Source organism: Heptranchias perlo, unplaced genomic scaffold, assembly GCF_035084215.1.
Source record: "Heptranchias perlo isolate sHepPer1 unplaced genomic scaffold, sHepPer1.hap1 HAP1_SCAFFOLD_49, whole genome shotgun sequence".
NCBI classification, from domain to species: domain Eukaryota; kingdom Metazoa; phylum Chordata; class Chondrichthyes; order Hexanchiformes; family Hexanchidae; genus Heptranchias; species Heptranchias perlo.
This window is the reverse complement of record NW_027139505.1, coordinates 3403866-3692223: the sequence shown is the minus strand read 5'-3', so window position 1 is coordinate 3692223 and position 288358 is coordinate 3403866. Positions and strand designations below refer to the sequence as shown.

The following is a 288358-nucleotide window of genomic DNA, read 5'->3' as shown; positions in this document are numbered from 1 at the left end:
TCAGCCCCAGGGCATTGCTGCAGGAGTTCCTCAGGGCAGTGTCCAAGGCCCAACCATCTTCAGCTGCTTCATCACTGACCTTCCCTCCATCATAAGGTCAGAAATGGGGATGTTCGCTGATGACTGCACAGTGTTCAGTTCCATTCGCAACCCCTCAAATAATGAAGCAGTCCGAGCCTGCATGCAGCAAGACATGGACAACATCCAGGCTTGGGCTCATAAGTGGCAAGTAACATTCGCGGCAGATAAGTGCCAGGCAATGACCATCTCCAACAATCGCCGAATCCCCCACCATCAACATCCTGGGGGTCACCATTGACCAGAAACTTAACTGGACCAGCCATATAAATACTGTGGCTACGAGAGCAGGTCAGAGGCTGGGTATTCTGCGGCGAGTGCCTCACCTCCTGACTCCCCAAAGCCTTTCCACCATCTACAAGGCACAAGTCAGGAGTGTGATGGAATACTCTCCACTTGCCTGGATGAGTGCAGCTCCAACAACACTCAAGAAGCTCGACACCATCCAAGATAAAGCAGCCCGCTTGATTGGCACCCCATCCACCACCCTAAACATTCACTCCCTTCACCACCGGCGCACTGTGGCTGCAGTGTGCACCATCCACAGGATGCACTGCAGCAACTCGCCAAGGCTTCTTCGACAGCACCTCCCAAACCCGCGACCTCTACCACCTTGAAGGACAAGAGCAGCAGGCGCATGCGAACAACACCACCTGCACGTTCCCCTCCAAGTCACACACCATCCCGACTTGGAAATATATCGCCGTTCCTTCATTGTCGCTGGGTCAAAATCCTGGAACTCCCTTCCTAACAGCACTGTGGGAGAACCGTCTCCACACGGACTGCAGCGGTTCAAGAAGGCGGCTCACCACCACCTTCTCGAGGGCAATTAGGGATTGGCAATAAATGCCGGCCTTACCAGCGACGCCCAAATCCCGTGACGGAATAAAAAAAAAATCAGTTGCAATCTGTGCGCTCTGGTTCTCGACCCTTCCGCCAATGGCAAGAGTTTCTCTCTATCTACCATGTCGAGACCCCTCATGATTTCGAACACCTCTATCACATCTCCTCTCAACCTCTGCTCTTCGGAAAACAGCCCCAGCATCTCCAGTCTATCCACGTACCTGAAGTTCCTCATCCCTGGTACCATTCTACTAAATCTCCTCTGTACCCTCTCTAAGGCCTTCAATTCCGCCCTAAAGTGTGAAGACCAGAACTGGACACAATGCTTCAGTTGTGGCTGAACCAGTGCTTTATAAATTTTCGTCTTAAGTTACTTGCTTTTGTGATCAATGCCTCTATTTATAAAGCCCAGGATCCAACATGTGTATTTTAACAGCCTTCTCAACGTCTCCAGCAACCGTCAAAGCTTAGTGTATGTGCACCCCCAGGTCTCTCTGTTCGTCCACCATGTTTCAAATTGCACAATTTAGTTTATTATGCCTCTCCCCATTCTTCCAACTGAAATGTATCTGTTCACATTTCTCTGCGTTAAATTTCATCTGCCAAGTGTCCGCCCATTCTGCCAGTCTGTCTTTGTCCTTTTGAAGTCTATCACTATAGTCCTCCCTGTCCCGGATTATCGTTTCTAAAAGCTTCGCCACCACTGAGGTTAAACTGATTGGCCAGTACTTGCTGGGCTTATCCTTAGACATTTTTTTGAACATTTACAATTCTCCCGTCCTTTGATACCGACACCAGTTGCCGCTTTGTTGCCGAGCAGCTCCCTCCGGCGATTATAAATAGTAAAAGGTCACAATTTCGACCTGAATTGAAGCTTTTGTCTCAGCTGAATGCTTTATTGAATTCATAACTTTCCAGTAATTGGTTTTGAAATTATATTTAATACTGCTGACATCTGATGGAGGACCCGAGACACCGCTCGCCAAAGAATCAGAAGGAACTAAATGTAAATTTCAATCTGTTGTCCCATGACTCCGCAGCAGTAACTTGTAAAATTGGGTCGGTACATCAGATGGGTAGAAGCCTCATGGCGAGATGGTTTCAGCGCTCAACACTTCAATGAAATGTGTGTTTGGATATATGGATGGAAATCCGTTTATTTATTGACTTCCGAAAATCAACAAGTTCTCGAACCATCCAAGGTTTCCCTTTAAGGTGCTTTTATCTGCATCTGTACCGTCCCTGCGAGGTTTTGCAGGTTAGCCTGGACCGCACAGTTATCTTACGAGTGGCACCTCAATCTAGCGTTAGTGGCGATAGAGATGGAAATGAACGGGAGAGATGTGTGAGGGACGGCTGTTTTACACTCTGGCCCAAAGTCCAAATACCCCCGTTGACTCATCATCTCCTGGGTGTCGGTAGTAGTGGGATCGCTTGACATTACCATTCCCCAGACTGAATCCGAGCGACGCTCCTTCCGCTGCCTTGACAACGTTTGACTTAAGTATGTTGGAAGAACGGAGGATTGAGTGTTCAATGTTTTCTTTCGTTGAAGGAAATAGCGTCATCGCTTGCCTAAATTAAACAAGAATCCCCGAGCATCAATCTCAGTAGGAAAACATCGGAACATTTCCCCACGAAATGCTGTGTGATTTATCTGACAATCCCCGTTACTTACCTCTTGTCCCTCTTTCTTTCAGCGAACCTGGTGACAATTGTGATTCTCTTCAGAGGAAAATTGCGGACTTTCCAATTGTATCTCTATCTATATGGCTGCCATGGCAACAACAGATCTGCTGGTCATCATCTTCAATGTGACAGAGTATGAAATGTTCAGTAATCTCTTACCACTTTCATTCCTGTCCTACACTGCCGTTTGTAAGTTCATGATGTACATTAATTGTACCAACGTGGATATGTCGGTGTGGTTTACAGTCTCGTTCACATTTGACCGATTTGTATCTATATGTTGTCAGAAGTTTAAAACAAAACATTGCACAGTGAGAAGTGCGGCTGCGGTTATAATAACGGTCACTCTGCTGATCAATTCAGAAAATATTCCATATTGGTTTGCATTTCAACATAAACAAATAATTAATGATGTTCAGTGGGGTTTCCGCCCCAGGTTGGCCTTTTTTACATCGCCTGCAGGTGTAGTGTACACAAGGTTCGAAAGTATTTTAATTACATGGATTCCATTTGCTTCAATATTACTTTTTAATTGTTTTACAGTCAGACGCATTTTAGTGGCCAGCAGAGACCGCACGGGCCTCCGGCGTCACAGCGGTGAGAATCAGAGCAATCCAGAGATGAGGAACCGAAGGAAATCTATTATTTTACTGTTTACTGTATCGGGATGTTTTATAATGTTGTGGCTGACAGCTGCCGTGAGTAATTTAGCTACCGGTCTGACCGTGTATCACCAACCCGATAATGCAGCTCCTTCATTTATCGCCTCTGAAATTGGAAATATGCTTATGTATTTGAGTTCCTGTACAATAACGTGTATTTATGCAGTTACCCAAACGAAATTCAGGGACGAGCTGAAGAAGGTGGTGAAATCTCCTTGGACATTTATTCTGATTTTGGTTAAAGAAATGAAAAGTCAAACCAAAGCTTCCTGTCCTAACTGGAGCTCAATTGCAGTCCGTTTTCCATTTTAAAATGGCCGTCTTTCTGTTACGATGAAAATGGATTGTTGTTGTGGAAACGAACAGTGAACAGAAAAAAAATCTTCCATTGTGTGCCACGTGTTTGATGTCCGCTGCTTTCCCAAGGTGAGCAGCATCATTTCCAGCTAAAACAGAGCACTTCCCGCTCAAGATCCAAAGCGAACAGACATGATTGAGATAAAGCAGTGGAGTCGAACCTGTGGCGTCAGCGTTACCTGTTTAATTAAGAGATAAAGTTTTCTTTAGTGCAGAAACAATGAAGGGTTTTATCATCTTGGTTATTTGTAATTATTCTGTAACCTTGCTTTGAATGTTTGATGTGGAGATGCCGGCGGTGGACTGTGGTTGACAATTGTAAACAATTTTACAACACCGAGTTATAGTCCAGCAATTTTATTTTAAATTCACAAGCTTTCGGAGGCTTCCTCCTTCCTCAGGTGAACGTTGTTGGAAACAACGTTGTTGCTGCTCACCTTGGGAAAGCAGCGGACATCTAACACGGGGCACACAATGGAAGATTTTTTTTTCTGATCACTGTTCGTTTCCACAACAACATTTTCATCTTAACAGAAAGACGGCCATTTTAAAATGGAAAACGGACTGTAATTGAGCTCCAGTTATGACAGGAAGCTATGGTTTGACTTTTCATTTCTTTAAACAAAATCAGAATAAATGTGCAAGGAGATTTCACCACCTTCTTCAGCTCGTTCCTGAATTTCGTTTGGGTAACTGCATCAATGCACGTGTTTGTATTTTCCAACAACGTTCACCTGAGGAAGAAGGAAGCCTCCGAAAGCTTGTGAATTTAAAATAAAATTGCTGGACTCTAACTTGGTGTTGTAAAATTGTTTACAATTGAATGTTGGAGGCGCTGGTGTCCCCATCAGACACCGATCCTCATTATCTCCTGGCCCAAAAGAACGGGGCCCTGTCTCCTTCTCGGTGACTAATGATGGAGACAGTAGGAACTTGACTCTTTAATGTCACGTTAGGCATCTCTGTTAATTAGTATTTATTAAAATATCAGTTGATCATCAAAATGTTGGAATGTTTTAACAGGGAAACTGATCACTCGACCCAACCCGTCGTTGCTGGCGTTTACCCTTCTTCCGAGAAAATAGATCCAATCACTTTATCCGCCCTGTCTCAAAACCTCTTCAAACTATTTTTATTCATCCATCTTGAATATTGACATCATTTCTGAATCTGTAATTTCCACATCTTCACAACTCTACGTGTAGAGAGAATTCTCCCACCAGAGGTTTCTCCCATCCTCAGTTCTCAATCTCTTACATTTATTCCAGTATCAATGGCTGTTACGTCTTGATTCCTCAACTAATGTTTGCATTCTGCATCTATCTATCCGGCCCCGTCCCTTCTTATCTTAAATCACCTGGACGCAACTCGCCACAAGATATCAATCTGGTATGAACACACAATCTAATGAAAGTCCGGAAAGTGTAGTTAAGATAGTTAATTGATATCTCTCTCTTGGAAATGTTTGTTTCCTTGTTTATAATGAACAATGAGAAGAATGTACTTGATAGCTTGCCCAGTACCGAAACATCGGCACCATGGAAGTGTTTAATTCTAATCAAACACTTCCAGTCTTCACGATCGTTTAAGACAGAGTCAGAAAGGACATGAATGGCTTGAATCGGATGTCTGGTGCTGCATGATCTTGGGATATCGCTGTGTTCACAGAAGTGACGTGTTGAGCGTGAAGCAACCAGCTTGCGATATGCAGAGATGCAGTTCAAGGGAAGCTCGATAAACACATGAGGGATAAAATACTAGAAGTTTATGATGATAGGGTTCGATGAAAAGGGGCGGAAGGTGGTTCGTGTGAACCATAAATACCATGTGCTGTGCCAGTTGAGCTGAATGACCTATTTCTGTGCTTCATATTCCATATAATTCTATGTAATTCTGCGATGAAGTTGCACTGAAGAACGGATCCAAGACATGGTCAGTCACGCTGATAACACCACAACGTGAAATGGTTAATGTGGCACTGCATAATATGTAAAACCAATGGGTAGAGATCTGTGCAATAGAATAGACCGAGACAGATACATAATGCTGATGAGATATTGTTCAGAGTTGGCCTTAAATACTCTAACGCCAACAAAGGGGGCAGTGCAAGAAAATGGAAAATCGCACTGTCCTGAAGAGTGCTAATGTGATACTGTATTGGTTTCTCATTATATTGTGGTAATGTTAACCTTTAGCCTTTGTTGATTAAGCAGGGAAGTACACGTCAATGTAAAGTCCCACTGGACTATTTGGCCAGGGCTGACCCTGCAGCAATGGTCAGTTTCAGTTTGACATATTAGGAAACTTAATTAAAGAAGGACCTTTACATACTGATTCATAAATTTCAGAGAAAATGAATAATTTGTAAACAGTGTGGGAAACCTTGTAGGTCTTCAAAGGAAAACATCTGGGCATAAATATCTAATTAAATTGGCACGAGTGATAAAGAAACAAGAATGGACTTATTATTAGAGGTAGAATTGCATGTTTATGGATCAAGAGTGAAACTATCGATGAGATAATGAATTAATGGAATTACACTCGTCAACCAAATAGAAAAAGAGCTCGGTTTTTAAGGAACCTATCGTTATAGATAAAGGATAAGTCAATTCCGTTCTCATTATGTGGAGTTGTATTTTAACTTCGATACAATTGTGATCCATAATTGTGTCTATTTCCAGTTAAACAGAGTAAGAAAAATGCATAAAAACTGTCTGTTTGTAATGAGTATTCAGATTTGTAAATTGCTGAGATACTGTGCTCAGAACTGTAAAACGGTTGTGTCCCCAACAAACCATCATCAGGTGTGGTTGTAAGTGCAACCTTTTAAGTGTATGTTTAAGTACTATTGTCTGCACTGTGTGCTTAATAAACTTATGACAACTGACTTCAATGCTCAAGAACCTGATTGAAAACCTTTCGCTAACAATAGCCTGAGTACTTGAAATGTGAATTGCCTTCATTTATTAATTGTGATGAAGTGCCCCCTTGAGTTTCTCTATTTCTCTATTTCCAATTGAACAATTACTGTGTTTCTCTGACATTTCTGTCCCCTCTATCACGAATTAAACAGTTATAGTCTTCCCGTGTCGCCAACTTCTAAACAAATGGTTGTTGTGTTCCGCTTGTCCCCATTACTAATTAAATAATTCTTTTATTCTCCTTAATTTCCCTGGTCTCAATCTTTAATTAAACAGTTACTGTGTTCCCCCATACTCCATCTTCCATTATTTTCTAAATAAACAGTTGCCATAGTCACTTTAATTCCGTTGACCTCTATTACCGATTTCATCGTTACTGAGTTCCCCTAAATTCATTTGTTGTGCATTTCTAATTTAACAGGTACTCTATTCCCCTAAATTACACCGTACATTATTTCTAATTAATCAGTTACTGTGTTCCCCTAACTTCCCCTGTTCTCAATTTCAAACTGAAACGTTACTTTACCCCCTAAATTCCCATTTAATGTTCAGCAGCTCGTGTACCCCTAAATTACTCTGTCCTCTATTTCCAATTAAGCAGTTACTGTGTTCCTCTAAATTCCACTACCCTCTAATTTTAACTATATTGATTGGTAAAAGTAGCCTTTCCATAGATCGACCACTCGCTCACTGAAATATTGTTTCTGCCGATTAGTTGAAGCGCAGGTCGTGTCCTCTGGTTCTACTGTTCTGGACAAGGGGAAACAGCTTGACATTTTTTACGTTATCTCGTGGAGTAACCGTAATGTCTCGCATACACTCAGGTCAATATATTCCTGGGGCCTCTGAATGTTTGCCAGAGGATTGTTAACACGTAAAGGGAAATTAAACTGCTGATGCTAAGGTCAGCTACAATTCAACAGTTTCAGTGGTTTAGATAATATTTTAATTCCGAATCTCTCAGCCGCTCTCTTTGCCCTGTGCATAATAAAAAAAGCAGACTTTTCCTGTTATTGAAATCTCACAGTGGAAATCTCACTTACGAACACACTCCACTTCATTTAAAGGCGCTAAAAATAAATGCCGTGTGGCCTGCAGGATCCCATTCGATTTGATGTTTGTTGAATAACTTGCTCGCGGCCCAGTCTAAAATGCTAATTGAATAATAGACTTTATTTGAAACGGTCTGGAACACATTGGGGAGCAAAGCATTGCTTCGGTTGTGTAGAGCCTCTGTCAAACCACATCAGGAGTACTTCATTCGGTTTTGGGAACTGCACATCAGGAAGGATATATTGGCCTTGGAGGGGATGCAGAGCAATCATCGCCTTAAATATTCCAAACTGACAGCGGCCCGATAAGGGTTTTAACCCACGCTCTTGATTCTGAGGGATTACGGCTGGGCCACTGCTCTGCCTTCACGGGCCCTTACTGACTCCGGACAGTTGAATATCTGATTTGACCTTCCCCAAAACTGAGCGAGGGTCGTGACGGGTCGTCGGAGCTTATCTGCCTTCTCCTTAAATATATCTATGCTAATCGACTCAACTACTCCATGTGGCAGAAAGTTTCACATTCTAGCTTCTGAAGAAGTTTCTCCTGAACGAGCTATTAGAATTATTAGTGACTATCTTATGGTTATGACTCCTAGTTTTGGATGTGCCCTCAATCGCAAACATTTTCTCGATGTCTACCCACTCAAACCCATTCATAATTGTACTCAGTTGTTCCAATCTCAAGACAAAAATTCATAATAAGAATAAAACCGGGCGGACCAGCCGGCATCGGACCACTAGGCACCGGACACAACAAAAGCAAAACAAGCCCAGTCGACGCGGCGACCATCCTCACCAACAACAGGTGATTTGCGCCAAAATTGGGAGACTCTGTCTCACACACTCGTCAAGCAACGTCCTGACATAGCGATACACACGGAATCATACCTTGCAGCCAACGTCCCAGACTCTTCCATCACCATCGGGGGGTATGTCCTGTCCCACCGGCAGGACAGACCCACCAGAGGTGGCGGTACTGTGATATACTATCAGGAGGGAGCGGCCCTGGGAGTCCTCAATATTGACTCCGGACCCCATGAAATCTCATGGCATCAGATCAAACATGGGCAAGGAAACCTCCTGCTGATTACAACCGACTGCCCTCCCATGGCTGAAAAATCAATCTTCTTCCAGGTTGAACACCACTTGGAGGAAGCATTGAGGGTAGCAAGGGCACAGAATATATTCTGGGTGGGGGACTTCAATGTCCATCACCAAGAGTGGCTCGGTAGCACCACTACTGACCGAGCTTGCCGAGTCCTGAAGGATAACACTGCCAGACTGGGCCTTGCTGCAGTTGGTGAGCGAGCCAACACGAGGGAAAAAACGACTTGACCTCATCCTCACCAATCAACATGTCGCAGATGCATCTGTCCATGACAGTATTGGTAGGAGTGAATACTGTCTTTGTGGAGATGAAGTCACGTCTTCACACTGAGGATACCTTAGATTGTGTCGTGTGGCACTCCCACCGTGCTAAATGGAATAGATTCAGAACAGATCCAGCAGCTCAAAACTGGGCAGCCATAAGGCGCTGTGGGCCATCAGCAGCACCAGAATTGTATTCCAGCATAATCTGTAACCTCATGGCCTCACTGTACATTACCAACAAGCCAGGGGATCAAACCTGGTTCAACAAGGAGTGTTTTCGAGCATGCCAGGCGCAGCACCAGGCTTACCTAACATGGAGGTGCAACACTGGTGAAGCGACAACACAGGGCTCTCTGCATGCTAAAGAGCGGAAGCAACATGCTATGGAGAGAGACAAGCGATTCTACAACCAACGGATCAGTTCAAAGCTCTGCAGGCCTGCCGCATCCATTCGTTAATGGTGATGGACAAGTCAACAACTAACGGGAGGAGGATGCTCTGTAAAGATTCCCATCCTCAATGATGGCAGAGTCCAGCACGGGGGTACAAAAGACAAGGGTGAATCGTTTGCAACCACCTTCAGCCAGAAGTGCTGAGTGGATGGTCCTTCTCGGCCTCCTCCCGATATCCCCACCATCAAAGAAGACAGTCTTCAGCCAATTCGATTTGCTCCACGTGATATCAAGAAACGGCTGAGTGCACTGGACACAGCAAAGGCTATGCGCCCCGACAACATCCCGGCTGTCGTGCTGAAATCTTGTGCTCCAGAACTAGACGCACCTCAATCCAAACTGTTCCAGTACAGCGACAACACTGGCATCTATCCGACAATGTGGAAAATTGCCCATGTATGTCCTGTCCACAAAAAGCAGGGCAAATCAAATCAAGCCAATTACCGCCTCATCAGTCCACTCTCAATCATCAGCAAAGTGATAGAAGTTGTCCTCCACAGAGCTATGAAGCGCCACTTACTTACCAATAACCCGCTCACCGATGGTCAGTTTGGGTTCCGCTCGGACCACTCGGAACCAGACCTCATTGCAGCCTTGGTCCAAACATGGACGAAAGAGCTGAATTCGATCGGTGTGGTGAGAGTGACTGCCCTTGATATCAAGGCAGCAATTGAACGAGTGTGGCACCAAGGAGCACTGGTAAAACTGAAGTCAATGGGAATTAGGGGGAAAACACTCCAGCGGCGGGAGTCACACGTAACACAAAGGAAGATGGTAGTGGTTGTTGGAGGTCATTCATCTCAGCCTCAGGACATTGCTGCAGGAGTTCCTCAGGGCAGTGTCATTGGCCAAACCATCTTCAGCTGCTTCATCAATGACCTTCCCTCCAAAATAAGGGCAGAAATGTGGATGTTCGCTGATGATTGCACAGTGTTCAGTTCCATTTGCAACCCCTCAGATAATGAAGCTGTCCGTCCCCGCATGTAGCAAGACCTGGACAACATCCAGGTTTGGGCTGATAAGTGGCAAGTAACATTCGCGCCAGACACGTGCTAGGCATTGACCATCTCCAACAACAGGGACTCTAACCACCTCCACTTGACATTCAACGGCATTACCATCGCCGAATCCCCCACCATTAATATCCTGTATGTTACCATTGACGAGAAACTGAACTGGACCAGCCATATAAATACTGTGGCTACAAGATCATGTCAGAGGCTGGGTATTCTGCGGCGAGTGACTTACCTCCTGACTCCGCAAAGCCTTTCCACCATCTACATGGCACAAGGAAGGAGTGTGATGGAATATTCTCCACTTGCCTGGATGTGTGCAGCTCCAACAACACTCAAGAAGCTTGACACCATCCAGGACACCACCCAAGCAGCCCGTTTGATTGGCACCCCATCCACCACCCGAAACATTCACTCCCTTCACCACCGGCTCACTGTGGCTTCAGTGTGTACCATCCACAGGATGCAATGCAGCAACTCGCCAAGGCTTCTTCGGCAGCACCTCTCAAACCCGCGACCTCTAAAACCTGGAAGGACAAGGGCAGCAAGCACATGGGAACAACACCACCTGCACATTCCCCTCCAAGTCACACACCATCCCGACTTGGAAATATATCGCCGTTCCATCATCGTCGCTGGGCCAAAATCCTGGAACTCCCTTCCTAACAGCACTGTGGGAGAACCTTCACCACATGGACTGCGGAGGTTCAAGAAGGCGGCTCACCACCACCTTCTCAAGGGTAATTAGGGATGGGCAATAATTGCTCGCTCCGCCAGCGACGCCCACATCCCATGAACGAATGCAAAAGACTTCACAGTGAATGCATCATACTCGTGAATCTGCGTTTCAATGAACTCCTGTAATGCGGTGCCAAAAATTTCATTCCTGTACGCTGTGCCTTCTCTATTTCCCAAATTGCTGGAATTGTCTCCTCAGTAAATTTTGAGACTGTGCTCCCTATGTTCAATTCCAAATCATTTCGATGCACCGAAAGCAAAAACGGACCCAGTACTGCCGCCTGGAGTATAACATTTCCAACCCTTCTCCAAACCAAGCAATCCCCATTTGCGTTAACTCCTTGTTTCCCCTGCGGCGACCAACTGTCTCACCATCAGAAAACGCTCAGAAAACGAGCGATAGTGAATCAGCAGCCCGCTTCGGTCTCCATCCGATTTACTTTACCACTGACGTCAATTTTGAACTCAGGAGTGATACTGGAAGTCGGTCCACGAAACGACAGGTGGGCTGGTCTGTAGTTACGTGACTTATCCCTCTGGGCCTTCTCGCACAAAGGCTACCCTTCAGGCCCTCATGTCATTATATTTAATTTCCATTCTCGCAATCGGTCAAACTCAGTCCAATTCCCAATTCCTCACTCTCTCAATGCCATTCATATTCTTTCACCCTTTGAATCTCACTTCCGTTCACATTCCCTCAAGCTCTAAACATTGCTCCCATTCCCTCACTCTACAAATCTCACTCCTATTCCCTCACTTTGTAAATCTCACTCCGTTTTCCTCACTCTGCAAATCTCACTCCTATTCCCTCACTCTGTAAATCTCAATCCCATTCACATTCTCTCACTCTGTAAATCTCACTCCCATTATCTCACTCGGGAAATCTCACTCCCATTCCCACACTGTACATTTCACTCCGATCATTCCTCTTTCTGCTGCCCTGCTGTAACTGTCCCAGAGGGAGCCAGTGCAGTGTAAGAAAAAATAATCCTTAAAGCTGGAGTAAACCAGTGAGCTTGGGTTGTCCAATATATATTATAGATATATATATAAAACATGATGTATATATATATATATATATATATATATATATATATATGGAACTAAAGCATTATAGATATTTTAAATATGTTTGAAAGAGAAAGGTGTCACCCAAACAGAGCTCTGAGAGATAGATCTGAAAAAGTCACGCTGAAAGCAACATCTCAAAGTTGAATCGGAGCCAACTCAGGCTGATTGAAACCTGAGAGCCAAATGACTCAGGAACACCGAAATGAACCTGTCAGTTGCTGCCTTTCACATACGCGGGGAGGGACTGGATGGTGCGCTGTAAATTTGTGTTGAAAATACATCTCAACACTGCCCCCAACACGCTTACCGTGCTTTGAGTCCGTGTAGAGCAAGTGACCTTCCCTGAGGACCTTCTCATTAATGGAGAGGCTCACACTTTCCAAGGGGCTCGAAGATGATCGCAGCCTCAGGCTTCCTGACATTGTCCGTGCTGGGAGCACCACAGAATCCTTCAGTCTGACCTGAGACAGGCAGGATCATAGCTGGCCAGACCAAAATACTGGCACGTTCGGGAAAGCAGGTGGAGCTTTAAATCCATGTGTCAGTGACAGAGCATGTGTGCGAGCCGGCTCATATCATCTGTTTAATCCCTCAGGGCCCCTGTCCAACAGGACCATGAATCCCCGCGCCGCATTCCAGCAGCTGACTGGGTTCGACACGCTTTGTGTTCTGTTTAATTGAAGCAGGTGAAACGAAACCTGTTGTTCAGTTCTCAATATTCTGTTTAATGCTTGTTGCAACCAAACATTTATTTACCCCTTACTGTCATGTCGAATTCAGTAACTAGGTACATTTGAAGTCTTTGTTAATTTATCGGTGTTTAATTAAAAAGATAAAATGAAATCCAGGATTAACTCTTCAATGCCCAGGCTCACAGTGACTAGAACACATCGTATTAATCCTTAATGTATCACAGTCCTCTGTCCAAAACAGTAACTAGTTATTATCAACTATAATCAAAATTATGGCTAATCCTTAGAGGTGCAGGTTTATTCATTAACTAGTTGTAATCAAACCTCTTGTTAGCCGTTCACTGCAACGTCCTGTGCAATAACTAGTGATCCTATGGCTAACGTTCCACCTCTCCCTTGTGTGCTGCGAGTTCTGGTGATGTCCGAGTTTACTCAGGTAAATGAGGATGAGGCAGAACATTCGGTCCATCGAGCTTATCAATTCACTGGGATCCACAATTCCATCACCACCTCTGACTGCTCCTTTAATGATTCGACATTCTCCCCTCCACCCTCAACCCAAAATATCACTTCAGGTATCAGTCAACTCAAGTGTGAAGAAGTGTCTCCTAGTCCAAGACCTGGCCCTTTAATCCTCTTTAACCTTTATCATGCTTCCGATAAATCTTGTTTACTCCTCCCAGTGCTTTGCCTAAATCTACAGGATCCAGATTGTTCGAGGCCACCTTAATGAGGTATATCAAATAATGAACGGACTGGATAGCCTGCCTGGTGAGAGATTAATTCAGTTTGACAGATTCGGGAGGACGAGGGGATTTGCATTTGCATTATGTTTAAGTTCGGGGGCTCGGTGTGAGCTGACTCTCGGCACACCTTTAATAGGGAGCTGGACTTGTTCTTGGCTGGGGAAGAGATCGCTTCACTTGGAAGGTAATTGGATTAACAGTTAATGTACGCTTGGTCCATGTCATCCACTGGACTGGTTTCCATCGCTTGAGGAGGTGCAGGCGGGATATTCCAGCGCTTTTCCACTTGTTGGCCGTTTATTTTTCTGGTATTTTGCCCGACCCAGGAAATTACAAGGCTCGGAGAGGTAGATAGTGTTTAGTCGGGTTGCTGCAGGCATCATGATTTTGGAGCTGGCTTGATGAACCAGTTGTTGTTTTACCTGTGAGAATTTCCCTGTTTATATGTTCTTCCGCCACCTCTCAAGGTTGAACAATGTGACTTTTCCCTGTCATTTCCTGCTGGACAAGTCCTTTTACTCTGGACCTCGGTCGAGTGGTTCCTTTCCACCCCGCTCTCAGCGGTGGATTCTACCCTTCTACCAGGGGTGACGAGAAGTCAGGTCAGTACCCAGGGTCAGTCCTCACTGGTTCACTTCACAGCTGCGGTATGAGAGCCTGAAAGGTCATGTGGATTGGATGAAATAAATCAGTCCTGTGTTTGTTTGGTTGCTCCTCCACAGTGCTCAGTCTACCAGCTCTCCACATTCACATCATCATTCATTAAATGCTCACTGTAAGGCGTGTCCGTCCGATGCAATTCCACAGCAGTTCTGTATTTTATTCGTATTATTCCATTATAGCGCCTTTCACGGCATCCGGACGTCCCAAGCGCTTTACCGGCAACTAAATGCTTTTGAATTGCAGTTTTTGCTGTAATGTAGGAAACGCGGCTGCCAATTTGCACTCAGCAACTCCCACGAACAGCAATGTGATAATAACCAGATAATCTGCTTCAATGATGTTCGTTGAGGGATAAATATTGGCCGGGATGCAGGGGAGAGCACCCGTGGTCTTCTTCCACATTGTGCTGTGGGATCTTTATATCCTGCCGAGATGTCATTCATGTTAACGCCGGTCTCAAGTCCTTCGGATAAACCGCAGCTCCAACAGCTTAGATTTTGTGCTCAAGTCTCTGGAGTGGGACTTGAATCCAACCCCCTTCTGAGATAGAGGCGAAAAGGCGACACTGAGCCCAGCCTGACCTGTGTTTACTTTATCATCACGGTGTGATTGAGCTACACTGAGCCACTCCTGACATTGTCTTTACTCCTATCATCACGGTGTGATTGGGCGACACTGAGCCAAGTCTGACGTTGTCTTTACTCCAATCATCACGGTCTGAAAGGGCGACACTGAGCCAGGACTGACACTGTATTTACTCCTGTCATCACGGTGTGAAACGCCTGCACTAAGCCAGGAAAGATACTGTATTTACTCCAATCATCGCGGTCTGAAAGAGCTACACTGAGCCAGGACTGAGACTGTATTTTTTCCAATCATTATGGTGTGAAATGGCTACACTGAGCCAGGACTGACACTGTATTTACTCCAATCATTATGGTGTGAAATGGCTACACTGAGCCAGGACTGACACTGTATTTACTCCTGTCATCACGGTGAGAAACGCCTGCACTAAGCCAGGAAAGATACTGTATTTACTCCAATCTTCGCGGTCTGAAAGAGCTACACTGAGCCAGGACTGACACTGTATTTACTCCAATCATCACGGTGCGAAATGGTACACTGAGCCAGGACTGACATTGCATTTACTCCAATCATCACGGTGTGAAAGGGCTACACTGAGCTAGGTCTGACATTATATTTACTCCGATCATCACAGTGTGAAATGGCGACACTGAGCCAGGACTGACACAGTGTTTCCTCCAATCATCACGGTGTGAAAGGGCTACACTGAGCCAGGACTGACACTGTGTTTACTCCAATCATCACGGTGTGAAAGGGCTACACTGAGCTAGGTCTGACATTATATTTACTCCGATGAACACAGTGTGAAATGGCGACACTCTGCCCGGACTGACACTGTATTTACTCCAATCATCACGGTGCGAAAGGGCGACACGGATCCAGGGCTGACACTTATTTACTCCAATCATCACGCTGTGAAAGCTTTACACTGAGCTAGGGCTGACACTGGATTTACTCCAATCATCACGATGTGAAGGTAAAACATGGAGCAATGCCCATTCCCATGGACGCACAGTGCTCCCAGGAGCGCTCTTAAAGCCGTCCATCCGGATCGTTCAGAGTGATTTGGATACAGAGCTTGAGAGAGTGCTGGATGCTAAAATAGAAAGAACAGTAGATCAATCTGAGAAATATCGGGAGCTGTAAAGGGATATTGTTAAGATGGCGGAATGGGAAAGAAAGGGTCAGATGGAAATAAGTGTCTTTAAATGTAAGCTGGCATCTTTGTCAAAGAATTAATGCTAATTATTCGTTGGTTGGGGAAAGCTGGATGATTTGAAAGAACAGAGGGATTGGAGGGAGTCGGGGAGAGGATTATTCCAAGGAGAGCTTCAAAGCATCACCTCAACTGGATACACCCATTACAAAGTTAAAGAACTACTGGGTTTTATGGCAAGAGGTTATAGACTAAAACAAAGTACAGATGTAATGGTGAATCTGCGTGAAGAATTAGTGAGACCGCAGCTGGAGTAATGTGTGCAGTTTTGGGTTACACATTATAGGAAGGATGTTGAGGCAATAGAGAGGGGACAGCACAGATTCATTCGGATTCTTCCTGGTATGAAGAAATGCAACTACGAAGAATGACATGAATAATCGGGCCTGTTCTCGTTCGAACAGAACACACTATGGGATAATTTAATGGGGATGTTTCATGTTATGAAAAAAGATTGCACGGAGCACATAGAAATAGGATTTTCCTTTTGGTTCAGGAGCATGACATGAGAGGACATAGATATAAGATTTAATGCTCAGGAGTGAGGAGGGAGAAAAGGAGAATTTTTATTGCAAAGAGAGTCGTGAGGTCATGGAATGCAGGTTCAGGTTTAGTGATTGAGGCAGAACCCTTGTGCAGTGAGGAGAGTAGTGCAGTAGTTTTGTTACTGGAATGGTAACCCAGATGTGTGAACTAATAATTTGGCGAACGTCAATTCAAATCCCACCAAGGTAGTGTGAGAATTTGAATTCAGTTTTAAACAAAATCTGCAATTGAAAAAAAAATGCTGGAATCATTAAAAGTGAATCTGCTGGATTTTCGTTAAAATTCCAATTCGTTCGCTGGTCTCCGTTCGGGAAGGAAATTCCGTACTGAGGCAAACTGCCTTATGACACACATCAACGTAATTGTCTGTTAACTGATCTTGAAGAGGCCTAACAAACTGTTCAGTTGTATCAAACTATTACCAGCGGTTCAAGAAGGTCCACCAACATCTTCTTGTGACAAATTGGAAAGGCAGAAAATGGTCACATCAGAGAATGAATCAAAAATTGCCAACATTTAAGAATCGATTAGATAGTTAGATACTGAGGGAAGTAAGAGTGGGAATTGCGGAGGGTTTGGCCACAATCTTCCAACCCTCATTAGATATGGGACCGGTGGCGGAGGACTAAAGGTTTGCAAAAGTTACAATTCTGTGTAAAAAAGGGGAGAGGTATAAACCCGGCAATTACAGGCCAGTCAGTCTAACGTCAGTGATGCAGAAACTTTTAGAAACAATAATCAGTGACAAAATTAATTGGCACTGGGAAAAGTATGGGCCAATAAATGAAAGTCCGCACTGATATGTTAAAGGAAAATCGTGTTTGACTAACTTGATTGAGTTCTTTGATGAATTATCGGAGAGGCTAGATGAGGATAATGCGGTTGATGTTGTGTATATGGACTTTCAAACGATATTTGGTAAAGTACCACATAATAGACTTGTTAGCAAAATTAAAGCTCATGGAATTCAAGGGATAGTGGCAGCGTGGATGCAAAATTGGCTGAAGGACAGAGCGCAGAGAGTGGCGATGAACGGTTGTTTTTAAGACTGGAGATAAGTATACAGTGGTGTTCCCCAGGAGTCAGTATTAGGACCATTGCCCTTTTTGATATAAGTTAATGCCATGGACTTGGGTATAGAGGGTATAATTTCAAAGTTTGCAGATGACACGAGACTCGGAAAAAATAGTAAACAATGCGGAGGATAATAACAGAGTTCAGGAGGACATAGGCAGACTGGTGAAATGGGCAGACGCATGGCACATGAAATTTAATGCAGAGAAGTGTGAAGTGATATATTTTGGTGGGAAGAATGAGGAGAGGCAATATAAACTAAATGTTACAAATTTAAATGGGGTGCAGCCACACAGAGACTTGGGGATGCACAGACATAAATCTTTGATGGTTGCAGGACAAGTTGAGAATGCTGTTAAAAAACATATGTGATCCTGGGCTTCTTTAATAGAGGCAAAGAGCACAACAGCAAGGAAGTTGTACTAATCCTTTATAAAACACGGCTTAGATCTCAGCTGGAGTATTGTGTTCAATTCTGGGCACCACACTTTCGGAAGAATGTCAAGACCTTAGAGATTGACGAGAATTCTTCAAGGGATGAAGGATTTCAGTTGTGTGGAGAGACTGGAGAAGTTCGGATTGTTCTCTTTAGAGAAGGTTAAGGAGAGTTTTGATACCGGTGTACATAAGCTTGAACGGTTTTGAGAGCGTAAATAAGGAGAATCTGTTTCCAATGGCAGAAGGGTCGGTAACCAAAGGACACAGAATTAAGTTGATCGGCAAAAGAGCCCGAGGCGACTTGAGGGAACATTTTTTTATGCAGCGAGTTGGAATAATATGGAATGCACTGCCTGAAAGCGTGCTGGAAGCAGGTTCAATAGTGAGTTTCAAACGGCAATTGGATAAATACTTGAAGGGAAAACATTTATAGGGATATGTGGAAAGAGGAAGGGATGGCACTAACTGGATAGCTCTTTCAAAGATACTGCACATGTACGATGGGCCCAGTGCCCTCCTCCTGTGCTGTACGTACTATGATGCTATGATACTGTGATAGGTGGTTGAAGGAAAGTGGATAAGGGGATATGGGAACACGGTGTGTACATGTGATTAGTGCTACTGCTTATGGATAAACAACATGGGCTGGTTTGGTAAAACGGCCTCTCCCCGGTGATAAAGGAAACAGGAGAAATAGGAAACAGGAGGTATTTGAAAGGGGAAATAGAACAAAGAGGAGACGAATGATACAAGAGATAGAAGAAACATGATATATAGAAAAGGGGAAACACGACAAACAGGAGACATTGGAGACAGGAGACATATGAAACAGGAGAGATAGGAAACAGGAGGTATCGTAAAAAGGAGATATAGGAAAGAGTAAACGCAGTAAATAGGAGTTATAGGAAAGAGTAAACACAGGGAAACAGTAAACACAGGAAATAGGAAACAAAGGGATGACAGGAAGAATGAAACATAGGGAACGGGAAACATATGAAACAGAATACACATGAAACAGGAAATAAAGGGAACAGGAGACATAGGAAAGAGTAAACATTGAAAATAGGAAACAGGAAAGACAGGAAACAGGAAACAAAGGAACAGTTGCAGGCCATTCAGCATTTCAAGTTTGTTCCGCCAATTAGTGAAGTCACAGCTGATCTGAACCTCAACTCCATTTACCGCCATTGTTCCATGTACCTTGATAATCTCACCGAATAAAATGCTATCGATATCTACCTTAAAAGCTGTTGTATCTCGGAACCTAATGTAATTCAACAAGGATGAGAGCGAAGGGCGAACAACACTTTCCCCACAATAGGTTACAAGTAGCATCAATTTTGAAAAACTGGAATCCATGGCAGGTGGGCTGCTGGCGAAAACATCTTTGGGGTAATCGAGTATGGTGGTAATAAAGGCAATTGTGAGGGTTTCAGTTCCGGATGGATTGAACAGTTGCGGTAGTTGGGGATGTTACGGATATAGTGGTCGGCTGTCTCTGTGATGGAGAAGATGTAGGGTCAGAACCTCAACTCGGTGTTGAATAGGAACCCAAGGTGGAAGTAACCTGGATCAGCATGAGATATTGGCTGAAGATCAGGACACAAAGGTTGAGAAAAACATGGTTCAGCCTGAGGCACTGATGGGGCAGTGGTTGGAGTCATGACGGAGGCCTGACGTTCAGGGAGTGGTCAAAGTTGATTACTCATCACGAGGTCTGGAAAATATATATCATTACCCGCAGCAGTAGCGTCATCACCCGTTAGTAGGAAGACAGAATAATGAGCAGTAATGTCAGAGTGCAATTACCATCAGTAATGTTAGAGTAGGTTCGCCACCAGTGAAGTTAGCATAGGTTGACCACTGGTAATGTTAGAGTAGGGTCACCACCAGTGACGTTAGCATAGGTTCACCAACGGTAATGTTAGACGAGGGTCAGCACCAGTGAAGTTAGCATAGGTTCACCACCGCTAATATTAGAGTAGGGTCACCACATATAATGTTAGAGTGGATTAAGCACCAGTGAAGTTAGCATAGGTTCATCACCGGTAATATTAGAGTAGGGTCACCACATATAATGTTAGAGTGGAGTAAGCACCAGTGAAGTTAGCGTAGGTTCACCACCGGTAATGTTAGACTCGGGTCACCAAATATAATGTTAGAGTGGAGTATGCACCAGTGAAGTTAGCGTAGGTTCACCACCGGTAATGTTAGAGTAGGGTCACCACATAGAATGTTAGAGAGGAGACACCAGCAGTGAAGTTAGCAAACAGTCACCACCAGTAATGTTCGCTTCAGGTCACCACAATAATGTTAGAGTAGGGTCACTAACAATAACATTAGAGTAGTGTTACGACCAACAATGTTAGAGTAGGGTCACCACGAGTAATGTTAGAGTAGGTTCATCACCAATAATATTAGTGGAGTCTCAATATCAGTAATGTTCGGCGAGGGTCACCACCAGTAATGTGAGAGTAGGGTCACCACCAGTAATGTTATAACAGGATCACCATCAGTCATGTTAGAGTAGGGTCACCACCAGTAATGTTAAAGCCGAGTCATCACCAGTAATGTTAGAGCCGAGTCATCACCAGTAATGTTACAGCCGAGTCATCACCAGTAATGTTACAGCCGAGTCATCACCAGTAATGTTAGAGCCGAGTCACCACCAGTAATGTTAGAGCCGAGTCATCACCAGTAATGTTCGAGCCGAGTCATCACCAGTAATGTTCGAGCCGAGTCATCACCTGTAATGTTCGAGCCGAGTCACCACCAGTAATGTTAGAGCCGAGTCATCACCATTATTTATCACAGTACAAAACACATTTGAATTATGCAATGGATTAATTAAGATTTCACCGAATTAATATCAGGCCCCAAGAACCTAACGCAGTCCCCGGGAGAGACGTTCTCTTCAGAGATGACAGAGGGCGCGCAGAACTTAATCTCTGTGGGATTGCTTTCCATTCATCAATTTCAATGGAAGATGTTTCTTGGACTGAACTGTACAATTTCCCCATTGGTGTTGAAGAGAAAAATATCGCCTTGTTTGTTTAGTGACTGTAACTAACGCCAATTATTGTGTAACCTGATTTTCTCACCGGACACCGATTGTTCTATAAAGGTGGAGGATTTACGGATCTCAGATACACTCTAATCGGAACCGTAAAGCCGGACAGAACTCACACATTCTTCCAAACAATGGAACGGCCAAAAATTCTACAGATCAAGGACATCTACTACCCCGTTCTCGCATCCTTTGGTCTACCCGGTAAGTCAGTTTATCCTGTTGTTTGATAACTGTTCACGATCTCAATGCTAATGATTATGTAACGGAATCCGAGAATGTCCTCATTACAGCGTCACTTATCTACTGGGATAAGTTGGTGAATATCAGCGGGGATCTGAGCAGTCCGTGCCGCCGGTGAGGCGCTGCTCTGATCGGTGGATCGTGGGCACCGGGCGATCAACTTTCCTCCCTTTCCCGAGGGAGGACGAGGCAGATTTCCCGGCCCGTCCAACATTACATCGTTCACGAAAGAATGTATTTCTTAATTTCCATGGACATCATCTGATTTGTACCCTTGTTCACTGTCTACTTTCGGTTGATAATTCCTCGCACCGCAGCCACCTTCACCTAAAACGGGTTTGAGAGACATTTGGAGAAATAATTGCCACTCAGGGAGATGCTCCCGTCCCCTCCGCTGCAAAGAACCTTCGCGGTTGCACCAGCTCCCGCTCTGTTATTGAGCAGCTCCCTCGGGGCGATTAAAAATAAAAAAGAGCAGCGTATTGACCAGAATTGAATGATTTTGACTCAGCTTAATGTTTGATTTGAATTGATATCTTTCCGGTAATTTCAGCGAAATTACATTTAATATTTCACGACGTCTGACTGAAGGATGCTGGAAGGACGGCGGGTTTTCAGTCCCTCTATATTGAGGGTTTAATGTTTTATTTCTTTTAAAATAAAATGTCGTCAACGCTTGCCTGTATAATAAAAAAAATAATCCGTTTGCATAAATCTAATTAGGAACACATCTGAACATATCCTCACAAATATGCTGTGAGATTTATCTGAGTGTCCCACTTGTCCCTCTTTCTTACAGCGAACCTGGTGACAATCGTGATTCTTTCCAGAGGAAATTGCGGCCTTTCCAAATGTATCTCTGTCTATATGGAGGCCATGGCAACAGCAGATCTCCTGGTCATCTTCTTCAATGTAATGGTATATCAAATATTCAGTAAACTCTTTCCACATTCATTCCTATCTTACACTGCCATTTGTAAGTTCATTGTTTACATGCAATGTAACAGCGTGGGCATTTCGGTGTTGTTTACAGTCTCGTTCACCTTTGACCGATTTGTAGCTATATTTTGTCAGACGTTTAAAGTGAATTATTGCACAGTGAGAACTGCGTCGGCGGTTATAGCAGCAGTGTCTGTTCTGATCGGTTTACTGAACATCCCCATGTGTTTTGCATTTGAGCATGAAGTAATAATTAACAATATTCCCTTTGGTTTAAGCCCCAAACTGGACTTCTTTTCATCGCCTGTAGGTGCAGCGTACTCGTGGTTAGTAAGTATTTTAATGAGATGGATTCCTTTTGCTTTGATATTACTGTTTAAATTGTTTGACAGTTAAACGCATTTTCGTGGCCAGTAGAGCCCGCCGGGGTCTCCGGAGTCACAGCAGTGAGAATCATAGCGATCCAGAAATGGAGAACCGAAGGAAATCTATCATTTTACTGTTCACTGTATCGGGCAGTTTTATACTGTTATGGTTGACAGCTATTGTGAGTAATTTAACTAGTGGTCCGGCCGTGCGTTACCGAGCCGATTATGCAGCTCCTGCTTACATCGCCATTCAAACTGGAAATATGCTTATGTGTTTAAGCTCCTGTACAAACACGTGTATTTATGCAGCTACCCAAACCAAATTCAGGGAAGAGCTGAAGCAGGCAATGAAATTTCCCTGGATATTAATTCTGACATTGGTTAAAAAATGAACAAACTCAGCCTTCTCTCCTAACTGGAGCTGAAATACCGTCCGTGTGCCATTTTAAAATGGCCGTCTTTCTGCTACGACGAAAATGGTTTGTGTTTGTGTAAATAATTCGGGATCAGAAAACGTTTCTTCCATTGTGTGCCCTGTGGATTATATCGGCTGCATACCCAGGTTGAACAGAATCGATCCCTGCTAAATGAGCGCACTTCCCGCTCAAGATTCAAAGCGAACAATCATGATTGAGATTCAGCAGTGGAGGAGAACATGTGGCCTCAGCGTTAACTGTTTAATACCGCAGGTACTGGAACGATACGCACCAGTGTAATTAATGGATAAAGTTTTTTCGTGTTTAGTAACAATGAAAAGTGTTAAAATCATGGTCATTTGCAATTATTCTGTAATCTTGATGTGAAATGTTATAGGCGGTGGTCTCTGCTCCCCAATGTCTCCTGCCCCAATAGAACAGGGCACTGTCTCCTGATGAGTGTCTAATGATGGAGACAGTAGAAACTTGACGATTCAATGTGATGATAGGCATCTCTTTTAAAAGATAATAACTTAAATGCCTGAATGAGTGCAGCTCCAACAAACTCAAGAAGCTGGACATCATCCAGGACAAAGCAGCCCGCTTGAGTGGCACCCCATCCACGACGCTACATGTTCACCCCCTTCACCACCAGCGCATAGTAGCTGCAGTGTGTACCATCCACAGGATGCACTGCAGCAACTCGCCAAAGCTTCTTCGACAGCACCTCCCAAACCCGCGACCTCTACCACCTAGAAGGACAAGGGCAGCAGGCACATGGGAACAACACCACATCACTTTCCCCTCCAAGTCACACACCATCCTGACTTGGAAATATATCGCCGTTCCTTCATCGTCGCTGGGTCAAAATCCTGGAACTCCCTTCCTAACAGCACTGTGGGCGAACCTTCACCACACGGATTGCAGCGGTTCAAGAAGGCCTTCTCAAGGGTAATTAGGGATGGGCAATAAATGCCGGCCTCGACAGCGATGCTCACATCCCATGAACGAATAAAAAAAAATCTCAGTTGATCATAAAAATGATGGAATGTTTTTACAGGGAAACAGACCATTCGATCCAACTAGTCCCTGTCAGCCTTTAACCTCCATCCAAGAAAATAGCTCGAATCACTTTACCCGCCATGTCTCAAAATCTCTTCAACCTATTTTATTCATCCATTTGTCCAATTTCATCTTGAAAATTGACGTAATGTCTGCCTCTGTAATTTCCGCATCTTCACAGCTCTCCATGTAATGAGGTTTCTCATATCTCAGATCCAAATCGTTTCAATTTATTCTATTATCTTTGGCATTTAGTTCCTGATCCATCAAGTAATGGAAGCAGTCCGTTTCTATCGATCCTGTGCCATCCCTTCTTATTTTAAATCACCTGGACACAACTCGTCCAAAGATATCAATCTGGTATCACTACACAATCTAATGAAAGTCAGGAAAGTTTAATTAAGATAGTTAATTCATAACTTTCTCGTGGAGATGGTTGAGTCCGTGCTTATACTGAACAATGAGAAAAATGTACCTGATGCTTGGCCACTGCCCAAAACATCGGGACCGTGCAAGTGGAGATTGTAATCAAACACCTCCAGAGCCCACGATCATTTGAAAGAGAGCAAGAAAGGGCAGGGATGGCTGGTATCGGATGCCTGGTACTGCATGATCTTTGGATATCGCTGTGTTTGCAGAAGTGACGTGTTGACCATGAAACAGCAAGCATGCTAAATCAATAGATGCATTTAAGGGGAAGCTCGATAAACACACGAGGGAGAAAGAATAGAAGGTAATGCTGATAGGGTGAGGTGAAAAGGGGTGGAAGGAGGGTCGTGTGAAGCATATAGATCAGGAGGTGCCAGTTGAGCCGAATGGCCTGTTTCAGCGCTGTATGTTCCATATAATTCTAAGTAATTCTATGATGAAGCTGCACTGAAGAACGAATCGAAGACTTGGTCAGTCATGCTGACAACCCCACGAAATGAAATGGTTAATGTGGCTCGGAACAACATGTAATACCAATGGGTAGAGATCTGTGCAATAGAATAGACCGAGACATAAATATTGTGCGGATGAGATATTGTTCAGTGTTGACCTTAAACACTCTAACGCCAACAAAGAGGGCAGTGCAAGGAAATGGTATATAACACTGTCCTGAAGGGTGCTAATGTGATACTGTATTGGTTTCTCCTTATATTGTAGTAATGTTAACCTTTAGCCTTTGCCTGTTATACAGGGAAGCATTAGTCAATTTAAATTACCACTGGGCTGTCGGGCCAGGGCTGACCTTGCAGCAATGGTCAGTTTCAGGATGACATCATGAGAAACTTAATTCAAGACGAAGTATTACATACTGATACATAAATTTCAGAGAATTTTAATCATTTGAAAACAGTGTACGAAAACAGTTAGTTCTTCAAATGAAAACATCGGGCATACATAACCAATTTAATTGGTACGAGTGATACAGAAACAAGAATGGACTTATTGTTAGAGGTAGAATTGCATGTATATGGATCAAGGGTGAAACTATCGATGATATAACGAAATAAGCGAATTATACTTGTTAGCCTGATAGAAAAAAAGCTCAGTTTGTACGGAAAATACCGTTATTGATGAAGGATAATCAATTCCATTCTCCTTATGTGGAGTTGTATTTTAACTCCCAATTAATTATGTGATCCATAATTGTGTGTATTTTGAGGTACAGAGAGTAAGAAAAATGTATAAAAACCGTCTGTTTGTAATGAGTATTCGGATTCATAAAGTGCTAAGATACTGAGCTCAGAACTGTAAAATCGTTTTATCCCCAACTAACCATCATCAGGTGTTGTTGTAAGTCCAACCTTTTCAGTGTATGTTTAAGTGCTATTGTATGTACTGTTTTCTTAATAAACTTATGACACCTCACTTCAATATTCAAGAACCTTACTGAAAACCTTTCGCTGCCAATTGCCTTTGTACTTTAATTGTGAATAGCCTTCATTTATTAAATGTGATTAGATGCCAACTTCACCCGTCACTCTTTATCGTACCACTTAATGCTGCGATTCTCCAAATGCCAAACTCCACATGGTTGCAGGTTCCCGTGGATCCCAGGCTGTTCCTATCCGGCTGGATTCGATCTTCGATCTTTTGGGAAATAGTGCTGGGTGATGGGCAGTTCCGTGCAATAGGCACATTCCCATTTAACTGGATTCAGACGACCAACAGTATTTAAGGCACGAGTCAGGCAGCCGGCAGAGGTTTTAATTCCATCGACCAGCGATGTGCCTGCAACCATCAACAATCGGGAGAAGCCGATGTGTAATCAACCACATCATCGAAAATCAACAGGTAAACTGGAAAGCAAAGTCATGATCAAGTTGCATTACCGAGTCAAATTCAATCCCATATGGTTGTGATCCCCCGTTCCCTGTTCCTAATCAAACTGTTGTTCTTTTCCAATGAATTCCTCTATTTCTATTTGAACAGTTGTGTTTCCCTGACGTTCCTGTCCCCTCTATTTCTAATTCAACAGTTACTGTCTTCCCGTGTCGCCAACTTCTAAATAAATGGTTGTTGTGTTCTGCTGGTCCCCATTCCTAATTCTCCTAATTTTCCCAGTTTTCAATCTATAATTCAACAGTTACTCTGTTCCCCCGAGATTCCACTTTATTCTATTTCCAATTGAACAGTTCCGGTCTTCCCCTATATTCCTCTTTCCTCTAATTCTAATTAAACGTTTGCCACATTCACTGAAATTCCCCTGCCCTCTATTTCTAATTAAATGGTCACTGTATTCCCCTAGATTCCCTTGCTGTCCTTTGCTAATTTAACAGTAATTCTATTCCCTTAAATTCCGCTGAACATTATTTCTAATTAATCAGTTACGGTGCTCCCTTCAATTCTCCCCTTTTCTATTCATAATTAAAGTTAATCTCACCCCCTAAATTCCTCATAATTGTATTTCTAATTCAGCAGCTGGTGTTCCCCTGGATTACTCTGTCCTCTATTTCTAATTAAGCAGTTATTGTGTTCCTCTAAATTCCCCATCTCTAATTTTAATTATATAGATTGCGAAAGGAGCTTGTCCCATAGATCGACCACTCGCTCAATGAAATAATGCTTCTGTAGATTAGTTTTGAATTTAAACCCGTCAAGCGCGGGCCGTGACTTCTGGTTCTACTGTTGTGCATAAGTTGAACGAGCTTGTCATTTTTTACATTATCTGATGGAATAACCGTACTGTCTCGCACACACTAAGGTCCTGGATGTTCCAGGGGCCTCTTTATGGTTTTCAGAGGATTGTTAACACGTAAAGGGTAATTAAACTGCTGATGCTAAGGTCTGCTACAATTGAACAGTTTCAAAGGTTTAGATAATATTTTAATTCAGAATATTTCAGCCACTATCTTAGACTTGTCATAATAAAAAGCAGACTTGTCCTGTTAGTGAAATCTCACTTTGGAAATCTCACTTACCGACACACTACACTGCACTACAAGTCACTAAAAATGAACGCCGTTAGTGGCCTGTGGGATCCTGCTCGATTTAATGTTTGTTGAGTAAATTGCGAGTGGACCAGTGAAAAAGGCTAATGGAATGTTGGCCTTTTTCTCAATCGGTCTCGGATACAATAGGGAGCAGGTTACGCATCACTTGTACAGACCCTTGGTCAGACCCCATCTGGAGTACTTCTTTCGGTTTTGGGAAGCATACATTTGCCTTGGAGGGGATGCAGCCGAAACATCGCCTGAAATAATCAAAACTAACAGAGGCCCAATCAGGGGGCGAATCCACGCTCTTCATTTTACAATATTGAGGACTTACCGCTGGGCCACTGCGCTGCCTCCCCGTGTTCTTACTGATTCCGGAAATAGCGGTCCAGCTGTTAAACATTTTTTCAATATTAATATCTGAATTCACCTTCCCACACAAGGAGCGAGGGTGGTGACGGGTAGTCGGTGCTGATCTAGCGTCTCCTTAAACGTATCTATGCTATACGCCTCAACTACTCCATGTGGGAGCAAGTTCCACATTCTAACTTCTGAAGAAGTTTCTCCTGAATTCCCAATTGGATTTATTAGTGACTGTCTTATGTTTATGGACCCTAGATTTGGATGCTCCCACAATCGGAAACATTTTCTCGATGTCTACCCGCTCAAACCACTTCATAATTCTAAAGACCACTGTTAGATCTCCCTCAGCCTTCTCTTTTCCAGAGAAAAGAGCCCCAGTCACTTCGATCATTCCTGCTGGTTATAACCTCTCAGTCCTGGTATCATCCTCGTCTGTTTTTTTGCATCATATCCAGTGTCTCTATATCCTTTTTGCAATATGGAGACTAGAACTGTGTTCAGTGCACTAAGTGTGCTCCGACTAATGTTCGAAACAATTTTAACATAACTTCTCTGCAGGAGTCGGTGGGCTCCTCACGTCTCCTACCAAAATACAACAACTCACACGTATTTATGTTGAAATTCATTGGCCATTTACATTTCCATTCTGCAAATTTGTTCACGTCTTCTTGTATTTTTATGTTGCAGTGTTCCTCAATATTAACTATCCCCCAATGTACCTACCGCAACCCCCCCCGCCCTCCACCAACCAATTTGGTGTCAGCCGCAAATGTTGGTATTTTACTTCCGATTATTAAGTTCAAAGAATCTGTTGTAAAAGATGGTCAGCAGAGGTCCAATCACGGATCCTTGTGGAACATCACTTTACAGCTTCCGCCAGTTTGAGTAACTACCTTTAATCCCCACTCTCTGTTTTCTGTTTTGTTGCCAGTTTGCTATTAATCCTGGTACTTGTCCCCTGACTCCACATGCTCTGACCTTCGTCACGTGCCGACTCTGTGGAACCTTGTCAATATCCTTCTGAAAGATCAATGCATTGCGAAAGTCAGTGGATTGGGACATATCAATGGATTGGGAATGTGAATTGATTGGAATATATCAATGGATTGGGAAATACAATGGACCGGGATACATCAGTAGATTGGGAATGTAAATAGATTGAGATCTATCAATGAATTGGGAAAGTTAATGGACTGGGAGATATACATGGATTAGTGAAGTCAGGTATTGCAAATATCAATGCTTTCAGAAACAGTTAGGGTTTGGGAATGTCAATTGATCGAGATATATAATAGGATGGTTGCGAATTATCAACAGTTAATTGTTAAATATTCTAAATTTACACGGGGAGTTTGATATTTCAGCTGAGGCGTCAAGAGCCATTTAGTTGCTTCAGGAAAATCGTTTAATTTTTGATTGAAAGCTTAAAGCAGGTTCAGGGGTCAAACACGTCCTGTTCCGTTCGACAAGTCCGACGCCCTACCCCATGGACACCGCACCTCATGACAACTCCGCTGCTATCTTTGCAAGAGCGCCATTGGGCGCGGTACAACTTTACATCCGTAAAAATAACAGCAGCTCTGACAGGGCAGCACTGGGAAAGTGAGCCAGGATTGTTTGTTCCGTCCTCTGGAGCGAGGCTTGAACCCACCACCTTCTGACTCAGAGGGGCGAGAGTTACACCACAGAGCTCACAGCAATGGCCCAAAATGTTCCTTTGTCCTCAATTCCCCACCCCGTGCACAGCCACCCTGGCCCTGCACTCTTTAAATAAGTGCTCGTCATTCCAAACATCTGCTTCTTCTCCTCCTCGTGCATTGCCCCTGAGAATCCAACTGCAACAGGGTGCTGCAGAAAATGCGTCCCCAGTCTGCTTATTCCGGTTCTGTGTCTTCCCCTGCGCCAGTGTAGACCTGGGGTGGAGCGCGCTGCCCGGGGCGGTTGCTGTTTGGAGCCGATTCATTGATACACTGCGGCCTGGAGGAAACCGTGTTTCACAGGTATCTGGAGTGTGATAGGTTTGCAGCCCCTATTCTGTTATTTAAAGGAACTGCTCCTAAATTCTTGGCTCCAATTCAGCCCAACGCTCCTAATCCTGGGCCACCCGGTGCATGGAGCAGGTCGGAGGAGCTGCTCTTGGGTTAAAATCGCCAGGACAGGGAGGATCCGCAGGGGGCATGGGTCGCTCCGACGGCCCACCTCTCTTCCACTTTATCACCCAGAACAGCACCTCTCGGGACTGCTCGGAGATTTATCGGTGGGAAAACCGCATTTATTAAATTAAATTAACCTTTTTACAATATGTTTTATATTTCCCCCTAAAATAAAGTTGAACCTGTTCTGATTCATGTATTTAAAATTTAAAAAAAGATATGAAAGGAAACACAAGGAAATGGATAGAATCAGACACGGACACAAACTCTCACAATCTCCCCCTCCCTCCATCACTCTGCCTCCATCTCTCTGCCTGTCTCTGACACACTCACTCTCTCTTTCCCGACGGTAACATGTACGTTATTCCAATAGCCAGTTCATGGAGCGAGGTGTGTCTCTTATCATCCACGTGTCATGGGCTCCTTTAATTAGAAACTGGGCAGAACAAGATAGGTAAAGAAAGACTTGCATTTATATATCGCTTTTTACAGCCTCAGGACGTGACCGTCCCAAAGCACTTTACAGCCCATGAATCGTAGTCACTGTTGCAATGTCGGAAACGCAGGAGCCAATTTGCTCACGGCAAGATCCCACAAACAACAATGCACTGCAGTGTCAGCCTAGATTTTGATCTCAATTGTTTGGAGTGGGACCTGAACCCAATACCTTCTAACTCAGAGGTGAGAGTGCTCCCCAACAGAACCATGGCTGACACTTGGACAGGATGTTCACTTGTATAAGTTCCCAATGATATAGAACCATGGGAAATATATGGAGCATCAAAACCTGAACACAGTGATCGAATCTGAAAGGGATTTACACAACATTTTATTGGCAATAACAACAACAAATTGCACTTATCCAGCGCCTTTAAAGTAGTGAAACATTCCAAGACGCGTCACAGGAGCGTTATCAAACAAAATTTGAATCCGGCCCACATCAGGATGTATTTGGACAGATCAAAGAGGTAGGTTTTAAGGAGCGTCTTAAAGGAGCAGAGAGAGGTACGGAAGCGGAGAAGTTTAAGGAGGCAATTGTAGAGCTTTGGGCCGAGGCAGCTGAAGGCACGGCCATCAATGGTGGAGCGATTAAAACAGGTGATGCGCAAGAGAGAAGAATTGGGGGAGCGCAGATATCTCGGAAGGTTTAGGTCTGGAGGAGGTTGCAGAGGGAGAGGGGCGAGGCCATGGATGGATTTGAAAACAAAGACGAGAATTTTAAAATTGAGGCGTTTGCGGACCCGGAGCCATTTGAGGAGAGTTTGAGTAGAATGGGCCTATGCTCTCTGGAGTTCAGCAGAATGAGAGGTGATCTCATTGAAACATGTAAGATTCTGAGGGTGCTTGGCAGGGTAGATGCTGGGAGGCTGTTTCCCCTGGCTGGAGAGTCCAAAACAAAGGGGCATAATCTCAGGATTCGAGGTGGGCCGCTCAATACTGAGATGAGGAGGAATTTCTTCAATCAGTGAGTTATGAATCTTTGGAATTCTCTACCCCATCCGGCTGTGGATGCTGAGTCGTTGAGTATATTCAAGGGAGAGATAGATAGATTTTTGGACTCTAGGTTTATCAAGTGATTTGGAGATCGGGCGGGAAAGTGGATTTGAGGTCGAAGATCAGCAATCATCTGATTGAATGGTGGAGCAGGCTCGAGGGGCAGCATGGCCGACTCCTGCTCCTATTTCTTATGTCCTCATGTTCTTATGTTCGACAACGTGTAGGGAGACGAAAAGATAAAGTTTTGCATGTTTAATATTGTCCCAGTTTGTACAACAAAGGGCCATAGATTCACAGATAGAATATGAGGGTTAAAGAGAGATTAGATTTAAGTTCTTCACAAAGAGTGTGAGGATTATATAGAATGGACCACCGTGGGAAGCAGTGCGGGCTGATGGATAGTTCGTTCATGAGCCTGGAGTAAAATGAAAGAGCAGTATGACATATATTATGGGATGTGACACTTTCTACGTCGTGGACCGGTCAGATGGAACCCAATTGCCTTTCCTGATCCATTCATTCCTACATTCCCGTGTATTCTACCTTGTAAGTAAGGCCGTAAAAAAGTTATACGGCAGCCCAATGGAATAATCTTTCTACAACTTACACACGTCGCTATATTCAGGGTAAGAATGTCTATGCGTCCAATTCAGGAGCCAGACGAGGCACGCGGTCGGGCTTCCGACTGTTTCCGTTAGTTTCACATCCAGATTCCACTTCAATTTGCAGAACCAGCGGAAAAATCAGGGACGTTTCACCGTGTGAGTTACACCGGAAATCAATTACTTTCGTGTTATTCGCGATCTTTTCCGTTGGTTCAAGATTCGAATCGCAAGGATCAGGTCCTGGCCACAAAACTGGCCACGTCAAAATTGCGAGATTCTGCCACATGCACTTGGTCGAGAAGGCTCTTCAAATTGTGATTAATTTCATAGGCGCACAGGCACTGGAAGACACGTTTTAAAAGTTTTACATATTAAAAAGTATTTCATTTACTCAGAAACTGAAAATGTAGAACAAGGAATTTAATAAGTGTTTCAGTGTCGTTTATAAAGTCATTTTCAGTGATTTTAAATCAGGTTACTTACAGGTGCAGGACTGGGCACGCTGATTAAAAATGTTTATTATTGCTGTAAACCCAAATTCAGTTGTATTCATAAAATTGAATCATGTTACCCCACTGTCCAATAACAATTTCAACTTTTTCTCTCAATCTGTCATATCAGAGAAGAAAATAACTTCCCTGAGTCTATTTGTGAACTGTTTCACTGTTCTTACTGCATGTTGGAAAAGGGAACATGTTTCCCGCGGATGTCAGCATTACACATTCGACATTGACCGGGACCAATTTGTGAACAGTTGTTCGGCCCTTTCTGCGTTTACCTTGGTCTGATAATTTTACTGATGTAACAATATTCTTGGCAGCTCTAACACAATGATTTTAGCGGATTTCCGGACCGTCTTCTCACTCCGTGCAGAGTGAGCGCTGCAACAGTTCATTAACATGTGTGGGGAGGTTGCCCTTGTCATGGCTCCAATATTAATCCTGTTTTCACACTGCTTCGTGTTAATAATCGCACTGAATGGAGTAAAATGCTTTCAACGGGTATCTCCATATACTGCATGTAGTATTTCAATCAGACACTGGAATATTATTTCTCTCCTCTCTCTTTCTCAAAGAGAACTTGATGACAATTGTGATTCTCTCACGAGGAAACTGCGGCCTTTCAAAGTGTATCTCTGTCTACATGGTGGTCTGCAGCCAGCTCCACCAAACAGGAGACTTTGAAAGACAATTTAAGAACCAATTGCTGCTCATGGAACTGTTCACCTCTCCTCAGCTGCAAAGAATTTTCGCGGTTCCATCAGTTGCCGCTTTTTAACCGAGCAGCTCCCTCCAGGCGATTAGAAATAGAGAACGCTCCGAGTTTCGACTGAAATTGAATGCTTTTGTCTCAGCTGAATGTTTTATTTGAATTCATATATTTCCAGTAATTGCTGTGAAATTATATTTAATACTGCTGACATCTGATGCAGCTCCCGAGACCCCGCTCGCCAAGGAAACTGAAGGAACTAAATGTCGCATGGGGCCGCAGCAGTAAATGATAAAACAGGGTCGGTGCATCACATGGGTACAATCCTCAGGGTGGGATGGTTTTAGCGATCAACACTGCATGTGTTTGGACGTAAGTAAGGAAATCCGTTTAGTTATTGACTGTCGACTATTAGCAAGTTATAGAACCATCCAAAGTTTCCCGTTCAGGCGCTTTTATCTACACCTGTACCGTCCCGACAAGATGTTGCAGGATAGCCTGGACCCCACAAGTATATTTTGAGTACAACCTCAATTTAGCGTTCGTGGCGAAAGCGATGGAAATAAAATTCGTCAGTGATGTATATCGGACGGATGATCCGATGTCGCCTGTTTTACAGTATCGCCCAAAATCCAAATCCCCCCGTTGACTCACCAGCTCCTGGGTGTCGGCAGTTGTGGGGTCGCTCTCCGTTACCATTCCCCAGACTGATTCCTGGCGATCCTCCCCCCGCTGCCTTGACAAGGTCTGACTGAAGTAGGCAGGAAGGAGGGGGGATTTTCAGTCCCTCAATATTGAGTGTTGAATGTTTTATTTATTTTAAATAAATTGGCGTCGTCTGTCGCCTATATTAAAGAAAGAACCCGCGTGCATAACTCTCAGTAGGAACACATTGGAACATTTCCCCACAATGTGCTGTGAGATTTTTCTAAGTATCCCCTTAAATTACCTCTTGTCCCTCTTTCTTACAGCGAACCTGGTGACAATCGTGATTCTCTCCAGACGAAATTGCAGCCTTTCCAAATGTATCTCTGTCTATATGGTGGCCATGGCAACAGCAGATCTGCTGGTCATCATCTTCATTGTAATGGAGTATCAATTTTTCACTAAATACTTTTCACTTTCATTCATGTCCTACACTGTGATTCGTAAGTTCAAGATATACATTAATTGTACAAACCTGGACATGTCGGTGTGGCTCACAGTCTCGTTCACATTTGACCGATTTGTATCCATATGTTGTCAGAAGTTTAAACCAAAATATTGCACAGTGAGAACTGCGGCTGCGGTTATAATAACGGTCTCTATGCTGATCTATTTGGAAAACATCCCCTATTGGTTTGCATTTGAACATAAACAAATAATTAACAATGTTCATTGGGGTCTCGGCCCCAGTTTGGCCTTTTTTTATCGCCTGCAGGTGCAGTGTACAATCGGTTGGATATTATGTTAGTTACATGGATCCATTTTGCTTTAATATTGCTGTTTAATTTTTTGAAAGTCAGACGCATTTTAGTGGCCAGCAGAGCCTGCAGGGGCCTCCGGAGTCACAGCAGTGAGAATCAGATCGATCCAGCGATGGAGAACCGAAGGAAATCTATTATTTTACTGTTCACTGCATCGGGATGTTTTATAATGTTGTGGCTGACAGCTGCCGTGAGTAATATAGTTAGCAGTCTGACCGTGTATTACCAATCCGATTATAAAGCTCCTGCATCTCTCGCCTCTGAAATCGGAGACATGCTTATGCATTTGAGTTCTTGTACAAACACGTGTATTTATGCAGTTACGCAAACGAAATTCAGGGAGGAGCTGAAGAATCTGGTGAAATCTCCTTGGACATTTATTCGGATTTTGGTTAAAGGATTGAAAAATCAAACCAAAGCTTCCTCTCCTAATTGGAGCTCAAGCACAGTCCATGTTCCATTTTAAATTGACCGTCTTTCTTTGTTGTGAAAATGAACAGGGATCAGAGAACATTGATTCCATGGTGTGCCCCGTTATTTATATTTGCTGCTTTCCCAGGGTGAGCAGAATCGTTTGCTGCTAAAACAGTGCACTTCCCGCTCAAGATTCAAAACAAACAGTCATGATTGAGATTCATCAGTGGAGGAGAACATGTGGTATCAGCGTTAACTGCCTTACACTCTTGGTACTGGAATAAGACGCGCCAGCTTAATTAATAGATAATGTTTTCTTTCGTTTAGAAACAATGAAACGTCTTACAATCGTGGCTATTTGTAATCATTCTGTAATCTTTGTTTGAATGTTGGAGGCTCTGGTCTCCCCATCAGACACCGCTCCCCATTGCCCCCTGGCCCAATAGAACGGGCCTTTTCTCCTGATAAGTGACTAGTGATGGAGACATTAGGAAATTGACTCGTCAATGTGACATTAGGCATCTCTGTGAAGAGATATTTATTAAAATATCAACTGATCATCAGAATGTCTGAATGTTATAACAGACCATTTGGTCCAACCAGCCGTTGTTGGCGTTTTCCCTCCACTCGAGAAAATAGTTCCAATCACTTTACCCGCCCTGTCTCAAAATCCCTTCACCTCATTTTATTCACACATCTGTACAATTTAACCTTGAATATTGACTGGATTTCTGCCTCTGTAATTTTCGCATCTTCGCAGTGCCCTTGGCCCAACCATCTTCAGCTGTTTCGTCAATGACCTTCCCTCCATCATCAGGCCAGAAATGGCGATGTTCTTTGATCATTGCACGGTGTTCACTTCCATTCGCAACCCCTCAAATAATGAAGCAGTACGTGCGCACATGCAACAAGACCTGGACAACATCCAGGCTTGGGCTGATAAGTGGCAAGTAACATTCGCGCCAGACAACTTCCAGGCGATGACCATCTCCGAAAAGAGAGTCTAACACCCTCCCCTTGACATTCAACGGCATTACCATCGCCGAATCCCCCACCATCAATATCCTGGGGGTTACCATGGACCAGAAACTTAACTGGACCAGTAACGTGAATACTGTGGCTACAAGAGCAGGTCAGAAGCTGGATATTCTGCGGCGAGTGACGAACCTCCTGACTCCGCAAAGCCTTTCCACCATCTACAAGATACAAGTCAGGAATGCGATGGAATACTGTCCACTTGCCTGGATGAGTGCAGCTCCAACAACAATCAAGAAGCTCGAAACCATACAGGATAAAGCAGCCCGCTTGATTGGCACCCCATACACCACCCTAAACATTCACTCCCTTCACCACCGGCGCACCGTGGCTGCAGTGTGCACCATCCACAGGATGCACTGCAGCAACTCGCCAAGGCATCTTCGACAGCACCTCCCAAACCCGCGATCTCTACCATCTAGAAGGACAAGAGCTGCAGGTACATGGGAACAACACCACCTGCACGTCCCCCTCAAAGTCACACACCATTCTGACTTGTTAATATTTCTCCGTTACTTCATCGTCGCTAGGTCAAAATCCTGGAACTCCCTTCCCAACAGCACTGTGGGACAACCTTCAGCACACGGACTGCAGCGGTTCAAGAAGGCGGTTCACCACCACCTTCTCAAGGGCATTTCGGGATGGGCAATAAATGCCGGCCTCGCCAGCGACGCCTACATTCCATGAACGAACATAAAAATAAATGTGAAGTTATCCACTTCGGTAGGAAAAACAGAAAGGCAGTGTATTGCATAAATGCTGTCGATTTGGAAATATTGATGTGCAAAGGGACCTGGGTGTCCTTGCAGACCAGTCACTGAAAGCAAACATGCAGGTGCACCAAGCAGATAGGAAGGCAAATAAACTGGGAGATTCAGGAGTGAAACTACTCTCTGCGGATCTGAGGATCCCGGAATGTAAAATAGAGAAACTGGGGTTAATGTGAGATTGTGTTTGTAATAACTTGATGAATGCCACTGTACATTATTAGTATCACTAATATAAAGAATTACAAAAAAATATACAGCAGAGAAAAAGGGTGTCCGGTGTTTATTCTCGACGCCAGCCTCCTCCCACCCCCATTATCACCATGTCTTTCTATTCCCTTCACCTTTATCGAGCTTCCTATTAAATGCATCTACACTCGTCGCCTCAACTATTCCTTGTGATAGCGAGTTCCACTATCTTACCACTCTCTGGGTGAAGAAGTTTATTCTGAATCATACCGTTATTAATAAACACTGTACATTATTATCAGTAATAGTGTTCTTAATAAGTACTGTACATTATTATTAGTAATATTGTTATTAATAATCAATGTACATTACTAGTATCAGTAATAGTCTTATTAATAACTACGAGAAATTAACTCTGAGTTATATGATTTCTCTCTCCCTCCTTCTTTCCCTCTCTCTCCACCTCCCTCTCTCTCCATCCCTCCCTCTCCCTCCCTCTCTGTCCCTCCCACTCCATCCGTGTCCCTCTCCCCCTCCATCTCTCCATCTCGCTCTCCATTTCCCTCCCTCTCTCTCTCCCTCGCTCTCCATATGCCTCTCTCCCCCTCTCCTCCTCTTTCTCCCTCCCTCTCCATGCGCCTCTCTCCCTCCCTCTCCCTCCTTCTCCATGCGCCTCTCTCCCACCCTCTCTCCATCCCTCTCCCTCCCTTTCCCTCCCTCCCTCTCTCTATCTCTCTCTCTCACTGATCTCCAGATTGATTGCTGTCTATCTCTGAGATTCTTGTACCGAGGATCGCGTCTCTGCTCTCAGTACAAACCGGTCACTGACATCTTTGTCTCTGGGATCAAAGTCCTTCACAGACCGATCTGTCCCTTCTCTCTGCCGCCGCATACAGACCTGCATGAGTCTGGAGTTGATCGAGTGAGTGATGTGCTTATGTTTAGCATAATAAATAAAACATAAATGGGATTCAGTCACGTTTATGGTTAATATTTGTCTCATTATTGTTGCAATATCAACCACATTGTTCCTGTAACTTATACTGTTGTGCAGTCTTTAATTCCGCTTTAAATTTAATCTGTTTCAGGTTGGAGTGGAATCGGCTCAGTTCAAACAGAAAGAGACTCCTGGTGTCGCTGGGTCAAAATCCTGGAACTCCCTTCTTAACAGCACTGTGGGAGAACCTTCACCACACGGACTGCAGCGGTTCAAGACGACGGCTCACCACCACCTTCTCAAGGGCAATTCGGGATGGGCAATAAATGCCGGCCTCGCCAGCGACGTCCACATCCCATGAACGAATTTTTAAAAATCCAGACCCGGACTAATTGTGGCAGTGTGACGTTTTCAAATTATAAACCTAAATGGTTTCATTTTATGAATATTTTTGGCCGACTTTCTGTCCCTCTCCTTTAAACGGCCGCGCTCCAGGTTTAAATCCGAACGGTCGTTTAACGGTTTTCAGCTCGAGCTGTGTGAGCGTCATCTCCCGTTGTGACGTCAGAGGCCGAGTGACAGGGTCACGACACTCAGCCGCCCGGTTTCCACAGCGTTGATTCTGCAGGATATCCGGGGCTGAATGTTCCTCAATGGGGCACTGCGTAAATGTACAGATGGGAAGGGCCGAGGGTGGGGCTCAATCTGTGCTGCAGTGGGACTCACTGGGTAAACTTACAGACAGGAAGGTCCCAGGGTCGGGTTCAGTCTGGGCTGCAATGGGACTCACTGGGTAAATGTACAGACAGGAAGGGCCCAGGGTGGGGTTCAGTCTGGGCTGCAGTGGGACTCACTGTTCAATGTACAGACAGGAAGGGCCCAGGGTGGGGTTCAGTCTGGGCTGCAGTGGGACTCACTGGGTAAATGTACAGACAGGAAGGGCCGAGGGTGGGGCTCAGTCTGGGCTGCAGTGGAACTCACTGGATAAATCTGCAGACAGGAAGGGCCCAGGGTGGGGCTCAGTCTGGGCTGCAGTGGGACTCACTGGGTAAATGTACAGGCAGGAAGGGCCCAGGGTGGGGTTCAGTCTGGGCTGCAGTGGGACTCACTGGGTAAATGTACAGACAGGAAGGGCCGAGGGTGGGGCTCAGTCTGGGCTGCAGTGGAACTCACTGGATAAATCTGCAGACAGGAAGGGCCCAGGGTGGGGCTCAGTCTGGGCTGCAGTGGGACTCACTGGGTAAATGTACAGACAGGAAGGGCCCAGGGTGGGGCTCAGTCTGGGCTGCAGTGGGACTCACTGGATAAAAGTGCAGACAGGAAGGGCCGAGGGTGGGGCTCAGTCTGGGCTGAAGTGGGACACTGACAATTGGATCCATTAGTCCTGGGTTAAGAACATAAGAACATGAGAACATAAGAAATTGGAGCAGGAGTAGGCCAATCGGCCCCTCGAGCCTGCTCCGCCATTCAATAAGATCATGGCTGATCTGATCCCAACCACAAATCTAAAGAACACAAGAAGTCGGAGCAGGACCCGGCCACATAGCCCCTGGGCCCTCTCCGCCACCCACGGGGCATTGACCGATCCGAACTCAGCTTCATGTCCAATTTCCTGCCCGCTCCCCATCACCCCTAATTCCCTTTACTTCTAGGAAACTGTCTATTTCTGTTTTAAATTTATCTAATGATGTAGCTTCCACAGCTTCCTGGGGCAGCAAATTCCACAGACCTACCACCCTCTGAGTGAAGAAGTTTCTCCTCATCTCAGTTTTGAAAGAGCAGCCCCTTATTCTAAGATTATGCCCCCTAGTTCTAGTTTCACCCATCTTTGGGAACATCCTTACTGCATCCACCCGATCAAGACCCTTCACAATCTTATATGTTTCAATAAGATCGCCTCTCATTGTTCTGAACTCCAATGAGTAGAGTCCCAATCTACTGAACCTCTCCTCATATGTCCGCCCCCTCATCCCCGGGATTAACCGAGTGAACCTTCTTTGTACTGCCTCGAGAGCAAGTATGTCTTTTCTTAAGTATGGAGACCAAAACTGTATGCAGTATTCGAGGTGCGGTCTCACCAATACCTTATATAACTGCAGCAATACCTCCTTGTTTTTATATTCTATCCCCCTAGCAATAAAAGCCAACATTCCGTTGGCTTTCTTGATCACCTGCTGCACCTGCTTACCAACTTTTTGATTTTCTTGGGGTTAATATTACCCAGGGTTCCCGCTCAGTATCAGTGCCCAGTGACCCTGCTGAAAATTTCGCCTGTGTGGGTTCAGGATGGGGACAGGTCTGTTTGAGTAGAAATGGGGGAAACGGGAAGACAGTAACTGTTTACTTAGAAATAGATGAACTCAAGCGAACACAGCAACTATATAATTAGAAACAGAGGCGCGGACTAACAACCTTATGGCATTGAATTCGACACGATAATGTAATAGTTAACTTGATCATGCCTTTGCTTTCTATTCGACCTGTTGTCATTGGATGATGTGATTGATTACACATCGCGTTCTCACGATTATAATTTGGTGCAGATATATCGCTGCCCGTTGCAATTACAACTTCTGCCGACAGCCTGACTCGTATCGTAAATACTGTTAGTCGTCTGAATCCAGTTAAATGAGAACGTACCAGTTGCACAGAACTGCAGCCTCTGATCACCACTTCCCCCAAACGCTGGATACCAGCAGAATTGGCAGAGTCTGGTCTCCACCGGCACCTGAAAACAAGTGGAGTTTGACTTTTGGAGAACCTCAGGATAAAGTGGAACGTTAAAGAATGACGGGTAAAGAGTGCACTTAATCACAGTTAACAAATGAAGGCCCATTCACAATTAAAGTACTAAGGCTATTGTTAGCGTGAGGTTTTCCAGTAAGGTTCTTGCACAATGAAGTGAGGTGTCATCTGTTTATTAAGCACACAGTACATGCGAAATACTTAAACATATCGTTAAAACATAGTGATTCCAATACACCCGACGATGGTTGCCTGGAGAATCAAACATGTTCGAGTTCTGACCTCAATATCTCAGGAATTGTGGAAACCGAATTATCATTACAAACTGCCAGTTTTCTTGCATTTTTCTCACATCCTGTAAGTGACAATCCATGCAATTTTGCATTACATAATTATATTAAAGTTGCCCCATATAAAGATAATTTAATTGAATTATCTTATTGAAAGTTTCACTCTTGATGCATATAATTTCAATTCGACCAAGTTGAATATTTAATTATAATATCTCTTTGTTTCTGTAACATTTTAACCAATTAATTTGGTTGTGTACTACCAGATGTTTTCCTCGGCAGAACTAACTGCTTCCCATACTGTTATCAAACGATTAAAGTCCTCTGAAATTTATGAATCAGTGTTTAATGGTCCGTCTTTAATTAAGTTTCTTATTACTTCATCCTGAAACTGACCATTGCTGCAGGGTCAGCCCTGGCCCAACATCCCAGTGGTACTTTAAATGTACTTACATTTCCCTGCTTAACAGACAAAGGCTAAAGATTATCGCTACTACAAAATAACGAGAAACCAAGCAACTGTAACATTAGAATAATTCGGGAGAGTCTGATTAAACCTTTCTTTACAATGCAACTTTCGTTGGTGTTAGATTGTTTAAGGCGAACACTAAACAATATCTCATCAGCGTCATATATCTATCTTGATCTGTTCTATTGCATCGATCTCCACCTATCGGTTTGACATACTGTATGCGCTCACCCTCCAGAGCCCCATTAACCATTTCACGTAGTGGGATGTCAGTGTGACTGACCATATGGACTCTCTGTAACCTTCTCCAGCCCGACAATCCACCGAAATCTCTGCGCTCCTCCAATTCTGGCCTTTTGTGCATCCCCGATTTTAATCGCTCCAGCTTTGGCAGCCGTACCCTCAGCTTTCTCGGCGCTAAGCTATGGAATTCCCTTCGTAAACTTCTCCACCTCTACCTCTTTTTCGTTCTTTAAGGGTCTCCTACAATACCAACCTCTTTGACCAAGTTTTTGGTCACTTGTCCTAATATCTCCTTATGTGGTTCGGTGTCATATTTTGTTTGATAATCGCTCCGTGAAGTGCCTTTGGACGTTTTACTACGTTCAAGGAGCTCTATGAATGAAAGTAGTTGTTGTGCTTCTTCTTGTGGAGGCATAGGGCATGGCTGAGGTACTGGATGAGCACATTGTATCAGTCGTCACAAAATAAGGGAATGAAGATAATATCGCAGTCGAGTAGGGGGGAGCAGAGATATTGGATTGGATAAAAATAGATAGAAAGGAGGTACTAAATAGTTTGGCTTCGCTCAACATTAACAGGTCACCCGGTCCAGTTGGGATGCATCCGAGGTTGTTGAAGGAAGCTCGGGTGCAGATTGCAGGAAGTCTGACGACAATCTTTCCATCCCCCTGAAGTGGTGCAAGAGGACTGGAGGATTCCAAAAGTTACGCCCTTGTTTAAGAAAGTGGAGAGGAATAAACCTGGTAACTACTGGCTAATCAGTATAAAGTCAGTGGTGGGGAAACTATTGGAGACTATTGTCAAGGACATAATTAATTCTCAATTGGGGAAGGATGGGTTAATAAAGGATCTGTTGAACGCAAATCTTATCTCACTCACCTGACTGAGTTCTTTGATGAAGTAATCCAGAGGGCTGATGAAAATGGTGCAGTCGATGTGCATATGGACTTTCAAAAGACATTTGATAAAATTACCACATGACAGACTTATTCGGAAAATAAAAGCACATGGTGTTAAAGGGACAGTGATAACTTGGGGAAGCAATTAGCTGCGGAGCAGGAGGCAGAGAGTAGTGGTGAGCAGATGTTTTTTTTTCCGGCAAATGTAACCCAGATATTCAAGAAAGGGGGGAAAGGGAAAAGAAGGAACTGCAGGCCAGTCAGCCTAACATCAGTCGTCGGGAGAATGCTGGAATCCATTATTAAGGAAGTGATAACAGGGCAATTTGAGAATCATTACATGATTGGGCAGAGTCAACATGGTTTAATGAAAGTGAAATCGTGTTTGCCAAAATTATTGGAGTTTTTTGAGGATGCAACTAATTGGGTAGGTAAAGGGGAACCGGTGGTTGTACTCTATTTGGATTTTCAATTGGCATTCCATAAGGTGCCACATAAAAGGTTGCTACGTAAGATAGGGGCTCATGGGGTTGGGAATGATGTATTCCCAGAAGTAAAGGGAATTAGGGGTTACGGGGAGCGGGCAGGAGATTGGATATGATTTTAGATTTGAGGTTAGGACCAGATCAGCCATGATCTTATTGAATGGCGTTGCAGGCTCGAGGGGCCGATTGGCCTACTCCTGCTCTTATTTCTTATGTTCTTATGTTCTTATTGCCATGAATGGAGGATTAGCTAACGGAGAGAAAACAGAGAGGATGGATAAACGGATCATTTTCAGGTTGGCAGGTTGAGGAGTGCCGCAAGGATCAGAGCTTGGTCCTCAGCTATTTACAATCTATACCAATGGCATATATGAACGGAGTAAGTGCAATCTATCCATGTTTGCTGACGGTACAAACCTACATAGGAAAGTAAGCAGTGAGGAGCACACAAAGTACGCATGGGATATAAACAGGTTAGGTCATTGGGCAAGAAGGTAGCAGATGGATTGTAATGTTGGGAGATGTGAGGTTATTCACTTTGGTGGGAAGAATAGAAAAACAGAATATATTTAAATGGTAAGAAACTATTGAACGTTGGTGTTCAGAGAGATTTCGGTGTTCTCGTACAAGGAACACAAATATTAGCATGCAAGCACAGCAAGTAATCAGGAAGGCAAATGATATGTTGTTCTCCAAGAGTAAGGAACTCCTGCTACAATTGTACAAGGCTTCGGTGAGACCTCACCTGGAGCACTGTGTACATTTTTGGTCTCCTTACCTAAGGAAGGATATACTTGCCTTGGGCGCAGTGCAACGAAGGTTCACTAGATTGATACCTGTGATGAGAGGCTTGTCCTACGAGGAGAATGGGCCTATACTCTGGAGTTTTGAAGAATGGGAGGTGACCTCATTAAAACCTACGATATTCTGAGAGGGCTCGACAGGGCAGATGCTTAGAGATTGTTTCCATTGGCTAGAGAGACTAGAACTAGGGGGGCATATTCTCACGATAAGGGGTCGGCCATTTAAGACTGAGATGAGGAGGAATTTCTTCATCAGAGGGTTGTGAATCATTGGAATTCTCGACCCCTGAGGGCTGTGGATGCTGAGTCGTCGAATATGTTCAAGGCTGAGATCGACAGATTTTTGGACTCCAGGTGAATCAAGTGATATGGGGATAGGGTGGGCAAGTGGAGTTGAGGTCGAAGATCAGCCATGATCTTATTGAATGGCAGAGCAGGCCTGAGGGGCCGTCTGGCCGACTCATGCTCAGATTTCTCATGTTCCGATGTTTTTCTGCATGGAGAGAAGTACGCGGTAGCGTCCACCAGGGGTCGGTATTAAACCATTGCTTTTCTTGGTCTATATTTATGACGAGGACTTGGCAGTGGAATTTTGAAGTTTGTGGATGATAAAAACTTGGCAACATAGTAAATAATAAGCAGGATAATAGCAGACTTCAGGAGAATGTGGACAGACTGGTGAAATGGGCAGACACAGCGCAAGTGCAATTTATTGTGGATAATTGTCAAGTGATGCACTTTGGGAGAAACAAAATGGAGATGCAGTTTAATCTAAACGGTACTATTTTAAGGGGGTGCAAGAGCAGAGGGATCTGTGGGTACATATTCACAAATCTTTGAAGTTGACAGGGCAAATTGATAAGGTGATTAAGTGAGCATTTGTGCTATTTGGCTTTGTAAATAGAGACATTTAATATAAAAACAAGGAAGTCATGCTAAACCTATACTTATCACTGGTTCGTCCTCGGCTGGAGTAATGAGTACAATTCTGGGCACCTCACGTTAGGAAGGAGGGCAATGCTTTGGAGAGGGTACAGAGGAGGGTTACCCGTGTGATACAAGGGATAAGGGGCTGCAGTTTTGTAGAGAGATTGGAGAAGCTGGGATTGTTCTCCTTAGAGCAGTGAATGTTTACGGGAGACCCAACAGAAGTATTGAAAATTATGTGTCGTTTTGATAGAGCAAGTAGGGACAAACTGTTCCTTCTCGCGAGTGGGTCAGTAACCAAAGGTCATATATTTAAAATAATTGGTTAAAAAACGAGAAAGGGAATGAAGAGTAACTTTTTCACACAGTGGGTTGTTAAGATCTGGAACAAACTGCCTAAAATGTTGGTGGAATCAGATTGCATAGGAACTTGCAAAAGGCAATTGGACATGTACTTGAAGTGGACAAATTTGCAGGGCTCTAGGGAAGAAGCTGGAGTGTGGGACTAAATTGTACAGATCTTTTAAAGAGCTGGCTCAAATACGACGTGCCCAATGACCTTCTTCTGTGCTGTAAGATTCGATGATTCTTCTTCAGTGCATCTTCGTCATACATATCGGACGCAGGATGATTCACGCACAACACGTCACTTCTGTAAACACAGCGATATCCCAAGATCATGTAGCAGGAGACATCCGATACAAAATATTCCTGCCCGTTTTGCTAATCTACCAAGAGATGATGGGCTCTGAAGGTGTTTGATTAGAATCTCCCTGTGCACGGTCCCGATGTTTCGGGTAGTGGACAATCATCAAATACATTCTTCTCAATGTTCAGTATAAACAAAGGACACAACCATTTCCAAGAGAAAGATATCAATTAACTATCCTAACTAAACTTTCCTGACTTTCACCAGCTTGCGTTTTGATACCAGATTGATACATGTTGTTGAGTCGTGCCCAGTGGATTTATGTTAAGAAGGGATGGGACAGGATAGATAGAAGCAGACTGCTTCCATCAGGTGAGGAATCAAGAACTAATGGCCATAGATTCCGGAACACATTTCAGAGATTGAGAATTGAAGCTCGGAGAAACTTCTTTACATGGAGAGTTGTAAGGCTGCAGAATACACAGAGGCAGAAATGACGTCTAAATCCAAGATTCAATTGGATAGATCGATGAATAACAATAGGTTGGAGGGATGTTGAGACGAGGCGAGTGAAGTGAATGGAACTATTTACTCGGGTGGAGGGTGAACGCCGACAAGGACTGTGCGTCGAATGGTCTGTTGCCATGTTATAACATTCCAACATTTAGATCAGTTGAGACTTTGAGAAAATATCTATAAACAAAGATTACTGACGTCAAATGACGAGTCAAGTTTCTACTGTCTCCTTCATTCGTGACTTATCAGGAGACAGGGTCCCGTTCTATTGGGCCAGGAGACAATGGGGAGCAGTGTCTGATGTCGAGACCAGCGCCTGCAACATTCACACCAAGATTACAGAATAATTACAAATAATCACGATTGTAACATCCTTCATTCCTGCTACACTAAAGAAAGCTTCATTATTTAAATAAACAACGCGTCTCATTCCAGTACCTACGTTATTAAACAGCAAACGCTGACGCCACATGTTCTGCACCACTGCTGAATCTCAATCATGACTGTCCTCTTTGAATCCTGAGCGGGAAGTGCGCTGTTTTAGCGAAACGATTCTGTTCACCCTGAGAAAGTAGCAGACATCAAATGCACGGCACCAAAGGGAAGGAATGTTTTCTAACAGCTTTTAATTTTCACAACAAAAATCCATTGTCGCTGTAAACGAAAGACGGACATTCTAAAATGGAACACGGGCTGTAATTGAGCTCTGAGTCGGACAGGAAGTTTTGGTTTGATTGTTCATTGCTTGACCATTGTTAGAATAAATGTCCAAGGAAATTTCATCAGCTGTTTCAGCTCGGCCCTGAATTTAGTTTGAGTAGCTGCATAAATACACGTGTTTGTACAGGAACTCAAAAACATAAGCATGTAACCTGTTTCAGCGGCGATATAAGCAGGTGCAGTATAATCACCACGGTAATACATGGCGTTTGTCAGTCTGGTCGATAAAAAACTAACGACAGTTGTCAGCCACAACAGTATGAAACTGCCCGATACAGTGAACAGTAAGATAATGGATTTCCAACGGTTCTCCATCTCTGGATCGTTTCGATTCTCACTGTTGTGACTTCGAAGTCCCCTGCGGAGTCTATTGGCCACTAAAATGCGCCTGACTGTCAAACAATTAAACAGTAGTATCAAAGCGAAAGGAAGCAAGGCAACGAAAATACTATCTAACCAGGAGAACGCTATACCTGCAGGCGATGAAAAAAAGTCCAGTCTGGGACGGAAACCCCAGTAAACATTGCTAATTATTCGATCAGGCTCATATGCAAACCAATAGGGGATATTTTCTAAATAGACCAGGATAGAGACCGTTGTAATAACCGTGGCCGCAGTTCTCACTGTGCAATACTTTGTTTTAAACTTCTGACAACATATAGCTACAAATCGGTCAAATGTGAACGAGACTGTAAACCACACCGACATATCCAGGTTGTTACATTTCATGTATACAATTAACTTGCAAACGGCAGTGTAGGACAGGAATGAATATGGAAAGAAATAACTGAAAATGTGATGCACTATTACATTGATGATCATGATCAGTAGATCTGCTGTTGCCATGGCCACCATATAGACAGAGATACATTTGGAAAGGCCACAATTTCCTCTGGAGAGAATCACGATTGTCAATAGATTCGCTGTAAGAAAGAGGGACAAGAGGTAAATAACGGGGATACGCAGGTAAATCTCACAGCATATTGGGAGGAAATGTTTCGATGTTTTCCCGCTTAGCATTATACATACGGATTCATTTTTATTGGTAAAGGCGAGAGTTGACGATATCTTATTTAGAAGAAAGAAAACTTCAAACAAACAATATAGAGGGACTGAAAGTCCGCCGTTCTTCCAGTATCCTTCAGTCAGATGTCGTCAAGAATTAAATACAATTTCACAACAATTACTGGAAAGCTATGAATCCAAATAAAACATTCAGCTATGACAAAATCATTCGATTCGGTCGAAACACTACCCTTTTTCTATTTATTATCGCCCCGAGGTAACAGAGCGGGAGCTGGTGGAACCGCAAAAGTTCTTTGCAGCCGAGGGGAGGGGAACAGCTCCCCGAGCGGCAATTGTTTCTCAAATTATCTTTCAAAGGCCCCTGTTGGGTGGAGGTGGCTGCAGACCGCGGAATTATAAGTAAAAGTAGACAGCGGTTCAAATGAGTTGATGAGCATAGACACTAAGAAATGCATCCTTTATTGAACTATGTACTGTTGGAGGGGCTGCGGAATCAGCATCGCCCTCCCTCGGTATAGGGAAGAAAGTTGATCGTTCGGTGCCCAAGATCCACAGACCAGAGCAGCGCCTCACCGGCCGTGAGGACTGTTCGGATTCACGCAGATGTTCATCAACATCTACCGCTGGATAATTTACTCTGCAATAAGGACATTCTCGGAATATGTTACATAATCATTAACAATGAGAGAGTGAACAATTATTAAATAACAGAATATACTGACTTACCGGGAACACCAAAGACTGCGAGAACAGGGTAGTAGATGTCCTTGATCTGTAGCATTATTGGCCTTTCCATTGTTTAGAAGAATGTGTGAATTCAGTCCAGCTTTATGGTTCCGATTGGAGTGTATCTGAGATCCGTAAACACTACCCCATTTATAGAACAATATCGGTGTCCGGTGAGAAAATCAGGTTACACAATAATTCGCGTCAGTTATATTCGCTTAACAAACAAAGCGCGATTTTCCTCCTCAGTGCGCCCGGGACACCAATGGGGAAATTGTACAGTTCAGTTCATGAAACTTGTTATATTGAAATTATGAACGCTCTGCGTACCCTCTGTCATCTCTGAAGGGAACATCCCTCAAGGACAGTGTGTTAGGTTTTTAGGGACACATGTTATTTCGGTGAAATCTTCACTTATCCATTACATAATTAAAATTTGTTTTGTACGATGATGATGACTCAGGTCTAACATTATTGGAGGTGACAGAAATCTAACATTACTTGTAGTGATCCTATTCTAACATTACTAGGTGTGACACTACTCTAATATTACTGGGTGTGCCCCTACTCTAATATTACTGGGTGTGCACATACTCTCATATTACAGGTGGTGACAGAAATCCAACATTACTAATGGCGATCCGACTCTAACATTACAGATAGTAACCCCACTCAAACATTACTTGTGGTGACGATACTCTGACATTACTGTTGGTGATTCGACTCTAACATTACTGCTGGTGACTATACTCTAAAATTACTGCTGGTGACTCTACTCTAACATTACTGGGGAAGAACCGACTCCAACATTTCTGATGATGGCTCTGATCTAACATTACAGATGGTGAGCCTACTCTAACATTACTACCAGTGACCCTACTCTAACATTACTGATGTTGACCATATTCTAACATTACTAATGGTGACCCTACTCTATCATTACTGGGTGTGACTCTAGTCTAAATTTGCTGGGTATGCCCTTACTCTAACATTACTTGGTGTGACACTACTCCAACTTTACTTGGTGTGACCCTACACTAAGATTGCTGGGTGTGCCCCTACACGAATATTAAAGGTGATGACAGAAATCTAGCATTAATAATGGTGAAACTCTTCGAACATTATTGGTGGTGACAGAAATCTAACATTAATGGTGGTGATCCAACTCTAACAATACTGGTGGTGACGGAGCTCTGACATTACTGGTGGTGACCCTACTGTAACATTACTGGAGGTGACCTCACTCCAATATTAGTGGTGATGATTCTTCTCGAACAATACTGGTGGTGAGCCTATTCTAAAATTATTGCTGGTGAACCCACTCTAACATTAATAGTGTTGACTCTACTCTAACATTACTGGTGTTGACCCTACTCTAACATTACTGTTGGTGAAACTACTCTAAAATTATTGCTGGTGAATCTACTCTAACATTATTGGTGGCGATTCGAATCTAAAATTACTGATGGTGACTGTACTCTAACATTACTGACAGTGAACCTACTCTAACATTATTGGTGGTGACAGACATCTAACATTCATGGTGGCGACCCATCTCTAACATTAATGGTGGTGACCCGACTCTAATATTACTGCTGGTGACCCTACTCTAACATTAATGGTGGTGGCGATACTCTGATATTACTGGTGGTGACTTTACTCAAACATTACTGGTGGGGAACCTACTCTAAAATTATTGCTGGTGAATCTACTGTAACATTAATGGTGGTGACTCTCATCTGATAATACCGGTGGTGATTCTACTCTAAATTTACTGGCGGTTACTCTGCTTTAACATTACTGGTGGCGACTCTGCTACCACGTTACTGGCGGTGTCCTCACTCTAACATTATTGGTCGTAACACTATAATAATATTAATGATGACGATCTTATTCTAAGAATACTGGTGCTGTCACGACAATAACAAAATTGGTGGTGACCCTAAGCTATCATTACTGATGGTGACCCTACTTTAACATGACTGGTGGGGACCCTACTCGATCATTACTGGGTGTGATGCTGCTCTAACAATACTGAATGTGCCCCTACTCAAACATTACTGGATATGACCCTACTCTAACATTACTTGGTGTGCCCCTACTCTAATATTAAAGATGATGACATAAATCCAACATTAATAATGGAGACCCTACTCTAACATTATTGGTAGTGACAGAAATATAACATTAATGGTGGCGACCCAACTCTAACATGAAAGGTGGTGACCCTACTCTAACATTACTGGTGGTGGCGATACACTGACATTACTGGTGGTAATCCTACTCGAACATTACTGGTGGTGACCTTACTCTAGCATTACTGTTGGTGACACTACTCTAACAATACTGGTGTGAAACTACTCTCAAATTATTGCTGGTGAATCGACTCTAACATTATTGGTGGTGACTCTAATCTATCATTACTGATGGTGACTGGACTCTATCATTACTGATAGTGAACCTATTCTAACATTATTGGAGGTGACAGAAATCTAACATTAATTGTGGCGACCCAATTCTAACATTACTGATGGTGACCCTACTCTGACATTACTGGTGGTGATCCGACTCTAATATGACTGGTGGTGACCCGACTCTAACATTACTGGTGGTGACCCGACTCTGACATTACTGATGGTGATCCTACTCCACCATTAATGATGGTGACTGTCCCTTATCATTGTTGGTGGTTACCCTACTCTAACATTACTGGTGGTGACCCTACTCTAACATTACTGATGGTGACCCGACTCTAACATTACTGGTGGTGATCCTACTCTAACATTACTGGTGGTGATCCTACTCTAACCTTAGTGGTGATGACCCGACTCTAACATTAATGGTGGTGACTGCACCTTATCATTGTTGGTGGTCATCCTATTCTAATATTACTGATGGTGACTGTACCTTAACATTGCTGGTGGTTACCCTACACTAACATTACTGGTGCGGAACCTACACTAACATTACTGGTGGTGATCCTATTCTAACGTTACTGATGGTGACTGTACTTAATATTGCTGGTGGTGACCCAACTCCAACATTACTGCGAGTCACTCCATTCTAAGAATAATGATGTTGGCCTTATTTTAACTTCATTGGTGATGACGCTATTCTAATATTTCGGATGGTTATTGCTCTCTTAGATTATTGTTCATTATTCCTTATTTTCACTCCGTGATGACCATACTGCTGCGGGTAAAATGCACATTTTCTAGACCTTGTGATGAGTCATCAGCTTTGACCCTCCCTCACACCACTCCTCCGGCATGATTCAACCCCCTGCCCAACTGATGCCTCAAGATGAACCATGTTATTCTCAACCTTGGTGTCCTGATCCTCAGTAAATATCTCAGGTTGATGCAGTTTGTTTCCGCTTTGGTGTCTTTTTCAATTCCGAGTTCAATGTCTGACACCACATCTTCTGCATTCCAGCGTCAGCCGACCACCACATCCATAGCATCGCCAATTGCCACAACCGCGTCACCCCATCCGGAACTGAAATCCTCATAAATGACTTTATTACTGCCATACATGATCAACCCAAAGATGTCCTTTCTGCCTCCCAACCTCCATGAAAAAAATCACTGCCACTTTTCACCTATTCTGGGGCAATGTGTTGTTCACCCATCTCTCTCATCCACGCTGAGTTACATTAGTTTCCGAGATCTAATACCTTTCAAGATTGAGATCGATAGAGTTTTCTTAGGTAAAGTTGTCATGGTATGTAGAACGAAGGTGCATAAATGTAGTTGAGGTGCAGATCAGCCATGATGCAACTGAATGGCGGGACAAACTCCCAAAGGCCTACTCCTGTTCCGATGTTTCCTGTTTTTACTGTTTCCTTCGCTTCCTGTCTCCTAACGTTCCTGGTTTCTATGTTTCCTCTTTCTTATATTAACCATTTCCTTTGTTTACCCTTTACTTTGTTTCCTGTTTCCTATGCTGACTCTCTCCTATCTTTAAATTTCCCTATGTTTGCACTTTCCTGTGTCTCCTTTGTTTCCTGTGCTTACTCTTTCCATATCTCCTGTTTCCTGTGTTTTCTCTTTCCTATGTTTCCTGTTTCCTGTGTTTGCTTCGTGTAGGCGCCAAGCCAAAGAAAGTTTGAGACAACCAAAGGGCTAATGCAATGGTAGCAACAAATTGTACCCCTCCCCACACACCCCTGAGGAGGGCTCATAAGTCAGTATTACATGGAAATTGAAAGACTGAATCGGCCATTTTACCAAAAATGACCGTGTTGTTTATCCATGAGCATTAGTCCTAATCCCATGGTCCCACTATGTTCCCATATTCCTTTACTCCCCTTCATGTCAACCACCTATCTCAGTTATTCTTAAATGTTGACAATTTTTTGATTCATTCTCCGATGTGGCCATTTACTGCCCATCAAAGTTGCCATGAGAAGGTGGTGGTGGGCTTTATTCTTATACTACTTGTAACAGTTTGATACAATTGAATGATTTGCTTGACCACTTCAAAGTTCAGCTAACACTCAGTTACGTTGGTGTTGGAAGCAGGTCAGACTGGGCAAGGGCGGAATTTCCTCCCCTGACGGAAATCAGTGAATTAATTGTTTTTTTTAACGAAAATCCAACAGGTTCATTTTTACTGACACCAGCTTTTTTATTAATTGCAGATGTCGTAAAAACTGAACTCAAATTTTCAAACTGCCGCGTGTTTGGTTTACTGTTCCCACTAATATAACCACTGCACTCCTATACCCACTGCGCAAGGGCGATGCTTCAAATACTAAATCTGCTCGTGCATTCCACAGCCTCACAACTCCATGCAATAAAGTTTCTCCTGCTCTCTGTCCTAACTTAACCTTACAAATATGTCCTTGTGTTCCAGTCTGCTGCGCCAAACATAAAATCCAATTCCTACCTGCTCTGTGCAATCCGTTTAAATAATATGAAACATCTCCATTAAATTACCCCATAATCTGTTCGGTTCTAACTAAAGCAGGCCTGATTATTCTTGACGTTCTTCGTAGTTCAATTTCTTCATACCAGGCAGTATCCTAATGACTCTGTGCTGTACCCTTTCTATTGCATCAACACCCTTCCGATAATGTGTAACCCAAAACTGCACACATTACTCCAGCTATCGTCTCACTAATGTTTCACGCAGATTCACCATTACACCTGTACTTTTATAGTCTATAACCACTTGCCATAAAACCCAATAGTTCTTCAAGTTTTTAATGGGTGTATCCAGCTGAGGTGCTACTTTGAAGAGCTTATTGGCAGAATCCTCACCCATCCCCTCAATCCCTCTGTTCTTTCACATCATCCAGCTTTCCCAAAGCAACGAATAAATGGTATTAATTATTTGACAAAGATGCAGCTTAACTTTACAAACAGTGATTTCCATCTGACCCTTTCTTTCCCATTTCGCCATCTTATAACGTCCTTTATTGCTCCCTTTATTTCTCAGAATGATTTCGTGTTCTTTCCATTTCAGTATCCAGCACTCTCTCTTGCTCTATTACCAAATCACACTGAAAGATCCGTATAGACGGCTTTCAGAGCGCTCCAGCGAGCACTGTGGGTCGAAGGGAATGGGCATTGCTCCATGTTTTACCTTCACACTGTGATGATCGGAGTAAACACCGTGTTCACGAAATCTTTAAGGATTATTTTTGCTTACAATGTACTTGCTCCATATATTTCAGGTACAGCAGGGCAGCAGAAAGAGGAAGGATCACAGTGAAAATTAACGAGTGTGGGAATGGGAGTGAGATTTAAAAAGTGACAGAATAGGAACATAGGAACATAGGATCTTGGGAACAGGAGTAGGCCATTTAGCCCCTCCTGCCTGCTCCGCCATTTGATAAGATCATGACTGATCTGTGATCTAACTCCATATACCTGCCTTTGGCCCATATCCCTTAATACCTTTGGTTGCCAAAAAGCTATCTATCTCAGATTTAAATTCAGCAATTGAGCTAGTATCAATTGCCGTTTGCGGAAGAGAGTTCCAAACTTCGACCACCCTTTGTGTGTAGAAATGTTTTCTAATCTCGCTCCTGAAAGGTCTGGCTGTAATCTTTAGACTGTGCCCCCGACTCCTAAAATCCCCAACCAGCGGAAATAGTTTCTCTCTATCCACGCTATCTGTTCCCCTTAATATCTTATAAACTTCGATCAGACCACCCCTTAAACTTCTATACTCTAGAGAATACAACCACAATTTGTGTAATCTTTCCTCGTAACTTAACCCTTGAAGTCCGGGTATCATTCTAGTAAACCTAGGCTGCACTCCCTTCAAGGCCAATCTGTCCTCCCGAACGTGCGGTGCCCAGAACTGCACAAAGTACTACAGGTGCGGTCTAACCAGGGTTTTGTACAGCTGCAGCATAACTTCTGTCCCCTGGTACTCTCGTCCTCCAGTTATAAAGGCCAGCATTCCATTAGCCTTATTGATTATTTTCTGCATCTGTTCATGACACTTCAATGATCTGTGCACCTGAACCCCGAAGTCACTTTGGACATCCATTGTTTTTAACTTTTTACCATTTAGAATGTACCCTGTTCTACCCTTTTTTGATCCAAAGTGGATGACCTCACATTTGTTTACATTGAATTCCATTTGCCACAGTTTTGCCCATTCACCTAATCTATCAATATCGCTTTGTAATTTTATGTTTTCATCTACATTGCTTACAATGCCACCATTCTTTGTGTCATCGGCAAAATTAGACAGGAGACTTTCTATGACTTCATCCAAGTCGTTAATAAATATTGTGAATAATTGAGGCCCCATGACAGATCTCTGCGGGACTCCACTAGTCACATTCTGCCAATGTGAGTACATACACATTATCCCTACTCTCAGTCGCCATTCGCTCTGCCAACTTCATAACCAAGTCCGTACTTTTCCCTCGATTCCATGGGCTTCTATCTTAGCTAACAGTCTCTTATGCGGGACCTTATCAAATGCCTTCTGGAAGTCCATATAAATAACATCCATTGACATTCCCCTGTCCACTACTTTAGCCACATCTTCAAAAAATTCAATCAGGTTTGTCAGGCACGACCTATCTTTCACAAATCCATGCAGGCTCTCCCTGAAATAACAGAAAATTCTCGAGGTGATCAGTCACCCTATCCATAATTATAGACTCCAGCATTTTCCCCACAACAGATGTTAGGCTAGCTGGTCTATAATTCCACGCTTTCCCTCTCGCTCCTTTTTTAAACAGCGGAATGACATGTGCAATTTTCCAATCCAGAGGGAAAGTTCCTGAATCGAGAGAACTTTGAAAGATTATCGTTGGGGCATCCACAATGTGCTCACCGACTTCCTTTAAAACCCTGGGATGGAAACCAACCGGTCCTGGGGATTTGTCGCCCTTTAGTGTTATTATTTTCTTAATTACTGTTGCTTTACTTATGTTAATTTTATCGAGTCACTGTCCCCGTTTCAATATTAGTTTTCTTGGGATTTGCGGCATGCTATCCTCTTTTTCGACTGTAAATAATGACGCAAAGTAATTGTTCAACATGTCTGCCATTTCCCCATTGTCAATGACAATATCCCCACTTTCAGTTTTTGAGGGGCCAACACTGCTGTTGAGCACCCTCTTTTTCCTAATATAACGATAGAAGTTTTGTGTATTGAGTTTGATATCCATTGCGAGTTTCTTTTCATACTCTCTTTTTGTAGCTCTAATTATCTGTTTTGTGACCCTTTGTTGATCTTTGTATCTTTCCCATTCGCCATGATCTGTGCCATTTTTTGCCTTTTTGTATGCCCTTTCCTTATGTTTTATACTGTCCCTCACCTCTTTAGTTGTCCATGGCTGTTTTTTGGCAAGTAGAGTGTTTACCCCTCATGTGTATAAACCGATTATGTATCACGTTAAATGTTTCTTTAAACATTTCCCACTGATCATCAGTCGTTTAACCCATTAACAGATTTGCCCAGTTAACTGAGGACAGACTCTGTCTCATCCCATTGAAGTCGGCCTTGCCCAAGTCTCGAATCTTAGCAGCTGATTCACTTTTTAACCTTTCAAACACTACATTGAACTCGATCATGTTATGATCACTATTGGATCGATGTTCACGCACAGTTAAGATGTTAACTAAATCTGGTTCATTACTCATTACTAATCGAGTATGGTTTGCCCCTTTGTTGCCTCTAGGATATACTGATGTGGAAAACTATCCCGGATACATTGAAGAAATTCGCTACATTTCTGACAGTTGCTAGTCTGCTTTTCCCAATCTATGTGAAGGTTAAAGTCCCCCATTAAAACAATTATGTCTTTCTTACACGCTTGTCTAATCTCTGCATTTATCCAATCCAGCACTTCAGAGCTGCTGCCAGGGGCCCTATATTGAACTCCCACTACAGTCTTAAATCCTTTCCTATCTCTCAATTCAACCCATGACATCTCTGTTGGCTGCTTACTTCTAGTTATATCCCCCCTTATCAAAGAACAGTGTTCCCAACACCGACCCTGGGGATTTCCCTTCATTCTGAAAAATAACCATTAACCACTACTCTCTGCTTTCTCTCAATTAGCCAATTTCGTATCCATGCAGCAACTGTCCATTTAATTTCGCTCGCAAGCCTATAATGTGGTATTTTATGAAATTCCATTTGAAAACCCATAGGCACATCAACCGCACTGCTCACATCAATCCTCTCAGTCACTTTATCACACGAACCAGTCAAGTTACTCAAACACGATTTGCCCTTAACAAATCCGTGCTGGCTTTCATTTATCAACCCATATTTATCCAAGTGCCAATTAATTTTTACCGGGTTCATGTCTCTTAATGTTCCCTCACCATCGACGTTTGACTGGCCTGTAGTTGACGTGGAACCTTTCATCAGAACTTCAAAGTATATTGATGAATTTTGTTTCCAGAGCAGGAAGATCAGCGTCAATTGCTCATGTTTCATGGGGCTGCATGTGAGTGGGAATTGATCATCTTGAGTTAAAAGCAGCACTCGAACAGGTGAGACTGGAGAAGCTGGGGTTGTTCTCCGTGGAGCAGAGAAGTTTAAGGGTAAATTTAATAGAATTGTTCAAAATCATAAAGTGATTTGGTAGAGTAAATGAGGAGAAACTGCTTCTATTGGCAGATGGGTCGGGAACAAGAGGACACAGATATAAGATATTTGCAAAGGACATGACGCATCATGAGGAAACATTTTTTTACGCAGCGATTTCTTATGATGTGGAATGCACTGCCTGAAGGGGTGGTGGAGACAGATTCAATCATTACTTCCAAAAAAGAATTGGACAAATAGTTGAAGGGGGAAAAGTTAGAGCGCTCTGGGGAAAGAGCGGGCGTGTGAGGTTAATTGGATAGCTCTACCGAAGAGGAGGCACAGACACGATAGGCATAATATCCCCTTTCTCTTTGACGTCAAATTGCATTTGAAAGTTCCAATGGAATCTGCTTCCACCACTCTTTCAAGTATTGCATTTCGGATCTTAACAAACCTCTGTGTGAAAACATTTCTGCTCATTTCCCCTCCAGCTCTTCTGGGCAATTATTTTAAATCTGTGATCTTTGGTTTCCAAGTAACTTGGTAGAGGAAACAGTTTCTCCCTACTTGCCCTGTCAAAACGCCTCATAATTTTGACAGCCTCTATTCGGTCTCCCGTTAACCTTGTCTACTCGATGGAAAACAACCCAGCTTCTCCAATCTCTCATCATTACTGAAGTCCCTCATCTCTGGTATCATTCTGGTTACCTTACTCTGTACCCTCTATACATAAGTCAAGGTCATTTATAAATAAAATAACTACAATTGTCCTAATACCGACCACCAAGTTCCGCTCTGCACACTTCTCTCCTGTCAAACAAACATCTGTTCACCACTATTCCCTGTCTCCCATCCCTTAATTACGTAGCCAAGTTACCACCATCCATTTCACCTTATATGTTTCTATTTTCCGAATAACCTGTTATATGGAAATTCATCAAATGCCTTTTTTGTTCCGACCCCTTCTCTGGAATTTTAACCCATCTCCTCAATCTGACCCCGTTTTATAAGAATGACACCGTCTCCTGAATCTCACCCGTTCTCCTCAATCTCACTCCTTCTCCTCAATCTCACTCCTCCTCAATTTGACCCCCTCACCTCAATCTGTTCATCTCTCCTGAATCTGACCACTTCTGTCTCTGACCTTGTTTCCTGATTCTGATCCCATATCCTCAATCTGACCCCGTCTCCTCAATATGTACCGTTATCCTCAATCTGAACACTTCTCATCAGTGTGACCTCTTCTCCTCAATCTGGTCCCTGAGAGATAGGACATTCAAGAACAAAATCAGGCAGGAAGTGTTCAGATATGTGGTAGTGGAAATCTGTAATTCTCTTCCCTCAAAAGGCTGTGGATGCTGGGGGTCAATTCGAAGTCCAGGATTGAGATCGATAGATTGTAGTTGGGGAATGGCATCAACGGTAGCAAGTGTAATATAGGCGGGTAAATGGATTTGAGATGCAGATCAGCCATGATTTAACTGAATGGCAGAAAAGGCTCGAGGGTCTGAATGGCCTACTTCTGTTCATCACCTGCCTTCTACTCTCCAATGCTGACTGCGCGATGGCCAGTTTTACCAAGCTCGGATTTAATCTCGATGAGAAATAATCATGAATCGCCGGGAGAACAGAAAATGCAGAGAATGAAAGATGAAGACAGAGGGGGAGGGTAGCAGATGTGCTGAAAGTTTTTAAAGCAATTTTACCGACCAAAAAATTCTGTTTGGGTGAATTCGGTTCGTTTCCCTCATTCCTGACTCGCTTGGGAAGATGCTGTGCACGGAATCAATAAAATGCTCCGAGACATTTATATTTTGCACTGCAGAATTTAAATACCTGACGTTAAATGACGATGCGTCAAAATTTAACTTGAGTGGGGTTTTAATTGAAAAAAAACAACAATGCTTGAACTAGGACTTGAACCCTCGCCCATCATGATAATATTCTGAAAATCTACCGACTGAGCTTTCCAGGCTTTGAAAAATTGCAGACACAGCGACTCCGACTGGCCGTTATATTCCGTTCACTTCACGCTCACAGCTTTCAAGCCCCTCACTATATATTTACAGTCGCCCTGCCAACACACGTTCCGTCACAAAATTACCTCAGCTCCAAGGCCACTTCTCAGGCCATTCCATCACAAACATACCGAACTCCAACCGCCATCAACCTGCAACGAGTCTCCGCCAACCTCAATCTGATCCCTTCTCCTCAATCTGACCCCTTCTTCTCAACCTGACCCCTTCTCATTTATCTGTCACTTTCTCCTCAATCTAACCCCTTCTTCTTAATCTGACCCGTTCTAATCAATCTTGACGCTTCTGCCCAACCTGACACCTTCTTCTTATTCTGATCCATTGTCCTCAATATGAACCCTGCATCTCAATCTGACCCGTTCTACACAATCTGGCCCCTAGCCGACGCTTATTGTTGATAGCTGAGGGCGGTATGCCTCTTCATGCTGTCGGTGGGGAGCCGTGGCGGGGGTTTTGGGGGAGTGGGTGTTGTTGCCAGGCTTGGCAGGCAGAACGACTTATGCTACAATCGAGCGAGGTCGCTCGCCTTCTGCCATCTTTGAACGTCGAGGGCGGCGTTTCTGTGGTCCAGACCTGGCCCGCATTTGGCAAATACTGCGGAAAAAGCATGGAAAAGCATGAAACATCCAGAGTATCCATATTGACATCACTGTTTCAGCCAATGTGTTGGAGGTGGGGCGGGAATTACGCATGACTCACAGCAAATAGTGTATTTTACAGCAAACAACATCTATTTACTGAGCAAACAGTGTCTGTTTAAACAGCGCACTGCAGCAAACAGTCTACAGAGTCTACTTAAAAAGAATCTCTACAAACTGGCAAATAGAACTCAAAACTGAAACCAGGACAACTTCTTCCGATAAAAGCAGGGTCATTCCTCCAGCAAAGTTGCAGTCAGTGGGGGATAGTTACATCATGCAAATTGATTATTATTCCAGCAAAATACAGCGAGTGGAGGATAGTTACATAATACAAATTGATTATTTCTCCAGCAAAATCCAGTGAGTGGGTGATAGTTAGAAAATACATTGTTTTTGTTTCTTCGGCAAAGGGCGATAGTTACATAATACAAATTAAGGGCCATAAATATAAGATAGTCATTGATAAATGCAATAAAGTCTTCAGGAGAACCTACTTTACCCAGAGAGTGGTGAGAATGTGAACGAGCTACCACGTGGAATGGTGGGACGATTAACATAGATGCATTTTCGGGTAAGCTACATAAACACGTGAGGGAGGAAGGATGAGGAGGATTTGCCGATCGGGTTAGATGAAGAGGGGTGGGAGAAGGCTGGTGTGGAGCATAAACACCGACACAGATCTGTTAGGCCCGAATGGCCGGTTTCTGTGCTGTACATTCAATGTACTTCGATGTTAAAAAAAAAGCTCGAACACGTGCAGAGGGATTTTTTTCCCGATTTGCAACTTTTAGTCCATATTGAGATTTCCATTCTGTGCTTCCAGCCAAAGTAATCGGCGAAGAATCGCAGACACTTCTAGAAGGGCGGAAAATGCGTGTGCTCCAAATCCGCAAGTGAATGGAAAGCAGGATCAGATTGGCGACGGCAATAAGGGCTCTGATCGCATCCATCACCGGATGCACCGCCAGCTTCGATGATTAAGCAATATTTTATTGAGATATCTGTACTTGGTGATTCCTGGAACAAGAGACCAGATAGCTTAAGATCAGTGGAAGGAAAGATAATAGCATCTTTACTCAATGATATAATAGAAAAACATCCTGAATCGAAAATTAATAACGGGTATTCAGCACCGATTTCAAAAGGGACGGTCATGCTTGGCCAACCTTATTAAATGCTTTGAAGAAGTAACAGAGAGAATCGGGAAGGATCATACATTGGAGGTAATCGACATTTGATTTTCAAAAGGCATTCGATAAGCTACCATATCTCTCGAGCATTTTATTTCCATTCGGGCCAACACAATGCTCCACACGCGCTTGCTTCTACCTTACTTCATCTCACTCTAACACCATATCCTTCTATTCCTTTATCCCTCATTTGTTTATACAGCTTCCCCAAAAAGGCATCAATACTAATCGCCTCAACTACTCCATGTGGCTGCGAGTTTCACATTTTCACCACTCTCTGAGTAAAGTGTTTCTCCCGAATTCCTGAATGAATTTATTGGTGACTATATTATATTTATGGCTCCTATTTTTGGAATGCTCCACAAGTGGGGAAAGTTTTCCATCTGTCTTAAAGATCAAAACCTTTCATTATCTAAAGACCTCTATCAATTCACCTCTCAGCCTTCTATTTTCTAGCGAAAAGAGTCCCGCCCCGTTAAGCCTTTCCTGATAAGTAAATCTTCACCGTTCTGGTATCATCCCTGTGAATCGTTTTAGCACATTCTTCAATGCCTCTGTAACCATTTTATAACATTGATCCCAAAAATGTACACAATAATCCAAATAAAGTCTCACCAAGCTTCTAAACAAGTTCAACACAACTTCTCTGCTTTTCAATTCATATCCCGTTCCAAATGAGCCCCAGTGCTTGGTCTGCCTTTGTTATGGCCTTACTAACTTGAGTCGCAACGTTTGGTGATTTGTGTAGCTGTACCCTGAGATCCCTAGCATCTCTACCACATTAGTTATCCAAGCCGTATGTGAACTCCTTATTCTTCGTGCCAAAATTCATCACCTCACAAGTTGTCCGCATCAGAGAGCAAACCACTTAAACTCTGCCATTGTTTACCTTCAGGTACTCGGCACATCGAGATGTGAGTTATCTGCAAGTTGTCGGTAATGTTAGAGTAGGGTAACTATCAATAATGATAGAGTAGCGTCACCAATTAAAATGTTGGAATAAGGTCACCATTGGTAATGTTGTCGTAGGATCACCATCAGTAATGTCAGAGTAGGGACACCACCATTAATGTTAGACTAGGGTCGCCACCAGTGATGTTAGAAGTTGTTCACCAGCAATAATTTTAGTGTGGAGCCCCCACAAACAAGATTCGAATCGGACTACCGTCAAAAATGTTGGAGAAGGTTCAGCACCAGTCATGTTAGACTCGGGAGAGCGGCAGAATGTTTAGAGTAGGGTGACCACCGGTAAGTATATCATCACCTCCAATGATTTTACAGTATGGTCAGCACAATTAATGTCAGTGTAGGGTCACCGTGAGTAATGGCAAGGTAGATTTACCGTCAGTAATGTTAAGCACAGTGTCCGCACGAATAATTTGAGATAGGCGCACCACAAATAACGTTACAATCGGGCCACCATGCATAACGTTGGAGAAGTTTCACCACCAGTAATGTGAGACGAGTGCCACGACCAGTGAAGTTTGAATATTGTCACCACCAGCAATGTCAGTGTAGGGTCACCACCAGCAATGTTAGTGTAGGGTCACCACCAGCAATGTCAGTGTAGGGTCACCACCAGCAATGTCAGTGTTGGGTCACCACCAGCAATGTCAGTGTCGGGTCACCACCAGCAATGTCAGTGTAGGGTCACCACCAGAAATGTTAGTGTAGGGTCACCACCAGCAATGTCAGTTTAGGGTCACCACCAGCAATGTTAGTGTAGGGTCACCACCAGCAATGTTAGTGTAGGGTCACCACCAGCAATGTTAGTGTAGGGTCACCACCAGCAATGTCAGTGTAGGGTCACCACCAGCAATGTCAGTTTAGGGTCACCACCAGCAATGTCAGTTTAGGGTCACCACCAGCAATGTCAGTGTAGGGTCACCACCAGCAATGTTAGGGTAGCGTCACCACCAGCAATGTTAGTGTAGGGTCACCACCAGCAATGTCAGTGTAGGGTCACCACCAGCAATGTTAGTGTAGCGTCACCACCAGTAGTGTGAGAGTAGAATTAACACCTGTAATATGAGAGTAAAATCACCACCAGTAATGTATGGAATCTTACAACACCAGGTTATAGTCCAACAGTTTTATTTGAAAATCACAAGCTTTCGAAGGCTTTTTCCTTCGCCAGATGAGTGTGTGATTCCTTTAAGGTTACTGCATAAATAGACAGAGAACAATGCCTGGTGATTACAGATAATCTTTCCAACTGCCCGTTCTCAAGGCAATCAGAGAGAAAGACAATACATACAGGACTACAAAATATACAAACGGTCCGAAACCACAGAGAGAGAGAGAGAAACATCCGAAAGGAAGATAAAGAGAGAGAATGACAAGTTGTATTAAAAACAGATAACTCTTTTTTCGTTTGTTGGCTTACGTGTAGCGTGACATGAACCCAAGATCCAGGTTGAGGCCGTCCTCATGGGTGCGGAACTTGGCTATCAATTTGTGCTCGACGATTTTGCGTTGTCGTGTGTCTCGAAGGCCGCCTTGGAGAACGCTTACTCGAAGATCGGTGGCTGAATGTCCTTGACTGCTGAAGTGTTCCCCGACTCCCTGGGAGGGAACCCTCCTGTCTGGCGATTGTTGCGCGGTGTCCGTTCATCCGTTGTCGCAGTGTCCGCATGGTCTCGCCAATGTACCATGCTCTGGGACATCCTTTCCTGCAACGTATGAGGTGGACAACTTGGGCCGAGTTGCAGGAGTATGAACTGTGTACCTGGTGGGTGGCTGTTTGAAGTCGAGTAGTGGAGGCGTGGGGATGGCCTTAGCGAGGTGTTCGTCGTCATCGATGAAAGCTCCGAAGGTCCACAGCGAAAAATCGCACAGACCTCCTCAGATGACAAACATGGGATGCGACCAACAGAGTAACCTTCGTCGTCCAGTACTTCCCCGGAGCGGTGAAACTACGCCATGTTACCCGCAATCTTCAACATGTCATCGATGACGACGAACACCTCGCTACGTCCATCCCCACGCCTCCACGACTCGCCTTTAAACAGCCACCCAACCACAAACAGACCTTCGTTCGCAGCAAATTACCCAGCATTCAGGAGAACAGCGTCCACGACACCACACAAACCTGGCACGGCAACCTCTGCAAGACTTGCTAGATCATCGACACGGAAACCACCATCACACGAGAGGACACCACCCACCAGGTACATGGTTCATACTCATGTGACTCGGCCCAAGGTGTCCACCTCATACGTTCCAGGAAAGGATGCCCCGGAGCATGGCACATTGGCGAGACCATGCAGACACTGCGACAATGGATGAACGGACACCGCGCAACAATCGCCTGACGGGAGGGTTCCCTTCCAGGGAGTCGGGGAAAACTTCAGCAGTCAAGTACATTCAACCTCCGATTTTCGGGTAAGCGTTCTCCAAGGCGGCCTTCGAGAAACACGACAACGCAAAATCGTCGAGCACAAATTGATAGCCAAGTTCCGCAACCATGAGGACGGACTCAACCGGGATCTTGGGTTCATGTCACGCTGCACGTAACCCCACCATCGAAAAAAGAGTTACCTCTTTTTAATACAACTGGTCATTCTCTCTCTTTCTCTTCCTTTTGGACCTCTCTCTCTCTCTCTCTGTCTTTGGGATCGGACCGTTTGTAGACTAAGTAGTTCAAAATGTACTGTCTCTCTGTCTGATTGCCTTGACAACGGGCAGTTGGAAAGATTATTTGTAATCACCTGGCATTGTTCTCTGACTATGTATGCTTTAACCTTCAAGGAATCACACACTCACCTGACGAAGGAGAAAGCCTCCGAAAGCTTGTGATTTTCAAATAAAACTGTTGGACTATGACCTGGTGTTGTAAGATTCCTTACATTTGTCCACCCCAGTCCATCACCGGCATCTCCACATCATCGCCACCAGTAACGTTAGAATAAGGTCACCACCAGTAATGTTAGAGTGGGGTCACCACCAGTAATGTGAGAGTAGAATCATCATCAGTAATTTTCGAGCAGTGTCACCAGCAGCAATGCTGGAGTAGGGTCACCACCAGTCATGTTGGAGTCGAATCACCACCAGTCATGTGAGAGTAGAATCACGACCAGTAATGTTACAGTAAAATCACCACCATTAATGTTAGAGTATGGTCCCCACCAGTAATGTTAGTGTAGAATCACAACCAGTAATGTTAGACTACAACCATCACCAGGAATCTAAGAGTCGGATCACCAACAATAATGTTCGGGTACAGTCACCACCAGTAATGTTAGAGTAAAATCACCACGAGTAATGTTGGACGAGAACCATCACCAGTAATGTAAGAGTAGGATCACAACCAGTAACGTGAGAGTAGGTTCACAACAGGTAATGTTAGAGTAGAACCACGACAAATAATGTGATGGTAGAATCACCACCATTAATGCGAGAGTAGAATCAAAACCAGTAATGTTAGAGTCGGGTCAACATCAGTAATGTTAAAGTACAGTCAACACCAGTAATGTTAGAGTAGGATCACCACGAGTAATGTTAGATTAGGATCACCACAAGTAAAGTTAGAGTAGGTTCACCATCAGAAATGTTAGTGTAGGATCACTACCAGTAATGTTAGAGTTGGATCACCACGAGATACAGCAAAGGCTATGGGCCCCGACAACATCCCAGCTGTAGTGCTGAAGTCTTGTGCTCCAGAACTAGCTGCCCCTCCAGCCAAGCTGTTCCAGTACAGCTACCACACAGGCATCTACCCGACAATGTGGAAAATTGCCCAGGTATGTCCTGTCCACAAAAAGTAGGACAAATCCAATCCGGCAAATTACCGCCCCATCAGTCTGGTCTCAATCATCAGCAAAATGATGGAAGGTGTCATCGACAGTGCTATCAAGTGGCACTTACTCACCAATAAACTGCTCACCGATGTTCAGTTTGGGTTCCGCCAGGAAGACTCGGCTCCAGACCTCATTACAGCTTTGGTCCAAACATGGACAATAGAGCTGAATTCCAGAGGTGAGGTGAGAGTGAGTGCCCTTGACACCAAGGCAGCATTTGACCGAGTGTGGCACCAAGGAGCCCGAGCAAAATTGAAGTCAATGGGAATCAGGGGGAACACTCTCCAGTGGCTGGAGTCATACCTAGCGCAAAGGAAGATGGTAGTGGTTGTTGGAGGCCAATCATCTCAGCCCCAGGGCATTGCCGAAGGAGTTCCTCAGGGCAGTGTCCCAGGCCCAACCATCTTCAGCTGCTTCATCAATGACCTTCCCTTCATCATAAGGTCAGAAATGGGGATGTTCGCTGATGATTGCACAGTGTTCAGTTCCATTCGCATCCCCTCAGATAATGAAGCAGTCCGAGCCCGCATGCAGCAAGACCTGGACAACATCCAAGCTTGGGCTCATAAGTGGCAAGTAACATTCGCGCCAGATAAGTGCCAGGCAATGACCATCTCCACAAGAGAGAGTCTAACAACCTCCCCTTGATATTCAACCGCACTACCATCGCCGAATCCCCCACCATCAACAGCCTGGAGGTCACCATTGACCAGAAACTTAACTGGACCAGCCATATAAATACTGTGGCTACGAGAGCAGGTCAGATGCTGGGTATTCTGCGGAGAGTGACTCACCACCTGACTCCCCAATGCCTTTCCACCATCTACAAGACACAAGTCAGGAGTGTGCTGGAATAATCTCCACTTGCTTGGATGTGTGCAGCTCCAACAACACTCAAGAAGCTCGACACTATCCAACATAAAGCAGCCCGCTTGATTGGCACCCAATCCACCACCCTAAATATTCACTCACTTCATCACCGGCGCAATGTGGCTGCAGTGTGCATCATCCACAGGATGCACTGCAGAAACTCGCCAAGGCTTCTTCGACAGCACCTCCCAAACCCGCGACCTCTACCACCTAGAAGGACAAGAGCAGCAGGCATATGGGGACAACACCACCCGCACGTTCCCCTCCAAGTCACACACCATCCCGACTTGTAAATATATCGCCGTTCCTTCATCGTCGCCGGGTCAAAATCATGGAACTCCCTTCCTAACAGCAATGTGGGAGAACCGTCACCACACGGACTGCAGCGGTTCAAGGCGGCGGCTCACCACGACCTTCTCAAGCTCAATTAGGGATAAATGCCAGCCTCGCCAGCGACACCCACATCCCATTAACGAATAAAAAAAATGTAATGTTAGAGAAGTGTCACCACCAGTAATGTTAGAGTAGGATCACTACCAGTTATTTTAGAGTTGAATCACCACCATTAACGTTCGATTTGGGTCAACACCAGTAACGTTACAGTTTAATGAATCACCACCAGTAATATAAGAGTAGAACCACTACCACTAATGTTGGAATGGAAACTCCACTAGTAATGTTAGAGTTCAGTCATCACCAGTTATGTTAGAGTATGGTCACCACCAGTAATGTTAGGGTCGTATTAGCACCAGTCATGCTGGAGTAGAATCACCACCTGTAATATTAGAGTTGACTCACCACCAGTAATGTTAGATTAGAGTCACCACCAGTAATTCTTGATTAGAGTCACCAACATTAACGTTAAAGCACGATCACCGCCGGAAATGTTACAGTAGATTCACTACCAGTAATGTCAGAGAAGAACCACCATCAGCAATATTAGATTAGAATTACAGCAGTAATGTTAGATTAGAATCACCACCAGTAATGTTAGAATATTGTCACACCAGTAATGTTAGAGTAGAATCACAACCAGTAATGTCAGACTACAACCATCAACAGTAATGTAAGTGTCGGATCACCACCAGTAATGTTCGAGTCGAGTCACCACCAGTAATGTTAGAGTAAAACTCGCTGAGAGGAGCCGAGCGGAGCGGAGGGAGCGTCCGATAAAAGGCGGGATTTCACAGCGCTGAGAACAGCTGAGAGGAGCGGAGCGGAGGGAGCGTCCGATAAAAGGCGGGATTTCAGAGCGCTGAGAGCAGCTGAGAGGAGCGGAGGGAGCTGCGACCGAGTTCGAAGTGACGTCAGGAATCAGATCGGGACGCGACACAAGGGAGGCACCTGATTGGTGAGTAGGTTCAGGTGAGTATTTCTACTGATCGACAGTAACTGAAGTAAAAAGAAAGGGAAGGTCTGCAGGTCTTATAGGAAGTAGCGGGTTTTTTTTAGTAAATCAAGGTCCCTGGTGTAGTTAACATTCTGTAAATTAAGAACAATTTAAAGGAGTAAACTCCTTAAAGGGAGTGGCAAGTTGTTTTTCTTTCCTTTTTTTTCACTTGACATTGCAGTTGTTGTTAAGCTAACTTAAGGGTTAAGTCATGGCAGGAGATCCCAGAGCCGTGTCATGTTCCTCTTGTGGGATGTGGGAATTCAGGGATCCTTCCTGTATCCCTGATTCCTTCACCTGCGGGAAGTGTGTCCAGCTGCAGCAACTGTTTGACCGCTTGACGGCACTGGAGCTGCGGATGGACTCGCTTTGGAGCATCCGCGATGCTGAGAAAGTCGTGGATAGCACGTTCAGTGAGTTGGTCACACCGCAGATAAAAATTACTGAAGGAGATAGTGAATGGGTGACCAACAGACAGAGGAAGAGTAGGAAGGCAGTGCAGGGGTCCCCTGCGGTCATCTCCCTCGAAAACAGGTATACCATTTTCGATACTGTTGGGGGAGATGGCTCACCAGGGGAAGGTGGCAGTGCCCAGGTTCATGGCACCGTGGCTGGCTCTGCTGCACAGGAGGGAAGGAAAAGGAGTGGCAGAGCTACAGTGATAGGGGACTCAATTGTAAGGGGAATAGACAAGCGTTTCTTCGGACGTAACCGAGACTCAAGGATGGTATGTTGCCTCCCTGGTGCAAGGGTCAAGGATGTCTCGGAGCGGCTGCAGGACATTCTGGAGGGGGAGGGTGAACAGCCAGTTGTCGTGGTGCATATAGGCACCAACGATATAGGTAAAAAACAGGATGAGGTCCTACAAGCTGAATTTAGGGAGCTGGAGTTAAACTAAAGAGTAGGACCTCAAAGGTAGTAATCTCAGGATTGCTACCAGTGCCACGGGCTAGTCAGAGCAGGAATGACAGGATAGCTAGGATGAATACGTGGCTTGAGAGATGGTGCAAGAGGGAGGGATTCAAATTCCTGGGCCATTGGAACCGGTTCTGTAGGAGGTGGGACCAGTACAAATTGGACGGTCTGCATCTGGGCAGGACTGGAACCAATGTCCGAGGGGGAGTGTTTGCTAGTGCTGTTGGGGAGGGTTTAAACTAATGCGGAAGAGGCATGGGAACCGATGCAGGAAGTCAGTGGGAAATAAAGTGGTGACAGAAACAAAAGGCAGTAAGGGAGAGCGTACAGAACATGACCGGACAGATGGTCTGAGAAAGCAGGGCAAAGAGCAAGGGAAGTCTAGATTGAACTGCATTTATTTCAATGCAAGAAGTCTGATGGGCAAGGCAGATGAACTCAGGGCATGGATGGGTACATGGGACTGGGATGTTACAGCTATTACTGAAACATGGATAAGCGAGGGGCAGGACTGGCAGCTCAATGTTCCAGGGTACAGATGCTATAGGAAAGATAGAGCAGGAGGTTAGAGAGGAGGGGGAGTTGCGTTCTTGATTAGGGAAAACATCACGGCAGTAGTGCGAGGGGATATATCCGAGGGTTCGCCCACTGAGTCTGTATGTGTAGAACTGAAAAATAAGAAGGGAGAGATCACTTTGATAGGATTGTACTACAGACCCCCAAATAGTCAACGGGAAATTGAGGAGCAAATATGTAAGGAGTTTACAGACAGCTGCAAGAAAAATAGGGTGGTAATAGTAGGGGACTTTAACTTTCACAACATTGACTGGGACAGCCATAGCATTAGGGGCTTGGATGGAGAGAACTTTGTTGAGTGTATTCAGGAGGAATTTCTCATTCAGTATGTGGATGGCCCGACTAGAGAGGGGGCAAAACTTGACCTCCTCTTGGGAAATAAGGAAGGGCAGGTGACAGAGTGTTAGTGAGGGATCGCTTTGGGACCAGTGATCATAATTCCATTAGTTTTAAGATAGCTCTGGAGAAGGATAGGTCTGGCCCAAAAGTTAAAATTCTAACTTGGGGAAAGGCCAATTTTGATGGTATTAGACAGGAACTTTCAGAAGTTGATTGGGAGAGTCTGTTGGCAGGCAATGGGACGTCTGGTGAGAGGGAGGCTTTCAAAAGTGTGTTAACCAAGGTTCAGGGTAAGCACATTCCTTATAAAGTGAAGGGCAAGGCTGGTAGAAGTAGTGAACCTTGGATGACTCGGGAGATTGAGGCACTAGTCAGAAAGAAGAAGGAGGCATATGACATGCATAGGCAGCTGGGATCAAGTGGATCCCTTGAAGAGTATAGAGATTGCCGGAGTAGAGTTTAGAGAGAAATCAGGAGGGCTAAAAGGGGACATGAGATTGCTTTGGCAGATAAGGCAAAGGAGAATCCAAAGAGCTTCTGCAAATACATAAAGGGCAAAAGAGTAACTCGGGTGAGAGTAGGGCCTCTTAAGGAGCAACAAGGTCAACTATGTGAGGAACCACAAGAGATGGTTGAGATCCTGAATGAATATTTCACATTGGTATTTACGGTTGAGAAAGGCATGGATGTTAGTGAACTTGGGGAAATAAATAGTGATGTCTTGAGGAGTGTATATATTACAGAGAGGGAGGTGCTGGAAGTCTTAACGCGCATCAAGGTAGATAAATCTCCGGGACCTGATGAAATGTATCCCAGGACGTTATGGGAGGTTAGGGACGAAATTGCGGGTCCCCGTTCAGAGATATTTGAATCATCCACCGCTGCAGGTGAGGTGCCTGAAGATTGGAGGGTAGCAAATGTTGTGCCTTTGTTTAAGAAGGGCGGCAGGGAAAAGCCTGGGAACTACAGACCGGTGAGCCTGACATCTGTAGTGGGTAAGTTGTTAGAGGGTATTCTGAGGGATAGGATCGACAGGCATTTGGAGAGGCAGGGACTAATTAGGAACAGTCAGCATGGTTTTGTGAGAGGAAAATCATGTCTCACGAATTTGATTGAGTTTTTTGAAGGGGTAACCAAGAAGATAGATGAGGGCTGTGCAGTAGACGTGGTCTACATGGGCTTCAGAAAAGCCTTTGACAAGGTACCGCATGGTAGGTTGTTACATAAGGTTAAATCTCATGGGATCCAAGGTGAGGTCGCCAATTGGATACAAAATTGGCTTGACGACAGAAGACAGAGGGTGCTTGTAGAGGGTTCTTTTTCAAACTGGATGCCTGTGTCCAGCGGTGTGCCTCAGGGATCGGTGCTGGGTCCGCTGTTATTTGTTATTTATATTCATGATTTGGATGAGAATTTAGGAGGCATGGTTAGTAAGTTTGCAGATGACACCAAGATTGGTGGCATTGTGGACAGTGAAGAAGTTTATCTAGGATTGCAACGGGATCTTGATAAATTGGCCCAGTGGGCCGATGAATGGCAGATGGAGTTTAATTTAAATAAATGTGAGGTGATGCATTTTGGTAGATCGAATCGGGCCAGGACCTACTCCGTTAATGGTAGGACGTTGGGGAGAGTTATGGAACAAAGTGTCCTAGGAGTACAGGTTCATAGCTCCTTGATGATGGAGTCACAGGTTGATAGGGTGGTGAAGAAGGCATTGGGCATGCTTGGTTTCATTGGTCAGAACATTGAATGCATGAGTGGGGATGTCTTGTTGAAGTTGTACAGGGCATTGGTGCGGCCACACTTGGAGTACTGTGTACAGTTCTGGTCACCCTATTATGGAACGGAAATTATTAAACTAGAAAGAGCGCAGAAAAGATTTACTTGGATGCTACCGGGACTTGATGGTTTCACTTATAGGGAGAGGTTAGAAAGACTGGGACTTTTTTCCCCTGGAGACTAGGAGGTTAAGGGGTGATCTTATAGAAGTCTGTAAAATAATGAGGGGCATAGATAAGGTAGATAGTCAAAATCTTTTCCCAAATGTAGGGGAGTCTATAACGAGGGGGCATAGATTTAAGGTGAGAGGGGAGAGATACAAAATGGTCCAGAGTGGCAATTTTTTCACTCAAAGGATGGTGAGTGTCTGGAACGAGCTGCCAGAGGCAGTCGTAGAGGCGGGTACAATTTTGTCTTTTAAAAAGCATTTGGACCGTTACATGGGTAAGATGGGTATAGAGGGATATGGGCCAAGTGCAGGAAATTGTGAATAGCTTAGTGTTATAAACTGGGCGACATGGACATGTTGGGCCGAAGGGCCTGTTTCCACGTTGAAACTTCTATGATTCTATGATTCTATGATATGATCTATGATTCTATGAAAATCACCACCAGTCATGTAAGACTAGAACCATCACCAGTAATGTAAGAGTCGGATCACAACCAGTAGCGTTAGAGTAGGTTCACAACCAGCAATGTTTGAGTCGATTCACGACCAATAATGTGAGAGCAGAATCACCAACAGTAATGTTAGAGTCGGTTCACCACCAGTAATGATTGAGTCGGGTCACCACCAGTAATGTTAGAGTAGGGTCACCACCAGTAATGAGTGAGTAGATTTACAAATTCTAATGTTAGAGCAAAGTGACCACCGGTAATGTTAAAGTGCAGTCACCACCAGTAAGGTTAGAGTCGGATCACCACCAGTAATGTTAGAGTAGGGTCACCGCCATTAATGTTACAGTTGGATCACCACCAGTAATGTTCGAGTAGGGTCACCACCATTATTGTTGGAGCAGGATCACCACCAGTCATGTTCGAGTCGGGTCACCAACAGTAATGCGTGAGAAGAATCTCCACCAACAATATTAGATTAGAATCACCACCAGTAATATTAGATTAGAATCACCACCAGTAAAGTTAGAGTAGAATAACCTGCAGTCACGCTGGAGCAGGTTCACTACCAGTAATGTTAGAGTAGCGTCACCAACAGTAATGTTAGAGTCGGGTCACCACCAGTAATGTTAGAGTAGGGTCACCACCATTAATGTTAGAGTAGAATCACCACCAGTAATGATGGAGTAGAACCACCAGAACTCATGGTTTCATAGAAGCATCACCAGTAATGTTATAGTAGGATCACCACCCGTAATGTTAGACTTGCGTCAATACCAGTAATGTTAGAGCAGAATCACCACCAGTAATGTTAGATTAGTGTCACCACCAGTCATCTTAGAGAATGGTCACCACCAGTAATATGAGAGTAGAGTTACCACTAGTAATGTCAGAGTATGAGTCACCAGCAGTAATATTAGACTAAAGTCACCACCAGTTATGTTAGAGTAGAATCACCACCAGTAATGATAGAGTAGGGTCACCAGCAGTGATATTAGAGAAGGATCACCGCCAGTGATGTTCGAGGAGAATCACCACCAGTAATGTTAGAGTAGGGTCACCACCAGTGATATTAGAGTAGGGTCACCGCCAGTAATGTTAGAGTAGGGTCACCAACAGTGATATGAGAGAAGGATCACCGCCAGTAATGTTAGAGTAGAATCACCACCAGAAATGTTGGAGTTGGTCGTCACCAGTCATGTTAGAGTAGAATCACCATCAGAAATGTTCGAGTCGGGTCACCACCAGTAATGTTAGGGTAGTTTCACCACAATTAATGTCAGAGTCGGATTACCAAAAGTAATGATGGAGAAGGGTGGACTCCAATGACGTCAGAGTGGAGCCACACCCAGCAATGTTAGATTAGTGTCATCACCAGTCGTGATCGAGACGGATCACCACCGGCCGCCGTCACAGTACAAAACAATTGTAATTGTGTCATAGTTGAGGGAATATTTCATTGAATTAATATAAGGACCCGTAGGGATCGCAGGAGTTATTTTCCGTTCAGTAATTTTAATGGACGGAATTTCAAGGACTGAAGTACATTATTTCCCGATTGACACTCCCGGGTGCGTTAGCTGAAGCGGAAGATCTCCGCTTATTTGTTAAGTGACTGGAACGAACGTCAATTTTATGCAACCTGTTTTTCTCACCGGGGCACTGATTGATCTATAAAGGGGGAGCAGTTACTGATCTCAGATATACTTCAATCTGAACCGTAAAGCTGGACGGAATTCACCTGCTCATCTGAAAATGGTACAGGCAGCAATTCTCCAGATAAAATATATTTTCTACTCTGTTCTCGCATCTTTTGGTGTTCCCGGTAAGTCAATGTATCCTATTGTTTAATTTCTGTTGACTGAGACTGTTTCGGTGCTGATTTGATAATATTGCAAATTCCCGATAATATCCTCATTGTAAAATCACAGAGGCGCCGGGATAAAGGAGTAAATATCAGCGCTAACCCTCCAGGCAGCAGGCAAGACGCTATTCTGGTCAATATATCGTTGGCAATGGGCGCCCTCATTTCCTCACTTGACTGCAGGAGGGCGATTTACCCCCTTCCATTGCACAGTGAGCAGCTCACTAAAGATTGCGATGCATGGTTCCATTGCACCGATTACGTTACGAACCGGCACGATGGGCCGAATGGCCTCCTTCTCTGTGCTGTACAAATTTATGATTCTGTGATTCTTTGATCACTCTGCTTCATGTGGGTATTACTCGGATTACAGACATCTCCACCTCATAGGTGACTTTGAAAGATAATTTGAGGAACATTTGTTCAAACCACAGATAATGCGGCTGAGAGAGATGACTCCTGCTGGAAAGAAACTTCACGGTTTCCTCCAGGCGCTGCTCTGAAAACCCTCCGGCGTCCTCTGGAATATTACGGGGTAGATTTTGGTCATTACCACCCAAGGATTAACCATCGCCGAGCCAGAGTGGATAGAAAAATCAATAGCAGCAATTCAGGGCATAACTGACAAAATTGGGTGGGTGAAATACGTTTTTGAAACCTTCATGGCGGTCTGAGATCAGCGCTCAACGCTGCACCGAAATATATGTCTGGATGGATGACAGAGAATGTGTCTATTTATTGACTTTCTAAAATCAACAAGTTCAATCGCCTCCCTCCACCAATCCTCATTCTCCGTTGCTCCCCGTTAACTGACACTTTTTGTAAATCTCGGACCAGTGATTTCTATTCCTATATTTTTTTCTGTGTAATGTTTTATTTCCTTTTAACATTCTCACTAATGCTCTCTGTTAAAACGGAGCCCGTGTACATCACCGTAGGGAGCAACAAAGCTGAATGTAGTGAGATTCCGTGTGCGTGTCCCCAGTAACTTTCCTCTTCTCTCTCTTTCTTACAGCAAACGTAGTGACAATTGTGATTCTCTCCCGAGGAAGTTGTGGCCTTTCCAAATGTGTCTCTGTCTACATGTTGGCGATGGCAACAGCAGATCTCCTGGTCATCTTCTTTAACGTAATAGTCTGCCGGATATTCAATGATAACTTTCCATATTCATTCCTTTCCTACACTGTCTGTTGTAAGTTCATTTATTACATTAATTTTGCCAGCCTCTATATGTCGGTGTGGTTTACAGTCTCGTTCTCGTTTGATCGATTTGTGGCGATCTGTTTTCAAGGGTTTAAAGCGAAGTATTGCACCAAGAGAACCGCGACCGTCATTACTGTAGCGGTCTCTGTCCTCGCCTATTCAAAGGGCGTTCCTATGTTTTTTTCATATGAACCTGAACGAATAATTAACAATGTGCAGTGGGGTTGCCGGCCAAAGGTGGACGTTTTCACATTACCCACATGGGCCGCATACAACTGGCTCCAGGCTCTGTCAATCCCATTGCTCCCATTCAGTTTCATGGTACTTTTTAACTCATTGACCGTGAGACGAATTTTAGTGTCCAATAGAGCCCGCAGGGAACTCCGGGGTCACAGCAGTAAGAATCAGAGTGATCCAGAGATGGAGAACCGAAGGAAATCCATCATTTTACTCTTCACTATATCGGGCAGTTTTGTACTCTTGTGGCTGACAGCTGTCGTGTGTTTTGCAACCACTCGGCTGTCAAAAACCTTTGATTACCAAGGTGATTACTCAAACCCTGGATATATCGCCACTGAAAGCGGATATCTGCTCATGTATTTGAATTCCTGCACAAATACGTGTATTTATGCAGCTACCCAGAGGAAATTCAGAGAAGAACTGATAGCTCTACTGAAATCTCCCTGGTCACTGATTCTCAGATTGGTTAAAAAATGAGAAAAAAATAAGTCAAACTAAAGATTCTTCTCATGACTAAAGCCAAATTTCAAATCATTGTCTGCATTAGAAAGTCTTTTCTGGTAATCTGAAAAAAATGGGAGATGTCGTGCAATGTTACAAAATAAAATAAAATAAAGTAAAATAAAACCTGATGAAGGTAACTGCAGTTCTACTTGTACATGTCTGGTTGCCTTTTGAGAGTTCCTACGCAATCTGCTTCCACCACCCTTTCAGGTCGCGAATTCCAGATATTAACAACCCTCTGTTTGATAAAAAATGTCTCCTCATTTCCGCTTTAAGTCTGTTGCCAATTATTTTACATCGAGAACCTTTGGTTACCGAACCACTCGCAAGAGGAAATTATTTCTCCCGATTGGCTCGTTCAAATCCCCTCATTACTTTGAATACTTCTATTCGATCTCCCCTTAATCTTCTCTGTTCAAAGGATTTAACATTTGAAATCCTCCAGTCCTCTGGTACCACTCCCATATCCAAGGAGGATTGAAAGAAAGTGGTCGAAGCTTCTTTTATCTTTAGAATTGCTTCCCTCCCAACCTTGGATGTATCCCTTCTGAACCGGGTGACTTGTTAACTTTCAATGATGCCAACCTATTTAGCACCTCCATTCTTTCTATTTTTATTTCATACAATATCTCTACTCCCTCCTCCTAGACTACGATATTAACTTCACTCTCTTCTTTTGTGAAGACAGATGCTAGGAATTCATCCAGCACATTAGGCATGCTCTCCATCTCCACAAGGAGACGCCTTCTTTGTCCTCAATCACAGTATCATATTATCATAGTACTGCATCGCAAGAAGGAGGCCATTGGGTCCATCGTGCCTGTACTTGCTCTTTGAACGTGGTATCCTATTAGTCCCACTCCCCTGATCTTTCCCTATTGCCCTGTCAATATTTCCTCTTTAAGTTTGTATCCAATTCCCATTTGAAAGTTATTGTTGAATTTACTTCCACCACCCTTTCAGGACTGCATTCCAGATCATAACAACTCACTGCGCAAAGAAAAGGCAGATGATGAACCGAGGGAACAGGATTAGGCCATTCAGCCCCTGAAGCCTATTCTACCATTCAATTAGATTGTGGTTGATCAGTACCTCAACTTCATTTACCCGCCTTTGCTCCATCTCCTTTAACCAACAAAAAACGATCAATCTCAGTCCTGAAATTTCAATTGCCCACAGCCTATGAGGGCAAGTGAGTTATAGATTTCCACTATCCTTTGTCAGAAAAAAAGTGCTTTCTGATTTCGGTCCTAAATGTCCTATCTCTCTGTGGTCAGACTGAGGAGAGGAGAAAGGGTCCGATTGAGGAGAAAAGAACAGATTGGGGGAATGGGGGACGTTGAGGAGAAATGGTCAGATTGCATAGAAAATACCTGATTGAGGCAAATGGGATCGGATTGCGTGGAAGGGTTCAGATTGAGGAGGAGTGGTCAGATTGAGGATAAACCGAGAGATTGTGGAGAAAGGGGCAGATTTGGGAGAGAGAACAGATTGACGAGAAGGGCTCAGTTTGGGGAGAAGGGGTCAGATTGTGGAGAAAGGCTCAGTTTGGGGAGAAGAGGTCAGATTGTGGAGAAGATTTCAGTTTGGGGAGAAGAGACAAACTGAGGAGAGGGGATCAAATTTGGTAGAGGGAAAGATTGAAGAGAGGTAGTCAAAGTGGGAAAAATGGGTCAGATTGAGGAAAAGTTGGCAGTTTATACAAGTTCAGATTGAGGACTAGTGGACAGTTTGAGAAGAAGTCAGATTGAGGGAAGGGGCCAAATTAAAGAGAATAGTAAGTTTGAGAAGAAGGGAAAGATTGAGAAGAAGAGGTCAGGTTGAGGATAAGGTTCAGATTGGGATGAAGGGTCAGGTTGAGTTTGGAAGTCACTCGGAGAGGTAGATGGTGGTTGGAGTGCGGTATGTTTGAGACGGAATGACCTGAGAAGAGGTGTTGGATGGGAAGCAATTTTGTGACGTTCCGTGTGTTGACAGGGCGGCTGTGAACGTGGTGAAGGGAATGTAATTCCCTAAAACAGCCAGTCGTGGTCGCTGTGTCGTTGCTGCTCCAAAGTTCGCATCGTTCAGTCGATAAACCATTACAGTCTTATTCTGAGGCTGCAGGGTTCAAGTCCCTGTTTGGGTGTTGCTTTTATCAATTCCAATCCCACTCAATTTACACCTTAAATCACCGCCATTAAGCGGCAGTCAGTTAAAGTCTGCTGCCCAAAAATATAGATGTCACTGAGCTGCATTATTATTCAGTGCACAACTGCTGCCCAGCGGAGTGAGGGAGGAGAGAACTGAAAGACTGACCAGGAGTCAGATTCACTCAAAGGGAACTTTAATCCGGGAGGAGGGAACCGAATGATTGACAAGGAGTCAGATTCACTCAAAGGGAACTTTAAATCGGGGAGGAAAGAAACTGAACGATTGACAAGGAGTCAGATTCACTGAAAGGGAACTTTAAATCGGGGAGGAGGGAACTGAACGATTGAGAAGGAGTCAGATTCACTCAAAGGGAACTTTAAATCCGGGAGGAGGGACCTGAACGATTGAGAAGAAGTCAGATTCACTCAAAGGGAACTTTTGTACCAGTTTAAAATGGTGGAAAATCCTTGCCCATTTCCACTTCCTTCCCCGATTCCTTCATCTTTCTTTCTCTGCATCTCTTATGGTATCGTTGATTATTGATTATTTTCCATGGAGATTAAAACAGTCCATGTTAAAACTGGTGGTCGGGCAGTCAACCTTTGAATAGAAAAAGCAGGTGATGAACCTTGGGAACAGGAATAGGACAGTCAGCCCGTAAAGCGTATTCCACCATTCAATTAGCGCGTTGCTGATCCGTACCTCAACTTCATTTACCCGTTTTTACTCCGTATCCCTTACCCAACAAAAATCGATCGATCTCAGTCCTGATATTTAAATTGACCAACAGCCTACTTGGGAAGAGTGGTACAGATTTCCACTACAATTCGTGTGAAAAAGTGTTTTCTGATAACTGTGAGTGGTCAGAATAGAACCATCGAAAAGACAAAGCACAGATGGGCCATTCGGTCCATCGTTTCTGCGTCTGCTCGAAGAACAACCAGGTGCCCTTTCGAATCCCACCTTCCATCACCCGGTCCGTCGCCCTGCAGATTACAACACTTTAGGTACAGGTACAGGTACTTTTTACAAAAGTTGAGGGTCCCTTCCTCAAACACCAATTGGGGCAGCGAATTTCATACACCCACCACCCTCCAGGTAAAAAAAGTTTTTCCTCATGTTCCCTCTAATCCTTCCGCCAATCAGCTTAAATCTATGTCCTCTCGTTCTTGAACTCTCCGCTCAGATAAACGGGTACTTCCTGTCTGCTCCATCTGGGCCCCTCATAATTTTCTACACCTCAATCAAGTCACCTCTCAGTCTCCTCTGCTCCAAGGAAAATAACCCCAGCCTATCAAATCTGTCCTCCTCTCTGTAATTTGCAAGGCCTGGCAATATTCTTGTAAATCTTCTCTGCACTCTCTCCAGAGCAATTACGTCCTTCCTGTAATGTGGTGACCAGAACTGCACCCAATACTTCAGCTGTGGCCTTACCTGCGTTTTATACAGTTCCATCATCACATCCCTGCTTTTGTACTCTATACCTCGGCTAATAACGGAGAGCATTCCGTATGCCTTCTTGGACTGCCACCTTCAGGGAACTGTGCACATGCACTTCAAGGTCTCTCACTTCCTCAATCCCTCTCAATATCTTTCCGTTTACTGCGTAATCCCTTTTACTGTTTGCCCTCACTAAGTGCATTAGGTAACACTTCTCCGAGTTGAACTCCATTTGCCACTTTTCCTCCCACTCCACCAATTCATTGATATCTTCTTGTAGTCCACAGCTATCCTCTTCACTATCAACTACAAGGCCAATGTAAATGGAAATGGGGAAGTTCGCTTATGTTTGCACAGTGTTCAGTTCCATTCAGATAATGAAGCAGTCCGTGCCCGCATGCAGCAAGACATAGATAAATTCCTGGCGTGGGCTGATAAATGGCAAGTAACATTCGTGCCAGGCAATGACCATCTCCAACAAGAGAGAGTCTAACCACCTCCCGTAGACATTCAACTGACTTACCATCACCGAATCCACCACCATCATCATCCTGGGGTCAACATTGACCATAAACTTAATAGGACCAGTCATATAAATACTGTTGCTACACGATCAAGTCAGAGGCTGGGTATTATGCGGCGCGTGACTCACCTCCTGACTCCACATAGCCTTTCCACCATCGACAAGGCACAAGTCAGGAGTGTGATAGAAAACTCTCCACTTGCCTGGATGAATGCAGCTTCAACAACACTCAAGAACTCGGCACCATCTAGGAGAAAGCAGCCCGCTTGATTGGCACGCCGTCCATCAGTCTAAACACTCACTCCCTTCACCACCGGCGCACCATGGCCGCAGTGTTTTCGATCCACGGGATGCACTGCAGCAACTCGCCAAGGCTTCTCCGACAGCACCTCCAAAACCCGTGACCTCTACCACCTGGAACGTCAAGTGCAGCAGGTACATGGGAACAACACCACCTGCACATTCCCCTCCAATTCACACACCATCCCGACTTGGAAATTTATCGCCGTTATTTTCGTCGTCCCTGATTCAAAATCCTGCTACTCCCTACCTAACAGCACAATGGGAGAACCTTCACCACACAGAGTGCAGCGGTTCAAGAAGGCGGCTCACCACCACCTTCTCAAAGGCAATTAGGGATGGGCAATAAATGTTGGCCTTGCCAGGGACGCCCACATCCCATGAACGAATAAATAAAAATAGTCACGTCTTCTAATTTGCCAATCATGCCCCCTACATTCATGTCCACTTCATTAATGTATACCACAAATAGAAAGGGACTCAACACTGAGCACCGTTGCACACCACTCAAACGGATTTCAATTCCCATTTTACCCTTTGTTTCCTGTTAGAGAGCCAATTTCGGATCCAATTCGCCAAATGTCACTGTATCCCATCGGTTTTCACCTTTCTGACCAATCTGCCATGTCGGACCTTGTCAAATGCCTCAGTAAAATCCATGCAGACAACATCCACTTCACGACCCTCATGAATCCTCCTTGTCACTTCCTCAAAGAATTCATTCAGATTTGTAAGGCATGACCTTCTCTGCACAAATCAATGCTGACTATACCTGATTAAACCATGCCTTTCCAAGTCACAGTTTATTATATCTCTCAGTATTGATTCTAATAGTTTGCGCACCACCAAGGTAAGACTGGCCGACCTATCATTTTTCGGCCTTTCCCTCGTACCCTTTTTGACCAATGGTACTACGTTTGTAGGCTTCCAGTCTTCCAGTACCTCTCCTGTATCTAGTGAGGATTGGAAAATGATCCTCAGAGCATCCGTTATTTCCTCCCTGGCTTCCCTCAATAGCCTCGGAAACAATCCATCCTGCCCCGGTGACTTATCAACTTCCAAGGATGCCAGTCCCTCGAGTGCTTCCTCTCTGCTTACGATGGCCTTATCCAATATTTCGCAACTCTCCTCTTTAACCCCTACATCCGGATCATCCCTTTCCTTTGTAAATACGGAGACAAAATATTCATTTAAAATCCTACCCACATCTTCTGCTTCTACACACAAGTTACCCTTATCATCCCTGATTGGTCACACTTTTTCCTTAGCTATCCTCTTATTCTTAATGTACTGCTAAAACGTCTTTGAGTTAGCTTTAATCTTACTAGCTCGTATTTGTTCATGCCCTTTGTTTGCTTTCCTTATTTCCTTTTTTACGTCATCCTTGTACTTTATATACTCCTCTAGGCTTTCTGCAGTATTTACTTTTCTGTGACTGTCATAAGCTTTCTTTTGCTGCTTTATCTTGCCCTGTATAATTGTAGAGAACCAGGTTGCTCTAAATTTAGCAGTGCCACGCTATTTCTTTGAGGGAACATATCTGCATTGTACCCGTAGAATTTCATTTTTTAGTGCCCCCCACTGGCTTGCCACTGATCTCTCCTCAAGTTGTGCTGTCCAGTCCAATTCTGCCAAATCACCTCTTTGTTCTGTAAAATTTGAATTCACACAATTTAAAATGTTTACTTCTGATTAAACTCTGTCCTTTTCCACAATAATTGTTAAAACTAACTGAATTGTGGTCCCCAATATGGTCACCCAGTGTCACTTCACCCACTTGCCCATCTTCATTCCTCAGGACTAAATCTAGAATTGCATCCGACTCTTGTTGGGCTTGTCACGTACTGGCTAAAACAGTTCTCGTGACAACGATCAAGAATTTTGCGCCCTCTGTGCCCCTCAAACTGTTTGAATCCTAATTGATGTTAAGGTGGTTGAAGTCCCCCAGTATTATTGCCCTCTTATTTTAGCACTCAGAAATTTGCGGACATATTTGTTCTTCTATCTCCCTTTTGCTCTTCGGAGGTCTATAGTACACTCCATTAGTGTGAATGCACCTTTATTATTTCTTAGCTCTACCCATATGGCCTCGATTGATGATCCGTTTCGCATATCATCCCTTCTCACAACTGTAATTGATTCTTTAACCAATAATGCTACCCTCCCCCTCATTTTTATCACCCACTCTATCCTGCCTGAAAACTCTATATCCAGGGATATTGAGCTGTCAATTTTTCCCCTCTTTAAGCCAAGTTTCCTTATAGCAAGGATAACATGCTGCCATGTGTCTATCTGTCCCCTTAGCTCATTTGCTTTGTTTGTAATACTCCTTGCATTAAAGTATATATCCTTTAACCCGGTAAAATTCCTCTGCTGAACACTATTTAAGCTTTGCTTCTTTTGCTTTCTGAGTCGCTAACTACGTCACTAACTGCTTTTCTACTTCCCGTTTCCTGGTCTGAATTTGTCCTTTCTGTATCTGCTCTTTGGTTCATATCCCCCTGCAATACTAGTTTAAACCCTCCCCAACAGAACTAGCAAATGTCCCCGCGAGGATATTGGTCCCGGTTCTGCTTGGGTGCAACCAGTCCAGCTTGTACAGGTCTCGCCTTTCCCAGAATCGATCCCAATGCCTCAGGAATTTAAAGCCCTCCTTGTACACCATCTCTCAAGCCACGAATTCATTTGGTCTATTCTCCTATTTCTGCTCTCGCTAGCACGTGGCACTGGGAGTAATCCTGGGATTACTACTTCAGAGGTCCTGCTTTTCAATTTATTTCCTAACTCCATATATTCTGCTTGCAGGATCTCATCCTTTTTTTAACCGAAGTCGTTGGTACCAATGTGGACCACGACCACTGGCTGTTCACCCTCTCCCTTCAGAATGTCCTGATCTGTGACTTCCTTGACCTAGCACCAGGGAGGCAACATGCCATCCTCGAGTGACGTCTGCGGCCCCAGAAACGCCGATCTGCTCCCTTTACGATGGAATCCCCTATCATTATTGCTCTCCCATTCTTTTTCCTCCCCTCCTGTGCAGCTGTGTCACCCGTGGCTCAGGAGGAGAAGGTTTCAGGTTGAGGATGTGGTGTCGGATTGGGGAAAAGGAACACATTGAGAAGGGGTCAGATTGAGCAGAAGGGCTGTGTTCCAAACCGATTTAGGAGCAGCCTCGCCAGTTTGTCCCATAAGCCCTTCATCCCGCCAAACCTGCCATCTCCACCCTGAAGAGGCAAACCTCCATCAGCAACAATAACGGAAGTGTCGAGCTACCTGATCTGCATCGGGCTGGGGTCCGGCATTATTACTGGTTTGGGCAATCTGGATGGAGCGGGACACTGATGCAAACCCGTTTAGGCTCCCAATAGGGATCGTTTCTGGCATCTCTGGGTGAAAGTGTTACCCTGGAGATATTGTGGGTAAATTTAACGTTCGGTCACGGTGTAAAACAGGCGATGGTGAATTAGCTGCCCATTATGCACCCAGCACTAATTTACTCTTCAATGAAGTTAATTTGTGTGGAAGGGGTTCGCTTGGGGAGGAGGGGCAGATTGAGGAGAAGGTGATAGATTGAGAAAAATGGGTCAGATAAGGGAGAAGTGGTCATATTGAGGACAAGGTGTCAGATGGAGAAGTGGTTAAATTGAGGAGAAGGGGAATAATGAGGAAAATAGGTACGATTGAGAAGATGGAGTCAGATTGAGGAGAATGTCCAGATTGAGGAGATTGTCAATTTGGGGTGAAGAGTTCTGATAGGGGAGAAGGAGTTTGATTGGGGAGAAGGGTCAGATTAAGTCGAACAGGTTTATCTTGAGGAGAAAGAGTCAGATTGAGCAGTTGAGTGAGATTGAGGAGATAGTGTCAATTGAGGATGGTGGAGATTTGGGGCAGATTGATGGCAGTTGGAGTGCAGTTTGTTTGAGAGGAAATGGGCTGATAACAGTTGTTAAGCTGAAGCAATTTTATGACGGGACGTGTGGGAACAGGGCGGCTTTGAGAATGAAGTGCGGGAAATGTAATTCCGTGCCACAGCCAGATAGATTCGCTGTGTCGTCAAAGAGAACGTTTTTACCAGTTTAAAAATGCAGGTAAAATTTGCCCACGTCGACTGAGCTTTCCGAGCTGGACACATAAATCGGTCGGGATCATGAAAGACTCTGCAACCCTGAGGGGCTGTGGTAGGGAATTGCATTCCCCTCATTATACATTTACACACGCCCTGTGAACACAGGTCTCCTCCAACCTCAATTTGACCTGTTCCCTTCAATCTGACCATTTCTCCCCAATCTGACCATCCATGAAGATCCAGAGCGTGATGTTCCATGGTCCCACACTACCAGCAAGACAGGCAGGCAGTGGACGAATATTGCAGAAACAGTGGGGGCGTAGGAAATAGTATCCAGAGTGTCTATTGGCACAACTGTGTCAGCTAATGTGTTGCACTGTGTCTGGCAATGAGTTGAAAGCGGGCCGGGACTTATTTCAAGACTCACATCAAACTCTCTATTTTGCAGTAAACAACATTTATTCACTGAGCAAAAAGATTCTGTTTAAGCAGCGCACAACAGATAACAGTCCACAGATTCTATTTAGAAAGAGTCTCGACGAACTACAGCAAACAAAACTCATGACCAAAATTACAGCAACTTCACTGATAAAAGCAGGGTAAGTTCCACAGCAAAATACACTGAGTGTAGGACAGTTACATAACACAAACTGATTATTTCTCCAGCAAAATGCGGGGAGTGAGGGATAGTTACATAAAACAAATTGATTATTTCTCCAGCAAAATGTAGTGAGTGGGGGATAGTTACATAATACAAATTGATTATTTCTCCAGTAAAATGCAGTGAGTGGATGATAGTTATACACAAATTATGTGCCTTAATTGAATCCCATCATTTCAAGCAGTGATTGACTGAGGCATTACCCAATCTTCTCCATTTTGACCGGGAACCGTGGTGTCACAAAAGGCAGCTGTAACATCAATTGATAAAAAAATATCTGCTAAATACGCTCGATTCCCCAATAAGGCGTCTTCTGAGTGATAGGCCATTCCCAGGCACTCATTCTAGAAAAGAAAATCCGTTCCAATTCCTTGCAAATGGTGACAGACTCTTGAAACCGGGACGATGAAAATGAGCACAGCCCGTGAACCAGATAACATCAACGCCATTAATTCCATAGATTCGTCCGTATACGCGGCGAACCACTAAACCATTTAATGTGGAAATGTCCAAACTCGATTATAATTCTTTGAGAGGTGAAAACGAGACACGATTCCCACTCTGAAGTAGGCAATTTTAAACTAACCGGCCCGCCTGTAAACTGACCAGATCGTGTGCAGCTGTTATTACACCCCGCTTGATTTTAATCACAACTGTAGTTAATGGAGGGCAGCATTGTGTGGGGTTTAAAACTGGCGTTCCACCCGATACCATCAGGCTGAACTGTTAGGTTACAATGAACCTCTAGTGCGAGGAGCGTGTGTGTATGGGGAAGGAATGTCCAGTTCCCTGTCTGAGTGAACACTCACCGCACAGGCTGAGAAATGAAGAGTTGACACCTACACGATTTCCCGAATGATCTCCTCCCCCAACAAGCAATGAAGCTCCTCAGGGGTGAAAGGTGGGGCGGGAGGAGTCGGAAGAAACCAATTCTGTCTTTAATCAAGAAAGTAATGGTGCAGATGGTAATTTATTGCAATTGTGTTAGCCATATATTCAGTCTGGCATCATACACGAACACGGGTGTTTATTGCAGAAAGACCAAACAATCAGAGCTGATTGTTATTTCATTCCAGGGTGATTTTTGCCACTGTAAACCGTTGCGACAGATTGTAAATATCATTTTATTCTCTTTATCTATTAGCTTTTTATTCAGGTAAAGCTCTGAGCTTCACGCGTGATGTTGGACAGAAGAAAACAATGTCAGTCATGAACTTATCATAGACGCCACGGCAACAAGTTATCTTCGTGCTGAACCATAGAACCATAGAATCATAAAGCACAGAAGGAAACCATTCGGCCTATCGTATCTGTGCCACCTCTCTGAAGGAAGTATCCAATTAGTCCCACTCCCGCCTGCTCTTTCCCCACCGCCCTCAACATTTTACCTTTTAATTTTATATCCTCTAAACGTTTGAAAGTTATTATTGAACCTGCTTCAACCACACTTTCAGGCAGTGCATTCCAGATCATAAGAACTCTCTGTGGAATAAAAATATCTCCTCATCTCCTCCCGGCTTTTTTGCTAATTATCTTAAATCTGAGTCCTCTGGTTACCGACCCTCCCGCCAGTGGAAATAGTTTCTCCTTAGTTGTTCTATCGAAACCCCATATAGTTTTGAACACCTCTATCAAATCTTCCCTTAACCTTCTCTGCACTAAGTAGAAAACCGTAGATTCTTTAGTCTCTCCTTGTAACTGAAGTCCCGCAACGCTGGCACCATTTTAGTAAATCGCCTCTGCACCCACTGCAAGGCCTTGATATTAATCACAAAGTGTTGGACTCAGAGATGGTCACAATACTCAGGCCGATGTCTAACCAATAAAGTTTCAGCATAACTTCTTTGCTTCTGTATTCTATGCTGCTATTTATAAAGCCAATAATCCCATATGACTTCTATCGATTAAATTTAATTTGCCCTGTGTCCCATTGTACGATCTCTCTTTTTACCAGTTGAAACGCATTCTATAACGGTTGTGGAGGCAGCAGATGGTTGTAGGTCGGGCCTTGTTGTTTCGGTGCTTGAGAGATGTTTTCCTGATCAGTAGGCTCACTGAGAGTCTGAGAAGGAAAAAGGAATCGAAGGAAAAACAGTAAATAAACAAATAAATAAATAATTATGCAAAGAATCAAACTGACATAAATGGTGATGATTTCCCCCGTACAATGTGCAAGATTCCTCACTAACGAAGGGTCTCGACGTACCTTACGATAATTGTCATTACAATACTTTTGGGAGATGAGCACCTATTTCTGAATTGTCAGTGCACTTATCGTCTCTCTGCCTTGTCTCAGTTGCTGGCGCTTTCGCCTCTGAGTTCGAGAGTCATGGGTTCAAGTCGCACTCCAGAAACTCTGAGCACCAGAATCTAGGCCGACACTTCCAGCGGAATACTGAGAGGGTGCTGCACTGTCTGTCGTGTCATCTTAGGGTTGAGACATTAAACCCTAAGGTGCTCTCTCGGTTGGACATAAAATATCCCACGTCACTATTCCCAAGAAGAGCGGGGGATGTTCTGGCCAATATTTATTCCTCAAACAACACTTAAAAAACAGAATATCTGGTCATTTATCAAATTTTTATCGTGCAACCTTGTTGTGGGCAAATTGGCTGCTGCGCTTCCCTACATTCGATCGGTGACTACACTTCAAATGAGCATCATTGCCTGTGAAACGCTTTAGGACGTGATGAAAGTCTTTGTATGAATGCAATTTCTTTATTTCTGATCAGCGCATCCGGAAATGGTGATTGGCAATTTCTGCTCCTGTAATTACCAACCTGATTGATTTGTATCTTTGAAATGTTGCACAACGCCTTGCATGCGAAAATGGAAAGGACGATTGATAGCGACAGCTCCAACAGCAGCAGGAGGGAAAGGCCGGGTACGAGGCCGAAACGGTATATCTGTGAATCAGGGGCAAGAACATGTTAAAGGCAGAAGGATATAAGAGGGCTTCTGGCAACGAGAATGGTCGTACACACAGCGACTGCGCAATTCGCGGAGAGCCTCAGATGAAAACTAAAAAATTAGCCAATTTTGGGTCAATGAAGAATATTGGGAGTGAAATTGGCCTTCGCCAGTAACGCGAAACCGGCCACGGAAGCCCGTTTTACGTTCCTCCCGATTTGATTCTCTAATAGCCTTCGATGGAAAAGAAAATCTGGCGCAATGCATAAAGCAGAGCAATTTCACCCCCTTTATCTCAGTACTAGGAGACCACCGACAGAGAGTCAAGGATAATATTCAGATGAAGATTGCATACTGGGTTCTTGGTCTCTAAATAGAGGCATAGAATATGAAAGCAAGAAGGTTATGCTAAATCTTTATAAAACATTGGTTCGGCTCCAGTGTGTGTATTGTGGCCAATTCTGAGCAGCACACTTCAGGAAAGATGTCACGGCCTTAGAGAGTGTGCAGAGGAGATTTACCAGAATGGTACCAATGATGAGGGACTTCTGTTATATGGATCGACTGGAGAAGCTTGGGTTGCCATAGAGGGAGTTCAGCAAAGGTCCACCAGACTGATTCCTGGGATGGCAGGACTGTCGAATGAGGAGAGATTGGATCGACTAGGCCTGTATTCACGAGAGTTTAGAAGAATGAAAGGAGATCTCATTGAAACATATACAAATTCTGACAGGGCAAGACACACTGGATACAGGGAGGGTGTTTCCCCTGGATGGACCGTCCAGAACGAGGGGTCACAGTCTCAGGATATGGGGTTGGACATTTAGGACTGAGATGAGGAGAAGCTTCTTCACTCAGAGAGTGTTGAACCTGTGGAATTCTCTACCACAGAAAGCTGTGGAGGCCAAGTCACTGAATATATTTAAGAAGGAGCTAGATAGATTTCTGGACACAAAATGCATCAAGGGATATGGGGAGAGAGCGGGAATATAGTATTAAGATCGAGGATCAGCCATTATGATATTGATTGGCGGAGCATGCTCGAAGGACCGAATGGCCTACTCTTGCTCCTATTTTCTATGTTTCTATATTTCTATGTTCTCCTAACAGATGTTTAAGAGGAGATTTGATGGAGGTGTTCAAAATCAAGGACGGTTTTGATAGAGTAAATAACGAGGAACTGTTTCCAGTGGTTGAAAGGTCAGTAACAAGAGGACACAGATTTAAGGTGATCGGCAAAAGAACAAGAGGTGATATGAGGGAAATTAAATTACACAGCGAGTTGTTATGATCTGGAATGCACTTCTTGAAATGGTGGCGGTGACAGATTCAACAGTAACTTTCCAAAGGGAATTGGACATATACTTGGTGTGAAACAAATTACAGGGTTTACCAGGAAAGTGCTGGGGAGTGGGTCGAAATGGATAGTTCTACCAAAGTGCCATCACAGGCACGATTGGCCGAATGGCCTCCTTCTGTGCTAGATGTGTCCACAATTCTATGATTCGATGAATTATACGTTATGGGAGGGATTTATTGGACCGGGTGTGGAAATATAATTTAGCATCCATTTGAAAGTCTGAACTTTGATTTTAGACAGCAAAACTGACAACAATGTTGGAAGCCTGAAAGAATAATTCATTGAAGGCTCTCTGTAATTCAGGCTGATAAAGTTGGAAACGTGTTCTACAGCGCAGCCACTGGGCGAATGATGTAATTACAACACACTTTCCAGATAAACAATTCTCGTTGCAAATGTGAACAAATGAATTTATAATTGGGAAAGGCATGATAGTTTATAATAGGTTGTGTATATTGGAAGTACAGGCAGGCCAAAGATTAGTTTAATCACTGCAGTACACAATTCATAGAATCAGAGAATGACATAGCACAGGTGGAGGCCATTCGGCCCATTGTGCCTATACCGGTTCTTTGAAAGAACTATGCAATTAATCCCATTCCCCTGCGCTTTCCCCATAGCCGTGCGAAATTTCTCCCTTTCAAGTATTTATCCATTTCACTTTTGAAAATTACTGCTGCATCTGCTTCCACCACGATTTCAGGGAGTGCATTCCATACCATAACAACTCGCTGCGTAAAAAGTGTCTCCTCCCCTTCACCTCCATTATTTCCCAATTACCTTAAACCTGTGCCTTTGGTTACGGACCATTCTGCCATTGAAAAAATTATCTCCGTATTTACCGCACCAACCCCCTTCATGATTCACACTACCTAGTTTAAAAAAATGTTATACATTTGGAGAGTTGAAGCAAACGATGCCGGCACAGGCACGATGGACCGAATGGCCTCTTTCTGTGCTGTATCATTCTAAGACTCTATGATTAAGATTTTAATTCAGTACTTACAGAGAAAGTAATGGGCAAGGAAATGCAGACACTTCCAGAAGGGCAGAGAATAAGTGGGGTCATAATCTCGAAGTAAATGCGGATCAGGGCCAGATTCGTTACGCCAAGAACGGCATTGATCGTATTGATGACCAGACACGCCACCACCTTCGAGAAATAAGCAAAGGTTATTAAATATCGATATTTGGTGATATCTTCACACTGCCGTTGGTTGTTATTTTTGAGCCCCTGTCTAAAATGATTAAGTTGATGGAAATGAACTCCTATACACATTTTTTGCAAAAAAATATTTAGAATAATCGAATCTTACAGCACACAAGGAGGACATTTGGCCCATCGTTCCTGTACCAACTCTTTGAAGGCGCCATCCAATTGGTGCCTTTTCCTTTGTGGAAATAGCATTTGATCAAATATAGCAGGATATCCAGTTGTCATAAAGCGAACAGAAGAATTGCGATTTATTTCAATCCAAATTGTCGAGGGCAAGCTTTTTCAATTTTGGATTTCCCAACGTAAAATGGGTAGTGTGAACTGGGAAAATGCAGTGCTCAGGGACAGAGTCAAAGGATCAGATAACAAAATAATTACATTGAAAACCTCTTCTAGACACACTTTCATTCAATCTGAGAGGAAATGCCAACAAGCATTTGGAATTACAGCTATGGCTAGTGGGTAATACCTATGGGGGTAGATCTTGACTTCGTGAGACAATGTAAAACGGGTGATAGCGAGACGGCAGCCCGTTTTACATCTCTCCTGATGACTTCAATGTAAATGAAAAGCAGGAGAGGTGTAAAACGGACTGCCGAATCATTATCACCCAACTTATACTATCGCACGAAGTCAAAACCTACCTCTATGGAGGGTAATTGTAACTGTGGATGTTGTTGTAAAAGAGGCAATTTAGAATAATCCGTCCATTATACACTCTGTCCGAACTTCCATTCCATTGGCGGCAACGGAGAGAAAAATCGAGTGATCTTCCCCATTCTCCGTTTAGAAGCGCCTCCACTTATCGGGGGTGAAATTGGACTTGAGCGGGGATAGACGGAATCGTATTTGGCGCTCGTAATAGGACACGCTCGTTATTCAATTCCCTTAAAGTCACATGGACTGAATATCGAGCGGGGCGTATATCGTGCGACCAATGCACGACCGCCTGTTTTGGGCCTCGTCAATATCCAATTTCACCCATAAGATCTACAGTAGTAGATCAATTCTCCGAATAATCCCAGTTGAAGGTTACTTTGCGAATACGCACAGAACAATCTCATCAACCAGAATGTCAAACTTGAACAGTTCTCCTTGTCATGGAGTGTTTTGTTTAAATGGACAGTACTGTGGAGATACTTACAAGTACTATAGATGGTCTATTTTTCACAATACACCACAGGCTCCCCGAAAGCATAAACTAGAAAGAAAAGTGTGAGATGTAACTTTCACATAATAAAGTCCGTGTATAATTAGAACAACTCCCTTAAAATATGAAGCACAATTTTTTGGTTAATAATTCACAGACTTCTAATAGGATAACAACAAAAAATAACTTGTTCTAATAAAGAACAAATAAAGAACTTGAAAGAATCCATCTGTAGCAATTCTTTTTTCTGACTTTACTTTCAGAACTCTCGTTTGTCTGACATCCCACCTGTTCGCTATTTTAATAGGAACGTTACTCGTTTTAAAATAGTTGATGCCTCCGATAAAATGACTGCACTCAGAGGATTATTACACCAAGTTGTTAAAGGTCCGAGCATGAATTGCAAGAAAAAAATCTACCATTTCATCCATTCAATTCCAACCGGAGTGAAATTCCTCCAAACACTTTATGCGGCTGACATTGGACAGAAACTCACCGACAACCCGCACCAACATTGCGTCTTGTGTTCCCCTGAAACCGATGTCGGACTCAGAATTAATGGCATCCAGAATATTATAAAACATACTCCCAACAGAATCTGAATGATCTGAAAGAGAACAATTATCGCACTGTCTAAAACAAAGATAAAATATATAAAATCAAACAAAATGCAACTCTGTTTGTGAGACAGAGACGAGGGAGAGGAAAGGAGGGAGTGAGATCCAGGAACAAGACAAATAAAACTTCCTTTGAAACTGAATGAGATCATTGGATTGACACGGACACCCATCGACCACCTGAAACATTCACCCCCTCCACCATCGGTGCACCGTGGCTGCAGTGTGTCCCATCCGCGGCTGGACCTCTTTCTAGCTGGGGAGGATATCACCTCGTACAACAAGGTAGGTGCCGCTTCGGAGGCTGGATAGGAATTCCCCAGATTGTTTTCCGCAAATTGAGCTCGGTTTTTAATCAGTTGTTTTCGCCTCGCCCGGGAGATCACGTGGTTTTTGGTGGGGTGGAGGTTGTGATATTGAGATTATCTAGGTATCACAATTATGTGGGACAGGCTGGATGGAACAGAGGGTTTTCTCCTGCCCGTCATTTTTCGTATGTTGGTAACTTGCCCAGGCTCCTTCCACAGCACCTCCAAAATTCGTGACCTCCACTAAGAAGAGGACAAGGGCATCAGACGCCAGGGAACATCATCACCTCAAGGTTCCCCTCCAAGTCACACAACATCCCGACTGAGACATTTATCGGCCGTTCCTTCATCGTGGTTGGGTCAAAATCATTGATCTCCCAACCAAACGGCACAGTGGGAGTCCCTTCACCACACCGGACTGCAGCGGTTCAAGATGAAGACTCACCTTGTCAAGCAGAACTAGGGATGGGCAATAAATGCTAGCGACCCGCAAAGCCCGAGAATTAATTATTAAAACTATAACTGATCAATGTACTACTGAAGATCTTTCCCGGTTTGTATTCCAAGCGAAATCATACACGTAATCTTACAGTTTATCCAGGAATGGTGACTTGAACAAATCTTCAACAGCTGATTGAAGATATCCCTACACATAGTGATTAGAACTAATTTTACATAAGGTGTCTGTAAAGTAAAACATTGCTTAATTACATTGTGATCTACTTGAGACGGAATAAAAGAGGAATTGAAATGGTTTAAACTTACACCCAGATGTCTCGTTGCTCCCATCTGAATTCCTGGACCGGTCACTCTTCTTGTTGGTGAATTAATCTGGGAGCCTTCCTGTCTCACTGGGACTTCCCTTGCACCAGATTGTGGGTTAATATGGGGACTGAGAAAGTTCCCTTCTGTGCTCAGTGAAGTTTCCATGTTCCAATTAAAGACTGTACAATAAACCTTTTGTGAATAAGAAAGTAGTTCCACAGACATTAATATGGTCAACGTTTCGCTTAACAGTGACTAAACAATACTCTTTATCATATTAAAGCACGATAATGGCAACTTGTTACATCTTAATCATCCTGGCACAGAATCTATTGTCTACTAATTCAATTAATTTCGATTGAAGTTATAAGTATGATACTTCCATGTCATGTTCATATGTTTCTTTCATTTCAATCTTGAGAAGTGATTCGTTTTCACGCATCACGTATTGAGGATTTTAATATTTCAGTTCACAAAACCCGTAAAACCCGAAGCTCTGAAGAAAACTGTTTTCCCCAGTCGGAGGAATAGATTTCGGCCCCAATCGATGGTCACATTATTCCTCCCTCCATGTCGTGTTTTTTTCTGTCTGGTATTGGTCCTGAAATATTAAGCGACTTGTTTTCCAATTGGGAATTTCCCTATAATTTACAACCAAAACAAATTTGCGAGTGCGTTTTTTGGTTCTGCTTCCATTATACAGCTCCATGAAAAGCTTCCCACTTAAACAGCATCCCGTTTTCTATAATTATAATAATAAAACACTTCAAACAAACTTAATGTTATTCATTTATGAGGTTACACTGTCCATTGAACTAATAAGAAACGTGATTGGTTCAATGTAAAAATAATTGCCTTATTTCGGTTGAACGTAGACAAGTCCTTATTCTGCATTGTGTCAAATGCAAATTGAATAATCATTTGCAACCAATAATTCTGACAGGACAATTTCCCTCCCTTTGTCGAACAGACACAGATTTTGGTACCAATCGCGTCACTCCCTTCTATTTTCAAAATGCAACATTATAAATAGCAAATAATTTAATTTAATTCTGGCGTTACAAACAAAAAAAGTGCAATAACCAGATATTGATATATAAATTCATAGAAGTTACAAAATAAAATGAGACCATTCGACCAAAAGAACCATGTTTGAAACCAAATACCAACATTCAGTATGTAGCCGGTTGTGAAATATTCAACTACCGCTTGGAATGTCCTTCCAAAGTTTTTAGCACCGAAAATTCTCCTCAGTAGACATGGGATATCATTGTGATAAGAAATATTGTATGTTATGGTTGCATTGTATTGTAGCAGATAAACTCACTGAAACGTTCAGACTGAAAAGATCCATTAATCTGAGAAGATACTGTAATATGTATGCAGATAAAGTTGTCACATATCTATACACGTCAAGGGTAATTTTAGCTTTGAGCAATAGCGTAAAACGGGCGATAACGATTATGCTGTTATATCCTCCAGCCAGATGTTACCTTTAATCGATTTCAATGGAAGGTAAAATCGGGGCTGGGCCTGTAACAGGCGGCTAATTCGATCTCTCCCATTATATACCATCGCCCAAAGTTAATATTGCCCCGATTGTTCGCAACAGAATCCATGTCTCTTTGATAAAAGGAATTGGAGGTAGAATATCAAGTCGACATAACATACCCAGGATTATCGATCAGCGATCAGTATTCTGCGTCCTCCTTTAGACCTCGAGGGCCTTTATGACTGGAACACTTTGGAAACACTGCCGGGGTGTATCTTAAATAAACAATTAGCCAGTGGGTGTGTTTGGGTCCTGAATTCTCACTAGCTTCTCAAAGCATAAGTCCAACCCCTTTAGCTTCCGTTTTCGTCAGTTCAGTCCCAAGGAGTACAACTGATATTTGAAAGAAAGGATGCGGGAATTCTGACCTTTAATGTGAGTCTAGATATTGCATTTGGTCCTACAAGAGGAGAGACGCTTCAGGTGCCCGGATGATATTCCTCTGTTGGTTATGTTACAAGGTTAAATGTTACAAGTGAAGAAATTGACGCTAACATTGGACAGCGGATTTTCATACGAATGTCCTTCACTTAATCTGCTATTATCCCAATAATAAACTCCAGGCTATCTTTCCTTGATACAGTCTCATCTTGTTCACACTGTCAGAATTTCATATCCGCCAACCGAGTAAAAAAGAACATATTTATCTGTTCAATTATTTTTATTCATTCCTGGGATGAGGGCGTCACTGGCAAGGCTGCCACTAATTGCCCATTCCTATTTACCCCTGATTCAATTGAGAGGCTTGCTCGACCACTTCAGAGTGGCAGTCAAGAGTCAACCACGTTGGGTGTGGGTCTGGAGTCACAAAGGAGCCAGACTGGGTAAGAACTGGAGTCACATGTCGGTCCGGGCCGGATAAGAAGGGCAGGTTTCCTTCCCGAAAGGAACAATAGTGAACCAGTTGGGTTTTTACAACAACCCGGCAGCTTCATGGTCACATTTACTGATGCCAGCATTTTATTTCCAGATTTTTTTAGAAACTTCTATGGTGGGATTGAAACTCCTATTCTCTCGATTATTAGTCGAGGACTCCACGTTACTAGTCCAGGAACATAACCACAACACTACCGTACCCGATCTAATTGGCTGAATTGTGACATTAATCATCAAGGTAGAGAATGGAACCTCACAGTCAGGTGTTCCCCGAACTGATGATATTGCGATGTTCTGAATGATGAGTTGTGTTTATATAAATCCCAAACGCATTCTCTATAAACGGGTTAACAATTCGATGACACATAAGGGACAAAGGAAATCATTGGCGAATGTATACAACTCGTGATGTATCCTCGCCCCCGCCACCCCCACCAATAATGATCTGAAACAAATCGGCGATGTCTGGGATCTGTTCCGATGAGGACCGCTGTCTGACGGTGAAACCGTCTTTGTCACTGTCAGTGGAGAATGGAAAGTTGAGCAGATTTGGACAAATACTTGACAGAAATGTAGACGGGAACGAACAATGTATTTACATGTCGGGCTTGGATGAAGATGGAATTCAAAGGGGTTGAATCTTCTCTCCTTCTTCCTGCCCCCGCTGTTATTCAAAGATGCTTTCTCCATGTCTCATTTCAGACGGTCGATTATTTCAAGGTGTTTAAGATTAATGGGCTTTCGAGAAAGATCCCGCTGCATTTACTTCATCAGCTAAACTTGAACATCCATTAATTTAATTTCGAGAGCAGCGAGCAAATGATACCTCCATCTTCTAAACAGCTAAAATGTGATGGGCCGAGTAGGCTGTAGGTAGACAATGGCGGAGTTTACGTGGTCAGCTCTCTGACACTTGTCTTTTAGTTTCTTTGTTTCGCGTTCAGAACAAATTGTGATAAACTTATGCTGGCATACGCACGATGGGCCAAATGGCCTTCTTCTGTGCTGTTTCATTCTATGAGACTGTGATTTTAGTTTGGAAAATAAGAAGCATAGAATCTTCGAACCGTTTCGGCACGGAAGCAAGCCATTCGGCCCATAGAGCATGTGCCTGATCTTTGCAAGAGCAATCCAGTTGGTCCCGTTCAGCCGCTCTTTCCCTGTAGCCCTGCAAATTTTGCCTTCAAATTTTGCCAGTTACTTTTTGAAAGCCCCGATTGAACCTGCATCCACCATACTTTCAGGCAAAGCATTCCAGGTCATAACAACTCGCTGCGTAAAATTTTTTTTCCTCGCGTCGCCTTTGTTTCTTTGGCCAATCACCTTAAATCTGTGTCCTCTGATTCTCGATCTTTCCGCAAATGGGCACAGTTTCTCTTTATTTATTTTAACACAATCTGTCAAGATTTTGAACACATTCATCGAATCTCCTCTCAATCTTCTCTGCTCTAAGGAGAACCTCATCTTCTCACTCTATCCATGTAACTGAAGTCCCTCATCCCTAGAACCATTCCACTAAGTATTTTCTGCACCCTCACTAAGGCCTTCACATCCTTCCTAAAGTGCGATGCCCTGAATTGGACACAATATTCGAGTTATGGCTGAACCAGTGCGTTATAAAAGTTCAACATAACTTCCTTGTGTTTGTGCTCAATGCCTCTATTTATAAAGCCCGGGATCCCGTCTGCTTTTTTAACCGTTTTCTCAACCTGTCGTGCCATCTACAAAGATTTGTGCACGTATACCCCTCAGTCTCTCTGTTCCTGCACCCCCTTTAGAACTGTGCCATTTAATTTAAATTGGCTCTCTCTTTTCTTCTTGAAAAAATATATCACTTCGCCCTTCTCTGCATTAAGTTTCAACAGTCATGTGTTCACCAATTCCATGTCCTCTTGAAGTCTATCACTATCCTCTTGAAGTCTATCACTATCCTCCTCACTTTTTACTACACTTCCAAGTTTTGTGTTGTCTTCAAATTTTGAAATTGTGCCCTCTACACCCAAGTCCAATTCATTAATGTATATCAAAAGAAGCAGCTGACCCTTGGGGAATGCCAATGTACACCTTCCTCCAGTCCCAAAAACAACAGTTCACCACTACCCTCTGTTTCCTGTCACTTAGCCAATTTCGTATCCATGCTGCCACTGCCCCTTTTATTCCAAGGGCTTCAATATTGCTGACAAGCTTATTATAGGGCACTTAATCACACGATAAATTGAAGGAGGAAAATTTGCAGGGCTATGGGGAAACAGCAGGATATTGCGATTAATTTGATAGTTCTTTCAATATGGCGGCACAGGAACCCTGGGCCGAATGGCATCCTTCTGTGCTGTATCATTCTGTGATTACATCATTCTATGAAATAAAGTTGACTGTCAATAAGTGGTAGACAGCGTTAAAAGAATTTTGTTTTTATCAAATAATTGCATGACCGTTAGAGAGAGCAAATGTTCATTTTTCTGCTTCCTGTTCTCACATTCACTCCGTGCATCTGACGAGTCATTAACCCATCTCGGTTTCGGTGGTGATTGACAATATGAGTCTCAGACGACGTGGTGCGCACGTCCACCAGACATTATCTGGGTCAGGACTGTGCTTTGTAGCAGTTTCTGCACATTGTCAATAGCAACGGAACCACAGCCAGTGGTTTCAGCAGGCAGCTGAACATTAGGGGGAGGTTCGCAATTTGAGTTTTAAGCTCTGTCGAATCCTATTAGTGGGAGAGATGTACCGCATAAAAAGCAACATTCCTGTCGAGTGCAGAGTAGGGCCAGTTTAGAGGATTTGTGTCCGTTCGAGACGCAGCAACGAATTTTGAGGGGATACATCAATAACTTCAATTAATATCGCGCCTTTAACGCAGTAAAACGTCCCAGAGCACTGCACAGAAGCGTAAATCAGACAAAATTTGACACCGAGCCACATGAGGAGATATTAGGACAGGTGAGCAAAAGATTGGTCAAAGAGATAGGTTTTAAGGAGAATCTTAAAGGAGGAGAGAGAAGTAAAGTGGTGGGAAGGTTCAGGCAGCGAATTCCAGAGCTTCGGGCCTGGACGGATGAAGGCATGGCCGCCAATGGTGGAATGAAGGAAATCAGGGATGCAGAAGAGGCCAGGATTGGAGGAGTACAAAGATCTGGAGCGGGGGGGATTGTAGAGTAGGCGGAGATTACAGAGATTGGGAGGGAGGTCGAGGCTATGGGGCAGTTAGATGACAGGTACACAGCCGCTCCATAGGGTGTGGATGTTACCGTGGGATCCAAGGAAGTTAAAGTTGAGCTCAGGATGGACTTTGATTGATTTTCGCTTCTTGCGCGTTTAAAGTGCTCATTCTAAACAATGTGTATCCTCAATCTGTTGAAGCTACTTGGAATTTCCTCGTGTCAGCCTATGCTATGCATTGTTTGATTGTTTAACAATCTCCATGTTTCCCCGCAATATGTGTTGTGCCTATCGAGGTGATTATGATCGACTTCCATAGTCTTATATTGCACGTCACGGAACGTTCGTTCAAAAGACCATTCATGGTACTGTAAGAACATAGGAACACAAGGAGGCAATCAACTCCTCCACCATGTTCTAAAATTCAATTAGAGCATCGTTGATCTGTATCTTAATTCACATCAACCCGCCTTGGTTCCGTAACCCTGAATACCCTTGCCAAACAAAATTAATTAATCCCAGTTTTGACATTTTCAATTGAACCCCAGCCTCAAGAGCTTTTTGGGGGACAGAGTTCCAGATTTGAAATAACATTTTCTGAAGAAGTGCTTCCTGACGGCCCAGCTCTACTCTCAAGTCCATGACCCCTTGTTCTGGACAGTCCCCCAATCACCAAACCCACCCCACCCAACAGGCGATATAGTCACTCTCTATCTACCTCATCAACTCATTTATTCATCTTAAACCTCTCAATTAGTTCACTTCTTAGCCTTGTAGATAAAATGGGCATAGAGTCGGAGAGTTCAAACATATGGAAGCTGACTCCATGTCTTCAGATGATATCAGCAAGCAGCAACTGTAGATGAGGAAGGAGAATGGGTGAAGCTTATATCGTTAGGGTGCTTCCAAAGATAACGGTGAGGGGCTTGGTAGTGAATCCATTGCTGAAGATACTTTGGCTACATTTAACATTGATCCTTCACAGGAGCGATGGGCCGAATGGCCGCCTTCGGTGCTGTGTCATACTATGATTCTGGGACAATTGGATAGATAAGTGTGGAAACAAGCGAGAGCAATCGAACTGTGCTGGAATCCCAACCTCCCCCAAAGTGTGCAGCTGCTGAAAGCACTGACTGTGGTTTGGTTGCTATTGACAATGTGCAGAAACTGCTACAAAGCACAGACCTGACCCAGATAATGTCCTACTGACGTACGTGCCTCACCGTCTTAGACTCACATTGTCGATCACCACAGAAACCGAGGTGGGTTATTGACGCGTGAGATGCACTGAGTGATTTTGACAACAGGAAGCAAGAAAAGGAACATTTATCATCTCTTGCAGACATGCAATTATTTGGTTTAAAAATATCCATTACACCGTGATCCCCTCATTGAGAGTCGACTTTATTTTCCCAAACTAAACATAGCGCAATTTTATGATGAAAACTAAACAACAAAACCAACACGCCAGTCTGGCGTCAGTTTAAAGTGCGGACAACTTGAACTCAGCCATTGTCTACTCACAGGGTACTTCACCGAATGAGAGGTCGATTGCCCGCAATGTTTAGCCATTGAAAAGGGAGAGGGTGTTTATTCTGATGTCTCATTAATAAATGAAACAAAATTAAGCGCCAGGCCAACACTGGGGTGAAGTCGGACAAGGACGGGTATGCAAAACAGGGGGAATCGATATTGGGACAATAGTGGCTGAATAATGCGCTCATTCGTCTGAAAATCTTCTTTCCAGTTTTAGTGCGGTTACCAAATACTTCACTTGAAATATTGAACCTTCCGATAAAATAACCATCAGAGGAATTTCACTGGGACAGACTAAAGGGGCTGAAATTGGCCTTGGGCGGGCAAGCAAAACAGGCTCGATCACACTGGTTTCCTGTTATACACTTCCACTGATATTCAGATTTACTTCAGTGGAACTGAATATCAGACGTGTCCTATAACGGGCACAGAATGCGACTCGCCCTGTTTTGCGTCGCCGCCGATGGCCAATTTCACCGCCGCAGCGTCTCTCCAGTGATAGGACGAAGGGTAATGTCGAGAATCACATCGCAGGTCAGTATTCCCGCAATATCTCATTCAAATATCATTTGTTCTCCTCTGAATTGAACTGACTAAAACAGCTCCAGAGAAGAGAAAGGGGTTGGACTTACGCTTTGAGAAGCCAGTGAGAAACAGGACCCAACCCCACCACCATACGATGGCTGATCTTTTATTCATCTTACACCCGGCAGTATTACCCAAGTTTCATAATAAATGCTCACAAGGTGAAAAAGAGGAGGCAGAATACCGATGGGTGAACGTTACTCACGGGTAAGATATGTCGACTTCATATTGCACTTCCAATTCCTTTTACCGAAGAGACATTGCTTCTGTTGCGAACAAGCAGGGCAATTTTAACTCTGGGCGATGCTATGTAATGGGCGAGATTGAATTAGCCGCCCGTGACACGCCCGGCCTGATTATCCCTACCATCGAAGTCCATTGAAGTGACAATCTGGCGTGGGCTTATTACACGATATTCGATAACGCCCGATTTACTCCATTGCTCACGTTTAAAATTGCCCCCTAATTATAGAGAAATTTAAAATGTTTATCATAAACATTACAGTAACTTCTCAGATTGTTGGATATCTTCAGTCTGAAAGTGTCAGTGAAGCTCATGTCCTAAAATGCAATCCCACCATTACATCCAATTACCACAGTGTTATCCCATGTGGACTGATAAGCATTTTGTGTGCTAATAATTCCGAGCTGTGGTTGAATACTTCACAACCGGCCATTGACTGAATGTAGGTATAAGGTTTCAAACATGGTACTTCCTCACATTATGTGTTTTCTGTAATTTGCTCGCTTGGAGGTTAAACGCAAACAGGGACTCGTTGGGCCGACTGAAATGTTTGTGTGTTTTACCAACAATACATTTCCATTTCTATATCTGGTTATTACATTCTTGAAGTTTGCAACGTTACAATTAAATTAAAATTCAGGCTTGAGGTAATGTTACATTTTGAAATTAGAGGTGAGTGAAGCTATTTGTACCGAAATCTGTGTCTGTTCGACAAAGAGAAGGAACTTTTTCCGTAAGATTCGTCATAACAAATGATTATTCGATTTACATTTAATACAATGCAGAATTGGATCAATGTCTTAACTTGTGTACGTTCAACTCAAATAAAACACTAATTTTTACATTGATGCAATCAGGTATCTATTTCGTTCAATTGACCGTGTAACCTCATACATCAATTACATCCAGTTTTCTGAAAAGTGTTTTATTGTTCTAATTATGGAATACAGAATGTAGCTTATCTGGGAAGATTTTCACTTGGCTGTATATTGGAAGCATTACCTAGATATGCCGCAGGAAGTTTATTTTGGTTGAAAATCAATTTAAAATAAGACTTTAGGACGAATATTAGGCAAAAAAAAATGTTCACGGACGCAGGAATAATCGAGCCGTCAATTGGGGGCAACATCCATTCCTCTGTTTGTGGAAGAAAGTTTTCTGCAGAGGTTAATTTTTTTCCGGTTTATTGAAGCGAAATATTGAAATCTTCATCGTGAAAACATTCGTGAAAACAAAATATTTCTCAAGATTCAAAGTAAAAAAAATTATGTATATGTCAGAAAGGTATCACATTAATAAGTTCAACCGAAATTAATTGAATTAGTAAAATATAATTATGAATTTGGAGCCAGCTTATATAATATGCAACCAATTGCCATTATCAGATTATTTTATCATAAGGACAATTGTGTAATCGCTATTAAGCGAAATGTTGGCATATTAATATGTGTGAATCTACCTTCTAATTTACGAAGGGTTTATTGTCCAGTTTTTATTTGAAACATGGCTACTCCAATTCGTGCAGATGGCAGCGTCATCATTCCCCATATTAACCGACAATCCAGTACAAGGGAAGTCCCAGACTCACTCACCAACCGAAAGAGTGACCGGTCCTGGAATGCAGATGGGAAAACCGAAATCGCTGGGTGTAAGATTAAACCATTTCTGTTGCTCTTTTATTCCTTCTCAAATACATCACAATGTCAACGGGCAAGACGCCTTGGGTAACATTGGTTGGAGTCGCGATGTGGAGGGACTCCATCGAATGGTGCTGAAGATTTGTTCCCGTCGCTACTCCCAGTGAAATTGATGCATTTAAGGGGAAGCGCGATAAGCTCAGGAGGGAGAAAGTAATAGAAGGGTATGCTGATAGGGTGAGATAAAGAGGGTGGAAGGAGGCTCGTGTGGAACATGAACTCCGGCACAGACGAGTTGGGCCGAATGGCCTGTTTCTGTGCTGTAATTCTATGTAATGTAAATTGTAAATACCTTCACTCAGATCACATGTAGAATTTCGATATGGGCGTCGCTGGCAAGGCCGGCATTTACTGCCCATCCCTCATTGCCCCTTGAGAAGGTGGTGGTGAGCCGCCTTCTTGAACCGCTGCAGTCCGTGTGGGGAAGTTTCTCCCACAATGCAGTTCGGTCCGGGAGTTCTTGGATTTTAACCCAACGATGATGAAGGAACGGCGATATATTTCCAAATCAGGACAGTGTGTTACTTGGAGGTAAACTTCGAGGTGATAGTGTTCCGATGTGCCTGCTGCCCTTGTCCTTCTAGGTGGTAGAGGTCGCGGGTTTGGGAGATGTTGCAGAAGTAGCCTTGGCGAGTTGCTGCAGTGGGTCTTGTGGATGGGACATACTGCAGCCACGGTGCGCCGGTGGTGGAGGGAGTGAATGTTTAACGTGTTCCACGGGTGTACTTGTTCATCAAATGATCACATTCATTTTCTAAGGAAGCATTACTTGTATCGTTCCATGATCTCTCGCTCCCTTCCGCTCTTACTTTTTCTCTCTCTCACACACACAGACTCGCATTTTGTTTGATTTTAAATATTTTCCATTTTTAGGCAGTGCGATTCTGTTCTCTTTGAAATCATTCAGATTGTGTTGGGAATATTGTTTTTATAATATTCTGGAAGCCAGTAATTCTGAGTCGGATATTGGTCGCAGGAGAACACAGAACAGACATGGGGAGCGGGTTGTTGGTGAGTTTCCGCCCAATGTCCACAGCACAAAATGTTTGAAGGAATTTCATTCCGGTTGGAATTGAACACATGAGATGGCAAAATATTTTGACCACTTTCTCCCTGACGTCACCCCCTGTTCTGGACTCCCCACACCAGAGGAAATAATTTTTATCTATCAACCTCATCAAATCTTTTAATCGTCTTAAACACCTCAATTAAATCACCCCTTAATCGTCTTCACACCAGGGGATAAAAGCCTCGTCTATGCAAACTGTCTTCATAATTTAAATCCTTTTAGCCCCGGTATCCTTATGGTGAATCTACACTGGATCCCCTCCAGGGCGAATATATCCTTCCTGAGGCGCGGTGCCCAGAACTGAGCGCAGTGCTCCGGATGGGGTCTACTTAGAGCTTTAAAAATTGTACCATAACATGTATCCATTTGTATTCCAGCCACCTTGAGATCAACGCTAACATTCCAATAGACGTTTCAATTATCTTTTACACAGATTAAATATTAGATAAAACATTACAGCGCAGAAATAGGACATTCAGCCCGTCTATTCTATTCCGCCTCTATTGCTCCATGTTTTAGCAAGATCCACATTCTAACCACTGTTTGGGTAAAGACGTTTCTCGTGAATTCTATACAGGACTTGCTAGCGACTATCCTATATTTATGACCTCTATTTCTGCACTTCCCACATGTGAAAACATTTTCTCTACGTCTACCGATCAAAACTTTTCATAATCTTAAATACCTAATCAGGTCACCCGTCAGCCTTCTCTTTTCCAGAGAAAAGAGCCCCAGCCTGTTGAGCCGTCCCTGATAATTATTTCCTCTCAGTTCTGGCATCATCCTTGTGAATCCTTTTTTGCACCTTTTCCAATGCCTCGATACTCTTTTTATAATATGGAGACCAGAACTGTGCAAAATGCTCCAAGTTTGGTCGAACCAAGATTCTATACACGTTTAACATAACTTCACTGCTTTTGGATTCTATCCCTTTCAGGATGAACCCCAATACTTGGTTTACCTCTTTTATGGTCTTGCTAACCTGCGTTGCTATTTCTAACGATTTGTGAATCTGTGCTCCCCGATCCCTTTGCTCCTCTACTCCATTTAGACTCATTTCTTCCAACGACGTCCTTATTCCACCTTCCAAACTGTATCATCTGACAATTATCTATATTGAAATTCATTTACACGCCCATTCTGCAAGTATATTAACGTTTTCTCGTATTGTGTTGCAGTCTTCGTCAATATTAAAAGTAACTCTCAATTAGGTTTCATCCGCAAAATTTGAAATTGTACTTCCAACTCCCAAGTCCAAATCGTTTATGTAAAAGTTTATGTAAATTTAGAAACTTTGTACTAGTTTTAATGGTTTCTATGCATGTATCCCCACGTCTCTCTGCTCCTCCACAGCTTCTGGATTCTTCAATTGTCGAAAATGCTCTGAACTAGCTTTCTTTCGTTCAAAATGAATGACATCACACCGATGGGTTTAGATTAAAAGCTTGGGAGAAGACTCGTGGAGAGCATAAACACCAACATGGAACTGTTGGGCCGAATGGTCTGTTTCTGTGGTGTACATTCTGTATAATTCTATGCGATTCCCCTCATTCAACACCACCTGTCACATAATTGCCCACTCACATAATCTATCAATGTCCCATTGAAATGTTCTGCTCCCAGCGATGCTACTTACTGTGCCACCGAACTTAGAGTCGTCAGCAAACTTAGGTATACGGCTCTCGATGCCCTCATCTAAGTCATTGATAAAGATAGTGAAAAGCTGAGGGCAGAGTAGAGATCCCTGGGCACCACAGATCACTATCAGTCTCAGACTGTGAATAATCAACCAGAACATTATGTTTCATAGCTTAAGGGAGTTGATTTAATCATACAAAGGATTTATCATATGAAATTGATAATTCATTCTTTTTTTTAACCAATTTATGCTTTGTGGGTGCATATGGTGTCTTTTGGAAAAGATATCATCTAAAGTCCTTTTAAGTATCTCCACAATGGTTCTCCATTGAAACAAAGCACTCCATCGCAAGGAGCACTGTTCGAGCTTGAAATTGTGGTCACTGAGCTGAATATTTGCCTTTCCGCAAATTAACCTTTAACTGGGATTGTTCAGACACGTGGTAGCCCCTATAATGGGGTGGATCGAGGCTTTTTCAGAAGGTGTAAAACGGTTTTCCGAATCTGCAGCTCGTTTTCCATCTCGACCGTTTTACATTTCGAGAGGAATAGAATTCAATGGCAGAGAAGTTATGTTAAACTTACATAGAACCATGATTAGACCACACTTATAGTACTATGCACAGTCCTCGTCTCCACAATACAAAAAGCGTATAGAAGCACTGGTGAATGTTCAACAAACATTTACAAGCATTATAGAAGAACTGAGAGGTTATAACTATCAGGAAAGACTGATCAGGCTGCGACAGAAAAGGGAAGGCTGAGGGGTGACCGCATAAAGGTCTTTAAAATTATGAAGGGCTTCGATATGGTAGAGAAGATGTTTCCACTTGTGGGAGAGATAAAAAGTACGGGCCATGAATATAATGTAGTGACCAATAAATCCAATAAGAAATTCAGGAGAAATTTCTTTACCGAGAGAGTGCCCACGAGCTGTAGCTCAAATTGCAAACGCGTGTTCTCATTGTTTCCCGGATTGTTTTAAGGCGGTCTAGAAGAGATCCTTCTATGTAATTATTTTGTTATCACTTCATTTTAATCTACCATTGGTCAATGCATTATCCCACTGCTCACACTACCCAATTTTCCTCTTCGAAATTCGAAAAAAGTACTTTCTGTTACAAATTGGAATCATGGAATCATTGAGTCACACAGCACCAAAGGAGGCGATTCGGCCCATCGCGCCTGTGACGGGTCTTTTGAAAGATCTATCGAATTAGTCCCACTCCCCTGCTCTTTCCCCATAGCACTGCAAATCTTTCCTTTACAGTTATATACCAATTCCGTTTTGAAAGTTACTATTGATTCTGCTTTCACCACCCTTTCAGGGAATGAATTCCAGATCAGATCATAAGAAATCGTTGCCAAAGAAAATTTTCCTCAAGTCGCCTCTGGTTCTTTTGCCAATTATCCAAAATCTGTTTTTTTGGTTGCCAACATCCCTGCCAGTGGAAGCAGTCTCTTCCGATCTACTCCACCAAAACACTTCATAAATATTAATACATCTATTAAATCTCCCCTTAACTTTCTCTTCTCTAATGAGAACAATCACAGAATCACCAGTCTTTCAATATAACTGAAGGCCCTCATCACTGGTATTATTCGAGTAAATCTCCTCGGCACCCTCTCAAAGGCTTTACCATTGTTTGTAAAATGTGGTGCCCATTAATTAGCTTGAAGTAAATCACAATTCTTCTGTTTTTGCTTTATGCCAACTATATATCCCGTCATCCTTGTTCAAATGTTATAGCCACAAATAAAACCTATATTTACTTTTGCAACAATTCCGAAATGGATGAAATATCCAATTCCTTCATCCCTTTACATGATTGTTTTCAATAAGATGTTTTTCAGACAACCAGCGGAATTGTTAAGATAGTGACATCGAGTCTGCAGCAGAGAAACAGGCCATTCGTCCCAAATGGTCTATGTCGGTTCTTGTGCTCCAAACGAGCCTCCTCCCAACCTCTTCATCTAACGCTATCATCATATCCCTTAAATGCATCTATGTAATTTCCCACAACTACTCCTCGTGGTAGCGGTTTCCACGTTCTTATACTCTTTGGGTGAAGAAGTTTCTCCTGAATGCCCTATTGGATGTATTGGTAACTATTTTATAATTTGGCCCCTAGTTTTGGTCTCCCCCACAAGTGGAAACATTTTCTCAAGATCTACCCAAACAAACCCTTTTATAATCTTAATGAGCACTATCAGTTCACAACTCACACTTCTCGTTTCAAGAGAAAAGACCCCAAGTCTGGTCAGCCTTACCTGATAAGTATATCCTCTCAGTTCTGCTATCGTCCTTGTGAATCTTCTTTGCATTTCTTCCAATGCCTCGATATCCTTTTTATATTATGGAGCCCAGAACTGTGCAGAATACTCCAAGTGTGTAGTAAACACGTCTCGATACAAGTTTAACATAACCTTCCTGCTCCGACTGCTCTCCCTGCTCACACATCCCTCACACACCCACGTCTGCTCCGACTCCTCTCCCTGCTCGCACACCCCTCACACACCGAGGTCTTACTGCTCTCCCCACCCACACTCCATTTACACGCCCAGATCCGCTCCTACTGGAAACTTTGCTGACATTCCCCTTACACACCCAAGTCCGGTCGTACTGGTCTCCCTGCTCACACTGCCCTCACACTCCCAGATCCACTCCCATTTCATCTGAAGACTTATTCTGGACACCATGTGCTTGCCCGCCTCGTTTTGATATAATACGGGTGAAATTGGTCTTTGGCATGTAGCCAGATTGTCCTTTCAAGTGAAGACAATTGGAAAGGAAAATCGGGAGTTGCGTAAAACGGGCCTGTTACTGATGAAGATGAATTTCTACCCGATATTGTACATTGTCCTAAAATTGGCTAATTTGTCAGTTTCGATTTGAGTTTCTCCATGAATTGTGCTGTCGCTGTGCGTACGACGATTCTCGCTGCCAGAAGCCTTCTTAGTTGCAATTGCCCTTAACATTTTCTTGCCACTGATTCACAGAGATACCGTTACGGCCTTGGGGAGATTGATTCTCTCCCTCGTGGCAATGTTGGAGCTGTCGCTTTCAATCGCCATTTCCATTTCCGGATGCAAGGCCTTGTGCAACAATTCGAAGACACAAGTCAATAAGGTTGGTAATTACAAGACCGGAAATGATCAATCAATATTTCTAGTTGTGCTCAACAGAAAGAAAGAACTTGCAGTTATAAACCACCTTTCACGGCTTGCCAAATAACTTTACAGTCAATGAAGTACTTTTGAAGTGTAGTTACAGTTGTAATACATGGAATGCGGCAGCCAATTTGCGCACAGCAAGCTCCCACAAACAGTAATGAGATAATGACCGAATTTTCGGTTTTGGTTGAGCAATAGATATTGGGCCAAGACACTTGCTGTTCTGCGAAATACTGCCATGGGATCTCCTATGTCCACCTTAGAGGGGAGATGCGTTCTGGGTTTAACGTCTCATCGGCACCTTTGACAGTGCAGCACTCCCTCAGTACTACACTGGGCCTGTTAGCTTAGATTATGATGCTCAAGCCTCTTGGAGTGGAACTTGAACCCATAATCTTCTAAATCAGAAGCAAGAGCGCCACCAAATGCGCCAAGCTCACACACAATAACTGCTCGCTCTAACGATTCAGAATTTGGTGCTCACCTCCCAAAAGTATTTATATGAGTTATATCGTCACTTATGCCGAGATTCATCGTTATTGAGGAATTTCACACATTGCACAGGGAAATCTTCATTTATAACAGTTTGTTTGTTTGTGTATTTATTTGTTCATTCGTTTATTATCTTTAAACCAATTCCCTTTTCCTTCTCAGCCTCCCAGTGAGCTTATTGATCAGGACAAAACCTCCGAACACCGATACCTCAAGGCTCGATCTAAAGCAGTCTGATGCCTCCATCACCGTTATAGAACGATTTCCATCGGCACAATTGACGATTCAGCAAGAAGACAACTTTGTGCCGTGGCGTCGAAATCCAATTCATGACTGAGGCCGCATTTCTTCGATCCTATTTTGTTCTCTGCACCCACAGATTGCCAACTCCCTCCACTCCACCCCACTGCTTTCAATATTCCCACCCCACCTCCTCGACTCCCAACTCTGATATATTCCTAATCCCTTCCTCATAGTAACAGCCCCCTCCCATCGATACCATGCTACATTCCAAAATATGCAACAGTGTTCAACATAGGTTTAAGAAAAATACATGAAACCCCAGATGAAGCTTTCTTGACTGAAGCTGCATTGTATGATCCAGGCCCCAGCTCCATCAACACAACCCAATCACTTTGCCCGCCGGTCTCCCACCGCCCACCCCCACAGATTCCACCCCTTCCCTCTCTACCCCCAACTATCGGCCCCCATTTCCCCTTCTGCTCCCAAGTCCTGGCTCTTCTTCAAAAGTACTTCTTTGGCTGTAAATTGTTTGGGACATCCTGAGGTCGTGAAAGGCATTTTATAAATGCAAGTCTTTCTTTCATTTTTAGGCCAAAATCTCCCAGCAATCCAATAGCTATTAGCTCAGATTTTTTAGTATTTCTATGGTAAACAAACGTGTTGATCCATGATGCACAACTGCGTGTGTATCTTGCAGAATTGAAATAAACTAACATCTGCATCATTACCTTCGAGAATTAAGACGAAATTGTTTTCCTCTTGCTCCTCCTGCCAATTCCTCCAGCTCCACCTCTCGCCCCTGAGGAGATTCAAAGCTTGTTGGGTTAGGAGATCAGTCGAGCAATCGGGTCGGTGTCAACTGTTCTTTTCTCAGCCTGTCCAGTGAGTGCTCACTCATACAACGGACTGGACTTTCCCCATACACACAACTCGCATTGAATAGAAATTAATCGGGTAGTTTTGATTGAATGATACTGATTTACTAGAATTGTAACAGGGATGAGGGACTTCAGTAATGCGGAGTGAAGCTTACATTGTTCATCTTAGAGCAGAGAAGGCTAAGGACAAGTTTTATTCAGGCATTCAAAATTAGGAGGGGCTTTGATCGAGTAAATAAACATAAACTGTTTCCAGTGGCAGGATAGTCTGTAACTAGAAGACACAGATTTAAGGTAATTGGGGAGATGAGGAGAATATTTTGACGCAGCAACTTGTTATGATCGGGAATGTACTCCCTGAAAGGGAGCAAGTTTTACAGCACACCGAATATTACACTCCTTTGAATTTAATGGTGAGCAAAATTGGACGGGTTCTAAAACCAGCGTCTTCGTCGATCTCGTCCGGCGGTTCAGGTTAAAATTTCCGGCCAAGAAAGGGAATCTTGGGGGAAAAATTCGATAAGGTCCGTTTTGGGCGGTGTTCGCGCGATGCGCTACCACGCCGTGCCCGACGGACACAGCAAAGGCACGAGGAAAGTTTGGACCCAAGCGAGCACTTACCTGCAATCAGCGTTCCATTCCAGGCATTGCACGTGGAATCAATTCAATTTGCACGCTCCACCACCAGAGGGAGCACAATCTCTTGCAGGGAGCATGTTCCTTAAAAATCTCTAAAAGATAACTGGTACCTGTTATTTGCTGAAAATAACTCTAGACTGTCTGCATGGAGTCTGAACAGAGATCAGACATCGCACACGTAAAACACGGAGCAATATCCCATCCCTATGTTTATACACTGATGAGTTATATAAAAACATTGAATAAAGGCTGCGCACTACTAAATCCCACTTCCTCCAATCTGCACGCCAGACCTCACCAATCTGCCGTTCTCAGTTGGTACCAGGCCTGCGAGAATGTGTACACCAAAATTCTCTGCTGATGCCTTAAAGACCTTGGATTCAAGAGGTGGACAGAAGGAGGCACATCCTATATCCGCTGGGGGTGGGAGGAGACGAGGCCCTCCAGACATATACTCAAAAGAGATTGGGAGGCAGCGGGGGACAAAGTCAATGCAGGCACACAGCATCACGAATGGATGCAGTGTAGGTAGAAGTTCAATGCTTTGACATGAGTGGGCAAGGTGAGTGAGGAAACTGTCAAGTGGCGTCTCCGACGAACTGCACCACGCAATGCAACCCAATCTCCCACAAACCAATAAACTCTTTGCATCAGTACTCAACTCTTCCAATCAGATGCTTCCTCCAGCCCTTACACATTATCACTGTTTCAAGCCGTCCACCCACAACTACACAGGCCACACAGACTGGCAGCTATTAAACCATGACAGGCACATCACCAAGGCACACGCCTCGCTTTCTTGCAGGAGAAGGTGGCGCATACCAAGAGGCAGCAATTGATAGTGGCATTTAGCAACTCGAGCCTGTTCCACCATTCACTGAGATCATGGTGGACCTGTGACCTAACTCCATATGCCCGCCATAGCCTCATATCATTTAATACCCTTGGTTCACAGAAATCCATCAATCTCAGATTTAACATTCACAAGTGAGCTAGCATCATCTGCTGTATGTAGAAGAGCGTTCCAAAGTCTCCCACTCTATGCGTGTAGAAGCAGTTCCTAACTTCACTCCTGCACGTCCTGGAACTGAATATTATGCTATGTCCCCGCATCCAAGTATTGAATCCAGGAGACCTCCAAAAACGGTTGCAAATGTCTCGGCAGCCAGTGGCAATAATCCAGCCACTAACCTGTCAATCCTGCATGGTCCCTTTAAGTAGAGCCGGTGGGGATTCCTCCAGGCACTCTAAGACATGTTCAGATGCCCGGTGTTAAGACTGTGCGGTGCGTTGAGTGTTGAGTCCCAAAATGGTGTCTATCACTTTAAATCAGCTTTGCACACTGATTGCAGCCATCGTCTCCCAACTTTACATGATTCCAGCGTTCGGGATTAGCGCATGCGCTAACTCCTATACCAACATGGGATATTTATAATCGTTGATGAGTCTTAACTTTAGCAACTGGGTCGGTGAATGATTTCTTTCTTTTCAATCTACGTCTTTCTTTCCTCTGTAACTCTGTTCCAAACTTTTCCTTGTTCCGTACAACCAGACCCGCTCATATAGTGTGTGATCCAGAAGACCAACCAGACCTGCCCATATAGTATGTGATCCAGAAGACCAACCAGACCTGCCCATATAGTATGTGATCCAGAAGACCAACCAGACCTGCCCAGATATCGTGTGATTCACAAGACCAACCAGACCTGCCCATATAGTGTGTGATCCACAAGACCAACCAGACCTGCACATATAGTGTGTGACCAAAAGATCAAACAGACCTGCCCATATAGTGTGTGACCACAAGATCAACCAGACCTGCACATATCGTGTGTGATCCAGAACACCAACCAGACCTGCCCAGATATCGTGTGATTCACAAGACCAACCAGACATGCCCATATAGGGTGTGATCCACACGTACAACCAGACCTGACATATAGTGTGTGATCCAGAAGACCAACCAGACCTGCCCATATAGTGTGTGATCCACAAGACCAACCAGACCTGCCCATATAGTGTGTGATGCACAAGACCAACCAGACCTGCCCATATAGTGCGTGATCCACAAGACCAACCAGACCTGCACATATAGTGTGTGACCACAAGATCAACCAGACCTGCACATATAGTGTGTGATCCACAAGATCAACCAGGCCTGCACATATAGTGTGTGATCCACATGACCAACCAGACCTGCCCAGATATCGTGTGATTCACAAGACCAACCAGAACTGCTCATATAGTGTGTGATCTAGAAGACCAACCAGACCTGCCCAGATATCGTGTGATTCACAAGACCAACCAGACATGCCCATAGAGGGTGTGATCCACACGTACAACCAGACCTGCCCAGATATCGTGTGATTCACAAGACCAACCAGACATGCCCATAGAGGGTGTGATCCACACGTACAACCAGACCTGCCCATATAGTGTGTGATCCAGAAGACCAACCAGACCTGCCCATGTAGTGTGTGATCCACAAGACCAACCAGACCTGCCCATATAGTGTGTGATGCACAAGACCAACCAGAACTGCTCATATAGTGTGTGATCCACAAGATCAACCAGACCTGCACAGATAGTGTATGATCCACAAGATCAACCAGACCTGCACGTATAGTGTGTGATCCACACATACAACCAGACCTGCACATATAGTGTGTGATCCACACATACAACCAGAACTGCACATATCGGGTGTGAACCACAAATCCAACCAGACCTGCCCATATATGGCGTGATCCACAAGACTAACCAGACCTGCCCATACAGGGTGTGATCCACAAGACTAACCAGACCTGCCCATATAGGGTGTCATCCACAAGTCCAACACGATCCTTGACTAAGTCACGCCTGGATTTTCAATCACTTATCATTTCCTCTTTCCGCTCAACATCACCAACGTCCTACACGGTTCCTCCCTCGCCATCTTTCTATCTACCTCTCAAATCCCATCGTTTCGCCTACAAGATACAGGATGGTAAGTAAGACATCTGTCGGAGGTATACTGTTTGAGCCCATGAGACATCTGAAGCAGTAGAAAGAGATTCTGGAAAATCAGCATGGTTTTCTGGTTGGATAATTGTTGAAATTGTTTTGGGAGGTGCATAATCTTGGGGAAAATGTAACTCAATGTGTATTGTGTATCATGACGTTTTCCCAGTGGTTATGGTTTTTGATTAACAACCAGAGATCGCGGCTTCAAATCCTTTAATGGTGAATCTTGAAATCCAATTCTATAAACCTGGTTATTTGTGGACTAGCAGAAGGTAAAATGACAGCCACGGAAACTCGTTTTGAAACAAAACCAAAATAGTTCACTAACGTCGTTCAGATAAGAGAGCCTGTCACGCCGACCCGGTCTGGCCTGCGTGTGACTTCAGTCCACACTATGTGATTGACCGTTGATCCACCCCGATGCGAACAATCGCTACCAAGTTCAGGAAGAAGACATTCACACGGTCGTATCATCAATGACCCAGATATCCTATCAGGATAATTCTAAGGCGATCTCAGCCCAGTCAACACTGCAAAGTCCCACTCACGAAAATCCAGGCGCTTCTGCTCAAGTTGAGAAAGTTGTCCCACGAACGTGTTAAACCTGACAATGACGCACTAACACCAGAGATGGCGGCACAATAATATGCAGCCTGGCCGGAGTTGCCCTGGGCGGCCTCAACACCTCATACGTCAGATCTATCAAGAAAACATAATTGCTTCTTTGTGACTGTAGCGGTCGTTAATATATATCTCTATCTGCTGTGGGTAAAACTGTCCCAGAGGTTGGTGAGACCGGGTCCTCAGTGTGATCACGCGTTCGGTTCTCCATGAACCCGGAACAATAATGTCGCTAGAAAGTCAATCGGGTCGAAGATGAAAATGCCATGTGTATCACATGAAATATTTCCTCGAAATAAAATACAACCCACAAGAGATCTAACATCAACAGACATGTATAAAGTAAATAATGTGAAAAATTTCACAAATTTAATTGCTTACGTTGGTCTATTGAGCAGCGCTAAAATAGCGCAGCAGATCTTAAATGGTCACCAATGTCATTGCAACATGACAGAAAGCCAAAGTCACGTGCAATGTTGACTATTTTAAGAGGAATCGTACATTTAATGCGGTCCAGCAGCTCAAACCAGAAACACCGACGGTACCATTTGTTTTGAATAGAAATCGTCATTATGTTGATCACATTTAACCCCGCAAATATAATTATCAGACTTTTGGAATACATATTCTGTATCCAAGGTTATTCGTCGTTTTCGTTTCTCTGCTGGATATTAACAATAAAATCTTAAAATAATGAAAACGATGAAAAATAAATCTAAAATTACTGATGGTGACCCTACACAAACATTATTGGTGGCGAATCTACTCTAACATTGCTCGTGGTGACCCAACTGTAACATTACTGGTGGTGACCCCACCCCATCCTTACTGGTGGTGACCATTATCTAACATTACTGGTGTTGATCCGACACTAAGAAAACTGATGGTGACCAACTGTAACATTTCTAGTGGAAACCCTACTCTAAAACTACTCGTGGTGAACCTGCTCGTACGGTACTGGTGGTGACTTACCTTTAAAGTTACTGATGGTGATCCTAATCAAACATTCCTGGTTGGGAATCTACTCCAACATCGCTTGGTGTTGCCTCTAGTCCAACATTTCTCGTGGTGATAATTCTCTAAGATTATTGGTTTAACCCTACTCTAACGTTACGAATGGTGGCTCTGTTCCACCATTTCTGGTGGTTTACCTACCCTAATATTAATTGTGATGACCCTACTCTAACATTACTGATGGTGACACTGCTCCAACATCGCTGGTGTTGAATCTATTCCAACATTACTGATGGTGATCGTACTCTAACATGACTGGTGGTTACCCAATTTTAACATTACCTTTGGTGACCGTAGTCTAATATTACAAGCGGTGAACCTACTCTAACATTACTGGTGGTGACCCTACGCTAATATTACTGGTGGTGACACTACTCCAACATTACTGGTGTAAACCCCTCTATAATATTACAGGTGGTGACCCGACACTTATATTACTGGTGGTGACCTTGCTCAAAACATTACTGGTGGTGACTCTACTCTAATATTACTGGTGATGAATTTAAGCTAACATTACAAGTGATGATCTAATTCTAACATTTCTGGTGGTGACGCTAGTCTAACATTATTGATGGTGACCCTGCTGTTACATTACTGGTGGTGACTCTACACCAGCCTTACTGACGCTTTCTCCAATCTATCATTACTGAAGATGAATCTAGTCTAACATTACTGATGGTGACACTAATCCATCACGACTGGCGGTGACACGACAATAACATCACTAATGGTGATACTTCCCTCAAATTACAATGCTGATACTTCACTAACAATACCGGGTGACCCGACTTTAACATTGCTGGTGGAGACACTATTCTGACATTACTGTTGGGGACATTTACCTTAACATTACTCATGATCGCCCTACTCTAGCATTACTGGTGGTGGACCTACTCTAACAATATTGGTGGTGACCCTACTCTAACATCACTGGTGGTGACCATACACTAACATTAGTGGTGGTGACCCTGCTCTAACATTACTCGAACATTACTGGTGGTGACCGCACTCTAACATAACTGGTGCTAACCCTACTGTAACATTAATGGTGATGACCCGACACAAACATTAATTTTGATGACCCTACTCTAACATTAATGGTGTTTGCAATACTCTGACATTACTGGTGGCGATACTGCTCTAACATTACTGGTGGTGAGTCTACTCTCAAATTATTAATGTTGATCTCACTCTGACATTAATGGTGCTGACTCTACTCGAATATTACTGGTGATGAACCGACACAAACATTACTTTTGATGACCCTAATCATACATTATTTTTGATGACCCTAGTCCAACATTAAGTTTGATTACCTTACACTAACATTATTGGTGGTGACCTGACTGACATTTCTGGTGGTGATCCTTTTCTCACTTAACTGATGGAGACCCTACACTACCACTACTGGTGGTGAACATACGCTAAGATTGCTGTTGGTTATCCGACTCTCACATTAATGTTGGTGACCCGAATCTATCATTATTGATGGTGATCCTACTCTAACATTACTGTTATTGACCCTACACTAACATTACTGTTATTGACCCTACACTAACATTACTGTTATTGACCCTACACTAACATTACTGATGGTGATCCTACTCTAACATTACTGTTATTGACCCTACACTAACATTACTGTTATTGACCCTACTCTAACATTACTGTTATTGACCCTACGCTAACATTACTGTTATTGCCCCTCTTTAACATTACTGATGGTGTCCCTACTCTAACATTACTGATGGTGACCCTACTCTAACATTACTGATGGTGACGCTACTCTAACATTACTGATGGTGACTCTACTCTAACCTTACTGGTGGTCACCCTCATCTAACATTACTGGTGGTGATCCTACTACATTAACATTACTGGTGGTGACCCGACTCTAACATTACTGGTGGTGACCCTACTCTAACATTACTGGTGGTGACCCTACTCTAACATTACTGGTGGTGACCCTACTCTAACATTACTGGTGGTTACCCTACTCTAACATTACTGGTGGTGACCCTACTCTAACATTACTGGTGGTGACCCTACTCTAACATTACTGGTGGTCACCCTCCTCTAACATTACTGGTGGTGACCCTACTCTAACATTAATGGTGGTGACCCTACTCTAACATTAATGGTGGTGACCCTACTCTAACATTACTGGTGTTCACTCTCCTCTAACATTACTGATGGTGACCCTCCTCTAACATTACTGGTGTTCACCCTACTCTAACATTACTGGTGGTGACCCTACTCTAACATTACTGGTGTTCACTCTCCTCTAACATTACTGATGGTGACCCTCCTCTACCATTACTGATGGTGACCCTACTCTAACATTACTGATGATCACCCTGCTCTAACATTACCGGTGCTGACCCTTTTCTAACATTAATGCTGACCAGGAAAACATAGAAACATAGAAATTTACGGCGCAGAAGGTGTCCATTCGGTCCATTGTGTCGATGCCGGCCGAAAAATAGCTATCCAGCTTAATACCCATTTCTAGCACTTGGTCCATAGCACTGGAGTTTACTGCACTTCAATTACATATCGTGTACTTTTTAATTGCGATTAGGGCTTCTGCTTCTACCACCCTTTCAGGCAATGAGTTCCAGACCTCCACTATCCTCTGGGTGTAAAAAATGTCACCTCAAGTCCCCTCGAATCTTTCTATCAAATACTTTAAATCTATGCCCCCTTCATTATTGACCTCCCTGCTGAGGGAAATAGGTCCTTCCTATCCACTCTATCTCAGCACATTATAATTTTATACACCTCAGTTCAATCTACCGTCAACCTCCTCTGTTCAAAAGAATTCAACCACAGCCTATCCAATCTTCCTCAGAGCTAATATTCTCCAATCCTGGCAACATCCACGTAAATCTCCTCTGTACTCTGTCTCGTTCATTCACATATTTCCTGTAATGTGGCGACCAGCACTGTACACTGTACTCAAACTGTGGCCTGACTAGTTTTTATGCAATTCTAGCATAATCTCCCTGCTATTATATTCTATACCTCGGCTAATAAAGGAAAGTATTCCATATGCCTTCTGAAACATTTGATCTACCTGTCCTGCTGCTTTCGGGTATCTGCGGACATGCACTCCAAGTTCCCTCTGATCCTTTGCACTTCTCAGTATCCGACCATTTATTGTGTATTACTTTGCCTTGTTTATCCTCCCAAATGCATTACCTCACACTTCTCCGATCGAATTCTATTCGCCATTTTTCAGCCCACCTTGACAGTCCATTGATATCTTCCTGCAGTCTACAGCTTTCCTCCTCACTATCAATCACGCTGCCATTTTTTTTATCACCTGCAAACGTCTGAATCATGAAACCTACATTAAGTCTAAATCATTGATACATACCACAAAAATTAAGGGACCGAGTACTGAGCCTTGCAGAACGCCACTGGAAACAGCCTTCGAGTCAAAAATCTCCCGTTGATCATTGTCACTTGCTTCCTTCCACTGAGCCAATTTTGGATTCAATTTGCCACATTCTCTTGGATACCAAGGGATTTTACTTCTCACCCGTCTGCCAGTGGGACTTGCAAATTTGCCACTCTCATCGTCCATCCTTATTGCTCCCTCAAAAAATTCAATCAAGTTAGTCAGACACGACCTTCCCTTAATATATCCATGCTGACTGTCCTTGATTAATCCGTGCCTTTCTAGATGGCGATTAATACTCTGTCTCACAATTGTTTCCAATAATTTGCCCACCACCTAGGGTAGGCTTACTGGTCAGTAATTACTTGGTCTATCCCTTTATCCCTTTTTATAAATGGTACAGCGTTGGGAGGCCTCCAGTCCTCTGGCACCACACCTGTAGCAAGAGATGATTGGATTATGGGTTTTGAAATTCAGCTCGGGGTCAAATAATACACCCAGGTTGCAAACAACCGGCTTCATCTTGAAACATTGGCCTTGAACGAGGATGTAATTAATGGCAATGATACGGAGTTTCTGCCGGGGTCCCAAGATGATGGTTCCGGTCTTCCCCATATTTAAGTGGAGGAAATTGCTTCTCATTGAGGAGTGGATGTTGGAGAAGCAGTCTGACAATACATGAGGTATCGAGAGAATTAGTGGAAATTTAGAGTGGACGTCATTAGCTTACATGTGGAAAGTAACATCGTGGGGGTCATTTTGACTTTGTGTGATTGCGTAAAATGGGTGATAGCAAATCAGAAACCCGTCTTACATCTCTCCAGTTTATTATTTTCATTGACGTCACTGCTCTGTTCTTTTTTGCACATTAGGGGTGAAGGTTATTAGGATCAGCAGCCAGATCTATTTTACCACCTATTTTTCTTATCCAGAGCTATCTGCGCATCCACCTTGATTGGAGAGAACTGTGCCCCACATTGTTGGTAACTGAGAATCCTCAACTGGATCAAGGACTGGTGTAAAGTAATCGTTCAAATCATCTAGGCGGATGAAGATCTGTTGAGGGCATCGCTCGCCCCTTAAAGAAGCGATCAGATTTCCGCTTATCTTCATTTAAATGGAAGGAACTTCAGGGGTCGAATCGTTCCCACGATTCCTCTGGGGAAACCTATATCAGACTTGTAAACTGAATGAGTGATCACTCACCGCCATTGCCTATGAATACGAAATCCATGTCTTTGTGGATTTTCTGATCGTCACGGCGATGGGTTTGACCTGGCATCCAGAACACTTTGTCTGCGCTCACTGTAACGAAGAAATCGGATTGTACGGGTTGTGTGAAAGAGATAGTCAGGCATATTGCCATAAGGATTAACACAACTGTCGTCGACAGTGCTATCAAACGGCACTTACTCACCATTAACCTGCTCACCAATGATCAGTTTGGGTTCCACCAGGACCACTCGGTTCCAGGCTTCATTGCAGCCTTGGCCCAAACATGGACAAAAGAGCTGAGTTCCAGAGGTGAGGTGAGAGTGACTGCCCTTGATATCAAGGCAGCATTTGACCGAATGTGGCAGCAAGGAGCCCTAGAAAAATTAAAGACAATCGAAATCAGTGGGAAAACTCTCCAGCAGCTGGAGTCATACCTTGCACAAAGGAAATGGTAGTGAGTGTTGGAGGCCAATCATCTCAGCCCCAGGACATTGCTGCAGGAGTTCTTCAGGGCAGTGTCCTATGCCCAACCATCTTCAGCTGCTTCATCAATGACATTCCCTCCATCATAAGGTCAGAAATGGACAACATTCAGGCTTGGGCTCATAAGTGGCAAGAAATATTCGCGCCAAACCAGTGCCATCTCCAGGAACAAAGCGTCTAACCACCTTCCCTTGACATTAAACGGCATTACCATCGCGAATCCCCCACCATAAACATCCTGTCGTCACAAATGACCAGCAAATAAACTGGACCAGCCACATTAATACTGTGGCTACAAGTGCAGGCCAGAGAGTGGGTATTCTGCGGCGAGTGTCTAACCTCCTGACTCCCCAAAGCCTTTCCAATATCTGCAAGGCACAAGTCAGGAGTGTGATGGAATACTATCCACTTGCCTGGATGAGTGCAGCTCGAACAACACTCGAAAAGCTCGACACCATCCAGGAAAAAGCAGCCCGCTTGATCGCCACAGCATCCGACACCAGAAACATTCACTCCCTTCACCATCTGCGCAATTTGGCTGCAGTGTGTACCATCCACAGGATGCACTGCAGCAACTCGCCATGGCTTCTTCGACAGCACATCCCAAACCCACAACCTCTACCACCTAGAAGGACAAAGGCAGCAGGCACATGGGAACAACAGCATCTGCACGTTCCCCTCCAAGTCACAAACGATCCCGACTTGGAAATATATCGCCAATCCTTCACCGTCGGTGAGTCAAAATATTGGAACCCCCTTCCTACCAGTACTGTGGGGGAACCTTCACCACGGAGATTGCAGCGGTTTAAGAAGGCGGCTCACCACCACCTTCTCAAGCGGAATTCGGGATGGGCAATAAATGCTGGCCTCGCCAGCGACGCCCACATCCCATGAACGAATAATAAAAAAAATACCTCTTCTCCCCACGCTGTGTCAATGCAGCGGTGCTATTCTAGATATTATTTTGCTGAAACCAAATTGGAATTGACATCTCAGTGTGCATTATAAATATCTATCTATGTGAGTTACTTAATGATTCCAAAACATTGTTTTGCATGAACGCCTGGTAAACTAGTACGTTGCAAATCATATTTAGCTTACATCTTAATGGTAGAAGAAACCCCATTTTGTGAAATTAAAGCTCATCTCACAGTCTCCCACAATTAATTATTATTTGCCCGAATCTTAGAAAAGTGGACATGGGCGATGGTACAAAAAAGGCGGAATCGAATTCACCGACGGTTATATACACGCCCGGCATTCACTTCTATTGAAGTCAAGTAACTGAATATCGAACGGAGCACACAACAGGCGACCGATGTGATTTCGCCTGATTTACGCTAACGCCCAAAACGAATTTCTCTCCCCACCGCACCCCCCCCCCCCCCCCAACCACCATATTCCAGCATACCTAATCGAGCTGGGTTCAATGGGAGCGAATCGATAGCAGTTTGGCGTTATTTTGAAACTTCAGCTTGAAACATTATCACCAGGGGACCGAAACACTGGAGATATCGCATTGGCTGCCTGTTCTAGACAATGTCCAACATTCAGTTAATGGAAGTTAATGGGAAAGAATATTGGGGTGGGCGTAAAATAGGCGGCCGATGCGATACCGCCCGTTTTGCGCTACCATGCAGGGATGGATTTCCACCCCAGTGAGCGAGAAATAGTTACAAACAGCAGTGGATGCCCGATGGCCAATATTTCTGCAAATATCAAAGGATCAACGATTGATTTTCACTTCATTTCATTTTGCCCATTTGAAGAACATCCTCACGGCCCTGGATAAAACCTCGGCACCCAGAATATTTTTTCTGCGCATACTGCGGTGATGTATTTGGGAACGATGGTAAGTTTGCCGGAGCTCCTAAGGAGTTACCAGGCGATTTATTGGGCTGGTCCATTAATTTCTGGGTTCAGCCAGTGAGGGATTATGAATCTTATAAAACACTGGTATCACTCTGACCTTTCTCTCAGCCTATGTACGTACACCTATACCTGTAAGAGGACTGTATTATTTCACATGTGAGGTAAAGACGATTGGAGCAATTTTACCTTCGGGAAGATGGTGTAAAACGGGCATCAACCGCACATTATACTCTCTGACCAATTTACCTTTGCAATGGAAGGCGAAATCAAGCAGTGTCCATAATGGGCTACCAATTAAATCTCGTCAGTTTCACACCATCGTCGAAGGTTAAAACGACCTCCAAGTGAGTTGTGGGGTTATTTTTGTCAAACGAGCCCATTTACAAATTTGAATAGAATACAACAAAAAATCTAAATATTAATTACTTGTAGATTATGTGTTTTATTGTTTACTTGTTCCCTTTATGAAATTAATTGAGAAACAAATTAAACAAAAAATAGAAAGAACGTGCCTGACAGAGAGGAAACAATATGATGAATTAAAATATCGCCACAATGTCTGCCACTTTGCAACATTATTCCTATTGTTTGGATTGAATCCTGATCGAGTGGCTTTTATAGTTCAGAGCAATCTCCATGTAGATTCATATGAAAAGTTTTGGAAGCGCTTGTGCAATTTTAACCTAACCCGCCCGTCGGGAAACTGACGAGATCGGGTGCAAACGCTGGTTTTGCACCTCGCCCGGTTTAACTCTCCATTGAAGTCAATGGATATTGGACGGGGTGTCAAACCAGCGTTCGACCTCGTCTGGTCAGTTTTCCGATGGGCGGATTTGTTTAAAATTGCCCCCACCATCTCTGGAAGTTTATCCAGTAAGAACTCTTGTTGTAAATCAACTGAATTATTTGCTTCAGATTGATTTTGCACTAACTTCACACTGTGGCTTGGAACTCTGAACAACGACCACATCTCGGGTTTAGAACTTTCAACAAGATGCGAATTATCTCAATTTGACATTCTTAATGCAAAACCTAAACTAATACTTTGTGCTCATCAAAATTAAGCTGTGGGATCCTAAACCAGATGTCTGCCTGAAATTCCATTCACCCGCTATTTCAGCAAAATTCTGAACCAATCTACAATAAATTAAATATCTTGATCTGTTCGCACTTCCTGACTCTTTGCTGTCGCACTTTCTAACATTTTTGGTGTAAACTTTTATGCTTTACAGTGTCCACATTGTTAATGGGAACTGTCCACAGTGACATTATCAGGCTGAATTACAGCCTCACGCCAGTGCTGGCGCTGTAGTACCTGAGTCGGGCTCCCGTTTGCTGAACATGCACACTGTCGACGTATTCCACTGCTCCAATCAACTATCACTTCTCTTGTTCCCAAATTGTCTTAATTTTTGCCGCTTAATTCTAAATAATATAAGATCAAAGTATTAAGTAAAGGTCAGGATGCAATGTTTGACTTTACAATGGGGACTAAATTTCTGTGCAGTCAGGCTCAATATCTCCTTCCCTCCGCCCGCCCACCAAGCTTCACCTGAAGACCATGCTTGGTCTTGACTCCAGGTGTGCAAGGCCCGAGGAAATCAATTCGATTATTTTAAAGGCCAAAGCTTATGCCAAATATTGGAGAGAAATGTTTAGTACGAACATTTACCTTCGTATTATACAGCATGAATTTACAATGACTCCTTGAAATAATTTCCTGAGAATGGAGCGTGCCCGTTAGCCAAGTGCCCACTATATAGATCTCAGATACATAACAGTGCCGTAACAAAGACTAAATGTTCAGTGAATACAAGAGTTTGAGTTATGGGCAGCAGCCTCGATACAAATGAGCTTCATTCAAAACAGTTCCACTGCTGTTTATGCATTTCACTTGTTCCTTTTATCTTATTATTATGGAAAACGTAAAATTTGGGGCAGGAATGCAAATGAGTGCAGCGTGCACGGAGTGAGCAACTTGAGCGTTTTGTAAGTGGGGGAGTTTAAGGGTTAATATCTTTTAAAATCTAGTGTTAAATGCAATTAACTTTTAAGTAAGATCAACTGTTTAAGTTCAATTTTAAAACGTTATGTTTTAAGACTCTGTCAGGCACAAGCAGAGACAATCAAGCAAGCTCTCCGACTGGAGAGCTGCTGCAGTTAGTTAATTGGTTAGCTAGGTTAAACTGGTTCCTGAAACAGTCGCAGAGCAGGGCTGACTCATCTGAGTCACAAACAATAGAAATACAGGGACCTGTGAGTGTAACCGACACTGAGTGAAGCGGGCACGGAGTGAGCGACTTGAGAGTTGGTAAGTAACTTGGAGGTCGCTGAAGTGGGGGAAGGAGGTACTGCTTTGCCTTGCTTTTCCTAACTTTTTCCGCAGAGCGGCAGCGGACCTGAGCAGCACCAGACCGAGAACGGGGACAAAAGCAGCAGACCTGAAACAAGAGAAAACTGCAATGTGACGTCACAGGTGAGACAGTAAGTGATTGGTAGCGACTTCAGGCTAAGTTTTAAGTTCACATACAGAACATTACCAAATTGTAAAAACTAAACTTAATTCAAGTAATCTAATAAATTAAACGAGGTAATTAATTTGGTTACTACTAAATCAATTAATTAAATAAATAAAATGATGGGCATTTTTTGTCCAGGGCGACGACATCTGCAGTAAGTGTCTGCCATTCGAGGAATTTCTGCTGTGATTTGAGGACCTGGAGTCTGAGCTGCGGACATTGCGATACATCAGGGAAGTAGAAAGCTACCTGGACCTTTTGCTCCAGGAGGCCATCACACCCCTTTGATTAAATACTTTAGAACTGATACATGGTTAGGGACAGGAGGGTGTGAGAGTGAGCGAGGCAGATCCGGGGATCCATGAGGTAGAATTGCAGGAGCCTCAGTCCCTGCGCTTGTCAATAGATTTGAGGTGCTTGCAACCTTTTGGACAAGTGGAGGACGAGCAAACTGAACACGGCACCATGGTACATGAAGCCGTTCAAGTAGGGAGCGTAAAAAGGTTGTAGTAGGCGACAGTATATAAGGGGGATAGACACTGTTCTCTGCAGCCAGGAGCATGGGTCCAGAAGGCTATGTTGCTTAACCGGTGCCAGGGCCAAGGACATCTCCTCCTGGCGGGAGATGGACTTCGAATGGGCGGGGCAAGATCCAGTTGCCATGGTAGGACTATGAAAAATGTTCTGGTGAGAGAGTTTGTGCAGCTTGGGGCTAAATTAAAAAGCAGAATCACAAAGGTAATACTCTCTGGATTATTACCTGAGCCATGAGAAAATTTGCATCGGGTAAATAAGATCAGAGAGATGAATGCGTGGCTCAAAGATTTGTGTGGGAGAAGTGGTTTCCATTCGTGGGGCACTGACACCAGTACTGAGGAAAGACAGAGTTGTTCTTTTGGGATGGACTAAACCTGAACCATGCTGGGACCAAAGTTCTAACGAATCGAATACCTAAGGAGTTAGATATGGCTTTAAACTAAATAAGGGGACGGGAGTGTCCCGGTGGAGAGCAATCTAGAATGCGAAAGAGCGAAGACAAAGAAGCAGTGCAGGAAAGTGATTGGGGTAAAGATAACCAGTTTGCGTCAGGAAAGGACAGAGCTCACAAAAGAAAGAGTGCACTAACAAATAGGGTCCGGATAAGAAAAAATGGTAATGAGACAAACAGGGCCATAGTACAACAAATGTTAAGATGTCCAAAAATATTAAAAAGACAAATCTAAAGGCACTGTGTCTGAATGCACGAAGCATTCCTAATAATGTAGACGAATTAACAGCGCAAACAGATGTAATTGGCTATAATATAATAACAATTACAGAGACATGGCCGCAAGGTGACCAAGGCTGGGAGCTGAATATCCAAGGGTATTCGATATTTAGGAAGGACAGGGAAAAGGGAAAAGGAGGTTCTTAGTAAAGGATGAAATCAGAGCACGAGTGGGAAAGGATATCAGCACAGAAAATCACGATGAGGAATCAGTCTGGGTGGAGTTAACAAGAACAGAGTGGCAGCAAATAAGGGTTGGAGTTGTCTACAGGCCTCCAAACATTAGTGGTAATGTCGGGGACGGCATCAAACAGGAAATTATAGATGCATGTAACATGGGTACTACAGTAATCATGTATGACATTAATTTACATATAGACGGACCAAACCAAATTAACAAAATTACTGTGGAGGATGAATTACTGCCGTGTGTGCAAGATGGTTTTTGGACCAGTCCGTTGAGGAGCCAAGCAGCGAACATGCTATCCTGGATTGGGTATTGTGCAATGAGAAGTGACTAATTAATATTCTTGTTTTTCGGGGTCCTTTAGGGCTGAGTGACCATAACATGATTGAATTCTTCATTAAGATGGAAAGTGAAGTAGCCCAATCCGAAACTAGGGTCATAATTCTAAGCCAATGAAACTACGAAGGTATGAGGAGTGAGTTGGCTATTATAGACTGGGAAACTTCATTAAAAGGCATGACGGTGGATAGGCAATGGCTAACATTTAAGGAATTAATGCATGAATTGCAACAATTATACATTCCTTTCTGGCGCAAAAACACAAAAGAAAAAGCGGCCCAACCATGGCTAACAAAATAAATTAGATCCAAAGAGGAGTCATATCAATTTGCCTGAAAAAAGTAGCAAGTCTGAGGCTTGGGATCAGTTTAGAATTCAGCAAAAAATGACCAAGAGATTGATTAATGGGGGAGGGGGAAATAGAGTATCAGATTAAACTTGCAAGGAACTTAAAATTAGACAGTGAAAGATTCTACAAGTATGTAAAAAGAAAAAGATTAGTGAAGACAAATGTAGGTCCCTTACAGTCAGAAAGAGGAGAATTTATAACGGAGAACAAGGAAATGGCAGAGCAATTAAACAGATACTTTGGTTGTGCCTTCACGGAAGAGGACCCAAAAAACTTCCCAGAAATGGCAGGGAACCAAGGGACTCGTGAGAAGGAGGAATCAAAGGAAATTATAATTAGTAAAAAAACAGTGCTGGATAAATTAATGGGACTGAAAGCAGATAAATCCCCAGGGCCTGATAATCTGCAACCCAGAATACTAAAACAGGTAGCCATGGAAATAGTGGATGCATTGCTTGTCATCTTCCAAAATTCTATAGATTATGGAAACAGTTCCTGCAGAATGAGTCTCATTCACCTGACCAAGGGGATAATCTCCGAAAGCTTGTGATTTTAAAATAAAATTGTTGGACTATAACCTGGTGTTGTAAGATTCCTCTATTTCTAATTAAGCACTTGCTGTGTTCCTCCATATTCCCCTATCCTCTAATTTCAATTATACAAATTAGGACAGGAGCCTATTCCATAGATCGAACACTCGCTTACGGAAATAATGTTTCTGCAGATTAGTTTTGAATTTAAACCCTTCATGCGCAGGTCGTGTCCTCTGGTTCTACTGTTATAGACAAGGGGAAACATCTTGCCATTTTTTACGTTATCTAGTGGAGTAACCGTACTGTGTCGCACACACTCAGGCCTTGGATATTCCTGGGGCCTCTGAATGTTTGTCAGATGATTGTTAACACGAAAAGGGGAATTAAACTGCTGATGCAAAGACCAGCGACAGTTTCAGTGGTTCAGATAATATTTTAATTCGGAATCAATCAGCCACGATCTCAGACCTGTATACAATAGAAAAGCAGACGCGTGTTCTTCGTGAAATTTGACTATGGAAATCTCAGTTAGGAACACACTCTACTTCATGACAAAATCGCGAAAAATAAACGCCGTGAGTGGCTTGCAGGATCCCATTCGATTTATTGTTTGTTGTCAAACATGATGGTGGCCCAATCAAATACTCGAATTGAATATCGGCCATGATCTCAAGCGATCTGGAATTCAATGGGGAGCATGTTTTGCATCCGTTGTATTGAGCCTTGGTCAGACCAAATCAGGAGTCCTTCATTCGGTTTTGGGAGCTGCACGAAAGAAGGATATATTGGCTTTGGGGAGGCGGGGGTGGGGGGGTACAGCGCAATCATCGCCTAAAATATTCAAAACTAAAAGAGGTGCAATCAATGGCTGCCTGCACGTGCCCTTGATGTCTCCGGATATGACACTCCAGCTGTTAAACTTTTTTCAATGAATTGACCTTCCCCCACACGGAGCGAAGGTCGTGACAGGTTGTCAGTAATTATCTAGCGTTTCCTTAAATGTATCCATGTTATTCGCCTCAACTACTCCATGTGGGAGCAAGTTCCACACTCCAACTTTTGGAGATGTTTCTCCTGAATTCCCTATTGGACTTATTAAACATTATCTTATGTTTATGGCCCCTTGTTTTTGATGTGCCCACAATCGGAAACAGTTTCTCGATGTGTACCCGCTCAAACACCTTCATAATTGTACTCAGTTGTACAATCACGCTACAAAAAGTCATAATAAGAATAATACCGGGCGGAAAACCCGGTATCGGACCACTAGGGACCGGACACGACAAAGGCAAACCAAGCCCAGTGGACCCTGCAAATTCCTCACTGGCATCTGGGTACTTGTGCCAAAATTGGGAGAGCTGTCCCAGAGGCGAGTCGAGCAACAACCTGACATAGCCATACACACAGAATCATACCTTTCAGCCAACGTCACTGGATCTTCATTACCATCCATGGATATGACCTGTCGCAACGGTGGGACAGACCCACCTGAGGTAGTAGTAAGTGGTATACAGTCTGGAGGTAGTGGCCCTATGAGCCCTCAACATTGAGTCTGGACACCATGAATTCTCATGGCATCAGGTCAAGCATGGGCATGGAAACCTCCTGCTAATTACCACCAACAGCATTCCCTCAGCTGATGAATCAGTCCTCCTCCATGTTGAACACCACTTGGAGGAAGCATTGAGGGTAGCAAGTGTACAGAATATACACTGGGTGGGGGACTTCAATGTCCATCACCAAGAGTGACTCGTTAGCACCACTACTGACCGAGCTGGCCGAGTCCTGAAGGACATTGCTGCCAGACTGGGCCTGCGGCAGGTGGTGAGCCAACTAACACGAGGGAAAAACTTACTTGACCTCGTCCTCACAAAACTAACTGTCGCAAATGCATCTGTCCATGACAGCATTTTTAGGAGTGACCAACGCTCAGTCCTCGTGGAGACGAAGTCACGTCTTCGCACTTAGGACACCATCCAACATGTTGTGTGGCACTATCACCGTGCTGAATGGGATAGGTTCAGAACAGATCCAGCAGCTCAAAACTGGGCATTCACGAGGAGCTGTGGGCGATCAGCAGCAGCAGAATTGTATTCCAGCACAATCTGTAAACTCATGTCCCGTCATATTCCTCACTCTACCATTACCAACAATCCAGGGGATCAAACCTGGTTCAATGAGGAGTGCAGAATCGCATGCCAGGAAAAGCACCAGGCACACCTAAAAAGGAGGTTCCAACCTGGTGAAGCAACAACTCAGGGCTACATGCGTGCTAAACAGCGGAAGCAACATGCTGTAGAGAGCGCTAAGCGAATCCACAACCAATGGGTCAGATCAAAGGTCTGCAGTCCAGTCACATCCATTCAAAAAAGGTGGTGGTGAATTAAACAATACAAGTGAGGAGGAGGCTCTCTCAACATCCCCATCCTCAATGATGGCAGAATCCAGCATGTCAGTGCAAAAGACAAGGCTGAAGCGTTTGCAACCATCTTCCGCCAGACGTGCAGATTGGATGATCCATCTCGGCCTCCTCCCGATATCTCCAACATCTCAAAAGCCAGTCTTCAGCCAAATCGATTAACTCCACGTGATATCAAGAATCGGCTGATAAAAAGAAACTTGATACAGCAAAGGCTATGGGCCCCCACAACATCCCGGCTACAGTGCTGAAGTCTAGTGCTCCAGAACTAGCTGCGCCTCTCGCCAAGCTGCACCAGTACAGATACAACACTGGCATTTACCCGACAATGTGGAAAATTGCCCAGGTATGTCCTGTCCCAAAAAGCAGGACAAATCCAATCCGGCCAATGACCGCGCCATCAGTCTACTCTTAATCATCAGCAATTTGATGGAAGGTGTCGTCGACAGGGCTATCGCGGCACTTACTCACCAATAACCTGCTCAGTGATGCTCAGTTTGAGTTCCGCCAGGACCACTCGGCGCCAGACCTGATTACAGCCTTGGTCCAAACATGGACAAAAGAGCTCAATTCCAGAGGTGAATTTAGAGTGACTGCCCTTGACATCAAGGCAGCATTTGACCGAGTGTGGCACCAATGAGCCCGAGTAAAATTGAAGTCAATTGGAATCAGGGGGAAAAGTCTCCAGTACCTGGCACAGAGGAACATGGTAGTGGCTGTTGGAGGCCAATAATCTCAGCCACAGGACGTTGCTGCAGGAGTTCCTCAGCGGATTGTCCTTGGCCCAACCATCTTCAGCTGCTTCATCAATGGCCTTCCATCCAACATAAGGTCAGAAACGGGGATGTTCTCTGATGAATGCACAGTGTTCAGTTCCATTCGCAACACTTCAGATAATGAAGCAATCTGTACCTTAATGCACTAAGATCCAGGATTGGGCTGATAAGTGGCAAGCAACATTCGCACCAGTCAAGTGCCAGGCAATGACCATCTCCAATAAGAGAGAGTCTAACCACCTCCTCTTGACATTCAACGGCATTACCATCATCGAATTCCGCACTGTCAATCTCCAGGGGTCAACACTGAACAGAAATTTAACTGGACCAGCCACATAAATACTGTGGCTACAACAGCAGGTCAGAGACTGGGTATTCTGCGACGAATGACTCACCTCCTCACTCAGCAAAGCCTTTCCAACTTCTGCAATGCACTAGTCAGGGGTGTGATGGAATACTCTCCACTTGCCTGGATCAGTGCAGCTCCAACAACACTCAAGAAGCTCGACACCATCCAAGACAAAGCATCCCGCTTGATTGGCGCCCTATCCACCACCCTAAGAATTAATTCCCTTTACCAAGGGCGCACTGTGGCTGCAGTGTGCACCATCCACAGGATGCACTGCCGCAACTCGCTTAGGCGTCTTTGAGAGCACCTCCCAAACCCGCGACCTCTACAACCCAGAAGGATAAGGACAGCATTTACATGGGAACAACACCACCTGCACGTTCCACTTTATGTTACACACTATTCCGACTTGGAAATATATCGCCGTTCCTTCACTGTCGCTGGGTCAAAATCATGGAACTCCCTCCCTTACAGTACTGTGGGAGAACCTTCACCACACGGACTGCAGAGGTTCAAGAAGGGGCCTCACCAACACCTTCTCAAGGGCAAATAGGGATGGGCAGTATATGCTGGCCTCGCCAGCGAAGCCCACATCCCTTGAACGAATAAAGAAGAATTTGTTAATTTCAAATTTGAGATTGATAGATTTTTGTTAACCTTTGGTTTTAAGGGATATTGTGGCAATGGAAGGCGTATAGAGTTATTTCACAGGTCAGTCATAATCTCATTGAACGGCGGAACAGGCTCGATGTGCTGAATGGCCTCCTCCTGTTCCTGTGCAACACCTTCATAAATAACTGTTCGGCCTCGGCTGGAGTATTCTGTCCAATTCTTGGGCACCAAACTTTAGGAAGGATGTCAAGGGCTTTGAGAGGGTGCAGGTGAGATTGACTGGTATCGTTCCACGAATGAAGGAGTTCAGCTGAGTGGATAGTTTAGATAAATTGGAATTTTTCTCCTTCGATCAGAGAAGGTTAACGGGAAATTTGTTTGTGGTCTTCCGATTTACACGGGATTTTGTTAGATTTCAGAAGGACAAATTCGGCTGGCAGGAAGGTCGCTAACCAGAGGACACAGACTTAAGATAATTGGCCAAAGAACCAGACAGGGGAGGGGATGAGGAATTTCGTTTCTGCAGCGAGTTGTTGTGATCTGGAATGCACTGCAGCAAAGGGTGGAGGAAACAGATTCAATGGTGATCATTAAAAGGGAATTGAATAAATAATTGAAGGGGAGAAAATTGCAGACCTGTAGCGAGTGTGCAGGTGATTGGAACTAATTGGATACCACTTTTGTCGAGCCGACACAGGCACGATGGGCTGAATGGCCTCTTCCTGTGCTGTAATATTCATCAAACGCTGAGGTGTAATACTACGTGCTACCAGAAGATGGCACCTTTGTATAAAATTTTCCCGCTCCCCCCCGCCAAGTGGACCGTTGGTGCAAAGCAGCTAAGTTTGACCTTTTGCATTTCAACTCTGGTAACATTCGTGATAAACTTGACATTGATCTTTCCTTTCTCCCATCCTCCCACCCCCTACACGTACCGACTGTCGCTGAGGAACGGGATCCGATCCAGGCTGCCTCACTGAAACTTCGCACCAAGGGCCTTATCTCCGATGTCACAAGCGAAACTCGTTGTCAGCACCTACCGCACTTTCGAGCAGGGGTCACTGCTGACCAAGACTTGTAGGGAGAGAGACAGACAGACAGGAGAGGGATTTCGAGATAGAAGGTGAGAAAGGGAAAGAAAGAGAAAGACACAAACACACACGGAGACAGAGAGAGAGAGAGAGGTAGACGGAGGGAGAGAGAGGTGGAGACAGAGAGAGAGGGAGAGAATATAAGATTACAAGAACATAAGAAATGGTGGCAGGAGTAGGCCATTCGGTCCCTTGGGCCTGTTCCGCTATTCAATGGGATCATGCGTGATCTTCGACATCAACTCCACTCCCACAGCACCGCGCCCCCCACCCCCCCCCCCCCCCAACCGATCCCCATATCCCTTGATTCCCTCAGAGTCCAAAAATCTACCGATCTCAGCCTTGAATATATTCAACGACTGAGCATCTACAGGTCTCTGGGGAGAGAATTCCAAAGACTTACAACCCTCTGAGTGACGAAATTCCTCCTTAACTCTGTCTTAAATGGCTGACCCCTTGTTCTGCGACATTGCCCTCCAGTTGTAGACTCACCACGCAATCGAAACATCCTCTCAGCATCTACCCTGTCCAGTTTTTAGACTCTCTAGCCGGGGAAGTAGAAGGGAGAGGTAGAGGATGAGGCAGGGAGAGGGAGAGAGAAGGAGAGAGAGAAGAACACACATACTGAGTGACAGAGAGAGATAGGAGAGACGGAGAAAGAGAGAGAGTGAGAAAGAGAGGGAGAGTGGGAGAGAGGGGGAGAGGGAGAATGAGAGAAGGAGAGGGAGGGCGGGGAAGAGAGATAGAGAGATAGAGAGACGGAGAGAGATAGAGAGACAGGGGGCAGAGAGAGACAGAGAGACAGAGAGCGAGAGAGACGGAGAGAGAGTCGCATAGAGAGACAGAGACAGAGAGAGACAGATTGACAGAGAGACATACAAAGAGAAAGAAAGAGGGATAGCGAGAGGCAGATTGAGGGAGACAGAGAGAGAGAGACAGAGAGAGAGAAACAAACAGACAGGGAATGGGGCAGAGAGAGAGACAGAGAGAGAGAGAGGCACAGAGAGAAAGCGACAGAGAGAGACTGTGAAGGTTGAGGAAACAAATCTGTAATGATCAACAGAAAAAAGAGAGTGAGAAAAATATAGAAAGAGACAGATAGCGAGATATAGAGAGACAGAGAAAGAAAGAGACAGAGCAGGGAGGGGCAAAGGGGAAGACCGTGAGAGAGAGAAAGACAGAAAGGACACAAAGAGTGACAGAGAGCGAGCAGATAAGAGTGAGACAGAGAGGGAGACAGGCGGAGAGGGGGGCAAAGAGAGAAGTTGATGCAGAGAGACTTACAGAGAAAGAGATAGAGGGTAGAGAGAGCGGTTTAGAGGGGGCAGATCGAGACAGAGAGAGACAGATACAGAGAGTGAGAGAGAGAGAGAGACACACAAAGACAGAGAAACACCGTCAGAGCGAGAGAGAGAGCCAGACAGAGAGACATATACACGAACAAAGCGAGAGAGAGATAGAGAGACAGAGTCAGAGAGAGGAAACTGGAGAGAGGGAGAGACAGAGTGAGACAGAGAGAGCAGCGTGCTGGATAGGGGGAGACAGCCAGAGAGAAAGACAAGAGGGAGAGACAGAGAAAGAGACAAAGCGAGAGTGAAAGAGCGAGCTGAGACAGAGGGAGAGTAGAGAAAGAGAGTATGGAGGGAGCGAGAGAGAAAAATGAAACAGACACAGAAAGACAGAGAGAGCGGGAGAGAGAAAGAATTGAGCGGAGGCAAAAATGAAAATTCAAGATAAAGATAGAGCGAGAAAGATAGGGAGAGAGACAGTTTAAAAGAGAGATAGAGAGGGGTGAGAGAGGACCAGAAACAGAAAGTAGGGAGAGAAAGAGAGACAAGATGGAGGGACAAAGGAATAGAGAGATTGAGAGATAGATGCTGAGGCATGCGGGAGAGAAAGAGAGCACAGAAAGAGAACAAAAGATGGAGACAAGAGGGAGGTCGAGAGAACGAGAGACAAAAAGAGACAGACAAACTGAGATAGAGGGCAGAGAAAAAGAAAGGGAGGTGGGGCGCAGAGAGAGGGACAAAGAAATTGAAACAGTATGAGAGAGAAAAGGAGACAGAGAGAGAGGCAGATAGAGGGATAGACGAAGAGAGTTAGAGAGACAGACAGACAGAGACAGAGCGAGACTGACACACACACATAAAGAGAAACAGAGAGAGGGACAGAGACAGAGTGACTGAGGCAGAGAGATGGAGAATAGGGGAGAGAGAATCAGAGTGAGACAGGGAGAGAGACTATAATGATCAACTCAACAGAAACAAAAAGAGAGGGTGAGAGAGAGAGAGGCAATGAGGGAGGGAGCAGAGAGAGGGGCATGGGGAGACTGCGAGAGAGAGAAAGACAAGAGGGGAGACAGAGAGAGAGAGACAGAGAGAGAGCGTGGAGAGAGAGGAAGAGACACAGAAGTGTGCGAGAGAAAGAGAGTCAAGATGGAGAGACGGAGGGATAGTGTGGGAATTAGAGATAGAGAATGAGACAATAGTTTGAGACAGAGAGCACCAAAAGAGAAAAGGAGACGGAGACAAAAGGGTGATAGAGAGATAGTGATACTAAAAGCGACAGAGAAACAAGGATAAAGGGCAGAGAAAGAGAGAGAGGGTCCGGCGCAGGGAAAGGGACAAAGAAAGTTATACATTGTGACCGAGATAAAGAATCAAAGAGAGACAGAGACAGGGAGATAGAAATGAACGGACAGACATTCAGACAGAGAGAGGCAGTGGGAGATAAAGAGAGAGAGAGAGAGGGCGAGACGAAGACAGTGAGAGAGACAGACAGACAGAGACAGAGCGAGACTGATACACACATATAAAGAGAGACAGAGAGAGGGACAGAGACAGAGTGGGAGGGGCGGAAAATAGACAGAGAGTGATAATAAGCCAGAGGAAGGGAGAGTGAGAGTGGAACAGACAGAGAGAGGGAGAGAGATAAACTGAGATTGTCAAGCAGAGACAGAGAGAAGAGCAGTTGAGAGTCAGAAACACAGGCAGAGGGAGAGAAAAAGACAGAAAGAAAGACAGACAGTGGCAGGAGACGAGTGGGACAGACTGATAGAGTGTGACAGAAAGAGTGAGACAGAGACAGAGAGATAGAAATGAACCGACAGAGAGATCGAGTTCTATCTCCATATCTGTTTAAAAGGGATGTGCTTTCAGTCCCGGATCATTCTGTGACTGTTTAAAAGGGGTGTGCTATCAGTCACGGATCATTCTGTGTCTGTTTAAATGTGTCTGAAATTTCGCAACATAGGCCTGAAGCATCTGCAATCGCTAAAACAAAGTGGAACATAGGCCTGAAACATCTGCAACAGATACAACAATGTGTAATATAGGCCTGAAACATCTGCAATCGGTACAACAATGTGTAATATAAGCCTGAAACATGTGCAATTTAAACAACAATGTGTAACATAGGAATGGAACATCTGCAATCGCTATAACAATGTACAGCATCGGCCTGAAGCATGTCTAATCTCTACAACAATGTTTAATATAGGCTTCCAACATTTGTCATTTCTACAACAATGTACATCATGGGCCTGAAACATCAATAATCCCTACAACAATTTATAAGATAAGCTTGAAACATCACTAATCTCCACAACAAAGTATAACATAGGCCTGAAATATCTCTAATCTCCACAACAATGTATAAAATAGGCCTGAACCAGGTCCAGTCTCTTCTTCAATGTCTAAAAAAGGCTGAAACATCTCTAATCTCAACAACGGTGTGTATAATCAACTGAAACTTCTCTAATCTCTGCAACAATGCATAAAATTGGCCTGACAAAGCTCCAATCTCTAAAATAATGTTTGCCACAGACTAGAAACATCTCTAATCTGTGCAACAATCTGTAACATAGGCCTGAAGCACCTCAGCTCATTGCAAAAATGAGCAACATAGACATGAAACATTGTAATCTTCACAATAATGTACAACATGGACCTGTAACATCTGTCATCTAAAGAACAATAAGCAACACAAACCTGAAACATATCTCGTCTCTGCCACAATGTATAACATAGACCTGAAACATCTGTCGTCTAAAAAACAATGAGTCACACAAGACTGAAACATTTCTAGTGTCTACAACAATGTATAACATAGGCAGGAAACTAATCTGTTCTTTGCAACAACCTGTATCATAGGCCAGAAACATCTGTAATGTTTGCAACAATGCATAACATGGGACAGAAATATCACTAATTTCGACAACAATGTGTAACATAGGCCTGAATACATCTATTCAGTGCAAAAATGTGCAACATGGGCCTGAAACACCTGTCATCTCTGCAACATTGTGTAACAAAAACCTGGGTCATCTGCAAACGCTAGAACTATGTGCAACATAGGTCAGAAACACATCTAGTCTCGGCAGAAATATATGAATGCGGCTTGAAACATCTCCAATCTCTGCAATATTTTGCAACAAGGCAGAAACATCTCTGATCTCGGCAACAATTTGTAACATAGGCCTGAAACGCATCTATTAATTGCAGAAATGTGCAACGTAGAACTGATACAGCTGAAATCTTCGCAACAATGTGCAACATGGGCCTAAAAATTTCTAATCTCTACAACAATGAGTAACATGGCTCAGAAAGATCTCTAATCTCAACAACGATGTGTAACATAGGCCCGAATCATCTCTAATATCTGTAACAACGTATAAAACAGAATGAGAACATCTCTAATTTTTGGAAAAAAAACATTATGTAGGCCTGAAACATTTGCAATCTCGACAACAATGTGTAACATAGCCATGGGACATTTGCAATCGCTAGAACAATACACAGCATCGGCATGAAAAATGTGTACTCTATACAACAATTTGTAACATAGGCTTTAAACATTTGTAATCTCTCCAGCAATGTGTATCGTGAGCCTGAAATATCTCTAATCTCTACGACAAAGTATAACACGGGAATGAAACAACACTAATCTCTACAACAATGGACAACACGGGAATGAAACATCACTAATCTGCACAGCAATGTGTAACACAGGCTTGAAGCATCTCTTATCTCGACAACAATGTGGAGCACAGGCCCAAAGCTCCACTTTTCATTGCAAAAATGTGCAACACAGACCTGAAATAACTGTTATCTTCGCAACAATGTATAACATGGGCCTGAAACATCTGTCTTCTGTATAACTATGGTAACACAGGCCTGAAGCGTCTGTAATCGCTAAAGCAATGTGTAACATAGGCTTAAAACATCACTGATCTCGGAAAATGTCTAACATAGGCCTGAAACATCTCCAATCTCTGCATCAATGTAGAACATAGGCCTGAAACATCTCGATTCTCTGAATCATTGGATAACATAGGCCGGAAACATCTCTAATCTCTGAGTCATTGGATAACTCATGCCTAAAACATCTCTAATTTCTGCATCAATGCATAACATAGGCAGATAACATCTCCAATCTCAGAATCATTGGATAACATAGGCCTGAAACTTCTCGAATCTCTGCATCAATGTATAACATAGGCATGAAACATCTCTAATCTTGCAGCAATGCATAGCATTGGCCTGAAATATCTCAAATCTCTTCAACAATGTATAACATAGGCCTGAAGCATCTCTAACCTCAGCAGTAATGTGTAACATAGACCTGAAACATCTCTAATCTCGACAACAATGTGTTACATGGCATTACAACATAAAAAAGTGACAGGGCCATGTTATACATTATTGCAAAAATCACAAATGTTTCAGGCCTATTTTACAGATTGTTGTCGGGATTAGAGATGTTTCAGGCCGATGTTGTACATTGTTGTCGAGTTTAGAGACGTTTCAGACCTATATTATACATCGTTTCATAGATTAGTAATGTTTCTGGTTTATGGTAGATTGTTGTTGAGATTAGTGATTTGTCAGCCCTATTTTGTGCGTTGATGACGAGGTTATAAATGTTTCATAACTATGTTAGAGATTTTTGTAGAGATTACAGATGCGTCAAGACTATGTTTTACATTTTTATAGAGATTAGAAAAGTTACAGGCCTGTGCTACACATGGTTTTATAGATTAGAGGTTTTCGAAGCATATGCTGCACATCGTTGTAGAGATTAGAGATGTTCCAGGCCGATGTTACACATTGATGAAGAAATTATATATATTTCAGGCCTATATTCTACACTGTTGCAGAGATTGGAGATGTTTCAGACCGATGTTACACATTACTGTAGGGATTGGAGAAGTTTTAACCCTTTGTTATTCATTTTTGTAGTCATTAGAGTTGTATCATGCCCATTTTCTACATTGTTGCAGGCCTATGTTATGCACTGTTGTGGAGATTACAGATGTTCCAAGTCCATTTCATGTATTATTGTTTAAATTCGTGATGCTTAAGGTATATGTTATAAATTGCTGTCGCAATTGCAGATATTTCCAGCCTATGTTACACATTGTTGTAGAGAAGCCAGCAGTTTCAGGATAATGTTATACATTGTCGCACAGATTAAAGATATTTGAGGGCTTTGTTGCACATTGTTGCAATGGGGAGAAATGTATCGGGCCTATGTCGCACCTTGTTTTATAGATTAGTGATGTTTCAGTCCTATTTTACAAATTGTTTTCGGCATTGTAAATGATTCAGGTCTTTGTCACACATTGTAACTAATATCACAGATGTTTTAAGCCTGTGTTACATCTTGCTGCAGAGATTTGAAATGTTTCTGGCCTATATTATGCATTGTTACAGATATGAGAGATGATTCATGCCTATTTTATGTGTAACGTTGTTGAGATTAGAATTGATTCCGGCCATTTTTATATCGTTGCAAAGAATAGCGATTTTTTCTGGCATATCTGGCACATTTTTTTGTTGAGATTAAAGATACATCAGGTCTTTTTTTAACATTGCTGTGTAGATCAGAGAAGTTTCAAGGCCGTTGCTACACATTGTTGCAGAGATTAGAGATGCTATCGGCCCATGTTATAAATTGTTGTGTTTAGAGAAGTTTCAGGCATATTTTGTACATTGATGCAGATATTAGAGATGTTTCTGGTTTTTGATACGCATTGTTGTTGAGAAGAGAGAAGTTTTATCCCTATTGCATACATTGATGTAGAGATTAAATGTGTTTCAGGCCTACATTTCACATTGTTGCAGAGAATAGAGAAGTTTCAAGCCTGTGTTATACATTTTTGTAGAGTTGAGAGATGTTTTAGACCCAGGTTATGCATTGTTGCAGTTATTAGAGATCTTTCATGCCTATTTTATATATTGTTGCAAATAGTAGAGATGTTTCTGGCTTAAGTTATATATTATTGTTGAGATAGCGATATTTCAGTCCTATGTTATACATTGTTGTCGAGATTGGAGATGATACAGGCCTATGTTTCAAGTTGTCGTAACGATTGCAGATGTTTCAGGCCAATGCTATACATTGTTGCAATGATTGCATATGTTTCAAGCCCATGTTGCACATCTTTGCAATTAATAGAAGTGTTTCAAGCCCATGTTGCACATATTTGCAATTAATAGAAGTGTTTCAAGCCTATGTTACACAGTACTTGGGAGATTAGAGATGTTCCAGGCCTATGTTACACATTGGTGTAGAGATTAGAGATATTCCAAGCCGATGCTAAAATTTGGTGGAGAGATTAGAGATATTCCAGACCTATATTGCACAGTGTTGTAGAGTTTAGAATTATTCCAGGCATATTTTATACATTTTATGCATTGTAGCAATTGCAGATGATTCAGCTCTTTATCATACATGACGTTGTTGTCGACATTACAGATGTTTCCGGCCTATTGTTGTAGAGATTAGAGTTGTTCCTGGACTATGCTACAAGTTGTTACAATAAGTGCCATCTCCAACAAGCGAGATTCGAACAACCTCCCCTTGACATTCAACGGCATTACCATCGCCAAATCCCCCATTATCAACAACCTGGGTGTCAACATTGACCAGAAACTTAGCTGGACCAGCCATATAAATACTATGGCGACAAGGGCAGGTCAGAGGCTGGATATTCTGCGGCGAGTGACTCACCTCCTGACTCCCCAAAGACATTCGACAAGGCACAAGTCAGGAGTGTGATGGAATACTCTCCACTTGCCTGGATGAGTTCAGATCTAACAACACACAAGAAGCTAGACACCATCCAGGACAAAGCATCCCGCTTGATTGGCACCCCATCCACCACCCTAAACATTCACTCCCTTCACCACCGGCGCACAGTGGCTGCAGTGTGTACCATCCAGAGGATGCACTGCAGCAACTTGCCAAGGCTTCTTCGACAGCAACTCCCAAACCCGCGACCTCTACCACGTGGAAGGACAAGAGCAGCAGGTACATGGGAACAACACCACCTGCACGTTCCCCTCCAAGTCACGCACCATCCCGACTTGGAAATATATCGCCGTTCCTTCTTCGTTGCTGGGTCAAAATCCTGGAACTCCCTTCCGAACGGCACTGTGGGAGAACCTTCACCACACGGACTGCAAGGTTCAAGAAGGTGGCTCACCACCACCTTCTGAAGGGCAATTCGGGATGGGCAATAAATGCCGGCCTCGCCAGGGAAGGCTACATCCCATGAACGAATATAAAAAAGCAGATATTCTGCCCTTTGTTACACGTGTTTATAGATATTACGGATGTTTCAGGCCTATGTTGCACATTGGTGTAGTGATTAGAAATGTTCTGGGCCTACGTTGCTCATTATTGCAATGAATAGAAACGTTTCAGACCGATGTCGCACCTTAATGCAAAGATTAGATATATCTCAGGCCCATGTAATACATTGTTAGACAGATTGCTAATCTTTCCAGCCGATGTTGTATGTTTTGGCAATAATTACAGATGTTTCGGGGCAATGTTGCAACTTGCTGTAGAGAATAGATATGTTTCAGGCAGAGATCATACATTGAAACAAAGATTAGAGATAATGTATGCCTAATTGATATATTATTGCGAATATTAGAGACGTTTCTGGGTCATTTTTTACATTATTGTTGAGATAGTTTTGATCCAGATCTATTTTTACATTGTTTAACAGAATATAGATTTTTCTGGCAGAAGTAACGGATTGTTGGTGAGACGAGAGATGTGTCAGGCCTATGTTATAAATCACAGAATCATAGAATCATAGAAGTTACAACATGGAAACAGGCCCTTCGGCCCAACATGTCCATGTCGCCCCGTTTATACCACTAAGCTAGTCCCAATTGCCTGCACTCGGCCCATATCCCTCGATACCCATCTTACCCATGTAACTGTCCAAATGCTTTTTAAAAGACAAATTTGTACCCGCCTCTACTACTGCCTCTGGCAGCTCGTTCCAGACACTCACCACCCTTTGAGTGAAAAAATTGCCCCTCTGGACCCTTTTGTATCTCTCCCCTCTCACCTTAAATCTATGTCGCTCCGTTATAGACTCCCCTACCTTTGGGAAAAGATTTTGACTATCTACCTTATCTATGCCCCTCATTATTTTATAGACTTCTATAAGGTCACCCCTTAACCTCCAACTCTCCAGGGAAAAAAGTCCCAGTCGATCAATCTTGGTGTCATCTGCAAACTTACTAACCATGCCTCCTAAATTCTCATCCAAATCATGAATATAAATATCAAATAACAGCGGACCCAGCACCGATCCCTGAGGCACACCGCTGGACACAGGCCTCCAGTTTGAAAAACAACCCTCTACAACCACCCTCTGTCTTCTGTCGTCAAGCCAATTTTGTATCAAATTGGCTACCTCACATTGGATCCCGTGAGATTTATCCTTATGTAACAACCTACCATGCGGTACCTTGTCAAAGGCTTTGCTGAAGTCCATGTAGACCACGTCTACTGCACAGCCCTCATCTATCTTCTTGGTTACGCCTTCAAAAAACTCAATCAAATTCGTGAGACATGATTTTCCTCTCACAAAACCATGCTGACTGTTCCAAATCAGTCCCTGCCTCTCCAAATGCCTGTTGATCCTATCCCTCAGAATACCCTTCAACAACTTACCCACTACAGATGTCAGGCTCACCGGTCTGCAGTTCCCAGGCTTTTCCCTGCCGCCCTTCTTAAACAAAGGCACAACATTTGCTACCCTCCAATCTTCAGGCAGCTGTAGCTGTCGATGATTCAAATATATCTGCTGGAGTACCCGCAATTTCCTCCCTAATCTCCCATAACGTCCTGGGATACATTTCATCAGGTCCCGGAGATTTATCTACCTTGATGCGCGTTAAAACTTCCAGCACCTCCCTCTCTGTAATGTGTGCACTCCTCACTGTTATCCAGTGTTGCAGAGGTTAGTGGCGTTTCAGGCCATTTTATACAATGATGCAGAGATTTGAGCAATTTCTGACCCTTGTTACACATTGTTGTAGAGATTACAGGTATCACATACATATGTAATTAGTTGTTGTCGCGATTGCAGATGTTTCTGGCCCGTGTTATACATTGTGACAACAATCACAGATGTTTCAGACATTGCACTTTTTTTTGCAAAATTACAATTGTTTCAGGTCTACGTTACAGATTGTTTCAGTGATTCGTGATATTTCAACTCATGGTTGTTGGAGAGATTGGAGATGTTTCAGGCCTATGTTAAGCATTGTTGTAGAGATTAGATATATTTCAGGCCTATGTTACTCATTTCTGTAAAGATTAGAGATGTTCCAGGCCTATGTTACTCATTGTTGTAGAGATTAGAGATTTTTCTGCCCAATGCTATTCATTGTTGTCTCGACTGGAGCTGTTTCAGAACTATGTTATTCATTGTTGTATAGATTAGAGATGTTTCTGGCAAATGTTATTGATTATTGTAGAGATTAGAGATGTTTCAGGCCTATGTTATGCATTGTTGTAGAGATTAGAGATGTTTCAGGCCCATGTTATTCATTGTTGTCGAGATTCGAGATGTTTCAGGCCTATGTTATTCATTGTTGTAAAGATTAAAGATGTTTCTGGCCTATGTTATTCATTGTTGTAGAGATTACTGATGTTTTAGGCCTATGTTACTCATTGATGCAGAAGTTAAAGTTGTTCCTTACATTGTTGTAGAATTTAGTGATGTTTCAGGCCTACATTGTACATTGTTACAGTAATTAGAGAACGTTCATGTCAATTTTATATAACGTTGCAAGTGTTCGAGGCGTTTCGGCCGATGTTATACATTATTGTTGCGATTACAGATGTTTCAGGCCTATGTTCCATATTGTTGTAGCGATTGCAGATGCTTCAGGCCTATTTTGCCTATTTTGGCAAAAATTACAGATGTTTCAGACTTATTTGGAAATTGTTCCAGTGATTTGAGTTTTCTGACCTGTATTATACATTGTAATAGAGATTAGAGATGTATCAAGCCTGTATTATGCATTGTTATAGAGATTAGAGATGTTTCAGGCCTGTATTATACATTGTTATAGAGATTAGAGACGTTTCAGTCCTGTATTATACATTGTTCCAGAGATAAGAGATGTTTCCGACCTGTATTAGACATTGTTATAGAGATTAGAGATGTTTCAGGCCTGTATTATACATTGTTCCAGAGATTAGTGATGTTTCAGACCTGTATTAAACATTGAAATAGAGATTAGAGATGTTTCAGGCCTATATTATACATTGTTATAGAGATTAGAGATTTTTCAGGCCTGTATTGTACATTGTTATAAAGACGAGAGATGTTTCAGTCCTGTATTATACATTGTTCCAGAGATTAGAGATGTTTCAGACCTGTATTATACATTGTTATAGAGATTAGAGATGTTTCAGGCCTGTATTATACATTGGTATAGAGATTAGAGATGTTTCAGGCCTGTATTATACATTGTTATAAAGACTAGAGACGTTTCAGTCCTGTATTATACATTGTTCCAGAGATTACAGATGTTTCAGACCTGTATTATACATTGTTATAGAGATTAGAGATGTTTCAGTCCTGTATTATACATTGGTATAGAGATTAGAGATGTTTCAGGCCTGTATTATACATTGTTATAAAGACTAGAGATGTTTCAGTCCTGTATTATACATTGTTCCAGAGATTAGAGATGTTTCAGACCTGTATCATACATTGTTATAGAGATTAGAGATGTTTCAGGCCTGTATTATACATTGTTATCGAGATTAGAGATGTTTCAGTCCTATTTTTATGTTGTTGCAAATATTTGAGACGATTCCGGTTTATGTTATGCTTCATTGCTCAGATTAAAGTTGTTTCAAGGCTATTTTTACATTGTTACAGAGAATATATATTTTTTCTGGGCTATGAAACACCATGTTTTAAAGATTAGAGATATTTCCATATATCGATGTAGAGATTAGAGATGTCTCAATTCTATATTATCCATTGTTGTGGAATTTAGTTACGTTTCAGTCGTATGTTATACATTGCTGCAGAGATTAGAGCTGTTTCCGGCTCATGTTAGGCATTGTTGCATACATTAGAGATGTTTCAGGCCTATGTTACACATTGTTGTACATATTAGAGATGTTTCAGGCCTATGTTACACATTGTTGTATATATTATAGATGTTTCAGGCCTGTGATACAGATTGTTGTATACATTAGAGATGCTTCTGGCCTATGTTACACATTGTTGTATACATTTGAGATGTTCCAGGCCTATGTTACACATTGTTGTATACATCAGAGATGTTTCAGGCCTATGTTACACATTGTTGGACACACTAGAGATGGTTCGGGCCGATGTTCCACATTGTTGTATAATTTAGCGATGATTCAGGCCAAAGTTACACATTTTATCAATGATTAGAGCTGTTTTGTGCCTTTGACAGCTCTTTGAAAGGCCTATCCAATTAGTCCCATTGCCCTCCTCTTTCCTCATAGCCCTGTATTTTTTTTCGCTTCAAGTGTTTACTCAATTCCCTTTTGAAAGTTACGATTGAATCTACTTCCATCACCCTTTCAGGCAGCACATTCCAGATCATTACAACTCGATGCGAATAAAATATTTCCTCATGTCTTCACTGCCTCTTTCGCCGATCATCTTTAATCTGTGACCTTTCGTTACCGCCCCGTTTGCCAGTGGAAACAGTTACTACTTCTTTACTCGATCAAAACCGTTAATGATTTTGTATACTATCAAATCACCCCTTAACCTTTTCTGTTCTAAGGAGAACAAAGCCGCTTCTCCATGCTCTTCAAATAATTGATGTCCCTCATCCCTCGTACCATTCTAATAAAACTGTTCTGCACCTTCTCCAAGGCCTTGACATCCTCCCTAAAGTGCGGTGCCCAGAATTGAACACAATACTCCAGTTGATATCTTTCCTCCATTTGCACTTTATGCCTCGATTAATAAAGACTGGGATCTCACATGTTTTACACCTTCTCAACTTGTCCTGCCACCTGTGCACATATACCCACTGATCTCTCTGTTCCTGCACTCCATTTAAAATTTATAATGCCTCTGCTTATTCATCCAGCAACTGTATCACTTCATACTTTTCTGCGTTAAATTACATCTGCCATGGGTGGACCCATTTCACCAGTCTGTCTGTTTCCTCCTGAAGACTGTTACTATTCTCTACATTGTTTCCCACGTTTCTGAGTTTCTTCTCTTCTGCAAAATTTCAAATTATATCCTGTATACTCAAGTCCAGGTTAGTAATATCAATCAATCCGGGATCATTCTGGGCCTGTTTAAAAGGGGTGTTCTATCAGTCCCGGATCATTCTGTGTCTGTTTAAAACGTGTGTGCTGTCAGTCCCGGATCGTTCTGTGTCTGTTTAAAAGGGGTGTGCTGTCTGTCCCAAACCATTCTGTGCCTGTTTAAAAGGTGTGCGCTGTGAGTCCCGGATCATTCTGTGTCGGTTTGAAACGGGTGTGCTGCAGATCCCAAACCATTCTGTGCCTGTTTAAAAGGGGTGTGCTGTCCGTCCCAATCCATTCTGTGCCTGTATAAAAGGGGTGTGCTGTCAGTTCCAAACCATTCTGTGCCTGTTTAAAAGGAGTGTGCTGTCAGTCCCAATTCATTCTGTGCCTCTTTAAAAGGAGTGTGCTGTCAGTCCCAAACCATTCTGTGCCTGTTTAAAAGGGGTATGCTCTCAGTCCCAGATCATTCTGTTTCTAGAATCAAAGATGTGGAGATGCCGGTGATGGACTGGGGTGGACAAATGTAAGGAATCTTACAACACCAGGTTATAGTCCAACAAATTTATTTTAAAATCACAAGCTTTCGGAGATTATTCATCTGACGAAGGGGATAATCTCCGAAAGCTTGTGATTTTAAAATAAATTTGTTGGACTATAACCTGGTGTTGTAAGATTCCTAGAATCATAGAAACATAGAATCATTGAAAATTGCGGCACAGAAGGAGGCCATTCGGTCCATCGTGTCTGCGCCGTCTGAGAAACGTGCCACCCAGCCGAATCCCATGTTCCGCATTTCGTCTGTCGCTCTGAAGGTCAAGGTTCTTCAGGTACACATCCGGGTCTTTTTTAAATGAGCTGAGGGTTTCTGCCTCCATCACCCTCTCGGGCAGTGAATTCCAGATTCCCCCAAACTCTGGGTGAAAAAATAATCCTCATTTCCGCTCAACTCCTTCTACCAATCACTTGAAATTGATGCCTCCCGGTAATTCACCCCTCCACTAAGGGAAATAGGTCCTTCCTATCCACTTTATCTCGGACACTCAGAACTTTCTACACCTCAAAGAAATCACCCCTCAGCGACCTCTGTTCCAATGAAAACAACCCCAGCCTATCCAATCTGTCATCACAGCTAAAATTCTCCAGTCCTGGCAACATCCTCGTAAATCTCCTCTGGAACCTCTCCAGTGCAATTACATCCTTCCTGTAATGTGGGAACCAGAATTGTGCGCAGTACTTAAGCTGCGGCCTAACTTGCGTTTTGTACACTTCCAGCATAACATCACGGCTTTTAAATTCTATGCTTCAGCTAATAAAGGAAAGTATCCCGTATGCCTTCTTAACCACCTTATCTGCATGGCCTGCTACCTTCCTGGATCTGTGGACATGTACTCCAAGGTCCCTCACTTCCTCTATACCTCGCAGTATCCTTTCATTAATTGTCTATTCCCTTGCCTTGTTTGCTCTCCCCAAATGCATTTCCTCACACTTCTCCAGATTATATTCCATTTGCCATTTGGTATCTTTCAGCAGTCGACAGCTTTCCTCCTCACGATCAACCACACGGCCTATCTTTGTGTCATCTGCAAATTCCTTAGTCATGACCCCTACGTTTAAGTCCAAATCGTAAATGTATACCACCAAAAGCAAAGGGCCTCGTACTGAGCCCTCTGGCACCACACTGGAAACAGCGTTCAAGTCGCAAAAACACCCGTCGATCATGACACTTTGCTTCCTGCCACTGAGCCAACTTTGGATCCAATTTGCCACATTCCCTTTGATCCCATGGGCCTTTACTTTTTTGACCAACTTGTCATGTGGGACCTTGTCAAAAGCCTAGATCAAATCCATGTGGACTACATCAATTGCGCTACTCTAATCGATCCTCCTTGTCACGTCATCGAAACATTCCATCAAGTCAGTCAGACACGACCTCCCCTCAACAAATCCATGCTGACTGTCCTTGATTAGTGCATTCCTTTCGAAGTCACAGTTTATCCCGTCCCTCAGAATTGATACCAATATTTTGCCAACCACTGAGGTTAGGCTGATAAGCCTGTAATAATCGGCCGATTCATCGCTCCCTTTTTAAACAACGGGATAATGTTAGCAGTCCTCCAATACTCCGGCACTCGGCCTGGATCCAGTAAAGTTTGGAAAATGATTGTTAAAGTCTCCGATATTTCCTCAAGGGTTTCTTTTAATAGCATGGAATACATTTCATCCGGCCCTGGTGATTTATCCAGTTTCAAAGATGATAATCCCCTGAATACTTCCTCTCTCACTATATTTACCCCATTCAATATTTCACACTCCTCCTTAACTTCAATCCTGGAACATTCAGTGTCTATTTCAAGGGGGTGTGCTGTCACTCCCGAATCATTCAATGTCTATTTGAAAGGGATGTGCTGTCAGTACCGGATCATTCTGTGTCTGTTTAAAAGGGGTGTGCTGTCAGTCCCGAATCATTCTGTCCCTGTTTTAAATGTGTGTGCTGTCAGTCCAGGATCATTCTGTGTTTGTTTAAAAGGGATGTTCTGTCAGTCCCGGATCATCTATCCAAGTTTCAAAGGGGTGTGCTGTCAGTCCCGCATCATTCTGCCCCTGTTTAAAAGGGGTGTGCTGTCAATCGCGGATCATTCTACCCCTGTTTAAAACGGATGTGCTGTCAGTCACGGATCATTCTGTTCCTGTTTAAAAGGGATGTGCTGCCACTCCCGGATCATTCTGTGTCTGTTTAAAAGGAGTGTGCTGTCAGTTCCAGATAATTCTGTGTCTGTTTCAAAAAAGTTTGCGGTCAGTCCCGGATCATTCTGTGTCTGTTTAAAATGGGTTGGCTGTCAGTCCCGAATCATTCTGTCCCTGTTCAAAAGGGATGTGCTGTCAGTCCCGGATCATTCTATGTCTGTTTAAAAGGAGTGTGCTGTCAGTCAAGGATCAATCTGTGTCTGTTTAAAAGGGATGTGCTGTCAGTCCCGGATCATTCTATGTCTGTTTAAAAGGAGTGTGCTGTCAGTCAAGGATCATTCTGTGTCTTTTTAAAAGGGATGTGCTGTCAGTCCCGGATCATCTGTCCAAGTTTCAAAGGGGTGTGCTGTTAGTCCCGGATCATTCTGCCCCTGTTTAAAAGGGGTGTGCTGTCAGTCCAGGATCATTCTGTGTCTGTTTAAAAGGCGTGTCCTGTCAGTCCCGGATCATTCTGTATCTGTTTAAAAGGGGTGTGCTGTCAGCCCCGGATCATTCTGTCCCTGTTTAAAATGTATGTGCTGTCAGTCCATGATAAGTCTGTGTCTGTTTAAAAGGGGTGTACTGTCATTCCCGGATCATTCTGTGACTGTTTAAAAGGGATGTGTTGTCAGTCCCTCATCATTCTGTCCCCGTTTAAAAGGGGTGTGCTATTAGTCCCGCATCATTCTGTCCCTGTTTGAAATGGTTTGCTGTCAGTCCCGGATCATTCAGTGTCGGCTTAGAAGGGATGTGCAGTCAGTCCCGGATCATTCTGTGTCTGTTTAAAAGGGATCCGCAGTCAGTCCCGGGTCATTCTGTGTCTGTTTAAAAGTAGTGTTTTGTCAGTCCCGGGTCATTCTGTGTCCGTTTAAAAGCGATGTGCAGTCAGTCCCGCAACATTCTGTGTCTGTTTACCGGTGGAACAGAGATCAGACTCCGAAATACTATCGAGCAAGTGGAGGGAGCAGGAGCGACGGGTTATATATATATATATACTTCACATGGAGAGAATACTGTAGTTGGAGTTGATGGGTTAAATGTCCTGTTCGTGTACCGGTCACATTCTCTTACCTGAACTCACATGATAAGCCTATTAGTTGGGCCACAGCTCACAATCTTGTGATCTGGTAGATAGAGAACTGCCAACTTAGTCCAGCTGCCAGCTGATCAACGGTCACACAGAAAGCAAACAACTTTTCACAGAATATTTTCAGAGACTTCGGGTAGAGTTAAGGGTTAAATGTCCTGCTTGTGTGCGTGGCACATCCTGTCAGATGAGCTCATGTTTTAAAACCTGAAGTGGAGCCAAAAACACAACCTTGTGATCTGAAAGATAGAGAACTGCCAATTGTGGCAAGCTGCCAACTGATTCACGGTCACACAGAAGGGAAATGCGTTTTCTTGGTATATTTTCAGAGAATCCCTCACTGTGTATGTGATTATAAATACAGCAAACTTTCTGAGTCTCGATACAGAACTTGTGTACTCCAGCTGTCTGATCCTGACTCTGAGGAACTCAGCGGAAGATGATGAAAGTCCTGCTCTTGGTATTTGGAGTCCTGGTGCTGACTCAGTCCATCACTGCTCCATGGTGGATCAGTGGAGGTTACAAAATTCCAGGATCGAACGGAGGTAGGTTTCTCTGATCTCTCAGCACCAAGTTTTGTTTGAACTAATTTGTTCCCTAACTGAAGCTCACGGTTTGATTGGTTAAATGAATATTATTGTCAGAATGATTGAAGAATGTAACCTGATCCAGTTCCACAGGTATTCCACCGATTGTTTAATCGGTACCACAGCGAGTAGTGGGAATGGTGGGTGTTTTGTGATGATCCAAACAGAACACGAATTAAAGCACAAATTACTGGCCGGTGCCAAGTTAGTGGATCTCAGCCGAAGCATTAATTGTTTGAGGGGGTCTGTAATTGGCCTCAGTTCCCAGGTACTACGGAAACTCACTGTTCCTGCTCCCGACCAGTGCGACCTGCTACAAAGTGTTAGAGTGCGAACGGGATCAGGAACTCCTTCAGCCCCTTTCCCCCACACTCACTGCTCAGACCCACAGGTGAAGAATGGTGAATTGGGAGCGATACTGGAGGCGTCTGTGGAACTGGTCTGAAGACATGAGTCAGATTTTCATAACATGAGGGGAGGGGATTGGATCAAAAGGGTTTCAAAACAGGTTTCTGAATCCTAATATTTCTGCAGAGTTCATAGTGATCAGAATATGAGGACAAGAACTAAGTGGAGGAGTCAAGCGGTGAAACTATCATTTTTCAGTCGCCGGGTGTCAGTTTGCCTCAGTTGGGAGTTGAGTGAACAAGTGATGGTTTGATGTCCCACTGCAGTACATACAGCACAGCACTGGGGGAGTGCTGCACTCTTGGAGGTGTCAACTTTTGGATGAATCGTTAAACGGATACCCTGTCTACATGTTCATGGGGCAAGAAACATTTGGTGGCATTATTTAAAGAGCTGTTACTTCTCTTGGTGTCTTGGACCAACATCACTCACTCAACTAACAGAACAAGAAACTCCCCACAGTGTCATGTCTCATTTGCTGTTTGTGGGACTTTGCTGTGAGCCATTTGGCTACAAAACAGTGTCGGCACTTGAGAAATAATCCTTTGTCTGTGAAACTCTTTGGGCCCTTCTGTTGACGGGAAAGGCTCTATATAAATGTCAAATCTTTCATTTCTTTGTCCTGAGTCTCCGATAGCGGGAATAGTGGGCTCCATTCTGTGGAAAAACTATTGGGCTGCCCTTGAGAACAAAGGTTGGGACTCTGCAGGCCGGGGAATGGTTAGTGTGAGGTTTAATGAAGTACAAATGAGCTGAGGTTTATGTGTGGTCCAGAGTCGGTCCCAGTAACACGGACAGACTCAGCTTCATGTTTTCTCATTGTTCTCCCTCCCTCTGTGTCCATTCCGATCAATCAATCAAGTCTACATTTTGGATTTTTCGTGCCATTGGACATCTGCAGCTGGTATGGAGCAAAGTGTCATGACGGCCCCTGTGACACAAACGAGGAGACTCTGAGGATATACTGCCCCAGTGGATGGTATTGTTGCAGTCTGAAATAGTTAAAGATCCAGTGATGGAATCTAACCAGCCCGAGATCTGCAAGTTCTCACTGAATGAAACCTTCGTCCACGGGATGCAGGCTCTGTTTGATTGTCCAGGTCCCATAACCCCCTGACCCTGTATTATTGCTGTCTGAATAATGGGCTGTACTCAGAAATAAAACTCACTACATTGATCACTGTTCCGTATCCGTTTCTTCTTTCTCTTTGGGATCATTGTGTCCCAGGATGTTCAGACTATAATGAGGATGGGAGAAGACGTGGCAATCGCAGGTAATGGGAAGAGGAGACCACATTTGGGAATCTCTGAAAGTGCATAATAACACATTCAGAAAGGTACTGAGATAAGACAGGTCTCCCAGAGATTCAGCACTCTGACCATTCGAGGTTCAAAATATCTCACTTCAACGGTTTTTTTTCAGGCAGATTGCAAGGAGACTTACTTTGCATCATGCCCAGCAGACTGTTTGATGGAATATTTAAGAAGGAGCTTTTCTCTGCATCTAACTCATGTTGTACCTGCCCTGGGAATGTTTGATGGGACAGGGGAGAGGGAGCTTTACTCGGTATTTAACTCGTATTGTGCCTGACCTGGTGGTGTTTGACCGGACAGTGCAGTTGGAGATTTACTCTGGATCTAATCCGTGCTGTACCTGCGCTGGGACTGTGTGAAGGGACTGTGTGGAGGGAGATTGACCAGAGACCCATGTGAAGCTGTCAGTATAACTCGGTACTGCTGGATCAACCTGCTCTGACATCACTAACTCTCTCAAAACCACTACGTGATGAATAAAATGTTATTGCTTTAAGGTCAGTGATCATAATCCAACAGCGCGCTTATTATAGAAGAATAAATAATACAAGAAATATTGAACTTAAAAGGGACGCAGGAATAAAAAAATGTCTTTGCTTCCCAAGCCATCTCTGCCTCTGTCTGAATCCCTCAGTCTCGTTTCTCTCACTCATTCGCTCTTTGACTCATTTCTTCTGTCACAGCCTCGAAGGAACCCACAATTACTTTTGCTGCTCTCTTCTTTTTTACATACTTGTAAAGCTCTTATAATCTGTGTTTATATTTCTTGCTAGTTTACTTTCATAATCTATTTGCTCCCATCATGTTAATTTCCCAATCTAACTTTGACAACTCGTCCCTCATACCTATGTAATTGGCTTTATTTTAGTTTAAGTCTCCAGTTTCTGACTTCAGAACGTTACTTTCAAACTCAATATGGAATTCTAACATATAATGATCACTCATCCACAGAGGTTCTTTTACTGCGAGATTACAAATTAACCCTGTCGCATTACATGATACACGTCTAAAATAGCCTGGTCGCTGATTGGTTCCATGACGTATTGCTCGAGGAAACTGTCTCGAATACAATCCGTGAACTCTTCTTCCAAACTACCTTTGCCTATTTGATTTGTCCAGTCTATATGCAGATTGAAGTCGCCCATGATTGTTGCATTTCCTTTGTTGCACGCTCCCATTATTTCATGATTAATACTCTGTACAACGGTAATGAGACTACGAGAGGGCCGAAAAACTATTCCCACCAGGGTTTTCTGCCTCTTGTTATTTTCCACGCATATTGATTCTACTTCCTGATCTTCTGAGGCAAGATCCTTCATCACCACTGTCCAAATGTCATCCTTTATTATTCTTCCTAAATGTCATGTACCCTGGAATGTTTCGTTTCCAACCTTGGTCATTTTGCAAACATGTCTCTGCAATGGCTATTAGGTCAAACCCATTTATCTCTATTTGTGCAAGTAATTCATCTATCTTGTTACGAGTTCTCCATGCATTCAGATAAAGAACCTTTAATTTTGCCTTTTTACCATTTTTCCTGCTTTGACCTTACTTGTTGTTGCACTATTATTCGTAAACTCTGTCCCTTCCTGCAACACTCTGCTTATCTTTCCCAAAGTCACTGCACTGTTCCATGGTCTTAACTTTTCGAATTAGATTTCGAAATTTCCCTTGACCTGATCCCTCCCCCTTTTTAGTTTAAAGCCCTATCTACAGCCCCAGTTGTTCGAATCGTCAGGACGCTGGTCCCAGTCCAGTTTAAGTGCAGCTCGTCCCGTCGGAACAGCTCCCTCTTTCCCCAGTACTGGTGCCAGTGCCTCAAGAAAGGAAACCCCTTCCTCTCACACCGCTCTTTGAGCCACGCATTTACCTCTCTTATCTGTCTGTCCCGATAACAAATTGGATGTGGCTTAGGTAGCATTCCAGAGATTATTCCCTTTGAGGTTCTGCTTATTAATTTAGACCCTAGCTCCTCAAACTGTCTCAGCAAACCTCATCCTTAGTCCTACCTATGTCGTTGGTTGCTACGTGGATCACGACAACTGGATCCTCCCCCTCATGCTCCAAGTTATTTTCCAGCCTTGAGAAAATATCCTTAACCCTGGCACCGGGCTGGCAACACAGCCTTCGGGACTCGCGGTCGCGGCTGCACGAAATAATATATATCACCCTGACTATATTGTCACCTATCACTACCATACTCATTTTTACTCCTCCCACTTGAATGGCCTCCTATACCACAGTGCCGTGGTCAGTTGGCCCATCTTCCCTGAGGCCTTGCTCTCATCCATACATGTACCAAGTACCTCATGCCTGTTAGACAAGGTAAAGGGCTGAGTCTCCTCCATCACTAGAACTTGGATCTACATGCCTGCCTCACTCGCAGTCACAACATCTTTCCCTGAACACTGAATGAATCTAAACTACTACCTAATCTATGGGGTGCGACTGCTTCCTGGATCAAAGTGTTCGGGTAACTCTCCCCCCACATGAAGCATCGTAAAGTCTGCAGCTCGGACTCCAGCTCAACAACCCTGAGCTGAAGCTCCTCGAGCTGCAGACACTTACTGCAGATGTGGTTTCTGGGTATCATGCAGCTCTCCACCAACTCCCACATGCTGTAATTACCACAAACCACTTGCCCCGTCATTGCTTGTCGAACCAAAAATTATTCATATACCTTATCATGCCTTTAATCTCTAGCTATTCTTAGTTTTATTTGCTCATTAATTTATATCGATGAATCTATTGATTTAAGTTCTTAGTTAAGCCCCTGCCCTAAGAGAATGAAAGAAAAAAAAGTAATAGTCACCAACCAATCACCGACCTGCTGACCTGTCACACTTTCAATTTCTGCCTGTGGTGAGTTGACTCCAACTGTGTCTCGCCTTCGCTCGACTCTCTGACTTTCTGCTTCAGCCGCTTTATCGTCTCCAACACACATTGCCTATATTAGACATTGTAGCAGAGGTTCGAGGATTTTCAGGCCTATTTCAGGCCTATTATCGGTTTCAGGCTTATTTTATACATTGTTGTACAGATTTGAGATGTTTCAGGCCTATTTTAGATATTGCAACAGTGGTTCTAGATATTTCAGGACAAAGTTATACATTGCTGTAGAGATTAGAGATGTTTCAGGCCGATATCAGTTATTGTAGCAGAGGTTCGAGATGTTTCAGGCCTAATTTATAGATTGTTTTAGAGGCTAGGGATGTTTCAGGACTTTTTTAGACATTGTCGCAGAGGTTGGAGTAGTGTCAAATCTATTTTATACAATGTTTTGGAGATTAGAGGTGTCGCAGGCCTAATTTTTGCAGTGTTTTAAATATGACACATGTTTCAGATGTATGTTAGAATGAAATAGGAGCAGGAGAAGGACAAACAGCACGTCAAGCCTGGTCCACCATTCAATAAGACCATGGCTGATCGTTTACCGCAACTCCCCTCTCACGCTCTTTCCCCAAATCTCTTGATTCCTTTAGAGTCCAAAAATCTATTAATCTCAGCCTTGCATATATTCAGCGACAGCGAATCCACCGCCCGCTGGGTGGAGAATCCCAAACATTAATGAGCCCCTGAGTAATGAAATTCCTCCTCATCTCAGTCCTAAATGTCTGACCCCTGATCCTCAGCCGATGTCCAGTAGTTCGAGATACTCCAGACAGGGGAAACATCCTCTCAGCATCGACCCTGTTAAACCCTCTTCGAATCTTATATGTTTCAATGAGGTCACCTCTCATTCTTCTAAATACATTATTGTAAACGATAGAGATGCTTCAGGCCTATTTAATGCATGGTGGTAGAGATTAGACATGTTTCGGTTCTACATTGTTGTTGAGATTAGACACGTTTCAGGCCCATGTTATTCATTGTTTTCGAGATTAGAGAGGTTTCCGGCCTATGTTACAGAATGTTGCAGAAATTACAGATGTTTCAGGCATACGTTATACATTGTTGCAAAGATTACAGATGTTTTAGGCCTATGTTCTACTTTTTTGTAGAATTCTTTGGTATCCCTCCCTTGTGTCACTGCATCTTTCCTTTTGTTTTAATTTGTGTCACTTTACTCTCTCAGAGTTAATGTTGTTTCCATTTGACATTCACTTGCAGAGGTCTCTGAACAGTCATTGCTTTGAAGGTGAGTGGTTTTTCTTTTAGCAGGTTACAGTTGTTCATGAGATTCATTGTCTGAAACGGAAGAATCTGGGCTGGGAATCGAGTTTGTTGTTTCAAACCCCCATTCAAAGCAAAACAAAGTGCGCTAAGGACTTTCTCTACCTGTTTCTTTTGCAACGGACTCGGACCGAGGAGCAGATCTCAGCTCCGCCGAAAGTCTCCTTTTTGCTGTAACAGACGGGGAAGCTGAATTTAAAGCTGCGCCGACAGCTCCAGGTGGTCGGGGAGGGGCGGAGAGTGGACGGGGAGCTAGATTGGACGCATTACCCAAAGTGCCGAACAACTGATTCCTGCACCGGATATTGAACTCGCCCTTGTGTTTATTTTGCATTAACTGAATGTTGCAAGATGAAGAAATGCTCAGATAAAACGCAGCTGCAATAAAAGCATTATTCTCAAACAACCTGTGAAATCAACGGCAGCTTTGAAAAGCAACGTCCGATGACAACATTTGAGCAAATGGAGATTGCACTCTCATAAATCAGTTGGACAAGCAGCAGCCTTCTGGATTGTGCATTGAATTCCGCGGTATTTCCCTCCGGTACGGGCGAAATTATGATTGACAGCTGATGGCTGTATACTGCAAGAAAAGTGCGGGGATTTATTGTTTACATTGTTGATACTACTGACAGTATCTGTGCTGATTATAGATTTGATATTACCGGCATTATCTGTACTGATTACAGAGCTGATGTTACTGACAACGTCTCCGATGATTATACAGCTGACATGACTGACAGTGTCATTGTTGCTTGGAGAGCTGTTCTTACTGACAGTATCTGTTCTGAATATAGAGCTGTTACGAATGACATTATCTGTAATGATTATAGAGCTTCTATTTCTATAGTTTATGGGCGGATTATAGAGCTGCCATTAATAGCAGTATCTTTGCTGAATTTCCAGTATCTTTTACTGACCGTATCTGTGTTGCTTGCAGAGCTGCTCTACTGGCAGTATCTGTGCTGATAAAAGAGCTGATATTATTGACAGTATCTGTACTTATTAGAGAGCTGATATTACTGACAGTATTTGAATTGATTATGGAGCTGATATTATTAGCAGTATCTGCACTTATTATAGAGCTGTAATTACTGACAGTATCTGTACTGATTATAGAGCTGATATTATTGACAGTATCTGTACTGATTATAGAGCTGATATTATTGACAGTATCTGTACTGATTATAGCGCTGATATTACTGACTGCATCCGGGCTCAATATAGCGCTGTTATTACTGACAGTATCCCTGCTCAATATATGTTTAATATTAATGACACTATCTGCATTGATGAACGAGCTGGTGTAATAAAAATCTTCATTCAATAACATAGAATTGTACAGCCCAGGAACAGCCCACTTTGCCCAACAGGTCTGTGCCTGGATTTATGCTCCACACGAGCGTTCTCCCACACGACTTCATCGCACCCTATCAAATTATATTTCAATGCTAGCCCCCTCATGTATATATCTACCTTCCCCTTAAATGCACCTGCACTTTTCGACTCAACAATTCCATGTGGTAACGAGTTGCACATTCTCACCACTCTCTGAGTAAATGTCTCTCCTGAATGCAACCTTGGTTTCATCAGTAACCATTTTAAATTCATGGCCTCTAGTTTTGGACTGCCCCCAAGGTGAAACATGCGCTCTAGGTCTACCCTAAGGAACCCCTTCCGAATATAAAAAACATCTATCAGATCATCTATCAGTCTTCTCCCCAATAGAGAAAAAATCCACAGCCTGTTCGGTCTCTCCTGATATTGTTGCAGAAATAATGCATTATGAAGTGACGCCAGGAATGAAAGGAAATTGTTGCCGTACAGGAACAATCCAGGCCATAATCTTCTCCCTTAGGACCGGATTAATGCAGGCAATCTCGGCACATTCCGGTAGAAGGGGTATTTAAAACTGCACTAATAAAATGTCCGGAGCCGGCAGGCTGTATTTGTATATTGCTGCGTTTAAAGCAGATCAGTTAGAAGGACTGCACTGTCAAACTCACATATTAATAAAAACAACCTTCTGTACAAGTGTTGCCTTGTCCTGCCAGGTGGGTGCGGTAGAACTGCTGTGACTCGCCCGGCAGAGGCGGAGACTCCGAAATGGCGCCAGAGAGTGCGATGTCCTGACCTGTCTCACTGTTCGTCGACTGAACAAGTTTATTATGATAACGTGATTTTTCGGGGGAAGGGGGTGGTGGGGGGGGGGGGGCGGTTTGGTGGTGAATTGCTGTCCAGAATCCTGAACACATCAGGATAGCATCTCGGCAGATACAAAAAGCATCAAATTCAGGAACTCAGCATTTAAATCTGGAGATACAGAATCTCTTGAACTGAACTTTTAACCGTCCCCGAAATAAAATTGGAGGTTGGTTGCAGGGTTTCACAGTTTAATTCTGACTGGACACAGGGTGGAACAGTGGGTGTGTTTACCAAACTATATTTAACAAACTTTACCTTCCAATCTCTCGCACCGATTATCTGATCTTTACTCCCCTGGAATTCTGAGAAGTTCACCACACGGACTGCAGCAGTTCAAGATAGCGGCTCACCACCACCTTCCCAAGGGCAATTCGGGATGGGCAATAAATGCCGGCCTCGCCAGCGACGCCCACATCCCATGAACGAATAAGAAAAATAAAGAACAGATGGAGCTCAGCCTTAAATAAAACCAAGCAGTCACTGCCCATTTGGTTCGGGTACAGTGTGGACACATCCGTCCAAGGAGAAAGGAAAGCCACCCAAAGCTAGAATTCCCTGAATGACGAAAGGGATAGAGGTTGAAAGGAAACAGGAAACGGAGGCTTAAGACGAATGTAAGGTTCATAATTCAGTTGAGAACCAGGCTGAATACAGAAAGAACAGAGGCGATCTCAAGAAAAGGGAATAAGAGGGGCAAAAAGATAGATTCAATAGTAACTTTCAAAGGGGAATTGGATATAAACTTGAAGGGAAAATTTACAGGGCTATGGGGAAAGAGCAGGGGAAAGGGACTAATTGGATAGCTCTTTCAAAGAGCCAGCACAGGCATCATGGGCCGAATGGACTCCTCCTGTGCTGTACCTACTATGAAACTACGATACACCCATTTAAATGCAACGTCCACACCATCCAGTGCTGATGCCATTGGACAGAATCTATGGTTAACCGTCACTTTCATCAAATGCTGGAATTCATAATCCAGCACATCTGGGAACATAGGAACAGAAGTAAACCATTCACCCACTCGAATCTGTTCTCCCATTTAATCAGATCATGGCTGTTGTGCACCTGAATTCTATTTACCTGCACTTTATACATTTCGCTTGATATCCTTACCGAAAAAAATCTGCCTCTTTCAGTCTTCAAAATTTCAGTAGACCCAGAATCCATAACGTATCGGAGGAAGGAATTCCACATTTCCAGTAAACTTTGTGTGAAAAAGTGCGTCACTGTTTCACTCCTGAACGGCCGAGCGCTAATGTTAATATTGTGCCTCCTGGTTCTGGACTCCCCCATCAAAGGAAATGCCTTCTCTGTATCTAATGAGTGTGAGGTATTATATTTTGGTTGGTAAAAAAAGGGCCACATACTGCTTGGATAATAAGTGTCTAAATAGGATACAGGAGCAGAGGGTTCTGGCGGTACAGATATAGAAATCACTAGCTGTTGCGATGCATAAAAAAGCAAGTTATGCACTGAGTTTTTTTCTCGAAGGATAGACTTTTAAAGCAGAGACGTTAAATTTGTACAGAACCCCGGTTAGGCCACACTTGGATTATTGTGAACAGTTCTGGTCTCCATATTATAAAAATGACATAGGGGCACTGGAGAAAGTGCAAAAAATAACTACTCGGACGACACCAGTACTGAGAAGTTATACCTATCAGGAAAGATTGAGCAACATGTGGCTTTTTTTCCCTTGCAAAAGGACGATGGAGTGGTGGCCTGTGAGAGGTCTTTAAGATTATCTAAGGGTTTGCGAGGGTGGTCGGAGAGAAGATGTAACCATAACTCGGGACCATAAATATAATATAGTCACCAATTAATATAATATGGAATTCAGCGGGAATGTCTTTAACCAGAGAGTGGTTGGAATGTGGAACTCACTGCCACAAGGAGTAGTTGGGGCGACTGGCATTTAAACGAAGCGAAATAAAGTCATTGAGGCGAAAGGAATAGCGGGATATGCTGATCGGGGTAGATTAAGGGAGGAGGTTCGTGTGGAGCATGGAGCTTTTCTGCCGAATGACCTGTTTCTGTGCTGCACGTTCTATATAATTCTATGAAATTGCATATGGAATCGTTTTATCATTATGGAAATTTCATTTAATGCACTCTGAATCCATGAAAACCCAGCATTGATCCAAATTGTCCATTTAACAATGTATTTAATGATATGTACTGTTCGTTTGAAGGTTTTTGTTGGAATGAATAAAACTCCGCTTCAATCAGCGATAGATTGAAACAAGCTGTGGAGGGAGAGTTCACATGAAGATAAATGTTGGGGATTGTTTGTTTCCGCCGCTTCAGGCTGTGTCTCCGGCCCGAATGAAACCTCAATCCTAGTCAAAAAACAAGGGTGGAATTCGTGAGAAAGGGGGAAATATCGCAATCTATACCTGGGATTGATCACAACAATCCGTCTCTCTGAATTATCACCACAATCTGTCCCTGGGAATGATCACAACAATCCGCCCCTCGGAATTATCACCACAATCAATCCCTGGGATTGATCACAACAATCCGCCCCTCTGAATTATCACCACAATCTGGACCTGGGATTGATCACAACAATCCGTCCCTCGGAATTATCACCACAATCTGTTTCTGGGATTGATCACAACAATCCGTCCCTCGGAATTATCACCACAATCTGTCCCTGGGATTGATCACAACAATCCGTCCCTCGGAATTATCACCACAATCTGTCCCTGGGATTGATCACAACAATCCGCCCCTCGGAATTAACACCACAATTTATCATCAAACACTTTCTATCTTCGGAAACTTCCAACCCGGGGAGGGGCTATTTATTACTATCTGTGAACCCCCTCAAAATGAGCGCAATCCAATCTTTACACCAGGAATGGTCCATTCCGGATTTAACAACGTAACTGGTGTATCTGCTGAATATTTACTGTGATCAATTTAACTGTTGAAAGTCAGTACTCATTCCCCCAGTGAATGAGGTGATTGATGCTCAACGATAGTTCAATTCGGCGGTTAAATTGTTAATGTCCTCACTTGCAGAAACAGCCTCTCCTCAGCTCACTGACGAAACACTGGCTCTTGGCCCCAGGGTTGAAGCGCAAATATTAGAACATCGATGGATCTTCAGTAAACAATGTCCCTGATGCAAATATAACAATATATTTCCAACAAAGTATCTGTTTTACTGAACTTCCCTGGAACAAGATGAGAAAAAGTATAATTTAAAACAAACTTTGTTCAGAGTTGACTTGGCAGCGAATTGTCAACTTGGTTCGATTTGATTCAACCAGAAAGGCCGCTCCCTGTTCTGAAACAAATGAGGAATGTTTGTGTTGAAATCCATCCTGATGTCTGGCAGCAGCTTTCACGGAGGGCGGAGCTCTGAATCTCACATAACAAGGATCAGTTCAAATTCCGAAGTTGTGAACTGCTAAAATGAAGCAAAGAACGTGTGCTCGATTGATTACAATGAAATAACAAGGATATAATTTGAAAATCTACACCGACATTGCGGGACGGAAAAGCCTTGCCCGGTCAAGTTAAGGTTAATACAGTGTCAATTTGTTTTTTACAAACTTTTTCTGCCCCATCCTCATTTCTAAAGCCGATTTCCGCGGTCAGATATGTTCCCTGGCGTCGGGAGCTCTCGATTCCTCGCGGATGGAACAAGTCACTAATTGTTCGCTCAGACACAGACTGAAGGCCCGGTATTTCACCCAGCGAATTTCAGGGCTTATCCCTTGATGCACCCCACCAATCTCCCCACAGATACATTTTAAAGCGGTTACAGGAGAGAAAGCCGGAACACGAACTCTGGAGATTTGCACCATCCCAGTCCAGCGGTGCCTCCACCCATGTTCGAATTTCAATTTCAGTAAACAGGGGAGCGAAACTGTCCGTTCTCAATCTATATGCATTTATTTTTAACTGTAACACTGGCTCTTTTTACTCACTGAGCTGTTTTGTGCCCGGGACAATTTATTGAACTGATCAAAGACTGATCGAACACACAGTTCAGCTCAGGAAAGGGTTAACACATTCGCAATGGCCGATTATTGCTCTCTGCCTGGCACCTGGAAAATCAGCCTATGGTTACCCGAGGCCAGGACTGAACGTGATCCAATCACAGGATAGGAGCAACGTCGGAGCGAACACTTGTGCCTGATTAATTATAATCAATTCGTTTAATGCGAATTAGATGGGAGAATGGAGCAGGGACTTCTGCTTTCTCTAAAATATTTTATTGAGGATGTTATTTGTTAAACTGGCTCAATTGAAGAAAGAGAGGCCGCTCCCTTCAGACAGAACCAAAGTTCAGTAATGTTTTAAAGGGAAACCTGTTCAGGGCTGAAACCATCTTTTACACAGATCGGTGCTTCCTGATCGTTAATCTTGGTAATTTGAGATGTTAATTTCAATATCAACAGTTCGGAGGGTCCGATCAGAAAACTTCAAATTAAAAAAAAAACTAAATTTACCAGCAGTCGGTAGCCCCATTACTAATCTTTATATCAAAAGTGACCACTGAAATTACCAACAGGGAGGAGAGTACATCACTAATCTTTCCATAAAAAGTAACAACTCAGTTTACCAACAGGTAGGAGGGTCCATCACTAATCTTTTGATAAAACTAATTACTGAAATTACCGACCGGTAAGAGGGCCCCATCACTAATCTTTATATAAAAAGCAACGACTGAAATTACCAACGGGGAGGAGGGTCCATCACTAATCTATATATAAACAGTAACCACTTACATTACCAACAGGGAGGATGGTCCAACACTAATCTTTATATAAAAAGTAATTACTGAAATTACCAACACTAATTTTTACATAAAAAAGTAACTACTGCATTGACCAACAGGTAGAGGGTCCATGATTGATTTTTTTATCGAAAGTAAACACAGAAATTACCAACCGTTAGGAAGGTCCATCACTCATCTTTAAATAAAAGGTAACCACTGAAATTACCAATATGGAAGCGGGTCCAACAATAAACGTTATATAAAAAGTAACCACTAATGTTACCAACAGGTAGGAGTGTCCATCACTAATTTTTATATAAAAGTAACAACTGGAATTACCAATAGGAAGGAGGGTCCATCACTAATCTTTATAAAAAAAGTAACAACTGAAATTTCCAACAGGGAGGAGGGTCCATCACAATTTTTTTTCTAAAAAGTAACTGCTCAAATTACCAACAGGTGGAAGATTCCATATTAATCTTTATATAAAAAGTAACAACTCAATTTACCAACTGGTATAAGGGTCCATTACTAAAATTTAAATAAAAAGTAAGTACTGAAATTAACAACATGGTGGAGGGCCCATCATTAATTTTCATATGGAAAGTAACCACGGAAATTATCAAAAGGTAGGAGGGTCCAATACTTTTATTTCAAAGGTTGCAAGTGAGATTACCAACAAGTAGGAGGGTCCATCACTAATCTTTATACATGAAGTACAAAGTCAAATTACCAACAGATCGTCGGGTCCATCACTAATCTTTATATATAAAGTATATGGGGATAGAGCAGGATAAAGGGTCTAATTGGATTGCTCTTTCAAAGAGCCAGCGCAGGCATCAAGGGCAGAATGGACTCTGCTGTGCTGTACGAACGGTCATACTACAATACACCCATTTAAAGGCAAGGTGCAAACCATCCAGTGATGATGCAATTGTGCAGAACCTATGGTTAACCTTCACATTCACCAAATGCTGGAATTCATAATCCAGCACATATGCGAACATAGGAACAGGAGTAGGCCATTCAGCCCCTCGAATCTGTTCTCCCATTTAATTAGATTATGGCTGCTCTGCACCTGAATTCTATTTACCTGCCCTTTATCCATTTCGCTTGATTACCTTACCTGAATAAAATCTGCCGCTTTCAGTCTTCAAAATTTCACTTGACCCAAAATCCATAACCTATCGGAGGAAGGAATTCCACATTTCCAGTAAACTTTGTGCGAAAAAGTGCGTCATTATTTCACTCCTGAACGGCCGAGCGCTAATTTTAATGTTGTGCCTCTTTGTCCTGGACTCCTCCATCAGAGGAAATGCCTTCTCTGTATCTAATGAGTGTGAGGTATTATATTTTGGTTGGGAAAGAGGGCCACATACTGCTTGGAGAATAAGTGTCTAAATAGGATCGAGGAGCAGAGGGTTCTGGTGGTACAGATATAGAAATCACTAGCTGTAGCTATGCAGGTTAATAAGGCCATAAAACAGCAAATCAAGCACTGAGTTTGTTCTCGAAGGATAGACTTGTAAAGCAGAGAAGTTAACTTAAATTTGTACAGAACCCCGGTTCGGCCACACTTGGATTATTGTGAACAGTTCTGGTCTCCATATTATAAAACTGACATAGAGGCACTGGAGAAAGTGCAAAAAATGACGACTCGGACGACACCAGAAATGAGAAGTTATACCTATCAGGAAGGATTGAGCAACATGGGGCTCCTTTCCCTTGCAAAAGGAAGATGGAGTGGTGGCCTGTGAGAGGTCTTTAAGATTATCTAAGGGTTTGCGAGGGTGGACGGAGAGAAGATGAAACCAGAACTCGGGACCATAAATATCAGATAGTCACTAATAAATCCAATATGGAATTCAGAAGGAATGTCTTCAACCAGAGAGTGGTTGGAATGTGGAACTCACTGCCACAAGGAGTAGTTGAGGCGACTGGCATTTAAAGGAAGCGAAATTAAGTCATTGAGTCGAAAGGAATAGAGGGTCATGCTGATAGGGGTAGATGAAGGGAGGAGGCTCGTGTGGAGCATGGACCTTTTCTGCCGAATGACCTGTTTCTGTGCTGCACGTTCTATATAATTCTATGAAATTGCATATGGAATCCTTTTATCATTATGGAAATTTCATTTAATGCACTCTGACTCCATGAAAACCCAGAATTGATCCAAATGGTCCATTTAGCAATGTATTTAATGATATGTACTGTTCGTTTGAAGGGATTGAAACAAGCTGTGGAGGGAGAGTTCACATGAAGACAAATGTTGGGGATTGTTTGTTTCCTCCGCTTCAGGCTGTGTCTCCGGCCCGAATGAATCCTCAATCCTGGTCAAAAAACAAGGGGGGAATTAGAGAGAAAAGGGTAAATATCACAATCTATCTCTGGGATTGATCACAACAATCAGTCTCTTTGAATTATCACCACAATCTGTCCCTGGGATTGATCACAACAATCCGCCCCTCGGAATTATCACCACAATCTGTCCCTGGGATTGATCACAACAATATTTCCCTCGGAATTATCACCACAATCTGTCCCTGGGATTGATCACAACAATCCGTCCCTCTGAATTATCACCACAATCTGTCCCTGGGATTGATCACAACAACCCGTCCCTCCGAATTATCACCACAATCTATCCCTGGGATTGCTCAGAACAATCCGCCCCTCGGAATTATCACCACAATCTGTCCATGGAATTGATCACAACAATCCGTCCCTCGGAATTATCACCACAATCTGTCCCTGGGATTGATCACAGCAATCCGTCCCTCGGAATTATCACCACAATCTGTCCCTGGGATTGATCACAACAATCCGCCACTCGCAATTATCACCAGCATCTGTCCCAGAGATTGATCACAACAATCCGCCCCTCGGAATTATCACCACAATCTCTCCCTGGGATTGATCACAACAATCCGTCCCTCGGAATTATCACCAGCATCTGTCCCAGAGATTGATCACAACAATCCGTCCCTCGCAATTATCACCAGCATCTGTCCCAGAGATTGATCACAACAATCCGCCCCTCGGAATTATCACCACAATCTCTCCCTGGGATTGATCACAACAATCTGTCCCTCGGAATTATCACCACAATCTGTCACCAAACACTTTCTCTCTTCGGAAACTTCCAACCCGGGGAGGGGCTAATCATTACCGTCTGTGAACCCCATCAAAATGAGGGCAATCCAATCGTTATACGAGGAATGGTCCTTTTTCCGGATTTAACAATGTAACTGGTGTAACTGCTGAATATTTACCGTGATAAATGTAACTGTTGAAACGCAGTACTCATTCCCCCAGTGATTGAGGTGATAGTTTAATTCGGCGGTTAAATGGTTAATGTCCTCACTTCCAGAAACAGCCTCTCCTCAGCTCACTGACGAAACACTCGCTCTTGGCCCCAGGGTGGAAGCGTAAACATTAGAAAATCGATGGGTCTTCAGTAAACAATGACACTGATACAAATGTAACAATTTATTTCTGACAAAGTATCCGTTTTACTGAACTTCCCCGGAACAAGAAGAGAAAAAGTAAAATTTATAGTTGACTTTGTTCACAATTGACTTTGCAGCGAATTGTCAACCCGGTTCGAATTGATTCAACCAGAAAGGCCGCTCCCTGTTCTGAAACAAATGTGGAATGTTTGTGTTGAAACACATCCTGATGTCTGGCAGCTGCTTTCACGGAGGGCGGAGCCCTGAATCTCACATAACAAGGATCAGATCAAATTCCCAAGTTGTGAACTGCTAAAATGAAGCAAAGGACGTGTACTCGATTGATTGCAATGAAATGACAAGGATATAATTTGCAAAATCGACACGGACATTGAGGGATGAAAAATCCTTGCGGTATCAAGGTAAGGTTGATCTTGTGACAATTTGTTTTTTAATTATTTTTTTATGCCCCTTCCTCTTTTCTAAACCCGATTTCCCGCGATCAGATATGTTCCCCTGGCGTACGGAACTCTCGATTCCTCGCGAATGGAACAATTCACTAATTGTTCGCTCAGACACTGACTGAAGGCCGGCTATTTTACACCGGTAATTGCAGGGTTCATCCATTCATACCCCACCAATCTCCCCACAGACACATTTTAAAGCGGTTACAGGACAGAAAGCAGGAACACGAACTCTGGAGATTTACACCATCCGACTCCAGCGCTGCCTGCTCCACATGTTAAAATTTGATATTTAGTTAACAGGGGTGGGAAACTGTCCGTTCTCACTCCATATGCATTTATTTTTAACTGTAACAGTGGCTCTTTTTACTCACTGAACTGTTTTGTGCCCGGTACAATTTATTGAACTGATCAAAGACTGATCGAACACACAGTTCAGCTCAGGAAAGGGTTAACACATTCGCAATGGCCGATTATTGCTCTCTGCCGGGCACCTGGAAAATCAGCCCATGGTGACCCGAGGCCGGACTGAACGTGATCCAATCACAGGATAGGAGCAAAGGAGGAGATAAAACTTGTTCCTGATTAATTTCTCATTCATTCATTTAATGCGAATTAGATGGGAGAATGGAGCAGGGACTTCTGTTTTTTTCTAAAATATGTTATTGAGGATGTTATTTGTTAAACTGGCTCAACTGAAGAAAGAGACGCCGCTCCCTTCAGACAGAAACACACTTCAGGAATGTTTTAAAGGGAAATCTGTTCAGGGCTGAAACCATCTTTCACACAGATCGGTGTTTCCTGATCGTTAATCTTGGGAAGTTGAGATGTTGCTTTTAATATCAACAGTTAGGAGGGTCCGATCACAAAACTTTATATAAAAAGTAACAACTCAATTTACCAGCAGTAGGTCGCCCCATCACTAATCTTTATATAAAAAGTAACTACTGAAATTACCAACAGGTATGAGGGTCCATCACTAATCTATACATAAAAAGTAACAACTCAATTTACCAACAGGGAGGAGGGTCGATCACTAATCTTTATATAAAAAGTAACTACTGAAATTACCAACAGGTATGAGGGTCCATCACTAGTCTATACATAAAAAGTAACAACTCAATTTACCAACAGGTAGGAGGTATCGATCACTAATCTTTATATAAAAAGTAACGACTGAAATTAACAACATGGAGGAGGGTCCATCACTTGTCTTTATAGAAAAAGCAAATGCTGAAATTACCAACAGGGAGAAGGGTCCATCACTAATCTTTGACTAAACAGTAACCACTTTCATTTCCAACAGGGAGGATGGCCCATCATTAATCTTTATATAAAAAGTAATTACTGAAATTGGCAACACTAATTTTGATATAAAAATAACTACTGCATTTGCCAACAGGTAGAGGGTCCATCATTGATCTTTTAAAAGAAAGTAAACACCGAAATTACCAACAATTATGAAGGTCCATCACTAATCATTGTATGAAAAGTAAGGACTGAAATTACCAACATTGACGAGGGTCCAAAGATAAACTTTATATAAAAAGTAACCACTAAGAATACCAACAGGTAGGAGTGTCCATCACTAATTTTTGAATGAAAGAAACAACTGGAATTACCAATAGGAAGGAGACTCCATCACTAATCTTTATATAAAAAGTTACTGCTGAAATTACCAACAGGTCAGAGCATCCATCACTAATCTTTATCCAAAAAAGTAACGACTGAAATTACCAACAGGCAGAAGAGTCCACACTAAACTTTTTATAAAAAGTAACAATTCAATTTACCAACAGATTGGAGCGTCCATCACTAATCTTTAAATAAAAATTAAGTATTGAAATTACCAACAGGCAGAATTATCCATCACTAATCTTTATATAAAAAGTAACCACTGAAATTACCACCAGGTTTTGGGTGCATCACTTATATTAATATAAAAAGTAACTCCTCAAAATACCAACAAGGAGGAGGGTCCATCACTATTCTTTGTTTAAAAAGTAACTGCTCATATAACAAACAGCTAGGAGTGACCATCACTAATCTCGAAATAAAAAGCATCGACTGAAATTACCAACAGGTCGGATGGTCCATCATTAAACCTTATATAAAAAGTAACTATTGAAATTACCAAAAGTTAGGAAAGTCCATCACTAATTTGGCAAAAAGAGTAACTGCACAATTTAATCTTGTTATCACACTAGTGTCAGCGAATAACTTCAACTCGTTTGAAGAAATTACTGACTGAGATTAATCACTTTTACATTTCCACAGTGTGGAAAGGATAATACAGTGACTGATAGTTTGATGAGTTGCTCTTGCCTGTGCGCACACAGAGGGAGGCACACGCACAAGGGGACAATTATGATTGTAAAATTGCCGTCGAATCTACAACTTATATATTTGTGTTTTTTTCTGAGATTGTAAGACCCCTACAAACAGTCCAACAATCAATGTGCAGCACCTGTTTAAAGTTACACAATTCATAACATTATACATTGGTGTTAATATTCGTAGAACGGTGTAAAATTCCTCACCTCCTACATTAATCAGTTCCTGATACCATGAGAGATATGGTAAATATATCCAAATGGAAGCACCAACCAAAACACATCTCCATGAACATACGGACAATGTCAGTACCCATCGAGAGAAGAGAAATCATACCAAGCACCATTTGGGTGTGTAGATAGACATCAAGTTCATAAAATAACAGAAATTAATATCAAAACTCCACAAATCAAAAATATTTAAAAAAACAAATCTGTGAATAAAATAATACAATAGCGCCAGACTTGGTAAAACTGAGTGAAGGATCATTTAATTCATCACCTCGCTCCATATTGCCCTCCAGAATATTCACTACCTCAGGAATAAGTCTGGTGCTGGCCTGCACCGTAAGTAAATCTTACTAATTGGTGCTCCCAGTGCAGAATCTCGGCCGTCGAGAACTGGGTTGTGGAGATCAGCGGGACTCATTGGGTTTCACTGGGCAGCTGTCTGCTCCGCACCTGATGTGGCGAGTTGATCGGAACAGTCGGAAAATGCTCGATCCTTGAGCTAACAGCTGTTGTACTAATGGGGAAGGAGGGACTTGATTTCACTTTTAACAAGGCGACGTTGCTCCTTCTCATTTCAATATTTCAGTCTAACCCTCCTATTAATATATTTATTACAGAGCATCACAATCTTGGAACGCCTGTCACCACCATGGGTGAAGGTCCAAACAGGGGAGAAGATCAAACATCATCAACAAGAATGAGAGTAGACACCGGTAGGTTCAGAACAATCTTTAAAATATCAATTGTGTCCTGATAAACGGTCCAGATCATGAACAAGATCCTATTGCTCAAACAGGAAGAATAAACCGAGCATATAGAGTGCAGATAAACGAAAGTGAGTGACCATCCACCGGGCCAGTGCAGTCACAGTTGGAGGAATCTCATTACTGGAACTGTCCAATAGACACCAGATGTTATGGACTGTAAGGCGGATAGAAACAGTCACGCAGATTGGTCTTACTGAGTAACAGCTTGAAACCAGGGAGCAGTGGGAGGCAGCCCGAGTGGGAGAGAGGTGAGTGGCAGGTGGGGCACAGGAATAGGAGAGCGAGAGTGGTGCGAGATTCTATAGTCAGGGGAATAAACAGACTCTTCTGCAGCCGTGAGCAGGTCCAAATGATACGTTGCCGCCCTGGTGCCAGAGGGAAGAACTTCCTGGAACAGGTGTGACCATCTCTGGAAAGGAAAGGAGAGCGGAAAATAGTCATGGTCGGAATCAATAACACGGTTATAATTACGTTTTTAAAAGGAATATTAAAATTTGAGTTCTGTACTGATAAACAAGGCCACAGGGTGGTGATCTCCGAATTGTATTGCACTGGGCCCTTACTGAGGACAACATGAGTCTGGTGAATTTGTGGCAGCGGGGCTGGAGCAGGAGTGAAGGGTTCATGTTCTTGGGACACTCGGGTGAGTTCAGGAAGAAGGGAAGGGACGGGTACGATCTGAACCAACCAGCAAAAACGGTTTGACAGACTGGGTATATGGAGCAGTGGGAGGGTTTCACCTGATAAGACTGGAGCGTGTGAAATATCCGGATCTGAGACTAGAGAGTGTAAATAATAAAACTGTTGGAGCAGGATCAGATGATTTATGAAATAGTGAAAAGAGATCACCAAGAAAAAAGGAAGGAGGTATTTGAAGAAGTGACAGAAGATGTAACTTGATATCTAAAAATTTAACAAAACGAGAACGTGTCAACATTCCAGTGAATTGGAGTTCAGATTGTGCGTTATGCCTGTGAATCTCAAAATCATTCCAAACACGTTTGGAAAGTCAGACTCTTGAGGGATGTGATCTGGTATCTATCAGACAGGGCTGGATTGGATGAACTTTTGGGACGATATAAATTATTTTCTTCAGTTTCTAAAAATGATGGCAGATGTGAAAATGTTGGTTTCAATGAATCAAAGTATCACAGTATCAAACTATCTGCAGTAAATGTATTCCATGCAAAGGTGTCGATACAGCATCTTCAGCGAGACTGAGGAGGATGTGGAGCCATATTTCGAGACAACTGTCGAGAAGGATTTGGCTCTGAATTTAATAGCCGAGGTGGATTAGTCACTGAGCTCAGAGATAACGCACCCGAGGTTGTTAAAGGAATGGAGAGAGCAGATCGGAGGGACTCTGACCACAATTTTTCAAAACTCACAATTTTTGAGAACACAATTGGTAATGAAAATATCCAGGTGGACTGAAAGAGACCAAGTAATGTCTGTGTTAAAACAGGGAGAATGTGGCAATCGGATAACGAGAGACCAATTAGACAACGTCATTTGTGGGCAAACTTCTCGAATCTGCAATTTCACGCCGAATCATTTAAGATTCAGTCATGGCTGGAACGGATTAACTGTAGACATTTGAAACAATGAAAGGCAGTGGTGAAAATACCCAGCGGATCGGTCAGTATCTGCACAAAGGACAGGGTAATGGTTCGGATACCACTCTTGAGTGGAACTGAGAAAAGGGCTGATCGGAGGCGACAACCAGGAGTTAGAGGGAATTTCATGAGTTGACTGAACTGGAATGTAGTTCAGGAAATTAAGGATCTGAGAGTTGAAAAAATTCCCTGCGGAGTAAATGAGAGACATTTCAAGAACAAAAATGTTGAAATGGTGAAAATGTCTAAGACCCGAACAGGGAAACTAATCAAACAAACTGTGGAGAGCGCGAAACAAAGGCCGTGGAGGGTTTTGTTCCTCCCCATTCATCACCGTGGTTTAATTCTGCCTTCAGCGGACTCACAATCCGGGCAGTAGAACTTGCGGTGGAGCGTCACTCCCCGGGAGAGCACTTTAGCAAATTGCATTCCATCAGTCCATAATATTCTGTCAATTACTTTTAATGGAATCGAGGTAAATGGAAGTGAAAATGTGGCAGGGTTGTAATGGACGGACGATCTGACACCACCTGCTGAAGGTGGAAATCTCGGCAACCGAGTCACAGAGTCGTGGTGAAGAGGAGCAGGAGGAGGCCATTCGGCCCTTCGAGCCATCTCTGCATTCAATAGGATCATGGCTTGTCCTCCATCTCAATACCATATTCCCGCTTGTCTAAATTTTTACAGTCCGCTTTTATGTTCCATGCAAGTTCACTCTCATAATCTATTTTTCCCTCTCAATCAATGTGTCTATGCGCAATATAGCGCTGATATTACTGACTGTATCTGTGCGCAATATAGCGCTGATATTACTGAAGGTATCTGTGTTGCTTGTGGAGCTGATATTACTGACAGTGTCTGTGCTCAATATAGCGCTGATATTACTGAAAGTGCTTGTACTGATTATGGAGCTGATGTTACTGACAGTATCTGTACTGATTATGGAGCTGATATTATCGACAGTATCTATGCTGATTCTATACAGCTGAATGACGACAGTATTTGTGCGAATTATAGGGTTCTTACACTGACGGCGACTGTTTTGATTATATAGCTGGTATTACTGACAGAATATGTGCTTAATATAGGGCTGATATTACTGACACTACCTCTGCTCAATATTGCCCTGTTATTACTGACAGTATCCCTGCTCAATATTGGGCTCATAATTCTGGCACTATCTGTGTTGATGAAAGAGCTGGTGTAATAAAAATATTCATTCAATTACATAGAATTTTACAGTTCAGGAACAGCTAATTTGCCCAACATGTCTTTGCCTGGATTTATGCTCCACACGAGCGTTCTCCCACACTACTGCATCGCACCCTATCAACTTATATTTCTATTGCTAGCCCCCTCATGTATTTATCTGCCTTCCCCATAAATGCATCTGCACTTTTCGCCTCAACCATTCCATGTGGTAACGAGTTGCAGATTCTCACCACTCTCTGAGTAAGATGTCTCTCCTGAATACCATCTTGGTTTCATCAGTAAGTATTTGAAATTCATGGCCTCTAGTTTTGCACTGCCGTCAAGGTGATACATGCTCTCTAGGTTTACCCAAAGGAACCCCTTCCGAATATGAAAAATAACATCTATCAGGTCATCTATCAGTCTTCTCCTTAATAAAGAAAAGAGCCACAGCCTGTTCAGTCTCTCCTGATATTGTTACATAAATAATGCATTAAACAAGTGACGACAGGAATGAAAGGAAAGCAATGCCGGACAGGAACAATCCAGGCCATAATCATCTGCCTTAGGACCGGATTAATGCATGCAATCTCGGTACAATATAGAGCACGGTCGAGGGGGAACTTAAAAATGCAGTAATAAAATGCCAGGAGCCGGCAGGCTGTGTTTGTGCACTGCTGCGGTTAAAGCAGATCAGTTGGAAGGACTGCACTGTCAAACTCACATATTAATCAATACAACCTTCTGTACAAGTGTTGCCTTGATCTGCCAGGTGGGTGCGGGAGAACTGCTGTGACTCGCCCGGCAGAGGCGGAGACTCCGAAACGGCGCCACAGAGTGCGATGTCCTGACCTGTCTCACTGGTTATCCACTGAACAAGATTATTCTGATAAAGTGGGTTTTCAGGGGCGAGGGGGGAGGTGTTGGTGGTGAATTGATATCCAGAATCCTGAACACATCACGTTAGCATCCCGGCAGGTACAAAAATCATCAAATTCAGGAACTTAGTATTTAAAATCTCGAGATACAGAATCTCTTGTACTGAACTTTTAACCATCCCTGAAATAAAATCGGAGATTGGATTCAGGGTTTCAATGTTTAATTCTGACTGGACACAGGTTGGAACAGCAGGTGTGTTTCCTAAAATATATTTAACAAAGTTTACCTTCGATTCTCTCGCACCGATTATCTGATCTTTACTCCCCTGGAATTCTGCGAAGTTCACCACACGGATTGCAGCGCTTCAAGAAGGCGGCTCACCACCACCTTCTCAAGGGCAATTTGAGATGGGCAATAAATGCCGGCCCTGCCAGCGTTGCCCACATCCCATGAACGAATAAGAAAAATTAAGAACAGATGGAGCTCAGCCTTAAATAAAACCAACCAGTCACAGCACATTTGGTTCGGGTACAGTGTAGACACATCCGTCCGAGGAGAAAGGAAAGCCAACCAAAGCTAGACTTCCCTGGATGACTAAAGTGATAGAGGTTAAAATGAAACAGGAAACGGAGGCTTGTAACGAATGTCAGGTTCATAATACAGTTGAGAACCAGGCTGAATACAGAAAGAACAGAGGAGATCGAAAGAAAAGGGAATAAGAGGGGCAAAAGGAGCGATTCAACAATAACTTTCAAAGGGGAATTGGATAAAAACTTGAAGGGAAAAATTTACAGGGCTATGGGGAAAGAGCAGGGGAAAGGGACTAATTGGATAGCTCTTTCAAAGAGCCAGCACAGGCATCAAGGGCCGAATGGACTCCTCCTTTGCTGTACTTACTGTCATACTACGATACACCCATTTAAAGGCAAAGTACAAACCATCCAGTGATGAAGCCATTGTGCAGAATCCATTGGTTAACCTTAACATTCACGAAATGCCGGAATTCATAATCCAGCACATATACGAACATAGGAACAGGAGTAGGCCATTCAGCCCCTCGAATCTGTTCTCCCATTGAATTAGATCATGGCTGCTCTATACCTGAATTCTATTTATCTGCCCTTTATCCATTTCGCTTGATAACCTTACCTAAAAAAAAAAATCTGCCGCTTTCAGTCTTCAAAATTTCAGTTGACCCAAAATCCATGACGGATCGGAGGAAGGAATTCCACATTTCCAGTAAACTTTGTGCGACAAAGTGCGTCATTATTTCACTGCTGAACGGCCGAGCGCTAATTTTAATATTGTGCCTCTTTGTCCTGGACTCCTCCATCAGAGGAAATGCCTTCTCTGTATCTAATGATTGTGAGGTATTATATTTTGTTTGATAAAAAAAGGGCCACATGCTGCTTGGATAATAAGTGTCTAGATAGTGTTGAGAAGCAGAGGGTTCTGGTGGTACAGATATACAAATCACTAGCTGCAGCGATGCAGGTTAATAAGGCCATAAAACAGCAAATCAAGCACTGAGTTTGTTCTCGAAGGATAAACTTGTAAAGCAGAGAAGTTAAGTTAAATTTGTACAGAACCCCGGTTAGGCCACACTTGGATTATTGTGAAAAGTTCTGGTCTCCATATTATAAAAATGACATAGAGGCACTGGAGAAAGTGCAAAAAATAACTACTCGGACGACACCAGAACTGAGAAGTTATACCTATCAGGAAAGATTGAGCAACATGGGGCTCTTTTCCCTTGCAAAAGTAAGATGGAGTGGTGGCCTGTGAGAGGTCTTTAGGATTATCTAACGGTTTGCGACGGTGGACGGAGAGAAGATGAAACCAGAACTCGGGGCCATAAATATCAGATAGTCACGAATAAATCCAATATGGAATTCAGCAGGAATGTCTTTAACCAGAGAGTGGTTGGAATGTGGAACTCACTGCCACAAGGAGTAGTTGAGGCGACTAGCATTTAATGGAAGTTAAATAAAGTCATTGAGGCGAAAGGAATAGAGGCATATGCTGATAGGGGTAGATGAAGGGAGGAGGTTCGTGTGGAGCATGGACCTTTTCTGCCGAATGAATTGTTTCTGTGCTGCACGTTCTATATAATTCTATGAAATTGCATATGGAATCCTTTTATCATTATGGAAATTTCATGTAATGCACTCTGACTCCATGAAAACCCAGAATTGACCCAAATTGTCCATTTAACAATGTTTTTAATTATATGAATCGTTCATTTGAAGGTTTTTGTCAGAATGAATAAAACTCCGCTTCAATCAGCGATAGATTGAAACAAGCTGTGGAGGGAGAGTTCACATGAAGATAACTGTTGGGGATTGATTGTTTCCTCCGTTTCAGGCTGTGTCTCCGGCCCGAATGAATCCTCAATCCTGGTCAAAAAACAAGGGGTGAATTTGAGAGAAAAGGGGAAATATCGCAATATATCCCTGGGATTGATCACAACAATCAGTCCCTCTGAATTATCACCACAATCTATCACAGGGATTGATAACAACAATCCGCCGCATGGAATTATCTCCACAATCTATCCCTGGGATTGATCACAACAATCCGTCACACGGAATTATCATCACAATCTGACCCTGGGAATGATCACAACAATCCGCCACTCGGAATTATCATCACAATCTGACCCTGGGAATGATCACAACAATCCGCCACTCGGAATTATCACCACAATCTGTCCCTGGGATTGATCACAACAATCCGTCCCTCGCATTATCACCACAATCTGTCCCTGGGATTGCTCGCAACAATCCGTCCCTCGGAATTATCACCACAATCTGTCATCAAACACTTTCTCTCTTCGGAAACTTCCATCCCGGGGAGGGGCTATTTATTACTGTCTGTGAAACCCCTCAAAATGAGGGCAATCCAATCTTTCTTCCAAGAATGGTCCTTTTTTCGGATTTAAAAATGTAACTGGTGTATCTGCTGAACATTTACTGTGATAAATGTCACTGTTGAAACTCAGTACTCATTCCCCCAGTGATTGAGGTGATAGTTTAATTCGGCGGTTAAATGGTTAATGTCCTCACTTGCAGAAACAGCCTCTCCTCAGCTCACTGACGAAACACTGGCTCTTGGCCCCAGGGTGGAAGCGCAAACATTAGAAAATCGATGGGTCTTCAGCAAACAATGTCACTGATACAAATATAACAATTTATTTCTGAGAAAGTATCTGTTTTACTGAATTTCCCTGGAACAAGAAGAGAAAAAGTAAAATTTATAGCTGACTTTGTTCACAATTGACTTTGCAGCGAATTGTCAACCCGGTTCGAATTGATTCAACCAGAAAGGCCGCTCCCTGTTCTGAAAGAAATGTGGAATGTTTGTGTTGAAACACATCCTGATGTCTGGCAGCTGCTTTCACGGAGGGCGGAGCCCTGAATCTCACACAACAAGGATCAGATCAAACTCCCAAGTTGTGAACTGAAGAAATGATGCAAAGAACGTGTGCTCGATTGATTACAATGAAATGACAAGGATATGATTTGCAAAATCGACACGGACATTGATGGAAGGAAAATCCTTGCGGTATCAAGGTAAGGTTAATATAGTGTCAATTTGTTTTTAATTAACTTTTTCTGCCCCTTCTTCTTTTCTAAAGTCGATTTCCCGCGGTCAGATATGTTCCCCTGTCGTCCTGAGCTTTCGATTCCTCGCGGATGGAACAATTCACTAATTGTTCGCTCAGACACTGACTGAAGGCCGGCTATTTTACACCGGTAATTTCAGGGTTTATCCCTTCATACCCCACCAATCTGCCCACAGGCACATTTTAAAGCGGTTGTAGGAAAAGAAAGCAGGAACACGAACTCTGGAGATTTGCACCATCCGAGTCCAGCGCTGCCTACTCCACATGTTAAAATTTGATATTCAGTAAACAGGGGTGGTAAACTGTCCGTTCTCACTCCATATGCATTTATTTTTAACTGTAACAGTGGCTCTCTTTACTCACTGAACTGTTTTGTGCCCGGTGCAATTTATTGAACTGATCAAAGACTGATGGAACACACAGTTCAGCTCAGGAAAGGGTTAACACATTCGCAATGGCCGATTATTGCTCTCTGCCGGGCACCTGGAAAATCAGCCTATGGTTACCCGAGGCCGAACTGAACGTGATCCAATCACAGGATAGGAGCAAAGTTGGAGCGAACACTTGTTCCTGATTCATTATAATTAATTCGTTTAATGCGAATTCGATGGGAGAATGGAGCAGGGACTTCTGTTTTTTTCTAAAATTTTTTATTGAGGATGTTATTTGTTAAACTGGCTCAACTGAAGAAAGAGACGCCGCTCCTTCAGACAGAAACACACTTCGGGAATGTTTTAAAGGTAAACCTGTTCAGGGCTGAAACCATCTCTCACACAGATCGGTGTTTCCTGATCGTTAATCGTGGTAATTTGAGATGTTGCTTTTATTATCAACAGTTAGGAAGGTCCGATCACAAAACTTTATATAAAAAGTAACAACTCAATTTACCAACAGGTTGGAGACTCCATCACTAATCTTTATATAAAAAGTAACTGCTGAAATTAACAACATGGAAGAGGGTCCATCACTCGTCGTTAAAGAAAATGCAAATGCTGAAATTACCAACAGGGAGAAGGGTCCATCACTAATCTTTGTCCAAACAGGAACCACTTACATTACGAACAGGGAGTATGGTCCATCACTAATCTTTATATGAAAAGTAATTACTGAAATTGCCAACACTAATTATGATATAAAAAATAACTACTGCATTTGCCAACAGGTGGAGGGTCCATCATTGATCTTTTTATGGAAAGTAAACACTGAAATTACCAACAATTAGGAAGGTCCATCACTAATCATTATATAAAAAGTAACGACTGAAATTACCAACATGGACGATGGTCCAACAATAAACTTTATATAAAAAGTAACCACTAAGAATATCAACAGGTTGGAGTGTCCATCACTAATTTTTGAATCAAAGTAACAACTGGAATTACCAATAGGAAGGAGGGTCCATTACTCATCTTTATATAAAAAGGAAACGCCTGAAATTACCAACATGGAGGAGGGTCCAACAATAAACTTGATGTAAAAAGTAACCACTAAGATTACCAACAGGTAGGAGTGTCCATCACTAATTTTTATATAAAAGTAACAACTGGAATTACCAATAGGAAGGAGGCTCCATCACTAATCTTTATATAAAAGTTACTATTGCAATTGCCAACAGGTCGGAGCATCCATCACGTATCTTTATATAAAAAGTAGCTACTGAAATTACCAACAGGGATGAGGGCCCATCATTAATTTTCATATGGAAAGTAACCAATGAAATTATCAAAAGGTAGGAGGGTCCAACATTAACTTTAATTTCAAAGGTTGCTAGTGAAATTACCAAAAAGTAGGAGGGTCCATCACTAATCTTTATATATAAAGTACAAAGTCAAATTACTAACAGGTAGCAGGATCCATCACTAATCTTTATATAACAAGTAACTCCTGAAATTGCCAACATATTGTGGGGTCCATCACTAATCTTTACGTAATTGTAACGACTGAAATTAACAACAGGAAGGAGGGTCCAACACTAAACCTTATATAAAACGTTACTACTGAAGTTACCAAAAGCTAGGAGCATCAATTACTAATCTTTATATAAAAAGTATGAAGTAAAATTACCAACAGGGAGGGTGGTCCATCACTAATCTTTATTTTTTTTCTAAAAAGTAACTACTGAAATTAACAACAGGTCGGAGGATCCATCACTAATTTTTAGATAAAAAAGTAACGACTGAAATTACCAATATGGAGGAGGGTCCATCACGAAGCATAATATAAAAAGTAACCACTAAAATTACCAACAGGGAGGAGGGTCCATCACTAAACTTCAGATAAAAAGTAAATCCTGAAATTACCAACAGGGAGGAGGGTCCATCACGAATCTTTATCCAAAAAAGTAACAACTGAAATTACCAACAGGCAGAAGAGTCAACACTAAACTTTTTATGAAAAGTAACAGTAATTTACCAACAGGTAGGAGCGTCACTTGGGTGCATCACTTATTTTAATATAAAGGTAACTCCTCAAAATACCAACAAGGAGGAGGGTCCATCACTATTCTTTATATAGAAGTAACGACTGAAATTACAAACAGCAAGGAGTGACCATCATAATCTCTATATAAAAAGCATCGACTGAAATTACCAACAGGTCGGATGGTCCATCATTAATCTTTATATAAAAGTAACTATTGAAATTACCAAAAGTTAGGAAAGTCCATCACTAATTTGACAAAAGAGTAACTGCACAATTTAATCTTGTTATCACACAACTGTCAGCGAATAACTTCAACCATAGTTTGAAGAAATTACTGACTGAGATTAATCGCTTTTACATTTCCACAGTGTGGAAAGGATAGTACAGTGACTGATAGTTTGATTAGTTGCTCTTGCCTGTGCGCACACAGAGGGAGGCACACGCACAAGTGGACAATTATGATAGTAAAATAACAGTCGAATCCACAACTTATATATTTGTGTTTTTTTCTGAGATTGTAAGACCCCGACAAACAGTCCAACAATCAATGTGCAGCACCTGTTTAAAGTTACACAATTCATAACATTATACATTAGTGTTAATATTCGTAGAACGGTGTAAAATTCCTCACCTCCTGCAGTGCTCTTTAGTCAGGTCCTGATACCATGAGAGATATGGTAAATATATCCAAATTGAACCACCAACCAAAACACATCTCCATGAATATACGGACAATGTCAGTACCCATCGAGAGTTGAGAAATCACACCCAGCTCCATTTGGGTGTGTCGATAGATATCAGATGCATGAAATCACAGAATTTAACATCAAAACTCAACAAATCAAAACTATTAAAAACAAATCTGTGAATAAAATATTACAATAGCGCCAGACTGGGTAAAACTGAGTGAAGGATCATTTAGTTCATCACCTCGCTCCATATTGCCCTCCAGAATATTCACTACCTCAGGAATAAGTCTGGTGCTGGTCTGCAACGTAAGTAAATCTTACCAATTGGTGCTCCCAGTGCAGAATCTCGGCCGTCGAGAACTGGGTTGTGGAGATCAGCGGGACTCATTGGGTTTCACTGGGCAGCTGTCTGCGCCGCACCTGATGTGGAGAGTTGATCGTCACAGTCGGAAAATGCTCGATCCTTGAGCTAACAGCTGTTGTACTAATGGGGAAGGAGGGACTTGATATCACTTTTAACAACGCAACGTTCCTCCCTCTCATTTTAATATTTCAGTCTAACCCTCCAATTAATATATTTATTACAGAGCATCACATTTTTGGAACGCCTGTCAACACCATGGCTGAAGGTCCAAACAGGGGAGAAGATCCAAAATCTTCAACAAGAATGAGAATGGACACCGGTAGGTTCAGAACAATCTTTAAAATATCAATTGTGTCCTGATGAACGGTCCAGATCATGAACAAGATCCTGTTGCTCAAACAGGAAGTAGAAACCGAGCATATGGTGCGTTGATAAACGAAAGTGAGTGAACATCTGCCGGGCCAGTGCAGTCACAGTTGGAGGGATCTCATTATTGGAACTGTCCAATAGACACCTGATTTTATGGACTGTAAGGTGGATAGAAACAGTCACTCAGATTGGTCTTCCTGAGTAACAGTGTGAAAGCAGGGAGCAGTGGGAGGCAGCCCGAGTGGGAGAGAGGTGAGAGGCAGGTGGGGCACAGGAATAGTAGAGCGAGAGTGGTGCGAGATTCCATAGTCAGGGGAATACACAGACTCTTCTGCAGACCTGAGCAGGTCCAAATGATACGTTGCCGCCCTGGTGCCAGAGGGAAGAACTTCCTGGAACAGGTGGTACCATCTCGAGAAAGGAAAGGAGAGAGGAAAATTGTCATGGTCGAATGTATAACACGGTTAGAATTACGTTTATAAAGGGAATATTAAAATTTGAGCTCCGGGCTGAAAAACAAGGCCACAGGGTGGTGAACTCCGAATTGTTTTGAACTGGGCACTTACTGAGAACAACATGAGTCTGGTGAATGTGTGGCAGCGGGGCTGGAGCAGGAGTGAAGGGTTCATGTTCTTGGGACACTAGGGTGATTTCAGGAAGAAGGGAAGGGACGGTTACGATCTGAACCAACCAGCAAAAACGGTTTGACAGACTGGGTATATGGATCAGTGGGAGGGTTTCACCTGATAAGACTGGAGCGTGTGAAATATCCGGATCTGAGACGAGAGAGTGGAAATAATAAAACTGTTGGATCAGGAATAGATGTTTTATGAAATAGTGAAAAGTTATTAGCAAGAAAAAAGGAAGGAGGTTTTTGAAGTAGTGACAGAAGATGTAACTTGATATCTAAAAATTAAAAAAAAACGAGACCGTGTCAACATTCCAGTGAATTGGAGTTCAGATTGTGTGTTGTGACTGTGAATCTAAAAATCATTCCAAACACGTTTGGAAAGTCAGACTCTTGAGAGATGTGATCTGGTATCAATCAGACAGGGCTGGATTGGATGAACTTTTGGGGCGAAATAAAATATTTCCTTCAGTTTCTAAAAATGATGGCAGATGTGAAAATGTTGGTTTCAATGAATCAAGGTATCACAGTATCAAACTATCTGCAGTAAAAGTATTCCATACAAAGGTGTCGATACAGCATCTTCAGCGAGACTGTGGAGGATGTGGAGCCATATTTCGAGACAATTGTTGAGAAGGATTTGGCTCTGAATTTAATAGCCGAGGTGGATTAATCACTGAGCTCAGAGATAACGCACCCGAGGCTGTTAAAGGAAGTCAGAGAGCAGATCGGAGGGACTCTGACCACAATTTTTCAAAACTCACAATTTTTGAGAACACAATTTTTAATGAAAATATCCAGGTGGACTGAAAGTGACCAAGTAATGTCTGTGTTAAAACAGGGAGAATGTGGCAATCAGATAACTAGAGACCAATTAGACAACGTCATTTGTGGGCAAACTTCTCGAATCTGTAATTTCACGACGAATCATTTAAGATTCAGTCAAGGCTGGAACGGATTATCGAGACATTTGACATTGTAGTTGACAAATTTGATACCGCCTTATTGAGACGTGACTATATAGATCAATGGATTGTAACACATGCGGTACATCTTCAGGCCAGAAGTGCCGAGTGGATAGTCCATCTCAGCCTCCTCCCGATATCCCCACCATCACTGAAGCCAGTCTTCGGCCAATTCGATTCACTCCACGTGATATCAAGAAACGGCTGAGTGCACTGGATACAGCAAAGGCTATGGGCCCCGACAACATCCCAGCTGTAGTGCTGAAGACTTGTGCTCCAGAACTAGCTGCGCCTCTAGCCAAGCTGTTCCAGTACAGCTACAACACTGGCATCCACCCGACAATGTGGAAAATTGCCCAGGTATGTCCTGTCCACAAAAAGCAGGACAAATCCAATCCGGCCAATTACCGCCCCATCAGTCTACTCTCAATCATCAGCAAAGTGATGGAAGGTTTCGTCGACTGTGCTATCAAGCGGCACTTACTCACCAATAACCTGCTCACCGATGCTCAGTTTGGGTTCCGCCAGGCCCACTCGGCTCCAGACCTCATTACAGCCTTGGTCCAAACATGGACAAAAGAGCTGAATTCCAGAGGTGAGGTGAGAGTGACTGCCCTTGACATCAAGGCAGCATTTGACCGAGTGTGGCACGAAGGAGCCCGAGTAAAATTGAAGTCAATGGGAATCAGGGCGAAAACTCTCCAGTGGCTGAAGTCATACCGAGCACAAAGGAAGATGGTAGTGGTTGTTGGAGGCCAATCATCTCAGCCCCAGGGCATTGCTGCAGGAGTTCCTCAGGGCAGTGTACTCGGCCCAACCATCTTCAGTTGCTTCATCAATGACCTTCCCTCCATCATAAGGTCAGAAATGGGGATGTTCGCTGATGACTGAACAGTGTTCAGTTCCATTCGCAACACATCAGATAATGAAGCAGTCCGAGCCTGCATGCAGCAAGACCTGGACAACATCCAGGCTTGGGCTGATAAGTGGCAAGTAACATTCGCGCCAGATAAGTGCCAGGCAATGACCATCTCCAACAAGAGAGAGTCTAATCACCTCCCCTTGACATTCAACGGCATTACCATCGCCGAATCCCCCACCATCAACATCCTGCGGGTCACCATTGACCAGAAACTTAACTTGACCAGCCATATAAATACTGTGGCTACGAGAGCAGGTCAGAGGCTGGGTATTCTGCGGCGAGTGACTCACCTCCTGACTCCCCAAAGCCTTTCCACCATCTGCAAGGCACAAGTCAGGAGTGTGATGGAATACTCTCCACTTGCCTGGATGAGTGCAGCTCCAACAACACTCAAGAAGCTCGACACCATCCAAGATAAAGCAGCCCGCTTGATTGGCACCCCATCCACCACCAGAAACATTCACTCCCTTCACCACCGGCGCACTGTGGCTGCAGTGTGCACCATCCACAGGATGCACTGCAGCAACTCGCCAAGGCATCTTCGACAGCACCTCCTAAACCCGCGACCTCTACCACCTAGAAGGACAAGGGCAGCAGGCGCATGGGAACAGCACCACCTGCACGTTCCCCTCCAAGTCACCATCCCGACTTGGAAATATATCGCCGTTCCTTCATTGTCGCTGGGTCAAAATCCTGGAACTCCCTTCCGAACAGCACTGTGGGAGAACCTTCACCACACGGACTGCAGCGGTTCAAGAAGGCGGCTCACCACCACCTTCTCGAGGGCAATTAGGGATTGGCAATAAATGCCGGCCTTGCCAGCGCCACCCACATCCCGTGAACGAATAAAAAAAAATAAAAAAATATGGATTTTCAGAAGGTATTTGATAACGTGGCTCACAGGAGGCGGCACCCGTTTGGTGTAAGAGGAAATGTAACCGACCGGATGGAAGGTCGATAATGTGTTTAGTTTTCTCCATTGTTGTTCACAGACCGAACACTGCGATCACTGAGGTCTTGACAAAGTGTGACCGTTACCAACTGTTCCAGTTGACGAAATTCTATCGGGACAGACCAGAACAGGCAGTTGAAGAAGGGGTGGACGGAGTCAGCACGTTGTCAACACACGAGAGGCATTTCAGTGGACAAGAACATCGGGTAAGTAGGAGGAGAACGGGATGAGTTTGGATTATTTAAACATCACAGAACTAACAGGATATCAAAACTTAGAATCATAGAAGGTAACAGAAGAGAAACAGGCCAAACGGTAAAGAAATGGATCAAACTGCATTTATGGTGAATCTGAAACAATGAAAGGCAGCGGTGAAAACACCCAGCGGATCGGTCAGCATCTGCACACAGGACAGGGTAATGGTTCGGATACAACTCTTGAGTGAACCGAAAACAAAGTAAAACAGTTTTAGTGGAACTGGGAAAAGGGCCGATCGGAGGCGACACACAGGAGTTGAAGGGAATTTCATGAGTTGACTGAACTGGAATCCAGTTCATGAAATTAAGGAACTCAGAGGTGACATGAAAATGTCTGCGGAGTAAATGAGAGACATTTCAAGAACAAAAATGTTAAAATGCCTAAGACCCGAACAGGGAAACTAACCAAACAAACTGTGGAGAGCGCGCAACCGAGGCAGGGCAGGGTTTAGTTCTCCCCCATTCATCACCGGGGGTTAATTTTGCCTTCAGCGGACTCACAATCCGGACAGTCGAACTTGCGGTGGAGCGTCACTCCCCGGGAGAGCACTTTAGGAAATTGCATGCCATCAGCCCATAAAATTCTGTCAATTACTTTTAATGGAATCGAGGTGAATGGACGTGAAAATGTGGCAGGGTTGTAATGGACGGTCGAACTAACACCACCTGCAGAAGGTGGAAATCTTGGCCATAGCCCTGTAGGTTGCGGCACTTCAAGTGCTCATCCAAGTGATTTTAAATACAGGCACATACACACGTACACACGCATATACACACATAGAAAGGCACAGACACACACATAAGTGCACAAACACAAATATACACATATACACATATGCACATAAAGTCACATAGGGAGTAGGGAAAAACCGGGGAACTACAGGCCAGTGAGACGAACATCAGTGGTCGGAAAATTATTGGAAAAAATTCTGAAGGACACAATTAGTCTCCACTTGGAGAAGCAAGGATGAATCAGGCATAGTCAACATGGCTTTGTCAAGGGAAGATCATGTCTGACTAATTTGATTGAATTTTTTGAGGTGGTGACTAGGCGTGTGGATGAGGGTAACGCAGTGGATGTGGTATACATGGATTTCAGTAAGGCCTTCGATAAAGTCCCCCACAGGAGACTGGTCAAGAAGGTACGAGCCCATGGAATCCAGGGTGCCTTGGCACTTTGGATACAAAACTGGCTTAGTGGCAGAAGGCAGAGGGTGATGGTCGAAGGTTGTTTTTGTGACTGGAAGCCTGTGGCCAGTGGGGTACCACAGGGTTCGGTGCTGGGTCCCTTGCTGTTTGTGGTCTACATTAATGACTTGGATATGAAAGTAAAAGGTATAATCAGTAAGTTCGCTGATGATACAAAAATTGGTAGGATGGTAAATAGTGAGGAGGATAGCCTCAGTCTGCAGGACGATATAGATGGGTTGGTCAGATGGGCGGAACAGGGCAAATGGAATTTAACCCGGAAAAGTGCGAGGTGATGCACTTTGGAGGGACTAAAAAGGCAAGGGAATACACAATGAATGGGAGGACCCTAGGCAAAACAGAGGGTCAGAGGGATCTTGGTGTGCAAGTTCACAGATCCCTGAAGGCGGCGGAACAGGTAGATAAGGTGGTAAAGAAGGCATATGGGATACTTGCCTTTATTAGCCGAGGCATAGAATACAAGAGCAAGGAGGTTATGATGGAGCTGCATAAAACACTGGTTAGGCCACAGCTGGAGTACTGTGTGCAGTTCTGGTCGCCACACTACAGGAAGGATGTGATCGCTTTGGAGAGGGTGCAGAGGAGATTCACCAGGATGTTACCAGGGCTGGAGCGCTTCAGCTATGAAGAGAGACTGTGAAGATTGGGTTTGTTTTCCTTGGAGCAGAGGAGGCTGAGGGGAGACATGATTGACGTGTACAAAATTATGAGGGGCACAGATAGGATGGATACTAAGGAGCTTTTTCCCTTCGTTGAGGGTTCTATAACAAGGGGACATAGATTGAAGGTAAATGGCGGGAGGTTTAGAGGGGATTTGAGAAAGAACTTTTTCACCCAGAGGGTGGTTGGAGTCTGGAATTCACTGCCTGAATGGATTGTGGAGGCAGGAACCCTCACAACATTCAAGAAGCATTTGGATGAGCACTTGAAATGCCATAGCATACAAGGCTACGGACCAAATGCTGGAATATGGGATTAGAGCAGACAGGGCTTGATGGCCGGCGCGGACACGAAGGGCCTCTATCCGTGCTGTATAACTCTATGACTCTATGACATACACTTGCACACAAACATGCACTCATACAGGCACATACACACACATAAAGGCACATACACACAAACGGGCACATACACACATATACACAAACATAAATCCACATATACGCATACACATACAAACACATAAAGGGACATACACACACATACACATACATACACATACAGGCAAACACACACATAAAGGCACATACACACATAAAGGCACATACACATACATCAAGGCACATTTGCAGACAAACACATACACAAACATAAAGGTATAGAATCATAGAAAGTTAAAGCACAGAAGGAGGTCGTTCGGCCCATTGAGCCTGTGCCGGGCGGCAAAGAGATATCCAGCATAATCCAACTTTCTAGCAGTTTGTCCATAGCCCTGTAGGTTGCGGCACTTCAAGTGCTCATCCAAGTGATTTTAAATGAGTTGAGAGTTTCTGCCTCTACCACCGTTTCAGGCAGTGAGGTCCAGATCCCTACCACCCTCTCGGTGAAGTCTTTTGTCCTCAACTCCACTCTCTGCTGATGGAAATAAGTAATCTCCATCCAGTCTATCTAGTCCCATCATTATATTACATACCTCAATTAAAACTCCCCTCAGCCTCCTTTGTTCCAAAGAAAACAATCCCAGTCGATCCAATCTTTTCTCATGACTAAAATTTTCAAGCCATGTCAATATCCTCATAAATCTCCTTTGTACCCTCTCTAGTGCAATCACATCTTTCCTGTAATGTGTGACCTGAACTGTATGCAGCATTCAAGCTGTGGCCTAATCAATGATTGATACATTCTATCATAACGTCCCTGATCTAATATTCTATGCCTCTGCTAATAAAGAAATGTATTCCATATGCCTTCTTAACCACCTTATCTACCTTCAGGGATCTTTGGATATGCACTCCAAGATCCCTTTGTTCCCCTAAAACTCTCAGTATCCTCCCATTTATTGTTTATTCCCTTATTATGTTTGCCTTCCCCAAATGCATTATTTCACACTTCGCTGCATTGAATTCAATTTGCCATTTTTCTGCCCACCTTACCAGTCCATTGATATCTTCCTGCACTCGAAAGCTTTTCTCCTCACTGACAACTACAATTTATGTATCACCTGCAAACTTCTTGATCAAGCCCACCACATTCAAGTCCAAACCATTACTATACACTACAAAAAGCAACGGACCTATTACTGAGCCTTGCGGAACACCACTGGAAACAGCCTTCGAGTAGCAAGAACACCCGTCCACCATCACCCTCCACTTCCTGCGACCGAGCGAATTTTGGATCCAATCAATCACTCTCCATGGGATCACATGGGTTTGTACTTTTTTGACCAGTCTGCCATGTGGGACTTTGTCAAAAGCTTTGCTGAAATCCATGTACACGAGATCAAACGTGTTACCCTCATCGACCTTTCTTGTGACCTGCTCAAAAAATTCAATCAAGTTAGTCAGACACGACCCTACCTTAACAAATACATGCTGAATGCCCTTCATTAACCCATGCCTTTGTAAATGACGGTTTATGTTATCCCTCAGAATCGATTCCAATAATTTGCCCATCACCGATGTTAGACTGACTGGATATATTATTCTCTCTATCTCTTTCTCCCTTTTTAAACAATGGTACAGCGTTAGCAGTCCTCCAATCCTCTGGCACACACCTGTAGCCAGGGACGATTGGAAAATGATGGTTCGAACCTCCGCTATTGCCTCCCTTGTTTCTCTTAACAGACTGGGATACAATTCATCTGGGTCTAGTGATTATCTACTTTCAAAGATGTCACTCTCCTGAATATTTCCTCTCTCACTATGTTTATCCCATCCAATATTTCACACTCCTCCTCCTTAACTTCAATTCCTGCATCATTCCTCTCCTTTGTGAAGACAGGAGCAATGTATTCATTAAGAACCAGTCCCACATTTTCCACCTCCACACAAAGGGTACCTTTTTGATCTCGAGTAGCCCGTACTTTTTCCTTCGTTATCCTCTTGCTCTTTATGCATTTGTAAAATATTATTGGGTTTTCCTTAATTTTAATTGCCGCTATTTTTCTTTGCTTTCCGAATTTCCTTTCTAATTTCACCTATTTAATTTCATTTTACTTTCTATACTCCTCTGGGCTTTCTGCAGTATTGAGGTCTTGGTGTATGACATAAGCTTCCCTTTTTTGCTTTATCTTACCCTGTATGCTCCTTGTCATCCAGGAGGCTCTTGATTTGGCAGTCCCACCCTTTATCTTTGTGGCGACACATTTAATCTGAAACCCTTGAATCTCCCCTTTTATTGTCTCCGACTGCTCTGACACTGATTTACCTTCAATTAGCTGTTTCCATTCCACTTTTGCTAAATCACTTCTCAGCTTAGTAAAATTGGCCTTAACCCAATTTTAAACTTTAACTCCTGTTCTATCTCTCCTCCACCCTGCTTCATCTAACCCGATCAGCATACACTTCTATTCATTTCTCCCTCGTGTGCTTATATAGGCATTTAAAAGTGATTTGGGTGTCCTTGTAGGTGAATCATAGAAAGTAAGCATGCAGGTACGACTATCAATTAGGAAGGCAAATGATATGTTAGCCTTTATTGCAAGGGGGATGGATTAAAATAGTATGGAGGACTTGCTGCTATTGTAAAGGGCTCTGGCGAGATCACACCTGGAGTACTATGTGTAGTTTTGGTCTCCTTACCTCAGGAAATATACACATGCCTTAGAGGAGGTGCAATGAACGATGAGTAGGTTAATTCCTGCTCCCTTGATTCATCTCTGTTTGTGGAAATACGCTTCGCAGAACAGCAGGTATTGTTTGCGAGCTGTTCAAAAAATTCAAATTCGAAAATGAATAAACAGATTCAGTTACAGAGACAAGCAGTCAAAAATAAGGAAAAAAAAGGTCCAGAAGATTTACAGAGAGAAGCAAATCAGAGGCATGGATAATTCATGGATAAAGAAGAGTGTGTATATGTCACTTGAAAATGGAAGGCAATAAAAATAGTTCAGGAATCGAGGCGGCATGAGATGTGGAGGCAGAGGTGCAGCAGAAGTTAGAACCAAAAGCAGGCTTCCCTCTCGAGCAACGGCACAATCTTGCAAGTTTCCAGCCCACTGGTGGGCCTTGCACATCCTGAGCAGCTCATTTGCGAACTAGGTTTGCAGAAACTGTGATCAGCTCATGAAAAGTACAGGCTGGGCTCAGTGCGAAAGTGTTTGTGTTGGGATAGTCTTGTTGCATCAGGGATCTTAACTTAGAATGAAGACATGGACAGAGAGAGAAAGTGGGTAAGTGACAGACAGATTGGAAACAGTGACAGGTGGAAATAAGTGAGAGAGAGAGAGACTTCGAGAGAGAGAGAAGAGAGGGTAGGAGAGAGAGAATGAGGCAGAGTGATAAAAAGAAGGGAGGGAAGGTATTGCAGCAGAGATGGAAAGGAAAAGAATGAGGCAGAGAGAGAAAGAGGAGTGAGAGACAGGAAAGCGGCATAGGTGGTGAGAGGCAAAGAGGCAGAGAGAAGAGAGAGGAGCGATACAGATGGAGTGAGGGGGAATAAAAGCTAGGCAAAAAGGGGGAATGGGTGATGGAGAAGAGAGGAAGGCAGGAAGTGTTGGAGAGACCAGGCAGAGTGAAATAAGCGAGAGGTAGAGAGAGAGAGAGATTGAGAGAAAGAAAAGAGAGATCCTGTAAAGGTGAATGAAAGAGAGAGAACGAGGCAGGGAGTGACAGGGCCAGAGATAAATAAACAGAGGCAGAGAATTCAGAGGCAGAGAAATCAGAGGCAGAGAAAGATGAATTTGTCAAAGAGAGAAATAGTGAGAGAAAACGATACTTCGGGATGAGGCAGAGGCAGAGAGAGAGACAGAAGGTGGAACATGTTTTATCACTGCTTCCCGACACAGTTAATTATTTCTTATATTGTTTTTATTCTTCTATAATAAGAGCGATGTTTGGATTATAATCACAGATTTTGAACCGAAACAATTTTGTTCAGTAAGTACTGATTTTGAGACAGTTACTAATGCCAGAGCAGGTTCATCCAGCAACATCGAATTATACTGCCAGCTTCACATGGGTCTCTGGTCAATCGACCTCTGCACTGTCCCATCAAACTCTCCCAGGGCAGTTACAGCAAGGTTTAGATGGAGAGTAAAGCTCCCTCTACACTGTCACCAACAAATAATCCCAGGGCAGGAGCAGGACGGATTGGATGCAGAGTAAAGGTTCCACTAGACTGTCCCATCAAACATTCCCAGGGCAGGAACAGCATGGGTTTGATTCAGATAAAGCTCCCGCTTCAATGTCCGATCCAGCAATCTGATGGGCCTGATGTAATGTGTGTCTCCTTCCAATCTGCCTGAAAAAAACCCGTTCAATTGAGATATCTTCAACACTGAACGGTGAGAGTGCTGAAACTCTGGGACAAGTAACTTTCTGAATGTGGTATCAAGCACCTTCTGAGATTCCCTGCTGTGGTCTCCTCTTCCCATTACCTACGATTCCCACATCTTCCCGCAGCTTCATTATAACCCTGAACACCCTATCCTCGGACTCAATGGTCTTAAATAGAAACAAGACACGATATGAAGCAATGATCAATGCAGTGAGTTTTATTTCTGAGTACAGCCCATTATTCAGACAGCAGTAATACAGGGTCAGGGGGTTATGGGATCGACACAATCAAACAGAGTCTGCTTCCCGTGAACGATGGTTTAATTCAGTGAGAACTTGGAGAGCTCGGGCTGATGAGATTCCATCATGGATCTTTCACTACTTCGGTCTGCAACATTGGAACCCATCCGGGAAGAATCTCCGCAGTGTCTCCTCGTTTGTGTTACAGGGGCCCTCATGACACTTTCCTCCAAGATATCTGCAGTAGAAGATCAAATCTAAAACCCAAAATGAAGAGTTAATTAATTGAACGTTCAGGACAGAGAGGGAGGAAGAACAATGAGAAAACATGAAGACGAGATTGTCTGTGTTACTGGGACTGACTCTGGACCACACGTGAACCTCAGCTCATTTGTACTTCATTAAACCTCACACTGACCCGTCCCCCGCCTGCAGAGTCTCAATCTTTGTTCTCAAGGGCAGCCCAATAGGTTTTCCACAGAATGGAACCCACCATTCCCGCTATCTGAGATGAGAGACGAAGAAAACAAATATCTGACATTTATATGCAGCCTGTCCCGTCAACGGAAGGGCCCAAAGAGTTTCACAGACAAATAATTATTTCTCAAGTGCCGACACTGTTTTGTAGACAAATTGAACACAGCAAAGTCCCACAAACAGCAAATGAGATTTGAGACTGTGCGGGGATTCTCGTTATATTAGTCGAGAGAGTGATGTTGGTCCAAGACACCAGGAGAACTCCCAGCTCTTCAAATAATTCCACCAAATGTTTCCTGCTCCACGAACAGGTAGACAGGGTATCCGTTCAACGATTCATCCAAAAGTTGACACCTCCAACAGTGCAGCACTCCCCCAGTGCTGGGCTGCATGCACTGCAGTGGGACATCAACCCAAAACTTGTTCACTCAACTCCCAACTGAGGCAAACTTACACCCGGCGACTGAAAATTGATAGTTTCACCGCTTGACTCCTCTACTTAGTTCTTGTCCTCATATTCAGATCACTATGAACGCTGCAGAATTATTAGGATTCAGAAACCTGTTTTGAAACCCTTTTGATCCAATCCCCTCCCCTCTTGTTATGAAAATCTGACTCATGTCTGAGGACCGGTTCCACAGACGCCTCCAGTATCGCTCCCAATTCACCATTCTTCATCTGTGGGTCTGAGCAGTGAGTGTGGGAGAAATGGGCTGAAGCAGTTCCTGATCCCGTTCGCACGCTCACACTTTGTAGCAGGTAGCACTGATCGGGAGCAGCAAATGTGAGTTTCCCCTTCCGTAGTAGCTGGGTACTGAGGCCAAATACAGATTCTCCCAAACAGGCCAAAGCGCCGGCTGAGATCCACTAACTCGGCACCGGCCAGTAATTTGTGTTTTAATTCCTGGTCTGTTAAGATCATCACACAACACCCACCATTCCCAATACCTGCTCAGGTGCGTTGGAAACAATCGGTGGATTTAAATATGCAACTGGTTCAGGTTAAATTCTTCAATCATTCGTACAATAAAATTCAATTAACCAATCAAACCGTGAGCTTCAGTCAGAGAATAAAATAATTTAAACAAAACTTGGTGCTGAGAGATCAGAGAAACTTACATTGGTTAGTTCCGAGACTATTGTAAACTCTGATGGACCTCTGTTCAGCATTGATGGACTGAGTCAACACCAGGACTCCAAATACCAAGAGCAGGACTTTCATCATCTTCCGCTGAGTTCCTCAGAGTCAGGATCAGACAACTGGAGTGCACAAGTTCTGTATCTCGACTCAGAGAGTTTGCTGCATTTATTATCACATACACAGGGAGGGGCTCTGAAAATATACGGACAAAACGAATTTCCCTTCTGTGCGACTGTGAATCAGTTGGCAGCTTGCCTCAGTTGGCAGTTCTCTATCTTTCAGATCACAAGGATGTGTTTTTGTCACCACTTCAGGTTTTAAAACATGAGCTAATCTGACAGGATGTGCCACGCACACAAGCAGGACATTTAACCCTTAACTCCACCCGAAGTCTCTGAAAATATCCTGGGAAAATTTGTTTGCTTTCTGTGTGACTGTTGATCAGTTGGCAGCTGGACTAAGTTGGCAGTTCTCTATCTACCAGATCACAAGGTTGTGAGCTGTGGCCCAACTAATAGGCTTAACATGTGAGATCAGGTGACAGAATGTGACAGGTACACGAACAGGACATTTAACCCATCAACTCCAACTACAATATTCTCTCCATCTGAATTCTAGAGATAACCCGTCGCTCCTGCTCGCTCCCCTTGCTCGATTATATTTCTCAGTCTGATCTCGGTTCCACCGGTGAATAGACACAGAATGTTCCTGGACTGACTGCACATCGCTTTTAAACGGACACAGAATGTCCCGGGACTGACAAAACACCACTATTAAACAGACACAGAATGATCCGGGACTGACAGCACATCCCTTTTAAACAGACACAGAATGATCCGGGACTGACAGCACATCCCTTTTAAACATACACAGAATGATCCGGGGCTGACAGCACATCCCTTTTAAACAGACACAGAATGATTCGGGACTGACAGCACATCCCTTTTTGAATAGACACAGAATGATCCGGAACTGACAGCACATTCCATTTAAACAGACACAGAATGATCCAGGACTGATAGCACACCACTTTTAAACAGACACAGAATGATCCGGGACTGATCGCACACCACTTTTAAACAGACACAGAATGATCCGGGACTGACAGCACATCCCTTTTAAATCGACACAGAATGATTCGGGACTAACTGCACACACCTTTCAAACAGACACAAATGATCCGGAACTGACAGCACATCCCTTTTAAATAGACACAGAATAGTTCGGGACTGACTGCACACACCTTTTAAACAGACACAGAATGATCCAGGACTGACAGCACACACCTTTTAAATGGACACTGAATGATCCGGGATTGAATTTAAGGAGGAGTGTGAAATATTGAATTTTATAAATGTAGTGAGAGAGGAAGTATTCAGGGGATTAGCATCTTTAAAACTGGATAAATCACCAGGGCCGGATGAAATGTATCCCAGGCTGTGAAAAGAAACCTGGGAGGAAATAGCGGAGGCTTTAACAATCATTTTCCAAACTAGACTGGATACGGGCGTCGTGCGGGAGTATTTGAGGACTGCTAACGTTGTACCGCTGTTTAAAAGGGAGCGAGGGATAGACCGATTATTACAGGCCAATCAGCCTAACCTCAGTGGTTGGCAAATTATTGGTATCAATTCTGAGGGACGTGATAAACTGTCACTTCGAAAGGCATGGATTAATCAAGGAGAGTCAGCATTGATTTGTTCAGGGGAGGTCGTGTCTGACTAACTTGATGGATTGTTTCGATGAGGTGACAAGGAGGGTCGATGAGACCAGCGCAATTGATGTCGTCCACATGGATTTGAGCAAGGCTTTTGACAAGGTCCCACATGGCAGATTGGTCAAAAAAGTAAAGGCCCATGGGATCAAAGGGAATGTGGGAAATTGAATCCAAAATTCACTCAGTGGCAGGAAGCCAAGTGTAATGATCGACAGGTGTTTTTGCGACTTTAAGGCTGTTTCCAGCGTGGTGCCGTCGGGCCCGGTACTGGGCCCTTTGCTTTGTGTCGAATTCATTAACGATTTGGACTTGAACGTAGGGGTCATGATTAAGAAATTTGCGGATGACACAAAGATCGGCTGTATGGTTGACAGTGAGGAGGAAAGCTGTTGACTGCAGGAAGATATCAGTGTACTATTCAGGTGGGCAGAAAAGTGGCAAATGGAATTCAATCTGGACAAGTGTGAGGTAATGCATTTGGGGAGAGCAAACAATGCAAGGGAATAGAGAAATAATGAAAGGATACTGAGAGGTTTCGAGGAAGTCAGGGAACTTGGAGTGCATGTCCACAGATCCCTGAAGGGAGCAGGACAGGTAGATAAGTTGGTTAAGAAGGAATACGGGATACTTTCCTTTATCAGCCGAAGCATAGAATATAAAAGCAGGGATGTTATGCTGGAACTGTAAACACACAAGTTAGGCCACAGCTTGAGTACTGCGCACAATTCTGGTCACCACATTACAGGAAGGATGTAATTGCACTGGAGAGGTTCCAGAGGAGATTTACGAGAAAGTTGCTAGGACTCGGGAATTTTAGCTATGATGACAGATTGGATAGGCTGGGGTTGTTTTCATTGGAACAGAGGAGGCTGGGCAGTGCTTGCCCCCATTTTGTCCGGGCCGGACTCCCCGCTGGCCTCCATTTCGTCCAAGCCGGCTGCCGTAACTGCAGCCGTGCTGCCCCTGTGCAAATACACTTAAAATATATAAATACATCATAAATATATAGGTAAAATATATATATATTATAAATACAAGTTGTTGTTGATGGTGGTGGTGATGTTCTGAAGATAAAGACCGCCACTCTGGCATCATTTTGGCATGACTGGATGCAACTTGGGAACCCTGGCTGCACCATGGCATCATTCTGGGTTCACTGAGGGATCACTGGGGACACTCTGTTGGATACTTGCCGCCATCTGACCAAGATGGTGGCGGCGCACCCGCCTTTTTTCCAAAATGTTGTCCGCGCTGTCCTCCATTGTGTCCAAGGTGGTGGCCAAGCTGTCCTACATTTTGTCCAAGGTGGTGGCCAAGCTGGCCTCCATTCTGTCCAAGATTGTGGCTATGCTGGTCTCCATTTTGTGCGGCATGGCAGCCGCGCCAGCGGCGCTTTTTCCAAAATGGTGGTCGCGCTTGCCTCCATTTTGACCGGGCCGGACTACCTGCTGGACTCCATTTCGTCCAAGCCGGCTGCCGTACCTGCAGCCGTGCTGCCCCTGTGCAAATACACATCAAAATATATAAATACATCATAAATATATAGGTAATATATATATAATAAATACAAGTTGTTGTTGTTGTTGGTGGTGGTGATGTTCTGAAGATAAAGACCAGCACTCTGGCATCACTCTGGCATGGCTGGCTGTAACTGGGAACCCTTGCTGCAAACTGGCATCATTCTGGGTTCACTGCAGGATCACTGGGCCATTCGGTTGGCCAGTTGCCGCCATCTGACCAAGATGGTGGCGGCGCTGCCGCCTTTTTTCCAACATGTTGGCTGCGCTGTCCTCCATTTTGTCCAAGGTGCTGGCCAAGCTGTCCGTCATTCTGTCCAAGATGGTGGTTACACTGCCTTCCTTTTCGTCGGGCATGGCAGCCGCGGCAGCGGCGCTGTTTCCAAAATGGTGTTCGCGCTTGCTCCCATTTTGTCCTAGCCGGACTTCCTGCTGGCCTCCATTTCGTCCATGCCGGCTGACATACCTGCAGCCGCGCTGCCCCTGTGCAAATACACTTCAAAATATATAAATACATCATAAATATGTAGGAAATATATATATATATATATATTATAAATACAAGTTGTTTTTGTTGTTTTGGGTGGTGGTGATGGTCTGAAGATAAAGACCGCCAATCTGGCATCACTCTGGCATGACTGGGTGCATCCTGGGAACCCTGGCTGCACCCTGTCATCATTCTGGGTTCACTGCGGGATCACTGTGGACACTCTGTTGGATGCTTGCCGCCATCTGACCAAGATGGCTGCGGCGCAGCAGCCTTTTTTCCAAAATGTTGGCCGCGCTGTCCTCCATTTTGTCCAAGGTAGTGGCCAAGCTGTCCGCCATTTTGTCCAAGCTGGCGGCCAAGCTGGCCTCCATTTTGTCCAAGGTGACGGCCAAGCTGGCCTCCATTTTGTCAAAGGTGGTGGCCAAGCTGGCCTCCATTTTGTCCAAGATGGTGGCTACGCTGACCTCCATTTCGTCCGGCATGGCAATCGCTGCCGGTGCTTTTTCCAAAATGGTGGTCGCGCTTGCCCCCATTTTGTCCGGGCCGGACTCCCCGCTGGCTTCCATTTCGTACAAGCCGGCTGCCGGACCTGCAGCCGTGCTGCCCCTCTGCAAATACACTTCAAAATAGAAAGAAATATCATAAATATATAGATAATATATATATATTACAATTACAACTTGTTGTTGTTGGTGGTGGTGATGTGATGATGAGGACCGCCACTCTGGCATCACTCTGGCATGTCTGTGTGCAACCTGGGAACCCTGGCTGCAACCTGGCACCATTCAGGGTTCACTGCCGGATCACTGGGGACACTCTGTTGGCTACTTGCCGCCATCTGACCAAGATGGCGGCGGCTCAGCCGCCTTCTTTCCAAAATGTTGGCCGCGCTGTCCACCATTTTGTCCAAGGTGGTGGCCAAGCTGTCCTCCATTTTGTCCAAGGTGTTGGCCAAGCTGGCCGGCATTTTTTCCAAGGTGTTGGCCAAGCTGGCCTCCATTTTTTCCAAGATGGTGGCTACGCTGGCCTCCATTTCGTCCGGCATGGCAACCGCGCCAACGGCGCTTTTTCAAAAATGGTGGTCGCGCTTGCCCCCATTATGTCCGGGCCGGACTACCCGCTGGCCTCCATTTCGACCAAGCCTGCGGCCATACCTGCAGCCGTGCTGCCCCTCTGCAAATACACTTCAAAATATATAAATACATCATAAATATATAGGCAATATATATATATATATATCATAAATACAAGTTGTTGTTGTCGGTGGTGGTGGTGGTCTGAAGATAAAGACCGCCACTCTGGCATGACTGGGTGCAATCCGGGAACCCTGGCTACAACCAGGCATCATTCTAGGTTCACTGCGGGATAACTGTGGACACTCTTTTGGCTACTTGCCGCCATCTGACCAAGATGGCGGCAGCGCAGCCGCCTTTTTTCCTAATTGTTGGCCGCACTGACCTCCATTTTGTCCAAGGTGGTGGCCAAGCTGTCCTCCATTTTGTCCAAGGTGTTGGCCAAGCTGGCCTCCATTTCGTCCGGCATGGCAAACGCGCCAACGGCGCTTTTTCAAAAATGGTGGTCGCGCTTGCCCCCATTTTGTCCGGGCCGGACTCCCGCTGGCCTCCATTTTGTCCAAACCGGCTGCCGTACCTGCAGCCGTGCTGCCCCTGTGCAAATGCACTTCAAAATATATAAATACATCATAAATATAGAGGTAATATATAAATATTATAAATACAAGTTGTTGTTGGTGGTGGTGGTCTGATGATAAAGACCACCACTCTGGCATCACTCTGGCATGACTGGGTGCAACCTTGGAACCCTGGCTGCACCCTGGCATCATTCTGGGTTCACAGCGGGATCACTGGGGACACTCGTTTGGCGACTTGCCACCATCTGACCAAGATGGCGGCGGCGCAGCACCCTTTTTTCCAAAATGTTGGTCATGCTGTCCTCGATTTTGTCAAGGTGGTGGACAAGCTGGTCTGCATTCCATCCAAGGTTGTGGCCAAGCTGGCCTCCATTTTGTCCAAGATGGTGGCTAACCTGTCCTCCATTTCGTCCGGCATGGGAGCAGCGGCAGCGGTGCTTTTTCCAAAATGGTAGTCGCGCTTGACCGCATTTTGTCCGGGCCGGACTCCCCGCTGGCTTCCATTTCGTCCAAGCCGTCTGCCCTACCTGCAGCCGTGCTGCCCCTGTGCAAATACACTTCAAAATATATAAATACCTCATAAATATATAGGTAATATATATTTATATATACATATATATTATCAATACAAGTTGTTGGTGCTGGTGGTCTGAAGATAAAGACCGCCACTCTGCCAACACTCTGGCATGACTGGGTGCATCCTGGGAACCCTGGCTGCACCCTGGCATCATTTTGGGTTCACTGCGGGATCACTGGAGTCAATCTGTTGGCGACTTGCCGCCATCTGACTAAGATGGTGGCGGCGCAACCGTCATTTTACCAAAATGTTAGCCGCGCTGTCCTCCGTTTTGTCCAAGGTGGTGGCCAAGCTGGCCTCCGTTTTGTCCAAGTTGGTGGCAACGCTGGCCTCCCTTTCGTCCTGCATGGCAGCCACGCCAGCGGCGCTTTTTCAAAAATAGTTGTCGGGCTTGCCAACATTTTCTCCGGGCTGGACACCCCGCTGCCCTCCATTTCGTCAAAGCCGGCTGCCGTACCTGCAGCCGAGCTGCCCCTGTGCAAATACACTTCAAAATATGTAAGTACATCATAAATATATAGGTAATATATATGTGATATAAATACAAGATGTTGGTGGTGGAGGTGGTCTGAAGATAAAGACCGCCACTCTGGCATCACTCTGGCATGACTGGGTGCAACCTGGGAACCCTGGCTGCACCCTGGCATCATACTGGGTTCTCTGCGGGATCACTGGGGACAATCTTTTGGCTCCTTGCCGCCATCTGACCAAGATGGTGGCGGCGCAGACGCCTTTTTTTCTAAAATGTTGGCCGCGCTGTCCTCCATTTTGTCCAAGGTGGCGGCCAAGCTGGCCTCCATTTTGTCCAAGGTGGTGGCCAAGCTGGCCTCCATTTTGTCCAAGGTGGTGGCCAAGCTGGCCTCCATTTTGTCCAAGGTGGTGGCCAAGCTGGCCTCCGTTTTGTCCAAGTTGGTGGCAACGCTGGCCTCCCTTTCGTCCTGCATGGCAGCCACGCCAGCGGCGCTTTTTCAAAAATAGTTGTCGGGCTTGCCAACATTTTCTCCGGGCTGGACACCCCGCTGCCCTCCATTTCGTCAAAGCCGGCAGCCGTACCTGCAGCCGAGCTGCCCCTGTGCAAATACACTTCAAAATATGTAAGTACATCATAAATATATAGGTAATATATATATGATATAAATACAAGATGTTGGTGGTGGAGGTGGTCTGAAGATAAAGACCGCCACTCTGGCATCACTCTGGCATGACTGGGTGCAACCTGGGAACCCTGGCTGCACCCTGGCATTATACTGGGTTCTCTGCGGGATCACTGGGGACACTCTTTTGGCTCCTTGCCGCCATCTGACCAAGATGGTGACGGCGCAGACGCCTTTTTTTCCAAAATGTTGGCAGCGCTGTCCTCCATTTTGTCCAAGGTGGTGGACAAGCTGGCCTCCATTTTGTCCAAGGTGGTGGCCAAGCTGGCCTCCATTTTGTCCAAGGTGGTGGCCAAGCTGGCCTCCATTTTATCCAAGGTTGTGGCCAAGCTGGCCTCCATTTTGTCTAAGATGGTGGCAACGCTGGACTCCATTTAGTCCGGCATGGCAACCGCGCCAGCTGCGCTGTTTCCAAAATGGTTGTCGCGCTTGCCCCCATTTTGTCCGGGTCGGACTCACCGCTGGCCTCCATTTCGTCCTCGCCGGCTGCCGTACCTGCAGCCGTGCTGCCCATGTGCAAATACACTTCAAAATATATAAATACATCATAAATTTCTGGGTAATATATATATTTTTTAAATACAAGTTGTTGTTGGTGGTGGTGGTCTGAAGGCAAAGACCGCCACACTGGCTTCACTCTGGCAAGACTGGGTGTAACCTGAGAACCATGGCTGCACCCTAGCATCATTCTGGGTTCACTGCAGGATCACTGGGGACACTCTGTTGGATACTTGCCGCCATCTGACCAAGATGGTGGCGGCTCAGCCGCCTTTTTTCCAAAATGTTGGCCAAGCTGGCCTCCATTTTGTCCAAGGTGGTGGCCAAGCAGGCCTCCATTTTTTCCAAGGTGGTGGCCAAGCTGGCCTCCATTTTGTCCAAGGTGGTGGCCAAGCTGGCCTCCATTTTGTCCAAGGTGGTGGCCAAGCTGGCCTCCATTTTGTCCAAGGTGGTGGCCAAGCAGGCCTCCATTTTGTCCAAGGTGGTGGCCAAGCTGGCCTCCATTTTGTCCAAGGTGGTGGCCAAGCTGGCCTCCATTTTGTCCAAGGTGGTGGCCAAGCTGGCCTCCATTTTGTCCAAGATGGTGGCTACGCTGGCCTCCATTGTGTCCGGCATGGCAGCCGCGCCAGCGGCGCTTTTATAAAAGGTCTTCGCGCTTTCCCCATTTTGTCCGGTCCGGACTCCACGCTGGCCTCCATTTCGTCCAAGCCGGCTGCCGTACCTGCAGCCATGCTGCCTCTGTGCAAATACACTTCAAAATATATAAATACATCACAAATATGCAGGTAATATATATATATATATATATATTTTATAAACACAAGTTGTTGTTGTTGGTGGTGGCATTCTGATGGTAATGACCGCCACTCTGGCATCACTCTGACATGACTGGATGCAACCTGGGAACCCTGGCTGCACCCTGGCATCATGCTGGGTTCACTTCAGGATCACTGGAGACACTCTGTTGGCTGCTTGCCGCCATCTGACCAAGATGGTGGCGGCGCAGACGCATTTTTTCCAAAATTTTGTCCGCGCTGTCCTCCATTTTGTCCAAGGTGGTGGCCAAGCTGGCCTCCATTTTGTCCAAGGTGTTGGCCAAGCTGGCCTCCATTTTGTCCAAGATGGTGGCTACGTTCGCCTCCATTTTGTCCGGCATTTCAGCCGCGCCAGCGGCGCTTTTTCCAAAATGGATGTCGAGCTTGCCCCCGTTTTTTCCGTGCCGGACTCCCAGCTCGCATCCAATTCGTCCAAGCCGGCTTCCGTACCTGCAGCCGTGCTGCCCCTGTGTAAATGCACTTCAAAATATATAAATACATGATAAATATATAGGTAATATATGTATATTATAAATACAAGTTGTTGGTGGTTGTGGTGGTGGTCTGAAGATAAAGACCGCCACTCTGGCATCACTCTGGCATGACTGGGTGCAACCTGGGAACTCAGGCTGCACCTTGCCATCATTCTGGGTACAATGCAGGATCACTGGGGACACGCTGTTGTCTACTTGCCGCCATCTGACCAAGATGATAGCGGCGCAGATGGCTTTTTTCCAAAATGTTGACCGCGCTGTCCTCCAATTTGTCCAAGGTGGTGGCCAAGCTGTCCTCCATTTTGTCCAAGATGGTGGCCAAGCTGGCCTACATTTTGTCCAAGATGGTGGCAACGCTGGCCTCCATTTGTTCCGGCATGGCAGCCGCGCCAGCGGCGCTTTTTCCAAAATGGTGGTCGAGCTTGCCCCCATTTTGTCCGGGCCGGACTCCCAGCTGGCCTCCATTTCGTCCAAGCCGGCTGCCAGACCTGCAGCCGTGCTGCCCCTGTGCAAATACACTTCAAAATATATAAATACATAATAAATATATAGGTAATATATGTATATTATAAACACAAGGTGTTGTACAATACAAGGTGGGGTGGACTCAGGACATATCTTATAATACATTCTGTATAATACAAGTTGGGCTGGACTCAGTACAAATCTAAAATTACTTTCTGTACAATACAAGGTGGGGTGGACTCAGTACATATCTTATATTACATTCTGTATAATACAAGTTGGGCTGGACTCAGTACAAATCTAAAATTACTTTCTGTACAATACAAGGTGGGGTGGACTCAGTACATATCTCATTTTACATTCTGTACAATACAAGGTGGGGTGGACTCAGTACATATCTCATTTTACATTCTGTACAATACAAGGTGGGTTGGACTCAATGCATATCAGATATAACATTCTGAATAGTACAAGGTGGGGTGGACTCAGTACATATCTTATATTACATTCTGTACATTACAAGGTGGGGTGGACTCAGTCCATATGTAACATAACATTCTGTATAAAACAAGGTGAGGTGGACACAGTCCATATCTTATATTACATTCTGAACAATACAAGGTGGTTTGGACCCCGAACATATCTTATATTACATTCTGTACATTGCAAGGTGGTGTGTTCTCAGCACATATCTTGTGTTACATTCTGTACAATACAAGGTTGGGTGTATTCCGTACATATCTTATATTACATTCTGTACAATACAAGGTGAGATGGACTCAGTCCATATCTTAAATTACATTCTGTGCACTACAAGGTGAGGTGGACACAGTACATATCTTATTTTACATTCTGTACATTACAAGGAGGGGAGGACTCAGTGCATATATTATATTACATTTTGTACAATACAAGGTGGGGTGTAATCAGTACATGTCTATTGTTACATTCTGTATATTACAAGGAGGGTTCGACTCAGTACATATGTTATATTACATTCTGTACAATAGAAGGAGGGGTGTACTCAGTACACATCTAGATTATATTCTGTACAATACAAGCTGGGGTGGACTCCTGACATATATTATATTACATTCTGTAGAATACAAGTTGGGGTGTACTCAGTCCATATCTTATTTGACATTCCGTACAATGCAAGGTGGGGTGTACTCATTACATATCTTATTTGACATTCCGTACAATACAAGGTGGGGTGGACTCAGTACATATCTTATTTCACATTCTGTACAATACAAGCTGGGGTGGATTCGATACATATCTTATATTACATTCTGTATAAGACAAGCTGGGGTAGACTCAGAATATATGTAAAATTGCATTCTATACATTACAAAGGTGGTGCGCACTCATTGCATATCTTATATTAAATTCTGTACAATACAAGCTCGGATGGACTGCTTACATATCTCATATTACATTCTGTACAATGCAAGGTGGGTTGGACTCCGTACATATCTTATATTAAATTATGTACATTGCAAGGAGGTGTGTTCTCAGCACATATCTTATATTACATTCTGTATAAGACAAGCTGGGGTAGACTCATAATATATGTAAAATTGCATTCTGTACATTACAAGGTGGTGTGTACTCATTGCATATCTCATATTACATTCTGTAAAATGCAAAGTGGGTTGGACTCCGTACATATCTTATATTAAAAATTATGTACATTGCAAGGAGGTGTGTTCTCAGCACATATCTTATATTACATTCTGTACAGAATAAGGTGGGGTGGACTCAGTGCATATCTTATTTAACATTTTGTACAGTACAAGGTGGGGTGTACTCAGTACATATCTTATATTACATTGTGCACAATAAAAGGAGGGTTGGAATCCATACATATCTTATATTACCTTCTGTATAGTACAAGGTGAGCTGGACACTGTACATATCTTAAATTACATTCTGTACATTACAAGGAGGGGTGGACTCACAACATATCTTATATTACATTCTGTACATTACAAGGTGGGGTGGACTCAGTTCATATCTTATATTACATTCTGTATAATGCAAGGTCGGGCGGACTCATTACACATATAATATACAATTCTGTATAATACAAGGCCAGTTGGACTCACTACATATTATATAATGCATTCTGTACATTACAAGTTATGGTGGACTCAATACATATCGTATATTACATTCTGAAAAATATAAGGTCAGGTGGACTCAGCACATATCTTATATTACATCCTGTACAATACAAAATACAAGTTGGTGTGGACTCAGCACGTATCTTATGTTACGTTCAGTATAATACAAGTTTGGGTGGACTCATTACATATCTTATGCTGCATTCAGAACATTACAAGGTGCGGTGGACTGAGTATATATCTTATAATAAATATTGTACAATACAAGGTGGGGTGGACTCAGTACATACCTTATGTTACGTTCTGTTCCATTCAAGGTTGGGTGGACTCATTTCTTATCTTATCTTGCATTCTGTACATTACAAGGTGGGGTGGACTCAATCCATATCTTATATTACATTCTGTATAATACAAGGTGAGGTGGACTCAGTACATATCTTCCATTACATTCTGTAAAGTACAAGGTGAGGTGGACACGGTACATATCTCATATTACATTTTGTACAATAGAAGTTGGAGTGGACTCAGTACATATCTTTTATTTCATTCTGTACAATACAAGGTGCGGTGGACTCAGTACATAGCTTATATTACATTCTGTATAATATTTGGAGGGGTGAACTCAATACATATCTTGTATTACATTCTGTGCATTACAAGGTGGGGTGGACTCAGTACATATCTTATATTACGTTCTCTATAATAGAAAGTGGGGTGGGCTCAGTACATATCTTAAGTACCATTCTGTTCAATACAAGGTTGGGTGGACTCAGAACATATCTTTTATTACAATCGGTACAATACAAGGTGGGGTGGAATAAGTACATATCTTACATTGCATTCTGTATGATACAAGGTGGGGTGGACTCATTACATATCATATACTTCATTCTGTACATTACAATTTATGGTGGACTCAATATATATCTTATATTACATACTGTAAAATACAAGGTGGGATGGACTCAGCACATATCTTATATTACATTCTGTATAATACAAGGTGAGGTAGACTCAGGACATATCTTAAATTACATTCTGTACAATACAAGGTGGGTTGTACTCAGTATATATCTTATAATACATACTGTACAATACAAGGTGGGGTGGACTCAGTATATATCTTATGTTGCATTCAGTACATTGCAAGGTGGGGTGGACTCAGTCCATATCTTACATTACATTCTGTACAATACAAGGTGGGGTGGACTCAGCACATATCTCATATTAAATACTGTACAATACATGGTGGGGTGTACTCATTGCGTATCTCATATTACATTCTGTACAATACAAGCTGGGTGGACTGCTTACATATCTCTTGTTACATTCTGTACAATAAAGTTCGGGTGTACTCAGTACATATCATATATTACATTCTGTACAATACAAGGTGAGGTGGACTCAGTCCATATGTTATATTACATTCTGTATAGTACAAGGTGAGGTGGGCACTGTACATATCTAACATTACATTCTGTACATTACAAGGAGGGGTGGACTCAGTACACATCTTAGATTATATACTGTACAATACGAGGTGGTGTGGACTCAGTGCATATCTTATATTACATTCTGCATAATACAAGGTGGGGTGGACTCAGTGCATATCTTATATTGCATTATGTACAATACAAGGTGGGGTGTACTCATTGCATATCTTTTTTTACATACTGTACAATACAAGCTGGGGTGGACTCAGTTCATACCTTAAATTATATTGTGCAAAATACAAGGTGGGTTGGACTCCGTACTTATTTTATGTTACATTCTTTATATAACAAGGTGAGGTGGACTCAGTCCATATCTTATATTACATTCTATATATTACAAGGTGAGGTGGACACTGTACATATCTTATATTACATTCTGTACATTACAAGGAGGGGTGGACTCAGTACATATCTTATGTTACATTCTGTGCATTACTAGGAGGGTTGGACTCAGGACATATCTTATATTTCATTCTGTGCATTAGAAGGTGGGGTGGACTCAGTACACATCTTTTATCACATAATGTACAATACAAGCTGGGGTGAACTCCTGAAATTTCCTATTTTACATTCTGTACAATACAAGGTGAGGTGGACTCAGTACATATCTTACATTACATTCTGTATAATACAAGGTGAGGTGGACATGGTGCATATCTGCTGTTACGTTCGAAACATTACAAGACGTGGTGGACTCAGTCCATATCTTAAATTACATTCTGTACAATACAAGGTGAGGTGGACTCCGTTCATATCTTATGTTACGTTCTGTAAATTATAAGGTGGGGTGGACTCTGTACAAATCTCATATTACATTCTGTACATTACAGGGTGAGTTGGACTCCGGACATATCTTATATTACATTCTGTACATTGCAAGGTGGTGTGTTCTCAGTCCATATCTTATATTACATTCTGCACATTACAAGGTGGGCTGGACTCAGTGCATATCTTAGATGAAATTCTGTACATTACAAGGTGAGGTGGACTCAGTACATATCTTATATTACAATGTGTGCATTACAAGGTGGGTTGGACTCAGTACATATCTTACATTGCATTCTGCGCAATATAAGGTGAGATGGACACAGTCCATATCTGAAATTAATTTTTGTACATTACAAGGTGGGGTGAACTCAGAACATATCTTACATTACATTCTGTACAATGCAAGGTGGGTGGACTCAGTACATATCTTATCTCACATTCTGTACAATACAAGGTGTGATGCACTCAGTATAATCTAAAATTACATTCTGTACAATCCAAGGTGGTGTGAACTCAGTACATATCTCATGTTAAATTCTGCACAATACAAGGTGGGGTACCCTCATTGCATATCTTATATTACATTCTGTACAATACAAGCTGGGGTGGACTGCTGACATATCTCATCTTACATTCTGTACAATACAAGTTGGGGTGGACTCAGAACATTTCTTATATTACATTGTGCACAATACAAGGCGGGACGTACTCAGTACATATCTCATATTACATTCAGTACAAAACAAGGTGAGGTGGACTCAGTCCATATCTTGTATTACATTCTGTATAGTACAAGCTGAGGTGGGCACTGTACATATCTTATATTACATTCTGTACATTACAAGGAGGAGTGGACTCAGTACACATCTTATCTTGCATTCTGTACATTACAGGGTGCGGTGGACTCAGTACATATCTTACATTACAGTCTGTATAATACAAGGTGGGGTGGACTCAGCACATATCTCATTTTATATTCTGTGCAATACAAGTTGGGCTGGACTCAGTTCATAACTTATATTACATTGTGCACAATGCAAGGTGGTGTGTACTCAGTACATATCTTATATTACATTCTGTACAGTACAAGGTGAGGTGGAAACCGGACATAACTTATCTTTCATTCTGTACAATAAAAGGTGGGGTGGACTCAGTGCATATATTATATCACATTTTGTACAATACAAGGTGGGGTGTAATCAGTACATATCTAATATTACATTCTGTATATTACAAGGAGGGTTCGATTCAGTACATATGTTATATTACATTCTGTACAATACAAGGAGGGGTGTACTCAGTACACATCTCGATTATATTCTGTGCAATACAAGCTGGGGTGGACTCCTGACATATATTATATTACATTCTGTAGAATACAAGTTGGGGTGTACTCATTACATATCTTATTTAACATTCCGTACAATACAAGGTGGGGTGGACTCAGTACATATCTTATATTACATTCTGTACTTTACAAGGTGGGGTGAACTCAGTACATATCTTAAATTACATTCTGTATAATGCAAGGTGTGGTGGACTCAGTACATATCTTATATTACATTCTGTACAATACAAGGTGTGGTGCACTCACTACATATCTTATATTACATTCTGTACAATAGAAAATGGAGTGGATTCGATACATATCTTATATTACATTCTGTATAATACAAGCTGGGGTAGACTCAGAATATATGTAAAATTGCATTCTGTACATTACAAGGTGGTGTGTACTCATTGCATATCTCATATTACATTCTGTAAAATGCAAAGTGGGTTGGACTCCGTACATATCTTATATTAAAAATTATGTACATTGCAAGGAGGTGTGTTCTCAGCACATATCATATATTACATTCTGTACAGAATCAGGTGGGGTAGACTCAGTACATATCTTATTTAAAATTTTGTACAATACAAGGTGGGGTGTACTCAGTACATATCTTACATTACATTGTTCACAATACAAGGAGGGTTGGACCTCGTACATATCTTATATTACATTCTGTATAGTACAAGGTGAGCTGGACACTGTACATATCTTATATTACATTCTGTTCATTACAAGGAGGGGTGGACTCACAACATATCTTATTTTACATTCTGTACATTACAAGGAGGGGTGGACTCAGTTCATATCTTATATTACATTCTGTATAATGCAAGGTGGGGCGGACTCAGTACATATATAATATACCATTCTGTAAAATACAAGGCTAGTTGGACTCAGGACATATTATATAATGCATTCTGTACATTACAAGTTATGGTGGACTCAGTACATATCTTATATTACATTCTGTGGAATACAAGGTGGGGTGGACTCAGTGCATATCTTAGATTAAATTCTGTACATTACAAGGTGAGGTGGACTCAGTACATATCTTGTATTACAATGTGTGCATTACAAGGTGGGTTGGACTCAGTACATATCTTACATTGCATTCTGCGCAATATAAGGTGAGATGGACACAGTCCATATCTGAAATTACTTTCTGTACATTACAAGGTGGGGTGAACTCAGAACATATCTTATATTACATTCTGTATAATGCAAGGTGGGTGGACTCAGTACATATCTTATATCACATTCTGTACAATACAAGGTGTGGTGCACTCAGTATAATCTAAAATTACATTCTGTACAATCCAAGGTGGTGTGAACTCAGTACATATCTCATGTTAAATTCTGCACAATACAAGGTGGGGTGTACTCATTGCATATCTTATATTACATACTGTACAATACAAGCTGGGGTGGACTGCTTACAGATCTCATTTACATTCTGTACAATACAAGTTGGGGTGGACTCAGAACATTTCTTATATTACATTGTGCACAATACAAGGTGGGATGGACTCAGTACATATCTTATATTACATTCTGTACAAAACAAGGTGAGGTGGACTCAGTCCATATCTTATATTACATTCTGTACAGTACAAGCTGAGGTGGGCACTGTACATATCTTATATTACATTCTGTACATTACAAGGAGGAGTGGACTCAGTACACATCTTATCTTACATTCTGTACATTACAAGGTGGGGTGGACTCAGTACATTTCTTACATTACAGTCTGTATAATACAAGGTGGGGTGGACTCAGCACATATCTCATTTTATATTCTGTGCGATACAAGTTGGGCTGGACTCAGTTCATAACTTATATTACATTGTGCACAATGCAAGGTGGGTTGGACTCCCTACATATCTTATCTTACATTCTGTACAATTCAAGGTGGTGTGTACTCAGTACATATCTTATAGTACATTCTGTATAGTACAAGGTGAGGTGGAGACCGGACATAACTTATCTTTCATTCTGTACAATAAAAGGTGGGGTGGACTCAGTGCATATATTATATTACATTTTGTACAAAACAAGGTGGGGTGTAATCAGTACATATCTAATATTACATTCTGTATATTACAAGGAGGGTTCGATTCAGTACATATGTTATATTGCATTCTGTACAATACAAGGAGGGGTGTACTCAGTACACATCTAGATTATATTCTGTACAATACAAGCTGGGGTGGACTCCTGACATATATTATATTACATTCTGTAGAATACAAGTTGGGGTGTACTCATTACATATCTTATTTGACATTCCGTACAATACAAGGTGGGGTGGACTCAGTACATATCTTATATTACATTCTGTACTTTACAAGGTGGGGTTAACTCAGTACATATCTTACATTACATTCTGTATAATGCAAGGTGGGGTGGACTCAGTACATATCTTATTTCACATTCTGTACAATACAAGGTGTGGTGCACTCAGTACATATCTGATATTACATTCTGTACAATAGAAAATGGGGTGGATTCGAAACATATCTTATATTACATTCTGTATAATACAAGCTGGGGTGGACTCAGAATATATGTAAAATTGCATTCTGTACATTACAAGGTGGTGTGTACTCATTGCATATCTTATATTAAATTCTGTACAATACAAGCTGGGGTGGACTGCTTACATATCTCATATAACATTCTGTACAATGAAAGGTGGGTTGGACTCCGTACATATCTTATATTAAATTATGTACATTGCAAGGAGGTGTGTTCTCAGCACATATCTTATATTACATTCTGTACAGAATAAGGTGGGGTGGACTCAGTATATATCTTATTTCACATTTTGTACAATACAAGGTGGGGTGTACTCAGTACATATCTTACGTTACATTGTGCACAATACAAGGAGGGTTGGACCTCGTACATATCTTATATTACATTCTGTATAGTACAAGGTGAGCTGGACACTGTACATATCTTATATTACATTCTGTACATTACAAGGTGGGGTGGACCCAGTTCATATCTTATATTACATTCTGTACAATGCAAGGTGGGGCGGACTCAGTACACATATAATATACCATTCTGTAAAATACAAGGCCAGTTGGACTCAGTACATATTATATTATGCAATCTGTACATTACAAGTTATGGTGGACTCAGTACATATCTTATGTTGCATTCTGAAAAATATAAGGTCAGGTGGACTCAGCACATATCTTATATTCCGTCCTGTACAATACAAAATACAAGTTGGTGTGGACTCAGCACATATTTTATGTTACGTTCTGTATAATACAAGGTTGGGTGGACTCAATACATATCTTATCTTGCATTCTGTACATTACAAGGTAGGGTGGACTCAATCCATATCTTATATTACATTCTGTGCAATACAAGGTGAGGTGGACTCAGTGCATATCTTACATTACATTCAGTATCAGACAAGGTGAGATAGACTCAGTCCATATCTTATATTACATTCTGTAAAGTACAAGGTGAGGTGGACACGGTACATATCTCATATTACATTTTGTACAATAGAAGGTGGAGTGGACTCAGTACATATCTTTTATTTCATTCTGTACAATACAAGGTGAGGTGGACTCAGTACATAGCTTATATTACATTCTGTATAATATTTGGAGGGATGAACTCAATACATATCTTGTATTACATTCTGTATATTACATGGAGGGTTGGACTCAGTACATATCTTATGTTACATTCTGTACATTACAAGGTGGGGTGGACTCAGTCCATATCTTACATTACATTCTGTACATTACAAGGTGGGGTGGACTCAGTGTATATCTTATGTTGCATTCTGTACATTGCAAGTTGGGGTGGACTCAGTCCATATCTTACATTACATTCTGTACAAAACAAGGTGGGGTGGACTCAGTACATATGTAAAATTACATTCTGTACAATACAAGCTGGGTGGACGGCTTACATATCTCATATTACATTCTGTACAATAAAGTTGGGGTGGACTCAGTACATATCATACATTACATTCTGTACAAGACAAGGTGAGGTGGACTAAGTCCAAATGTTAAATTTCATTCTGTATAGTACAAGGTGAGGTGGGCACTGTACATATCTAACATTACATTCTGTACATTACAAGGAGGGGTGGACTCAGTACACATCTTAGATTATATACTGTACAATACGAGGTGGGGTGGACTCATTGCATATCTTATATTACATTCTGCATAATACAAGGTGGGGTGGATTCAGTACATATCTTATATTGCATTCTGTACAATACAAGGTGGGTTGTACTCATTGCATATATTTTATTCCATTCTATACAATACAAGCTGGGGTGGACTGCTTACATATCTCATATTACATTCTGTACAATACAAGTTGGGGTGGACTCAGTTCATACCTGATATTATATTGTGCACAATACAAGGTGGGTTGGACTACGTACTTATCTTATGTTACATTCTTTATAAAACAAGGTGAGCTGGACTCAGTCCATATCTTATATTACATTCTGTACAATACAAGTTGGGGTGGACTCAGTTCATACCTGATATTACATTGTGCACAATACAAGGTGGGTTGGACTACGTACTTATCTTATGTTACATTCTTGATAAAACAAGGTGAGCTGGACTCAGTCCATATCTTATATTACTTTCTGTACATTACAAGGAGGGTTGGACTCAGCACATATCTTATATTACATTCTGTACATTACAAGTTGGGGTGGATTCAGTGCATATCTTATATTACATTCTTTATAATACAAGGCCAGTTGGACTCAGTAGATATCATATATTGCATTCTGTACATTACAAGTTATGGTGGACTCAGTGCATAACTTTTATTGCATTCTGTACAATACAAGGTGAGGTGGGCTCAGTACATATCTTATATTACATTCTGTATACTACAAGGAGGGTTGGAATCAGTCCACATCTTATTTTACATTCTGTACATTACAAGGTGGGGTGGACTCAGTACATATCTTATATTACATTCTGTGGAATACAAGGTGGGGTGGACTCAGTACATATCTTGTGTACCATTCTGTATAATACAAGACCAGTTGGACTCAGTACATATCATATATTGCATTCTGTACATTACAAGTTATGGTGGACTCAGTGCATAACTTTTATTTCATTCTGTACAATACAAGGTGAGGTGGGCTCAGTACATATCTTATATTACATTCTGTATATTACAAGGAGGGTTGGAATCAGTACACATCTTATTTTACATTCTGTACATTACAAGATGGGGTGGACTCAGTACATATCTTATATTACGTTCTGTATAATACAAGGTGGGGTGGACTCATTGCATATCAAATATTACATTCTGTACAATACAAGCTGGGGTGGACTTCTTACATATCTCATATTACATTCTGTACAATACAAGTTGGGCTGGACTCAGTGCATATTTTGTATTACATTGTGCACAATGCAAGGTGGGTTGGTCTCCGTACATATCTTATGTTACATTTCAATGTGGTGTGTACTTATTACATATCTTATATTACATTCTGTATGGTACAAGGTGAGGTGGACACCGTACATATCTTTTATTACATTCTGGTCAGTACAAGGTGGGGTGGACTCAGTACATATCTGATGTTACATTCTGCACATGACAAGGAGGGGTGGACTCAGTACATATCTTATATTACATTCTGCACATTACAAGGTGGGGTGGACTCAGTCCATCTCTTGTATTACATTCTATATATTACAAGGTGAGGTGGACACTGTACATATCTTATATTACATTCTGTAAATTACAAGGAGGGGTGGACTCAGTACATATCTTATGTTACATTCTGTGCATTACTAGGGGGGTTGGACTCAGGACATATCTTATATTTCATTCTGCACAATACAAGGTGGGGTGGAATCAGTACACATCTTATATTACATAATGTACAATACAAGCTGGGGTGGACTCCTGACATTTCCTATTTTACATTCTGTACAATACAAGGTGAGGTGGACTCAGTACATATCTTATATTACATTCTGTATAATACAAGTTGAGGTGGACTCAGTCCATCTCTCATATTACATTCTGTATCTTATAAGGTGAGGTTGAATCAGTACATATCTTACATTACATTCTGTATAATACAAGGTGAGGTGGACATGGTGCATATCTGCTGTTACGTTCGAAGCATTACAAGACGTGGTGGACTCAGTCCATATCTTATATTACATTCTGTACAATACAAGGTGAGGTGGACTCCGTTCATACCTTATGTTACGTTCTGTAAATTATAAGGTGGGGTGGACTCTGTACAAATCTTATATTACATTCTGTACATTGCAAGGTGGTGTGTTCTCAGTCCATATCTTATATTACATTCTGCACATTACAAGGTGGGCTGGACTCAGTGCATATCTTAGATTAAATTCTGTACATTACAAGGTGAGGTGGACTCAGTACATATCTTGTATTACAATGTGTGCATTACAAGGTGGGTTGGACTCAGTACATATCTTACATTGCATTCTGCGCAATATAAGGTGAGATGGACGCAGTCCATATCTGAAATTACTTTCTGTACATTACAAGGTGGGGTGAACTCAGAACATATCTTATATTACATTCTGTATAATGCAAGGTGGGTGGCATTATACAGAATGTAATATAAGATATGTATATTTTATATACATATCTTATATCACATTCTGTACAATACAAGGTGTGATGCACTCAGTATAATCTAAAATTACATTCTGTACAATCCAAGGTGGTGTGAACTCAGTACATATCTCATGTTAAATTCTGCACAATACAAGGTGGGGTGTACTCATTGCATATCTTATATTACATTCTGTACAATACAAGCTGGGGTGGACTGCTTACATATCTCATCTTACATTCTGTACAATACAAGTTGGGGTGGACTCAGAACATTTCTTATATTACATTGTGCACAATACAAGGTGGGATGGACTCAGTACATAGCTGAAATTACATTCTGTACAAAACAAGGTGAGGTGGACTCAGTCCATATCTTATATTACATTCTGTACAGTACAAGCTGAGGTGGGCACTGTACATATCTTATATTGCATTTTGTACATTACAAGGAGGAGTGGACTCAGTACACATCTTATCTTACATTCTGTACATTACAAGGTGGGGTGGACTCAGTACATTTCTTACATTACAGTCTGTATAATACAAGGTGGGGTGGACTCAGCACATATCTCATTTTATATTCTGTGCGATACAAGTTGGGCTGGACTCAGTTCATAACTTATATTACATTGTGCACAATGCAAGGTAGGTTGGTCTCCGTACATATCTTATCTTACATTCTGTACAATTCAAGGTGGTGTGTACTCAGCACATATCTTATAGTACATTCTGTATCGTACAAGGTGAGGTGGACACCGGACATAACTTATCTTTCATTCTGTACAATAAAAGGTGGGGTGGACTCAGTGCATATATTATATTACATTTTGTACAATACAAGGTGGGGTGTAATCAGTACATATCTAATATTACATTCTGTATATTACACGGAGGGTTCGATTCAGTACATATGTTATAATACATTCTGTACAATACAAGGAGGGGTGTACTCAGTACACATCTAGATTATATTCTGTACAATACAAGCTGGGGTGGACTCCTGACATATATTATATTACATTCTGTAGAATACAAGTTGGGGTGTACTCATTACATATCTTATTTGACATTCCGTACAATACAAGGTGGGGTGGACTCAGTACATATCTTATATTACATTCTGTACTTTACAAGGTGGGGTGAACTCATTACATATCTTATATTACATTCTGTATAATGCAAGGTGGGGTGGACTCAGTACATATCTTATATTACATTCTGTACAATAGAAAATGGGGTGGATTCGAAACATATCTTATATTACATTCTGTATAATACAAGCTGGGGTGGACTCAGAATATATGTAAAATTGCATTCTGTACATTACAAGGTGGTGTGTACTCATTGCATATCTTATATTAAATTCTGTACAATACAAGCTGGGGTGTACTGATTACATATCTCATATAACATTCTGTACAATGCAAGGTGGGTTGGACTCCGTACATATCTTATATTAAATTATGTACATTGCAAGGAGGTGTGTTCTCAGCACATATCTTATATTACATTCTGCACAGAATAAGGTGGGGTGGACTCTATATATCTTATTTCACATTTTGTACAATACAAGGTGGGGTGTACTCAGTACATATCTTACATTACATTGTGCACAATACAAGGAGGGTTGGACCTCGTACATATCTTTATTACATTCTGTATAGTACAAGGTGAGCTGGACACTGTACATATCTTATATTACATTCTGTACATTACAAGGTGGGGTGGACCCAGTTCATATCTTATATTACATTCTGTACAATGCAAGGTGGGGCGGACTCAGTACACATATAATATACCATTCTGTAAAATACAAGGCCAGTTGGACTCAGTACATATTATATTATACAATCTGTACATTACAAGTTATGGTGGACTCAGTACATATCTTATGTTGCATTCTGAAAAATATAAGGTCAGGTGGACTCAGCACATATCTTATATTACGTCCTGTACATTACAAAATACAAGTTGGTGTGGACTCAGCACATATCTTATGTTACGTTCTGTATAATACAAGGTTGGGTGGACTCATTACATATCTTATCTTGCATTCTGTACATTACAAGGTGGGGTGGACTCAATCCATATCTTATATTACATTCTGTGCAATACAAGGTGAGGTGGACTCAGTGCATATCTTACATTACATTCAGTATCAGACAAGGTGAGATAGACTCAGTCCATATCTTATATTACATTCTGTAAAGTACAAGGTGAGGTGGACACGGTACATATCTCATATTACATTTTGTACAATAGAAGGTGGAGTGGGCTCAGTACATATCTTATATTACATTCTGTATATTACAAGGAGGGTTGGAATCAGTACACATCTTATTTTACATTCTGTACATTACAAGGTGGGGTGGACTCAGTACATATCTTATATTACGTTCTGTATAATACAAGGTGGGGTGGACTCAGAACATATCTTTTATTACATTCGGTACAATACAAGGTGGGGTGGACTCAGTACATATCTTATATTACATTCTGTATAATACAAGGTGGGGTGGACTCAGTACATATCTAAAATTACATTCTGTACAATACAAGGTGGGGTGGACTCAGTATATACCTCATGTTACATTTTGTACAATACAAGGCAGGGTGTACTCATTGCATATCATGTATTACATTCTGTACAATACAAGCTGGGGTGGACTGCTTACATATCTCATATTACATTCTGTACAATACAAGTTGGGCTGGACTCAGTGCATATATTGTATTACATTGTGCACAATGCAAGGTGGGTTGGTCTCCGTACATATCTTATGTTACATTCTGGACATTTCAATTTGATGTGTACTTAGTACATATCTTATATTACATTCTGCATAGTACAAGGTGAGGTGGACACCGTACAGATCTTTTATTACATTCTGGTCAGTACAAGGTGAAGTGGACCCAGTACATATCTGATGTTACATTCTGCACATTACAAGGTGGGGTGGACTCAGTACATATCTTATATTACATTGTGCATAATATAAGGTGAGGTGGACTCAGTCCATCTCTTGTATTACATTCTATATATTTCAAGGTGTGGTGGACATGATGCATATCTGCTGTTACGTTAGAAACATTACAAGACGTGGTGGACTCAGTCCATACCTTAAATTACATTCTGTACAATACAAGGTGTGGTGGACTCCGTTCATATCTTATGTTACGTTCTGTAAATTATAAGGTGGGGTGGACTCTGTACAAATCTTATATTACATTCTGTACATTATATGGTGGGTTGAACTCCGGACTTATCTTATGTTACATTCTGTACATTGCAAGGTGGTGTGTTCTCAGTCCATATCTTATATTACATTCTGCACATTACAAGGTGGGCTGGACTCAGTGCATATCTTAGATTAAATTCTGTACATTACAAGGTGAGGTGGACTCAGTACATATCTTATATTACAATGTGTGCATTACAAGGTGGGTTGGACTCTGCACATATCTTACATTGCATTCTGCGCAATATAAGGTGAGATGGACACAGTCCATATCTGAAATCACTTTCTGTACATTACAAGGTGGGGTGAACTCAGAACATATCTTATATCACATTCTGTACAATACAAGGTGTGATGCACTCATGTTTAATCTAAAATTACATTCTGTACAATCCAAGGTGGTGTGAACTCAGTACATATCTCATGTTAAATTCTGCACAATACAAGGTGGGGTGTACTCATTGCATATCTTACATTACATTCTGTACAATACAAGCTGGGGTGGACTGCTCACATATCTGATCTTATATTCTGTACAATACAAGTTGGGGTGGACTCAGAACTTTTCTTATATTACATTGTGCACAATACAAGGTGGGATGGCCTCAGTACATATCTTATATTGCATTCTGTACAAAACAAGTTGAGGTGGACTCAGTCCATATCTTATATTACATTCTGTATAGTACAAGCTGAGGTGGGCACTGTACATATCTTATATTACATTCTGTACATTACAAGGAGGAGTGGACTCAGTACACATCTTATCTTACATTATGTACATTACAAGGTGGGGTGGACTCAGTACATATCTTACATTACAGTCTGTATAATACAAGGTGGGGTGGACTCAGCACATATCTCATTTTATATTCTGTGCAATACAAGTTGGGCTGAACTCAGTTCATAACTTATATTACATTGTGCACAATGCAAGGTGGGTTGGTCTCCGTACATATCTTATCCTACATTCTGTACAATTCAAGGTGGTGTGTACTCAGTACATATCTTATATTACATTCTGTATAGTACAAGGTGAGGTGGAAACCGGATATAACTTATCTTTCATTCTGTACAGTAAAAGGTGGGGTGGACTCAGTGCACACCATTATGTGCATTGCAAGCTGGGTTGGACTCCTGACAGATCCTATTTTACCTTTTGTATTAGTCAAGGCGAGTTGGAATCAGTACATACCTTCGATTACATCCTGTACAATACAACTTTGGGTGGACTCAGTACATGTCTAATGTTACGTTCTGCATAACACAAGTTGAGTGGACTCTGCACCAATCTTATATTACATTCTGTACATTACAAGGTGGGGTGGACTCAGTACATATATTATTTTACATTCTCAACAATACAAGGTGAGGTGTACTCATTACATATCATATATTACATTCTGTACAATACAAACTGGGGTGGACTGCTTACGTATCATATATTACATTCTGTACAATACAAACTGGGGTGGACTGCTTACATGTCTCATATTACATTGTGCGCAATACAAGGTGGGTTGGATTCCGTACATATCTTATATTACATTCTGTACATTTCAAGGTAGTTTGTACCCAGTACAAATCTTATTTTACATTCTGTACAGTACAAGGTGAGGTAGACTCAGTAAATATCTTCTCTTACATTCTGTAAAGTACCAGGTGAGGTGGAATCAGTACATATCTTATCTTACATTCTGTAACATACAAGGTGAAGTGAACACAGTCCATCTCTTACATTACATTCTGCATAGTACAAGGTGAGGTGGACATGTACATATCTTATGTTACATTCTGTACATTACAAGGAGGAGTGGACTCAGTACACATCTTATCTCACATTCTGTACATTACAAGGTGGGGTGGACTCAGTACATATCTTACATTACAGTCTGTATAATACAAGGTGGGGTGGACTCAGCACATATCTCATTTTATATGTTGTGCAATACAAGTTGGGCTGGACTCAGTTCATAACTTATATTATATTGTGCACAATGCAAGGTGGGTTGGTCTCCGTTCATATCTTATCTTACATTCTGTACAATTCAAGGTGGTGTGTACTCAGTACATATCTTATATTACATTCTGTATAGGACAAGGTGATTTGGACACCGGATATAACTTATCTTTCATTCTATACAGTAGAAGGTGGGGTGGACTCAGTGCACAACATTATGTCAATGCAAGCTGGGGTGGACTCCTGACAGATCCTATTTTACATTCTGTATTATTCAAGGCGAGTTGGAATCAGTACATACCTTCGATTACATTCTGTACATTACAAGGTGGGGTGGACTCAGTACATATCATATGTTACATTCTGTACATTTCAAGGTGGTTTGTACCCAGTACAAATCTGATTTTACATTCTGAACAGTACAAGGTGAGGTAGACTCAGTAAATATCTTATATTACATTCTGTAAAGTACAAGGTAAGGTGGAATCAGTACATTACTTATCTTACATTCTGTAACATACAAGGTGAAGTGAACACAGTCCATCTCTTATATTACATTCTGCATAGTACAAGGTGAGGTGGACATGTACATATCTTATGTTACATTCTCTACATTACAAGAAGTGGTGGACTCAGCACGTATCTTCTATTTCGTTCTTTACAAAAAAAGGTGGGGTGGACTCAGTGCACATCTTATATTACATTCTGTACATTACAAGGTGGGTTGGACTCAGTAGATATCTTACATTACATTCTGCACAATACAAGGTTGGGTGGACTCATTATATATCTTATGTTACGTTCTGTATAACACAAGGTGAGTGGACTCTGCACAAATCTTATATTACATTCTGTGCATTACAAGGTGGGGTGGACTCAGTACATATATTATTTTACATTCTGAACAATACAAGGTGAGGTGTACTCATTGCAGATCATATATTACATTCTGTAGAATAAAACTGGGGTGGACTGCTTACATATCATATATTACATTCTGTACAATACAAACTGGGGTGGACTGCTTACATATCTCATATTACATTGTGCTCAATACAAGGTGGGTTGGATTCCGTACATATCTTATATTACATTCTGTACATTTCAAGGTGGTTTGTACCCAGTACAAATCTTATTTTACATTCTGTACATTGCAAGGTGGTGTGTTCTCAGTCCATATCTTATATTACATTCTGCACATTACAAGGTGTGCTGGACTCAGTGCATATCTTATATTACAATGTGTGCATTACAAGGTGGGTTGGACTCAGTACATATCTTATATTACAATGTGTGCATTACAAGGTGGGTTGGACTCAGTACATATCTTACAATGCATTCTGCGCAATATAAGGTGAGATGGACACAGTCCATATCTGAAATTACTTTCTGTTCATTTCAAGGTGGGGTGAACTCAGAACATATCTTATATTACATTCTGTATAATGCATGGTGGGTTGGACGCAGTACATATCTTATTTCACATTCTGTACAATACAAGGTGTGGTGCACTCAGTATAATCTAAAATTACATTCTGTCCAATCCAAGGTGATTTGAACTCAGTACATACCTCATGTTAAATTCTGCACAACACAAGGTGTTGTGTACTCATTGCATATCTTATATTACATTCTGTACGATACAAGCTGGGGTGGACTGCTTACATATCTCATATTACATTCTGTACAATACAAGTTGGGGTGGACTCAGTACATGTCTGATATTACATTGTGCACAATACAATGTGGGATGGACTCCGTACATATTTTATATTAGATTCTGTATAAAACATGGTGAGGTGGACTGCTTACATATCTCATATTACATTCTGTACATTACAAGGTGGGGTGGACTCAGTACATATCTTATGTTACGTTCTGTATAACACAAGGTGAGTGGACTCTGCACAAATCTTATATTACATTCTGTGCATTACAAGGTGGGGTGGACTCAGTACATATATTATTTTACATTCTGAACAATACAAGGTGAGGTGTACTCATTGCAGATCATATATTACATTCTGTAGAATAAAACTGGGGTGGACTGATTACATATCATATATTACATTCTGTACAATACAAACTGGGGTGGACTGCTTACATATCTCATATTACATTGTGCCCAATACAAGGTGGGTTGGATTCCGTACATATCTTATATTACATTCTGTACATTTCAAGGTGGTTTGTACCCAGTACAAATCTTATTTTACATTCTGTACATTGCAAGGTGGTGTGTTCTCAGTCCATATCTTATATTACATTCTGCACATTACAAGGTGTGCTGGACTCAGTGCATATCTTATATTACAATGTGTGCATTACAAGGTGGGTTGGACTCAGTACATATGTTATATTACAATGTGTGCATTACAAGGTGGGTTGGACTCAGTACATATCTTACAATGCATTCTGCGCAATATAAGGTGAGATGGACACAGTCCATATCTGAAATTACTTTCTGTTCATTTCAAGGTGGGGTGAACTCAGAACATATCTTATATTACATTCTGTATTATGCATGGTGGGTTGGACGCAGTACATATCTTATTTCACATTCTGTACAATACAAGGTGTGGTGCACTCAGTATAATCTAAAATTACATTCTGTCCAATCCAAGGTGATTTGAACTCAGTACATACCTCATGTTAAATTCTGCACAACACAAGGTGTTGTGTACTCATTGCATATCTTATATTACATTCTGTACGATACAAGCTGGGGTGGACTGCTTACATATCTCATATTACATTCTGTACAATACAAGTTGGGGTGGACTCAGTACATATCTGATATTACATTGTGCACAATACAATGTGGGATGGACTCCGTACATATTTTATATTAGATTCTGTATAAAACATGGTGAGGTGGACTGCTTACATATCTCATATTACATTCTGTACATTAAAAGGTGGGGTGGACTCAGTACATATCTTACATTACATTCTGTTTAATACAAGGTGGGTTGGACTCAGCACATATCTCATTTTATATTCTGTACAATACAATTTTGGCTGGACTCAGTTCATAACTTATATTATATTGTGCACAATGCAAGGTGGGTTGGTCTCCGTACATATCTTATGTTACATTCTGTACATTTCAAGGTTTTGTGTACTCAGTACATATCTTATGTTACGTTCTGTATAACACAAGGTGAGTGGACTCTGCACACATCTTATATTACATTCTATATATTACAAGGTGGGGTGGACTCGGTACATATATTATTTTACATTCTGAACAATACAAGGTGAGGTGTACTCATTACATATCATATATTACATTCTGTACAATACAAACTGGGGTGGACTGCTTACATATCATATATTACATTCTGTACAATACAAACTGGGGTGGACTGCTTACATATCTCATATTATATTGTGCGCAATACAAGGTGGGTTGGATTCCGTACATATCTTATATTACATTCTGTACATTTCAAGGTGGTTTGTACCCAGTACAAATCTTATTTTAAATTCTGTACAGTACAAGGTGAGGTAGACTCAGTACATATCTTATATTATATTCTGTAAAGTACAAGGTGAGCTGGAATCAGTACATATCTTTTCTTACATTCTGTAACATACAAGGTGAAGTGAACACAGTCCATCTCTTACATTACATTCTGCATAGTACATGGTGAGGTGGACATGTACATATCTTATGTTACATTCTGTACATTACAAGAAGTGGTGGACTCAGCACCTATCTTCTATTTCGTTCTGTACAAAAAAAGGTGGGGTGCACTCAGTACATATCTTATATTACATTCTGTACATTACCAGGTGGGTTGGACTCAGCACATATCTTATATTACATTCTGTACATTAGAAGGTGGGGTGGACTCAGTGCATATCATATATTACATTCTGTATAATACAAGGTGAAGTGGATTCAGCACATATCTTATCTTTTATTCTGTCCAATACAAGGTGGGGTGCACTCAGTACATATCTTATATTACATTCTGTGTCATAGAAGATGAGGTGGACTCAGTCCGTATCATAAATTACATTCTGTACGATACGAGGTGGGCTGCACTCAGTACATATCTTATGTCACGTTCTGTATAATACAAGGTGGGGTGGACTCAGTACATACGTTATATTGCATTTTGTACATTACAAGGTGGGGTGGACTCAGTAGATATATTATATGACATTCTGTACAATACAAGGTGGTTTGGACTCAGTAAATATCTAAAATTACTTTCCATACAATACAATGTGGGGTGGACTCTGTACCTATCTCACATTACATCCTGTACAATTCAACGAGGGTTGTACTCATTACATATCTTATAGTACATTCTGTACATTACAAGTTGGAGTGGGCTCAGTCCATATCTTATGTTACATTTTGCACAATACCAGGTGGGGTGGACTCAGTACATAACTTTTAATTACATTCTGTACAATTCTAGGTGGGGTGGATTCAGTACATATCTTATATTACATTCTGTACGTTGCAAGGAGGGGTGGACTCAGTCAATATCTTGTATTATATTCTGTGCATTTCAAGGTGGGGTGCACTCAGCACATATCTGAAATTACATTCTGTACATTACAAGGTGGGTTGGACTCAGTACATATCTTTGATTACATTCTGTGCAATACTCGGTGGGTTGGACTCAGTGCATATCTAAAATTACATTCTATGCAATACAAGGTGGGGTGGACTTACAACCTATCTCATATTACATCCTGTACAATAGAAGGAGGGGTGTACTCAGTTCATATCTTATATTATATTCTGTATAATACAAGTTGACGTGGACTCAGTCCATCTCTTATATTACATTCTGTATAGTACAAGGTGGGGTGGACTCAGTACATGTGATATATTACATTCTGAACATTACAAGGTGGGGTGGACTCAGTACATCTCTTAAATTACATTCTGTACAATACAAACTGGGGTGGACTGCTTACATATCTCTTTTTACATTGTGCGCAATACAAGGTGGGTTGGATTCCGTACATATCTTATATTACATTCTGTACATTTCAAGATGGTTTGTACCCAGTACAAATCTTTTTTTTACATTCTGTACAGTACAAGGTGAGGTGGACTCAGTACATATCTTATATTACATTCTGTACAGTACAAGGTGAGGTGGAATCAGTCCATCTCTTATATTACATTCTGCATAGTACAAGGTGAGGTGGACATGTACATATCTTATGTTACATTCTCTACATTGCAAGGAGCGGTGGATTCAGTACATATCTTACATTAAATTCTGTACATTACAAGAAGTGGTGGACTCAGCACATATCTTCTATTTCGTTCTGTACAAAAAAGGTGGGGTGGACTCAGTGCAAATCTTATATTACATTATGTACAATACAAGTTGGGGTGGACTCCTGACATATCTTATTTTACATTCTGTACAATACAAGGCAGGGTGCACTCAGTACATATCTTATATTACATTCGGTACATTACAAGGTGGGTTGGACTCAGTAGATATCTTACATTACATTCTGTACATTACCAGGTGGGGTGGACACAGTACATATCTTGGGTTAGATTCTGTACAATACAAGGTGGGGTGGACTCAGCACCTATCTTATATTACATTCTGTGCAATACAAGGTGGGGTGTACTCAGTATAAATCTAACATTACATCCTGTACAATACAAGGTGGGGTCGACTCAGTGCATATCTTATGTTACATTCTGTACAATACGAGGTGGGCTGTACTCAGTACATATCTTATGTTACATTCTGTATAATACAAGGTGGGGTGGACTCAGTACATACCTTATATTGCATTCTGTACATTACAAGGTGGGGTGGACTCAGTTGATATATTATATTACATGCTGTACAATACAACGTGAGGTGGATTCAGTACATAGCTTCTAATACATTCTGTATAATACAAGGTGGTTTGGACTCAGTACATATCTAAAATTACATTCTGTACAATACAATGTAGGGTGGAGTCAGTACCTATCTCATATTACATCCTGTACAATTCAAGGAGGTGTGTACTCATTACATATCTTATAGTACATTCTGTCCAATGCAAGGTGGCGTGGACTCAGTCCATATCTTATATTACATTCTGTACATTACAAGTTGGAGTGGGCTCAGTCCATATCTTCTGTTACATTTTGCACAATACCAGGTGGGGTGGACTCAGTACATAACTTTTATTACATTCTGTACAATACAAGGTGGGGTGGATTCAGTACATATCTTACATTACATTCTGTACGTTACAAGGAGTGGTGGACTCAGTCCATATCTTGTATTAAATTCTGTGCATGACAAGGTGGGGTGCACTCAGCACATATCTTATATTACATTTTGTACATTACAAGGTGGGTTGGACTCAGTTAATATCTTTGATTACATTCCATAGAATACAAGGTGGGGTGGACTGAGAACCTATCACATATTACATCCTGTACACTAGAAGGAGGGGTGTACTCAGTTCATATCTTATATTAAATTCTGTATAATACAAGGTGACGTGGACTCAGTCCATCTCTTATATTACATTCTGTTTTGTACAAGGTGGGGTGGACTCAGTACATGTGACATATTACATTCTGAACATTACAAGGTGGGGTGGACTCAGTGCATCTCTTATATTATATTCTGTACAATACAAGGTGGTGTGGACTCAGTGCATATCTTATGTTGCATTCTATACATTACAAGTTGGGGTGGACTCAGTCCATATCTTATATTACATTATGTACAATACAAGGTGGGGTGGACTCATTACACATCTTATATTACATAATGTACATTAAAAGGTGGGGTGGACACAGTACGTATCATATGTTACGTTCCGTAAATTATAAGGTGGGGTGGACTCAGTACATATCTTATATTACATTCTGAACAATACAAGGTGAGGTGTACTCATTACATATCATATTTTACATTCTGTACAGTACAAGCTGGGGTTGACTGCTTACATATCTTATGTTACATTCTGTACAATACAAGTTGTGGTGGAGTCAGTACATATCTTATATTACATTCTGTACAATACAAGGTGGGGTGGACTCAGTACACATCTTATATTACATTCTGTACAGTACAAGCTGGGGTTGACTGCTTACATATCTTATGTTACATTCTGTACAATACAAGTTGTGGTGGAGTCAGTACATATCTTATATTACATTCTGTGCATTAAAAGGTGCTGTATGCTCAGTACATATCTTACATTACATTCTGCATAGTACATGGTGAGGTGGACACTGTCCATATCTTATATTACATTCTGTACATTACAAGTTGGAGAGGACTGCTGACATATCTTATGTTACATTCTGTACTGTACAAGATGGGGTGGACTCAGTAAATGTCTCATATTACATTGTGCACAATACAAGGTGGGTTGGACTCCGTGCATATCTTATTTTACATTCTGTACATTGCAAGGTGGTGTGTTCTCAGCACATATCTTTTATGATATTCTGCACAATACAAGGTGGAATGGACTCAGGACATATCTTATATTACATTCTGTAGAATACAAGGTGGGGTGGACTCAGTACATATCTTATATTACATTGTGTATAATACAAGGGGGGTGGACTCAGTCCATATCTTACATTACATTCTGTACAATACAAGGTGGGGTGGACTCAGCACATATCTTCTATTACATTCGGTATAATACAACGTGGGGTGGACTCAGTACATATCTAAAATTACATTCTGTGCAATACAAGGTTGGATGGACTGCTTAAATATCTTATATTACATTCTGTTCTATATAAGATGGGGTGGACTCGGTACATATCTTATGTTACATTCTGTACAATACAAGGTGGGATGGACTGCTTACATATCTTGTATTACATTCTGTACAATACAAGGTGGGGTGGACTCAGTACACATCTTATATTACATTCTGTACAGTACAAGCTGGGGTTGACTGCTTACATATCTTATGTTACATTCTGTACAATACAAGTTGGGGTGGAGTCAGTACATATCTTATATTACATTCTGTATAGTACAAGGTGAGGTGGAAACCGGATATAACTTATCTTTCATTCTGTACAGTAAAAGGTGGGGTGGACTCAGTGCACACCATTATGTGCATTGCAAGCTGGGTTGGACTCCTGACAGATCCTATTTTACCTTTTGTATTAGTCAAGGCGAGTTGGAATCAGTACATACCTTCGATTACATCCTGTACAATACAACTTTGGGTGGACTCAGTACATGTCTAATGTTACGTTCTGCATAACACAAGTTGAGTGGACTCTGCACCAATCTTATATTACATTCTGTACATTACAAGGTGGGGTGGACTCAGTACATATATTATTTTACATTCTCAACAATACAAGGTGAGGTGTACTCATTACATATCATATATTACATTCTGTACAATACAAACTGGGGTGGACTGCTTACGTATCATATATTACATTCTGTACAATACAAACTGGGGTGGACTGCTTACATGTCTCATATTACATTGTGCGCAATACAAGGTGGGTTGGATTCCGTACATATCTTATATTACATTCTGTACATTTCAAGGTAGTTTGTACCCAGTACAAATCTTATTTTACATTCTGTACAGTACAAGGTGAGGTAGACTCAGTAAATATCTTCTCTTACATTCTGTAAAGTACCAGGTGAGGTGGAATCAGTACATATCTTATCTTACATTCTGTAACATACAAGGTGAAGTGAACACAGTCCATCTCTTACATTACATTCTGCATAGTACAAGGTGAGGTGGACATGTACATATCTTATGTTACATTCTGTACATTACAAGGAGGAGTGGACTCAGTACACATCTTATCTCACATTCTGTACATTACAAGGTGGGGTGGACTCAGTACATATCTTACATTACAGTCTGTATAATACAAGGTGGGGTGGACTCAGCACATATCTCATTTTATATGTTGTGCAATACAAGTTGGGCTGGACTCAGTTCATAACTTATATTATATTGTGCACAATGCAAGGTGGGTTGGTCTCCGTTCATATCTTATCTTACATTCTGTACAATTCAAGGTGGTGTGTACTCAGTACATATCTTATATTACATTCTGTATAGGACAAGGTGATTTGGACACCGGATATAACTTATCTTTCATTCTATACAGTAGAAGGTGGGGTGGACTCAGTGCACAACATTATGTCAATGCAAGCTGGGGTGGACTCCTGACAGATCCTATTTTACATTCTGTATTATTCAAGGCGAGTTGGAATCAGTACATACCTTCGATTACATTCTGTACATTACAAGGTGGGGTGGACTCAGTACATATCATATGTTACATTCTGTACATTTCAAGGTGGTTTGTACCCAGTACAAATCTGATTTTACATTCTGAACAGTACAAGGTGAGGTAGACTCAGTAAATATCTTATATTACATTCTGTAAAGTACAAGGTAAGGTGGAATCAGTACATTACTTATCTTACATTCTGTAACATACAAGGTGAAGTGAACACAGTCCATCTCTTATATTACATTCTGCATAGTACAAGGTGAGGTGGACATGTACATATCTTATGTTACATTCTCTACATTACAAGAAGTGGTGGACTCAGCACGTATCTTCTATTTCGTTCTTTACAAAAAAAGGTGGGGTGGACTCAGTGCACATCTTATATTACATTCTGTACATTACAAGGTGGGTTGGACTCAGTAGATATCTTACATTACATTCTGCACAATACAAGGTTGGGTGGACTCATTATATATCTTATGTTACGTTCTGTATAACACAAGGTGAGTGGACTCTGCACAAATCTTATATTACATTCTGTGCATTACAAGGTGGGGTGGACTCAGTACATATATTATTTTACATTCTGAACAATACAAGGTGAGGTGTACTCATTGCAGATCATATATTACATTCTGTAGAATAAAACTGGGGTGGACTGCTTACATATCATATATTACATTCTGTACAATACAAACTGGGGTGGACTGCTTACATATCTCATATTACATTGTGCTCAATACAAGGTGGGTTGGATTCCGTACATATCTTATATTACATTCTGTACATTTCAAGGTGGTTTGTACCCAGTACAAATCTTATTTTACATTCTGTACATTGCAAGGTGGTGTGTTCTCAGTCCATATCTTATATTACATTCTGCACATTACAAGGTGTGCTGGACTCAGTGCATATCTTATATTACAATGTGTGCATTACAAGGTGGGTTGGACTCAGTACATATCTTATATTACAATGTGTGCATTACAAGGTGGGTTGGACTCAGTACATATCTTACAATGCATTCTGCGCAATATAAGGTGAGATGGACACAGTCCATATCTGAAATTACTTTCTGTTCATTTCAAGGTGGGGTGAACTCAGAACATATCTTATATTACATTCTGTATAATGCATGGTGGGTTGGACGCAGTACATATCTTATTTCACATTCTGTACAATACAAGGTGTGGTGCACTCAGTATAATCTAAAATTACATTCTGTCCAATCCAAGGTGATTTGAACTCAGTACATACCTCATGTTAAATTCTGCACAACACAAGGTGTTGTGTACTCATTGCATATCTTATATTACATTCTGTACGATACAAGCTGGGGTGGACTGCTTACATATCTCATATTACATTCTGTACAATACAAGTTGGGGTGGACTCAGTACATGTCTGATATTACATTGTGCACAATACAATGTGGGATGGACTCCGTACATATTTTATATTAGATTCTGTATAAAACATGGTGAGGTGGACTGCTTACATATCTCATATTACATTCTGTACATTACAAGGTGGGGTGGACTCAGTACATATCTTATGTTACGTTCTGTATAACACAAGGTGAGTGGACTCTGCACAAATCTTATATTACATTCTGTGCATTACAAGGTGGGGTGGACTCAGTACATATATTATTTTACATTCTGAACAATACAAGGTGAGGTGTACTCATTGCAGATCATATATTACATTCTGTAGAATAAAACTGGGGTGGACTGATTACATATCATATATTACATTCTGTACAATACAAACTGGGGTGGACTGCTTACATATCTCATATTACATTGTGCCCAATACAAGGTGGGTTGGATTCCGTACATATCTTATATTACATTCTGTACATTTCAAGGTGGTTTGTACCCAGTACAAATCTTATTTTACATTCTGTACATTGCAAGGTGGTGTGTTCTCAGTCCATATCTTATATTACATTCTGCACATTACAAGGTGTGCTGGACTCAGTGCATATCTTATATTACAATGTGTGCATTACAAGGTGGGTTGGACTCAGTACATATGTTATATTACAATGTGTGCATTACAAGGTGGGTTGGACTCAGTACATATCTTACAATGCATTCTGCGCAATATAAGGTGAGATGGACACAGTCCATATCTGAAATTACTTTCTGTTCATTTCAAGGTGGGGTGAACTCAGAACATATCTTATATTACATTCTGTATTATGCATGGTGGGTTGGACGCAGTACATATCTTATTTCACATTCTGTACAATACAAGGTGTGGTGCACTCAGTATAATCTAAAATTACATTCTGTCCAATCCAAGGTGATTTGAACTCAGTACATACCTCATGTTAAATTCTGCACAACACAAGGTGTTGTGTACTCATTGCATATCTTATATTACATTCTGTACGATACAAGCTGGGGTGGACTGCTTACATATCTCATATTACATTCTGTACAATACAAGTTGGGGTGGACTCAGTACATATCTGATATTACATTGTGCACAATACAATGTGGGATGGACTCCGTACATATTTTATATTAGATTCTGTATAAAACATGGTGAGGTGGACTGCTTACATATCTCATATTACATTCTGTACATTAAAAGGTGGGGTGGACTCAGTACATATCTTACATTACATTCTGTTTAATACAAGGTGGGTTGGACTCAGCACATATCTCATTTTATATTCTGTACAATACAATTTTGGCTGGACTCAGTTCATAACTTATATTATATTGTGCACAATGCAAGGTGGGTTGGTCTCCGTACATATCTTATGTTACATTCTGTACATTTCAAGGTTTTGTGTACTCAGTACATATCTTATGTTACGTTCTGTATAACACAAGGTGAGTGGACTCTGCACACATCTTATATTACATTCTATATATTACAAGGTGGGGTGGACTCGGTACATATATTATTTTACATTCTGAACAATACAAGGTGAGGTGTACTCATTACATATCATATATTACATTCTGTACAATACAAACTGGGGTGGACTGCTTACATATCATATATTACATTCTGTACAATACAAACTGGGGTGGACTGCTTACATATCTCATATTATATTGTGCGCAATACAAGGTGGGTTGGATTCCGTACATATCTTATATTACATTCTGTACATTTCAAGGTGGTTTGTACCCAGTACAAATCTTATTTTAAATTCTGTACAGTACAAGGTGAGGTAGACTCAGTACATATCTTATATTATATTCTGTAAAGTACAAGGTGAGCTGGAATCAGTACATATCTTTTCTTACATTCTGTAACATACAAGGTGAAGTGAACACAGTCCATCTCTTACATTACATTCTGCATAGTACATGGTGAGGTGGACATGTACATATCTTATGTTACATTCTGTACATTACAAGAAGTGGTGGACTCAGCACCTATCTTCTATTTCGTTCTGTACAAAAAAAGGTGGGGTGCACTCAGTACATATCTTATATTACATTCTGTACATTACCAGGTGGGTTGGACTCAGCACATATCTTATATTACATTCTGTACATTAGAAGGTGGGGTGGACTCAGTGCATATCTTATATTACATTCTGTACATTAGAAGGTGGGGTGGACTCAGTGCATATCATATATTACATTCTGTATAATACAAGGTGAAGTGGATTCAGCACATATCTTATCTTTTATTCTGTCCAATACAAGGTGGGGTGCACTCAGTACATATCTTATATTACATTCTGTGTCATAGAAGATGAGGTGGACTCAGTCCGTATCATAAATTACATTCTGTACGATACGAGGTGGGCTGCACTCAGTACATATCTTATGTCACGTTCTGTATAATACAAGGTGGGGTGGACTCAGTACATACGTTATATTGCATTTTGTACATTACAAGGTGGGGTGGACTCAGTAGATATATTATATGACATTCTGTACAATACAAGGTGGTTTGGACTCAGTAAATATCTAAAATTACTTTCCATACAATACAATGTGGGGTGGACTCTGTACCTATCTCACATTACATCCTGTACAATTCAACGAGGGTTGTACTCATTACATATCTTATAGTACATTCTGTACATTACAAGTTGGAGTGGGCTCAGTCCATATCTTATGTTACATTTTGCACAATACCAGGTGGGGTGGACTCAGTACATAACTTTTAATTACATTCTGTACAATTCTAGGTGGGGTGGATTCAGTACATATCTTATATTACATTCTGTACGTTGCAAGGAGGGGTGGACTCAGTCAATATCTTGTATTATATTCTGTGCATTTCAAGGTGGGGTGCACTCAGCACATATCTGAAATTACATTCTGTACATTACAAGGTGGGTTGGACTCAGTACATATCTTTGATTACATTCTGTGCAATACTCGGTGGGTTGGACTCAGTGCATATCTAAAATTACATTCTATGCAATACAAGGTGGGGTGGACTTACAACCTATCTCATATTACATCCTGTACAATAGAAGGAGGGGTGTACTCAGTTCATATCTTATATTATATTCTGTATAATACAAGTTGACGTGGACTCAGTCCATCTCTTATATTACATTCTGTATAGTACAAGGTGGGGTGGACTCAGTACATGTGATATATTACATTCTGAACATTACAAGGTGGGGTGGACTCAGTACATCTCTTAAATTACATTCTGTACAATACAAACTGGGGTGGACTGCTTACATATCTCTTTTTACATTGTGCGCAATACAAGGTGGGTTGGATTCCGTACATATCTTATATTACATTCTGTACATTTCAAGATGGTTTGTACCCAGTACAAATCTTTTTTTTACATTCTGTACAGTACAAGGTGAGGTGGACTCAGTACATATCTTATATTACATTCTGTACAGTACAAGGTGAGGTGGAATCAGTCCATCTCTTATATTACATTCTGCATAGTACAAGGTGAGGTGGACATGTACATATCTTATGTTACATTCTCTACATTGCAAGGAGCGGTGGATTCAGTACATATCTTACATTAAATTCTGTACATTACAAGAAGTGGTGGACTCAGCACATATCTTCTATTTCGTTCTGTACAAAAAAGGTGGGGTGGACTCAGTGCAAATCTTATATTACATTATGTACAATACAAGTTGGGGTGGACTCCTGACATATCTTATTTTACATTCTGTACAATACAAGGCAGGGTGCACTCAGTACATATCTTATATTACATTCGGTACATTACAAGGTGGGTTGGACTCAGTAGATATCTTACATTACATTCTGTACATTACCAGGTGGGGTGGACACAGTACATATCTTGGGTTAGATTCTGTACAATACAAGGTGGGGTGGACTCAGCACCTATCTTATATTACATTCTGTGCAATACAAGGTGGGGTGTACTCAGTATAAATCTAACATTACATCCTGTACAATACAAGGTGGGGTCGACTCAGTGCATATCTTATGTTACATTCTGTACAATACGAGGTGGGCTGTACTCAGTACATATCTTATGTTACATTCTGTATAATACAAGGTGGGGTGGACTCAGTACATACCTTATATTGCATTCTGTACATTACAAGGTGGGGTGGACTCAGTTGATATATTATATTACATGCTGTACAATACAACGTGAGGTGGATTCAGTACATAGCTTCTAATACATTCTGTATAATACAAGGTGGTTTGGACTCAGTACATATCTAAAATTACATTCTGTACAATACAATGTAGGGTGGAGTCAGTACCTATCTCATATTACATCCTGTACAATTCAAGGAGGTGTGTACTCATTACATATCTTATAGTACATTCTGTCCAATGCAAGGTGGCGTGGACTCAGTCCATATCTTATATTACATTCTGTACATTACAAGTTGGAGTGGGCTCAGTCCATATCTTCTGTTACATTTTGCACAATACCAGGTGGGGTGGACTCAGTACATAACTTTTATTACATTCTGTACAATACAAGGTGGGGTGGATTCAGTACATATCTTACATTACATTCTGTACGTTACAAGGAGTGGTGGACTCAGTCCATATCTTGTATTAAATTCTGTGCATGACAAGGTGGGGTGCACTCAGCACATATCTTATATTACATTTTGTACATTACAAGGTGGGTTGGACTCAGTTAATATCTTTGATTACATTCCATAGAATACAAGGTGGGGTGGACTGAGAACCTATCACATATTACATCCTGTACACTAGAAGGAGGGGTGTACTCAGTTCATATCTTATATTAAATTCTGTATAATACAAGGTGACGTGGACTCAGTCCATCTCTTATATTACATTCTGTTTTGTACAAGGTGGGGTGGACTCAGTACATGTGACATATTACATTCTGAACATTACAAGGTGGGGTGGACTCAGTGCATCTCTTATATTATATTCTGTACAATACAAGGTGGTGTGGACTCAGTGCATATCTTATGTTGCATTCTATACATTACAAGTTGGGGTGGACTCAGTCCATATCTTATATTACATTATGTACAATACAAGGTGGGGTGGACTCATTACACATCTTATATTACATAATGTACATTAAAAGGTGGGGTGGACACAGTACGTATCATATGTTACGTTCCGTAAATTATAAGGTGGGGTGGACTCAGTACATATCTTATATTACATTCTGAACAATACAAGGTGAGGTGTACTCATTACATATCATATTTTACATTCTGTACAGTACAAGCTGGGGTTGACTGCTTACATATCTTATGTTACATTCTGTACAATACAAGTTGTGGTGGAGTCAGTACATATCTTATATTACATTCTGTACAATACAAGGTGGGGTGGACTCAGTACACATCTTATATTACATTCTGTACAGTACAAGCTGGGGTTGACTGCTTACATATCTTATGTTACATTCTGTACAATACAAGTTGTGGTGGAGTCAGTACATATCTTATATTACATTCTGTGCATTAAAAGGTGCTGTATGCTCAGTACATATCTTACATTACATTCTGCATAGTACATGGTGAGGTGGACACTGTCCATATCTTATATTACATTCTGTACATTACAAGTTGGAGAGGACTGCTGACATATCTTATGTTACATTCTGTACTGTACAAGATGGGGTGGACTCAGTAAATGTCTCATATTACATTGTGCACAATACAAGGTGGGTTGGACTCCGTGCATATCTTATTTTACATTCTGTACATTGCAAGGTGGTGTGTTCTCAGCACATATCTTTTATGATATTCTGCACAATACAAGGTGGAATGGACTCAGGACATATCTTATATTACATTCTGTAGAATACAAGGTGGGGTGGACTCAGTACATATCTTATATTACATTGTGTATAATACAAGGGGGGTGGACTCAGTCCATATCTTACATTACATTCTGTACAATACAAGGTGGGGTGGACTCAGCACATATCTTCTATTACATTCGGTATAATACAACGTGGGGTGGACTCAGTACATATCTAAAATTACATTCTGTGCAATACAAGGTTGGATGGACTGCTTAAATATCTTATATTACATTCTGTTCTATATAAGATGGGGTGGACTCGGTACATATCTTATGTTACATTCTGTACAATACAAGGTGGGATGGACTGCTTACATATCTTGTATTACATTCTGTACAATACAAGGTGGGGTGGACTCAGTACACATCTTATATTACATTCTGTACAGTACAAGCTGGGGTTGACTGCTTACATATCTTATGTTACATTCTGTACAATACAAGTTGGGGTGGAGTCAGTACATATCTTATATTACATTCTGTGCATTACAAGGTGCTGTATGCTCAGAACATATCTTACATTACATTCTGCATAGTACATGGTGAGGTGGACACTGTCCATATCTTATATTACATTCTGTACATTACAAGGTGGGGAGGACTGCTTACATATCTTATGTTACATTCTGTACTGTACAAGATGTGGTGGACTCAGTAAATGTCTTATATTACATTGTGCACAATACAAGGTGGGTTGGACTCCGTGCATATCTTATTTTACATTCTGTACATTGCAAGGTGGTGTGTTCTCAGCACATATCTTTTATGATATTCTGCACAATACAAGGTGGAATGGACTCAGGACATATCTTATATTACATTCTGTAGAATACAAGGTGGGGTGGACTCAGTACATATCTTATATTACATTGTGTATAATACAAGGGGGGTGGACTCAGTACATATCTTATATTACATTCTGTACAATGCAAGCTGGGTTGGACTGATTACATGTCTCATCTTACATTCTGTACAATACAAGCTGGGGAGGACTCAGTACATATCTCATATTACATTCTGTATAAAACAAGGTGGGGTGACTCATCACATATCTTACATTACATTCTACCAATACGAGGTGGGGTGGACTCAGTACATATATTAGATTACATTCTCTCCAATACAAGGTGAGGTGGACTCAGTACATTTCTTATATTGCATTCTGTACAATACAAGGTGGGGTGTACTCATTGCATAGCTAATGTTACATTCTGTACAATACAAGGTGGGGTGTACTCAGTACATAACTAAAATTACATTCTGTACAATACAAGCTGGGGTGGACTCCTGACATATCTTATTTTACATTCTGTACAACACAAGGCGGGGTGTTTTCAGTACATATCTTATGTTACATTCTGAACAATACAAGCTGGGGTGGACTCCTGACATATCTTATTTTACATTCTGTACAGTACAAGGCTGGGTGTTTTCAGTACATATCTTAAATTACATTCTGCCAATACGAGGTGGGGTGGACTCGGAACATATCTTATGTTACATTCTGTACATTACAAGATGGGGTGGACTCAGTACATGTCTTACATTACATTGTGCACAATGCAAGGTGGGTTGGACTCCGTGCATATCTTATATTACATTCTGTGCATTACAAGGTGGGGTGGACTCAGTTCATATCTTATATTACATTCTGTACATTACAAGGTGGGGTGGACTCAGTACATATCTTAGATTACATTCTGTACATTACAAGGTGGGGTGGACTCAGTACATATCTTAGATTACATTCTGTACAATACAAGGTGGGGTGGACTCAGTACATATCTTATATTACATTCTGTACATTATAATTTGGGGTGGACTCAGAACATATCTTATGTTACGTTCTGTTTCATACAAGGTGGGTTGGACTCAGTGCATATCTTATGTTATATTCTGCACATTATAAGGTGGGGTGGACTTAGTCCATATCTTATATTACATTCTGTACTATACAAGGTGGGTGGACTCAGTGCATATCTTATGTTACATTCGGTACTTACCAAGGTGGTATGTGCTCAGTATTTATCTTACATTACATTCTGCATAGTACAAGGTGAGGTGGACACTGTAGATATCTTATATTATATTCTGTACATTACAAGGAGGGGTGGACTCAGTAAATATCATATATTACATTCTGTACATTGCATACAGGTGTGGACTCAGCCCATATCTTATTTTACATTCTGTACAATACAACGTGGTGTGGAGTCAGTATACATCTGCTATTACATTCTGTCCAATGCAAGCTGGGGTGGACTCCTGACAGACCTCATTTTACATTCTGTACAATACAAGGCGAGGTGTTCTCAGTACATATCTGATATTACATTCTGCCAATACTAGGTGGGGTGGTCTCACTAAATATCTTATGTTCCATTCTGTATAATACATGTTCAGGTGGACTCAGTACACATCTTATATTACATTCTGTACATTACAAGGTCGGGTGGACTCAGTACATACCTTGGATTACATTCTGTACAATAAAAGGTGGGGTTGGCTCAGTAAATATCTTATATTACATCCTGTACAATACAAGGTGGGGTGGACTCAGTACATATCTTATGTTACGTTCTTTATATTATAAGGTGGGTTGGACTGCTTGCATATCTTATTTTACATTCTGTACAATACAAGATGGGGTGGACTCAGAACATGTCTTATATTACATTGTGCACAATACAAGGTGAGTTGGACTCCGTGCATATCATCGATTACATTATGTGCATTACAAGGTGCGGTGGACTCAGGACATACCTTATATTACATTCTGTACATTAATAGGTTTGGTGGACTCAGAACATATCTTATATTACATTCTGTACAATACAAGTTGGTGTGGACTCAGTAAATATCTTATATTACATTCTGTTTGATACAAGGTGGCTTGGGCTCAGTACATATCTAAAATTACATTCTGTACAATACAAGGTGGGGTGAACTCAGTACATATCTCATATTACATTCTGTATTAAAAACGGTGGGGTGTACTCATCACATATCTTATATTACATTCAGTATCGTACAAGGTGAGGAGGACACTGTAAATATCCTATATCACATTCTGTACATTACAAGGAGGAGTGGAATCAGTACATATCTTATATTGCATTCTGCACAATACAAGGTGGGGTGGACTCAGCACATATCTTATGTTACATTCTGCACATTACAAGTTGGGGTGGACTCAGTACACATCTTATATTACATGCTGTACAGTACAAGCTGGGGTTGACTGCTTACATATCTTATATTTCATTCTGTACAATACAAGTTGGGATGGACTCAGTACATATCTTATATTACATTCTGTACATTACAAGATGGGGTGGACTCAGTACATGTCTTACATTACATTGTGCACAATGCAAGGTGGGTTGGACTCCGTGCATATCTTATATTACATTCTGTGCATTACAATGTGGGGTGGACTCAGGACATATCTTAAATTACATTCTGTACATTACAAGGTTGGATGGACTGAGTACATATCTTACATTACATTCTGTACAACACAAGGTGGGGTGGACTCCTGACATATCTTATTTTACATTCTGTACAATACAAGGTGGGTGGACTCAGTAAATATCTTATATTACATTCTGTACATTACAAGGTGGGGTGGACTCAGTACATATCTTATATTACATTCTGCACAATACAAGGTGGGGTGGACTCAGTATACATCTGATATTACATTCTGTACAATACAAGGTGGGGTGGACTCCGTACATATCTTACATTTCATTCTTTATAGTACAAGGTGGGGTGGACACTGTACATATCTTATATTACTTTCTGTACATTACATGGAGGGGTGGACTCAGTACATATCTTATATTACATTCTGTACATTACAAGGAGGTGTGGACTCAGTACATATCTTATATTACATTCTGCACAATACAAGGTGTGGTGGACTCAGTACTTGTCTTATATTACATTGTGCACAATACATGGTGGTTTGGAATCAGTACATATCTTCTATTACATTCTGTATAATAAAAGGTGGGGTGGACTCAGTACATATCTTATGTTACATTCTGTACATTACAAGTTGAGTTGGACTCAGTACACAACTTTTCTTACATTCTGTACAGTACAAGCTGGGGTTGACTGCTTACATATCTTATATTTCATTCTGTACAATACAAGTTGGGGTGGAATCAGGACATATCTTATATTACATTCTGTACATTACAAGGTAGTGTGTACTCAGTCCATATCTTATATTACATTCTGCACAATACAAGGTGGGGTGGACTCAGTATACATCTGATATTACATTCTGTACAATACAAGGTGGGGTGGACTCCGTACATATCTTACATTTCATTCTTTATAGTACAATACAAGTTGGGGTGGAATCAGGACATATCTTATATTACATTCTGTACATTACAAGGTGGGGTGGACTCAGTACATATCTTATATTACATTCTGCACAATACAAGGTGGGGTGGACTCAGTATACATCTGATATTACATTCTGTACAATACAAGGTGGGGTGGACTCCGTACATATCTTACATTTCATTCTTTATAGTACAAGGTGGGGTGGACACTGTACATATCTTATATTACATTCTGTACATTACAAGGAGGTGTGGACTCAGTACATATCTTATATTACATTCTGCACAATACAAGGTGAGGTGGACACTGTACATATCTTATATTACATTCTGTACATAACATGGAGGGATGGACTCAGTACATATCTTAAATTACATTCTGTACTTTACAAGGAGGTGTGGACTCAGTACATATCTTATATTACATTCTGTACAATACAAGGTGGGGTGGACTCAGTATACATCTGATATTACATTCTGTACAATACAAGGTGGCTTGGATTCAGTACTTGTCTTATATTACATTGTGCACAATACAAGGTGGGTTGGACTCAGTACATATCTAAAATTACATTCTGTGCAATACAAGGTTGGATGGACTGCTTACATATCTTATATTACATTCTGTTCTGTATAAGATGGGGTGGACTCGGTACATATCTTAAGTTACATTCTTTACAATACAAGGTGGGATGGACTCAGTACCTATCTAAAATTACATTCTTACAATAGAAGGTGGGATGTACTCATTACATATCTTATATTACATTCTGTAAAATACACGCTGGGTTGGACTGCTTACATATCTCATATTTCATTCTGTACAATACAAGGTGGGGTGGACTCAGTACATATATTTTATTACATTCTGTACAATACAAGGTGGGGTGGACTCAGTATAAATCTGACATTACATTCTGTACAATACAAGGTGGGTGGACTCAGTGCATGTCTTGTATTATATTGTGCACAATACAAGGTGGGTTGGACTCCGTGGATATCTTATATTACATTCTGTACATTGCAAGGTGATTTGTTCTCAGTACATATCTTATATCATATTCTGTACGATACAAGGTGGAATGGACTCAGTACATATGTTATATTACATTCCTTGCATTACAAGGTGTGGTTGTCTCAGGACATATCTTATATTACATTCTGTACATTACAAGGTTGAGTGGACTCAGTACATATCTTATATTACATTCTGTACAATACAAGGTGGGGTGGACTCAGTACTTATCTAAAATTACTTTCTGTACAATACAAGGTGGGATAGACTCAGTGCATATCTCATATTACATTCTGTATAAAACATGGTGGGGTGTCCTCATCAACTATCTTATATTACGTTCTGTACAATACAAGCTGGGTTGGACTGCTTACATTTCTCATTTTACATTCTGTACAATACAAGGTGGGGTGGACACATTGCACATCTTATATTACATTCTGTACAATACAAGCTGTGGTGGACTCAGTACATATCTTATATTACATTGTGAACATTACAAGGTGGGTTGGACTCCGTACATATCTTATATTACATTCTTTACATTACAAGGTGGTGTGTACTCAGTACATATCTTATATTGCATTCTGTATCATGCAAGGTGAGGTGGCCACTGTACATATATTATATTACATTCTGTACATTACAAGAAGGATTGGAATCAGTACATATCTTATATTACATTCTGTACAATACAAGGTGGGGTGAACTCAGAATGGGCGACTATTACACGGAGAGGGAATATTACACAGAGGGCAATATTACAGAGTGTGGAATATTGCAGAGAGGGGGAATATTTCACAGATGGTAACATTACACAGGGGGGGGGGAATATTACACAGAGGGGAATATTACACAGAGTGTGGGAGAAATTGAACAGGGAGGGGGAGAGATTGAACAGGTCGGGGCGAGCTGCTAATTCAATCAAGAGAAAACAGTTAAGGGATAAGCTGTTGACATTTCGCTCACAGCAACTGACAGAACATAAGTTGCAAAATGTCCAGAGCAGGTGTGTGCGGGCCCAGGGACAGGAGAGAAAACAAACCCAGGGGAGGTTTGGAGCCTGCAACAAACACCGAGCAGCGCAGACAGATAGTGCGTCACCGGTTCGAGGCATTCAGAGGAAAGGCAGGGGTGAAACAAGCTGCAGACTTGGATTAGGGAGAGATTCTGTGCAACTGGGGGAGTGTGAGAGAGGGGGAGAGAGAGGGAGGGAGAGAGAGGGAGGGAAAGAGAGGGAGGGAGAGAGAGGGAGGGAGAGAGAGGGGGGAGAGAGAGGGAGGGAGAGAGAGGGGGGAGAGAGGGGGAGAGAGGGAGAGAGAGGGCGGGGGAGAGAGGGAGAGAGAGGGCGGGGGAGAGAGAGAGAGGGAGAGAGAGAGGGGGTTGAGAGAGAGTGGGGGGAGAGAGAGGGGGTGAGAGAGAGAGGGAGAGGGAGGGAGGTAAAAAGAGAGAGTGAGAGAGGGTGTGGGAGGGAGGGAGTTCTGGGCTCTTGCTGTGCCTTTTTAATCCCTTACATTTGTATTTTAATCAATTCTCTCTCTCTCTCTCTCCCCTCAGGAATATTTTTGATGAAATGCTGCAAGGGGATGATCCAGAAAGAGACATTTTGTGAGGAAGAGTAGGAGTGGGAAAAATCCTGGGCCAAGAATAGTTCTCTCCGCTGCGGACTGACTGACTGAGACCTTCACCGCAGCCTGGACCCGATGGGGGGCACGTGAGTGATGTCTGGCTTACTCTGGGGTCACTGGGTGCACACTGGGATCACTGGGATATTCAGGGGACACTGGGGGGATCACTGGGACATTCAACGGACACTCGTGGGTGTGGTCACTGGGACATTGTTGTGCCAGTTCTTGTTGTTGTGTTTGTGGTCCACCACTCTGGCATCACTCTGGGCTGACTGGGTGCACCCTGACATCATTCTGGGTTCACTGCGGGATCACTGGGGACACTCTGTTTGCTACTTGCCGCCATCTGACGAAGGTGGTAACCACACTGTCCATTTAACAGTGTATTTAATTATATATAAACCCACCATTTACCCACACTGTCCATTTAACTGTGTATTTAATGATAAATAAACCTACCATTTACCCACGTTGTCCAATTAAAAGTGTAATTAATTATATATAAACACTCCATTGACCCACACGATCCATTTAACAGTGTTTTTAATGATATATAAACCCACCATTTACCCACACTCTCCATTTAACATTGTATTTAATGATATATGAACCCACCATTTACCCACACTGTCCACTTAACAGTGTATTTAATGATATTTCAACCCACCATTGAACCAAATTGTCCAATTAACAGTGCATTTAATTATATGAATCATTCGTCTGAAGGTTTTGGTTCGAATGAATAAAACTCCGCTTCAATCAGCGATAGATTGAAACAAGCTGTGGAGGGAGAGTTCACATGAAGATAAATGTTGGGGATTGTTTGTTGCCGCCGCTTCAGGCTGTGTCTCCGGCCCGAATGAATCCTCAATCCTGGTCAAAAAACAAGCGGGGAATTAGTGAGAAAGGGGGAAATATCGCAATCTATCCCAGGGATTGATTACAACAATCCCCCCCTCAGAATTATCAACACAATCTATCCCCGGGATTGATCACAGCAATCCGTCCCTCGGAATTATCACCACAATCTGTCCTTGGGATTGATCACAACAATCCGTCCCTCGGAATTATCACCACAATCTGTCCCTGGGATTGATCACAACAATCCGCCCCTCGGAATTATCATCACAATCTGTCCCTGGGATTGATCACAACAATCCGTCCCTCGGAATTATCACCACAATCTGTCCCTGGGATTGATCACAACAATCCGCCCCTCGGAATTATCATCACAATCTGTCCTCAAACACTTTCTCTCTTCGGAAACTTTCAACCCGGGGAGGGGCCATGTATGACCGTCTGTGAACCTCCTCAAAATGTGAGCAATCCAATCTTCATATCAGGAATGATCCATTCCGGATTTAACAATGTAACTGGTGAATCTGCTGAATATTTACTATGATATTAAGCGGAACGGATAGGGTGGATAGAGAGAAACTCTTTTCGCTGGTTGGGGATTTTAGGAGTCGGGGGCACAGTCTAAAAATTAGAGCCAGACCTTTCAGGAGCGAGATTAGGAAACATTTCTGCACACAAAGGGTTGTCGAAGTTTGGAGCGCTCTTCAGCAAATGGCAATTGATACTAGCTCAATTGCTAAATTTAAATCTGAGATAGATAGCTTTTTGGCAACCAAAGGTATTAAGGGATATGGGCCAAAGACAGGTATGTGGAGTTGGATCACAGATCAGCCATGATCTTATCAAATGGCGGAGTAGGCACGAGGGGCTTGATGGCCAACTCCTGTTTCTCTGTTCCTTTGCTCCTAAATGTAACTTTGGAAAGTCAGTACTGATTCTCCCACTGATTGAGGTGATTGATGCTCAGCGGTAGTTTAATTCGGTGGTTAAATGGTTAATGTCCTCACCGACAGACACAGCCTCTCCTCAGCTCACTGACGAAACACTGGCTATTGGCCCAGGGTTGAAGCGCAAACATTAGAAAATCGATGGGTCTTCAGTAAACAATGTCCCTGAAGCAAATGTAACAATTTATTTCGAACCAAATATCTGTTTTACTGAACTGCCCTGGAACAAGAAGAGAAAAGGTAAAATGTACAACTGACTTTGTTCACAATTGACTTGGCAGCGAATTGTCAACCCGGTTCGATTTGATTCCACCAGAAGGGCCGCTCCCTGTTCTGAAACAAATGAGGAATGTTTGTGTTGAAATCCATCCTGATGTTTGGCAGCAGCTTTCATGGAGGGCGGAGCTCTGAATCTCACATAAGAAGGAGCAGATCAAACTCCCTAGTTTTGAACTGTTAAAATAAAGCAAAGAACTTGTACTCGATTGATTACAATGAAATAACAAGGATATAATTTGCAAAATCTGCACGGATATTGAGGACGGAAAATCCTTGCGGGATCAAGGTAAAGTTAATGTGGTGTCAATGTCTTTTTTAATTAACTTTTTTCTGCATCTTCCTCTTTTCCAAAGCCAATTTCCCGCGGTCAGATATGTTCCCCTGGCGGACGGAGCTCTCTAATCCTCGCGGATGGAAAAATTCACTAATTGTTCGCTCAGACACTGACTGAAGGCCCGCTATTTCACACAGCGAATTTGAGGGCTTATCCCATTATGGACTCCTCCAATCTCCCCACAGACACATTTTAAAGCGGTTACAGGACAGAAAGCAGGAACACGAACTCTGGAGATTTACACCTTCCTTGTCCAGCGGTGCCTACTTCCCATGTCAGGTGTGGGAAACTGTCCGTTTTCACTCCATATGCATTTATTTTTAACTGTGACACTGGCTCTTCTTACTCACTGAGCCGTTTTGTGCCTGGTACAATATATTGATTTGATCAAAGACTGATCGAACACACAGTTCAGCTCAGGAAAGGGTTAACACATTCGCAATGGCCGAATATTGCTCTCTGCTGGTCACCTGGAAAATCAGCCCATGATGACCCGAGGCCGGACTGAAGGTGATCCAATAGGATCAAAGTAGGAGATAAATCTTGTTCCTGATTAATTATAATTAATTCGTGTCATGCGAATTAGATGGGGAGAATGGAGCAGGGACTACTGTTTTCTCTAAAATATGTTATTGAGGATGTTATTTGTTAAACTGGCTCAACTGAAGAAAGAGAGGCCGCTCCCTTCAGACAGAAACAAACTTCAGGAATGTTTTAACGGGAAACTTGTTCCGGGCTGAAACCATCTTTCACACAGATCGGTGCTTCCTGATCGATAACCTTGGTAATTTGAGAAGTTACTTTTAACATCAACAGGTAGGAGGGTCCGTTCACTAATCTTTACAAAAAAAGTAACAATTCAATTTACCAACAGTAGGTAGACCCATCACTAATCTTTATATGAAAAATAACAACTCAAGTTACCAACAGTTGGTAGTCCCTTCGCTAATCTTTATATAAAAAATAACTACTGAAATTACCAACAGGCAGGAGGGTCCATCAATTATCTTTATATAAAAAGTAACGATTGAAATTACGAACAGGGAGTAGAGCCCATCACTAATCTTTATACAAAATGTAACTACTGAATTACCAACAAGTAGAAGAGTCCATACAATAATTATATAAAATATAACAACTCGATTTAACAAGTGGTAGGAGTGTCCATCACTAATCTTTATACAAAAAGTAACGACTGAAGTTATCAACAGGGAGGTGTGTCCATCATTAATCTTCATATGGAAAGTAACAACTCAATTTACCAACTGAAAGGAGGGTCCATCACTAATCTTTATATGAAAAGTAACTACTGAAAATGCCAAAAGGTCGGAGCATTCATCCCTGATCTTTATATAAATAGTAACGACTGAAATTACCAACAGGTAGCAGAGGCCATACAAACCTTTATATAAAAATAACAACTCAATTTACCAACTGGTAGGAGGGTCCATCACTAATCTTTATATAAAAAGTAACCACTGAAATTAACAACAGGTAGAAGAGTCCATCACTAATCTTTACATAAAAAGTAACGACTGAAATCACCAACAGGGGGGAGGCTCCATCACTAACCTTTATATAAAATGTAACGACTGAAATTACCAACAGATTGGAGGCTCCATCACTAATCTTTATCGAAAAAATAACCACTGAAATTAACAACAGGGAGCAGAGTCCATCACTAATCTTTATATAAAAACGAACAACACAATTTACCATCCGGTCGGAGGGTCCATTACTAATCTTTTATAAAAAGTAACCACTGAAATTAACAACAGGTAGAAGAGTCCATCACTAATCTTTACATAAAAAGTAACGACTGAAATCACCAACAGGGGGGAGGCTCCATCACTAAACTTTATATAAAATGTAACGACTGAAATTACCAACAGATTGGAGGCTCCATCACTAATCTTTATCGAAAAATTAACCACTGAAATTAACAACAGGGAGGAGAGTCCATCACTAATCTTTATATAAAAACGAACAACACAATTTACCATCCGGTCGGAGGGTCCATTACTAATCTTTTATAAAAAGTAACCACTGAAATTGACAACAGGGAGGAGGGTCCATCACTAATCGTTATATAGAACGTAACTATTGAATTATCAACAAGTAGAAGAGACCATACTAATCTTTTGTTGAATATTGACAACTCAATTTACCATCTGGTAGGAGGGTCCATCACTAATCTTTATATAACACGTAACAACTGAAATTACGAAAAGGTAGGAGGGTCCATCACTAATCTTTATGTATAAAGTAACAGTTGAAATTACCAACAGGTATGAAGGTCCATCACAAATTAAATATAAAAAGTAACTACTGAAATTTACAACACAGAGAAGGGTCGATCAATAATCTTTATATAAAACGTATCAACTCAATTTACCAACAGTTAGGAGGGTCCATCATATTTTTTGTCAAAAGAGTAACCACTGAAATTATCAACAGGTAGGAGGGTCCATCACAAATCTTTTTGTAAAAAGCAACAATTGAAATTACCAAAAGGCAGGAGGACCCATCACTAATCTTTATATAACACGTAACAACTGAAATTGCGAAGAGGTGGGAGGTTCCATCACTAATCTTTATGGAAAAGTAACGGTTGAAATTACCAATAGGTATCAAGGTCCATCACCAATCTTAATATCAAAAGTAACTACTGAAATTAACAACAGGGTGGAGGGTCCATCACTAATCTTTCTATAGAATGTAACCACTGAAATTGCCAAAAGGTAGGAGCATCCATCACTGATCTTTATATAAATAGTAACTACTGAAATTGCCATGCGGGAGGAGGGTCCATTACTTATCTTTATATAAAAAGTTACTACTGAAATTACCAATAGGTAGATGAGTCTATACTAATCATTATATAAAAATTAACAACTCATTTTACCAACTGGGAGGAGGGTCCATCACTAATCTTTATATAATACGTAACAACTGAAATTACGAAGAGGTAGGAGGTTCCATCACTAATCTTTATATAAAAGGAACGATTGAAATTACCAATAGGTATCAAGGTCCATCACTAATCTTTATATAAAAAGTAACTAGTAAAATTTACAACAGGGAGGAGGGTCGATCATTAATCTTTATATAAAACGTATCAACTCAATTTTCCAACAGGTAGGAGGGTCCACCATATTTTTGTATGAAGAGTAACTACTGAAATTATCAACAGGTAGCAAGGTCCATCACCAATCTTATTTTAAAAAGCAACAACTGAAAATACCAAAAGGGAGGAGGGCCCATCACTAATCTTTATTTAAGAAGTGACAACTCACATTTCCAACGTGTAGCAGGGTCAATCATTCATCTTCATATGAAAAGTAACTACTGAAATTAACAACAGGATGGAGGGTCCTTCACTAATATTTCTATAGAATGCAACCACTGAAATTGCCGACCGGTAGGAGGGTCCAACACCAATCTTTAGGTAAAGAGTAACTATTGAAAATGCAAACAGGTCGGATCATCCATCACTGATCTTTACATAAATAGTAACTACTGAAATTACCAACAGGGAGGAGGGTCCATTACTTATCTTTATATAAAAAGTAACGACTGAAATTACCAACAGGTAGAAGAGTCCATACTAATCTTCATATAAAAAGTAACAACTCGATTTACCATCTGGGAGGAGTGTCCATCACTAATCTTTATACAAAAAGTAACTGCTCAAATTACCAATAGGTAGAAGAGTCCATCACTAATCTTTACATAAAAAGTAACTACTGAAATCACCAAAAGGGACAAGGCTCCATCATTCAACTTTATATAAAATGTAACTGCTGAAATTGCCAACAGATTGGAGGCTCCATCACTAATCTTTATATAAAACGTAACTACTGAAATTACCAACAGGAATCAGGGTCCATCACTAATCTTGATATAAAAAGTAACCACTGAAATTAACGAAAGGGAGGAGAGTCCAGCACTCATCTTTTTCTAAAAGATAACAACGCAATTTGCCATCTGGTAGGAGGATACATCATTCATCTTTATATAAAAAGTAACCACTGAAATTAACGACAGCGAGGAGGGTCCATCACTAATCATTGTATAAAAAGTAACAACTCAAATTACCAACTGGTAGGAGGGTCCATGACTAATCTTTATGTATAAAGTAACTGCTGAAATTACCAACAGGTATCAAGGTCCATCACTAATCTTTATGTAAAAAGTAACTACAGAAATTTACAACAGGGAGGAGGGTCGATCCTTAATCTTTACATAAAACTCATCAACTCAATTTACTAACAGGTAGGAGGGTCCATCATATTTTTTGTACAAAGAGTAACCGCTGAAATTATCAACAGGTAGGAGGGTCCATCACGAATCTTTTTATAAAACGTAACAACTGAAATTACCAAAAGGCCTGAGGGCACAACACTAATCTTTATTTAAAAAGTGGCAACTCACATTTCCAACGGGTAGCAGGGTCCATCACTAATCTTTATATAAAAAGTAACTGCTGAAAGTAACAACAGGGTGGAGGGTCCATCACTAATATTTCTATAAAATGTAACCACTGAAATTACCAACAGGTAGGAGGGTCCAACACCAATCTTTATATAAAAAGTTACTACTGAAAATGCCAACAGGTCGGAGCATCCATCACTGATCTTTATATAAAAATTAACGACTGAAATTAACAACAGGTTGGAGAGTCCATCACTAATCTTTACATAAAAAGTAACTACTGAAATCACCAACAGGGAGGAGGGTCCATCACTAAACATTATATAAAATGTAACTACTGAAATTACCAACAGATTGGAGGCTCTATCACTAATATTATATAAAAAGTAACCACTGAAATTAACAACAGGAAGGAGGGTCCATCACTAATCTTCTTTAAAAGTAACGAATGAAATTAGCAACATGGAGGAGGGACCATCACTAATCTTTATATAGAATGTAATGACTGAATTATCAACAAGTAGAAGAGTCCAAACTAATCTTTTATTAAAAACTAACAACTCAATTTACCATCTGGTAGGAGAGTCCATAATTAATGTTTAAATAAAAACTGAAATTAACAACAGAGTGGAGCATGCATCATTTATCTCTAGAAAGCATGGAAACAATGAAATTACCAAGAGGTAGGAGGGTCCATCACTAATCTTTATATAACACGTAACAACTGAAATCACGAAGAGGTAGGAAGGTCCATCACTAATCTTTATGTCCAAACTAACTGCTGAAATTACCAACAGGTATGAAGGTCCATCACTAATCTTTATATTAAAATTAACCACAGAAATTACCAAAAGGGAAGAGTGTCCAACACTAATCCTTATATAAGAAGTAACTACTCAAGTAACCAAGAGGTAGGAGGGTCCATCACTACTTTCCATATCGGAAGTAACCACTGCATTACCAAGAGGTAGGAGTGTCAATCACTAGTCTTGATATGAAACGTAACAACTGAAATTACCAACACGGAGGAGGGTTCATCATTAATTATTGAATAAAAAGTAGCAACTGAAATTACCTACAGGTTGGAGGGTCCATCACTAATCCTTATATAAAAAGTAGCTACTCAAATTTCCAACAGGAAGTAGGGACCATTATTAATCGTTTTATGAAAAGTAACTATTGAAATTACCAAGAGGCAGAAGGGTCCATCACTTATCTTTATATAAAAAGTAACTACTGAAATTGCCAGCAGGGAGTAGGGTCCATCATTAATCTTTATAAGAAAAGTAACTACTGAAATTACGAACAGGGAGTGGAGTCCATCACGAATCTTTATATAAAATGTAACGACTGAATGACCAACAAGTAGAAGAGTCCATACAATCATTATATGAAAAGTAACAACTCAATTTACCAAGTGGTAGGAGGGTCTATCACTAATCCTCATATAAAAAGTAACTGCTGAAATTTACAACAGGGAGGAGGGTCGATCATTAATCTTTATATAAAACGTATCAACTCAATTTTCCAACGGGTAGGAGGGTCCATCATATTTTTTATATAAAGAGTAACTGAAATTACCAAAAGGCAGGAGGGCCCATCACTAATCTTTATTTAAAAAGTGACAACTCACATTTCCAACGGGGAGCAGGGTCCATCACCAATCTTTATATAAAAAGTATCTGCTGAAATTAACAACAGGGTGGTGGGTCCAGCCCTAATATTTCTATAGAATGTAACCACTGAAATTACCAACAGGTAGGAGGGTCCAACACCAATCTTTATATAAAACGTTACTACTGAAAATGCCAAAAGTTCGGAGCATCCATCACTGATCTTTATATAAAAATTAACTACTGAAATTAACAACAGATAGGAGGGTCCATCACTAATCTTTATATAAAAAGTAACTAATCAAATTGCCAATAGGTAGAAGAGTCCATCACTAACCTGTACATAAAAAATAACTACTGAAATCACCAACAGGGAGGAGGGTCCATCACTAATCTTCATATGAAAATCAACGACTGAAATTACCAACATGTCGGTGGGTCCATCACTCATCTTTATATATGAAGAAACTACTGAATTTACAAACAAGTAAGAGGGTCCATCACTAATCTTTATTTTAAAAAACATCTACTGAAATTACCACCTTGCAGGTGGGTCCATCACTAATTTTCATATAAAAAGTAACTATTGAAATTATCAAAAGGGAGGAAGGTCCATCACTAATTTACATAAAGTGTAACTGCACAATTTAATCTTGTTATTATATTAGTGCCAGCGAATAACTTCAACGATAGTTTGATGAAACTACTAACTGAGATTAATCGCGTTTACATTTCCACAGTGTGGAAAGGATAATACAGTGACTGATAGTTTAATTAGTTGCTCTTGCCTGTGTGCACACACAGAAGGAGGCACACGCACACGTGGAGAATTATGATTATAAAATTGCCGTCAAATCTACAACTTATATATTTGTGGTGTTTGCTGAGATTGTAAGACCCCTAAGAATAATCCAAAAATAAATGTGCAGCATCTGTTTAAAGTTACACAATTCATAACATTATACATTAGTGTTCAATTAGTAAAATTCCTGACCTCCTACAGTCCTCATTAGTCAGGTGCTGATACCATGAGAGATAAGGTAAATATATTCAAAAGGAAGTACCAACCAAAACGCATCTCCCTGAACACACGGACAATGTCACTACCCATCGAGAGCAGAGAAATCACACCCAGCTCCATATTGTGTTTGTCGATAATTATCAGGTTCACAAAATAAAAGAATTTAATATAAAAACTCAACAAATCAAAAGAATATAAAAAAACAAATCTGTGAATAAAATAATACAATAGCGCCAGACTGAGTAAAACTGAGTGAAGGATCATTTAATTCATCACCTCGCTCCATATCACCCTTCAGAATATTCACTACCTCAGGAATAAGTATGGTGCTGGCCTGCACTGCAAGTAAATCTTACCAACTGGTGCTCCCAGTGCAGAATTTCGGACATCCAGAACTGGGTTGTGGAAATCAGCTGGACTCATTGAGTTTCACTGGGCAGCTGTCTGTGCCGCACCTGATGTGGAGAGTTGATCGTAACAGTCGAGAAGTGCCCGATCCAAGAGCTAACAGCTGTTGTACTGATGGGGAAGGAGGGACTTGATATCACATTTAACAAGCCAACGTTCCTCCCTCTCATTTTAATATTTCAGTCTAACCTTCCTTTAATATACTTATTACAGAGCATCACAATCTTGGAACGCCTGTCACCACCATGGCTGAAGGTCCAAACAGGGGAGAAGATCCAACATCATCAACAAGAATGAGAATAGACACCGGTAGGTTCAGAACAATCTTTCAAATATCAATTGTGTCCGGATAAAGGGTCCAGATCATGAAAAATATCCTGTTGTTCAAACAGGAAGAAGAAACCGAGCATATAGTGTGTAGATAAAAGAATGTGAGTGACCATCTACCGGACCCTGCGGTCACAGTTGGAGGGATCTCAGTATTGGAACTGTCCAATAGACAACTGATGTTATGGACTGTAAGGCGGATAGAAACAGTCACTCAGATTGGTCTTCCTGAGTAACAGTGTGAAACCAGGGAGCAGTGGGAGGCAGCCCGAGTGGGAGATAGGTGAGAGGAGGTGGGACACAGGAATAGGAGAGCGAGAGTGGTGCGAGATTCTATAGTCAGGGGAATAGACAGACTCTTCTGCAGACCTGAGCAGGTCCAAGTGATACGTTGCCGCCCTGGTGCCAGGGGGAAGAACTTCCTGGAACCGGTGGGACCATCTCTGGAAAGGAACGGAGAGCGGAAAATAGTCATGGTCGGAATCAATAACACGGTTCGAATTACGTTTATAAAGGGAATATTAAAATTTGAGCTCTGAACTGAAAAGCATGGCCACAGGTTGGTGATCTCCGAATTGTGGTGCACTGGGCCCTTACTGAGGACAACATGACGCTGGTGAATGTGTAGCTGGAGGGCTGGAGCAGGAGTGAAGGGTTCATGTTCTTGGGACACGAGGGAGAGTTCAGGAAAAAGGGAACGGACGGTTACGATCTCAAGCATCCAACAAAAACGGTTTGACAGACTGGGTGTATGGAGCAGTGGGAGGGTTTCACCTGATTAGACTGGAGCGTGTGAAATATCCGGAACTGAGACTAGAGAGTGGAAATAATAAAACTGTTGGAGCAGGAACAGAAGATTTATGAATTTTTGAAAAGAGATTACCAAGAAAAAAGGAAGGAGTTTTTTGAAGTAGTGACAGAAGATGTAACTTGATATCTAAAAATTAAAAAAAACGAGAACGTGTCAACATTCCAGTGAATTGGAGTTCAGATTGTGTGTTATGTCTGTGAATCTAAAAATCATTCCAAACACGTTTGGAAAGTTAGACTCTTGAGGGATGTGATATGGTATCGATCAGACAGGGCTGGATTGGATGAACTTTTGGCGAGATACAAAATATTGCCTACAGTTTCTAAAAATGATGGCAGATATGAAAATGATGGTTTCAAAGAATCAACGTATCACAGTATCAAACTATCGACAGTAAAAGTATTCCATACAAAGATGTCGATACAGCATCTTCAGCGAGAGTGAGGAGGGTGTGGAGCCATATTTCGAGACAACTGTCGAGAAGGATTTGGCTCTGAATGTAATAGCCGAGGTGGATTAGTCACTGAGCTCAGAGACAACGTACCCGAGGCTGTTAAAGGAAGTCAGAGAACAGATAGGAGGGACTCTGACCATATTTTTTCAAAACTCACAATTTTTGAACACGCAATTGTTAATGAAAATATCCAGGTGGACTGAAAGAGACCAAGTAATGTCTGTGTTAAAACAGGGAGAATGTGGCAATCAGATAACCAGAGACTTATCAGACAACGTGAGAGGGGAGATATACAAAAGGGTCCAGAGGGTCCAGAGGGGCAATTTTTTCACTCAAAGGGTGGTGAGTGTCTGGAACGAGCTGCCAGAGGCAGTAGTAGAGGCGGGTACAATGTTGTCTTTTAAAAAGCATTTGGACAGTTACATGGGTAAGATGGGTATAGAGGGATATGGGCCAAGTGCAGGCAATTGGGACTAGCTTAGTGGTATAAACTGGGCGACATGGACATATTGGGCCGAAGGGCCTGTTTCCATGTTGTAACTTCTATGATTCTATGATTCTATGATTCTATAACGTTATTTGTGGGCAAACTTCTCGAATCTGTAATTTCACGTCGAATCATTTATGATTCAGTGAAGGCTGGAACAGATTATCTGCAGACATTTGACATTGTAGTTGACAAATTTGATACAGCCTTATTGAGACGTGACTATATAGATCAATGGATTGTAACACATGCGGTATATATGAGTTTTCAGAAGGCATTTGATAACGTGGCTCACAGGAGGCGGCACCCGTTTGGTGTAAGAGGAAATTTAACCGCCCGGATGGAAGGTCGATAATATGTTTAGTTTTCTCCATTGTTGTTCACAGACCGAACACTGCGATCACTGAGGTCTTGACAAAGTCTGACGGTTAACAACTGTTCCAGTTGACGAAATTCTATCGGGACAGACGAGAACAGGCAGTTGAAGAAGGGATGGACGGAGTTAGCTCATTGTCAACACACGAGTGACATTTCAGTGGACAAGAACATCGGGTAAGTGGGAGGGGAACGTGATGAGTTTGCATTATTTAAACATTACAGAACCAACAGGATATCAGAACTGGTTGTCGTGGTCCATATTGGTACCAACGATATAGGTAAAAAAGGAATGAGGTCTGGAAGGTGAATTTAAGGAGTTAGCCGATAAATTAAAAAGCAGGACATCAAAGTTAGTGATCTCAGGATTAGTACCGGTGCCACGTGCTATTGAGTATAGGAACAGGAGAATAGACAGGGTGAATGCGTGGCTGCAGGGATGGTGTAGGAGGGAGGGATTCCGATTCCTGCGACATTGCGACCGGTTCTTGGGAAGATGGGACCTGTACAAGCGTGACGGGTTACACCCGAGCAGGACCGGGACCAATGTCCTCGCGGGGGTTTTTGCGAGTGCTGTTGGGGAAGGTTTAAACTAGAGTGGCAGGGGGATGGAAATCTGAGCGCGGAGTCAGAAGGGAATAAAATTGAGAGCAGCAAGAGAGGGGAAGACCCAGGGGAAATCTACAATACAAATAGGACAAACAGTTGTTCAAGAACAAGTGAGAGGGAAAAGCGTAGAGCAGCGGAAAGGAAGTGTACGACAGATTTATTAACAACGAGAAAGCGTATGGCGATTAACACAGCATCAAAGCTGTGGCAGGGGGTTGGGAACCTGAGCAGGGAGACAGAGGAAAGCTTGTCAGGAAGGGGCACAATGTATGGAGTAAAAGGTAAAGTGTTAAAAAAGGAAAAAGCAGGAACTACGTGTCACAAAACATATTTGAAAGTTCTTTATCTGAAAGCACGTAGCATTCGTAACAAAATGGACGAGTTAACGGCACAAATAACTACGTATGGGTATGATCTTGTGGCTATTACAGAAACATGGCTGCACGGTGACAACGACTGGGAATTAAATATGCCAGGGTATTTAACAATCCGGAAGGACAGGCAGGAAGGAAGGGGATGTGGGGTGGCTATGATAATAAAGGAAGGAATCACTGTAATACAGAGAAATGATATTGGAACAAAGGATCAGGATAATGAAACAGTTTGGGTGGAGATGAGGAATAATAAGGGGAAAAGAACACTAGAGGGCGTAGTATATAGGCCTCCAAATGGTAGCAACTCTGCTGGAAGAAGTATTAATCAGGAAATAGTCGGGGCATGTAACAAGGGAACAGCTATAAGTATGGGGTATTTTAACTATCATATTAACTGGACAAATCAAATTGGGCAGGGCAGCCTTGAGGAAGAGTTTATTGAGTGTATTAGGGATGGATTTCTTGAGCAGTCTGTAACTGAACCTACAAGTGGGCAAGCAACCTTGGACCAATCCTGTGCAATGAACCAGGATTAATTAATAATGTCCTAGTGAAGGATCCCCTTGGAATGAGTGACCATAACATGGTTACATTCCATATCCAAGTAGAGAGTGAGAAGATTGGTTCTCAAACAAGCGGACTGAGCTTGAATAAAGGAGACTATGATGGTATGAGAGCGGAATAGATTAAAGTGGACAGGGAAAATAGATTAAAGTGTAAGGCGGTACATGAGCAATGGTGTTCATTCAAGGAGTTACTTTACAACTTTCAAAAAAATATATATTCCACTGAGGAAAAAAGGGTGTAAAAAAAATGATAGCCATCCGTGGCGAAGTAAAGAAATTAAGGGTCGTATCCGACTAAAAGCAAGGACATATAAGGTAGCCAAACTTAGTGGGAGGATAGAAGATTGGGAAGTCTTCAAAAGACAGCAAAAAGTAACTAAAGGATTGATTAAGAAAGGGAAGATAGATTATGAAAATAATTTAGCTAAAAAATATAAAAACTGATAGCAAGAGATTCTATTGTTATATCAAGAGAAAAAGGGTGGCTAAGGCAAACGGGGGTCCCTTAGAGGATGAGACCGGGAAATTAATGGTGGGAAACATGGAGATGGCAAAAATGCTGAACAAATATTTTGTTTCAGTCTTTACGGTAGAGGACACTAAGAATATCCCAACACTGGACAAACCGGCGGCTCGAGGCGGGGAGGAGCGAAATAGATTAAAGTCACCAAGGAATTGGTACTCAGTAAATTAATGGGACTCAAGGCTGATAAATCCCCTGGACCTGATGGCTTACATCGGAGGGTCTTGAGGGAAGTGGCAGTAAGGATTGTGGATGCTTTGGTAATAATTTTCTAAAATACACTGGACTCGGAAAAGGTCCCGGAAGATTGGAAAACTGCTAATGTAACACCCTTATTTAAAAAGGGTAGTAGGCAGAAGGCTGGAAATTATAGACCAGTTAGCCAAACATCTGTGGTAGGTAACATTTTGGAGACAGTAGCAGAACATTTGGATAAACATAATTTAATAGGACAAAGTCAGAATGGCTTTACGAAGGGGAATTCATGTCTGACAAATTTGCTTCAGTTCTTTGAGGTCATAACGTACAGGGTGGATGAAGGGGAACCAATGGACATAATGTATTTAGACTTCCAGAAGGCATTCGAAAAGGTGCCACAAATAAGATTATTCCTCGAGATGAAGAATCACTGAATTGGGGGTAATATTCTGGAATGGGTGGTGATTGGTTATCTAACAGGAAGCAGAGAGTTGGGATAAATGGTTCATTCTCGGACTGGCAACCAGTAGCCAGTGGTGTTCCGCAGGGGTCGGTGCTGGGTCCCCAATTCTTTACAATCTATATTAACGATTTGGAGGATGGGACCGAGTGTAACGTATCAAAGTTTGCAGATGATACAAAGATGGGAGGGAAAGTGGAGAGTGAGGAGGACATAAAAAACCGACAGGGGGATATAGACAGGCTGGGTGAGTGGGCGGAGATTTGGCAGATGGAATACAATATTGGAAAATGTGAGGTTATGCACTTTGGCAGGAAAAATCAGAGAACAAGTTATTATCTTAATGGCGAGAAACTGGAAAGTACTGCAGTACAAAGCGATCTGGGGGTCCTCGTGCAAGAAAATCAAAAAGTTGGTATGCAGGTGCAGCAGGTGATCAAGAAGGCCAACGGAATGTTGGCTTTTATTGCTAGGGGGATAGAATATAAAAACAGGGAAGTATTGCTGCAGTTATATAAGGTATTGGTGAGACCGCACCTGGAACACTGCATACAGATTTGGTGTCCAGACTTAAGAAAAGACATACTTGCTCTCGAGGCAGTACATAGAAGGTTCATTCGGTTAATCCCGGGGATGAGGGGGTGGACATATGAGGAGTGGTTGAGTAGATTGGGACTCTGCTCATTGGATTTCAGAAGAATGAGAGGCCATCTTATTGAAACATATAAGATTGTGAAGGGTCTTGATCGGGTGGATGCTGGAAGGATGTTCCCAAGGATGGGTGAAACTAGAACTAGGGGGCATAATCTTTGAATAAGGGGCTGCTCTTTCAAAACTGAGATGAGGAGAAACTTCTTCACTCAGAGGGTAGTAGGTCTGTGGAATTTGCAGCCCCAGGAAGCTGTGGAAGCTGCATCATTGAATAAATTTAAAACAGAAATCGACAGTTTCCAAGAAGTAAAGAAATTAGGGGTTCCGGGAAGCGGGCAGGAAATTGGACATGAATTTAGATTTGAGGTTTGGATCAGATCAGCCATAATCTTATTGAATGGCGGAGAAGGCTCGAGTGGCCGATTGGCCTACTCCTGCTCCTATTTCTTATGTTCTTATGTAACTTAGAATCATAGAAGGTAACAGAAGAGAAACAGGCCAAACGGTAAAAAAATGGATCAAACTGCAATTATAGTGAATTTGAAACAATGAAAGGCAGTGGTGAAAATACCCAGCGGATCGGTCAGTATCTACACAAAGGACAGGGTAATGTTTCGGATACAACTCTTGAGTGGACCGAAAACAAAGGAAAACAGTTTTAGTGGAACTGGGAAAAGGGCAGATCGGAGGCGACAAACAGGAGTTCGAGGGAATTTCATGAGTTGACTGAACTGGAATGTCCTTCAGGAAATTAAGGAACTGAGAGGTGACAAAAATTCCCTGCGGAGTAAATGAGAGACATTTCAAGAACAAAAATGTTAAAATGGTGAAAATGTCAAAGAGCCGAACAGGGAAACGAACCAAACAAACTGTGGAGAGCGCGAAACCGAAGCCGTGGAGGGTTTTATTCTCCCCCATTCATCACCGGGGGTTAATACTACCTTCAGCGGACTCACAATCCGGGCAGTAGAACTTGCGGAGGAGCGTCACTCCCCGGGAGAGCACTTTAGGAAATTACATGCCATCAGCCCATAAAATGCTGTCAATTACTTTTTAATGGAATCGAGGTAAATAGAAGTGAAAATGTGGCAGGGTTGGAATGGACGGGCGATCTGACACCACCTGCTGAAGGTGGAAATCTCGGCAATCGAGTCACAGAGTCATGGTAAAGAGGAGCAGGAGTAGGCCATTCGGCCCTTCGAGCCTACTCCGCCATTCAATAGGATCATGGCTGGTCCTCGATCTCAATACCATATTCCCGCTTTTAGAAGTTTTTACAGTCTGCTTTTTTGTTCCATGCAAGTAATCTATATTTCCCTCTTAATCAATGTGTCTGTGCGCAATATAGCGCTGATATTACTGACTGTATCTGTGCGCAGTATAACGCTGATATTACTGACTGTATCTGTGTTGCTTGTCGAGCTGATATTACTGAAAGTGTCTGTGCTCAATATAGCGCTGATATTACTGACAGTGCTTGTCCTGAATTTGGAGCTGATGTTACTGACAGTATCTATGGTGATACTATACAGCTTAATGATGACAGTATTTGTGAGAATTATAGGGTTCTTACACTGACGGTGTCTGTTTTGATTCCATAGCTGGTATTACTGACAGTATCTGTGCTTAATATAGGGCTGATATTACTGACTCTACCTCTGCTCAATTTCGCCCTGTTATTACTGACAGGACCCCTGCTCAATATAGGGCTCATGATTCTTGCACTATCTGTGATGATGAAAGAGCTGGTGTAATAAAAATATTCATTCAATTACATAGAATGTTGCAGCTCAGGAACAGCCCACTTTGCCCAACAGGTCTTTGCCTGGATTTATGCTCCACACGAGCGTTCTCCCACACTACTTCCTCGCACCCTATCAACTGATATTTCTATTGCTCGCCCCCTCACGTATTTATCTGTCTTCCCCTGAAATGCATCTGCACTTTTCGCCTCAACCATTCCATGTGGTAACGAGTTGCACATTCTCACCACTCTCTGAGTAAGCTGTATCTCCTGAATACTATCTTGGATTCATCAGTAATATTTGAAATTCATGGCCTCTAGTTTTGGACTGCCCTCAAGGGGAAACATCTTCTCTCGGTCTACCCGAAGGAACCCCTTCCGAATATAAAAAAAAATCGATCAGGTAATCGATCAGTCTTCTCCTTAATAGAGAAAATAGACACAGCCTGTTCAGTCTCTAATGATATTGTTACAGAAATAATGCATTAAACAAGTAACGACAGGAATGAAAGGAAAGCAATGCCGGACAGGAACAATCCAGGCCATAATCTTCTCCCTTAGGACCGGATTAATGCAGGCAATCTCGGCACAATAAGAACATAAGAACATAAGAAATAGGAGCAGGAGAAGACCAATCGGCCCCTCGCGCCTGCTCCGCCATTCAATAAGATCATGGCTGATCTGATCCTAACCTCAAATCTAAATTATGTCCAATTTCCTGCCCGCTCCCCGTAACCCCTAATTCCCTTTACTTCCAGGAAACTGTCTCCAAATATAGAGCACAGTTTAATTCTGACTGGACACAGGTTGGAACAGTGGGTCTGTTTACTAAACTATATTTAACAAAGTTTATCTTCGATTCTCTCGCATCGATTATCTGATCTTAACTACCCTGGAATTCTGCGAAGTTCACCACACGGACTGCAGCGCTTCAAGAAGGCGGCTCACCACCACCTTCTCAAGGGCAATTCGGGATGGGCAATAAATGCCGGCCCTGCCAGCGATGCCCACATCCCATGAACGAATAAGAAAAATAAAGAACAGATGGAGCTCAGCCTTAAATAAAACCAACCAGTCACAGCCCATTTGGTTCGGGTACAGTGCAGACACATCCGTCCGAGGAGAAAGTGAAGCCACCCAAAGCGAGACTTCCATGGATGACTAAAGGGATAGAACTTAAAATTAAACAGGAAACGGAGGCTCATGGCGAATATAAGGTTCATAATACAGTTGAGAACCAGGCTGAATACAGAAAGAAGAGATGAGATCTAAACAAAAGGTAATAAGAGGAGCAAAAAGACAGATTCAATAGTAACTTTCAAAGGGGAATTGAATAAAAAACTTGAAGGGAAAAATTTACAGGGCAATGGGGAAAGAGCAGGGGAAAGGGACTAATTGGATAGCACTTTCAAAAAGCCAGCACAGGCATCGAGGGCCGAATGGACTCTTCCTGTGCCGTAATTACTGTGATACTACGATACACCCATTTAAAGGCAACGTTCAAACCATCCAGTGATGAAGCCATTGTGCAGAATTTATGGTTAACCTTCACATTCACCAAATGCCGGAATTCATAATCCAGCACATAAACGAACATAGGAACAGGAGGAGGCCATTCAGCCCCTCGATTCTGTTCTCCCATTTAATTAGATCATGGCTGCTCTGTACCTGAAATCTATTTACCTGCCCTTTATCCATTTCGCTTGATAACCTTACCTAAAAAAAACTGCCGCTTTCAGTCTTCAAAATTTCAGTTGACCCAAAATCCATAACCTATTGGAGGATGGAATTCCACATTTCCAGTAAACTTTGTGCGAAAAAGTGCGTCACTATTTCACTCCTGAACGGCCGAGCGCTAATTTTAATATTGTGCCTCTTTGTCCTGGACTCCTCCATCAGAGGAAATGCCTTCTCTGTATCTAATGATTGTGAGGTATTATATTTTGGTTCGTAAAAAAAGGGTCACATACTGCTTGGAGAATAAGTGTCTAAATAGGGTTGAGGAGCAGAGGGTTCTGGTGGTACAGATATAGAAATCACTAGCTGTAGCGATGCAGGTTAATAAGGCCACAAAAAAGCAAATCAAGCACTGAGTTTTTTCTAGACTTGTTAAGCAGAGAAGTTAAGTTAAGTTTGTACAGAACCTCGATTAGGCCACACTTGGATTATTGTGAACAGTTCTGGCCTCCATATTATAAAAAAGGATATAGAGGCACTGGAGAAGGTGCAAAACATAATTACTTGGATGATACCAGAACTGAGAACGTATACCTGTCAGGAAAGATTGAGCAACATGGGGCTCTTTTCCATTGCAAAAGGAAGATGGAGTGGTGGCCTGTGAGAGGTCTTTAAGATGATGTAAGGGTTTGAGAGTATAGACTTAGTGAACATGTTTCCACTTGCGGGAGAAACCAGAACTCTGGACCATAAATATAAGATAGTCATAAATAAATCCAATATGGAATTCAGCAGGAATGTTGTTAACCAGAGAGTGGTTGGAATGTGGAACTCACTACCACAAGGAGTAGTTGAGGCGACTGGCATTTAATGGAAGTTAAATATCGTCATTGAGGCGAAAGGAATAGAGGGGTATGCTGATAGGGGGAGATGAAGGGAGGAGGTTCGTGTGGAGCATGGACCTTTTCTGCCGAACGACCTGTTTCTGTGCTGTTCGTTCTTTAAAATTCTATATAATTGCTTGTGGAATCTTTTATCATTTTTGAAATTTCATTTAATGCACTCTGACTACATGTGTCTCCGGCCCGAATGAATCTTCAATCCTTGTCAACAAACATGGGCGGGGGGAGGGGGGGGGAATAGAGAGAAATGGGGACATATCGCAATCTGTCCCTGGGATTGATCACGACAATACGCCCCTCGGAATTATCACCACGATCTGTCGCTGGAATTGATCACAACAATCCGTCCCTCGGAATTATCACCACAATCTGTCATCAAAATCTTTCTCTCTTCGGAAACTTCCAACCCGGGGAGGGGCTATTTATTACTGTCTGTGAAGCCCCTCAAAATGAGGGCAATCCAATCTTTATACCAGGAATGGTCCATTCCGGATTTAGCAATGTAACTGGTGTATCTGCTGAATTTTTACTGTGATCAATTTAACTGTTAAAAATCAGTACTCATTCCCACATTGAATGAGGTGATTGATGCTCAACGATAGTTTAATTCGGCGGTTAAATGGTTAATGTCCTCTCTTGCAGAAACAGCCTCTCCTCAGCTCACTGACGAAACACCGGCTCTTGGCCCCAGGGTTGAAGCGCAAACATTAGAAAATCGATGGGTCTTCAGTAAACAATGTGCCTGATGCAAATATAACAATTTATTTCTAACAAAGTATCTGTTTTACTGAACTTCCCTGGAACAAGAAGAGAAAAAGTAAAATTTACAACTGACTTTGTTCACAATTGACTTGGCGGCGAATTGTCAACCCGGTTCGATTTGATTCAACCAGAAAGGCCGCTCCCTGTTCTGAAACAAATGAGGAATGTTTGTGTTGAAATCCATCCTGTTGTCTGGAAGCAGCTTTCACGGAGGGAGAAACTCTGAATCTCACATAACAAGGATCAGATCAAATTCCGAAGTTGTGAACTGCTGAAATGAAGCAAAGAACGTGTGCTCGATTGATTACAATGAAATAATAAGGATATAATTTGCAAAATCTACACGGACATTGCGGGACTGAAATTCCTTGCGGTATCAAGGTAAGGTTAATACAGTGTTAATTTGTTTTTTAATTAACTTTATCTGCCCATTCCTCTTTTCTAAAGCCGATTTCCCGCGGTCAGATATGTTCCCTGGCATCGGGAGCTCTCTATTCCTCGCGGATGGAACAATTCACTAATTGTTCGCTCAGACACTGAATGAAGGCCCGCTATTTCACACAGCGAATTTCAGGGCTTATCCCTTCAAGGACCCCACCAATCTCCCCACAGACACATTTTAAAGCGGTGACAGGACAGAAAGCCTGAACACGAACTCTGGAGATTTACACCATCCTCGTCGAGCGGTGCCTCCACCCCATGTTAGAATTTGATATTCAGTAAACAGGGGTGGGAAACTCTCCGTTCTCACTCTGTATGCATTTATTTTTAACTGTGACACTGGCTCTTTTTACTCACTGAGTTGTTTTGTGCCCGGTACAAATTATTGAACTGATCAAAGACTGATCGAACACACAGTTAAGCTCAGGAAAGGGTTAACACATTCGCAATGGCCGATTATTGCTCTCTGCCGGGCAACTGGAAAATCAGCCCATGGTTTCCCGAGGCCGGACTGAACGTGATCCAATGACAGGATGGGAGCAAAGTAGGAGCGAACAATTATTCCTGATTAATTATAATTAATTCGTTCAATGCGAATTAGATGGGCGAATGGAGCAGGGACTTCTGTTTTCTCTAAAATATATTATTGAGGATGTTATTTGTTAAACTGGCTCAATTGAAGAAAGAAAGGCCGCTCCCTTCAGACAGAAACAAAGTTCAGGAATGTTTTAAAGGGAAACCTGTTCAGGGCTGAAACCATCTTTCACACAGATCTTTGCTTGCTGATCGTTAATCTTGGTAATTTGAAATTATTCTTTTAATATCAACAGTTAGGAGGGTCCGATCACAAAACTTTAAATTTAAAAAAAAACTAAATTTACCAGCAGTCGGTAGCCCCTTCACGAATCTTTATATAAAAAGTAACTACTGAAATTAACAACAGATTGGAGAGTCCATCAATAATCCATACTTAAAAAGTAACAACTCAATTTACCAGCAGGTTGGAGGGTCCATCACTAATCTTTATATAAAGAGTAACCAGTTACATTACCAACAGTGAGGATGGTCCATCACTAATCGGTATATAAAAAGTAATTACTTAAATTACCAACACTAATTTTTATATAAAAAAGTAACTGCTGCATTTCCCAACAGGTAGAGGGTCCATCATTGATTTTTTTCCATCGAAAGTAAACACAGAAATTACCAACAGTTAGGAAGGTCCATCACTCATCTTTATATAAAAGGTAACCACTGAAATTACCAATATGGAAGAGAGTCCAACAATAAACTTTATATAAAAAGTAACCACTAAGATTACCAACAGGTAGGAGTGTCCATAAATATTTTTATACAAAAGTTACAACTGGAATTACCAATGGGAAGGAGGGTCCAGTCCTAAACATTATATAAAAAGTAACGAATGAAATTACCAACATGGAGGAGGGTACGACAATAAACTTTGTTTAAAAAGTAACCACTAAGATTACCAACAGGTAGGAGTGTCCAACACTATTTTTTTTTAAAAAGTAACAACTGGAATTACAAATAGGAAGGAGGGTCCATCACTAATCGTTATATAAAAAGTTACTACTGAAATTACCAACAGGTAGGAGCATCCATCACTTATCTTTGTACAAAAAAATAACGACTGAAAATGCCAACAGGTCGGAGTGTCCATCACTAATTTTTATATAAAAGTAACAACTGGAACTACCAATAGGAAGGAGGGTCCATTACTAATCTTTATTTAAAAAATGTAACCACTAATGTTACCAACAGGTAGGAGTCTCCATCACTAATTTTTATATATAAGTAACAACGGGAATTACCAATAGGAAGGAGGGTCCATCATTAATCTTTATGTAAAAAAGTTACCACTGAAAATGCCAGCAGGTCGGAGCATCCATCACTGATCTTTATAAAAATAGTAACTAATAAAATTACCAACAGGAAGGAGGGTCCGTCACAATTTTTTATATAAAAAGTAACTACTTAAATTACCAACTGGTATGAGGGCCCATTGCTATAATTTAAATAAAAAAGTAACTACTGAAATTAACAACATGGAGGAGGGCCCATCATTAATTTTCATATGGAAATTAACCACTAAAATTATCAAAAGGGAGGAGGGTCCAACACTAACTTTTATTTCAAAGGTTGCTAGTGAGATTACCAACAAGTAGGAGGGTCCATCACTAATCTTTATATATAAAGTAGCAAGTCAAATTAACAACAGGTAGTAGGATCCATCACTATTCTTCATACAAAAAGTAACTCCTGAAATTGCTAACAAATGGTGGGGTCCATCACTAATCTTTATACAAATTTAACCACTGAAATTAACAACATGTAGGAGGTCCAACACTAATCTTTATACAAATGGTTACTACTGAAATTACCAAAAGGTAGGAGCATCAATTACTTATCTTTATATAAAAAAGTAAGAAGGAAAATTACCAACAGGGAGGGGGGTCCATCACTAATCTTTATATCAAAAGTAACTGCTCAATTGCCAACACGGAGCAGGGTCCATCACTAATCTTTACATAAAATGTAACTACTGACCTTACCAAAGAGGAGGAAGGCCCATCACTAATCTTTATATAATAAGTAACAACTCAATTTAACAACCGGTAGGATGCTCAATCAGTATTTTTTTTCTAAAAAGTAACTACTGAAATTAACAACAGGTAGGGGGATCCATCACTAATCGTGATATAAAAAGTAACGACTGAAATTACCAACACGGAGGAGGGTCCATCACTAATCTTTATATAAAAAAAGTAACGACTGAAATTACCAACAGTTAGAAGAGTCCACACTAAATATATACATATAAAGTAACAATTAATTTAACAACAGGTAGGAGGGTCCATCACGAATCTTTAAATAAATAGTAAGTATTGAAATTACCAACAGGCAGAAGGGTCCATCACTAAACTTTATACAAAAAGTAACTTCCGTAATTACCACCAGGTATTGGGTGCATCACTTATCTTTAATTAAAAAGTAACTACACAAACTACCAACAAGGAGGAGGATCCATCACTTATCTTTATATGAAAAGTAACAACACAAACTACCAACAGGTAGGAGGGTCCAGCACTAATCTCCACATACAAAGCATCGACTGAAATTACCAACAGGTAGGGGCGTCCATCATTAATCTTTATATAGAAAGTAACTGTTGAAATTACCAAATGTTAGGAAGGTCCATCACTAATTTGACAAAAAGAGTAACTGCACAATTTAAAATTGTTATTACACTAGTTTCAGCGAATAACTTGAACTATAGTTTGAAGAAATTACTTACTGAGATTAATCGCTTTTACATTTCCACAGTGTGGAAAGGATAGTACAGTGACTGATAGTTTGATTAGTTGCTCTTGCCTGTGTGCACACACAGAGTGAGACACGCGCAAAAGTGGAGAACTATGATTGTAAAATAGCCGTCGAATCTACAACTTATATAATTGTGGTGCTTTCTGAGATTGTAATACCCCTAAAATAAATCCAAAAATAAATGTGCAGCACCTGTTTAAAGTTACACAATTCATAACATTATACATTGGTGTTAATATTCGAAGAACGGTTTAAAATTCCTCACCACCTACAGTGCTCATTAGTCAGGTGCTGATACCATGAGAGATATGGTAACTATATGCAAATGGTACCACCAACCAAAACACATCTCCATGAACATACGGACAATGTCACTACCCATCGAGAGTAAAGAAATCACACCCAGCTCCATTTGGGTTTTGCAGATAGATATCAGGTGCAAAAAAATCACAGAATTTAACATCAAAACTCAACAAATCAAAAAAATTAAAAAAACAAATCTGTGAGTAAAATAATACAATAGCGCCAGACTGGGTAAAACTGAATGAAGGATCATTTAATTCATCACCTCGCTCCATATCGCCCTCCAGAACATTCACTTCCTCAGGAATAAGTCTGGTGCTTGCCTGCAACGGAAGTAAATCTTCCCAATTGGTGCTCCCAGTGCAGAATCTCGGCCGTCTGGAACTGGGTTCTGGAAATCAGCGGGAGTCATTCGGTTTCACTGGGCAGCTGTCTGTGCCGCACCTGATTTGGAGAGTTGATCGTAACAGTCGGGAAATGCTCGATCCTAGAGCTAACAGCTGTTGTACTGATGGGGAAGGAGGGACTTGATATCACATTTAACAAGGCAACGTTCCTCCCTCTCATTTTAATATTTCAGTCTAACCCTCCTATTAATATACTTATTACAGAGCATCACAATCTTGGAACGCCTGTCACCACCATGGCTGAAGGTCCAAACAGGGGAGAAGAACCAACATCTTCAACAAGAATGAAAATAGACACCGGTAGGTTCAGAACAATCTTTAAAATATCAATTGTGTCCTGATAAACGGTCCAGATCATGAACAAATTCCTGTTGCTCAAACAGGAAGAAGAAACCGAGCATATAGAGTGCAGATAAAACAAAGTGAGTGACCATCTACCGGGCCAGTGCAGTCACAGTTGGAGGGATCTCAGTACTGGAACTGTCCAATAGACACCTGATGTTATGGACTGTAAGGCGGACAGAAACAATGACTCAGATTGGTCTTCCTGAGTAACAGTTTGAAACAAGGGAGCAGTGGGAGGCAGCCCGAGTGGGAGAGAGGTGAGAGGCAGGTGGGGCACAGGAATAGGAAAGCGAGAGTAGTGCGAGATTCTATAGTCAGGGGAATAGACAGACTCTTCTGCAGACCTGAGTAGGTCCAAATGGTAAGTGGCCGCCCGGGTGCCAGAGGGATGAACTTCCTGAAACAGGTGGGACCATCTTTGGAAAGGAAAGGAGAGCGGAAAATAGTCATGGTCGGAACCAATGACACGGTTGGAATTCCGTTTATAAAGGGAACATTAAAATTTGAGCTCCAGACTAAAAACCAAGGCCTCAGGGTGGTGATCTCCGAATTGTTTTGCACTGGGCCCTCACTGAGGACAATATGAGGCAGGTGAATATGCGGCTGCAGGGCTGGAGCAGCGGGGAAGGGTTCATGCATATGGTGAGTTCAGGGAGAAAGGAAGGGACGGTTACGATCTGAACCAACCAGCAAAAACGATTTGACAGACTGGGTATATGGAGCAGTGGGAGGGTTTCACCTGATAAAACTGGAGCGTGTGAAATATCCGGATCAGAGACTAGAGAGTGGAAATAATAAAACTGTTGGAGCAGGAACAGAAGATTTATGAATTCTTGAAAAGTTATTCGCAAGACAAAAGGAAGGAGGCTTTTGAAGTAGTGACAGAAGATGTAACTTGATATCTAAAAATAAAAAACAACGAGAACGTGTCAACATTCCAATGAATTGGAGTTCAGATTGTGTGTTGTGTCAGTGAATCTAAAAATCATCCAAACACGTTTGGAAAGTCAGACTCATGAGCGATGTGATCCAGTATGTATAAGACAGGGCTGGATTGCATGAACTTTTTTGGGAGATGCAATATTTCCTTCAATTTCTAAAATTGATGGCAGATGTGAAAATGTTGGTTTCAAAGAATCAAAGTATCACAGTATCAAACTATCTACAGTAAACGTATTCCATACAAAGGTGTCGATACAGCATCTTCAGCGAGACTGAGGAGGATGTGGAGCCATATTTCGAGACAACTGTGGAGAAGGATTTGGCTCTGAATTTAATAGCCGAGGTGGATTATTCACTGAGCTCAGAGAAAACGCACCCGAGGCTGTTAAAGGAAGTCAGAGAGCAGATCGGAGGGACTCTGACCACCATTTTTCAAAACGCACAATTTTTAGAACACAATTGTTAATGAAAATATCCAGGTGGACTAAAAGAGTCCAAGTAATGTCTGTGTTAAAACAGGGAGAATGTTGCAGTCAGATAAATTGAGACCAATTAGACAACGTCATTTGTGGGCAAACTTCTCGAAACTGAAATTTCACATCGAATTATGTATGATTCAGTCAAGGCTGGAACGGATTAACTGTAGATATTTGACATTGTATTTGACCAATTTGATACAGCTTTATTGAGACGTGACTATATCGATCAATGGATTGTAAAACCTGCGGTATATATGGGTTTTCAGAAGGTATTTGATAACGTGGCTCACAGGAGGCGGCAACCGTTTGGTGTAAGAGGAAATGTAACCGCCCGGAAGGAAGGTCGATCATGTTTTTAGTTTTCTCCATTGTTGTTCACAGACCGAACACTGCGATCACTGAGGCCTTGACAAAGTGTGACGGTTACCAACTGTTTTAGTTGACGAAATTCTGTCGGGACAGACCAGAACAGGCAGTTGAAGAAGGGGTGGACGGAGTCAGCTCGTTGTCAACATACGAGAGGCATTTCAGTGGACAAGAACATCGGGTAAGTGGGAGGGGATCGGGATGAGTTTGGATTATTTAAACATCACAGAACTGACAGGATATCAGAACTTCGAATCATAGAAGGTAACAGAAGAGAATGGATCAAACTGCAATTATAGTGAATCTGAAGCAATGAAAGGCAGTGGTGAAAATACCCAGCGGATCGGTCAGTATCGGTACAAAGGACAGGGTAATGGTTCGGATACAACTCTTGAGTGGACCGAAAACAAAGTAAAACAGTTTTAGTGGAACTGGGAAAAGGGCAGATCGGAGGCGATAAACAGGCCTTAGAGGGAATTTCATGAGTTGACTGAACTGGAATCCAGTTCAGGAAATTAAGGAACTAGGAGGTGACATGAAAATGTCTGCGGAGTAAATGAGAGACATTTCAAGATCAAAAATGTTAAAATGCCTAAGACCCGAACAGGGAAAATAACCAAACAAACTGTGGAGAGCGCGAATCCGATGCCGTGCAGGGTTTTGTTCTCCCCCATTCATCACCGGGGGTTAATTCTCCCTTCAGCGGACTCACAATCCGGGCAGTAGAACTTGCGGTGGAGCGTCACTCCCCGGGAGAGCACTTTAGGAAATTGCATGCCATTAGCCTATAATATTTGGTCAATTACTTTTAATTGAATCGAGGTGAATGGAAGTGAAAATGTGTCAGGGTTGTAATGGAAGGTCGAACTAACACCACCTGCTGAAGGTGGAAATCGTGGCAATCGAGTCATAGAATCATAGTAAAGAGGAGCAGGAGTAGGCCATTCGGCCCTTCGAGCGTACTCCGCCATTCAATAGGATCATAGCTGGTCCTCTATCTCAATACCATATTCCCGCTTGTAGAAGTTTTTACAGTCCGCTTTTATGTTCCTTGCAAGTTCACTCTCATAATCTATTTTACCCTCTTAATCAATCTCTTTGCTCGTTTTTGCTCAATTCTAAACAGCTCCCAATCCTCAAGCTTACTACATTTTCTGGCAAATTTATGTGACTCCTCTTTGGATCTCATCCTATCCTTATTTTCGTTGTTAGCCATGGTTGGGCCCCTTCTCCTTTTGTGTTTTTTGCCAGAACGGAATGTATAACTGTTGCAATTCATGCATTCGTTCCTTAAATGTTAGCCATTGCCTATCCACCGTCATGCCTTTCAATGGAGGTCCCAAATCTATCATATCCAACTCACTCCTCATTCCTTCGTAGTTTCCTTTGTTTAGATTTAGTCCCCGAGTTTCGGATTGCTCCACTTCACTTTCGATCTTATTGAAGAATTCTATTCTGTTGTGGTCACTCTTCCCTAAAGCACCCCGCACAATAAGATTATTAATTAACCGCTTCACAGTGCACAATACCCAATCTAGGATAGCCTGTTCCCGAATTGGCTCCTCAACATACTAATCTAAAAAAAAACATCTCGCACATACTCTAGGAGTTAATGCTCCAAAGTATTATTGCTAATTTGGTTTGGCCAGTATATATGTAGATGAAAGTCACCCATGATTAAGTGGGGATTGAGGGATATGGCGCCTTGTTGTCTATAGGTGCTTGAGGGATAAGGGAGGTAGTTTTGGAATGAGGGATTTTTTGTGAGCATGGGTAGGTTGGGTTGAGTGACATGGGGAGAAGGTGTAGAGGTGGGGATTGAGGGATATGGGTAGAATGTGGGTAGGTGGGGATTGGGTGCGTTGGGTGCGTTTGTGTGATCTGTGGAGATGGTGATTCGGTGCGTTTGTGGGATACAGAGGGAAGGTGGTTGGGGGGGGGATTGTGGACGATGCTGAGAAGTTGCGCAGATGAGATTGAGGGATATGGGGTTAAGGTGCGTTGTGTTGCTTGAGGGATATGGGGATGTGGTTAGTTGGGATTGACTGACTTGGTGAGAAGTTCGGTGGATGGGATTGAGCGATATGGTGAGAAGTTGGATAGGTGGGATTGAGGAATAAGGAGATAATGTCGGTAGGAGGGGATTGAAGGAAATGTTGTGAAGGTGGGTAAGTGGGGTTGTGAGATATGGTGAGACATTGGTTAGGTGGGGATTGAGAGTTTAGGGGAGAAGGTGGGTAGGTGGGGATTGAGGGATAAGTGGGGAAGTTGGGTAGGTCGGGTTTGAAGGATGTTGTGAGAAGGTGAGTCGGTGGCATTGAGGGATATGCGTAGAATGTGCTTTGGTGGGGATTGAGTGATATGTGGGGAAGGTGGGAAGGCGGGGATTGAGGGATATTGTGAGAATATGGATAGATGGGGTTGATTCATGTGGCGAGAAGGTATATAGGTGGCTTGGTGCGATTGAGGGATATGGTGAGTGTTTGGGTAGATGAGGATTGAGGGCTATGGGAGGTAGATAGGATGGATTGAGTAACCTGGCCAGACGATGGATGGTGTGGATTGAGCAATATGGGGAGAAGATAGGTAGGTGTGAGTGAAGGTTATGAGGAGAAGGTCATTAGTTTTGGATTGAGGGATATGGTTTGAAGGTGTGTAGATGGGGATTGAGGGATGTTTTGAGGATATGGGTATGTGGTTTTGAGTGTTATGGGGAAAAGGTGTGTAGTTGTGGTTTTGAGGGATATGGGGTGGTGGTCAGATGGTATTTAGGGATATGGTGAGAGGTTGGGTTGCTGGGGTTTGAGGGATATGGTGTGAAGTTGTTTAGGTGGGATTGAGAAATAAGGAGAGAATGTGGTAGGTGGGGATTGAGGGATATGTGGGACGATAGGTAGTTGGGAATTAAGGTATATGCGTAGGTGGGGATGAGTGATATGGGGAGAAATTCGTTCGGTAGGGTGGTTGGATATGGTGAGAAGGTGGTAAGTTTAGTTGAGGGATATTTTGCGAAGGTTTGGGTGGTTGTGTTGACTGATGTGGGGAGAAGATCGGTCGGTGGGAGTATCTCCCTTTTTCCCTGTCCCCCTCCCTCTACCCCTCTTTCTCTCTGTGTGACTCATTCTCCTCGCTCTCTACTCGTGCACTCCCTCTACTCGCTCTCTCGCCCCTTTCTCTCTCCCTATCTCTCTCTAGGCCTCTCTCTCTGTTTCTGTCTCACTCTCCTCGATCTCAAATCGCTCTCACCCTCTGCTCACTGTCTCTCTCTCTCCAGTCTTTGACCCATCCCCAACTCTCAATCTTTGTCTTCCGTTTCTCTGTCCCCCCAGTTTGCCTCTCTTTCTGTCTGTTTCTTTATCTGTCTGTCTCTTTCTTTCTCCCTCAACCCCACTATATCCCTGTTTGTATTATTCAGACTCTCAAAGTTTGTCTCTCTGTCTCTCTGTCATTACACCGCCCCCCCCCCCCCATCCTCATTCTCCATCTCGGTGTCTCTTTGCCTCTGCTCTGTGTCTCCATCTTCCGTTCTTCACTCTCCCCCCTCACTCTCCCCCTCTACGCTCTATCTCTCTCCCTCTCCACCTGCCCTCACCACCTCTCTCATCAACTAACTCTCTCCCTTTCTCTATTTCTTACCTTCAATTTCACGCTTCCCCTTTACTCTTTCTCTTTGCCTCTGCCACTGCACTCTGTGCCACTACACTCTCTGCCATTATACTCTGTCCCATTACAATCTGTGCCACTACAATCTCTGACCCATCCCCATCTCTCTCTCTCTGTCTTGCTTGTTTCTCTGTCTCCCTTGTTTCTCTCTCACTATCTGCCTGTTTCTTCCTCTGTCTGTCTCTTTCTTTTTCCCTCACCCACACTATTTCTTTGTCTCTATTATGCTTACCCTTACAATCTGCCTGTCTCTCTGCCACTCTCCATGTCGTCATTCTCCTATCTCTCTGTGTCTGTCTCCCTGTCTGTCTCCCTCTAATCTGTCTCTCCTTCTCCACTTTCCATCTGCGCTCTCCACCTCCACTCTCCGTCTCCACTGTTCTTCTCTGACATATCCTCGCCTTTCCCTTCCTCCCTCCGCCCTCTCTGTCTGTCTGTTTCTCCCTCTGTTTCTGTCTTTCATTCTTTCTCCCCCAACATCTGTCTGTCTCTATAATTACATCTCTCTCGCTGTCTCTCTCTCTCTCTCTACTGATTCTCTGCCTCTCCATCCCTATCTCTCTGTCCACCTCCCCATCGCTCTCTCTCCCATCCCCACCTCCGTCTCTCTCTCTCTCTCCCACTCCGCCTCACTCTGCGTCTCTCTCTCTCTCTCCGTCTCTCTCTCTTTCCCTCAGCAATCTCTCCCTCTATCCCCGTCTCTCCTTCTCTGTCTGTCTCTCGTTCTGCCTCCCCTATTTATCTCTATCTCTTGCTGTCTCCTCTCTCTCTTTGTCCTCTGTCTGTCTCTCTCGTTCTCTCTCCCCAACTATCTGTCTCTGTCTTTATTTCTCTCTCTCGCTCCCTCTCACCATTTCTGACCCTTTTTGCTGATGTCTTTCTTTCTCTTCCCCTTTCCATGTCTCTCTGCTCTGTCACTCCTGGTTAGCAGCGCCGCCTGCTGGAGGTTGTGGTCGGTGATGACATTGATCAGGAACGAAGGAACAGGATTCGCGATTGAGCCCCTCCAGCCTCTTACGCCATTCAATTGGATCATGGCGGATCTCTGAATTAAGTTCATTTGCCCGTCTTAACCCCATAATCCCTGAACACAGGGTTAATAAACCTCAGATTGAAAATTAACAATTGAGCTAACATCAACTTCCGTTTTCAGAAGAGTGTTCCAAACATCTACCACCCTTTGCGTGTAGAAGTGTTTCCGAACTTCACTGTGAAAGTCCTGGCTCCAGTTTTCAGGCTGTGTCCCCTCGTCCTCGATTCCCCAACCAGCGACATAGTTTCTCTTTATCTACCCTATTAGTTCCTCTTAATATCTTGAAAACTTCGATCAAATCGCCCCTTAATTATCGAACTTCCAGAGAATACAACCGTAGTTTGTGTAATCTCTCGTCATAATTTAAACCTTGAAGTCCAGGTATCATTTCAGTAAATAAAAGGTCCAAACTGAGTTTTAACAGCTCGGTAAGTTTTAATGACTGCCGAACAAGTAAAGATAAACTTTTAAAAACGACGACTCTAATATTTTTCCTTATTTTATTAGTTTTTGGTTATTGAAGAAGAATTAAAATTGCAATATTATTTTTTAAAACTTTTCCCTTCTGTCTCTTCAATTTAATTCAATTATTTCTTTGGTTTTTTTTATATTTACAATGCCATACAGAATGCTAACTTGAAAGGAATGAAGTCTGCTTGTTTGTTTGAGCAATGCAGCCTGATTCTGTGGGCGGGACTTCTCGTCCTTACCGATTTTGTGGGCGTGTCTTCTCCTCACACACCTTTCCAGCTGCGCAGCAAATCACGCTGCTCAGAGGCTGGGTTGAAAGTTTTTGTAAAGTTCAAATTCAAGCAATTCATCGCCACAGAGCCTACAGTCAGTATTTTTGTTAATTTAATTCGCAGGAGCTGCAGTGAGCGTTGCCTCGCTGCTCGCAGCGATTTCTGGCCCAATGTCTCCTGCCTCTCTGCCAATTTCCGAACCAGGTCAATCATTTCCCATCACTTCCATCAGCTTCAACTTTAGCTCACAGTCTCTTCTGAGGGACTTTATCGAATGCCTTTTGGAGGTCCATATAAACAACATCCATAGACATTCCGCTGTACACTACTTTCGTTACATCATCATAACAAAATCCATGCTGGCTCTTACTGATCAGCTAAAAATGTTCAACGTGTTCAGCCACTATCCTTAATTATAGACCCGAGTACTTTCTCAAAATACAGATGTTTGGCGAACTGGTCTATAATTCCCTGGTTTCCTTCTGTCACCTTTCTTAAATAGTGGAGTAACATGTGCAGTTTTTTCAATTTAGATAAATATTCATGCACCGTTCGGCTGTTAATTAAATCTGACTCATTACTCATTATTAATTCCAGTATGGCCTGCCCCATTGTTGGTCCTCGGACATATTATTGCAGAAAGCTTTCCTGAACATACTCAAGAAATTCGTTACCTTTCTGACATGAGCTGGTCTGTTTTTTTTCCCAATCTATATGAAAGTTAAAATCTTTCCCCATGAAAACCACTCTGCCTTAGACTTAGCTACATGCTTGTCTAATCTCCGCATTTATACATTCTGCCGCTTCACAGCTGCTTAACGGGGGTCTATACACAACTCCCACTTTGGGCTTAAATCCTTTTCGATTTCCGAATTCTACCCATAAAGTTTTCACTGCCTGTTACCTCTCGTCACCTCCTCTCTTATCAATGAAGCAAATTCAACCTTAATCACTCTGAATACTCCTCCCTCTCTGCCAGTTTTCCTATCATTCCTGTGGATCTTATAACCTGGTTTGTTCAGTTCCCATTCCTGACTGTTGTGCAGCCATGCCTCAGTAATGGCTACCATGTTGTATCCTGTAGGTTGAATTTGTGCCCGCATTTCATTCAATTTGTTATTTATACTGCATGCGTTTGTATAAATAACGCTTATTTGGGCCACACACCCCACCCATATTGTAATATTGTATTTCTCACACATTCCTTATTTCTCTCTTCCGATTTAATTACTTTACATCTTTCAGTTTTTCATTCACCTGCAGTGCCTAAAGCATAATTTCTGACTATCACTCTACTCTCTTCCTTTTTGTTCCAGAATTGTTATTTATATTGCTTTTCCAAATGATCTCAACCCCGCCATTTACTAGTTTAAAGCCCGATTCATCCTTAGCGTTGGGACCCTGGTCCCAGCCCGGGTCAGGTGGAGCCGGTCCCAACGGTACAATTCCTTCCTGTCCAAGTACAGGTGCCAGTGTCCCACGAAATGGAACCTCTGCTTCTCACACCACACCTTCATCCATGTGTTCACCGCCCTAATCTGCTTATCGTTGCGACTATTTGCACGTGGCTCAGATAATAATGCAGATATTGTAAACCTTGAGTGCCTGTATTTTTAAAATTTTGCTCCTGATACTCTCAATGTCTGGACTGTGATCTCCTCTCTCATGGCTGGACTGTGATCTCTTCTCTCAGTTTCTGGACATTTATCTCTCTCAGTGTCTTGACTGTGATCCTCTCTCTCAGTGTCCAGCCTGTGATCTCCTCTCTCATTGTCTGGACTGTGCTATCCTCTTAGTGTTTGGACTTTGATCACCTCTCTCAGATTCTGGAATGTGATCTCCTCTCTGAGTGTCTGGACTGTGATCTCCTCTCTCAATGTCTTTACTGATCTCCTCCCTCAGAGACTGGACTGTGTTTTGATCTCTCAATGTCTGGACAACGATCTACTATCTCTGCATCTGCACGATGATGGGGCCTGGAAATGAGGCCACCCATGATACAATAGCCGCACTCAGCATTGATCTGTGAAGGAACTGCTCGAGTAACCAAACACCAATGAGAGACAGAACCTTCAGGTGTGAACAGAAAGAATTTAGTAATAACATTACTGACCAACATAAATACTGTCACGGAATTCATGCTTTGGAAAAGAGGCATGGGAAATAACCAACCACCTCAATTTAAACTGTTCCCAGAACAGGTATAAAATGGGTTAGATATCGAGTAACGCTCCCTCTGCACTGTCACATCAAACACTCAAAGGGCAGGTGAAGTAGGAGTTAGATACAGAGTAAAGTTCCATCTACACTGTTCCATCAAACAGTCCCAGTGCAAGTACAACGCAGATTAGATAAGAGTAAAGGTCCCTCTTCACTCTCCCATGCTCTGTGTGTGGGTCTCAATCCCAACCCGGGTGATATCTGCTGACGGAGAGCGGGATGGAGCCCTGGGCCTTTTCCAGAGATCACTGCCTTCCGCAATTCGAGGCATTCTCCCGTCCATCGATGCTCTGCTCCAGTCTCTCAGTCCGATTGGTGTTAAGATACAGATTGAGGTTTTTGTCGTCATTCTTCCTGGAACAAATCCGCTGAAATAGCAACAAGTGGCTGTTGTTTAGCTGCGAACAGCTGAACAGGCATTTCAAAAACATCTCCTTGTGGCTCTATTTACTTATCCCTCCTCTCTTTCTCGATATTCTGTTCCTCAAACTCTATTTCTTTCTCTGTCTGTCTCGCTCTGTCTCTCCCTCTGCTCTCTCTTTCTCCCTTTACCTCTCTCTCTCTCTCTCTAGCTCTTACCTTCTACAGCACAGAAACAAGCCATTCGTCCCAAACGGTCCATGCCGTTGCTTATGCTGCAGATGATCCTCCTTTCACCCTTCCTCGTGCAACCTAATCAACATATCCTTCTATTCCCTTTTCCCTCGCCGGTTTATCGAGCTTCCCCTTAAAAGCATCTTTGCTCGTCGCCTCGACTCGCTTGTGGTAGCGAGCTGCTCACTCTCACCACTCCCTGGGTAGTTTCTCCTGAATTAATATTGGATTTATTAGTGACTATCTTAGATTTATAACTCCTAGTTCTGCTCTCCCCCGCTGGTGAAATCAACTTCTCGCCGTCTACCCCATCAAACCCGTCTTTAAACTTAAAACTTCGACCAGGTCACTCCTCAGTCTTCTCTTTTCCAGAGAAAAGACCTCTAGCTTGTTCTATCTTTCGTGATAGTTATAACCTCTCAGTTCTATGATATTGTCCCAGTACATTGTCCTAGATGCACTCGAGAAATGTATTGCTTTTATGCCCCAGTCAATAGGAAAATTAAAATCTCCCTTCATAACTGCTTTGCTTTAGCGGCAGGCTCCTCTGATCTCTGTATTTCTGTCTGTGCTCAGTACTGCATGTTTGAAATATTTGTTTCAATAATTGAAAGTTTTTCCTGCCCCAGTTCACCTCAGTGGGTTGTGATCTCCAGTGCGACCGAACCGTCTACGGGTTCAGGCTCTGGACAGCAATTTGAGTCTATGATCCAAGACTGAGAGCACGCTACTTTTAAACAGGCACAGAATGATCCGGGACTGACAGCACACCCCTCTTAATCAGATACAGAATGATATGGGACTGACAGCAAATCCTTTTTAAAAAGACACAGAATGATCCGGGACTGACAACACACCCCTTTTAAACAGACACAGAATGATCCGGGACTGACAGCTCCAACATGAAAATACTTCTCCGATGCGCTGTTCTCAGTGTATTTGCTTCCAACTTTTGCATTTCCCATTCGATCAGTCAAAAATAAAGAGCATAATCTGCGCTCTTCATAACATGAACGCTCATGACCCTGAGGGGGATCGAACCCGCCACTTTTGCAACATTAATATCATGTTTTGCCCAACTGCGCTAATTGGCCACTGTCAAGATATAGCTTTTGTGTTTTTATTTTACTTCGCGTTGATGGCGTTCGCGGGAAACAAATCCCCTTTAGCTGCCAAACAAACCGTTGGAGGGAACTTGCTGCATCCAACCAACCACAAGCCGTCTGCACCTGTCAATCAATCCCCCCTCCTCCCCAGAGTCACTGTCTGCAGTCTGGTCTGCAGTTATCAATCAACCCACACCTCCCCACGGAGACTGCCTGCGGTCTGCAGTCTGCAACTGTTAATCAATCCACCTCCTCCCCAGAGACACTGTCTGTGGTCTGCAGCTGTCAAACATCCAATCACCTATCCACTCCATCAAGTTCCGTCATAATTTTATATTCCTCAATTAAATCTCTTCTCAGCTTCCTTTGTTCCATAGAAAACAAACCCGAGCCTATCCAATTCTTTCTCATAGCTAAAATTCTCCAGCCCTGGCGATATCCTCGTTAATGTCCCCTTTACCCTCTCCAGTGCAATCACAGATATATGGCAATGTGATGATTCCCCCTCCCTTGAATGATCTGATCTCTCTCTCTCTCTCTCTCTCTCTCTCGCTCTCTCTCATTCTACTCTCTCTCTCTCTGACAAGTTTATATCACTCGCTTTGTCTCTCCTGTATATATCTCTCTCTCTCTGTCTGTTTCTCTCTCCATCTCTGGCCCTCTATCGGTCTCTTTCCCTCTCACCTTGTCTTTCACTGTCTTCCCCTCGGTCTCTGTTTCTCTTCTTGTGCTCAACTTCTCTCTCTCTTGCCCCTGTCTCATCCTCTCTTCTCTCTATCGATTTCTCTCTACTCTCTCTCTCTCTTTCTTACCTTATTCTCTCTCTGTACTCTCTCTGTCTCTCTCCACTCTCTCTTTCTCATGCCCTTTATTCTCTCTCTCTCTCTGTCTGACCTCTCTGTGATAATGAAATAATTGGCAAAAGATCTCCAGGGGAAATGTGGACACATTTTTTCAAAGAGGTTTGTTATGACATGGAATGCATTTCCTGAAAGAATGGCGGAACCACATTCCATCGGCATTTTCAAAAGTCAATTGGGCATTTCCTTGAAGAGGACTAATTTGCAGGCTTATGGGAAAAAAGCTGTGCTGTATGACTAAACTTTCAAAGAGCAAGCACAGGCATGACGGGGCGAATGTATGCTAAGATTCCAGACATACTTTGACTGTGCAGCTGAGAAACAGGCCATTCCGCCCCTCATGCCGGTGTTTATGCTGCACAACAGCCCCCTCCCACCCGACTTCATCCAACCACATCAACATATCCTATTCCGTTCTCATCTCATAGAAACATATAATATTCTGAGGGGACTTGACAGGATAGATCGTGACTCCACTGATTGGCAATCTAGAACAATGGGGAATAGTCATTCTCCATTCACCAGATAAGTGGTCGGCCATTTAAGACTGAGATGAAGGCACTTGGTTGAACAACTCATCCAAATGACAGCAATTCAGAGAGTGCAGCACTCACTCAGTACTGACCCTCCAGCATTGCAGAGCTCTCTCAGGACTGGCCCTCCCACAATGCAGCACTCCCTCAGTACCGAGCATCCGACAGTGCAGCAGTCCCACTGTATTGACCATCATTCAGTGCAGCACTCCCTCAGTATTGACCCCCCAACAGTGCAGCACTCCCTCAATACCGACCTGCGACAGTGCAGCACACCCTCAGTACTGACCCTATGAGCGTGTCGCGCTCCCACAGTGTTGGCACCGGGAAGTGTCGGACTCTGATTAAGAGGCTAAATTCTCTGGAGTGTGTTGGGCTTGAGCGCACGACCTTCTGACTATGAGGCCAGAGAGCGACCAACTGAGCATCGGCTCGTAATGACCATGTCAGGCTATTGCTTGACTCGTCTGTGGGTCAGATCTCCCAACTTTGGCCCCAGTTCACACATGTCAGTGAGAAGGACTATGCAGGCCCGTCTGAGCTGGGTGTACCTGTCTGATGCCGAGGCCGTATTTCAGAGGGCAGTTACGTCAACCAGAGTGGTGTGGGATTGCGGTCAGAGTTTAAAGGAAAGGATGAGTGTTCGGATCAAAATGCTCCGAACAGCTCTTTATACCCCTGGAGTAACTGGAATACTCCTGGGAATGAGTCTGAGTATCCAAACTCTCCTTAATGACAGGAGTATCTTCTGAACTCCAGAGAAGATTGGGAGGTGGAAATGAGGGACATGGGGAGAAGTTCGTTATTTAGGAGTGAGGGAAAAGTGGAGCAGTTGATTAGGTCGGATTGAGGGATATGACGAGAAGGTGGGTAAGTGGGAGTGAGGAATATGGGGGAAAGGGGGTAGGCGAGGATTGAGTGATATGGTGGGAAGGGGCTACGTGGGGATTGAGGGATATGTTGATACGGTGGGTAGATGGGGTTGAGCGATACGGGGAGAAGATTGGTAGGTGGGAATTGAGGGACATGTGGAGAAGGCGAGTCGGTGGGGTTCAGTGATATGGGGAGAAGTTGGGTAGGTGGGGATAGAGGGGGATCGTGAGAAGGTGCCTTTTATGGAGCGTCATAAAGGAGGAGAGTGAAGCAGAGAGTTTAGGAAGGGATTTGCAGAGCTTCGGGAGCAGACAACTGAAGGCACGGCCTCAAATGTTTGAGTGCAGGAAATCGGGGATGCGCAAGAGGCCAGAAAGGGAGGAGTGCAGAGATCTCGGTGGGGGTTGATGGGGTTGTAGGTTTGGAAGAGGTTACAGAAATAGGGGGAGCAATGGCCGTGGAAGGATTGGAACATAACGATGAGAATTTTAATATCGAGGCGTTCCGGGACCTGCAGCCAATGGAGCACAGGGGTGATGATTGAACGGAACTTGTTGCGAGTTAGGATATGGGCCAGCAGAATTTTGGATTCGCTGAAGTTAATGGAGTATGGAAAATCGGAGTTCGGCCAGGCGAGCATTGGAATAGATGAGTCTCGATGTAACAAAGGCTCGGACGAGGGTTTCAGAAACAGATGAGATGAGGCAGGTGCGGAGACGGGCGATGTTACGGAGGTGGAACGAGGCGGACTTGGTGATGGAGAGAATATGTGGTCGGAATCTCAGCTCAGGGTCAAATTGGACGTCAAGGGTTGTGAATGGTCTATTTCAGCATCAGACGGTGGCCAGGGAGAGGGATGGAGTTCGTGGGTTGGGCCTGTTATGGGTCACATGACGTGGACTGGCAGTGATATACCCCATGGTACAATAACCACACTCAGCACTGACCCGTGGGACATCTACCCGTGGAGCACGGATCCATGCGAGAGGTAGAAACTTCTGAGGTGAACAGAGAGAGTTTTATAATAACAGGGCGGAGAAACATAAAACATTGTCACGCTGTTTAATACTTCGGAATGTGAGGAATGAGGAATATCAACAAACTCTGTCTCAACTGTTCACATGTTAGAAACAGCAGAGGTTAGATACAGAGTAAAGCCCCCTCTGCACTGTCCCGTCAAACACTCCCAGGCATGTGCAGCACGGGTTAGATATCGTGTAAAGCTCCCTCGACACTGTCCCATTGAATATTCCCAGGGTAGGTGCAACAGTGGTTAGATATTGAGCAAAGCTCCCTCTACATTGCCCCTTCATACTTTCGCAGGGCAGGAACAACAGAGTTTAGATACAGAGTAAGGATCCCTCTACACTCGCCCATGCTCTGTGTGTGGGTGTCAACCAAACACCGGGTGAGATTTACTAACCGAGAGCGGGATGAAGCCTGGGCCCTCCGCAGAGAGCACTGCCTCTCCCCATTGTCGGTGATTCAACCTCCCTGTGCTGTGATCCTGATTGTTCCTCTCTCTCGTTCTCTCTCTCTCTCTCTCTCACTCATTCACTCTACTCTCTCTCTCTCTGACCAGTCTCTATCACTCGCTCTGTCCACGTCTCTCCCTCTCTCTGTCTATCTCTTCCCTGTTTCCCCCCTGTCTGTTTCTCTCCCTTTCCCTGTCCTTCTGTCGGTATCTCTCAATCTACCCTTGTCTTTCTCTGTCTTCCCCTTTGTGTCTTGTTCTCTTCTTGTGCTCTCCTTCTCTCCCTCTTGCCTCTGTATCATCCTCTCTTCCTCTCACTCTGTCCGCCTACCCTCTCTGTCTCCTTCTACTCACTCTATTTCTCGCTTCCTCAACCCACTCCTCTCTCTCTCCCTGTCTCTCGCCCACCAACTCTCTCTGTCTGTACCTTTTCTGTCTCATTCTACTCTCTCTCTCTTTCTCATCCTAATCGCCACTCTCTCTTTCCTCTTGTCTCTGTCTGTACCCTCTCTGTCATCATCTGCTCTCTCTCTTTCTCACCCTACTCCCCTCACTCTCTATCTCTCTCGTAATCTGTCTGTAGTCTATTAGTCTTCTTCTGATCTCTCTCCCTCTCACTCACTCTCTCTCTCCCTATCACTCCTCTCTTAGACAATAACATAATTTGCAAAATGTCTCGATTGTAAATGAGGAAACATTTATTCACTGAGTTTTGTTTTGTTAAAGAATGAAATTCCTGAAAGAGCGGTGGAACGACATTCCATAGGCACTTTCAAAAGGCTTGTCCTTGAAAAGGACTAATTTGAAGGGTTATGGATTAAACGCTGGGTTGCAGGATTACATTTGGCAGTTCTTTCAACAAGATAGCACAAGCATGCCGTGCCGAATTTGCAGTAACTTTCCTGAATTCCGTAGACTGCACAGTTCAGAAACAGGCCGTTCAGCCCAACAGGTCCATGCCGGTGTTTATGCTCAAAACGAGCCCACTCAAACCCTTCTTCATCTAACCCCATCAACATGTCCTTCTATTCCTTTCTCATCTCATTGAAACATATAAACTAGAATATAAGATTCTGCGGGGACTTGAAAGGATAGATGCTGAGAGATTGTTTCTCCTGGCTGGCGAGTCCAGAACAAGGATTGTCGTCTTCAGATCAGGGCTCGGCCATTTAAGACTGAGATGAGTAGGAATTTATTCAATCAGAGGTTTGTGAATCTTTTGAATTCTCCACCCAGAAGGCTGTGGATGCTCCGTCGTTGCGTGTATTCAAGGCTGAGATTGATAGATTATTGGACTCTCGGGAATCGAGGGATGTGGGGAACCGGCGGGAAAGTGGAGTTGAGGTGGAAGATCAACCATGATCTGATTGAATGGCGGTGGAGGCTCGAGGGGCCGGATGGGTTACTCCTGTATATTCTTATATTCTTGTGTTCTTTCTCTCTCATGTGTTGAACTAGCTACCCGTTGAATGCATCGTTGCCATTCGTCTCAACTACTCTTGGTGGCAGCGAGCTTTACATTCTCACCAGTCTCTGGGTAAAGATGTTTTTATTGAATTCCTTGATCGATTCAATTCGATTTATTCGTGACTATCTTATAATAATGATCCCTGGTTCTGGTCTCCCCTGCAAGTGGAAACATCTTCTCTACGTCTACCCTATCAAGCACATCAATTAAATTAAATAGTTTTATCAGGTCACTCCTCAGTCTTCTCTTTTCCGGATAAAAGAGCCTCAGCTTGTTCTCTCTTTCCTGACATGTGTAACCTCTCAGTTCTATGACATTGTTTCAGAAAACTGCCCTAGATGCACTCTGG

At 42.5% G+C, this 288358-nt stretch overlaps 2 protein-coding genes and 1 long non-coding RNA gene across 4 annotated transcripts; 2 read left to right on the top strand and 1 right to left on the bottom strand.

The window, feature by feature from the left end:
• Nucleotides 1-47126: 47126 nt before the first annotated feature.
• On the bottom strand, nt 47127-48930 carry LOC137313881 (probable G-protein coupled receptor 139). The gene is made up of 2 exons (XM_067979618.1): nt 48861-48930; nt 47127-48031 (listed from the first exon to the last, which is right to left on the bottom strand). Exons 1-2 carry the CDS (start codon nt 48928-48930, stop codon nt 47127-47129), a joined length of 975 nt encoding a protein of 324 aa, XP_067835719.1.
• Nucleotides 48931-75984: 27054 nt separating this feature from the next.
• LOC137313880 (probable G-protein coupled receptor 139) lies at nt 75985-76812 on the top strand. Its single transcript, XM_067979617.1, has one exon. It carries the CDS (start codon nt 75985-75987, stop codon nt 76810-76812), a length of 828 nt encoding a protein of 275 aa, XP_067835718.1.
• Nucleotides 76813-168720: 91908 nt separating this feature from the next.
• On the top strand, nt 168721-287340 carry LOC137313857 (uncharacterized). Of its 2 annotated transcripts, none has more exons than XR_010961097.1 (13): nt 168721-168810; nt 172034-172129; nt 179157-179441; nt 183192-183287; nt 186845-187010; nt 245930-246086; nt 248438-248697; nt 256108-256203; nt 258360-258525; nt 266695-267195; nt 271515-271610; nt 273458-273623; nt 287268-287340. It is a non-coding gene; the product is annotated as an uncharacterized lncRNA (long non-coding RNA). The 2 variants fall into 2 exon arrangements; XR_010961098.1 differs by lacking the exon at nt 248438-248697 and adding an exon at nt 248087-248370.
• The last annotated feature ends 1018 nt before the right edge of the window (nt 287341-288358 follow it).

Bases quoted from the DNA above. Each gene is read 5' to 3' on its own strand.
- LOC137313881 (XM_067979618.1), bottom strand. From the start codon at position 48,930: ATGGAAAGGCCAATAATGCTACAGATCAAGGACATCTACTACCCTGTT. The intron at 48,032-48,860 runs GTAAGTCAGTAT...TCTTTCTTACAG, and splicing joins CGCAGTCTTTGGTGTTCCCG to CGAATCTATTGACAATCGTG.
- LOC137313880 (XM_067979617.1), top strand. From the start codon at position 75,985: ATGGCAACAGCAGATCTCCTGGTCATCTTCTTTAACGTAATAGTCTGC.